The 245,521-nt window shown below is 40.9% G+C and overlaps 3 protein-coding genes across 3 annotated transcripts; 1 reads left to right on the top strand and 2 right to left on the bottom strand.

Annotated features, from left to right (window-relative positions):
* Nucleotides 1-76,942: 76,942 nt before the first annotated feature.
* PRTFDC1 (phosphoribosyl transferase domain containing 1) lies at nt 76,943-167,473 on the bottom strand. The gene is made up of 9 exons (XM_022580529.3): nt 167,321-167,473; nt 160,586-160,692; nt 154,671-154,854; nt 95,938-96,003; nt 86,428-86,445; nt 85,002-85,084; nt 84,471-84,517; nt 80,065-80,141; nt 76,943-79,044 (listed from the first exon to the last, which is right to left on the bottom strand). Exons 1-9 carry the CDS (start codon nt 167,366-167,368, stop codon nt 78,997-78,999), a joined length of 678 nt encoding a protein of 225 aa, XP_022436237.1. The 5' UTR covers nt 167,369-167,473; the 3' UTR covers nt 76,943-78,996.
* Nucleotides 167,474-178,308: 10,835 nt separating this feature from the next.
* Nucleotides 178,309-223,736, bottom strand: ENKUR (enkurin, TRPC channel interacting protein). Its single transcript, XM_022580519.2, has 5 exons — nt 223,035-223,736; nt 215,358-215,503; nt 209,619-209,842; nt 200,684-200,830; nt 178,309-194,940 (listed from the first exon to the last, which is right to left on the bottom strand). Exons 1-5 carry the CDS (start codon nt 223,109-223,111, stop codon nt 194,767-194,769), a joined length of 768 nt encoding a protein of 255 aa, XP_022436227.2. The 5' UTR covers nt 223,112-223,736; the 3' UTR covers nt 178,309-194,766.
* Nucleotides 223,507-235,776, top strand: THNSL1 (threonine synthase like 1). The gene has a single exon (XM_089906399.1). The coding sequence runs from the start codon at nt 230,525-230,527 to the stop codon at nt 232,754-232,756; it is 2,232 nt and encodes a 743-aa protein (XP_089762525.1). The 5' UTR covers nt 223,507-230,524; the 3' UTR covers nt 232,757-235,776.
* Nucleotides 235,777-245,521: the final 9,745 nt, after the last annotated feature.

Genomic DNA, 245,521 nt, shown 5'->3' with positions numbered 1-245,521 from the left:
GCTGCCACCGCCCTCCTAAGGGGAAAAATAAAAGAACAAACCCGAGAAGCTTTGGGGTCTGCGTACCTTTTCCTTCCTTTCTTACCGCATTCTCCCCAGAAGATTTAGAGACACCTCCCCGCTCCACCCACCCCGGCCTCCACACCCAGCTCTCCGTCCGCTGCCTCGGGTCCTGTTTTTCGGTTGTCGGTGAGAAAAAAAACTAAAAACCACTCCCTGGAGCCTGAATACCTGTGCTGTAGTTTTTAGATCTGCCTAAGAGCGGAAGGTGCCGAACATTAGAATATACAACTAAATCCTCCGCCTCGATTAGAGGAACGACTCTGACTAGATCATTTTTATGTGGCCACGAAATTTGCATGTTCTTGACAGCCCCTGACAAAACTAGTCAGCCAATAACAAAGGAAAAAAAAAAAAGAATAAAACAGAAGGAATTCCTGCCAGTCAGTCGGTAATTTACTGAATAGCGCACTGGGCTACCCAGTTCTGGATGCGATAGGGTAAATGAACTAGAAGTGAATAGAAATGCAGGGTTCAAGTAGTGTACCTCTAGTGGGCTTATAGAATATGTCCAGAAAGGAAAAACAATTTTAAGCACAAAACAGCTCCTTACAAATGCAAATGCACGTGCATGGCATAAACTGAGTACCTCACAGCTGAGGACGTCTAGGGTTAAGGTTTTTGTCATGGAAATTTTTATAAATGTTGATTTTGAAAAAGGCTTTCAGTTTGGTAAAGGAGACTAAATGTTGGCCATGGAAGGAGATATGAAAAGGAGGTAAAGCACGTTTTAGGAATTGTGGGAAACTAATGTAACCTAGAAAGACATTTCTGTAAGAGGTAAAAGCTGAAGGACCAGGATTACAGTCTAGCTTCAACATTTACCAGGTGACCTAGGGTAAATTTTTACTTCTGTGTATAAGTACTAGAGCTATCAAGTAATAGTAGTGACTACAGTCTATTATAGCACTGCCTGCCTGCTGAGTATTCCAGAGCTTTACACACAATTTGATGAGACAGGTACACTGCACAGCCAGGATTCAAGCCCAGGGGGTAGGGTCCAGAGTCCATGCTTCTCTCCACAACACTATCCTACCTCTAACACAGTTTTTAATAACAACAACAAAAGCTAACATTTACTTAGCTTTTCCTCTACTGATCATTGTGCTTTGTGGGTAACTGATTTAATCCTACCTCTGGGATCGGTAAGATTACGGTGTTCGAAAACTTAGGATTGTTTTTAAGAACCATTATAACTTGCTACCATATGTATCTTATGTGTATTAGGCTATCTGGATGCAGAAGAGCAAAAGCACATAACTGAGATTTGGGAAACCTGAGCCCTAGTACTCTCCTGGGACCTCCAAGTATGACAGAACCTTCCCTCTCTTGCTGGGATGTTGAGAGCATCAAATAAGACAATAGATGTAAATATTATTCCTATTAAAGTATTATTATGAAGGAGGGGTTTGTCCTGTTTTTCCAACAGGAGCCCTATGCTTTTATAACATTTCATTGGTATTTATTAGGAACATATTAACGCAGTATAAAAAATTAGGTGTATTCCTTTCTAAGGCATGAGCAGTAACAATACTTCAGTAGCTGCTTGAGCTCTCATTTAGATGCATTCTGAGTAGACCCAAGTGGATGCCCTCTAGGCATCTGGGAAGTGGCAGCCATCCGTCCTCATTCTCCGTTCCAAAGGCTGACGGTATAATTGGTGGAGGATGCAAATCAAAGCCTTGGCGTTGTCTTCAGCTGCCCGTCTTGGGTGTTTCACTCATTAACACCTCCACCAGAGGGAGGGCAGGAGAAAGGAAAACCAGCCAAACCTAACTCCTGTGGCTACTTGTTAACCATTCCAGGGAGAGATCTGGTGAAACAGTAGGTTTGGGGATCATTGTAAATGAAGAGATGTGGAATTAACCGTGGGTTTCGCAGTTGATATCTTGGTAGTATTCTTTATACCAAGTATCGTGGATAAGCAAGAGCTCACAGTAATTCTAGCTTTGTTTACTTTGAAAGGCTGATATTTTCCTCTTTTGAGCATAGCTAATAAATGTATGGATTTCTTAGAATCTAACTTCTGAGAGATTTCCTTGAAACAGTCTCAGAAATTACTACAGCTATATTAGTAACAACTATAAGACAACCTTGCACACTATAATTCTTGCAATGTAGGCAAGACGTTCTTAAAGGTGGGAACTATAACCTTAAAATGTTCAGTTTTGACTTTGTTAATGACACAGTAATATTGTTTTGGTGAACCATCATCAAGGAAATATGTCAAAGCCAGAAATAGAACCAAAATGCCCTAGCCCCTGGTCTAATGTCATTCTGTAATAATCTATGGATGATTTCTACTGTCAATATAGAAGTTGGCAATTCTAAGAGGCACAAGTGTTTGCCAGCGAATTCCACAGATGAAATGTGTAATTTGCGATGGAGCGTTTGCCAAACTATATGTCTGAGGCAGTTAAGACCAATGGCCCTCAGAGGAGTAAGGCTTTTCTTGGTTTTAGGACTATACTGTAGATTTCATTTCTTATTCATACAATAGTAAAAAGACACATTATCTACTAATATTTCTTTGAAAAAGACTTTCTTGTTGAACTGAATAACTACAGAAAACTCATCTCTCTGGCAAGGCATTAAACTATTGTAATCAAGGGAAGGGAGTGATTTTCTACAATAAATAATTTCTAGGGAATTCCCTGGTGGTCCAGTGGTTAGGATTTGGCGCTTTCACTGTCAGGGGCCCAGATTCAATCCCTGGTCCAGGAACTAAGATCCTGCAAGATGCGCCATGGCCAATAATAATAATTTCTAAGGTTCTTCTTCCTTCATCACCTCTTTTTTTTTTTTTTGCGGTACGCGGGCCTCTCACTGCTGTGGCCTCTCCCGTTGCGGAGCACGGGCTCCGGACGCGCAGGCTCAGCGGCTATGGCTCACGGGCCCAGCCGCTCCGCGGCATGTGGGATCTTCCCGGACCAGGGCACGAACCCGTGTCCCCTGCATCGGCAGGCGGACTCTCAACCACTGTGCCACCAGGAAAGCCCCATCACCTCTTTTTAATTAATAATGTAAACGATTTACTAATTGAATTCTCTGCATCTGCCAAATATATGATTTAATATTTCTGTCTACATGATTACTATCTATCTTCGATTATTAATTTCTAATCTACAGGGTATTGATGCTGTTTTATTCCAAGTCTATAGTGCCTAGCAAGCACCACACACAATAGATACACTTGAATAATTTCTCTGCCCTCCACTTAACCTGGTCTTTCCTTTCTCTGGACTAGTACTCTGCTTGAATGTTTCTTTTTAGTTTGTTTGTTTGTTGCTATTAATTGGTTACTTGATCAGAAACAATTTTATATTATTATTTACCTGATTATTATCTCCTTTTCTATCTAGATTAGAAACTTCTCTAGGGCAGATTCCCAGGGCATTTAGTTCTTTTTCGGACCTCCATAATACCTACCACAGCTTTTACACATTTCACTGGAAAATTATTCAAGAAAAGAATGATGATTATATCACTATTACTGATAAATATTTATACCTCAAGAAATTCCTGGCTGTCCGACAGCTCTCTGGGTTGCTGGAAGATCTATGTATATGTCTGTGTGCATATGCCTAAAAGGGAAAGTGTAAATTACAAGAGGTGTCCACACAGAGGACACTTGATGTGGGCCTCAATTTCCAGAAATGCCACATTTTATCTCTTTACTTACCTCCACCTCTGGTGACTGAGCTCTTTTCTGGCCACACTACCATGCCAAAAACATAGCACTTGCATTTTGGCAATAATTACAAAGCCCATAGTTCAACCATAATCGTGGAGCAAACATTTTCTTCTGGGTTCAAATTGTTTTTCAGCACCAGCACCTCCATAATTAAAATTGAGTGGTACGGTGTTCATATTCATCAGCATTATTAAGGGTTTATTTTTATATTTTGAGAAAAAGAAAGAATAAAAATGTACACAGTTTTCTTTTATCCTAAGAATCGTGACTTCCGTTTATAAGCATTCCAATTTTCCTTAAAAATATGAGGCCAGTTTTTTAAAGGTTTCCACCCACCCAACTAAATATGGGCTGGAACATCCTGTGAAAATACTGTGCAATCTGGGTAGAAACCCAGATTCAAACTGGAGAACTGAAATGTCCTCATCATCTTGGAATAGAACACTAAATTCCAACCATTCCAACTAGGAAATTGTGCTAGCAATTGATTTTGATATTACAGGCCTAACCCAGAGCAACCAAATCTTTTTCATCAGAATGAAAAAAGTATCTTAGCCTTCCCTTTCATCTTTACAAGGCAGAAGTAGGAGAGACATCAAAAGACCTCTCCGCTCCTTGATTCATTGCCTGCATTCTCTTCTTTATTTATTTATTTATTTATTTTCTTTATTTTTTTGGCTGCGTCAGGTCTTAGTTGCAGCACGCGGGATCTTTCATTGCAGCGCGCGGGCTTCTCTCTAGTTGTGCCCTGAGGGTTTTCTCTCTCTAGTTGTGGCACGTGGGCTCTGTAGTTTGTGGCATGTGGGCTCCCTCGTTGAGGCACACAGGCTTAGTTGCCCTGCAGCATGTGGGATGCGGGATCTTAGTTCCCCGACCAGGGATCGAACCCACGTCCCCTGCATTAGAAGGTGGATTCTTTACCACTGGACCACCAGGAAAATCCCGACTGCATTCTCTTCTAATCCAAAAGTCAACTAACCAAGGGTTCTACCTTCAGATAGGAAAGGTTTGCTGGATAATACGTGGCAGTTCACATCTGGGCTTCAGTAGGATTAGATGCAGGCTTGCATAACTTTTCTCCCAAAAGATTTTTTCAATTACGTTTTAACTTTTAAAAATTGCAACACAGAAAGAAAAAAGTAGATATTGCAACTAGGAGAGAGCCCAATCTTGTGTCACATCCTATGAACCCACCCTCTCGCCCTCTTCCAGCCTCCTACTGTGGCTCTTCATTGGCTGGATCCACTCAAAGATAATTCATTAGCTGTGTCTTTATATACATAGAAAATCTAGATAGCAAATCTGATCACAGATGGATGGAAAGCAAATAAAAGGATTGATGTAAACGTTTTAATTTGGAGAGGAAAAGGGGAAGATGAAATAAAGAAGCATATTATTCTAAAGTGAAAGAAAAGATGTATTATAGAAGACAACTCACCACAGTAAACAGAAGAAAACTAGAGACAAATGTTTTCCACCCAGTAAACAAGAAAAATAGAGATGTTTTCCACCCTGAAGGAAATCAAATATGTCAAAAGTGAAATAACAAGATGGGACGTCCCTGGTGGCGCAGTGATTAAGAACCCGTCTGCCAATGCAGGAGACACAGGTTCGATCCCTGGCCCGGGAAGATCCCACATGCTGCAGAGCAACTAAGCCCATGCACCACAACTACTCAGCCTGCGTGCCACAGCTACTGAAACCCGTGTGCCTAGAGCCCGTGCTCCACAACAAGAGAAGCCGCCGTGATGAGAAGTCCACGCAGCACAAAGAAGAGTAGCCCCCACTCACCACAACTAGAGAAAGGCCATGTGCAGCAACAAAGACCCAATGCAGCCAAAAATAAATAAATAAATACATATATTAAAAAAAGAAGTGAAATGACATGACAATGAATGAGATCTAAAAGGAGACGTTAGAGCTAAGGGAAGATACTGAGAGGGGAAAAAAAATCATACCATTGCAGAAGTAATAACTGAATTGTAAGTAATAAGGAATAAGAAGAAACATCTGGCAGAAAATAGTGGGGTAGATTACAGGCTTTTAAAAAGCATTTCAAATACAAAGGAAAAGGACAAAGAGGTTAAAGTGATTAGACAGGAGATGAAAAATATGGAGGACAAGTAACCAAAATCCAATTTAGAGAAATTGATGCCTCTGACATAGAGTTTAGAACTAATGAAACTAGAAAAAATTATTAAAAGATGTCAAATGTCCTCCTATATCTGTTCTCTCCTTCCATAAAAATAGCGTTTGAGCTGGCCACATGGTGAATAAGCTAGACTTGATTTCACAGCCTTTCTTCTAACTAGGTGTGGCCCTAATACTAAATTTTAGGCAATGAAATGTGAGCAGGAATGGCTGTCTGCCACGCTGGAGGTCTTCCTTAAAAGACTGAACCTGTGCCTTCCTAACCCTTTTCCCCCTTCATGATGGCTGGAAAAAAGGATTCCCAGATTTAGCAAATAAAAATAAAGAATGCCCAGTTCAGTTTGAACGTCAGATAAACAAAGAACACATTTTCAGTATATCTCAATTATTGCGTGAGATATACTTGTCCTAAAAAATTATTCATTGTTTATCTACAATTCAAATTGAACTGGGTGTCCTATATTTTATCTGGGAATTTTCCTTTAGATACTGAGAATGGGAGCATCTCCTTTGACCCAGAGATGGAAGTCACCTGTAGAAGATGCCAGAGACATTGCCACAGGCCTGAATTGCCTACTTCTGGCTTGTTACCAGAAACAGACATAACCTTCCATGTAACCACTTCTATATATAAGAACCACTGTATTTTTAAGATCTTTTTGGTATAGGAGCTTAGCTTTTGTCTAAACTATATGTAAACACTATTTTGCAATGCCAAAGATTAAAAAGACCTACCATGTTTCGGGAATTATTAAAAGAGAATAATTACTTGGGGGAAGTTGTTGAACTTTGATTATTTAAAAAAAAAAAAAAAAAGGAATCCTAAAAGTAAATCAAAGTGAATCACTTAAAGCAGGGGATGACAAACTATGGCCCACAGACCAAATCCAGTCTGCTGCCTGTTTTTGTAAACTAAGTTTTATGGGAATACAACCATGGTTATCTGTTTACTTGTCTACGGCTGCTTCAGCACTGTAATAGCAGAGGCAGGACACTGCAACAGAGACCATACTGCCTGCAAAGCCTAAAATATTTCCTATCGGGCTCTCTCCAGTAAAAGTGTGCTGACCTGTGGCCCAAAGGAAAAACATTATTAACCGCAGAACTCTTCTCAGTATGAATTGATATAAAAGAGTTTTGAAGAAAAAAAGGTGCCTTAAAGATGACACATCCATACTTAAAAGCCGCAGAAAGACACTCTCAACTATGTAGATATTTGGGAAATGTATCACCTTTCCTCAAAACAATTATATGATACGACCGTATAATCCACTAAAACAGGGTTCAGAGTAAATATAAAAGGACTGAAACAACTGATTATGTAGAATGTACACATTATACATCTTGAAAGAAAGTTCCCACAATGAAAAGTAGTAATGCTGTCAGTATAATATATGAGAATCAAAATGAGGGTACAAAAAATTGAGAGGGCTTCCCTGGTGGTGCAGTGGTTGGGAGTCTGCCTGCTGGTGCGGGGGACGCGGGTTCGTGCCCCGGTCCAGGACGATCCCACATGCCACGGAGCGGCTGGGCCCCTGAGCCATGGCCGCTGAGCTTTCGTGTCTGGAGCCTGTGCTCCGCAACGGGAGAGACCACAACAGTGAGAGGCCCGCGTACCACAAAAAAAAACAAAAAAACAAAAATTGAGAGGTGGAAGGACAAAGAAAGGTGAAAAAGTGTTAATTGCAGTAATTTCCTCAGTGGTTATAGGGAGTTAGTATTCCCTAATAGTATTCTTCTGGTATCTAAGGCAGAAGTGTTGAGTGACTAAATAATTAGAAATAATGTGAAGACAAGCCACAGACTAGCAGAAGATATATGTCACTGATATAACCCACCAAGGATTTATATTGACAGTTTATAAAGAGCCCCTATAAACCAATAAATACAATAGAAAAGATAAATACGCAATTCACAAAAGAGGAGACACAGGTGGCCACTGACCATAATAAAAGATGCTCGATATCAATGGAATCAGCATAATGCAAATTAAAATGATGAGGCCATTTCAAACCCATCAGCCTGGCAAAAAATAAGTCTGATAACATCAAGGGCTGAAGTGTTGATGAAAACAGAAGCTCTTACACACTGCAGGTGGGAAATATAAATTCATAAAACCAGTAAATGGCAACTCTACTTGCTCAGTCCCCAACTCCTGGATTGTCTGCAAAAGTTGTAATGACTATTACCTCCACCTTGATACTCAAAAGGGGTCTCAAGTGTAAAATGCCTTAATCTGCTTTTCCCATATTAGCCGGCAGCTCTGTTTATTCTGTTGCTTCAGACCAAAAACCTTGAGGCAGCCTTGACTTTGCTTTCTCTCACATCCCCCATCTCACCACCAGTAAGCTCTGTTAGCTCTAATATTAAATCGCATCCAGAATCTGATCGCCTCCACAGCTATCACTCACGTCTAAGCCAAGTCATCTGTCACCTGGATGGTGATGACAGTCTTTAACCAATCTTGGAGTTTCTGCCCACAACTTTGCTACTGCCTGCTCTCAACACTGGAGCCAGTGTCACCCTTTTAGTATCTAAGTCAGGTCGGGTCACTTCTCTGCTTAGAACCTTCTACTGGCTTCCCATTTCCCCCAGATAAAAATCCCAAATTCTTACAATAGTTTCCCTTGGTTCTATTTTGAGCCACCTCCTGGCTACTGGTTCCAGTGCAGCAACACCTATACCCTTGCTGTTCTTCAAACACACACACACACACACACACACACACACACACTCACCTCCTGCAGCTCACCTTCTGTTTGCACCTGCTGTTTCCCCAGCCTAGACTACACTTTTCCCCAGATATCCACTTGGGTTCCTCTCCCTCATTTTATTCAGTCTTTCACTCAAACATCACTTTACTAGACAGGTCTTCCCTGAGTCCCCAGCCCGACTTAAAACGGTACCATATCTGCCCACCCCACCCCAAGCCAACTGCTCTCTCCCCACCGCTTACACTTTATTTAATTTTTCAAAGCACTAACCCTAACCCTAATTGCCACCTGGTGTTTAATATTGTTATTTATTGCCTCTCTTCCCAGATTAGAATGTAAACCTCAGAAGAACAGGAAATAAGTCTCTTGTTTATTGCTAAATCCCTGTGCCTAGAACAGGCCTGGCATATACTAGACACCCAATAAAATATGTGCTGAAGAGTAAATGAAAACCACTTTTCAAGCACATTTTAAAATATAATAGCGAGGAAAATTGAGGATGTACATACTCTATTCTAGACAAAATATACTTCTGGATATCTACCCAGAGAAACTGTCCCTTTTATATCCAAGCAGAAAGTATAAAGTAACCGTTTCTAGAAAAGCTGAAACAATATGCTCTTCAGTAGGTAAACAATCAGTTTTGTTTAAGTGATCCAAATCTAGTTAGCAGGTAAAATGGAAATATCAACAAATACCAATTTATATCAAAAGAATTACGTTGAGTGAAAAGGCGAATTGTGATAAGATGAGCAGTTTGATGATGTAAATATTATATACATATGTACCCATATATGTAACATATATTGTTCATAATATACACATGTGAATGAAAAGTATAAAAATCATGGAATGATACACATCAACTTCAGGATGGAAGGAGGAAGGAAAGAAAAGAGGGATGGGGAAAGGGTTTAGCTGCAACATTTTGGGTCTTTAAAATAAAAAGCTCTGAAGACATATCATAAATATATTTTATCCCACACACCTATGGTCACCTAATCTATGACAAAGGAGGCAAGAACATACAATGGAGAAAAGGCAGCCTCTTCAATAAGTGGGGCTGGGAAAACTGGACAGGTACATGTAAAAGAATGAAATTAGAACACTCCCTAACACCATACACACAAGTAAACTCAAAATGGATTAGAGACCTAAATGTAAGGCCAGACACTATCAAACTCTTAGAGGAAAACATAGGAAGAACGCTCTTTGACATAAATCACAGCAAGATCTTTTTTGACCCACCTCCTAGAATAATAAAAATAAAAACAAAAATAGACAAATGGGACCTAATGAAACTCAAAAGCTTTTGCACAGCAAAGGAAACCATAAACAAGACGAAAAGACAACCCTCAGAATGGGAGAAAATATTTGCAAATGAAGCAATTGACAAAGGATTAATCTCCAAAATATATAAACGGTTCATGCAGCTCAATATCAAAAAAACAAACAACCCAATCCAAAAATGGGTGGAAGACCTAAATAGACATTTCTCCAAAGAAGACATATAGATGGCCAAGAGGCACATGAAAAGATGATCAACATCACTAATTATTAGAGAAATGCAAATCAAAACTACAATGAGGTAACACCATACACTGGCCATAATCAAAAAATCTGCAAACAATAAATGCTGGAGAGGGTGTGGTGAAAAGGGAACCCTCTTGCACTGTTGGTGGGAATGTAAACTGATACAGCCACTATGGAGAACAGTATGGAGGTTCCTTAAAAAACTAAAAATAGAACTACCATACGACCCAGCAATCCCACTACTGGGAATATACCCAGAGAAAACCATAAGATACATGCACCCCAATGTTTATTTCAGCACTATTTACAATAGCCAGGACATGGAAACAACCTAAATGTCCATCAACAGATGAATGGATAAAGAAGATGTGGCACATATATTCAATGGAATATAACTCAACCATAAAGAGGAACGAAATTGGATCATTTGTAGAGATGTGGATGGACCTGGAGTCTGTGATACAGAGTGATGTAAGTCAGAAAGAGAAAAACAAATATCGTATATTAATGCATATATGTGGAATCTAGAAAAATGGTACAGATGAACCTATTTGCAGGGCAGGAATAGAGAGACATAGAGAACAGACATGTGGATACGGGGAGGGATGGGGAGGGCAGGATGAACTGGGAGATTAGGATTGACAAATATACACTACCATGTGTGAAACAGATAGCTAGTGGGAACCTGCTGTATAGCACAGGGCACTCAGCTTGGTGCTCTGTGATGACCTAGGTGGTTGGGATGGGGGGATGGGAGGGAGGTCCAAGAGGGAGGGGATATATGTATACATATAGATGATTCACTTCTTTGTACAGCACAAACTAACACAACATTGTAAAGCAACTATACTCCAATAAAAAAAAAATAAAGTTAAAAAAATAACATATATATTTAGACATAATATAGTATGTAATACAATCTATCTATTTCCACAACATATATTAAAACCAGAAAATCTGAACAGCATTTGTCTTTGGGGTGAGGAACTGAGAATGGCAAAGGAGAGGAAAAAGCACCTTGATCACCATTTGGAGTTTTTTTCCTAAAATTATTTATGAGAAAGCATTACTTCCATTTTTTAAATGACAAATTTAAAATGCCTTTCTTCAGTCCTTGTTGGGGCAAACAGAAAGGAAAATAAAAACACTGAGGACCTGAATAAAATAATTAACAAGCTTGAAATTATAAGTATCTATCAAACTCTCTCTCTAAAAATAAAAGACTACCTTCTCTCAAGGCTCCCATGAAACCACGATAAGAATTGACCATATGTCAAGCCATAGAAAAGATTTTGGTACATTCTATAAGGCAGAAATAGCATAAAATAGTTTTACCACATACAACTCGAAATTGGGTTTTTTTTAAGTGGAGGCATAGCCTTCAACCCTTGGGAATTATTCATGTGCTCCCCTAGACAACTCTTGTATTAATTACACAGGTGAGCAAAATCCAAATGTCAGAGTACCAACAAAAGAAGGAAAATGAGAACAGTAGTTATCAAAGTCTGAGGAATGTGAGCAAAGGTGTACTTATAAGAACATTCATAACCTCATATATTTCCACTACCAAAAAAGAAACAATGAAAATGATTTTTAGAAATCAAAAGAAAAGTTAAACCTAAGGAAGGCAGAATGAGAGAATTAATAAAAGTAAAACACTGAATCAAATAATTGAAAAGCAAAAAGCAGTGCAAATTACAAATAAAACTTTTGTAATAAAAGCAACAACACAAATAAATCATTTGATTATTTAATAAGAAAAAAAGAGAAGAAAACATGAATACCTGGAAATAAGAATAAGAAAATAACCACAGAAATGGAGGAAATATAAGAGAAGTAAAAGCAAGAGCTTGATAATATATCTGAAAACAGGGAAAATATAAAATTCCAAAAGTTGACTGAAGACAAAGCCTACGTGGACTTCCCTCATGGCTCAGTGGTTAAGAATCCGCCTGCAAATGCAGGGGACACGGGTTCGATCCCTGGTCCTGGAAGATCCCACGTGCCGCGGGGCAACTAAGCCCCTGTGCCACAACTACTGAGCCCGCATGCAACAACTACTGAAGCCCGCGTGCCTAGAGCCTATGCTCCGCAACAAGAGAAGCCACCACAATGAGAAGGCCGTGCACCGCAACAAAGAGTAGCCCCCGCTCACCACAACTAGAGAAAGCCCGTGCACAGCAACAAAGACCCAACGCAGCCAAAAAAAAACCAAAACAAACAAAACAGCAAAAAAGTGCCATAAATAAAATGCTTTCTGGATACAGAAATTTCTTGTACAGCTCTTTAAGGAACAGATAATTCCTATGCAATTTAAATGGCTCTAGGGCATAAATAAAGAAGCAAAAAAATTTAAACAATTTTCTAAAGCCTGAATGATAAATATATGCCGGAAGAAGAAAGCCATGAGCCAATTTCAGATGCGAATAGTGATTTCTAAAATTTTTCTTAAAATACTGGTATTAACTTTAAGCAAAATATTAAATAATATCCCATGATGGGCGGCAGGGGGGAGAGGTTCATTGAAAAAGTGGAAATATTGTTAAAAATTAAGACATCTGGGCTTCCCTGGTGGCGCAGTGGTTGAGAGTCCACCTGCCAATGCAGGGGACGCGGGTTCGTGCCCCGATCTGGGAAGATCCCACATGCCGCGGAGCGGCTGGGCCCGTGAGCCATGGCCGCTGAGCCTGCGCGTCCGGAGCCTGTGCTCCGCAACGGGAGAGGCCACAGCAGTGAGAGGCCCGCGTACAGCAAAAATAATAATAATAATTAGGACATCTCCCCATTTTAATACATCAGGCTAGTTACAGTTGAACCATTCCGTGCTCACTCGATAAAATTCCTTAGACTTCAGTTTCCAGGAAGATGGAGTAGACATACTTTTCCCTATTCCTCTTACTAAGTATAGTTAAAAACCTAGATATCTTATACCTAAAAGGTTTGTTTTCTTTGCTCACTTCACATATCCATTATGAATCAGTTGTACATCACTTTCTCTACATCTTCTTTTTTTTTTTTTTTTTTTTTGCGGTACGCGGGCCTCTCACTGTCGTGGCCTCTCCCGTTGCGGAGCACAGGCTCCAGACACGAAAGCTCAGCGGCCATGGCTCAGGGGCCCAGCCGCTCCGTGGCATGTGGGATCGTCCTGGACCGGGGCACGAACCCGTGTCCCCCGCACCAGCAGGCAGACTCCCAACCACTGCACCACCAGGGAAGCCCTCTCTACATCTTCTTAACTCGAGAACGCAGTTTGATGGAACAGCCTTTACCTAAAATTTTCTGGTCTCATGGAAGAGGATAAAGCAAAATAGAGTGTTGGGAAGAATATTCACTATAAACTTTGATATATTTTCTTTTGGTAGTGTGGGTAGGATTAAAGGACAACATGGCTACTATTTTCTGCTTTTCATATTTTTGTAACATTATAGGATTTTGCAACAAATATGTATTCATTTTAAACTAATAGTTGAGTTAAAAAGTGAAAAAGGAAAAAATCTGATTTCAATCTCTCTGCTTTAATTGAAACACATGCATTTTCCCCCCAGTCACTAGTGGACATGGAAAATAATGTGTGATCATTCATGTAACAATGCTTGAAAACATTTACTAAATAAATTTATAGTTTTTAAAAACTAATCTTGCTTGAATCAAACACACCGTTGAGTGAGACGTTCTGTATATACTGCATCAAGCTATAAGAAAATTCAAAGCCTAGTCAGAAAAAAAAGTACCCATGCATCAAACAACTTCAGAGCATGACCATATATGTGATACACTGCAGAATTTTATTAATCAGAACTGAAAACACAGAGACAGAAAAATGGTATTTCCTAGGGGATTTTATGACTTTTCCTCTGTGTGAAGAAAGGGAAGAGAGCCGGGGTGGTGGTCATAGAGCTTCAGTTCTTCTGGCCATCGTAGAGTGGCTTGGTTCTGCCATAGGCCAAGAGTAAGATCCCAGTGGACCATTTTCAGTTTGGGGGATGTATGCTATGGGGCAATGGAAGAGGGTGAAGTCATAGGAAAAACAGAGCGGTGATGAGGATGTGTATGGCTGAGAACGAAGAGATACTTTTAGCATATTTCCGTAAAAGTGAAGGAGGACTGTCTAAAGAGGACAGCGGTGTTCCTTCTGTGTGGTGTTCTGTGTAAGACCCCACACTGTCCCCGTGAAGAAAGTCTTCTATAAAGAGTTATAGGTACTTGTCCCAGAGATAAGGATCCTCACTACTCCCATGTGATATCAATGCAGCAAGCCCTTGGCATTTTCAAGAGACACCTACTAATAGGTTAGCCAACCCCCAAATTCTCAGGAGTAACTCAAGGAACCACATGCACATACTGCTCTGACCTCTAGGGACTGACCGCAGATGGAGACAAGGGTAGGAGAATATATTTTTCTACAGCTCCTCTTCTCCTGAGACACTTAGAGGGAGCTTGTATGTAGTTTAAAACAAAAACGAAAACAAAAAACGGTAATTTCAAAATCCAGGCAGTTGTCCTTTTAGCCAAGGGATTGAGGACTGTATTGTTTGGAAAGACATCGTGAGGGACCTCATTTCCTACTGGCATGGCTGGGAGGGAGAGAAAGAAAATAAGAGTATTGAACTTGCTCTGCGATATAATGTAGAATGTGCTCCCTACTGTGAACAGGGCAGCTGTGCAGATTTTGTTGCTTCTAGGAAACTCTTTCTTTCCTTTAATGTGGACGTAGACAAGTCTGTCCCTGAGAATTGCTTATTCTCGGGAGAAGAAAGTGTGAATGTGTGTGAGGGGGGCGGAAGTGGGTGTACCTGTGTAGGAGTGTGTTTGAGTCTGTTTCCTCAGAGTTACTCACAAAGACTGGTAGCCTCAGAAGGAATGGGGACTTTCACCTCATTTTGATGCAAAGATCTCAAACACCAGGAGCCCTAGACTGCCACAACCCCAACCTTGGACAGTTCACCTGTCAGAACTCACCTGGATGATTCTGCTGAGGCCTCCAAGTAGCCTCTTATGTGAGGGATTGTCTAAAGCAGGGGTTGGCAAGCTAGGACCCAGGGGCCAGGTCTGGCCCACTGCCTGTTTGTGTAAATAAAGTTTTATTGGAACAGTCCCGCCCATTTGTCTACATATTGTCTACGGCTGCTTTCACATTACAGCAGCAGGGTTGAGGAATAGTGACAGAGACCACACAGCCCACAAAGCCTAACATACTGACTACATAAACTTTTTCAGAAAAAGTTTGCTGACCCCTGGTCAAATGTCAACACTTCCAAAGGGAAAATTCCATATAAACATTATCCTTGAAAATCCTTTAGGAAGTGAAGACAGATACATTGTCACCCAGTAAGTCCCAACCAGTGTTTCCTCCAGCAATAGAGGACGTCATTGTTGCTTCAACTGGATGCCTAATTAAGTGGTTGGCACATGTTTAGGGACTGTGTTGTGTGAAAAATGCATGTACCTAATATCAGAATTGCACTTAGCACAGCAAAATGAGAAGCTCAGAGAAATGCTACCAACAGAGGGCACGCAGACTCATGGCTCTCAACTCATTTTCGCTTTTGGCCAAAAGCTTTTTAAGAAGAAGGTGGGCAGAGTCATCTGCACTCTACAAATTGTCACTGCTCACTTTTTTTAACATATAAATTTATTTATCATATTTATTTATTGTTGGCTGTGTAGTGTCTTTGTTGCTGCGTGCTGGCTTCTCATTGCGGTGGCTTCTCTTGTTGCAGAGCACGGGCTCTAGGCGCGCGGGCTTCAGTAGTTGTGGCTCACGGGCTCTAGAGCACAGGCTCAGTAATTGTGGCGCACGGGCTTAGTTGCTCCGCGGCATGTGAGATCTTCCTGGACCAGGGATTGAACCTGTGTCCCCTGCATTGGCAGGCGGATTCTTAACCACTGCACCACCAGGGAAGTCCCTGATCACTGTTTTTAAGGAGGATTGTGGAGTCGATTTTAAGTAAGTGGATGCATGCTGCAACCCCCTTTTGGGAAATGGACTGAGAGTTGTGGATGCTATGGATTGCCCTGGTTACGGAGACGTTATTTCAGAGGGAGGGAAGGATTTTTCCAGTACCGTAAAGAATTGGAGAAGGGTCTTTCTACAGAGAGGGAGAGGCAGAGAGGGAAGCAGATCTTGAAACAGGGGAGATTGGCTGAGCACTGCAATGTGCCAGGACAGGGCCCTGTAAGGAGTGTTGTTTCTTTTCCTTTTGTCTTAGACTGGGAACAGCTATACTTTGCCTCCTGTTTGAAGTTCCTTTGCCTACATTGTCACCTCTCCAGTGAGTTGCAAACTTTCAGTAAATCTTCTCATGGACTCAGTGTCATGGTATCATGGTACTAGGGGGAAGCAAAGGATGGGGCGGAAGACGGCATCTGCCCTTCCCCACATCACCCCTCTACCTAGCATGGCACGACAGCGTTTTATTAAGGAAGGCTGGGAGTGCCAAGGTTTGGGGCAGCAACCAGCCCCACATTGGACAGAGGCATAACACAAAAGCTGGAAGCCTTGGGAGGGAACAGAGGGGAGCGGAGGTGCAGCTACACGGTTACATGATTGCGGGACAAACAGGAGATAAACGTGCTCCTCCTTTCCCGGCAAATATACGATCGGAACATGAGTGGCCCTTGAAAATGATGGAAAATATGACTGTGTGTGTCGGGGGGTTGGGGGTAGGGGGAGAGGAAGGTAAATACATGAATTACAGAAACATGGGAACGTTTCACAATGGAATGTTTCTGATGGATATCTTCACACCAAAAGTGAACTGCTCTTTTCACTTTCACCAGCATCTTCCTTCTCACCTATAGGCCATTTTTAAAGGTGCACATAAAGATGTTATACAGTGAGCCCAGCCATGACAAGGGGAAAACTGCAAGACTGAATTGACAGGTACCTGCCCTTGCTCTCCAGCCTGCAGCGCATCTCATTCAAATTTGTGCTGCGGCCCAATTACAACCTGCTACATGTCAGAGACCTCCAGTTTGTTCATGAACACTCAAACTGCAAAATCTAACTTACTAGTTTTTTTTTACTAGTAAAATTTAGGAGCATTTAAAAAAATTTTATTGAGGAATAATTGACAAATAGAGCTGTATGTATTTAAAGGGTACAACGTGATGATTTTATACACATAGACATGGAATGATTACCAAGATCAAGATAACTAATTTACTAATTTAAAATTGAGCTAACGGGCTTCCCTGGTGGTGCAGTGGCTAAGAATCCGCCTGCCAATGCAGGGGACACGGGTTCGAGCCCTGGTCCAGGAAGATCCCACATGCCGCGGAGCAACTAAGCCCGTGAGCCACAACTACTGGGCCTGCACTCTAGAGCCCACAAGCCACAACTACTGAGCCTGCGCTCTAGAGCCCATGAGTCACAACTACTGAGCCCGCGCGCCTAGAGCCCGTGCTCCACAACAAAGAGAAGTCACCACAATGAGAAGCCCGCACACCACAACGAAGAGTAGCCCCCTCTCGCTACAACTAGAGAAAGCCCGCACACAGCAACAAAGACCCAACGCAGCCAAAAATAAATAAATAAAACAAATAAATTTATTTAAAAAAAGGAAATAAAAATTTAAAAATAAAATAAAATAAAATTGAGCTAATTACTGAAGAGGGAACTTAAATCCTTGATGTAAAGTCTGATTTAGAATTCCAGTTACATTTTTGAAAAATGCAGCTTCATCAGGCTAGGAACTGAGCTGATAAAAACAGCAAATTAAATGGCACCTGGATTTGATCAAACACATAAAGATTTGATCAACCCGGGCTGTATATTTGAAATTTCTGGGAGCTCTAAAAACTCCTGAGACTCAGGCCACACTGGAAACCTATTAATTCAGCTCTCTGGGGGTGGGGCCCGGGCACCACTGTTTTTGAAAACTCCTCAGGTGATCCCATCCTCCAGTCAAGACAGGACATTGCTCTGAATGCAAGTAGAGGAAAAGGGAATGGTTACATCACAGAAGCCTGCAGAGGCTTGACACTTCAAGAAGTGCATAAAGCTTTGCATCTCTGCTTTCTTTTATTCTAGAGCAGAAGGCGTTTTAGGAGTTCTGATTGAGCCCAGAAATGTGAACTGTTGTATTTAGACTTCATGAAAGCACATGTGGGCGATGTTGCCATGAAATCACTCTAACCATCTGGCAATGCAACAGGAAGTTATTCTGGTATCGAATAAAGTGAAACAAGTAGGGTGAGGCAGCAATTCAAACTTATCAAAATAGCTTTGATTTTCCGAGTGGTAGAGAAGAGTATTCACCCTTTCCAAAGGGATTTTTTTCCTTCTTCCTTATTTCCATAGAAAAGATTTCTTAAGCTAAGATTTAATTTGGGTCTATTATTTTAAGAAATAAAATAAACCCTAATACTTCAAAGGCTTTAATAAAAACATAAAGCTCTACTTCTTAGTCTCATGGAGGAGAATGTATAAATCCAATTAACGGGCATTTGAAGTGAGTATTGGAGCCCTATTAAAACTGAAACAGCTTTAAAATGTATGAAAGATTTGACAGGTACACGACCAAGTTGGGAACAGGAAGCGTTATTGTAGGTAGGGGGGTGAGGGGAAAACGGTCTCTATATTATGCATTTTCCATCACTTAGGGGGTGAGGCATCTCGAGGTAATCACCATAACATCAACTGTTCTGTCTTAACACGGTTTTATTTTATTGGTCACGCTGTGTCTTTTCATAGACTTTTCATGTGCTCTCATGAGTTCTATTTTCTTAACCTCTCCATTTGAAGACTTTCTCTAAGCCCTGCCATCACCCTACCCCGCTCTACCCATGCCACCCCCTCAGCCATAAACGATGTTAGAGTGTGCCTTTTTGTTGCCTTTGAACATAGAAATATGGTTTTCCAGATTTAGGAACATTATCCATTTCTTAATTAAACTTTTTATTTTGGGGAAATTGTGGCTTCACATGCCATTGTGAGAAATGATGCAAAGAGAGACTGTGTTCCCATTACCTCGTTTCTCCCAATGGTAACATCTTGCAGAACTATAGTAGAGGGACTTCTCTGGTGGCACAGTGGTTAAGAATCTGCCTGCCAATTCAGGGAACATGGGTTGGAGCCCTGGTCTGGGAAGATCCCACATGCCGCAGAGCAACTAAGCCCGTGAACCACAACTAATGAGCCTGCGCTCTAGGGCCCGTGAGTCACAACTACTGAGCCCACGTGCCTAGAGTCCATGCTCTGCAACAAGAGAAGCCACCACAATGAGAAGCCCAGGCACCGCAACGAAGAGTAGCCCCCGCTCACCACAACTAGGGAAAGCCTGCAGCGACAAAGACCCAACACAGTCAAAAATAAATAAATTAAATAAATAAATTTAAGAAAACAAAAACTATAGTAGAACTTGGTACATATATACAATGGAATATTACTCAGCCATAAAAAAGAGTGAAATAATGCCATGTGCAGCAACATGGGTGGACCTAGAGATTATCATACTAAATGAAGTAAGTCACACAGAGAAAGATAAATATCATATGAGATCACTTGTATGTGGAATCTAAAAAAACGATACAAATGAATTTATTTACAAAACAGAAACAGACTCACAGGCTTCAAAAACAAACTTATGGTTACCAAAGAGGAAAGGTGCGGGGAGTGATAAATTAGGAGTTTGGGATTAACATATACACAGTACTATATAGAAAGCAGATAATCAACAAGGACCTACTGTATAGCACAGGGAACTCTACTCAATATTCTGTAATAACCTAAATGGGAAACGAATTTGAAAAAGAATAGATACATGTATAGGTATAACTAAATCACTTTGCTGTACATCTGAAACTAACACAACATTGTAAATCAACTATACTTCAATATAAAATAAAAACATTTTTTAAAATGACTTAGGAAAAAAGATTGTGAATCACTATATTGTACACCAGTAACATATAATATTGTACAGCAACTATACTTCAATTAAAATAAATTAATTTAAAAAAACTATAGTAGGGCTTCCCTGGTGGCACAGTGGTTGAGAGTCCGCCTGCCGACGCAGGGGACACGGGTTCGTGCTCCGGTCCGGGAAGATCCCACATGCCGCGGAGCGGCTGGGCCCGTGAGCCATGGCCGCTGAGCCTGCGCGTCTGGAGCCTGTGCTGCGCAACGGGAGAGGCCACAACACTGAGAGGCCCGCGTACCGCAAAAAAAACAACAACAAAACAAACAAAAAACTATAGTAGAACCAGGATATTGACATTGGTACAGCCAAGATCAAGGACACTTCATAGACGCAACCAAGAATCCCTCAGGTTGTCCCTTTCTGTGACCCACATGTCTCTCCCACTCCACACCCCTTCTTAACTCTTGGCAACTATAATGTCCTCCATTTCTATAATGTTATCATTTCAAGAATGTTATATAAATGGAATCATACAGTCTGCCACCTATCGGGATCACCTTTTTTCACTCAACGTAATTCTCTGGTGATTCATCCAGGTTGTCGTGTGTATCGATAGTTTGTTCCTTTTGATTACTAAGTAGTCCTCCACAATGTGGCCATCTCACAGTTTGTTTTACTATGCAGCCGAGGACAGACATCTGGGTTCTTTCCAGTTTGGGGCTGTTACGAATCAAGTGGCAATAAAAATATTTGTGTACAGGCTTTTGCATGAACATAAGTTTTCATTTCTCTGGGATAAATTCCCAGGACTGCAATTGTTGGGTCATATGCTAATTACAGGTTTTTTAAGAAACTGCCGAAGTGTTTTCCAGGGTGACTCTATCTCTTTACATTCCCTCCAGCAATGTGCGAGGGGTCGAGTTTCTCCACATCCTTGCCAGCATTTGGTGTTATTATTTTTTACTGTAGCCATTCTGATAAGTGTGTAGTAATAGCTCATTGTGGTTTTAATTTACATTTCCCTAATGGCTATTGACATAGAACACCTTTTCATGTACTCTTCTTATGTTTGTTTTATATATACTGTCCAGGTTTTCAGTTGTATTTAGCAGCAACGAGAAGGAAAGTACCACATTATCTTCTATGGTCAGTTAAAATAGAATAGCAGTTATAAGGGGGCAGGTTCTGCTCTCACATGGCCAAGGTCAAAATCTTAGCTTAATCAAATCCTGGCTTTGCAAACTTGGTCAACCACTCTTTCCTCGGTTTTCCACTCTGCAAAATTGGAAGAACACCTATCTTGTTTTGAGGATTTAATGAACTACTGCAAAACACTTCAAGTAATATGTTCAATCATTTCTAGTTATTATATAGAATTCATATGCCTTGTATAAAATTGATTATATGATTTGACAAAGTTTTAATATTTGCTTCACACTCATCTAGTTTTTAATATTACAGAAAACTATTTTGATGCCAACCTATTTTTCCTTTTTTAAGTGACCTTTTCTGGGTGTGTCAAGACTGCCTGACATGAAGACCAAGGGATAGTGAAATCTTTGTTGAATCACCTTCATAAATATCTGTTTAATTTATCTCCTCATCTATACTAATGGAATGAAATGGCTGAATGAGGTTTCTTTCTGTTCATTCTGAAAAGTCAAGAAATGAAAAAATAAGAGAGTTAAGGTTGAAAACATAAAGACTGATACTGTATAATAAAAACATTTCTGGAAAACCATACAACGAAGTTCTCTAATCAAATTCTATTTGTAGTTTAAAGTTCTATTTCTAGTCTTTTTTAATGGATAGCTCAGTATATGTCAGTTTCCTCTAACTAAATATTTGTTAAGCTTTCAGTTATTTGGATCAATTGTATGCATGTCTATTAATTAATGAGTTCAACATATAAAATGATCATTTACTCTTTGTCGGGCACCGTGATGGAAGCTATGAACACCCACAGGTGAATAAGCAAAGTCCCGTAGGGAATTTATATTCTGGTAGAATAGACTAAAATTTGTCTAGAAATGATCATTCTTTGAGGTAGAACATGAGGTACCAAAGGACCCACAGAGGAAAACCTCTAGGTATAGGCATCAGTTAGAGGTGAAATGAGGTTAAAAGGTGGGGTAGACTTGGGATATGCAGAATTGGAGGAAAGGGCATTCTAGAGTTAGTAAAGTAAAATCACGTAAGTAGCAAAGTGGGATGCATCCCTAGGGCCCACTGAGCAGCTCAGGTTGACTGGACCATAGTTTGCAGAAAGGAGTTTAATGAGAGAGAAAGCTGAGAAGACAGGTAGGGACTAAAAAGTGCAGGACCTGGGCTTCCCTGGTGGCCCAGTGGTTAAGAATCCACCTGCCAGTGAAGGGGACACGGGATCGATCCCTGGTCTGAGAAGGTCCCACATGCCTCAGAGTAACTAAGCCTGTGCACCACAACTACTGACACTGCGCTCTAGAGCCTGTGCACCACAACTACGGAGCCCGCACGCCACAACTACTGGAGCCCACGCACCTAGAGCCCGTGCTCCTCAACAAGAGAAGCCACTGCAATGAGAAGCCTGTGCGCCGCAATGAAGAGTAGCTCCTGCTCACCATAACTAAAGCCCACGTGCAGCAACAAAGACCCAATGCAGCCAGAAACAAATAAATAAATAAATGTATTTTTTAAAAAAGTGCAGGACCTTTTAACAATATAATCTAACAAGCTTAGAGTCTATTTAGTAGACAATTGGGGGGGGTCACTAAAAGTTTTGAGGCATGTGACTGAGTGACACGACCAGGGTCCTTCACGGTGGTTAGTCAAGTAGTAGCATGGTTGGCAGAGGGACTGCTGGATGGAGCCCACGCATAGAGAAGAGAACACAGTCAGAAATCTGAGCAAGGACCATGCAGTAGCTTAGGGATAGGGAAGTAAGAGCCTGATTAGGAGAGTCGCAATGGGAATAGAAGTACTGGGCAGTTTGAATCCATCTGATGTGTGATTTAATTGATTTTACGAGAGCTATTTTGGGAAGGGGAGCTTTGGGCGTGTTGACTTCAAAGTTCTGGCTGGACTTCATGTCCACCAGCAGGTGGAAAGCTGAGTCTGGATGTCAGAACAAGATCAGAGCTGAAAATACATTTTTTACCTTGTATCCGTCATGAGTGATAATCTGGTAAAGTAAGCCTCCGTCTTTCGTAACATTTTTCTAATTTGTTTCTTGGTTATTCTTGTTCGATGAGTCATCTCAAAAAATCTCATTAAGATTTTAATCAAATAGTATTAAATGGATAAATTAACTTGGAAAGAATTAACTTTCAGTATATGAGAATAGAATATTGTGCTGTCCTATTAATGAACATAGAGTTCTCTCTTCAGTTATTTGTCTTCTTTTATCACCCTTGGTGAAGTTTTATCATTTTTACAATGTCATTCCTACCTATTTCTTTTTTTTTAAAATAAATTTATTTATTTTTGGCTGTATTGGGTCTTTGTTGCTTCGCATGGACTTTCTCTAGTTGCAGCAAACAGGGGCTACTCTTAGTTGCGGTGTGTGGGCTTCTCATTGCGGTGGCTTCTCTTGTTGTGGAGCACAGGCTCTAGGTGTGCAGGCTTCAGTAGTTGTGGCACACAGGCTCAGTAGTTGTGGCTCACAGGCTCTAGAGCACAGGCTCAGTAGTTGTGGCTCACGGGCTTAGTTGCTCCGCAGCACGTGGGATCTTCCCGGACCAGGGCTCAAACCTGTGTCCCCAGCATTGGCAGGCAGATTCTTAACCACTGTGCCACCAGGGAAGTCCCCCTACCTATTTCTTATTGCACTTATTCTTAGGTATTTTATACTTTATAATGATTTGTGATTATATATTTTCAAACCATTTACTGGCATACAGAAAAATAATCAATTTTGCATATTTATTTTATAATCAACCAACTTACTGAACTCTCTCCTCAGTTCTAAGAGCTTCTGTTTCCTCTTCTTTCTGACATTTGTATCTATTTATTTTTCTTATTTTATCAATACTTGGTGACTAGAACAATCAGAGCAATTGTGGAAAATAGCAATTACTAAGTGAAGAACTTCTAGATATTTCCTTAGCCCTTGCATATTCAGAAAAGTCCCTATGTTTTCTTCATAAATGAAAAAATGACTTTATTTTACCTGTGCTATTTGTTTTTCCTTTTTAAAGTTCTCCTCATTTTACTCATTTTGCTTTTTAAATCTTGCTTTGCCTTTTTATCCCATCCTGTCATCTTTTTGGGTTTTTTCTTCCTTCTTTGTCTTTCTGCTTTAATTCATTGAGACAGCATCTTCCTGCACTTTGTGGAGGAAGGCAAAGAGATTCCTGAAATTCTTCAAAACTTTGTGGAGATTATTCTTTTCCTCTAGTCTTATACTACATTTTATAGACCCTTACTTTGCTTCTGTTTCTCATTCTTCAATCAGTTGAGATCTGGTCATACTTTTTTATCAACAGATAGAAGCATGGACTGTCCTGACCCCACTCTGCAGATTTGTGGGAAGATGGAGGTCCTTTCCTGAATCTACTGTTTGAGAGCAGGTTAAAGTGCTACTTGGCCACTTGCTGGTTTTTAGGGTATTTTTTTTTTTTTGCGGTACGTGGGCCTCTCACTGTTGTGGCCTCTCCTGTTACGGAGCACAGGCTCCGGACGTGCAGGCTCAGCAGCCATGGCTCATGGGCCCAGCCGCTCCGCGGCATGCGGGATCCTCCCAGACCGGGGCACGAACCCGTGTCCCCTGCACCTGCAGGTGGACTCTCAACCACTGCGCCGCCAGCGAAGCCCTAGGGTATTTTTAATTGTTGTGATTCTCCTCATGACATCTTATCTCACCCCTTGCACTTTGAAACTATGGAATGGTTGAAAAATTAATATGCTCACTAGGTACCTGTAATGGTTAATTTTTGTGTCAACTTGACTGGGCCATGGGGTGCCCAGATGTTTGATCAAACGTTATTCTGGGTGTGTCTTTGAGGGTGTTTCTGGATGAGATTAATATTCGAATGAGTAGACTGAGTAAAGCAGATTACCTGCCCCAGTGTGGGTGGGCCTCATCCAATCAGTTGAAGGCCTGAATAGAAGAAAAAGGCTGAGGGAGAAGGGACTCCTTTTGCCTGACTGCCTTCCAGCTGGGGCATTGTTGTTTGTTTTTTGTTTTCTGTGCCTCTGAACTCAATCTGAAACACTGGCTCTTGGCGCCTGCCAGCTTTTAGACTTCAACTACATGAGCAGTCCTCCTGAGTCTTCAGCTTGCCAACTGCAGCTCTTGGGACTTCTCAGCCTTCAACATTGGGTGAGTCAACTCCTCATTTAAAAAAATCTCTTTCTATATACATTCCATTGGTTCTGTTTCTCTGGAGAACCCTGACTAATATAGTACTCGTACCAGCATTCTCCGATCTTGGCCCTCTCTGCCTTTGGAGCATGACACGTGGAGTCTACACCGGCCATATACTGATACTGCCACCAGTTTTCCTGAGCCCTACTTTCTGTGCCATCACTCTCTGGAATCAGAATCACCTCTGAATTAGAAAAATAAAAATGATAATGTAAATGTCTAACATTAATGGGAACTTACTGGGACTCAAGGGCTATGCTAAGAACTGTATACCTATTTTCCAGCTAATGCAAAAATACAGCAAGATGTGGGGCAAGGAGGAGTGGAGAGTGAGATGAGCAAGAAGAAAGTATCAGTGCTCTGGCTGCCAGATAAGGGTCTACAGACTAAGTACCACCTGCCCAATATTCCAGCTGGTACACGTACAGGGCCTCTGAGCGCAAGAATCACTGGAATGGTAAAAGTCATAGCCCTGCCTCCTTCCAGGTGGTTTAGGTACACTGTGAAGCAGTGTCTGGGAGATTATAGCAAGCTGAGCTAGACGGTGAACTCTGTGAGGCTGATTACAATTGTATTTATTGACAATATATTCCCAGTACCTTGCACTGTGGCTGGCATCAGATAAGTACTTAGTATTTCCCATTAATGTTTGTCAAATCTACTTCTCCATTGGTCAAGATTCACCCCAAATTCTAATAAGTTGTATAACTGTCTTAATTTTCCTTGGGATAACTTTTCTTCTTTATTCTGTAGTTTCCTAGCTATTTTAATGGGCAGTTGGGAGAAATTTTATATTTTTTTAAACCAGAAGTCACCTTAATGAATTTTAAATGATATTGTATCAAAGCTGAGGAATGGCTTTACTACAGATCAATAAGACTACACAGGTCATAAATGGAACTAGTTGGTTAATGCATACGAGTCAGAAATATGAAGGAGGGGGGGCTCCCCTGGTGGCGCAGTGGTTAAGAATCCACCTGCCAATGCAGGGGACATGGGTCCGAGCCCTGGTCCAGGAAGATCCCACATGCCGCGGAGCAACTAAGCCTGTGCGCCACAACTACTGAGCCTGTGCTCTAGAGCCCAAGAGCCACAACTATTGAGCCTGCGTGCCAAAACTACTGAAGCTGGCGCACCTAGAGCCTGTGCTCCACAACAAGAGAAGCCACCCGCAGTGAGAAACCCATGAACCGTAATGAAGAGCAGCCCCCGCTGGCCGCAGCTAGAGAAAGCCCGCTCACAGCAACAAAGACCCAATGCAGCCAAAAATAAATAAATTTTAAAAAAGAAAAAGAAATATGAAGGAGAAACGTGGTTTTGTGACTGAGTAAATACCTCCGTTGGTCAGAGTCCATTTCTCATCTGTGCAATGAACAAAATTACAGCCACCCCCTTGGTGTGGTGTGTGCGTGTGTGTGTGTGTGTGTGTGTGTGTGTGTTGGGGGAAGAGGGGCTACAATATGTCTATTGCATGGCTACAAAACTGCTTTGCAAACTGCCTATCCTGTATATATGTTAGATGTTTTGCCTGCTATCACTATGATCATTTTCTGTCTCGTGTGCTAATCTATGGACAACATCTTTCTGTGATCAAGATTCCAACCACATATTTTATCCTGTCGTTCCCAGAAGCAACAGTACAGTATTATACTCAATTTCTCTACCAGATTCAAGGGTCATGATCCCTTTGGCAGGGAGAGAGTTACTGTCAGGAATATCCTGTTGGATCCAGGACAAACCATTAAAAAGTTGCGTAAGTCTTTGTCAGCTCTAAGTTGTTATCCTGCAGGTGTTTTGCTATGTTGACACAGCTCATGTTTGCCCTGCTTTATTTATTGCTCTTTCTTTTGGAGGAAATCATAGAGAAAACAGGACCCATCCCACGGATGGAAACAGTTTCTCTATTTAGCTGCTGAACTCCTCGGGAAAGAGGGAAGAAATCAGTAAGAGACGCACGAATGAATAAAAAATATTCACCTTCAAAACACACTAAAAAGAGCAATGAAGGATCCAGATTAGAAGAACCTGTGCCTAGTGGGTTGCAGCCGCATAGCATAGGGAGATCAGCTCAGTGCTTTGTGACCACCTAGAGGGGTGGGATAGGGAGGGTGGGAGGAAGACGCAAGAGGGAGGGGATACGTATACATATAGCTGATTCACTTTGTTGTACAGCAGAAACTAACACAACATTGTAAAGCAATTATACTCCAATAAAGATATTAAAAAAAAAAAAAAAGGAGAAGAACTTGTTCCAGAGGGACTCTTGAGCACCTGGAAATGCAGAGGAAAAAGTAAAAGCCAATTTGATTAATTTTAATTGAGTAAGTAATGCTTAATCACCAGTCATGTTCAAGGCTCTGACAGAGATACATAAAGGAAGTAAGATGCAGTTCCTGCCCTCATGTTGTTTATAGCTGAACAGAGACAATGAAGTGAGCAAACGATTCTAATATAAAGCAAACCACGAGAAAGTGGCTGTTGCCAACGTGACACCCCCATTCTAGTAGGTCTTTATTAATTATATGAACATATTTCTCAAATTATGTATTTTCTTGAAAATCATGTTAAAATCTTGTCCTCAAATACAGCACTTAATGAGTCCAGTGAATAAACTTTCAGAGAATAAGATACGTGTTTGGGAAGAAACAAAGGTTTTAGAAAACCTAAGTAGCTTCTGTCCAGATGTCTGTCCCTGTGCTTGTTCATGGCCACTGGAAAGGCCGAGCATATAGGAAATAGTCTTCTTTCTAATATGAAAGGCATATTTGTGTCCCGTGGAATGAGAGGTATGTGTGGTATGAGAACAGGACCCAAGGTCACGGCAGGGCTCCCAGTTCTAACGCATATTTCCTGACTTAGGTCCCTCTGCATGGATCGTGGCTTGTTGGGTATTCACACTCACAACTTCTATTGCATTCGTCCTAGGATGCTTAATTATTCTTGTAACTTTTAATTGTTCTCCCCTTTCTTCATAGTTCTCTGTCTTTGTTATGGTGGAGTTTCATTTCAGCCTTGAAACCCTTTCCATCTCATCTCCGTTTCAGTAGCGTGTTTTACAACAAAACTTGGTTCAGCAATTTTTTATTTCTTGAAACTTTTAACTCTTTGATGACGTAAAGGCTCAGAATTTTTATACAATTCTTATAAACAGGTGCATTTTAAGTCTGAAGAGATGTCATATATTTAATGACTTAACGAAGTAGAAATTTAAAGCCTACTTAAAAAATTAAATATTCAGAAACACAAGCTTTATAAACTGTCACTCATAATCTGTTACCCGGCAAGATTAATATTTGTCTAATTTTTAAAGCAACGTGTATGTAAGAATAAAATGCAGAAATCTAAAGCATACATCTTGACCAAGTTTGATAAATGTATAATAAACCCATGAAACCACCACCCCAGTCAAGACAACAAACATTTCCATCACTCCAGAAAGTTCTCTCATGTCTCTGCCAGTTAATCCTCAACACCCGGGGCAACCACTGATCTGAATCCTATCACCATGGATCCATTTTGCCTGTTCTTTCACTTCCTGTATGGAAAGAGACAGTTTTTACGCTTTTGTGACTGCCTTCTTTCCACATTCTGTTTTTGAGGTTGGTCAATATGGTTGAGTACGAATATACTGCACTATATGAATATACCACAAACTGTCCATTCAACTGTTGATGGATATTTGGGTTATTTCCAGTTTTCGACTATTACTAATAAACATTTACAACTAACCCAAGTCCACTTTCAAGTAGTTTCCTCACATACATCCACTGATCAATTCTCGGCTGCATACCTGAGGCGGACCTTCTGCAGATATCCGGATTTCTCTATTTGTGCAAAACTCTCCTCCTTATTACTCTGTCCTGAATACTCCAGCTCCCACAGTCTCTCTGGACTCTCAGTGCCACCTCCTCAATTCAAGAAGTCACTGGGTTTTGCCTGGTTTTCTCTCTGTGTGCTGAAACCTAGAAGCTCCCAAACTCTCTCAAGCTCATAAGCTTAGGCAATCATAGCGCTCCCCTTTCTTACCTTGTTTTTCAGGTATCACTGTCCTTCATTGCCTGATACTGTGTCTTCAAAGTCATTGTTTCATATATTCTGTAGGGGTTGATTTACTGATTTATTTATCGATTTTCGGTTGTTGCTTGGTTGTTTCAGGTGGGAGAGTAAAACTGAGCTGGAAGCAGAGGTTCGTATTTCATAATTTTATTTTTTATAAATTTATTTATTTTACTTATTTTTGGCTGTGTTGGGTCTTTGTTGCTGTGCGCGGGTTTTCTCTAGTTGCAGCGAGCTGGGGCTTCTCTTTGTTGCGGTGCGCGGGCTTCTCATTGCGGTGGCTTCTCTTGTTGCAGAGCATGGGCTCTAGGCGCATGGGCTTCAGTAGTTGTGGCACGGGGGCTCAGTAGTTGTGGCTCACAGGCTCTAGAGTGCAGGCTCAGTAGTTGTGGTGCACGGGCTTAGTTGCTCTGTGGCATGTGGGATCTTCCCAGACCAGGGCTCGTACCCGTCTCCCCTGCATTGGCAGGTGGATTCTCAACCACTGCACCACCGGGGAAGCCCTTCATAATTTTTGATGCTATTTCAAATGGATTGTTAAGTATTCTTTTCTTTTTTTTTTTTTGCGGTACGCGGGCCTCTCACTGTTGTGGCCTCTCCCGTTGCGGAGCACAGGCTCCGGACGCACAGGCTCAGCGGCCATGGCTCACGGGCCCAGCCGCTCCGCGGCATGTGGGATCTTCCCAGACCGGGGCACAAACCCGCATCCCCTGCATCGGCAGGCAGACTCTCAACCACTGCACCACCAGTGAAGCCCTGTTAAGTATTCTTTTTCCATTTGCTTGTTTCTAATATTTAGAAATACAACTGATTTTTTTTTCCCATCTTAACCTCCAAACAAGTATGGTTTTAACAAGATCATTGGATCCCTGGACCACTGGATTAGGGAGGAAGAACTCACAGCTGAATGGAGAAATTACTAACAAGGCTACTTGGAGGAGGTGGGACTTGAAAGATATGTAGAATATAGCATAGATAAAAGCTTCAGCATGAACAAAGCACAGAAGAAGGCATACCCAAGGATTCCAAGTTGTTCAATTTGAATGAAAGATCGATTGTGAGTAGAGGATTTGAGAAAAGGGAAGTCTCTACATGCATGATATATAAACATAAAACTTCTGTGGGAAAGCCTTCTCTGAGCCTCCAGATCAGGGGACGTTATTTGAAATAACCTTAATTTCTCATTCATAAAGTGCTGACAATTCGAATTAACTTTTTGTTTGCCCATTCATGCAATGTTTGTCTGCCATACCAGACTGAAAATTCAGTGAGGGCCTGAATCAGGCCTGTTTTTCTCATCACTGTATTTCCAGCACTTAACAATGAATATTCATCGAAGGAATGAATAAATGGAACCAGGATAAGAAGTCTGAATTTGATTTCACATGCAATCAGAGTCTTTAAAAGCACGTGCTGTAGGAGAACGATCTGTCCAGAGTCGTACGTTAGGAAGAGTTTTCTGGCAACATGTAGTGAATGAATTCGAGGGAAGCGAGGATGAAGAGAGGCTACAGGAATGGTTTCGACAGGAGGCAAGGTAAGCCTCAGCCATGGCGGTGTCATAGAAATTGGAAGGAAACAGATAAAAAGGATTCTGTAGAGGGCAAACCCACAAAATATGAAAATTGTGGAGGAGAAGGAACAGAGAAGTCACATATACCTGACATTTTGAGAGTGGGGAATTAGGAGGAAAACAGTGCCATTTATAGAAACAGCAGTCTATTAGGAAGAGCTGGTTTTGGGGAGGGAGCTGTCAATCTTGAGTGTTAATTACCTATGGGCTTTCTAAGTGGCAACTGGAAACAGTGTGGATCTCGAAACAGAGCTGTGGATTAGGAACGTAGACATGAGAATCGTCCAGCTAAAGGGGATACTTAGCCAGGTGAGATTGGTGAGAGACACAGAGAGAGAGAGGGAGAGGGAAAGGAGAAGGAGAAAGCCAAAGACACAATTTCAGGGGTATTAACTTCAGGAGGCAGGAGAAAGTCTACAAAAGATAGGAATGAAGAAACTTTTCTAAAGTAGGGAATAGAACCCATAGAGTGTTACATTATGAAAGGAGAGAGTTTGAGGCTACTTAACTAAATATATAGAAAGCTTGAGTAACACAAAGACAGAAAGGGCCATTGGCTTTGATCATTAGACTATGAACAAACTTCAAGATAATAACACGTGTATTCTAAGAATCACTTGGCTCTTAGAATAATCCATTAAGGCAAAGGGCGGGGGGCATTATTACCCCCACTATGTAGATGAAGCAGCAGAATCTCAGAGAGTTCAAGTGGCTTCCTCAAGGCCACACAGACATGAAGCATCAGAGCTGGATTTTACCCCAGTGCCATCCTTGATATCTTCCTCTAATACCACACTGCATCCGATTCTTTCTAAGATTCTTCAGAAAAATGTGTTTGTTCCCAGATCTATACTCTGTTTTAATTCATCTCATTACTGTCTATTTCCCTAGGAAGCTTACAAAAACACTTGGATCCTGCTAATATAAAGATTGATATCAGTAGCTACTGTCAATAACTTAGAAGGAGTAAAGGCTCAGAATCCTTGTTTGCCATCAGAGGGTGTTGTCTCTTGAAATAACACAGGTAAATAAATATTAGGGGATTTCTTTTTCTGTTACAGCAGCGAGCACCAACTAAGGAGAAGGTCAAGTTTTCCTCATCAATTCTCTACGTTTCCTTAGGTTCAAACTTGATTAAGGACTCAGGTATTCACTTACTTCATCTAATTAGTGACTTACAGTTATTATCCGAAAGTCATATAAGAACATCAGTAGCATTTTAAATATCAGTAACACTTTATTATAGTACTATAAGGTAAGGCCCAGAACAACAGGCTTATTGTCCCAATGTTATCAAATATTCAACCTGAAAGGCACAGGTGTGTGGTGAGGGGTGGAGAAAAGGCTCAGAGGATTCTGGTTTACTAATTTACTATTTTTTTAAATACAGATTTGTTATTTATGTATTTATTATTATTGTTATTTGGCTGCGTCAGGTCTTAGTTGCGGCATGCGGGATCTTTATTGTGGTACGCGGGCTTCTCTCTAGTTGTGGTGTGTGTGTTTTCTCTCTCTAGTTGTGGCGCGCAGGCACCAGGGCACGTGGGCTCTGTAGTTTGCGGCACGCAGTCTCTCTAGCTGAGGCGCGAGGGCTCAGTAGTTGTGGCTCGCGGGCTTAGTCGCCCCGCAGCGTGTGGGATCTTACTTCCCTGACTAGGGATCGAACTCACATCCCCTGCATTAGAAGGCGGATTCTTTACCACTGGACCACCAGGGAAGTCCCCTACTTCTTTTCATTTTTTTTTTTTTTTTATCTTAAGAAAGACATCGGAGAGAGTTAAGCTGATAGGCTTGGTTGCTGTCTTAAATAAGAAGCTAATATGAGATGATAATATGAATATGTGCTGTTGTCATCTTCCAAAACTTCTATAACAAATAAACAAGAAAATAACTGTTCTACCTGTAGAATCTGTTGTTAGAATCTGTGAGTAGAATCTTGGGGCTGCTGATTTCTGTGATGGGCATTTACATGTAGGAAGAATTGACCCCATAGCAATCAGTGGTCATTAAAATGCTTCCTATGAGTCCAAAGAGGCTGGTTCATTTAGTTCAGAGAAGAGTTGCAGTTACTGTCCTGAAAGTCTTAATGTCAAGGCCTCACAGAAGGAGGGCAGCCCCTCTGAGCAAGAGAGAGCTCTTTATCATGAGCAAATAAAGGTGTGAGCATGCTCTGAAAGGTATGCATAGCTGTCTCACTAGTGCCTCAGAACGTAAAGCTCACACCGCAGTTTTGGGTAGTCTGCTCTTTCTTTGAGGGTCTCCATTTGGTGGGTATGCTGACCCCTTTGACTAGGACTACAATTTCTTTATGAATTGGTATGATTTTTCAGAAGAAAATGAGGACAATTTTAAGAGCATCTCCATGGATATTCACTTTCCCCTTTTCCAAAAAGTAATGAGACAAGCCTACAGGCTTGGTTCCATTTTGGTCAAATTGCAAATATGTGACATTTTAGGAATCTTGGGCTGTTTTATTCTTCACACCCATTTAACCACAGTTTGGTGACTGGGGTATGATGGAATAAAGCAGTTCTGTAGAATCAGTGCAGTTCTGTTTCTGGGATTTTGTAGCAACTATGGTTTCAGGAGAGAATGGAAAAAATAAACACACTTAGCAACTCAAAGGCCAGCTGCTTTAAAACTGGCTTGGACATTCTGGACTCATCACCATGACGGTTTCTTTTTTGTTGCTGTTGTTCTAAATTGTAAACAGACTTGTGTGGATTCTTCTTTTGTATATTTATATTTGGGGAAGGAGCAGACGGGGGCATTCCTCTTTTCTACATTTATATAAACTTCAGAAATCTAAAAACGTAAGGCCCAGATTTCATATTTTTTGAAAACTAAGAGAAAAGACTTGAAAGAAATGTAATTGATGACTACTGGTACCATTTCCTTCCACTTTCAGTGAAACTGGATAACAGTGTCCTCTCCCTAAGTAACACTCTCTAGCCTAGAGTGTCAAAGAGCTTTAGAAAACATTAATTTAGACTCAGAGACCTCAACTGTACTGACTTGCATTATAAGGAATGCAAGAGAAATGTGATATAGAAGCTTAGTTAGTAGAGGTTAACTGAATTACCCAAGTTTATACAGTAGCATACCTGGAGGTTACCCATTCACTGAGTATCCCCTCTTTAGGTCTGGGTAAAGCTCTTGAAATTGAATTCCCATTACTATGGTGCATCCAATAATTTTGTACCTTCTATGATACCCAAAGATATATATCTTTTATATATACATCATGATGGGGCACCCTCACAATATGGTAGAAAGTGTGCTGCCTGGGAATACAGAACCTAATCCCAGCTACACCATTGTCTGAGTTCTGTGACCTCCAGTATGGCATTTTAACAGAACCCTAGACATCATTTTGGAGAAACAGTAAAAATAAAGGGTATAGTAGATATTTGGGAGGTAACTCACCAAAATTTATTCTTTTCTTCTGCTTAAAGTACTCTGAGGTTTTTTTGGGTTTTTTTGCGGGGCGGGGGGGGGTGGGGGGATCTCTTTGTGAATCTATTGTATATTAGTCATGAAATTATAGTAATTACAGTGGGGTTGACCCAGGCATGGGACTGATTGGCTTAAACCCAGAACGTTCTATCTCTCTCGCCATAGGATTACTGAGAGATAAACATCATTAAATTTGGGTCAGTGAGACATGTCCACACAGAGGGTAAGACTTCTGAGAAGTTACTTCCCTCACTCTTCTAAGTGCTCCCCCCACCCCACCCACCCAAGTTCTTCTTCCTCTGATGGGAAGGTCTGGAACTACTAGCTATTGTCACCATGAATGGATCTGACCTAAGACAAGCTGAGGCACTGGGGGGAGGGGAGGAAGTGAGGGGAGGGTAGACATGAGAGATGAACAGGAGGAGGAACCCACATGGCTTTAAGAACCCTGAGTAAGTCCTGGATTATCCAACTATGTGAACCAAAAAATTCCCCACTCTTCCATTCTTTGGTTAAGTCATTTGGGGCCAGGTTTTCTTCTACCTGCAACCAAAAGCATCCTTATTGCTACAAAGGAGTTGAATTAGAATGTAGTCACTACAACCACACTGGCCAATAGAAATTTCTGTGATGATGAAAATATTCTGTAAAGGCACTGCCCAATATGGTAGCTACACGTGTCTGTTGAGTTGTAGCTGGTGAATGAGAAAAGCAGTTTTTGATCGAATTAGTTAAAATTTCAATAGTCACATACAGCTAGTGGCTACTATTCTGGACAGCACATCACTGGATAGTCTTTAAGATCTCTGATAGTTCTAACATGGTTTGATTTTATGAGTGTACTCAGTGCCCGTAACACCCACGAACAGATCCAAATGTGACTGAAACTAAAATCTTTTGCCAACACACACAACACATCTGATTTCCAGTAAGAAGGGAGACATGAGATTTATGTTTTCCATTAAAGCTGCTATGGCAGCTAATTTACGAGCAGATGATAAAAAGATCAATATGCACTACTTCTCTCCACATTAGGCATTTTATAGCTGGGAGGACTTGGACAAAATACATGAAATCTCTAATGATATTCTGAGGATTAACTGAGATAATGCATGTAAAGGATTCAGCACAGAATCTTGCCCAGAATAAACTTCAGTGAATGGCAGTTGTGCCTGCTGCCACTACTGTTACTCAAGACAGACATTGATGACCAAATGTCACCACCCCTTAGGATCTAGAAACGCCTCTATCTGAGTAGGCCAGTGATAGATCACTGACATATTGAAGTTGGAAAAGGCTTAGAGAGCAAGTAATCCAATGAGATATAGGTGCAGAGGGTTAAACTAAGTCTCAGTCATCCAAGGGACCAGGAAGTTAGTACAGGAGAGAAATTAAAACCAAGACCTCCTGGTTCAAAATTCAGGGCCCTGTGTATTTTCTTTTACTGTACTTTATTTTGCTTCACATTTCCCCAGATTTTTCAAACTTCCTGGCGTTTTCTATTCAACTTAGCAAACAAGTTAATACTGGTGACTTATAGAAAACTCCATTTGCGTTCTAGGCAGTTTTAAAATAAGATAATCTTTTCGAGATCACTTAACCTCATGGTTAACTCTACCTTCACTCTTCAAGAGGTGACGGGGGGGCTTCCCTGGTGGCGCAGTGGTTGGGAGTCCGCCTGCCGATGCAGGGGACGCGGGTTTGTGCCCCGGTCCGGGAAGATCCCACATCCCACATGCCGCGGAGCGGCTGGGCCCGTGAGCCATGGCCGCTGAGCCTGCGTGTCCGGAGCCTGTGCTCCACAACGGGAGAGGCCACAACAGTGAGAGGCCCACATACCACAAAAGAAAAAAAAAAAAAAGAAGTGATGGGAAGGCTTTGGTTGTCAATGTTATTCAATGTCTGGAGCATAGCTGTTTAAAAGATTTCAAAAATTCAACACTGTTTGGATCTCTTTCTCTATTTCCTTTTTTTTTTTTTTTTCTTAGCAGAGACAAAAATCTTTTTCTTGAGTTTCTAGTATTGTATTATTATGGTCAAAGGTGGAATCGTGGTATAAATTCCTTACCGGATCACAGATTTTCCTCTTTACTTCCTTCTCTTGTTCATGGGCTGCCATTTTGTCGCTTTCAAAATGGAGCAAACAAGGCTTAAAAACAAAATCCCTGCTGATCAACACTGAGTTAGTTCATCTATGGGTCAAGGTGACAGGACATAGCTCACTGACAATTTATCACTAAATAAGCAGATACGGTTTGTTCCACACCTCCAAGTTCAGAAGTTTCAAAGTCATCTCAATTCTGCCCATGGCACTAGAGGGATGAACTGGTTAGAGTGTGAATTTTGCAGCTGCATTACCTCATTAAAAAGTTATTATTAGGGCTTCCCTGGTGGCGCAGTGGTTGGGAGTCCGCCTGCCAATGCAGGGAACACGGGCTCGTGCCCCGGTCCGGGAAGATCCCACTATGCCGCGGAGAGGCTGGGCCCGTGAGCCATGGCCGCTAAGCCTGCGCGTCCGGAGCCTGTGCTCCGCAATGGGAGAGGCCACAGCAGTGAGAGGCCCGCGTACCGCAAAAAAAAAAAAAAAAAGTTATTATTAGATTGATATTCTTATTAGTGATCAACACACTACGGCGGAAAGTCAGAATGAAGAGGTGAGACCCCCATATGAGTTAATTTTGCATTATATTGCTTCTACATGGATCTATACCTTTTAAGCTACTGTATGAAATTAACTACAAGTATTTTGAAGGAAAGATCTGATTTACAGAGACTTTTTTTGTCTTGCCATCCATCTCAGGCCATACCAGATGTTCTAAGAGGATCACCTCAACTACCTGAAAAGGGAGAAAGAGTCCTATTCTTCCGTACTCTTAAAAAAAAAATTATATATATATATATATATATATATAAAATATCAGCAGACCGTTCTTTCCATGGCTGTAAGAAAGAGAAAAAAGGTGTTCCTAGGGCTGCTACATCTTTTTCCTTTCTCATAAGAAAGTTTAGGGGAACAAACATTTTCTCCAAATAAATGTGTGCCTTTTTTGATGCCAAAGAATTGGTTTTCCCAAACATTGTTACATATTAGTCTTCTAAGATGACACACACAGACTATATATATATGTGTGTGTGTGTGTGTATATATATATATATATAGTCTGTGTGTGTCATCTTAGAAGACTATATATATATATATATATATATACATATATTTCAACTACTTTAGGGTTTAAATTGGCTTTGGGTGGCTAGGGTGGAAACTAATCATGGATTTCAAAATTATTTTTAGGAAATATCACCCAAGCTCCAAAAAGGAGACTACAAATTTTCAGAACAAAGTCCACTGGAGAAGCTGGGAACTTGCTATATTTCAATCAGGTTTAAAATCTGAATGATATTAGCGCAAACATTTTTTTAACAATATAATTAAATTTATAAGCAACAGTACAAAATAAAATAACAGATTCTAAAAATATAATAACGAAGGTTATATGAAAAACTTTAAAATGTAAAGCATTAATGCACACAAAAGGCTACCAGGCCTCTTCAGGAAGGCATTTGAACACTGGTAACCAAAAAAATGTCCTATTGGAAAAATAAATGTTATGGTTGATATACACATACAGAAGATGCGATAGGTCAATGTTAATCATATCATCCATTGCAGTTTCTTCACTTTGAAAGCACTGAGAGATCCAGTAGTGAGTCATAACTGTTATTTCCAAACTAGATCAATTCTGAAGGAAACCTATTCCTGAGACTAACTGATAAATGTCATTTGTAATGGGAAACATTTGCTTTCTGGCTAGTTAAGTGCATTTAGGTAGACAGTAATGAGTTGCAGCTGAAGGGTGGAGCTCCTCTAAAAGGAAGTATACTTTTTCTTTGCCAAATATAATGAAAAAAGTATGACTTCCAACTGCCCCACTATTGATATTCATTCAAGAAAGATTCTTGCGATATGACTCTTTCACAGGAAAAAAAAAAAACCACTGGAAAATCAGAAGAGTGGATTATTACAGTTCAATAAACAGTGAGGAGATGTAAGAAGAATAATCCCGATTTATCACTATAGAAACGAAGACACAGATGAAAACAAAAAATAGACACGGCTTAAAGTACAGGAAAATAAGTATGATAAACCACATATTAGAATGGGCTAATTTTTGTTTTAGTTACAAATAAATCCAAAATCTCAGGTGCTCAAGACAATAACGGTTTATTTTTCACTCTGCTTCACGTCTGGCACGGGTTTGCAAGGGGGGTTTGCTCATCCTTAAAAACACTGACTTGAGGGAAGTTTCTAGTTGGTATGCCGCAGGGATCTAGTCTGTTAAACATTTCTCCTGGTGATTTGATTTAGGACACTGACTGAACTCCAATTATGTTTGCAGACAAACGATAGCAGACTGGAAGATGTAGCTAATGTGACCTTAACAGGCTGTAACAATGGGTCCAAGAAAACAAGTTGAGGTTTCAAAGAGTTAAAAGTATAACCCTACACTTGAGTCTAAACGATGTAAACCATATATCCCAAAGAGGGGACGTATTAAAAAATTTTTTTTTTTTTTCTCGTAGAAGGAGGTATGGTTTAAAAATAGAACGTACGGGAAAGATTTCAGGATTTCAATTTACTATAAGCACGATCCGAGTCATCAGGGTTAAGTGATTGTGAAAATAACCAAGTGAAACTGAGTTGAAAAGCAATCACACGAAGAGTCCCTGAAAGTCTTTCTTGAGGCCAGAGTTTACCTGGGGATTTGCATTTACTTCTCAGGACCATATTTTAATCAGGGGGCAATGACAAATGAGAACAGGGTCACTCAGGATGGTGGGGAAGAATCACATCACATGAAGGATAGTTGGAGGATCTAAGGGTGTGGAACCTGAAAATATAAGACTAAAGAAAGGTGGTCTTCAAGTATCAGAAAATCTGGTATGAAATCCCATGAAAGAAAGATGACACTTGCTCCCTCTTCTCCCAGAGGGCAGAATCATTCATTCATTCATTCATCATTCAACAAACATGTATTGAGCACCTATTACTTTTTACTAAGCAAGATTTTAGAGGTACAGGAATAAAAGCAACCCAAAAAACACAGTCTAATGCAGATGAAGGACAAGTTCCAGCTTTCTGAAACTTGCATTTATGTCTCTCATGGCAGCACTGTTCCTTGGGCTGGCATAGCCCCCGGGCAGTGTGCTGTCTTCTGTGTGGGACTGGTTTATTGTTCAGACTCATGGTCTGTATGGTGTACCTGACCATGTCACCATCCAGCAAAAATCTTTCAAAAGCTCCCAGTTACCTTTACAATAAAATCTAAAATCCCAAGGGCACCCAAGGCTTGTTTTCAAAATCTCTGTTTTCATCAATATCTCCTGCCGCCCCTAACTCCAGCTATTTTACTTTTTTTTTTTTTTTTGCGGTACGCGGGCCTCTCACTGTTGTGGCCTCTCCCTTTGTGGAGCACAGGCTCCAGACGCGCAGGCTCAGCGGCCATGGCTCACGGGCCCAGCCGCTCCGTGGCATGTGGGATCTTTCCAGACCGGGGCACGAACCCGTGTCCCCTGCGTCGGCAGATGGACTCTCAGCCACTGTGCTACCAGGAAAGCCCTCCAGCTATTTTAAATTAATTTCAGTTCCCTAAATGTGCCGTGCTTTCTCGCTGCCTTCACAACGCTGTGTGCCCTTCCTCATTGCCAGCCCCCCAGCTGACTTCTGTTTTTCCAACATGACAACTCAGTCACTGCCTACATCGGGAAGCCTCCATGACTCCCACTGGCGGTGTTCCATGACCCTTCCTCTGGGCTCCCTGGCACACAGTGCCCCTTCGTTACTTATCCTATGAACTGTCAGTTACCTAGAAACTCCCTGAAGACAGGAGTGTTTCCTCTTGGTACCTCAGCACCAGCTGCAGTGGGTGGCACAGAGCTGGTCCTCAGAAATGCCTGTGAAACGTATCAACGAATGAAGGGTTCCGGTTGAGGCAACAGGTAAGTATTCCCTGTAACAACTTTCAACGGAGTATAATCTATAAAAACATTGAATCACTATGTTGTACACCTGAATCTAATACTGTAAATCAACTAGACTTCAGTTAAAAATAAACAGATCAGTATTCCCAAAGACTGAGCTGTTCACTGACTTTCAACTTTTGAAAATGAATCTAAATAAAGGAAATGTGAGAGAGCTCTTTAGAAACTCACTTCTAAGGTCAAGACCACCGTTGACTTCTAGGCAACAGGCATCCTAAATCAGCCAGGTAACAGGAAGCACTCCCCGAACTTGCTTCACAGGGACGCAGGGAGGATGAGGATGGATTATTGACAGTCATCACCAAAAGGTGATATCCATTCGCTGCTTTGTAAGTTGTGCTGGCGTCGCAGGGGGCATCCAGCATTTCTCTCCCGTGTGAAGGCTGGCACCAGGCAGTCCATGCGTCGGGGCAGTAAAACAATCTCGCATGAAGGGCAGCACGTTGTCCGTGGGCAGTGCCAGCCCAAGGAAACAGTGCTGCCTTTGAGAGACACAAAGAGCCACTGTCCTTGCCTCTTTTTTTCTTCTTCGAAAACTGTAAGAGTCCAAAACTCGCTGTGGAGATAACAAAGGCTCCTCGCAGGCTGAGCAGAAGGCTGTAGTCATTTCACCTGTAGAGCCCCAGCCAAAACGAGCCCACGGGCCACAGCCCACAAGATTAAGGTAGTCAAGCATCCTTTTCACCTGGACTGTAATCTGAAAGAAAAATAAGCTTTGCAGAAAAAAAAAAAGAATGTCCCTTTTTTTCCTCTGCCTCTATCGGTTCTGGACTGCCCTGTTCTCAACAACAGAGAGAACTGGCTCCCACAAGCCAGGATGTCTTCTTGGTAACGTTTACCGCACACGCTGGTATCTTCCACGATGCTTCCATTATATTCACTTACTATAAAAAGACTTAGGAGCTATTTCAGCAAAGACTGAGGCACCATCCATAGAGCAGGTCCTGCACTAAATGGGAGGTTGGACTGACTGACCACTGAGATCCCTTCCTGGTTCTGTAATTAGAAGGCTGGGAGAGGGAACTTGTAATTCATTCAAACCTGTGGTCACCCGGTAGTCACATTAATAGCCAAATGGCTCAACTGTGGAGAGTGCCGCCAAGGATTCAAGTGCAGAGGGCAAGACAGGTTAGGAGAGAACAGAGGGAAGAGGAAGGCTAAGAGACAGGGCTGAAGCAAAGAAGAAAACTGACTTCAGTCTACACTGGGCACTCGCTATGTTTCACGCAGGAGCTCGCAACACAGAGATGAAATTCACATTGCTTTGAGGCAAGCAGTGAACAGAGACCTGTACCCAGGCCACTCCAACGCAATGGAACGGGTGCCATGGTACTTCTGTGCCGTGCAGGTAGCACAGAGTGTCTGCAGGCAGCATAAAACAAGACTTCTTCAATGAGGTGACGAGTGAGCTTAAGCTTAAGAATGAAAAACAGCTGATTTAACTTGGAAGGAGGGCGTGGGAAGATAGCCTACATAGAAAGGATTGCAAAGGCAAAGCAGTGAAGCATGAGAGAACATGGCAGGCGTGAAGAGCTGCAGGTGGTTCCTCGGCATGGTTGGTGTAGAGGACACCTGTGAAAAGATGGCAGCAGTATTGGGAAATAGGTGGCTACCAGACTGTGAAGCTCTTTCTTGCTATGTGTAGCAGTGGGGAACTCACTGTCAGTGTTGAGAAGATATGGGTCCCAGATCCATGGGGAAGAAGAATTGCTTCCTGGCAGTGACCTGGGGAGCAAGTGGGCAAGACTTCAGACAGGGAAAGAGACTATAGGCACTGGATTCTCAGCCTGAGACAGGAGGGAAGGGGGCAGGGCACAACCTTTAAGAGAATGACAAAGCCGTTAAGGATGCAGCAAAAACTGGTTAAGGGCTTCCCTGGTGGCGCAGTGGCTGAGAGTCCGCCTGCCGATGCAGGGGACACGGGTTCGTGCCCCGGTCTGGGAAGATCCCACATGCCACGGAGCGGCTGGGCCCGTGAGCCATGGCCGCTGAGCCTGCGCATCTGGAGCCTGTGCTCCACAAAGGGAGAGGCCACAACAGTGAGAGGCCCGTGTACTGCAAACAAACAAAAAAAAAACCAAAAAAAAAACTGGTTAGAACTGACGAGGTCTAAGATGGTGGAACATTCAACTTCCAGTGGACCTGGAGCCTCATTATTCGCTCACTGTAACACATTAGCATATGCTAAATGACATACCCACAGGCGCCACTACGGTTCCAAGCCCGACCATAAAAGGCCAAAAAGTGGGCTGTGGCCCAATTCCTAGAAATCCCCATCCCTTCTCCAAAAGAGTTGGAATAATCCTCCCATTCATGAGCCTGTGAAATTACCCAGGGACTTCCCTGGTGGCGCAGTGGTTAAGAATCCACCTGCCAACGCAGGGGACACGGTTCGAGCCCTGGTCCGGGAAGATCCCACATGCTGTGGAGCAACTGGGCCCGTGTGCCACAACTACTGAGCTGGTGCTCTAGAGCCCACGCTCTGCAACAAGAGAAGCCATTGCAGTGAGAAGCCCATGCACCACAACGAAGAGTAGCCCCCGCTCACTGCAACTAGAGAAAGCCTGTGCGCAGCAACAAAGACCCAACGCAGCCAAAAATAAATAAATAAATAAAACTTATAAAAAGGAAAGAAGGAAAGAAAAGAGCAATTACCCAGCCAGTAAAAACTAACCACTCCATATTTCGGGGCCTCTTGCCTTCTGAGATGGCCCACAGTCTGTGGAGTGTGCTTCTCCCAGGGCCGTTCTTGCCTTTTGAGAGGAACCTCTATGGATGTGTATCTCTCTAAATAAATCCACTTCTTACCTATCACTTTGTCTCTCACTGAATTCTCTCTGTGCTGAGACATAAAGAACCTGAGCTTCATTTAAGTCCTGAGACCAGGTGTGTGATTTCAATTAAAAGACAGTGGGTTCAAGTCCCATTCTGGGTTTTGGCTGGGTCCGAGTCCAGGCCCATTGGTTCAGAATAGTCCCAATCTGAGGTGTGCGGCTGCATACTCACAGATGCTCTTATCTCAAATGTGGAGGAAGAATGTCATCTTGCCACATCAGCAAACAAAGGCCACTGCAGCCTCTCCAACTGTGCACCCTGAGGGGATTCAGGATGGAGAAACATAGGTGGCTGGCCCTAGACAGCTAAGGTGCCTATCAAAGGAATGATTTCAATGAGCCCAGATTCTTGCATCTTCCCATAGCGTGAAATTCATTAACTTGAGATGTCAGGGTTTTCTTTAATTAACAGTAATCCTGTGATGTTTCCACTACTGGTTTTTGTTGCAAAAACTCCTATATCTCCTGGCTTCTCCATTTTCTCTTTGGAACAGTCCCTCAGAGTGATCTGAGAGGCTGTCTCCCGGGCTTTCGTCCTTAGTCATTCTGCCAAATAAAACATAATTCTCAACTCTTAAGTTGTGCATTTTTTTTTCAGTCCATAGAAGCATGGCAGGAGAATGACTGAAAGGCCCATGTGGGCAAGGGCAATAGACACCTCAAAGATAGACTAGAATCCCTCACCCACAACTATATCCTGGTGCTGGGTAAGGCCCTGGAGCTCTGTCTGGGGATGTGGGGAGAAAGACCCAAGAAGATCTGAAGTTAAATTTCTAGTAACCCAGAGGCTTAGGGCTCGTAGAGCATGTGATTTTTAGAAAGTTATATATGTAGTTCTTTTACATCAGAATTTGTGGATTGAGATTTACACCTCCTACATGTGTTTTCTCATTTAAGCCCCACAATAACTTATATGTGAGGTATTATTCTCCCAAGTTTACAGTAATTAAACCTGGAGGCTACATAAAGAATGAGAACATAAAAAGAAAATATTCTCATTCAAGCACCTCACTTTACAACTGAGGTTTTGGAAAAGCTAAATGGGTCTTCAAGTTCAATGACCAAACCCGGAGGAAATGCCGGTTATACCAATGTGCATCTTTTAAAACTTGAACACTGCCATTGTTGCTTCTCCGTTTGTAAGGCAGGCATGTTTGAAAGACAAATTTCCTGGAGATTTTCTACTTTTGAAACATTAATTGCAGCCTAGGATAATAGGAGCATGCTGTAAGGTGGTGCTGGGTCACACTGGGTTAACCTCTTCCCAAAATTCCTCCCATCCCAAGTTTCCAAGAGAGAGGCAGCAAGTATAGTGAAGGAGAGAGAGGGAAACTTCTGGAAGGGCTCCTGCTGCTGGAGCAGGTAGGGAGCCCATGGGTGTCCAGCCTATAGAGCAAAACCGGCAAGGCCAGTCGGCCGCCAGGGTCAGTGGAGCTTGCCTAGGGGTCCAGGGCATCCTGCTTGGAGGCAGAAGTTCCCTTTCTGCAGTCAATGTGCTGTTGGCTTAAGGAAGAAAATGCTATTTCTAAGAGTCTACTGTGTGCCAGGAACTCTTCCCTGTGTTACCTGACTTTATAATTGTCGTGAGATTACTGTCAGAAAGGAATTATTTCCATTTAGAAGGAGAGGAAACTGAAGATCAAAGAGTTGAGGGATCTTGCCAAAATCAGAGCGCTAGAAATCAGAATGGTGAGATTCAAAACCAGACCTTTCCCATCCCCCAAACCATTTGCTTCTGTTTTTGTTCCTCTACCCCAACCTCTCATTATTTTCTATATCACCCTCCCTTACTGGTTTTTTTTCCCCATTTATAAGAAGAACCTAGGAAAGGGCTAGTAAAATATCCCTCCCCTTCATTAAAATTGAGAGAACAAATGAGAAAGTATTTGTAATGAATAATATGCAAAATATATTTAAAAGATACTTGCAGTAAAAAGAAACGTGGCTTCCATTACCAGGGAGCCTCAGCTTCAGTCCTGACACTTAGCATCAACATACAAAATCATTTTGAGTCCATTAATGGTACAGGAGGGGCAGGGAGAGGGGGAAACACACTGTATTTCCACGTGACTGTTTTTGGGAAAAAAAAAAAAAAGCTTTGGTGAGCTAATCTTGAACTTGAGGCACTGTTCCTTTGTTGTCCAGCTGCTGCCTTCGAATCCTGTGTTTGTGTTACCGACAATTGCCACGGAAGCATTTCATTTCATTTATTTATTATTCATATCCCTCCAACCTCCAAAGATAAATGCAAAGCAGGGAAGGGAAGCTTTTTCATTTTCGTACACCAGGTTCACATCTCAGCTGCCTTGTTTTGCTGATATGTCAGCGTAAAAATTACGGCGCTCCTACAACCACCAGTCCAGAGGGCTAGGCGACACTGGTTACTCTAAAATTCAAATATTTGGATTCGATGCAGAGGTCCAATGCCAAGGACACGCTGATCTGCGATTGAAGAGCTAAAACATGAAAGTCCCAATCTTACTCTCCCCTGACTGTGTCGGAGGGATGCACTTTGGATTTAATCTCTTTAATCTGCCTTGCTGCTTCCAAAGCCACAATTATTCTGAAATCAGGCAAGGGCCAGCAGTGGTGCCGGCCCGCCCCTGAATGCAGGGCGAGGCTGGGACCACAGATCCCCACGGACTCTTTGTTCCACAGCAGAGGATTCTCTCGGTGACCAGCTGAAGGCCTTTTCTTTGTGTCGTGATTGACAGACATGAATTAAATATCACCCCACTGGGCTTTCTGATTGGTGAATGGCCATGGCTTACAAGAATGTCTTGGGAAAATGGCGTTTCACGATAGGGAGACAAGACCAGAAAGGCAGGGTTTTTCCAGCTAATCCTGAACTTGACAACAGCAGAGACCTTGATTCTGGGCTCCGCTGCTTTTCTTTTTTTTTTTTTTTTTTAGCTTGATTATGTCTTGTTCAGGTCTGGGAATGATGGAGCCTAGAATGGTCAAAGAGAACAGGATGAAGCCAAAGGAAGTAAAAAATTGAGGGAAGAGAAAAAGGACTGTTTTCTTTAAAAGACTGAAGTTTCTGGAGATGTGCTTTAAGGAATCTATCCTTCAATGGGTCTGGCATTGTCCCTGAGGCATTTCTTATTTCTCAGTTTATCAGCATGACAATTAGTGTTCCTTAGGGCAATGCTCCGTGGCTGCAGCATCCACGCTATTCCCAGCATACAGTGCACAGCCTTGGGCATAAACAGATCTGCACACACAAGCCTCTGGTTTTGAATAAGCAGAAATGGTGCAATCAGAAAGCACTAAAGTGCGGGGAAATGGAGAAGCAGAGAAAAGCATCCCAGAATTCTAGGTGGCCCAGTACGTACGTGGCCAACTGGAAGAGGAAGGAGGAAATGGGAACAAAAAGGACAAAATGACAGAAGCAAACCTATCATCTAGTCTAAGAGCTGGTGAGGGGTTTAGACGAGTGTTGATTTCAAAGAAAGGAGGTTACGCTGTTTCGATTGATGACCCTCAGAAACAGAAGGGAGTGATTCCCAACAGAGGTTGGGGGCAGCATTCTTTTTTTTTTTTTTTTTTAATATTACTCAGCCATAAAAAGGAACGAAACTGGGTCAGTTGCAGAGACGTGGATGGACCTAGAGACTGTAAGGCAGAGCGAAGTAAGTCAGATGGAGAAAAACAAATATCATATATTAACGCATGTATGTGGAATCTGAAAAAACTGGTATAGACAATCTTATTTGCAAAGCAGAAATAGAGACACAGAGGTAGAGAACAAACATATGGATACCAAGGAGGAAAAGGGGGAGGGTGGGATGAATTGGGATTGATATATATACACTGCTGATACTATGTGTAAAACAGATAACTAATGAGAACCTACCGTATAGGCCAGGGAACTCTACTCAGTGCTCTGTGGTGACCTAAATGGGAAGGAAATCCAAAAAACAGGGCATATATGTATACGTGTAGCTGATTCACTTTGCTGTGCAGTAGTAGAAACTAACACAACATTGTTAAGCAACTATTCTTCAATACAAATTAAAAAACAGAAGAAGAGGAGTTCTGGACACAGACACACACAGAGGGAAGACCACACAGGACACAGGGAAAAGATGGCCATCCACAAGCCAAGGACAGAGGCCTGCAGATCCTTCCCTCCTGGCCCTCAGAACGGCCCTGCCAACATCCGGATCTCACCCTGATCTAGTCTTCAGAATTGTGAGAAAATAAATTTCGATACTTCTGTCAAAAACAACAAAAAAGGGAGCAGCATTCTTAGTCTTAGTTTATATTTTGTGAATGATGTTTTCTGATGCCTCTAACATACATTCCAATGTGAGAGTACGCTGGATTCTTAGGTCTGCTATCAGTAATACTGTGGGAAGACGGCATTAGGGAAGAATCTTTTGCCCGGCTTTCAATAAATATCAAAGCTGTTTTGCCATTGAGTTGAGCACAAAGATTCCTTCTACAGGGACTTCCCTGGTGGTCCAGTGGTTAAGAATCCGCCTGTCAATGCAGGGGACATGGATTCGAGCCCTGGTCTGGGAAGATCCCACATGCCGCAGAGCAACTAAGCCCATGCGGCACAACTACTGAGCCTGCGCTCTACAGCCCACGAGCCACAACTATTGAAGCCCGCTGCCTAGAGCCTGTGCTGCGCAACAAGAGAAGCCACCAAAATGAGAAGCCCGCACACCACAACAAGGAGTAGCACCCGCTCACCACAACTAGAGGAAGCCCGCACGCAGCAATGAAGATCCAACACAGCCAAAAAACAAAACAAAACAAGAATCCACCTTCCAATGCGGGTTTGATACCTGGTCGGGGAACTAAGATCCCCCATGCCGCAGGGCAGCTAAGCCTGCATGCTGCAACTACTGAGCACACGGGCCACAACTAGAGAGAAGCCCATGCACCGCAATGGGGAGCCCACATGCCGCAGCGGAGGATCCAGCCTGCCGCAACAAAGATTCCACGTGCCGAAACTAAGACCCGACGCAGCCAAAAAAAAAAAAGATTCCTTATACAAGATGAGAAGGGAGAAGTATTTAAATGTTGGCCAGATTTGGGGCAGTTAAATAGCTTTAAAAAAAGGAGGGGGGGCAAAGAGTTTGTTTAGCCTGGCGAGTTCTTACTAGGTCTAGAAAGGTAGTCAGTATTAACCAGGACACCAGTGACAGGCTTGTAATCCTCAAATAGGAAAACTCATGCACACCTTCCAGGTGAGCAGATGAGAATTGGAAGCTAATATCCAAGTGTCAGGAGAGCAGCCATGGGCATACCCGGAGTGGAGGGGCGGTTATAGGTGCACACAGGGCATAGGGCTCAAGAAATTAGGGAAAAGCTGAGAAAACAGTTCCAAATCCTGGCAAATTTGGGCGATAGGTAGAGTCCATAGCACCAGAATCATGCTTGAGCCAGAGAATCATGCTCTAGGCAGCTCAGCCTGGAGGCTGTAACGTTCCCCAAAGAAGCAAAAGTGAATCTTGGCATGGCCAGGCCAAGTGGGCGGTATGGCCATATGGCTCCTCCCATGGGGTGTGTTGGATGTGGTTGTGAACGAGAAGAAATACAAGGCAGACATTTTAGGAGTGCAACACTCAGGAGCTACCCACCTACATTCTCTGGCTGCTGGAAATGGCATCCTTCTTTGGGGATGAAAGTTTAGGCGTTTTCATGTTCATGTAAATCCTAATTAAAGTGAGGTCCTTATTTAGATTGTTCACGGCACAATCTCAGTGAGTTGCTTGCAACAGGGGCAAACAGATGCCTGGCTGTTCAGCTTGTAGTGCAGCAATGCCAGCTCCGGGAAGCCTTCTTAAGCTGGAAGAGTCCTACTCTGGGAGGAAATGTGAGTAATAACAAATATGCTTTTTCAGTAGATCCACAGCTTGCTGAGCTGTAACATGGTACATCCCCACCCCCTTCCACCATGCTTTTTTCTTCCTCAGGCACACTGTGTTGCTAGGAAGATTTAGGAGCTGTGTGTTCCTTCGGCTCCTTCATGAATCCAAGCAGTTCCATCCTAATGTCTTGGATATGATGTCACTGAAGGGAACGGGATTACTAAGGCATCAGAGAAGTGGACTGGGCAATGATGGAGTGTATCACTGCTAGGGCTGCCATAACAACATACACAGACTGGGTGGCTTAAGCAACAGAAATTTAATTCTTCATAATTCTGGAGGCTAGAAGTCTAAGTGAGGGCAGGGTTGGTTTCTCTGGAGGCCTCTCTCCTTGGCTTGTAGACGGCCATCTTCTCTCTGTATCCTTACATGGTCTTTCCTCTGTGTGTCTGCGTCCCAATCTCATAAGGACACTAGCCATATTGGATTAAGCCCATCTTAATGACCACACTTGAAGTTAATTATCTCCTTAAAGACCTTATCTCCAAATATATTCTGAGGTAGTGGGGGTAAGGATTCCAATATATGAATTTGAGGGGAGGGGACACAATGCAGCCCATAAGATGCCACTAATTGCCCCCGGAATACCTTGGAGATACAATTGTTTTGGGGTCTTTAAGACTGTGGTGAAGTAGTCTTCATATAAAAGCAGAATGTTTATGGACCTATAACCAGTGGATTTTCACTTAATCAGACTCATTTATTATCATAACCCTTTTATTACCACACACCATGTAACTATCCTACCAATATCAATAAATATTTATTGAATTAATGAATAATTCTTCTTTCTTGAAAAGACTCACCCTTCCTAGTAAGAAGGATTTGACAGTTGAGAGGTAAGCCAAGGTCTCAGGTTATTCTGCCGATGGCCTCCTATTGCGTGAATCGTGGGCAGTCTCTAGCGAACCGTAAACCATCGTAAATAATTCAAATTAAACAGCCCTTGTCAAAATGCGTTAATAGACTGCTCTTTATGACACCATCACTTCAGTTTCTGCAAGTCTGTTGGCTCGTTTACCGACTTGAAAACTCTGAGGGTGAGGTCCTCTCCTGGGAACGGAGGATGGAATGCTGGGCAAATAGCCTCTTTCAAAATGAGTTTCTCTGAAAAATGTCAGATTGGCAGGAATGGGGACAGGGGCCGTTCACTTCAGGCTCAGTCCAGACTACAGCCAAACATGCTATTGGTTAACTGATGGGCCTGTGCCCTGCAGGTTTATGGGCAGATGAGACTACGAGTGGCATGTGAGTCTCGCCCTAGAAGATTCTAGCATTAGTTAGTTGGCTGTGGTCCCTGAAGACAAGTCTCTGCTCTGGGAACACATTGGTTAACGTTTGTCACTGTCACAGCAGCCCTGAGACAGCCCTGTGTCAGGAGTATCTCTAAGTCAAAACAGGCCTTAAAAGGAAGGGCAAAATTGTAGATCAGAGCCAGGAAAAGGGGTGAAGAATTGAGTGCTGTACTATCTAAGGGCCGAGGATAAGCTAATGCTTTTTTTATTGTAGTACAATACACGTAACATAAAACTTACCATTTTAATCTTTTTTTTTTTTTTTTTGCGGTACACGGACCTCTCACTGCTGTGGCCTCTCCCATTGCAGAGCACAGGCTCCAGACACCCAGGCTCAGCGGCCATGGTTCATGGGCCCAGCCGCTCCGCGGCATGTGGGATCTTCCCGGACCGGGGCACGAACCCATGTCCCCTGCATCGGCAGGCGGACTCTCAACCACTGCGCCACCAGGGAAGCCCAGGGCTGATTCTTAAAGCCAGGCGTCTCAGGCTATTTTCAAGCTCAGGAGGGAATGATAAGGACAAACAGGAACCCATACCGAGCAGTGGAACTGAGTTGGTACCTGGAAGAGACTGCTGGGCAAGTCTGGTCAAGGAACCTGGACAGTAAGAGCTCTGCCCTCAGCCTCTTAAGATAGCGTTTATTGGGAAGGATTTCTGTTTTTAGATTACGCATCTCCTTTGGATCCCCTAGCTCCATATCTGTCCTATTCCATCATCTCTTACACTTTCTACGTTGGAGGTTATTTATACGTGTATCTTAAGTTTCCTACTAAACTGTAAGCTCCTGAGGGCAGCAACTATGCGGCTTTCATTCTCGAAGCCCCAGTAGCATCCGGTATAGTCTCTGGAGCACAACTTGTGGTTATTAAATATTTACTAGAGAGATGAACCTAATAGTAAACATTAGAGAAACAGACCTACTTACTCATTTCCTGGAATTCTTCAAGGAAAGCACCATACTCATGTCAGCTTAGATGTTATTAATAGCAGTTGAGTAACCAGAGGAAGTAATAATATTGCTGTGGGAAAATTAGGCCACATCTGAAATCTCATGTGCAATTTCAGGCTTGATTTAAGTAGCCTCTATCCTAGGTATTAAGAATCATCAAGAAACAGCAGAAGAATAGAGAGTCTGGAAGCTGTCAGATAAAAACAATTGAGTGAATTGACTGTTTAGCTTGGAGACAAGAAGACTAAAGAGAGAGACATCATAAATGCTTGCAAATACTTGAAAGGCTTTCTTGTAGAAGAGGAAGCCAACTTAGTTTTGCTTCAGCGGAAGGCCCAGGACCAATGGGCTTGAGAGCAAAGAGACAAGATTCGATTTAAGAGAGGACTGTTCAACTCTTAAATTCGTGCTCGCCTACAATGGAATAGACTGCTTGACAAGACAGTTCCCTGTCCGTGCAGAGACAGTCAGGAAAGCAGTAGAAAGGGAAATACAGACTCGATCCTGCAGATTCTTGTTTTGACCATCATAGTTTTTATGTCCAAGCTTCTACTAATTTTCTTTAAAAAAAAAAAAAAGGGGGGGCCGTCAGTTTCAGGGATGCTATATCCCCTGTAATCTCTCACAAGGTTACCCTAGGTCCTCAGAAGAAATACTTCCACTTATTGAGTTTGGTACCACTATTCAGGATACTGTTGGTTTTTTTTCCCAAATGACTGACGATTCTTAGATGGGAGCTCATCATTGTAGCTGGAATCTCCTTGGAGCCTGCCTATGAATGCTTTCTCTGCTTCCTAGTATTCTCAAGCAGGAATGGGACTTACTGTCAGGAGAAGTGTGCCAGTAGTTAGTGTTCTGGGTATAGGGATTCCCCATTCTTTCTGGATCTTTCCAAAGCATTCTTCCAAAGCTCTCATTCATTTCTCCTGCCTGAAGGCAGAAAGCTCTCTTTGGCAAGGAGGGGTCAGAGCTTGTCCCATCTGACTGCTCCTACTGTATTTCTGTAACAGTCACGCCTATGTTAGCCTCTGGGCTCCCCTCTTGCTTCTCATAACTGCCATCTCCAAGCTTGGGGTTGGAGGCTTGGAGCATTCCAGAACAACTTGTTCCTTCTATAACAGCCTTTTGCTTTTTGAAAAACATCTTCCTCTATTATCCCAATCCTGCTTTCCTTCTCTCATTCAGGAATTCCTTCTTATTTCTAGTCCACCAAGAATATCTCTTCTAGCTTTTCCAGTTATATTGTGGGTTTGTTATTTTATTTTTTAATTTTTAAAATATTTATTTATTTGGTTGCTCCAGGTCTTAGTTGAGGCAGGTGAGCTCCTTAGTTGCAGCTTGCAGGCTCCTTAGTTGCAGCAGGTGGCCTGCTTTGAGGCAGGTGGGCTCTTTAGTTGTGGCACATGACCTCTTAGTTGTGGCATGCGAACTCTTAGTTGTGGCATGCATGTGGGATCTAGTCCCCTGACCAGGGATTGAACCTGAGCCCCCTGCATTGGGAGTGCGGAGTCTTATCCACTGTGCCACCAGGGAAGTCCCCATGAGTTTTTAATCTTAAACACGTCATCTCTTTCTGTCATTTTTAGGTATCTGTGCTCAGGTCACCATTTTAATTTAATCTCCTGTCCCTCCCAATTCTAAAAATTTATAATTTTATAAAAGCAAAAGGGAGAGTAAACAGAAAACACAGTTTTTATAAAAAGAACTCATTTTAAAACTGTGTTTTTTCTAACTATAACAATAATAGCTCATAGATGAAATTCAAGGTCATTCACAATACCAGTATCGGCTTCCGGGAAGATGGCGGAAGAGTAAGACGCGGAGATCACCTTCCTCCACACAGATACACCAGAAATACATCTACACATGGAACAACTCCTACAGAACACCTACTGAACGCTGGCAGAAGACCTCAGACCTCCCAAAAGGCAAGAAACTCCCCACGTACCTGGAGAGGGGATTAAGAGCGCTGCTTAAAGGAGCTCCAGAGACGGGCGCGAGCCACGGCTAAAAGCGCGGACCCCAGAGACGGGCAGGAGACGCTAAGGCTGCTGCGGCCGCCACCAAGAAGCCTGTGTGCGAGCACAGGTCACTATCCACACCCACCTTCCGGGGAGCCTGTGCAGCCCGCCACTGCCAGGGTCCCGGGATCCAGGGACAATTCCCCCGGGCGAACGCACGGCGCGCCTCAGGCTGCGGCAACGTCACGCCGGCCGCTGCCGCCGCACGCCCGCCCCACATCCGTACCCCTCCCTCCTCCCCCCCCTCCCCGGCCTGAGTGAGCCAGAGCCCCCGAATCAGCGGCTCCTTTAACCCCGTCCTGTCTGAGCGAAGAACAGACGCCCTCCAGCGACCTACACGCAGAGGCGGGGCCCAATCCAAAGCTGAGCCCCGGGAGCTGTGAGAACAAAGAAGAGAAAGGGAAATCTCTCCCAGCAGCCTCAGAAGCAGCGGATTAAAGCTCCACAATCAACTTGATGTACCTGCACCTGTGGAATACATGAATAGACAAACGAATCATCCCAAATTGAGGAGGTGGACTTTGAGAGCAAGATTTATGATTTTTTCCCCTTTCCCTCTTTTTGTGAGTGTGTATGTGTATGCTTCTGTGTGAGACTTTGTCTGTATAGCTTTGCTTCCACCATTTGTCCTAGGGTTCTATCCGTCCATTTTAAAAAAAAATTTTTTTTCTCTTAATAATTTTTTATTTTACTTTATTTTATTTTACTTTATCTTCTTCCTTTCTTTTTTTCCTTCCTTCCTTCCCTCCTTCCTTCCTTCCTTCCTTCCTCCCTTCTTTCTTTCTTTCTACTTCTACTAATTCTTTCTTTCTACTTTTTCTCCCTTTTATTCTGAGCCGTGTGGATGAAAGGCTCTTGGTGCTGCAGCCAGGAGTCAGTGCTGTGCCTCTGAGGTGGGAGAGCCAACTTCAGGACACTGGTCCACAAGAGACCTCCCAGCTCCACATAATACCAAACGGCGAAAATCTCCCAGAGATCTCCATCTCAACACCAGCACCCAGCTTCACTCAACAACCAGCAAGCTACAGTGCTGGACACCCTATGCCAAACAACTAGCAAGACAGGAACACAATCCCACCCATTAGCAGAGAGGCTGCCTAAAATCATACTAAGTCCACAGACACCCCAAAACACACCACCAGACATGGACCTGCCAACCAAAAAGACAAGATCCAGCCTCATCCACCAGAACACAGGCACTAGTCCCCTTCACAAGGAAGCCTACACAACCCACTGAACCAACCTTAGGCACTGGGGACAGACACCAAAAACAACGGGAACTACGAACCTGCAGCCTGCTAAAAGGAGACCCCAAACACAGTAAGATAAACAAAATGAGAAGACAGAAAAACACACAGCAGATGAAGGAGCAAGATAAAAATGCACCAGACCTAACAAATGAAGAGGAAATAGGCAGTCTACCTGAAAAAGAATTCAGAATAATGATAGTAAAGATGATCCAAAATCTTAGAAATAGAATAGACAAAATGCAAGAAACATTTAACAAGGACCTAGAAGAACTAAATATGAACCAAACAACGATGGACAACACAATAAATGAAGTGAAAAATACTCTAGATGGGATCAATAGCAGAATAACTGAGGCAGAAAAATGGATAAGTGACCTGGAAGATAAAATAGTGGAAATAACTACTGCAGAGCAGAATAAAGAAAAAAGAATGAAAAGAACTGAGGACAGTCTCAGAGACCTCTGGGACAACATTAAATGCACCAACATTCGAATTATAGGGGTTCCAGAAGAAGAAGAGAAAAAGAAAGGGACTGAGAAAATATTTGAAGAGATTATAGTTGAAAACTTCCCTAATATGGGAAATGAAATAGTTAATCAAGTCCAGGAAGCACAGAGAGTCCCATAAAGGATAAATCCAAGGAGAAATACGCCAAGACACATATTAATCAAACTGTCAAAAATTAAATACAAAGAAAACATATTAAAAGCAGCAAGGGAAAAACAACAAATAACACACAAGGGAATCCCCATAAGGTTAACAGCTGATCTTTCAGCAGAAACTCTGCAAGCCAGAAGGGACTGGCAGGACATATTTAAAGTGATGAAGGAGAAAAACCTGCAACCAAGATTACTCTACCCAGCAAGGATCTCATTCAGATTTGATGGAGAAATTAAAACCTTTACAGACAACCAAAAGCTGAGAGAGTTCAGCACCACCAAACCAGCTTTACAACAACTGCTAAAGGAACTTCTCTAGACAAGAAACACAACAGAAGGAAAAGACCTACAATAACAAACCCAAAACAATTAAGAAAATGGGAATAGGAACATACATATCGATAATTACCTTAAATGTAAATGGACTAAATGCTCCCACAAAAAGACACAGATTGGCTGAATGGATACAAAAACAAGACCCATATATTTGCTGTCTACAAGAGACCCACTTCAGACCTAGAGACACATACAGACTGAAAGTAAGGGGATGGAAAAAGATATTTCATGCAAATGGAAACCAAAAGAAAGCTGGAGTAGCAATTCTCATATCAGACAAATAGACTTTAAAATAAAGACTATTAGAAGAGACAAAGAAGGACACTACATAATGATCAAGGGATCGATCCAAGAAGAAGATATAACAATTGTAAATATTTATGCACCCAACATAGGAGCACCTCAATACATAAGGCAAATACTAACAGCCATAAAAGGGGAAATCGACAGTAACACATTCATAGTAGGGGACTTTAACACCCCACTTTCACCAATGGACAGATCATCCAAAATGAAAATAAATAAGGAAACACAAGCTATAAATGATACATTAAACAAGATGGACTTAATTGATATTTATAGGACACTCCATCCAAAAACAACAAGATACGCATTTTTCTCAAGTGCTCATGAAATATTCTCCAGGATAGATCATATCTTGGGGCACAAATCAAGCCTTGGTAAATTTAAGAAAATTGAAATTGTATCAAGTATCTTTTCCGACCACAACGCTATGAGACATCAATTACAGGAAAAGATCTGTAAAAAATACAAACACATGGAGGCTAAACAATACACTACTTAATAACGAAGTGATCACTGAAGAAATCAAAGAGGAAATAAAAAAAATACCTAGAAACAAATGACAATGGAGACACAACGGCCCAAAATCTATGGGATGCAGCAAAAGCATTTCTAAGAGGGAAGTTTATAGCAATACAACCCTACCTTAAGAAACAAGAAACATCTCAAATAAACAACCTAACCTTGCACCTAAAGCAATTAGAGAAAGAAGAACAAAAAAACCCCAAAGTTAGCAGAAGGAAAGAAATCATAAAGATCAGATCAGAAATAAATGAAAAAGAAATGAAGGAAACGATAGCAAAGATCAATAAAACTAAAAGCTGGTTCTTTGAGAAGATAAACAAAATTGATAAACCATTAGCCAGACTCATCAAGAAAAAAAGGGAGAAGACTCAAATGAATAGAATTAGAAATGATAAAGGAGAAGTAACAACTGACACTGCAGAAATACAAAAGATCATGAGAGATTACTACAAGCAACTCTATGCCAATAAAATGGACAACCTGGAAGAAATGGACAAATTCTCAGAAATGCACAACCTGCCAAGACTGAATCAGGAAGAAATAGAAAATATGAACAGACCAATCACAAGCACTGAAATTGAAACTGTGATTAAAAATCTTCCAACAAACAAAAGCCCAGGACCAGATGGCTTCACAGGCGAATTCTATCAAACAATTAGAGAAGAGCTAACACCTATCCTTCTCAAACTCTTCCAAAATTTAGTAGAGGGCGGAACACTCCCAAACTCATTCTACGAGGCCGCCATCACCCTGATACCAAAACCAGACAAGGATGTCACAAAGAAAGAAAACTACAGGCCAATATCACTGATGAACATAGATGCAAAAATCCTCAACAAAATACTAGCAAACAGAATCCAACAGCACATTAAAGGGATCATACACCATGCTCAAGTGGCGTTTATTCCAGGAATGCAAGGATTCTTCAATATATGCAAATCAATCAACGTGATACACCATATTAACAAACTGAAGGAGAAAAACCATATGATCATCTCAATAGATGCAGAGAAAGCTTGTTGACAAAATTCAACACCAATTTATTATAAAAACCCTGCAGAAAGTAGGCATAGAGGAAACTTTCCTCAACATAATAAAGGCCATATATGACAAACCCACAGCCAACATCGTCCTCAATGGTGAAAAACTGAAAGCATTTCCACTAAGATCAGAAACAAGACAAGACTGCCCACTCTCACCACTCTTATTCCATATAGTTTTGGAAGTTTTAGCCACAGCAATCAGAGAAGAAAAGGAAATAAAAGGAATCCAAATCGGAAACGAAGAAGTAAAGCTGTCACTGTTTGCAGATGACATGATACTATACATAGAAAATCCTAAAGATGCTACCAGAAGACTACTAGACCTAATCAATGAATTTGGTAAAGTAGCAGGATACAAAATTAATGCACAGAAATCTCTGGCATTCCTATACACTAATGATGAAAAATCTGAAGGTGAAATCAAGAAAACACTCCCATTTACCATTGCAACAAAAAGAATAAAATATCTTGGAATAAACCCACCTAAGGAGACAAAAGACCTGTATGCAGAAAATTATAAGACACTGATGAAAGAAATTAAAGATGATACAAATAGATGGAGAGATATACCATGTTCTTGGATTGGAAGAATCAACATTGTGAAAATGACTCTACTACCCAAAGCAACCTACAGATTCAATGCAATCCCTATCAAACTACCACTGGCATTTTTCACAGAACTAGAACAAAAAATTTCACAATTTGTATGGAAACACAAAAGACCCCGAATAGCCAAAGCAATCTTGAGAACGAAAAAGGAAGCTGGAGGAATCAGGCTCCCTGACTTCAGACTATACTACAAAGCTACAGTAATCAAGACACTATGGTACTGGCACAAAAACAGAAAGATAGATCAATGGAACAGGATAGAAAGCCCAGAGATAAACCCACACACATATCTTCACCTTATCTTTGATAAAGGAGGCAGGAATGTACAGTGGAGAAAGGACAGCCTCTTCAATAAGTGGTGCTGGGAAAACTGGACACGTATATGTAAAAGAATGAGATTAGACCACTCCCTAACACCATATACAAAAATAAGCTCAAAATGGATTAAAGACCTAAATGTAAGGCCAGAAACTATCAAACTCTTAGAGGAAAACATAGGCAGAACACCCTATGACATAAATCACAGCAAGATCCTTTTTGACCCACCTCCTAGAGAAATGGAAATAAAAACAAAAATAAACAAATGGGACCTAATGAAACTTCAAAGCTTTTGCACAGCAAAGGAAACCATAAACAAGACCAAAAGACAACCCTCAGAATGGGAGAAAATATTTGCAAATGAAGCAACTGACAAAGGATTAATCTCCAAAATTTATAAGCAGCTCATGCAGCTCAATAACAAAAAACAAATAACCCAATCCAAAAATGGGCAGAAGACCTAAATAGACATTTCTCCAAAGAAGATATACAGACTGCCAACAAACACATGAAAGAATGCTCAACATCATTAATCATTAGAGAAATGCAAATCAAAACTACAATGAGGTATCACTCACACCGGTCAGAATGGCCATCATCAAAAAATCTAGAAACAATAAATGCTGGAGAGGGTGTGGAGAAAAGGGAACCCTCTTGCACTGTTGGTGGGAATGTAAATTGATACAGCCACTGTGGAGAACAGTATGGAGGTTCCTTAAAAAACTACAAATAGAACTACCATATGACCCAGCAATCCCACTACTGGGCATATACCCTGAGAAAACCATAATTCAAAAAGAGTCATGTACCAAAATGTTCATTTTAGCTCTATTTACAATAGCCCAGAGATGGAAACAACCTAAGTGTCCATCATCGGATGAATGGATAAAGAAGATGTGGCACATATATACAATGGAATATTACTCAGCCATAAAAAGAAACGAAATTGAGCTATTTTTAATGAGGTGGATAGACCTAGTCTGTCATACAGAGTGAAGTAAGTCAGAAAGAGAAAGACAAATACTGTATGCTAACACATATATATGGAATTTAAGAAAAAAAAATGTCATGAAGAACCTAGGGCTAAGACAGGAATAAAGACACAGACCTTCTAGAGAATGGAGTTGAGGATATGGGGAGAGGGAAGGGTAAGCTGTGACAAAGCACGAGAGAGGCATGGACATATGTACACTACCAAACGTAAAGTAGATAGCTAGTGGGAAGCAGCTGCATAGCACAGGGAGATCAGCTCGGTGCTTTGTGACCACCTGGAGGGATGGGATAGGGAGGGTGGGACGGAGGGAGACGCAAGAGGGAAAGAAAAAAAAAACAAAAACAAAAAAACAATACCAGTATCAACACCATAATATCCATCACTGCTAACATTTTGGAATATATGTAGAATATACATATATACACACATATATGTAACTTACTATAAATATATATGCATATATATACATATATAATGTTATTTTTATATACATAGATATATTTATATGGAATGAGAATAAACTCTCCCAGTTACCTTAACTATCTCTTGAAATCCCTCGTAAACTGTTATGTGATTATTTCAGTAATTAAGACAAGTATAAACTGCTGGTTACCTTTTCTCTCTTCCAACTTTTTGTTTTTTCTCATTTTTGCGCATTTTGTCTTATAATTGTTAGTCTTTCACTTTGTTCATTTCACTCAGTGTAGCAAACTCTGCAAGGCTTAACAAACACAAACACAGCCATCTTAGATGCCTGGAATGGCACATTCACAGTGCCTTTTTTTCTTGGCTGTGGTAGGTAATCTGCCTGGCTATACAGAGAAAATGAGAGCAGCCGCACTGTGTACACAGTCTTTCATCCACATTTTCAGTTCCATGCCTCACCAACCTTCCATGTTACTTGATGACTTCAAGACCAGCCTTTCTAGGGCTCCAGGGAGCAAACTGATGCTCTGTTCTTTGTTGTTTACTCTTGCAGGGGTTTAGGTGGCTGAGTCTCCATTCTGCATCATATCTTACCCATTCTTTTTTTTTTTTTTTTTTTTAATCTAAAGAGATGTTATATCGTTCATTTGGTCTTTTGGACTATTGACTTATTTATTCCTGACATTCTAGTACTGACATTTTATTACATGTATTAGGCTTGTGTTAAACCCATCACATCTCGCCAGAAATCTAAAGAGCTTCTGGAGTGAGTCTTTGAAGCAAAAATGGCCATAGTTTGCTGTGAAAGCAGTTATTGGGGAAATGTTTCTGAACAGAACAAAGAATTAGGAATATCCTGTTTCTCCTGCAGCAAGTGATATAAATGACGACAATCAATTCCAGCCTTTCCCTCTTACCTGAAGTCTTATCTATTGTTGTCTTCACCAATCCCTGCTTGGTTGCTGACAATGAAAGGATCTACTGTTTTACACACTTGGACTGAACAAGGGCCAGGAGTCACTCTAAGTGCCAGTCTACAAATCTGACCTAAATACAGAGATTATTAGAGTAGTTAACCTTAGGGACCAGATGTTACTTCATCTTAAGGGCACTAGACTCTGAATTCCTTCCTTCCTTTTTTTTTTTTTTTTTAACAGTTTCAGCAAAGGCAAGAAGAAAGATGCTGACACAATGATGCCACCACAGCTGTGTTGTATTTCTGATGATGCATTTGATATTCTTTCTATAATATCCTTCTAACTCAGAGAACTATTGACCCTCCCAGGTTCTGTATCTGTGGATTCAACCAAACGCAGATCAAAAATATTCGGAAAAGGGCTTCCCTGGTGGCGCAGTGGTTGAGAGTCTGCCTGCTGATGCAGGGGACACGGGGTCATGCCCCGGTCCGGGAAGATCCCACATGCCGTGGAGCAGCTGGGCCCGTGAGCCATGGCAGCTGAGCCTGCGCGTCCGGAGCCTGTTGCTCCACAACGGGAGAGGCCACAGCAGTGAGGGGCCCGCATACCGCCAAAAAAAAAATAATATTCGGAAAAAAAATTCAAAAAAGCAAATGTTTGCCACACTGGCAACTATTTACATAGCATTTGCATTGTATTTACATTGTATTAGGTATTGCGAGTATATGTGAGGATGTGTGTAGGTTATATGCAAATACTAAGCCATTTTATATAAGGGACTTGAGCATCCACAAATTTTGCTATCTGAAGGGGAGGAGGGGAGGGGAGTGGGGGGATGGGTGTGTCCTGGAACCAATCCCTGTGCATACTGAGGGACGACTGTAGTATGTCTCTCCTAGACCTGTTAGGTGCACACACTGGAGTCAAATTGCCTAGGTTTGAATCCTGGCTCTACCACTTATTTGTTCTGTGACTATGGGCAAGATACTCATGCCTCAGTTTCCTCATCTATGAAATGGGGATACAATAGTAGCCAGCTCATAGGGTAACTGTGAGAATAAAATCAAAACAATGCCTCACGCATTATAAGTACTGTATAATTGTCAGCTATGATTATGGCTGTTGTTATTTCAAATGGCAGGATGTCGGGATTGTTACTTTGGTTTTAAAGAAACTCACTGGAGGAAAAACAAAACTGAATGGTCTGGAGTCGCAGCTGTTGATCAAATACAAGATTTGGAGCTGATTCCTTAGCAACCACGCCTCAAATGACATACTCCTTTTTGAAGACCCACCTTGTTCCTTTTCTATATTAATTGTTTTCAATATTCCCAAGGTGAAAGTTCAAGGTTGCCTGATGAAGCCAGTATTGCACATGTGAACAGAGTGAGTCCAGGGGACATCCCTAGATTTCCTTTTTCCTTCTCTTCAGGAAATCCCCTTCCTTATCAGACTCTTTTTCTATGAATAGATGCAATATGTTTGGAAGGCCATGACTAGCTCCAGATTTGGATGCGAAGCTTTTGTGAGAAATGAGAGTCTTTGCCGGGGCTTTTCTGCTGCACTGAACCGTTGCCCAAGGCTGAGGGAAGGCGAGGGGCTGGCAGGTAGGGGGACCTGTATGCAGGACCAGAGGCCAGGGCACGGAGCAGGACTGAAGATGCCCTCCTCTTGACTCCTCTCCCTAAGGAGGATTGTGCTGCGCCGGAGAGAGCCCAGGATCCAGAGTCTGTCAGATCCAAGTTCCAATTTTACTCCGATTCAATTCCTCATGGCTTTATAAACTTTGGTTTCTTCCTCTGTAAAATCAACACTGCTCAGTGTTGTAATGCAGAGCAGATGAGTAAGTGAGCATAAACAAAATTATTTTGCAGATCACAGAACCTCCCGTTCTTCTCTCCTTTTTCTGCTACACACACGATTATCAGTCCAAAAGCACATCTCCCAGATTCCCCATGCAAGGCACGCTCTGTCCAGGCAACACCAGGATGCACGAGGCCCTGGTGATTATCCTGTAGGACGTTCACTTAAAGGATGTGCAGAGGTCAGGTTTTCAGGGCTAACCTAAACGACCGCCAGCAGTGGAATCACGTGTACCTAATCAATTTAACTATTCACTAAGACCTGTCCTGTGCCCTCGGTGCTACAGAGGACATAACGAAGAAAAGAGCTTATAATTTAGCAGAAGAAACCCAACAACTGGATAAGTAATCTAGAACTAACCCAAGAAACGGACTGTGGACAAAAGTCTGCAGGACTTGTTGAAGTTCAAAGTGGGAGAGATTTAGCTTTGATGTATATTTGCTGCTCCCATACCAGAGTCAAGCATCACCTCATCCCGGCTAAGTGGGGTTTAGGGAGTTACATGCCAATGCGGGTCAGGGTCTGGGGCTTCTCGGCACGTGTACACGTGCTGACTTGTCTTCAGGAGCCAGAATGTTTTCCCAGCCCAGAGCTGTTACAGTCCAAGGTTTTCTCAGCTTCTTGGGAAAAAACCAAAGGGAGCCTGCGAGTGGATACAGCAAGTTCTTTTCAGAACATGTTTTGGCCAGGCTCAGCTGCCTACTGATTTTGAATTTTTGGTGATTTGCTAGAAGCAGTGCCTCAGTCTTCGAGCGTGAAGTCTTTCCCAGAGCACAGATCCTCTTCCTGCCCACCTCCCCTCCCTCTATTTTGTGCAGAGAGGATGGAGACTTGTCCTGGGCATCAGTAAAATACTTGGCACACCTATATGACTTCTCATTCAGAGGACATCAGACTCTCTGAAAATACAACCGAACTCAGCTCAGTGTCCTTCAGTTAAGGTCAGGCTATTTTCTAGGCAGGAACTCTCTAGTTCTAGTTGACTAGCAGCAAATGCTCCTTTATTTCTCCTCTTGTGTGAGAACTGGAAGGGAGGCCTTGACAGGCTAACTTCTGCTTTTCTTTACTACTTCGTACTGATCTGACCTACACTAATATCATTTCTCCTTAATTAAGTTGGGTCACCTCCCACATTGGAAAATGCCCAGTTTGTGTCTTACAGAATAAGTAAAGGCAAACAAGCCCTCAGAGCTTGGAGGGCACTTTGGGTTAAACTCAGATGCCATCCTGACACCCTGAGGCTCAGACTCTTCTGTTTCCTGGCTGCGGCTTATCTCACAATGATGGACTGGCCTGTTGGAAGTTTTGGAGAGATGCTGTCAGACCTCAAGCTTGCCCAGGCCACAAACACCAGGGCTGTGTTGAGTGCAAAGCAGTACTTCCTGCTTCTGGCTTCCCTCTGCTATTGCAGTACCTCTGGGACTCTTGAGAAGTTCATACCAATGTTTTTGAGGGGGGCCCAGCTGGTATTTCACATGGGTTTGCAAATAAGTCTTCCCCGTGTTGGCCATTGGGCTCCTTCAGGGGGATGCTGCCCTGGAAGTTGCAGCAAAGCCCCTCAGCCGAGCAGAAGACCTGATACTTGGTTGCTCTCATTAGCTGCCACTGAAGCCACCGCCACCACCCAAGGCACTGCTGCGCTGGGGGCACTGTGCCTGATGGCGGGGTGTGTCTGCCCAGCCGGGGCCATCATCGTGGGCCTGCCCATGGGGCTGCTGCCCACAGCAGCTGTTGCCCTAGTGCTGGTTCGGGGCTGGGTTCTCCCACCCCCCGTGGGGCAACCACCACCAGAATCAGGCTACAAAGGCTGATGTGCACGCTGCTTCCCAGGGCTACAGTCTCACTGTGTCCATGACGTCCAGAAGTGGCCTCACTGAAGTAGGGACAGACCTTTTCTCCCACTTTCAGGCCAAAGTAGTGCTGCTTTATGTTCCCAAAGTCTTACAGAGAGTTTCGCACGATAACGGCACTTTCAGTTCTTACTGACCTCCTCCTCTCACCCCCTGAGACCTCACAGCTTATTCACTGGGGATGAACCAGAGGAAACATCTAGGTCCCGGCACCAACTTATTTGCTCCTCCCTTGAGCATGACCTCGAACCCAGCTGGTGAGCGCTTTCCTAGGGGTGCTTCACTCTCCTGGACCATAAATCTATCTCCAACCCTCCTTCCAAATTCCAGCTAGAAGCACAGTTTGTAAACCTACTTTGTTGCAGAGAAGCCTAACAGCGTGATTAATTATTTTTGTTATAAAAATAAAGGACATAGCATTTCCAGATATTAAATAAGAGTTTTCATGTATTTTTTTTTTTTAGGGTATGAAAATGAGTATCAAATGTCTAGATGTTTAGATTCCAGCAGACACATTTCAAAGTGATGTGTGTACTTTTCTTTTGAAACAACATTTACAATATGCTGGGAGTTATGCCCTTGGCAACCACTGAAACTTACATTGAAAAATTTTGAAAGTTATCTTTAAAACAGGAGAGAAGTGCAGAGTTTTTCAAAATTCTTTCTTTGGAGGGGCAGGTGAGCTGTGAGCAAAACTGTTTGAAGACCTCCACTTTAGAGCGTTTTGCAAAGATGCTGTCGACAAGTGACTGACGCCTATGAATTTTATTTCACAGATTGTTTTTTCATTGAAGTATTTTATGTTGTGTTTGTTTAAATTTGTTTTTCACTGGAAACGCTAAAGAACAGCAATTGTGTTAGAGAATTAACGTTAGTTTGGGGCATTCTCCATCCTAAGGGGCTCTCCATCTACTGCTATGAGGTACTGGCCTTAAGCAAGTAGACCTCAGGTTGCCAATCACTAGATGAAGAAACACACCTTGCAGGGAACCACGATAACACTTCTGTTTTAAAGCCTCATCTGTTTCCATTCTCTGCTGCCTTCTCCTCCTTCCGCTTTTTTTTTTTTTTTGCGGTACGCGGGCCTCTCACTGTCGTGGCCTCTCCCGTTGCGGAGCACAGGCTCCGGAGGCGCAGGCTCAGCGGCCATGGCTCACGGGCCCAGCCGCTCCGCGGCACGTGGGATCTTCCCGGACCGGGGCACGAACCCGTGTCCCCTGCATCGGCAGGCGGACTCTCAACCACTGTGCCACCAGGGAAGCCCCTCCTTCTGCTTTTTAATGTGTAAAAAAAAAAAAAGTTGGCGAAACTCGAGATTGGCAAGAAGGATGAGTGGGAAGGAAACATAATTAGTAAGTAATCCTTAGTCTTCTCTGTGAAGTTATTTTTATTGCTCTTCCAACCTTCAAATAACAGTGGGGAGGGAAGAGTTGAGAAGAAATGGGTAACTTGATTATCAAGAGAACCTTTTCCTGATTGGAAAAATAACTGTCCCAGGAAAAACTGGCTCCCAGGGATGCACTTTCCTTGAACATCTTTACACGCTTTTCTGTTGGTTACAGGAGAGGCAGCATTCAGAGGCTGGAAGTGGGAAAGTTCGTTTCCTCCTTGGTGCTGGGAATGAACAGCAGGGTCACATTGAACAGTGAAAACTGGAAATGTAGCCAGAGAGGAACTGAACTGATATCTATATATTTGTATTTATTTAACTCACGTTCTAAATTACATCCACTCAAATTTGTTGGCAAACATTGAGAAATTGTGTTTGTTAGAGATTTATGCTGATAAGTCTATACACACTGTTTTACGTCCGTATCTATACACTTACATTTTATGGGAATGTTTACCTTTTGGCTCCTTCTGTTAGATGTTCTGATGATCAGCACTGCAGTCCCAAGAACAGCCCAGATGGTTGTTTCACATTATACAACCAAGCCTTCAAGCACCATCGTTTATCAACCAAAATCGTAGGCACTGTGCCTCAGAGGAAATGATCAAGGTCTCCAGGGCTGCCCTTGTTGACCCCAGGCTCAAGGTGAGGGCAAGTGCGCTGTCACTCTAAACACACAGAGGGGGTGCCTGCAATGGCTGAGCCTTGAGTAAAAGTCTGTCTGCGAGCTCACTGCCCCAGTCTTTCCGGACACCCATGTCTAGCCTGGGAGCCAGTATTTCTCGTTCCGATGACCCAAATGTGTGTCCTCTGGTAGGTGGGCCAAAGGAAACCTGAAATAACCACGGAGTTTTCATCGAGTCACACGGCACGCTCATCTCACAGCTATCGTGGTGCAGATGAGCAGGTTGCCACCCCTCCACCGCTGACGCGGAGCTTCGTAGTGATTAGACCGTCGCCTTGGGGGAAAGGAACATCTGGCAACCGGGCATCACTGTTCCTGCCCTGGGTCAGAAAGTTGTGAATGGAGATTCCACATGGAGACTGGAACTTATTACCCAAAAGCCCCACCTCTGAAGAGCCCAGAGGTACGTACATCAAAGCAGGCCTCTATCTGCTTGTTGTTCTTGGCCAAGCGGGAGGAGGAATGTGGGAGAGCCCAGGACGTTCCCATAGAGAAGCAGGGCCCTGACTCGGTGCGTTGTTCGCAATTGCTTTCTGAGCTAATTCCACGGCAGCTCTGCTGGCGTGGGCACAAGCGTTCACAGCTGCACGAAGCGTGTTGCAGGGGACATAATAGCTGCTGTGTGTGCTGCAGTACAAACTGTCCCACACAGGCCTGGGCCGGAGAAACAATGCGGCAACAAACAGCCTTCAAAACAATGCATTCATTTCCTGTCTTAACACTGGGCTGAATGAGGCCCAGTAGGCTGGTTCCACCTCACCAAGAGACCTCCACTGACGCCATCATTTCAGAAGCCCGCTGTTCATCAGGAACGAAAGACACACATGCAGAGAAGAGAGACGGCAAGCATTTGGGTTTTTTTCCCTTCAGAGCAAGATGTAATTAGAACTCTTTTTTTTTTTTTTAATGTCCTTATCTGGGCATAAAAAATACAGTGTGGTAAAAATACTGGAGAGGTGTTAGAAGCTATTTCAGTTTTAAGTCTTTCTGATGTTAAATGCTTGTGATTCACTATCTCCGCTAAAAATACTGGCATGAGGCTCCCTGGGCTTCTCTGCTTCTCAACAAGCCAACTGGCTCTGCCATGAGCTCACCTCTCCACCCTACCTGAGTTTCCATCCTCCTGCAGGGGAAAGTCCTATTGGGAGTTGGTTTCAGATAGCTCCCTACTAATGATAATGGTAATAATAATAACAGCCAACAGCTACTAAGCACCTACTAAGTAGCAGACCCAGTTCTAATTCCCTGAATCCTCACTAGAACCCCATGAGGCAGGTTCCATCATTAGTCCCATTTTATAGATGACGAAACTGAGGCATGGAGAGGTTGAGCAACTTGCCCAAGCTCATAACTTGTAAGTCTTTCCAAATACATACCCAGGGTCTCCCGTGAACCCACCTGTGCAGCTAAGTGCCTCACTCCATGTTTGTGATGGAATGCATCCATAGCTCTTGCATGAGACAGGCACATCTTGAGGGAGCATTGAGAGGGCTTCTAGGATAGGAAGTGTTCTGAGGAGATACAAGAGAGGAATGGGAACAAAGCCTTGTTAGTCTGAGAAGGGAATGCATTTGGAGCGGCAACCCCAACAAGGATGCTTATTTCCACGGCTGCCAATTATTCAAACACGAGGAGACCCTCCATGGACCTGTTCAGAAAGCCATGACCCACACACAGAGCGCTCCTGACTGTTGAGGCTGGCTGGGCTGAACTTGTGCATCAAATATGCCTCAAGACTGTTCATGGTGTTGGGAGGGTCTCAGAGGGGTCAAATAATGGCAGCGGGAAAGGACAGGGCAGGCTGGGGAACATCACTAAGACAGAAATATACACATGGGACTTAGGAACTGAAAAAGCCTTTAGAGATGGTCCAGCCACCTCCTCATTTTATAATCGAGGGGCCAAGGGGCAGGAGGGTGAAGCCCCAGTGGATACCACTCAGGTGGTTCAAGGCAGAGCCAGGAGTAAAACCAAGGTCTGCTCTCTCTACCTGCAGAAAAGAACAAACCTGTTAGGGAAACGTTGACCGAAACCATCTGCCTTGGCCAGATACAATAATAACACCTTGCATGAGTTGTCTCACAACAGGAGGTCCCACTAAGGAACATGGTGCGGCCGCTGAAAACTAACCGGGAGAATTCGGGAGGGGCCACAAGGAGGGAGGAGACACCAGCCTGTAATATCGATGTTATGGAAAAACCCGAACAAACTTTTTGGCCAGCCCAATATAGCCTACCAACCTCCCAGAATCCTTTGTGCTGGAATCTGTCTTGGCTGAGCGATGCGTGTACCATCAGGAAGGGCCCTGAGGCAGACTACGGGTTAAGCAAGATGATTGGCCAGAGACAACTGGCAAACTAACCCCATCACCATAAAACCCGAGACTGCGAGCCACGTGGCAGAGCAGTTCTCCTGGGTTCCCTCACCCTCCTACTCTCCGCTTCGGCGCCCCTTCCCAGCAAGGTCTCTTGCTTTGTCAGCACGTGTGTCTCCTCGGACAATTCATTTCCGAGTGTTAGACAAAAGCCCACTCTCGGGCCCTGGAAGGGGTCCCCCTTCCTGCAACAAATCCAGTTAGAACCATTTGTTACTTACTGAAGACCAAAGGCTGTGCTAGTTAACTTCTTGGCAGAGATGTAATAGGAAAGAGATAGAAGATGAGATTCCTCCTCTCCCGAGGCTTACAATGTCTCTGGGGATACACATGATACATAAAAGCGAGCACTGGTGGGCTGACCTCGCCTCTTCCCTCGTGAATCCAGCCACAGGTAAGAACAGAGAAGACACGAGTTCAAGGGAGAATCAGGTTAGGGCAGTAGAACCCGGGAAGGGGTCCTAGAAGCGCACCCTGTTCCATACTGAGGTAGACAAAAGGGGTGTCAATTGGTAGAGAGAAAGTAAAAAACATGCAACGTGGAAATAAATACCTCTTGTGCCAAAGGACAAAGGAGCAATGAGTGAGAACCATCCACACGGGCTGCAAACAGGCTTGTCTGACGGGCATGGAGAGTGTGTGTCCACAAGTGGTGAGAAATGATGCCATGAAGTGACACGGGCATTAAAAATGTTCCTGTCACACCATGAGCAGCTGGCCGTCTGAGGAATCTGCCCTGGTTTGATGGCTAAGGAACAAACCAGTTGTACGCAACGCCATGAGATGAGTACATGCGATGTTTCCCAGCACATCGTCACCTTGACAACCAGGAAGCTACCTAACGGTGTCATGAATGATGATGGGGTTTCTCACTGTCATCTAGGTGTGACGCTGGGCTCAGATGATAAGTTGAGCAAGAGAGACTCAGCCCTGATTGGGCTTTTCACAGGTGCGTTGGGTCACAAGCGTTCCAGCAGAAAGTTAGCACTTTTTCATCATTCAAAAGTAAGGAGGCCTAGCAATTCTCAGAAGCAGTAAACAATCAATATATTTCGTGGATGTCTAAATGACTGAATAAAATCCTGGGCTTATTCTGCCCTGACACCGACTCAAGTGGAGAAACAGACATCCATGCATCCCTCTTCCTGCTCTGCTGGCTGGGAGCCAGGGCAGCATGTGGCTGCTTTCCTATGCGGTACCCCCCATTTCTAGGTGTGCTGCCTCCCTGTAGAGACTGTGGAAGAAAAATGTCTCCTGCCACATGGCACTGGTATACCGGAGGTGTATTAGTTTCTGGTCGCCGCTGTAACAAATTGTTACACATTCAGTGATGTAAAACAATACAAATGTATTATTTGGAAGTTCTGGAAGCCAGAAGTCCAAAACAACTTTCACCAGAGGCTAAGTCAAGGTGTCCCTTTTAGAAGCTCTGGGAGAGAACCCGTTTCCTTGCCTGTTCGAGTTTCTAGAGACCTCCTGCATACCTTGGCTCATGGCCTCTTCCGCCATCTTCAGAGCCAGCAGTGGAGCGTCTCCAAATTTCTGTCTCCGACCCCTTCTTCTGCCATCACATCCTTCTCTGAGTCTGACTCCCCTGTTCCTCTCTTATGAAGACCCTTATGATTACAATGACCCCACCTGGACAATCCAGGATAAGTTCCCCGTCTTGACATCCTTCATGTGATCAGCTGCAAAGTCCCTTTTGCCATGTATGGCAACGTATTCACACACTGTGGGCATGAAGGCGTGGATATCTTTGGGGAACCATCGTTCAGTTGACTGCGGTAGGAGTGAATGAACAGCACGTCGCATGCACATCAGCTCTACCTTCTAGAGCCTCTGCTCACCATGTGACCTTGCCCAGTTTGTCTCATGCTGAACAACTCTGCCCTGGACCTTCTATACATTCAAGGACATTTGACTTCACAAGGGGACTTTCTAGAAGCAAGCTGTTTAGCAGCCTGGCCTCAGAGAGAAGGGCAGTGTCTGATGGAGGTAAACAGCACAGGGTATCTCTTTTTCCCAAGCTAATTGTAAGCATCTTAACATTTGCTATTGCCAATAGGCTTACTTGTCTTTTATTAACGAACTTTTCCTCATAGCTACACAATGAGGAGGCCTGTCTGTCTCTCCTGGGCTTATAGATGAGGAAAAGCAAGGCCTGGAGAGGACCAGCTGGGGCCTGGAACTAGAGCTCAGTGCTGCAAAGTCACAGTTACTTGGGTTCTGAGTTTTGGCTTCAGCATTTCACGTCTTTGTCTCTAACTGGAAGAGTGGAACCTCTTGGGTCTTACTTGTTTTAGTTACAGCTTAGAGTTATGACGAGGTCAAAATTCTCTTTCTTCCTCTCTCTGTTGGCACACTTTCTTTTTTTCAGTGCCTGACTTGAAGGTTGCTATAAGAGGAACCTTGATGAACTTGTGACACTAAACTAGCAGGGACATAGCACCTCTCGGGTGATTTCTCCCCAGCGTGGAAATGATTTACCAAGTCCTTCTGGCTTCCTGATTCAAAACTGGAACTTATTTTCAAAGTTTTAATGACAGCCAGTTCAAAGTTTGTTGCCAAAATAATTTGTACTTAAAAAACAGAAACAAGCCATCTGTTCAAGTTAGAGCAGCACCCCAATTATTTTAACCATTGTTTTGATTAGGATAAGTTCAAAAACTAAGATTTTGTACCCTTGTAACAAAATCAAGTTTCAGACAACTATTACTTGGCCATAGAAATGTGGAATAATTATTTAAAATATGTTGTGAAGTACAAGGACTGAGATGAAGTGGAAGGGACTGCATGGAGATGAAGGACAAGAAAAATGCCAGCATTAAGTATCTACAGATGATCATATGTTCGTATATTGCATATGATTCTTGATTAATGCTAAGTGCAAAGAACTGTACATATATTATCTTATTTAAGCCTTACAACAATACTAGGAGATAAGCATCATTTCCAGCCAACAGTCATGGAATCTGGAGGATGGGTACAGCCTGGAAGAAACGATCCATTAGAAGATTAACAAAACTAAAGTGGTTTCTTTGGTGGAGAAAAAATAAAAGGTATTAGAAGCAAATAAAATATGGAACAAAAAGAAGAAATGACTACATACACAGTGAAATTTTTTAAAGTAGTACAAATGTCAACATATGGAGAATCCCTATCTTATACAAGTTGTTCCAGAAAACAGAAAAAAAGGAAAGGCTGATGTCTTTTTTTTTTTTTTTTTTTTTGGCCACACTGCGAGGCATGCAGGATCTCAGTTTCCCAACCAGGGGTCGAACCTATGCCCCCTACAGTGGAAGCATGGAGTCCTAACCACTGGACTGTCAGGGAATTCCCTGATGTCATTTTTAAAAAAAAATAAATTTATTTATTTATTTATGGCTGCATTGGGTCTTTGTTGCTGCACCTGGGCTTTCTCTAGTTGTGGAGAGTGGGGTGCCCGCTTCATTGCGGTGCCCGCTCTTTGTTGCGGTGCCCATGCTCTAGGCACACGGGCTTCAGTAGTTGTGGCTCAGGCTCTAGAGCACAGGCTCAGTAGTTGCAGCGCATGGGCTTAGTTGCTCCACCGTATGTGGGATCTTCCTGGACTAGGGATCAAACCCATGTCCCCTGCATTGGTAGGCGGATTCTTTTTTTTTTTAATTAATTAATTAATTAATTAATTTTTGGCTGTGTTGGGTCTTCGTTTCTGTGCGAGGGCTTTCTCTAGTTGTGGCAAGTGGGGGCCACTCTTCATCGTGGTGTGCAGGCCTCTCACTGTCGCGGCCTCTCTTGTTGCGGAGCACAGGCTCCAGACGCACAGGCTCAGTAGTTGTGGCTGACGGGCCCAGTTGCTCCGTGGCATGTGGGATCTTCCCAGACCAGGGCTCGAACCCGTATCCCCTGCATTGGCAGGCAGATTCTCAATCACTGCGCTACCAGGGAAGCCCATAGGCGGATTCTTAACCACTGCACCACCAGGGAAATCCCACCTGATGTCATTTTTGAGGCTAGAATAATCCTGATTCCAAAACCAAATAAGGATAACAGAAGAAAAGAAAATTATAGGACCATTTCTTCTTTGAATGTATTGTAGATGCACAAAAATAGTAGCTAATGAAACGCAGTTGTATGATTACCCAGAGGTCAGTGGGCAGGGCTGAAAATTCCAACCCTCTGATCACTGTTCTTTGAGGCCATCTAGGGTTCCCAATCCAAGTCACCTCATTAACATAAACCCAGGTGTGATCCAGAGGCTTGTTATGGATAACAAAAGACACTCCTATCACTTTGGAAATTCCAAGGGTTTTAGGAGCTCTGAGCCAGGAACCAGTGGGAAAAAACAAATAGATTTCCTATACCACACCATCCTTTCTTATACTCATCTAATTGTAATCCATAAGTCTGCAGGCACACTTTCTAGTGTCCATGAACTTAGTCCTGTATCTTGAGTACTGACTCAAGAGTCCAATAGCACTGCTTCAATTTTTGGCTTTGAACAAAGCTGTGTGACCCTGGGTAAGTGATTTAATCTCTCTGATCCTCACTTCCTTATCTCTAAAATGGAGATGCCAATTCCTACCTCTGAGTTTTGTGCTAAATATTACATTGAGTTATTCTCAAGTTTTGGCATAGTGCATGATCCACAGTAGTTTCAGCCAAATCTTTCATGAAATGTCAACACACCCAATGCCTGGGCTTGAATCTTGCACAAGATGCTTTGTTATGCTCATGACACGTCTCTTTTGAATACAACTATACGGATTTGTGCAATTACCCAGTAGCTGTGTAGTATAAGTCATTTTCTCAGGCTATTGATGAATATTCTTCACATGGCGGAACCAAAATCCTTACTAAAGAGAAGACAAATTACGTTGATTTCTTTTTCCAGTCAACCAATTCTGTCGTTCAATATTAGATTAGATAAATCAGAGCAGTTTTCATTGTAAAATCCTGTAGGTTAGTACTGAGTAATCTGTTGTTTTTAAAATTGACTTGATGAGTATTGTTTCTAGTATAATGTATGTAACATATATATGTAATTGTTCACCTAGTTACATTCATTGTGTTTTAAGGGCCCTTATCCTGAATCACTTTCTTGGCCAAATTATTATGAAACTTTTTTCATATGAAAATGGAACTACCAAAATTTCAGTATGAATTTACATCTATAGGGCGTTTGCCAAGCAAAAACCATTCTACTGTTTTTTATATTTCAAACTTAAGCACCTTAATAGAAATAAAGCTGCTCTTTCAAAGTCTTCTAATTTATTCCAAATACTCTCAGTGGGAAGACGTGTATTTCTATCTTTGTAATCAAGATGTGCTACTGCCTGGTGTTCTTTTCATCATCTCATATTTTCCCACGTGGCTAGGTAGTATTTTGTAATCTTTAAAAATCTGTGCAAGCAGGCTTGTTTTCAATTATGCATTATGACCAGTGGATAATCAACTCCTTCACTAACCTAATTAGTAGGGAAATGTGCAGGGCACATCACTTTTCTGTGGCAGACTTCATCTGCAGGTTTCTGAAGATGGCCACAGCAATATATGCCATTCCACTTGACCATCTTACAATATGATGATTATGCTAATCTACCACTGAGTGGTGGCAGTCTCTGTTCCTTCCCCTTGAACTCAGACAAATCCCTGTATCTGCTTTGACTCACAGAACATGGTGGAAGTGAGTCTGTCAGATAAGAGGCGATGTGGCTTCCACCTGCTTCTCTCTGTCTCTGTCTGCACTTGCCTTGGGAACCCAGCGGCCATGTTGTGAGGAAGCCCAAACCACATGGAGAAACCACACAGAAGAATTTCAGCCTCAGCTAAGGTTCAGGCTAACAGCCAACATCACCCGCTAGACAGGCCTTCAGATCAGAGCTACCCATAGAACGTTCTGCAATTATGGAAATTTTCTGTTTGTGCTAATATGGTAACTTACTACCACATGAGGCTACTGAGCAATTGTAATGTAGCTAGTGTGAATGAAAAAGTGAATTTTAAATTTCATTTAACTTTATTTCATTTAAATTTAAATAACTGCATGTGGCTAATGGCTGCCACACTAGACAGTTTAGCCCTCAGCCTCTGAATCTTCCTGCAGAAGCAACAAACATCACGGAGCTGAAACAAGCCATCCCCACTGTGCTCTCTCCATATTCCTAACTCTTGGAAGCATGCGAGATAATAAAAGAATTATTGTTGGTTTAAGCCACTCAGTATTGGGGTGATTTGTTACACAGCGGTCAACAATGAATACATTCTACTATTCTGTTTGATTTTTTTTGTTCTCTACAGCGAATAAAGATGCACAAGCCTCTTCCATCTTTTACAAGGCCTCTAGCTATGGTTTTGTGTCTCTTCTCTTCACAGCCAGATTTCTTGAACAAATCATCTAAACTTTACCATCCTCACACACAGCTTATTCACTAGTCAACACCCACTAGGATCTGGATACGGATGAGGTCACAGTAACATTAGTTCAGGCTTATTCCTATCACTTGGAAATTGCAGGACTTCAGAACCCACACCCTGTCTCCGTGTTCTCCCCTACCTATTTCTGAGCAAAGCTCACCCTGGCAGAAAAAGCCACCCTTTTGTGGATGAGAAATTGCAAAAACATAACCTTTTCTGGTGGCCTAGAAAAAGAAACCCCTTTAAGAAAAGGACACGCCTACCTGAAGGCTGATGCAGTCCATGGCTTGACAAGTGGCATGTGGGCTGGATTTCAGCTCCTCCTTGCTCCCCTCGGCCAGGCATCCTTGCCTAGGGTACCAGCAGCATGGACGGTACGACCCATGCAGTAGTTGTGTGTCCGGGATGCTCAGAGCTTTCTCACATGTGGCCATCAACATTCCTCCCATGGGCTGCTCTGGTCCCCTGTGGAAGCCTGTGGCCTGTGAAGTCTCTGGAGGGGGCATCCTGTGAAGCGCCCTGAATGTGGACACCCTTCCCAGCCCAAGAACTCCCCTAACTGCAGAATCCTTGGGATCCTCCAACGGAGCTGCTTTCCCAGGACTTCTCCCACTCTAAAGCTGCACCATGATCCCCAGTGAGATGTGGAGACCAGCCTGGCGGCTCCACTGTGTGGCATGATGGCTACTAGGAAAACAGCTCTTTCTGCTGACATCTTTGCCTACTTTTCTCCACAGGGTTCAGAACCACTCATGGGGTACGGCTGGGGCCATGGAGCCTCGCGGCCCTCTCCACATGCATCCACTTTCCTTACTCCGCACACTTCCCAGCACCAAATCCCAGATGTCCCTCCGTGATCCTCTTTTCCCTTCGTGAAACTCGCCGGCCCAGTGGTCCTCAGACGTCATCAGGGCACCCAAAGGAACTTTACGATGGTAAACTAAGTAAAACTCCCAAATGCTATTTTTTGCCCAAATTAACCAGACATCCGGGTCGAGAGTGTGGTTTAGGGTTTCAGTTTCCTAGAACACAGTAACTCTTACAGAAGTGGGGAAATATTTCCACGACAGCGGGTCTTTAGAAGTGGGATGGGTTACCTTCTGTCTCCATTGGGAAAATCCAAGTTCACCGCACAGGAGGCTGAGGAAGTGGCTGCTTGTGCTCTGCAAGGCTGTTTTCAGTCTCCGGAGGCCTGAGACATGGCAAAACAAGTGACATCCAAAGACATCCAAAGGTTAAACAAGGCGCATCAGGATCTGACCTTCACGCAGCTCACCTTGGGGGTAGTACGTGGTTCAATATGGGATATATTCCAGTCCAATAAGAAAGGGCCAGTTTGTACTGAGGGATTCTGATTTGTTTGAAAGATCCCAAAGTATTACTGAGTATGTTGATTATAACTGAATCCAGATTTTTCCAGGGACACATGCCACACTTTTTTTCCCCCCCTATTAATCAGCTTTGGAACACTAAATTAATAAATGCACTGGTTGTTAACCAGATGATAAGCTTTTACATTTTTGGTCTAGGTTGAATAAACTCAGTGATACTAAAAAGATTAGAGTGTTCAAGAGAAAAGGAAATACTATTCTTCCCAAGATGATATTCTTGGATATCACTGTCAAAATATGGTCTGACAGGAAAACATTTCAGGAATGATTAAACTTCTTGTGTGTTTAATGAATTTTTCTTTTTCAGCATTAACTCTCACAAATCCTTCTCAAAATCTTGTGAAGTAGATCAACTTCCTTTCTAATTTGAATAAACCTACAGTCCTCAAAAATGATACTGATGTTTACTAAGATTCAACATTTAAAAGAAAATCTTTCAATAATACATACTTTATCGCTAATTTTATATTTAAAACCAAATGTCCTTGGATTTTTCTAGGTCCTCTGATATAAATGTGGCATAGTGGAAAATTATATTTAGAAGATTAATTTTGATAGTTCAAGAAACTGGCCAGTTAGACCAAATTATCAACCTATAACTTGGATACAGATTTGTCCGTGGAACAAAGCCAGAAGGAATTCCCTTTGCTGGTTTGCCCCTTGGGAGAGCTGGGTGTGGTTTATTTTCTTCTCTGACTGGAACAAAGATATGCAGGAAAATCTTCTTTTACAACTGAAATTCCTTGTTTTTACAAACAAGCTTAAGGAGAAAAAAAAAAAAAAAGCAGCGGATCAAGGCTGGCTTAATCATTTGCTTATACTGGTGCATATACTGGATTTTTTCCAGATTAACAAAACTAAAGCCACAGGGAAGATGTATGCAGTCGTATATTTAAGCTACTGGCTCACACACAGTATAATGGCTGAAAGTATATAAAAAATATGAAGGCGGAAGAAAAACAGTAAGCAGTTATGAGACATAACAAGTTTTCTTATTCTTTATTAGTTTAAAGGAAGCTGGAACCCGATAACAATACACCACATACGGTTCAGAACCAAACAAAGGCTGCTTAGTTATTTATTTTGCATTTGCTCCTTTTAGGAAGTGAGAAAAAACAGCTCTATTGGCACTCAAGTTTATTTTCTATTAAAATCCCCATAAATTAGAAAACCTCTCATAAAACAGTGGAAATGGAAAAAAAATGTTATTCAGAAAAATCTTTCTTAAGTATCCTAGTTTTCTATAGCGCGTTGGGTCGTGTGATCCGTCTCATAAGGCCACTTAAAAACATAATTCAACCTCTGTATTCTTCTTTAGGATAATACATAATAGTGTCTTGCCCTCTGATGGAAATACATGAAAAATTTATACTTGCTCAGTTTTGAGCACTGAAAACACTTCTCCCTCCACCCCCGATTTGCTGTTTCTCATGTCCTGCATGAATAAAAGGATGCCGCTTAGAAACCAGGGCCTTGCTGCCATTGTATTTTTTCTAATTAAAATTCAGAGTATTAAACACAGTTGAGTACATCCAAGCATACATGACATACCGTTATCACATACCGGAAGCTCCAATCAAGAGCCCTGGGCGAAGCCCATTTCATAACATCATTAAGATTCATTGTACGCTGCTGTTCAGAAAGACTTTGTCAAAGCAGATAATAATGGCCTGTCAGAAGTGCGCAAACAGAAATTTATATTAAATTGTCCTTTCCCTCCTTTATTAGGATGGGAATCTACTTGCAGTTCCAGTACATGGGCTCAGAGGTTCAATAAAAAGGCTTCCAGGTTTTAAGATTGCAAAATATTACCAAAGTAAAGTATTTAAAAAAAAAAAAAGTTAAGTGAAAAATATTTGAGTAACTATGTGGCGGTATAGTAATCAAGCATAACGACTTTATCAGAACAAAAGAAGGTGTATCTCAGGGGTGTGAAGGCAGTTTGAGTCGCAAGGCAGAGTGTTTAATTTGGAACAAGTCAAATAAAAGAATTGCTTTCTTTTCCTTGAGAACCTTTGGGACTCTTCATGTTATGTTATAATCTCAGAAAAGAAAGCTTGCTCATTAAAATTTTTTTTTTCCTTTTAAATCCTGCTGAGTGAACATGCCTGGGAGACAAACTTTACATGCTGGCTTCCTGAGTGTAGTCGTAAGTAGGATGTTATCTGTAGATTCGATGGTGAAAATTACTTCTTTAGACTCGATACTTTTCTTTGCCGTGTTCATTGATCACACATATGTGCTGAAACAATAAAGGGTTTAAATGCATCAGCCTCTTAACAAAATATAATAAGTCCCCTACATATGAACGAGTTCCATTCCGAGTGCGTTCGTAAGTCCAATTTGTCCATAAGTCCAACAAAGTTAGCCTAGGTACCCAACTAACACAATCGGCTATATAGTATTGTACTGTGATAGGTTTATAATATGTTTGCATCTTGACTCTCCTTTGACCCTTTTTGGGTAGCAAGTATTGATTCTCCTTTGACCCTTTTTGGGTAGCAAGAAATGTGTCAGAAATATTTTGATGGCAAGCAACAGAAATGGTGTTGGGTGAACATAAGCAAAAGGGGGGGTGTTATCAGTGGGGTACTGGGGTAGCTCGCAAAGGTAGAGGAAAAGCAGAGCAATGAAGCAACTGGAAGGCAGGAACTGGGGTAGCTCCAGACCTCAGCCCACGGCTTAAGTCCAAAATCCCTTGGTCTCTGTGGTGTTTGGTTTAGGTTTCTAAATCCTAGGAGAGAGACACGGACTGGTCCATTTTGGGTAAGATGTTTACCTCCAGATCATTCAGCAACGATAGGGTCATACACTTGGGGGTCCACGTCTACAAGTTAAAATGATTTCTCCCAAAGGGGGAATAGTTATGAGCTACATGCTGCTGTAATTGGAAACTTCTAGATTTCAAGCACTGACACTAAACAGTTTATTGAATACTGCCTGTTAGTATGGTTGAGAGGAGACACAGTCGATGACGATGGAGAAAAATCAGTAACAAGCTATCTTTCTGCTTTTAACTTCCTTCTTTCCTTCATACAAAATAGAGACAATCATAATTGCTTCCAACAACCTAATACCTACCTTGCTGGGCAGTGGTGGAAATTCACTGGGATTACGAATGCCAAGTGCCCAGAATATTCCCGACACAGAAGACACTCATTAAATGGCAGCCATCATTACGGCTATCTCAAAAATTTGTTAAACTGATGTCATTGTTAAGTTCTTGTGAAAAGGGGGCTGGGGATTTGCATGCAAGACTTACATTCAGATCTCTGAAGTATTCATTGTAATCTAGGGCATAACCCACCACAAACAAGTTTGGGATCTCAAATCCAGCATCTGAGCAGAGAGAGGGAGGAAAAAATAAAAGGAACACCATTTAAATAACGTAAATATAAAGCCACCATGTGCCACTGTTGGCACTTAACCTATGACGACCTTCCATTAGGCAGAAGTAAGTGAGAAAAGTGACAGACAATGTACAGCATGAGCCCAGTAGGACCTGGACCAGAGTGACTCTACTCAGGGAGACAGGACGGCCAGCAAACAGACAGTGAAAAATGACTGCACTTCCGGTAGACAGAGCTGAGCAAGGGCTCAGGCAGCCCCGTGGATATCAAGAAGTGTGCATGCGTCAGGCACGCAGCCCTGCTGTTCCAAAGCAAGCAGTGTCCAATGATATCATGCCAAAGGAAACACTGCAAAGCATGAAGTGCAGTTCAAAGGTATTGGAAGGTATTCCAATGCTGTAATACGTGAATAGGGGCACAGGCTGTTGCAATAGGAAGCCATCCTCCCATGGCACTCAGCGGCCTCGGCTGGTTAAAGGGCTGGAAAGCAAAACCCGGGAGACAAGATGAGAGGAAAAGGGACTGTTCAGCCTGAGGAAGACAATGCTAAGGGTTACTCTAATGCTAGTCTTTGAGTCCATAGTGCACATGATAGTAATTAGCCTTCTGTCTCCACTGAGGGCAGGATGGGAGTAAATGGATTGAAATGCAGTAGGGATACTTAGGTTAAGCAAAGGATGAATATATTGAAAGAAAGATCATTTTTATTGAAAAGAATTCTTAAGGAACATACAATAGCTCTTCTGCTTTAGGTCTTGAAACTATAGCCCAATGATTTTTCAAATTCTTTACAGTATTGAGGAATCTTATGTTTATTACGGTATTGCAAACGAGAGATGTACTTGCTTACTTTTATGAAACAGTGCTTTGGCATAGCCAGTGGACTTACAGCCCAGAGAAATGTCTCCATCATTGACCATTCACCATCATTCTGGTCCTTCTGACCAAGGATGCTTCCACATGGAGAAACCAACTGGTTCTTGCTCGCAGAAAGTGCTAGAGGTGAGGGACTTATTTTTCTAAGGATTCCATTATGTGTCACTGTTAGGAAGCCTATTTGATTCCTCCAAACTGTAGGTTTCTTGAGAAAAAATAATCAAAGAGAAGAAGCAGAGCAGAAGAAAAGATGTCAGAGGATATAAAAGGTGTCATTGAGCATAAAGGAAAAAGTCAATTACAAGAAAGGACCAAAAAGTACAAAGCCTCAGAAATCCGGGAAGAAAGAGAGCACAGAGATTCTGAACTAGCTAAAAGCATCCTAGCAAATCCCAGGAACCCCTGGTTGTAAGGATGATGATGACTTTACAGCGTGCAATGCAATCCTTAAAACAGGCGTGGCAACTCAGACTGGGAAAAGTCAATTCAGAAGGCCAAACCTTCTGAGTAAAAGAACGTTGCGGCTTCCCTGGTGGCTCAGTGGTTAAGAATCTGCCTGCCAATGCAGGGGACATGGGTTCAAGCCCTGGTCCAGGAAGATCCCACGTGCCGCGGAGCAACTAAGCCCATGTGCCACAACTACTGAGCCTGCGCTCTAGAGCCCACGAGCCACAACTACTGAGCCCACATGCTGCAACTACTGAAGCCCGCGTGCCTAGAGCCTGTGCTCCACAACAAGAGAAGCCACCGTGATGAGAAGCCTGCACACAGCAATGAAGAGTAGGCCCCGCTCACCGCAACTAGAGAAAGCCGGCACAGCAACGAAGACCCAACACAGCCATAAAGAAAAAAAAAAAGAACTTTGGATCAGGGACTTCCCTGGTGGCGCAGTGGTTAAAAATCTGCCTGCCAATGCAGGGGACACAGGTTTGAGCCCTGGTCTGGGAAGATCCCACATGCCACAGAGCAACTAAGCCTGTGCGCCACAACTACTGAGCCTGTGCTCTAGAGCCCACAAGCCACAACTACTGAAGCCCGTGCCCCTAGAGCCCATGCTCCACAACAAGAGAAGCCACCACAATGAGAAGCCCGCACACTGCAATGAAGACTAGCCCCCGCTCTCTGCGACTAGAGAAACCCCATGTGCAGCAACAAAGACCCAATGCAGCCAAAAATAAATAAATAAAAATTAATTAAAAAAAAAAAAAAAAGAAGAACACTGGATCAGTAGGACAGGAGAACAGCCAGGAATCAGAGTGACCTACCTCTAGCTGGTAAATGGCTGCAGTTCCTACCCTTATATTGCAGGGCAAGAGTAAAAGCCATGATTGCAACCAGACTGCCTGGGTTCAATACTGACTCTACACTTACAGCTTTGTGACCTTGGCAAACTCTTTAACCTGGTTGTGTTCAATTTCCTCATCTGTAAAATGGGCACAGCAATAGCACTTACTTTAGAGGAATGTTGCAAGGATTAAATGTGTTAATCTCTGTGTAGCCCTTAGAACAGAGTCAGGCACATCATAATCTCTTACTATGTCTGTGAGAATCTTTCTGTTTTGTAAATAAATTCATTTGCATCTTTTTTTTTTTTAGATTCCACATATAAGCGATGTCATATGGTATTTGTCTTTGTCTGGCTTACTTCGCTCAGTATGATGATCTCTACGTCCATCATGTTGCTGCAAATGGCGTTATTTCATTCTTTTTTATGGCTGAGTAATATTCCACTGTATGTATGTACCACATCTTCTTTATCCATTCATCTGTCGATGGACATTTAGGTTGCTTCCATGTCTTGGCTATTGTAAATAGTGCTGCATGTATATTTTCAAATTATTGAAATATCTTGAAATTATTTCAAAATATTTTCAAATTATAGTTTTCTCTGGATGTATGCCCAAGAGCGGGATTGCAGGATCATATGGTAAACTCAAACTCACAGACATAGAAAACAAACTTATGGTTACCAAAAGGGAAAGGGGAGGGGAGAGATGAGTTAGGCGGTTGGGATTAACAGATACACACTACTATATATAAAAGAGAGACCCAACAAGGACCTACTGTATAGCACAGGGAACTATACTCAATACTTCATAATAACCCCTATAAGGAAAAAGAATCTAAAAAAGAATATATATATATATATACACACACACACACGTATAACTGAATCACTGTGCTGTACACCTGAAACTAAGATATTGTAAATCAACTAAACTTCAATTTTTAAAAAATTTTAAAAATTAAAAAAATAAATCTCTTACTGCTGTTAGCTGCTGTTATTTTATTAATGCTGTTGCTGTGACTGACACAAGACATTTGTAACTAGTTGGATATGTCTGAAGTGCATGTCTTTCAACTTCAGTTGAAATCTTCTCTATACAGTATCTTACGTTATTTCCTTAGAAGATTTCTGTTTATTAACCTTGTTGGACCTTAACCATATCCAGATTACATTCCCCAAGCCAATATCTGGACAGGGACATGCTATTGGGTCTATCTGGCCAGAACTGACATTGTCTAGATTTAATACACCCCGCCTAGGAATGAAACTTGTTTTTAGAATAAAGAATCGCTGGTTCAGTGTCACTGGCACATCACCCATCCATAGTGTGCTTCTTGTGCTTCTGTTTGTTCAGCTTGCTGATGAGAACTGCAGCCAAATTATCCCAGAGGCTTGAGTGCAAATGTAAGTCATAAAACTCAAGCTGAAGTCTGCCTATGCAAGTGAAAAAAAATATCGCCTCTAGTGTTAGAATAATAAATAATCAAGCAGCTTGTTTATCCTCTCTGGCATTAGAACTATTCGTATCCTGGGGAGGAGGGAGGAAAGTGCCTTAGATGAGCAAAGTCCTTCGGAACATGTGTCTGAACTCGAGTGTGAAGACGGTATCTAGAGATATTTGCTCTGTTAAGTCTCTGTGTTATTATACTTGTGTTTGCAGGTGGTGGAGCGGTGGCTCCTATTTCCCCTTCTGCGCTAAAATTCAGGCTTGCTGAAGGTCAGTGCTGTGCGTTGTCCGCTCACAGCTCCTGGAGACAGTAGAACACCTCTCAGCCTTCCCAGTGCCTCTCTGTGTCCAACTGGTGGGGACAGAGGCCAAGGCAGGAACCCTGTGCATCCAAGTCAGCCCAGGAGGGGGGTCACGTCTCCCTCTACCCCCTGAAACCAATTTAGCTGAGTTCTTAGGAGTGAAGGTACTATGGAAAACCTAAAAATAAAAACTGTGTACACAACACAGTTCCTGGGAAAGATGCAAATTAGAAAATGAAAACCTCCGGTTGTAGAGGGTTCTATTGCTGGGGAGACCACAGACCATTTATGGGACCATCAAATCTTTATAGCTTCCGTTTCACAAGAATGCCAACAACGAGGAAACCAAAGATTCTGAAATACAAAACACCACCACCAGCCAACAAAACCCCAAAAAACACTTACAGTCAGGTCTAAAGCCATCACTTCTAGGTGTTCTCTTCACCAACAAACTACCATTAAAAGAAAAAAAAAAAAGCTTTAGTGATCCAGATGAAATGTTTGTGAATTGCAAATAGAATTGAACATCATTAAAATATATATTTGAAACGTGCATTTTTTTCCCTCGGGCACATGGGGCATTAGCACAGCCCTCAAATTCCCTCCTGCGGCACCTCATCAGTGAGATTCTGGATAAAAGGAAGGGAGAGGGGCGCAGGCACTGGGGCTCTGCCAGCTGCTCCTGGAAACAACTAACAGAGGCATCGGAAAGAGGGGCTCAGACACACAGCAAAGCATGTCCTCTTCCCTTTCCTCTCTCTCAGGCTAGCGGTCAAATGGGCTGTTTGTTCAGTACGGTCAAACCACAACACTCCAGGGCAAAGGGTCAGTGGTTTGGAATTGACTGCACTCATTGGAAACAGCTTCCTGTGTTAGCATCCCTCTCGTGCTGGTCTGGAAAGACAGAAACAGCGATGATGTGAACGTGGCACTCACCTGGCTACCTTAATCCTGTTGGGCTTGTATTTCTCTATGCTACCGAGCAATGCTTTCATGGTCCTCCCGGTTCCGACAACATCCTTTGCAAAGACGACAGACAAATTCAACCAAATGCCTTTGGGCTGCATTAAAAGGCATTTCATCCAGACAGATGATTCTAGTCCTTATTAATAATGCATCATAATTAGAACTGCCATCAAATTAGAGTAAAAGTAGGAGGCAGAGCCGGTTATATTTTTTAGACAGGTGCTTCTTTCTGGAAGCTGGGTTTGGGGGGGGGATATATTGGTGACTATTTCCTCCTAGAATCCTTGAGCTGTGTTGAAAGGCTAAGTTCAGCCTCTGGAAAGCACGTGGGGCTCTTTATTGAGTGCATTTGGATTCGTGCAGGCGCATTCAAGGACTAAATTTGGCCCTGAGGTTATGTCACACAACACAGGACGCATGAATTTTCATGGACTTGGGATGTACATCTGCATACGCCGAATGGATAAACGCCTCCCCCCTTGCTCTCCTCACTTAATAGGAGATTCTATGGCTGGGAAGTGAGATGTGTCTGGACAGCAGCTGGTGACAGCCTGTGAGTTCTGAGGGTGCGAGGCTGCCGTGAGCTGAGGCTCATCCCCGCTGATGAGCCGCTGCATAATTAGGAGTAGAATGGGCAGCCGGAATGGATTGTCCGTGGGGCAGAAATCAGCTGTCAGGAGCTGATTATCAAAACAACGGGTCTGAATTTAGCCAGGGATGGGCAATGCGTTTGGCTAGAGGGTCTACTTCATGGGTTACGTCTGAGGCAGAACTGCAGATATGTGTGGCACACACAGGCAATTGTAACCAAAGCTTGAGAACAGCTTCCCTGAATTTTTGCCAGCTGATAAGACAGGCCTGCTGGGCTCCAGGACCCGTTCTTTCTTTCTTCTTTTTATTTTTTAAACATAAAAACAAATTAAATTAAATTATAGATTTCCCCTGGATAGCACATTTTTAGGTTAATTCTATTTATGATTTGGATGCCAAAGGGAGAATTATTCCCAGTCATTAGAGGACATTAGCAAGAACACTGAATTAAGGGTGAAGAGAATTCTAACCTTGGTTTTACTATTAAAAAATTTTGGTTCTGTGGGCTAGTTTTCTCTTCTGTGAAAATGTCTGATTCACAAATAGGTATAAGAACCAATTTAGACATGGGTGGCATTAGATATAAAACTGGATAAAGTACCATGCAACTATTATTGCAAAGCTTCCATTCTCAGTTATTTCAAGCCAGTGATTCCAGTTGACTCCTATTCTGTAAATCTGAAGAACCCTAAACACAGTGGGAATTCAATAAATCCTTGGCCAGTTTGATAACAGGTTCTATACTTCGAAACTCACCATTGGATTCTTTCAGCTTCCAAGTATGGATAAAGAAAAGTCAGCTTACCTCGACAATGAGGACATTCTGAAATAAAAAAACAAGGCACAACAAAAAACACAACTATTTAGAATATGAGGCAAATCTGGCTCATAAGATAAACACACAGTTTGCTGAGAGTTAGAATTTCACAATCAGCTTAGCTGGTCCTCTGCCGTCCATCTAACCCAAATGTTTGGAGGTAATCTAGGCTTCCAGATTCATTTTAACAGTCCTTCTGGAATTACTGAGTGCTGCAATATTGGTGTCTGTACAGGTACAGTCTTTTTATTCATTAAATCCATTAAATAATCTTAATTTTATCATTAAAATATAAGGTTATTTTGTCGTTTTTAAAATAGGTCATGCCCACGGTATCCCCCGCGGATCACACTGACAGAGAAGTCCCCTTAGTATCCTGAACGCATTTGCTATATTCTTAACCATCAACCCATCACAACTAGTTAGGGTGTGCATTTTTAGTTTGATTGAGGCTTATCAACCATGCCTATCAACCAACCGGAATACTGGGAGAATACTTGGTTAATTTAATGTCCTAGTTCACAATCTCTTTTTGTTTCAATCTTATAATGAAAACGCTGTTTAAACTGTTAGTCTGCATTCTTGCCTAATTAAATAAAGTGCACTGCACGTAATTAAATCTGTTTTTTTGAAAGCTCAGAGCCTTGCAAAACAAGAGTCATCCTTGAAGTGTATAATGGTGGCTGGGAAGTGGGATTTGTATAGGCACAAATCCAGAGATATAGTGTCAAAATTAATTAAATACATTTAAAAAATCAAGGTAATGCATACACATGATGAAAATCAAATAGAAAAGTCTAAAGATTTTCTAGATGTTGATGCGTTTCTAACTGTTAACAGTATTTAAAAATGCTTACGTATTTTATATTAAAGTTATCATGACATTGCACATTACGCATAGCCTAAGTATTAGCACCTCTAACAAAAATGGCAATAATTTATTTCTTTTTTCATTTTTTCCATTTGATCGAGATATAATTGACATACTCCACTATGTTAGTTTAAGGTGTGCAGCACGGCGGTTTGACTTAGATATACTGTGAAATGATTACTGCAATAAATTTAGTCAGCAGCCATCCTCTCACGTAGATACGATACAAACAAGAAGCAAAAGAAGCAAAACCATCTTTTCTTTGTGATGAGGAGTCTTAGGGTTTACTCTTTTAATAACTTTTACATATACCGCTCAGTAGCGTTAACTAGAGTTACCATGCTGTATGCTACATCTCTAGACTTATCTGACTTACAGCTGGAAGTTCGTGCTTTTTGACCGGCTTCCCCGGGCCCACACCCTGCCTCTGGTAACCACAGATCTGACCTTTCTTCCTGTGAGTTTGGCTTTTGTCTTGTTTTATTTTGTTTTAGATTCCACATATAGGTAAGATGACACAGTATTTGTTTTTCTCTGTCCAACCTATTTCACTTAGCGTAACGTCTTCAAGGTCCATCCATGTTGTTGAAAACGGCAGGATTTCCTTCGGTTTTTTTTAATGGCTTAGTAACATTCCACTGTATATGTATACCACACTTCTTTATTCGACAATAATTTCTCTTTTAAAAATCAATTATTTATTATTATTTTAAAATTATTTATTTTTGGCTGCATTGGGTCTTCGTTGCTGTGCGCGGGCTTTCTCTAGTTGTGGCGAGCAGGGGCTACTCTTCACGGCCGTGCGCGGGCCTCTCATTGCGGTGGCTTCTCTTGTTGCGGAGCACGGGCTCTAGGTGCACGGGCTTCAGTAGTTGTGGCACATGGACTCATGTAGTGTGGCTCGTGGGCTCTAGAGCACAGGCTCAGTAGTTGTGGCGCATGGGCTTAGTTGCTCCGCAGCATGGGGGATCTTCCCGGACTAGGGCTCGAACCCGTGTCCCCTGCATTGGCAGGCGGATTCTTAACCGCTGCACCACCAGGGAAACCCCTCGACAATAATTTCTTAATATCATATAAACCTAGTACATATTTAAATTTTCCCAGTTGTCCTTCAGATGGCTTTTGTTGTAGTTGGTTTGTCTAATCTAAGACCATGCACTGGATCTTTAATCTCTTTTCATTTAGAATAGTCTGTAACAATACAAAGGACTTTCTGAGTTCTGCAGAGTACTAAAAAAGTAAAATTATTTAGCAGGCTCCTAAATGATGGGCATGGGAATACAAGTATAGAAAAACCACCTGCTCTTGAAAGGGAACTATGCAGAAAACTGGAGTTCTTTAGTGAGTTCTACAGAGCAGTCATTGCATATATATTTATTTTCCTGTAGAGAACATCAACAGTGTTTTCAAACTCTTTCATTAGTGGTATATGGATTGACTCCTGGATTTTTAGTGGCCTGCCTGTTGTGTGAAAAGCTCACCTCCAAATACAGCAATGCTTTTAGTACCTTTGGAAGATTGGCTCTGCCTTGCAAAACCCTCCTTGAGTAGAGAGACAGTGACTACCCCAACTTTGGAAGCATTTTCAGTATTGTCCAAGAGAACTAATCTCTTTATACTTTAATGGACCAAGATTAGCTCCACAAGCTAAGAGACAACGACTAACTCATCTTTATATGATCAGCACGTAAACATGGAGACTGGTATGTAGTCGGGGCTCAGAAAACTGCCCATGGAACAAATCAACAATTCCGACCTTCTTTCTTTCTCTAGTTCATTATACTTTTGACACATCCCCTCCATTTTTCTCCTTAAAGATGTATAATCCCTCCTTAACTGAGCTATTATTAATGTCTATTGCTTTTAATTTTCCTTTAAGAAATCTTCTAAAATCCCTATTTTCTTGACTGGGCAACCTTGGGAATTTTCCAGAACATACTGTGCCTCCCTTAAACACTTCCAATCTGCTAACTCTAATCACTGAATCTGAGATGTTCACCAGCCCCCATCTTAGTCATCTCATCACACCGAGCTCACTTCCTCCCAGAAAGCCAGTAAAATCTGTAGCTTGGGAACCGCAGGCAAAAATCCTATGGGGACTCTCCAGAGTGTGTCCTTTCTTTGCTATTGCATGATCCTGATCGAAGCTAATCCCATCGGGTTTCCTAAAGAAAAAAAGAAAGGAAGAAAGAGAAGAAGAAAAGAAAGAAGGAAAGAGTTATGCAAATCTAAATGGTTTTCTTAAATAGGTTATTCCTTTCAGTCTTTCAAAATGCAAAATGATCAGCACACCACGGTCTAATCGGCAGCAATGTATTTTTGCGGCTGTGGTCACACCCAGCAGAGGGATGATGGCAGGAATGATGGGGAGCTGAGCGTGGATGCTGAGTGTGCGCACGAGTGTGACTATAAACCCCATGGAGAAAGGCATGCAGTCCAGCGTTTCACTTGATGTGATAATTCACAGAATTGCCAGAATCATCAGTCGGTGGGCATTTCCGTTGCTGTTCTCAGTCTAGTCAGATGCAATTTAAAAGGAATGATTTAAACAGTTAAGGCGGCCAAGGAGGAAACGCTGGCAGGTTCCGATGCTTCACTCTGGCGTTTGGTTAGAAACTTATTCGGGGTGGGGTGGCACGTCTCCTGAAATCTTGCACTTAACCTACACATCTGTGTTTTTCCACTGCTGGATTTGCGCCTGTTTCCATGCGTTTGGTTTTATTCCACCCTTTCAGAGATTTCTCTTGAACATGAATAAAATCGTCTTGCTTTGATGGATACACACATTTTATGAAGTGCCAGGATTAAATCAACTTTGAAAAAAATCAGCCAGAGAGCGCATTGTGCAGACAGCTTAAACACACCAAGTGAAATGCTTTTAATGCTGTGAGCTGAAGGGGCCACTGAACTGAATCATTGAGGGCTCCCTGTATTCAACTGCCGTGACCTACTTAGAACCATGACGCAGCCAGCCTTTCTTGGGAGTTTTCTTCCTTTTGCTTTAAAAAAAAGAAGGGAGGGAGGGAGGGAGGAAGGAAGGAAGGGAGGGAGGGAGGGAGGAGGGAGGGAGGAGGGAGGGAGGGAGGAGGGAGGGAAGGAGGGAGGGAGGGAGGAGGGAAGGAGGGAGGGAGGGAAGGAGGGAGGGAGGAAAGAAGGAAGGAAGGAAGGAAGGAAGGAAGGGAGGGAGGAAGGAAGGAAGGAAGGAAGGAGAGAGAAAGGAAGGAAGGGAGGGAGGGAGGGAGGAAGGGAGGGAGGAAGGAAGGGAGGGAGGGAGGGAGGGAGGAAGGAAGGAAGGAAGGAAGGAAGGAAGGAAGGAAGGAAGGAAGGAAGGAAGGAGAGAGAAAGGAAGGAAGGGAGGGAGGGAGGGAGGAAGGAAGGGAGGAAGGAAGGAAGAAGAGGTAACAGAAAGGAGCACAGGGGCTGTCTAGAATCTCCCTTTCCTAAACATTTTTTTTTTTTTTTTTTTGCGGTACGCGGGCCTCTCACTGTTGTGGCCTCTCCCGTTGCGGAGCACAGGCCCCGGACGCGCAGGCTCAGCAGCCATGGCTCGCGGGCCCAGCTGCTCCGTGGCATGTGGGATCCTCCCGGACCGGGGCACGAACCCGCGTCCCCTGCATCGGCAGGCGGACTCTCAACCACTGCGCCACCAGGGAAGCCCTCCCTTTCCTAAACATTTTAACTTGCACATCTATAGAGGACTTAAGAAGTTACATAGTACAGTTACGGGGTTTACAATGCATGGAAAATTCTACAGGTGATTTTCCCATGTTTTTAAAAGTCCTTCTATAAACAAATTTGATTTTAAAAAATCCTTTCTAACCCTCCCTCTTTCAGGAATCACTGAGCTCCTTCCTGCGCCTTTGGAGAGGGCTGTTCCTTCTGTTTCACCCCCTACTTCGTTCCTGTAGTTCAAGTGCTCCAATCAGTCAATCAATCAAGTGAACAATCAAGTGGTCTCCTAACTGGTTTCTCTACCTGGAGTCTCTCTCTTCTTTCAGTTAATTCCACCTTCCCGTCAGGTGCATTTTCCCCAAAACACAGCTTCATGATGTCACCACGGCTCAGCAACTTTTGCGGCTCTTTGCTTTTCCGAGCAAGTTACACTAGTTATTCAACATATTCTATAAACCAAATTCAGTCGACATTTTCAGTTTTTCAAATTATCGTTTTCCTATTTTTGACTAATTTCCTTCAGTCACACTGGGCCACTCCTGTCCTCTGGCTCCGCTATTCCCTCCCCTTCCTCCCCCTTTCCACATGCTAATCTCTCTCCCTCTTCGGTGCTATTCCCAGGCATTCTGGTCCCAAGTAAAACCTCACCCTCTTCTCTCTAAGACGATTACAGTCCTAAGGAATCATTCCTTCTTTGGATTTCTTTAAGCTCAAGGAAACAGTCTTGTGTGGAAAGAACCCCTAAAGTTCTTCTCTGGGTACCGAGCATTAAAAAAAAGAAGGCCTGAATAAGTTCATGGCAGACTAATAATATAATGATAAGTATAACTTCAGTGTAAATTTGTTGATTGAGAAATTGTGATTACTCTATGAGAAGGGATAAGTTAGCTGACGACTTGTAACAACACTTGCAACACAGATATTCACCCAAAGCATCTTCCATCCCAGGCAGATACTTATTGCAGTTTCAGACTTTCTTCTACCACCATTAATAAAAGGACCCACTCACTGTTGGGTGCCTTTTCCTTTTAAGTTTTTTTCCCAGCTGGTGTACATTCTGCATGATGGAAACACTCTGAAGGGCCTCTGAATTTTTTTTTCTTTTTTTCTTTTTTCAGCCACTCTGCCTGGCCTGCGGGATCTTAGTTCCCCGAACAGGGATCCAACCCGCGCCCCCTGCATGGGAAGCACGGAGTCTTAACCATTGGGCCACCAGGGAAATCCCTGAAATTTATTTTTAAAGTTCTCTCAAACTCTTAATGGATAGCCTTTTCTGAAAGGCTGAAGAAGGGATGAGCAGAGCAGGCCATATGAATGCCTTTATCCTTTTAAGGAAAAGGAAATTCCAAAGGTTAAGTGAAATTTTTTTCATCCTCCACTCTCAGGTGTGTAGCACTCACCAACTCCGTCTAGCCTGGACTCCCGTGGAACACTGAAGCCCTTCTGCTTCTACAGAGAGAATGTCCCCTCACTCGACATCACTCATCCAGTTCCCAACCAACAGCTGGTTCATCGTCCTTCCATGTGACCAGGTGGGCTTCTATTTACCCTTTCCTTCTGCCATGTCCGCCTGTTCCCAAACTTAACTGAAGAGGTCTTTCTGATTTCTATCTAAGAGAAAGAGGAGCCTGCACTCACTCCATCACCAAATACTTATTCTGACCTGTTGCAGACTAGGTACCATGCACAATGCTGGGATAGAATGGTCCCTGCCGCCATCACACTGACATCCTGGTGGGGGAAATAGGCAAATAAAATAAATAAGCCCCAAATAAACACCAGAAATTATGGAAAAGGCTTCAGTGGAAACAGGGTGGGTATAGAGACTTAATGGAGAATGTGGGGCAGGGGGACGGCTAGAGGGGAAGAGCTTGTGCTCATTTCAGACCGAGAGTCAGGGAAGGCCTCCCTTACACGGGAGCCTTTAGGCTGAAATCTGAGGGATAGGAGGAAAGTGGATTCCAGGTGGAGGCCACGGCTTGTCCGAGGTCTTGGCAGGAAGGAGCTTAGCCAGCGTGCTTACTGCACTGCGAGGTGGAGGTGAACGCTGTACCATGATGCTGGGAGGGAGACAGGGCCAGATCACGCGGGTCTTTGAGACTGTGATAAGGAGGTCGGACTGTAATCTCAGAGCACTGGGTTGCCAGGTAAAATACAGAACATCCAGATACATCTGAATTTCAGATAAAGAAAAACTTTTTAGTTTACGTGTGTTCCAAATATTGCATGGGACATACTTATGCTGAAAATTTATTCATTGCTTATTTGAAATTCAAATTTAACTTGGCATCCTGTTTTTGCTTTGTTTTGTTTTTTTTTTTTTTTTTACTAAGTCTGACAACCCTAATTGACAGGCTGGTGAAAGGTTTTCAGTAGGCAAGTGATGTGATCCAATTTGTATTTTAAGAAGATCCCTTTGACTGCTTCTTGGAGAATGGTTTGCAGGGTGGCATAGTTAAGTGAAGGTAAGTTCAGGGAGATTGGTTAGGTTTTCACAGCAGCTCAGAAGAGGGACAGAGCTAGTCTCGCCCTAGAGACTAGTCTTCTCAAACTTTAATGTGGATAGGAATCATGTCTGGTATCTTGTTAAAATGAAGATTTAATTCAGTAGATCTGGGGTGGGATCTGAGATACTACATTTCTAATAAGCCTCCAGGTGGCGCTGACCTTGCTGGTTTCTAGACCAAGGGTCAGCAAACTATGGCCCATTGGCCAAATCTGGCCTGCCGCCTGTTTTTGTAAATAAAGTTTTATTGAAACACAGCCATGTCCATTGGTTTCCATTTCATCTATGGCAGCTTTCTGCTTTCATGCTATGATGGCAGAGTGAAGTCGATGAACAGAAGACTATATGGGCCACAAAACCGAAAAATATTTACTATTTGGCCCTTACCTGGAAAGTTTATCTGATGCCTGCCCTAGACCACACTTTGAGTAGCAAGGTCTACATTTGGATGGTTACCATGGAGATGGAGAGACATAGGCAGATTCAAGATATATTTGAAAGCACAGAGTGTGGTCTACATTGGTTCATTAAACATTCCCTTCTGACATGAGCCTAGGGACCCTGAGCTGCATGTCGAGACAGCTGAGAACCTGGTTATCAGTGGTGATTCATCTTGAAAAACATTTACCCAAGAAGCCCAAGGTGTTCTACCCAGCACACCTCTGAATGTATATAGAGATGCGTCCACGCACACACGGAGAGCGGAAAGACACCACATAACAGCACCTGGTAACCTGGACGAATCAATTGTCATGCTAGCAAAAAACTGAAGCCCACTCCTGTTTGGACTTACTGCTGGCTGGTTTCCATTTTTCCTACCTCAACTTCCATGATCTCTACTTTCTCATGATGGGGGTGGTCTTTGCAGTAATTGTAGGTGAGGAAACTGAGGCACAGCCTTGTTACCTCCTCTGCTCACTCCACCCCCAGTAAGAAACGACCCTTTCCTCAATCTCCTCTCTGTCTCTTTTAAAAAAATTATAACCTTTATCCTATGTCTTAAAGGAAGGGATTATCCAGTGCTCACTTAAGGGGAAAATCACTTTAAAACAAAATAGAAGATGATTTTAGAAGGCAGGAGAGAAAGACTACACTTTTTCTGTGCACAGTTTTTCTTGGCATTCCTTTGGGATTCTTAGAGTTGCCACATTGACATCTTCCATGGTAAATGCACAAGGTACGATAATTCTCTTGTGTAATAAACTTACAAGGCAGTGTCATACAACAAAGTACTAAAATGACTTATCATTTAAAGACCACTCCAGGGTTGTTAGAAGTTATGAATTTCTGGAAATTGCTTTGAGTATTTTATCTTTCTAGGATAAAATACTCAAGTATCAAATAATATTTTATGCACTGATGTAGTAACATTAAATGGTGGCCATGTGATACGTACATTAACACCAACAAGTTAATTCCAATTTCTGCGGGGCACAATTTCGTACTAGATAGCAATTTAACACTCAGATGCTATGCTATCTTCCGAGGAGAGGGAAGTAAGCGGTTCTGTAGTTTGTCCTTGTGGCTCTGCAGTGTTCCTAGTGTCATTATACCTTTTTTTAAAATTAAATGTGGCTGCTCTTTCTTTCCCCATGTGGGCATTGCAAAACAATAACAACCGCAAATATGAGAGATTAAGCTTGTATAATAGACTGATCCGTTTTACTTAGAAAGCTGAAGTTGCTCAGGGATAATGAATACAAGATACGTCAGCAGAGGTGAACAAAAACAAATTCTGTGTCGCTTTCATTCACGGCAAAACTTGCATTTCAGATCACATTTGCACAAAGACCATCTGCTTGATGAAACAACTCTTCCTTCCCAAATGCGTGGATTTATGTCAGAATCCAAACAGTTTTTCACTTTATCATTAAGCACTGGCAGGTTTGGAACTCCAAATTAACATCGGAGGTGTCTGCCTCATAATCTCCTGGGCTACATTCTTTTTAATGGGGGGAAAAAAGGCAAAGTGCTGAAAAATGAAAAAATCTCCAGATATCCTTTTTTTATTCCCTGCCTAAATTTTAAACATTTCAACAAACCTGTTTTAATGTCTTACTGAAGTGCTGAGGCACAGATGAGAGGAGAAAAGCAGACAAATAAAGGAAAAGTCTTCCCTTTCAGAAGGTACCTGAAAGGGTGAGTAGGAAAAGAAAGGGAAAGAGAAGAAGGAATGCTAAGGGGTTTTGTAATGTGAGGTTGTCTGAAACAAAATGCAAGGAAGCTTGGAGACGAAAGATTCGGTTCGCATCAGGTCTTGGAAGCATGATATAAGGAGTGTTTTATAAAAGAAGAAATCATTAAAAGGATTCACACATCCATTTGCATGAATTAGCAAACCTGGGAGAGTGCCTAAAATGGACTACAGTGCTGACCTGAAACGAAGGTCACTGATTTCCCCGCAACCTCAATGCCTCAGTGTACACAGAGCATAGTTACATGAACGAACCTTTCCAGCCAGTGTTGAGAGATCATCACCTCCAATTATCTGCATCTCGCCCATGGACTGGTCATTCTAAAAGAAAAAGGGGAGACAACATTTTACTGTACAAGAAAACCTTTAAAGCACGTTTCCCTGTCTACCCGGCCAGTGGCGAGACTGCGCCTTACAAATATAGCACAAATAGCTGGTACAGATTCATGGTTGCCTATGGTTACCAAGAGCCACTCTCCTGCCACTGTGCTTGAGACAAAGCACTCTAATGGCTGGCGGGCGAGTCTGTGTGGAGAGGGCATGGAAGGAGTAGAGAGAGGACAAGCAAACCTAATTTTGGGACAAAAAGACCATGGAAGGTGCCTGAACCTATTCTGAGACAGATGGAACTGGAGGAGACAGTCATGCTCCTGGACTTCCCTGGGGTGAGGGGGTGGCTACGGGAGCCCCAGGAGGGGCCTAGCATTTGTCAGCTGTGCCAACGGGCCTCAGTTACAGCCCTGCAGTGGGGAACAATTAGACTGGCTCCCAGAGAGGTTAGAGACCCCCTCTACTCCCTACCAGCGCTGGTCCAATCCCTCATCTGGTGTTGAGGGCAGTTCTAACAGGCCAAGGCTCAAGAACTATTACAGTCAGACCTTCAGACGTGGATAATGAAGCCTTAGGAACTTCCTGCAGTTCCAGGAATATGAGACCCAGAACCCCATTCAGAAAACGTTATCACAGTACCTTGTAATAACATATAATGGAAAAGAATCTGAAAAAGAATATATATATCTGAATCACTGCTGTACACCAGAAACTAACACAACATTGTAAATCAACTATACTACAATTTAAAAAAAAAGACTTTTCACTCAAATCCTATTAGGGGTTATGAGCATTCCTTTTCACAATATTTATACACAGGACACTATCCTGTCCCAATTAAACCTCACACACACACACACACACAGACACACACACACACAATGAACAAAATATGGATTGTTCCTTAGTATAAATATCACAATAGAATAACATGGGGGCAGAACGGGAAACAGAGAGCAGGCAGCTTGTTTTCTGGCCTCCTTGCAAAGAGGCATTAAAGGAACCAAAGCAGATATCCTACAGGCAACTGGTTTCATGACCAAGCAAGACTGCTGTGATGTTGCAGTCCCTTCATCCAAACAATAACCTAAGTGAGAAGACACCAATAGAGGGACCAGACGTACACTGTGCTGAACCAGGAAACATCTCCGGTTACTGCTGCGGACAGCTGTTGCTTTGGCTAGTTCACTGCTTTTCTCCTTTATTCTGGCAATAAGGTCCTGCTTCTTTCCCGGGAGAGTTCATTCCATTTGGATCAGGTGGAGCCAGGCCTTACCTGTATAAATCAGCTATGCCTGAAGCTATAACCAACCTTGAACTTTCCAGCTACTTAAGCCAATTCATTCCCTTAAAGAAATTTTCCCTTGGGTTGGTCTGAATTGGATTCTGTCACTTGCAACTGAGAGTCTAGACCTAGAGTTACTTTGTCATAGCACTGGTCATCCGGAAAGGGAAACAAAAAAAGGCCAACCAACCAATATAACAGTTTTACCAATGAAGCAGCCTTTTATTTTTTTACCTTACTGCTCAAGAGAGAAAAAAAAAGACCTTAAAACGTTCTTACTTCCACTTTGAAAGCATTCATTCCTTACTGCAAAGGAGTGGAGACAATGGTTGAAGTGGCCCATAAGTTAGATAAAACCAATAATTTTCTTCTTATGGGAACTGATCTTAAAAGGAGAAAATCAAAGGCTAACCAGAATTCGCTGATCTTTCCTGTTTTTGTCCAGGCTTATGTAATCATATATTCACATGCAGTCATGTCAGCAGGTTGAGAACTTGTCAAAAATGTCAAAGGAGAAAATTTTCTTGTCACTTCTAGAGGTGCTGAGATAAGAGGAGTTAATATAGGGAGAATTTCTGTGTATTAGACTCACACATGGTAATAGCAGCAAGAAAAGTAAAATTTCAGTGTCTCCAGAGGACTAAGGTATGCAGAATTGGATGGAACAACTAAACCACAAAGTTTGATGTAAAAAAATGAGACTTATACTCTGCTAGATCAGAGTAAATTTCACAATAATTCTACTATTATCATCTCTATTCAGAAACAAAAACACAACACATCAGAAAGCTGAATACAATGCTCTAAGTCACACATTTAGTGTGTTTTCAAGCAAGTCTTATTTCAGAAGGCCTCACTTAGTCCAAGCTTATAACATATTTTTAATATTAGATTTGCCCTTAATTCATCTGGAATTTATATCTTCCAAGTGTGTATATGGTCAATTGTCCTAATACCATTTATTGAATTGTTTATTTTTTTCCCTACTGGTTTGAAATGTCATTTTTATCATATCCTTCATTCTAATATGCAAGGATCAATTTCTATATACTTCTGTTTCATTAACCAAAAATGTCTATTTCAGCATCAAAACCATACTGTTAAATTATTATAGCTTTTTAGTATGTTTTAGTGTCTGGCAGAGCAAGTCCCAATTTTTTGTTCTTCTAAAAAATTGTCTTGGCTACTTTTGCACATTTATTCTCCTATCTGGTGGGTTGTTAAGAAGATCAAATGAATTAATACACACAGAACATTTAGAACAGAGCCTGGCATATGGTAAGCACTCAGTAGATGCTAGCTGTGACTGATTTCTTCCCTTTCCTCCCTCCCTCCCTCCCTTTCTTTCTTCCTTCCCTCCCTCCCTGGAAACAATCACCCCTCAATCCTCCCTAGTACACTGGAGTCTGGAGCTCCCTGGTTTAATGACTCTGGAAAATATGTCTGGGATGGAGAAGGGCAATTAGAGGTCTAACTTCTCCATTCATATGCTTCCCATTGCCTTGCTGCATCCAGACCATTCCTCACTCTACCTTCTAAGAACCTGGTGACAAACTAGTAAGCCTTTCAGGAATCCTGTGGCCTGATGACTCCTCTCTACTCTTTGAAATCAGCCTCCATAGACATTTAGATTTTCAGTTTCTCTATTTTGCTGAGTCAATGCCCTTCCTTAATCAGTTTTATCATCTAAAAAACAACACTGACATCTCTTGCCCACTGAGGTCTTCTCCCTTTCCTCTCGTCCTTGTGGGTATATATATATCTTGTTTATTTCTTTACTGCCGTTTCGCTGGGGTTTCAGGAAAAAAAGGAATTAACTGAATGCATTCAATTCACTGTGTTTAACCATAACATTTTTCTAGTGGTTCAAAAACATCCTTATATTCCTAGGATTGATTTTTTTTTTTTTTTTTTTTTTTACACCACTGGTTTTGATTTGAAACTATTTTCTTTGGGATTGTTCATCTGATCTTCATAAGTAAGAATGACCTATAATTTTCCTTTCTTTTGCTACCTTTGTGGATTTTTAAACCCAGTTATACAAGCCTCATATGAGTTGGGTGATTCTTTGTCTTTTTTTCTATATGCTAGAAAGGTCTGTATATGGGTGAATGTATCTATTTTGCTAAGGTTCAGTAGAGCTCAGAATAGGTATTATTTAATCCCCAATTTACAAACAAGGAACTGGACGCAGCAAGAGTCTGAGTAACTTGCCCAAAGAGGTACTACTGGTAAGTGAAGGAATCCAGTTCAATTCTAGAATTGCCTGAATTGACATTATTCTTGTGTTAATCACCGCCCACCCCCCCCCCCCCCCCCCCCGTCCTCCACAATATTCCTAGAAGGTAGAAGTAATAGTACATCTCTGAGAGTAACATGGAGAAGAAATTGGGTCCTGGTTATACTAATGTAGTAAAATATATAAGCTGAAATGGCTAGGAGAAATCTACATCTTGAAAGAAATATTGGTAGCTGTTGTGTGGATTTATTTAAACAGCAAAGGAAGTCTCTGACGTATAGTTCAGGCATCCTCAGAAAGAAATATATTGGAAATTTCTAGTTTAGGTGACCTGATCTCCAGGTGCAAAAAAGAGCTCAGCAGGTATGCTGACTACTCAAACAAGAGAATGTGGACTGTTTAGATAATGTTTAGGAAAAAACATAACCGAGGAAGAATAAATATCCTGAATTCCTTTTGAGGAACCGGAAGGGGAAAAGTAAAGAAAACAAATAAACAAAAGAACCACTCTCTCAGCCATTCATTTTCAAAGTCAGAGCAACTTGCTTCATTCAGAATCTATACACGCAAAGGCTTTTCAACATGCTCCGCCCCCACAGATGCCTTAACTTCGCTTTTTCCCTCTTCTTTTCAGCCTTATCCTCCCTCTCAGCTCTTCTCCTGTGCTCAGTAAGGTCGTCAGTACTATATCAAATGGATAGAGAGGCAAACCCCAAACCATTATAAGAAGCTTTAATGATGAAACCGGAGAGCTTCTAATGAAAATGTTGCAAACTGTTGAAAAATTTTTCAAAAATTCTAACATTGATACCAAGTCAGATAACAAGGACAGGTGAATCAGTTCCAGTGTTTTCTTTTTAACCAGCTGTTGATGTAGGGTGTGGGTCCCCGAGTCCTTTAAGCAGCCTGGGGTCAAAGTAGAGGTCACAGGGCAGTCAGAGCTGGTGGCTTGTGTGCCTGTCCCTTGCTTCACCCAGAGCAGCTCCTCTTATCTCTGTTATATTAACGGGTTCAAGGTAAGATGATGGCAGCCAAAAAGTTTGAAAACCCTCATGTCAATATTTTCTTCCTTTGAAATGGACTTGCCTTCTTTTCAGTTCTTGTTCATTTAAATATCCATTTGTTTCTGGGATCATTTTTGTTTAGAAACTCATTCTTACAACCTATGTGGGTGAATTGTGAGAAAGGAACATGGTGACTGGTGAACAGGCAGCTGGTGTCCCCAAGTCCCCTGGGGACCAGACTTCCTGGGTTCCAGTCCCAGCCCCACCTTCTCCTAGTTGTATGACCTTGAGGAAGCTACTTAACCTCTCAGTGCTCCACTGTCCCTGTCTATAAAAAGAGTATGTCAATAGTTCCCACCTCCTAGGGTTACTGGGAGGAGTAAATGAATTAATACGAATTCAGCACTTAGAAAAGTGCCTGGCATGTAATAAGCAGTTCCTAAAGTAAGCCTTGTCTTCTCATCATCTACTTTTAGTCTAAGAAACTTGCACATCTACCTGAGTTTCCTAACATTGACTTTGTGACGATTCTTCGTTCAGTTCACTGAGCACACGACTGCTATGTGAATGCCTCGTGCTCTGAGGTTAGGGTTTCTGAGGCTGACAGCCACCCATGAGGCATGTGGTTAAGAAGGACTCACGGCCTTCTGTTGCCACTTTGCATCATGGTTACAATCTTGATTAAAAACAAGCTCAGTTGTATGGTCCTCTGGGGTTTCTCAGTGACCTCTCCCCAGTTCCCAAGCTGTGATGTCTGAATCTTTAAAGTAGACCATTTCATGGGTATAATAAGCATCATTCCACTCTGCTGTTTTCATCTTTCTCCTCAACAGACAGAAGCCACCTGGAGATGATGCTCAGATCCACTTTTGTCTTTATCAGCTCTTGTCTGTACTCTGTTGGAGCCGTTTATAGTCAGTAAAGAGTTAACCTTGAAATTGCTTTACAAGATGGCAGCAGCAGATCTGTAGTAGAACATGAGAATGGGGCTTCCCTGGTTGCGCAGTGGTTGAGAGTCCGCCTGCCGATGCAGGGGACGTGGGTTCGTGCCCTGGTCCGGGAAGATCCCACATGCCGCGGAGCGGCTGGGCCCGTGAGCCATGGCTGCTGAGCCTGCGTGTCCGGAGCCTGTGCTCCGCAATGGGAGACGCCACAGCAGTGAGAGGCCCGTGTACCGCAAAAAAAAAAAAAAAAAAAAAAAGAGAGAGAATGGATGGCTGGTTTCCTGAAAATTTTCCCGGGCCTGGCTCCATTTTTGCCTTGGGGATCATGAGATACCCCAATTCTTTCCTTTAATCCACCATCTCAGCTTAAGGTAATTTAAAATAGACTTACACTACTTGTCAATAACAGAACCTTGACTAAGGTTTCACACCAACTTACAGGAGAAGTCAATATTTGCAAATTATGATAAATATTATTAGGGACAACTTAGTGGTGACACATCATCACTCTTCACTGAGGGACACTCATCACTGTGCTGCATGAGACCCTAGACTTCCCGGCACACAACGTACTGCTTCCTCCTCCATGTCTTAGCTCGTGGTTGCTCCTGTCACACCTCCCCATCTTTCTTCACAGGACTAATTCCTACTCTTCCTTCAAGACTCAGTCCAGGCATCATCTCTTCTAGGAAGCTTTCCAGGAGTCCCCTGGACGTGATGTGTCCCCATAACGCTCTATGCATATCTGCATGTCAATAGACCACGTCCAACGGGAACTTTCTGTCAATGCAGCAATTGCCAATGGCATGAGAACTTTAAACAGCTTTATTTGCATCCTAACCGCACCCCCAGTGGCTGGCACACTGTGGCATCCAGTGTTTGCTGAGCTACACTGAAGCATCTGCGTACATGTGCTTGCTATAGTTTTAATGCTTCTTCCTCTACCCATGGGAGACACTAAGTGCTCCCAGGCAGCACCTGGTTTCTCTTGCTTTAAGTTCTTTCTGCAGCTGTCCAGGAGACGGAAGGAGCTTACTGCCCAACAGAGACAGAGAAAAACTAAAAACTATAAACAAACACATATGAGAAAATATCTGTAAAGCTCAACTGAAAGGGGCACAAATGAAACTGACTTGAGTAACTTGCAAGATGGGAAGACGGAAAGAATACAGAACCTCCTCTGTGATGTCTGAATGATTCCCACCCAAACTATGTTTCTTTCTTTTTATTACTAGTGTTTTATTATCTCAGTTATCAAAGAGCCTTCTCAGTACTTTGAAAAATCTAAATGTGAAAATCCATGTGAATTCTGAACATGAAAATTATGAAAATATGAATTAGTAAGGTATGTTAATATCAGTCTTTCATTTCATGATTAGTAAAGGATACATTTTAAAGCCAAACTAGCATTTTAACCCAGAAAAAAAAAATGTATATGTTAGCATGTACAATTTAGGTCATTTGAAAGAACACATACGTTTTGTATTTCCCGAATTTGGTGTGTAACTTCGCAAGCAGGATGAGACTTTATTCAAGGACAAAATGGCCTTCTGTGTAATGACAATGATTTATTGCTCTATTGTGATTGGTATTCCACACCACCCAGTCTCTAAGAGGAGTACTGGTTAGCTCAGAGTAATCCCCACCCAACAGAGAAAAGCTCTTTTCTTTATGAGAACTAAAGCAATCTTGGGTCAGAAGAAGCGACCACAATGATGAGAAGCTATAGGCTGGTAGGAATAATAAAGGGTCACCAAGAAAAAGGAAAAATGGAGTAGAAGGAAGAAAATGGACCTTTACTTCAATTTATTTATAAAAGACCCCAGGAAAGAGGAAACTCAGTTTAAAAACAGATTCGGTGACTTTGCTTTACATGGACTCTGAAAACTTGAAGCAGGATATCCTTCTGTTTTAAACCTCAGTATGGATTTGTTGTTTTGGTTTAAATTATGTTTTTAAATTATGAGTCAGAAAGAAAAACAAGTTGAACCCTTGACACAACTCAATGACCCCAAAGGACTTCAGTAAAATCTATGTTTTCAAATGTGGATGACCATATCCCAGTGGTGACTATTTCTTTTTTTTTTTTTTTGCGGTACGCGGGCCTCTCACTGTTGTGGCCTCTCCCGTTGCGGAGCACAGGCTCCGGACGCGCAGGCTCAGCGGCCATGGCTCACGGGCCCAGCCGCTCCGCGGCATGTGGGATCTTTCCGGACCGGGGCATGAACCCACGTCCCCTGCATCGGCAGGCGGACTCCCAACCACTGCACCACCAGGGAAGCCCGGTGACTATTTCTTGAAAGGTCATTTTCTCCACACAATTTTTTTTTCCCTAGATAACCCAGGGAAGATTCATAATTATAACTTTTAAAAAAAGAACCAAATGGAAATTATTTTTCAACAGTAAAGAAATCTTAAGCCAGCTCTCACAGACCTGTTTTAAGATTGCCAGGGGATGGGACGGTGGACAGGAAGGGCCAAGGGAGAGGACTGGTGGCACATCCTGTGCCAGGGAGACCTCCAAAACACACACTGCTTTCTGGCATTAGACTGGATCTGCCTTTGCTCCCACCCAATTGTACTCTGGGTCCAAAGGGTTCTGCTTCCTCGTGTGACTTCTCAGCTCAAGGTATTTCTGCAGTTGCCCATGCCTGCAGAATGAAGTCTCATTTTGTCATCGCGATGGGCCGGGCCATCCTTAGAGCCAGGCAACAGAGGTCTTGCACATCACAAATACCAAAACACAAAGACATTTGCTTTTTTCTTTTTGGTCTTAAAAGGAAGCTTTGGGGGAGAATTCTGGAATAGTTTGAGCTAATGAGAATTATGCAATAGGGACGTGTGTGCTGAACTGGGCTTTTCCTCCCACCCCTGACCCTCACAGGGCCAAATCTGTGGTGGGGCAGGTGGTGGTGGCCTCCCTTGGGAAGCCGGACAAAGAGGCACTGGTCTATTTTCCAGGTGGCCCTAAATCACCCAAAGCAGGTGCCTCAGAGGCTGGACTCCCCAGATAACTGTGTTCCCTCCCACCTCTCTGCTCAGGAAGTAGGGTCTCAGAGGCATCTGAGTTGGAAAAGAGAGGCATGAAGAATCTCGCTGCCCCAACTCCCTGGAAAGCGTAACCCGGCCAGTCCCATGAGGGGTTCAGGCAGACTCGGTCACCATCCAGGAGCTGGTCCTGGGCCCAGCTGGTGCCCCACCCTGCCTAGCAAGTACACGGCTCTGCTCGGGCTTGTAGGCTGCAGGGGTGAGCGCCGCTCCTGCAGCCTCCAGCTCAGGTGATCTGGCTAGAAACGTGAGCCTGGCCACAGACAAGGCTGTAAAGTTTCAGAACCTTACCTATTTAGGTATATGCTATGGGAATCTCCATTTGTTCGCTTGCCCTGGGCCTCATACACAGTAGGGGCAAGACGAACTTTGAGAACCATTCACCGAGTGCCAGGCGCTACGCTAGGCCCATTGCTTACATGACTCCTAACGAAGTCCTATGAGGTGTGATCCAGCCATTGCGCTACTTGGTACTTACCTGTGGAATTGAACACTTCGGGGCATACAAAAACCTGCACCCTGGCCGCTGTGGAAAACAGTATGGAGGTTCCTCAGAAAACTAAAAACAGAATCACCATATGATCCAGCAATCCCACTCCTGGGCATATATCCAGAGAAAACTATAATTCAAAAAGATACATGCACCCCTATGTTCATAGCAGCACTATTTACCATAGCCAAGACATGGAAACAACCTAAATGTCCATCGACAGAGGAATGGATAAAGAAGATCTACAAACACACACACACACACACACACACACACACACACACACACACACACAGGAATACTACTCAGCCATAAAAAAGAGTGAAATAATGCCACTTGCAGCAACATGGATGCAACTAGAGATTATGATATTAAGTGAAGTAAGTTAGAGAAAGACAAATATTATATGATATCACTTACATGCAGAATCTAAAATACAACACAAATGAACCTATCTATGAAACAGAAACAGAATCAAGGACAGAGAATAGACTGGTGGTTGCCAAGGGGTTGGGGGAGGTATGGAGTGGGAGAATGGGGTTCGCAGATGTAAGCCTTTATATATGGAATGGATAAACAACAAGGACCTACTGTACAGCACAGAGAACTACAGTCAATATCCTATGATAAACCATAATGGAAGAGAATATTTTTAAAAAGAATGTATATATATATATATATATATATATATATATATATATATATAACTGAATCACTTTGCTGTACAGCAGAAATTAATGTGACATGGTAAATCAACTAGACTCCAATAAAAAATATTAAAACTGAAAAAAAAAGAATTAAGGAAAAACTTGCACCTGGATGTTTAGAGCAGTTTTATTCACAACTGCCAAACATGGAAGCAACCGAGATATCCTTCAGTGGGTGAAGAGATAAACAGACTGTGATACATCCAGACAATAGAATATTATTCAGCACTAAAAAGAAATGAGCTATCAAGCCATGAAAAGAAGCTTAAATGCATATTACTAAGTGAAAGAAGCCAATCTGACAAGGGTATATATTGTATGATTCCAACTAAATGACTTTCTGAAAAAGGTGAAACTACAGAGACAGTAAAAAGATTGGTAGTTGCCAGGGATTCAGGAGGAGGAAGAGATGAAAAGGCAGAGCACATTTTTTAGGTGATTTTTAGGGTCGTGAAAATACTCTATGATACCATAGTGATGGATACATATTATTACACATTTATCTAAACCCATTAGAATGTACAACACCAACAGTGAACCCGGTGAGAGCTGCCATTTCTTCTCCTCCGGGTCCGTTTTTGAGTGACATCCTTTCACAAGTGTGGTCCTTGTCATCAAGGTGGTAAAGACCAGTGCCCATCACTGATCTGGTAGTAGTTTTGACAGGTGAAGAAATCAGCCTGGCTGGTGTCATACACGGTCTTCACCATGGTCTTCACCACGTGCCAAGCTTGTGGAATCTTGGTTCCCAGACTGGAGGTTGGGCCCGAGCTCCTGCGGTGGGAGCTCCGAGTCCAAACTGCTGGACTAACAGAGAACGTCAGACCTCAGGGAATATCAATCAGAGTGAGGTCTCCTGGAGGTCCTCATATCAGCACCAGGACCCAGCTCTATTCAACTGCCTGCAAACTCCAGTGCTGCACGTCTCAGGCCAAACAACCAGTAAGACAGGACTATAGCACCACCCATTAAAAAAAAGAAAGAAAGAAACGACAAAAAAATGTGTTACAGATGAAGGAGCAAGGTAAAAACCTACAAGACCAAATAAATGAAGACAAAATAGGTAACCTACCTGAAAAAGAATTCAGAATAGTGATAGTAAAGATGATAAAAAATCTCGGAAACAGAATGAAGAAAATACAAGAAACATTTAACAAGGATCTAGAAGAACTAAAGAGCAAACAAACAGTGATGATCAACACAATTAGTGAAATTAAAACTACTCTAGAAGGAATCAATAACAGAATAACTGAGGCAGAAGAATGCGTAAGTGAGCTGGAAGATAAAATGATGGAAATAACTACCAGGGAGCAGAATAAAGAAAAAAGAATGAAAAGAATTGAGGACAGTCTCGGAGACCTCTGGGGCAACATTAAATGCACCAACACTGGAATTATAGGGGTCCCAGAAGAAGAGAAAAAGAAAGGGTCTCAGAAAATATTTGAAGAGATTATAGTCAAAAACTTCCCTCATATGGGAAAGGAAATAGTCAAACAAGTCTAGGAATCACAGAGAGTACCATACAGGATAAATCCAAAGAGAAACACGCTGAGACACGTATTAATCAAACTATCAAAAATTAAATACAAAGAAAAAATATTAAAAGCAGCAAGGGAAAAGCAACAAATAACATAAAAGGGAATCCCCACAAGGTTAACAGCTGATTTTTCAGCAGAAACTCTGCAAGCCAGAAGGGAGTTATTTAAAATAATGAAAGGGAAAAACCTACAACCAAGATTACTCTACCCAGCAAGGATCTCATTCAGACTCGATGGAGAAATTAAAACCTTTACAGATAAGCAAAAGTTAAGAGAATTCGGCACCACCAAGCCAGCTCTACAACAAATGCTAAAGGAACTTCTCTAGGCAGGATACACAAGAGAGGGAAAAGACCTAAACAACAAACCCAAAACAATTAAGAAAATGGTAATAGGAACATACATAGCGATAATTACCTTAAATGTAAATGGACTAAATGCTCTAACCAAGAGACATAGACTGGCTGAATAAATACAAAAACAAGACCCATACATATGCTGCTTACAAGAGACCCACTTCAGACCTAGGGACACATACAGACTGAAAGTGAGGGGATGGAAAAAGATATTCCATGCAAATGGAAATCAGAAAAAAGCTGGAGTAGCAATTCTCATATCAGACAAAATAGACTTTAAAATAAAGACTATTACAAGAGACAAAGAAGGACACTACATAATGATCAATGGATCAATCGAAGAAGACATAACAATTGTAAATATTTATGCACCCAACATAGGAGCACCTCAATACATAAGGCAAATGCTAACAGCCATAAAAGGGGAAATCGACAGTAACACAGTCATCGTAGGGGACCCCACTTTCACCAATGGACTGATCATCCACAATGAAAATAAATAAGGAAAAACAAGCTTTAAATGACACATTAAGCAAGATGGACTTAATTGATATTTATAGGACATTCCATCCTAAAACAACAGAATACACTTTCTTCTCAAGCGCTCATGGAAATTCGCCAGGACAGACCATACCTTAGGTCACAGATCAAGCCTTGGTAAATTTAAGAAAATTGAAATTGTATCAAGAATCTTTTCCGACCACAACCTTATGAGACTAGATATTAATTACAGGAAACAAAACTGTAAAAAATACAAACACGTGGAGGCTAAACAATATGCAACTAAATAACCAAGAGATCACTGAATAAGTCAAAGAGGAAATGAAAGAATACCTAGAAACAAATGACAATGAAAACATGATGACCCAAAACCTATGGGATGCAGCCAAAGCAGTTCTATGAGGGAAGTTTATAGCAATACAACCCTACCTCAAGAAACAAGAAACATCACAAATAAACAACGTAACCTTACACCTAAAGCAATTAGAGAAAGAAGAACAAAAAAACCCCAAAGTTAGCTGAAGGAAAGAAATCATAAAGATCAGATCAGAAATAAATGAAAAAGAAATGAAGGAAATGATAGCAAAGATCAATAAAATTAAAAGCTGGTTCTTTGAGAAGATAAACGAAATTGATACACCATTAGGCAGACTCATGAAGAAAATAACGGAGAAGACTCAAATCAACAGAATTAGAAATGGAAAAGGAGAAGTAACAACTGACACTGCAGAAATACAAAGGATCATGAGAGATTACTACAAGCAACTATACGCCAATAAAATGGACTACCTGGAAAAAATGGAAAAATTCTTAGAAAAGCACAACCTTCCGAGGCTGAACCAGGAAGAAATAGAAAATATAAACAGACCAATCACAAGCACTGAAATTGAAACTGTGATTAAAAATCTTCCAACAACAAAAGCCCAGGACCAGATGGCTTCACAGGCGAATTCTTTCAAACATTTAGAGAAGAGCTAACACCTATCCTTCTCAAACTCTTTCAAAACAGAGCAGAGGGAGGAACACTCCCAAACTCATTCTACAAGGCCACTATCACCCTGACACCAAAACCAAAGATGTCACAAAGAAAGAAAACTACAGGCCAATATCTCTGATGAACATAGATGCAAAAATCCTCAACAAAATACTAGCAAACAAAATCCAACAGCACATTAAGAGGATCATACACCATGGTCAAGTGGGGTTTATTCCAGGAATGCAAGGATTCTTCAATATACGCAAATCAATCAATGTGATACACCATATTAACAAACTGAAGGATAAAAACCATGTGATAATCTCAATACATATAGAAAAAAGCTTTCAACAAAACTCTACACCCATTTATGATAAAAACTCTCCAGAAAGTAGGCATAGAGGGAACTTACCTCAACATGATAAAGGCCATATATGACAAACCCACAGCCAACATCATTCTCAATGGTGAAAAACTGAAACCATTTCCTCTAAGATCTGGAACAAGACAAAGTTGTCCACTCTTGCCACTAATTGCTCAGCATAGTTTCAGAAGTTTTAGCCACAGCAATCAGAGAAGAAACGGAAATAAAAGGAATCCAAGTCAGAAAAGAAGTAAAACTGTCACTGTTTGCAGTAGACATGATACTATACATAGAGAATCCTAAAAATGTTACCAGAAAACTGCTAGAGCTAATCAATGAATTTGGTAGAGTAGCAGGATACAAAATTAATGCACAGAAATCCCTTGAATTCCTATACACTAAGGATAAAAAATCTGAAAGAGAAATTAAGGAAACACTCCCATATATCATTGCAACAAAAAGAATAAAATACCTAGGAATAAACCTGCCTAAGGAGACAAATGACCTATATGCAGAAAACTATAAGACACTGATGAAAGAAATTAAAAATGATACAAACAGATGGAGAGATATACCATGTTCTTGGATTGGAAGAATCAACATTGTGAAAATGACTGTACTACCCAGAGCAATGTACAGATTCAATGCAATCCCTATCAAACTACTAATGGCATTTTTCACAGAACTAGAACAAAAAATTTCACAATTTTTATGGAAATACAAAAGACTCTGAATAGCCAAAGCAATCTTCAGAAAGAAAAACATAGCTGGAAGAATCAGGCTCCCTGACTTCAGACTATACTACAAAGCTACAGTAATCGACACAGCATGGTACTGGCACAAAGACAGAAATATAGATCAATGGAACAGGATAGAAAGCACAGAGATAAACCCATGCACATATGGTCACCTTATCTTTGATAAAGGAGGCAAGAATATACAATGGAGAAAAGACAGCCTCTTCAATAAGTGGTTCTGGGAAAATTGGACAGCTACATGTAAAAGAATGAAATTAGAACACTCCCTAACACCATACACAAAAATAAACTCAAAATGGATAAAAGACCTAGATGTAAGGCCAGACACTATAAAACTCTACAAGGAAAACATAGGCAGAACACACTATGACATAAATCACAATAAGATACTTTTTGACACACCTCCTAGAGAAATGGAAATAAAAACAAAAATAAACAAATGGGACCTAATGAAACTTAAAAACTTTTGCACAGCAAAGGAAACCGTAAACAAGATGAAAAGACAACCCTCAGAATGGGAGAAAATATTTGCAAATAAAGCAACTGACAAAGGATTAATCTCCAAAATTTACAAGTAGCTCATGCAGCTCAATATCAAAAAAACAAACAACCCAATCCAAAAATGGGCAGAAGACCTAAATAGACATTTCTCCAAAGAAGGTATACAGATTCCTAACAAACACATGAAAGGATGCTCAACATCACTAATCATTAGAGAAATGCAAATCAAAACTACAATGAGCTATCACCTCATATCAGTCAGAATGGCCATCATCAAAAAAATCTACAAACAATAAATGCTGGAGAAGTGTGGAGAAAAGGGAACCCTCTTGCACTGTTGGTGGGAATGTAAACTGATACAACCACTACGCAGAACAGTATGGAGTTTCCTCAAAGACCTAAAAATAGAACTAGCATACGACACAGCAATCCCACTACTGGACATATACCCTGAGAAAACCATAATTCAAAAAGAGTCATGTACAACAATGTTCATTGCAGCACTATTTACAATAGCCAGGACATGGCAGCAACCTAAGTGTCCACCGACAGATGAATGGATAAAGAAGATGTGGTACATATATACAATGGAATATTACTCAACCATAAAAAGAAAGGAAATTGAGTTATTTGTAGTGAGGTGGATGGACCTAGAGTCTGTCATACAGAGTGAAGTTAAGTCAGAAAGAGAAAAACAAATAATGTATGCTAACACATATATATAGAGAGAGAATGTAAAAAAAAAAAGTGGTTCTCATGAACCTAGGGGCAGGACAAGAATAAAGACACAGACTTAGAGAATGGACTTGAGGACATGGGAAGGGGGAAGGGTAAGCTGGGACGAAGTGAGAGAGTGGCATGGACATATATACACTACCAAATGTAAAACAGATAGCTAATGGGAAGCAGCTGCACGACATAGGGAGATCAGTTTGGTGCTTTTTGACCACCTAGGGGGTGGGATAAGGAGGGTTGGAGGGAGATGCAAGAGGGAGGGGATATGGGGATATACGTATGCATATGGCTGATTTACTTTGTTATATAGCAGAAACTAACACAACACTGTAAAGCAATTATACTCCAATAAAGATGTTTAAAAAAAATTGAAAGGCAAATCATTATGATACAGAGTGAAGAAAGCACTTCTTAAATAAAACACCATAAAGAAAAAAAAAAAAGTGAACCCTACTGTGAACTATGGACTTTGGGTGATGATGAATCAATGTGGGTTCATCAGCTGTAACCCAGGTGCCACTCTGGTCAGGGATGTTGAAAACGGGAGAGGTAAGTGTGTGTGGAGGTGGTGGGTACACAGGAACTCTCTGTCCTTTCCCCTGGATTTTGCTGTGAACCTGAAACTGCTCTAAAATATAAAAAAATCTTAAAAATCTTATGAGGCAACAGGTAACTTAAATAAAGTGTAAGTAATTTTGCGAAAGGTCCCACAGCTGGAAAGTGATGGAGCTGAAGACAGAGCAGAGATTGACCCTCTGTCTTGCTCCAAGGCCTCCATCTATCCAAAACGTCCTACAGAAGCGACCTTTCTGTGTGACTTGACCCTCTACTCCTTCTGCACATGAATCACCTGGGCAGGTTGTGATCCTGTCTGGGGTGGGGCCCGACAGCCTGCATTTCTAACGAGCTCCCTGGCAACAGGGATGGGGCAGGTCCAGAGGGGACACTGAGTTGCCGGGGTCTGTGTTCCACCCACACCAACCTGCTGCCTGAGTCCAGTGCACACCCTGCGTTTTATCATCACCGGTGTCTTACTGATGCTCCCTCCACCAAGAGTGTCTTTCTGCCACACCTCTGCTTGTCCAAGATCATAATCTCCCTTAGATATATAAATTAAAGCCTACTCTCATGATCAATCATCACCTGACCATCGCCTACCCCCCCCCCCCCCCCCCCCCGCCAACAGCCAGTCACTTTCTCCCTCTGATGTGCTTCCCTCGTCTTCAGCGCCATTTCACACAGCGCTTGCTTCTTCCTTGTTAACTGGCGTCTCCCTGCTCGTTGACTGTGCATCTGTTCACTTCTGCTGTTTTGAAAGCATCTTGAGGAGAGGGACTCCCTTTCATCTTTATAGGTTCCTTTACACTGAGCAGGGCTTTGTATGCAGAAAGGAACATGACCCTCCCTTGCCCCCTTCCTTATCTTCCTGATATTGGCCCTCTCTTCTATCAAATAGGACAATAACACCCACACATTTGGATTGTTGTGAGGTTTAAATTCAATGTCATACGTAAAATGCCTCACCCACAGTAAGCTCCTGATAAGTATTTATTGAACTGGATTTTCCTCTTTTATTATCTGAATAAGGAAAGGACGTGGGCGTGGAGGTGAGTTAATGACAGAGCCAGGCCTGGTACCAGGTATCTTAACCTTTATTCTAGTCTAGTCATTTTTCCACTGTATCAAGCTCTATTTTGGTTATGTGAGTAACTCCCAGTCATTCGTGTGACTAAAATTTATCGCTAGTTACAGAAGAAACCTAGAATATTGTTTCCTGGTTCACATTTTCTGTACGATTTCACTGGCTAAAGTTCAGAAAGAGCTTACAAATAAAAGACACTGATGTATCCTCACATCTTGGTAAACGATAAAGTAACATAATATATTTAATATCCATCTATAATGTAATGGTATGTCTATGTAACTCAAAACAACCAAATTTAAAAATAGGAAATGGTTCCAGATTAAACATGATCATACAAGAGAAAATGAATGATTATGATCAACCAGAGTGATTACCTTCACCAATTACTCACTGGGACACCTTGGCAAACTCACTTGATTTCTCATTTACTTCATCTGGAAAATGCACACACTACCAACCGCCTTACTCGCTTCTCAGCGTTCATGTGATGAGCCAAAAATTGCCAATTTATGCAAATGCTATGAAAAATATAGCAAACTTTCTATGTGCAAAAAATCATTCACAGTATCTTCGGGCATAATCCTGAGCTGAGGGGAAAGGCAACATATAGAAAGTGGAAGACTTGGGGAGGACCAATTATTAAGTATTTCATCTACTATTAGTACTTTTTAGATTGATGGTCTTTGCTCCACGTATCTAAATGAGACAGACATGAGTCATATGTGAGGAGGCTGGAGAGCAGAATGCTTCTAGGGCCACCTTCCCTTTTTCAGAATAAGAAAAGATGGTTTATTTGATGTAGGCATGTTGATTGGCAGTGCAGGCTTGCAAATTCCTTCGGTATTGAGTCATGTCTTCAAAACTGGGTGGGGCGCTGAGTTTTGAAGTTTTTTTCTTTTCCTCTGGAAGCCAGGGCTTGGAAGTAGCTGAAGAGGTCATGTGAACTAAATTGGGTGGTCTCGGGAAAATTCCGTATAAACAGCACTGCTCATCTAAAAGTAGCCCAAAACGCTGCACATCTGTCTGTCCATATAAAACAAACAGAATCTGGACTCCATTAATGTGCCTGAGGAATAAATTATTCTCTAATAAATGTTCTTATAATCACAGTGGAGAGGAAGGTCGAGGACAGCAAAGGAAATGAGACTCCGCTGCACCGATCTGTTGGGGAAGCCTGGAGGAGGAGTGAGAGGAGGAAGAAGTCCACAGCTGTGTCTGATGCAAGAGAGGCCGTGCCTTCTCTAAAGATGGGGCGTGTAGAGGCTCCGGGAGGGTACCTTATTCTAGACTGCCAAGGAGAATGCCAAATCACCCTGGGAGGGGGCTTTTGCTCTTAGCTTTTGCTGGATGATCCAAGGACAACTCAATGAGACATTCAACTGAGCTCTAGACCCAATGACCTCTGTGCCCTGAAGGTCACAATGTCCCCATGACAAGGGCTACTGAGCTCCAGCAACTATGGAACAGGGCACTTGGGCTGTCGGGTTTTTGCATCCAGATATTGCAAATGCACGAAATACCTACTTTTCTCTACCTTTGCCCTGTCGAATATTTGCTGTCATTGGCTGATGAGCACAAGGGCCCTTGTTTGTTTGGGTTTTTTTTGCGGTACGCGGGCCTCTCACTGTCGTGGCCTCTCCCGTTGCGGAGCACAGGCTCCGGACGCGCAGGCTCAGCGGCCATGGCTCACGGGCCCAGCCGCTCCGCGGCATGTGGGATCCTCCCAGACCGGGGCACGAACCCGTGTCCCCTGCATCGGCAGGCGGACTCTCAGCCACTGCGCCACCAGGGAAGCCCAGGGCCCTTGTTTTGTAAGGGGAGAAAGAGAAGTCTGATTGACTCAGAGGTGGTGGGGAAGAGAGAAGAGGAGGCTGGAGGGTGATGTGGCCTCTGTTCCCTGTCTGGCTCCCTGGACTGCATGTGAGCCCTGCTGCTGAAGGACTGAACTGCTTTCATTATAGACTGTAAGATTCTTGCAGGGGTGAGAGGTCTGAGGCACGGTAGGCTCAGAATTGTCAGGGGCGCCCTGACTCTGTGAGAAACCTGGCCCGGCCCTGGGACCCAGAGGGTTGGCACTCTCACAATAGGGGCCATTAGCGAAGGCTTCACTAACGATGCTAGAAGAGGCTTCTCAGGCACAGACGGAGTAGGGGCTGACCGAGGAGGCGGCAGATGCGTTGTGGTAAGTGCAGCTGACAGACTGATTTGTGTACCCATGTGAGGACCCATTTGGGGACCCTCAGAAATCACTGAAGATTACATTCTTCATTGGGCAGATGGGAAACGTTCAACCCCAATTCAATGTACTTTCGGTGTACTCATATGTGGATCCAGTTTTGTATTTACCGACTGGTAATGCCAAAGGTCAAAGCGACACAGAAAATGACATTTGGGTTTTGGAAATTTCAGGTATTTATTTGGCATTTATATAATCTTCCTCTGGCTATGCCACATTCATTTGCTGTAAAAGTCACGATGTCTTTAACACAATGGAGTTCGTGAAGCTATTTCCTAATACACCTTGCTTTCCTAATTTTAAAAAATGTTAAGGCAATGATTTTTATTACTGTTGTAGCTTCAAAATTTCATTATACTTTGGATAAGGCTCTGCGACTTCTGTTTCTTGTCAAGACAGAATAAAAAAGACAAGATTTACTCTCTTGCAAGTCACACAAAGTTTTTGGTTTCCGAGCGCATATACAAACTATGTTTACACTATATTGTACTCTATTAAGTGTGCTATTTAGCATTATGTCTAAAAAAAGAACTATGCACATACCTTAATTTAAAAATACTTTGCTCCTAAAAAATGTTAACCTTCAGCGAGCTGTAATATTTTTGCTGGTGGAGGGTCTTATTTCAACATTAATGGCGGCTGACCTATCAGGGTGACGGTGGCTGAAGGTTGGAGAGGCTGTGGCAACTTCTTAAAATGAGACCGCAGTGACGTCTGCCGCATCGATTGACTCTTCCTTTCAAGCACAATTTCTCTGGAGCGCGCAATGCTGATTGATAGCATCTTACCCACCGTAGAACTTCTTTCTAAACTGATGACAATCCTCTCAAACCTTGCTGCTGCTTTATCAACTAACTTTATGTAATATTCTAAATCCTGCGCTATCATTTCAACAATTAAGTTTGCCATCTTATATGGGTGCAGTTCACGGTGCTTCAAAATAATTCAATAGTAACATCAAAGATCACTGATCACAGATCACCATAACAAGTATAATGATATGAAAAAGTTTGAAGAATTATGAGACTTAGCAAAATGTGACACAGAGACACAAAGGGAGCAAATGCTGTTGGAAAAACGGTGCCAACAGGCTTACTTGACACAGGGTTGCCACAAACTTCAATTTGTAAAAAGTGTACTATCTGCAAAACTAAATAAAGTGAAACAATAAAACGCGCTTATGCCTGTATGTTGTTTTAAGCTGTTAAATCTGTAGTAATTTGTCATGCAGCAATAGAGAAGCCATACAACTGAATAGGATTAATGGCAGTTGGGACATTGCAGAAGAAATGATTAGTGAACTTGATGACAACAACAGAGTATCCAAAATGGAACAGAGAAAAAAGAATTAAAAAAAAACAAAACAAAAGGATCATCAAAGAGATGTGGAACAATTTTAGGATATGGCTTAATAGACATGTAATTAGAGTCCCTGAAAACGAGGAGTGGGGAAAAAACAATTAGAAGAAATAATGGCTGAATAACTTCCATGTTTGATGAAAACTATAAGTCCACAGATCTAAGAAGCTCAATGAAATCCAAGTACAAGCAACATGAAGAAAACTACACCAAAGCGTAAAAGTAATAATGACAATATATTTCTGATTAGAAACAAATCAAGTGAGGAAATAATGGAAAAACACATTTAAAGTACTGAAAAAGAACTGTCAACCTAGAACTCTATACCCCCCAAAATTATCATTCAAAAACTGAGGGTGGAATAAAGATGGTTTCAGACAAACAAAAGCTGAAATAATTCATCACCAGCAGAGCTGTACTACGAAAACTGTTAAAGGAAGAACTTCGGACAGGAGGAAAATGATTATGAGAAGGGAATGTGGATCTGCACAAAGAAATGAAAAGCACTGGAAATGGTAACTACATGAGTAAATATAAAAGATTTTTTTCTCTTAGTATTTAAGTCTTTTTAAAAACAAAAACTTTTAATTTTGGAATAACTTCAGACTTACAGAAAAGTTGCAAAGTTAGTAGAAGATATTTGGATATATGCTGCCTTCAGAACCAACTTCACATATTAAGAAACAAAGTGGTTAAAAGCAAAAGGAAAGAGAAACATATAACATCAGTATTCATTAAAGAAATACAAACTAAAATACAATGAGATACCTTTATTCCTTTGAATGGCTAAAATGAAAAACCATACCAAATGTTGGTGAGAATGTAGAGCAACTGGAACTCTCGCACACTGCTGAAGGGGACATAAAACGGTGCAGCCGCTTTGAAAAACAGTTGAGCAGTTTTTAAGAAAGTTAAATATGTGTCTGCTATAAAGTCCAGGCATTCACCACTAGGTATTTACCCAGGAGAGAAGAAAGCTCATGTCCACACAAGGGCTGTTACAGACGTTCATAGCAGCTGTATCTGTAACAGCCCCACCCAAGTGAAAACTGCCGCCATGTCCAACAACAGGTGCCAAGGAGGCGGGCTCAAAGGGGGTGCTGTGCACTAGGACACGGAAATGCCTCACACTGTCAAGTATCCTGTGCTAAGTGTGCTGTGCCCATGTGTGCCTGTAACACTGCTTGCTGACTGGCCATTTTCAAAGAGGACTTCACATCTGGTTGAAGTATTAGAAAATGTAAAAAAAACAAAAACAAAACAAAAAACCAAAATGAAAAACTCAGTTTAAAAAAATCAATCAGGGACTTCCCTGGTGGCGCAGTGGTTAAGAATCCGCCTGCCAATGCAGGGGACACGGGTTCGAGCCCTGGGCCGGGAAGATCCCACGTGCCGCGGAGCAACTAAGCCCGTGCGCCACAACTATTGAGCCTGTGCTCTAGAGCCCGCAAGCCACAGCTACTGAGCCTACATGCCACAACTACTGAAGCCCGTGCACCTAAAGCCCGTGCTCCACAACAAGAGAAGCCACTGCAATGAGAAGCCCGTGCACCGCAACAAAGAGTAGCCCCCGCTCGCCGCAACTGGAGAAAGCCTGCACACAGCAATGAAGACCCAACACAGCCAAAAATAAATAAATTTTAAAAAATAAAATTAAAAATCAATCAACAGTTTTGATTAATGTTACATAATTTACACCCTACTGTGGCCAAAAGTTCTAGGAAGCTGCTCCAAGTGCTCTAACTCCGCTTCCACCATACAGGCCAACAAGGCCAACATCTTTCAGATGTGCTTTTAAATCCCATTCAAGTTGCCAGGGTTCTGATTAAGTCACACATTTTATGTAAAACTTCTGGCCTCCTTCTCTTTACTCACCACCATCTGTTTCTTCTGCATGTTCACCCCTGATTCTCATCTGCTCAGATTGGCTGTGCACTATGGTTTTTACCCCTACAGTCAAAATAAATTCTCTTCTCCTCCCATTTATCTAACGATTAATGCCGCCGGGGCCAATTAGGTAGTGTAGCTGTGGTTCTGTGCTCACAGGCCCTTCCAGCACACCTAACTCAACAGCTGAAATTTAATAACAAATTGTGGGTGTTATAAATACACTGGTCCACAGTGGAAAGGGACTGAGGTATTTCAGGAGGCAAGAGGCAATGAAAGCAATATTCTTCTTCACTAGAAAACTAACATTTCAGATTCTATTAAAGCACTAGTTATTTCTGGAGCATTAAAGACCTAAAAGCAGATTTTGCTACCACTGGCAGACATGGCTAGATATTAAGGATGCATTAATGATTCCCAAACCTGCCACATAGGATGTTCAATTTTGATAACTCTGGTTTTTATTTGGCTAAGAAGAACGGGAGGAAGGAGTTTCCAAAGTCTCTTAAAACCCTGGGATTTAGCTTATCAATAGATAATAAAATCCACCCAAACTCTGATCATATAACATCCCTCTTCATAATGGCACTTCTGACTGAAGTGCCACAAAATGGAAGTAGCACATCCTATATTACATAATGAGAGAAAACTCACTTAAAATTCAAATGTAACTTTCAAATATACAATACTATTACTAGTATTATTATTAACTATAGTCAACAGGCTGTACGTTATATCATGCTAAGAGAGTACATCTTAGAAGTTCTCATAAGAAGAAAAAAATTTGTAACTGTGTGGCAATGGATATTAACTGGACTTACTGTGGAGATCATTAAAAAAAAATGCAAATGCAATTCAGAAGGAAAGTATCCAAACTGAAAAAAAGAAAAAAAGTTTTCATGGGTCCATCTCTTAATTAAATAACCATATATATTAATAGAGTTTTTTGGATTCTTCTTATTTTCTTATAAACTAGAAACATGTTTTGTTAACTTATAATATTATTAATAGCTACCCTTTATTGTGATAGATGCTGTGCTGTGTTTTACTTGCTTTATGTCATTTTCTAGATGAGAAAATGGCATCTTAGTTAAATAGCTGGTCCAAGCTCACTTACTTATTGACAGGGCCAGAATGGGAACCCAGGCCTGCCCATGGCAGAGTTCTCACACTTGACCATTATGGTGAACTTCATGAAAATGATACAAATTTGGGAATTCCCTGGTGGTCCAGTGATTAGGCCTCAGCACTTCCACTCTGGGGCCCAGGTTTGATCCCTGGTTGGGGAACTAAGATCCTGCAAGACATGCGGCGTGGCCAAAAGTAAAAATTAAAAAAAGATACAAATTAACACTAATGAAGTTGGCAATGCTACTGGCAGCAGTGCTCCAAAATGAAGGCCTGAGGGCTCCTTCCTTATCATGTGCACTGGAAATGTGAGAGGGTCAAGGCAGAGGAAGCGCAGACGCTGCTTGTCTCCTGATAACATTTCTGCGGCCCTCAAAGGAAGCATCAAAATACGGCAGCTCTGATGGCCCTTTGGCTGTTGGCACTGCTGCTTAAGCTGTGAGTCATGCTCTTGGGCCTCTGCCTCTGTGGACCCCGACTGCTTGTTCTTCACCCAGAATCTCTGGGGAGGAGGGAAGGTGAGTTTTGCTCCATCACGGTCGCGTGTAGTCACGGGAATACAGTGGTTTCTTTTCCCACCTCCTGCAGCTCAGGGTTCTGTGAAAGCACCGTGGTGCCAACCTAGGCTTGGAGATGAGGCAAAGCTGCTGAAACGTGGGTTCCCACTTACCCAGAGCAGCTCCACTGTTGAGGTTCTAGGGAAGATATCACTTAAAAAGTTTCAGTGCTGAAAGAAAAGTTTGAGAACCACCAGGCGGCTGGGAGACAGCACAGTTCAGTGGTTGAGATCATGGCTTGGTAGCTTGATAACATGGGTTCAAGTCCAGGTTCAACCACTCCTGGTCTACGTGCCCCACGGAGCAAGTTAATCCACTCTCTGAACCTCAAACCTGTTCTGGCTCCAGAATAGGAATCAGTGGTTGTTATTAACACTACCGTCTGGCCCTATTAGTAGGTGAAGAACTAGAGGGAACTGGGTTAAAATTCAGGAGAAGGGGAAATAGTTTCTGGTTTGTGAAAGATTTGGGGCCTGGCTACCCAGTCAGGTCTGAAGTTAAAAGTCTACCTGTGTTATGTCTTCTAATGATAAAACTCTCCTGTTATAATTATAAAATCTGAGGTCTAGAGAAGTTGTGACTTATACCAAGATTAAATTAGAAACGTATATTCTATAAACTATTCTGTGTCCATGTACTTTTTTCCTTTCTTCTGGAAATCTCTAAACTTTCTTATTCAAATAGATAAAGTAGTTTTCTACATATGAGGGGACCTGATGTAAGCTTAGGGGAAAGCTGTAGTTCTGGAACACAAGTGAAAGAAGGCCTGAAAGTCTATGAGGGATAGAGTTGAAGCTGGCCAAATATATATATATATACATATATATTTAAATATAGAAATATGTATTTAATACTTAATATATAGATATATATTACTTATAATAGACTGGTTAAAAATGAAAATCAACATGGCTTAATGCAATCTTTTTAACCCACTACATTAATAATAATGATATACTAGTAGACTTTATTAAAAAATTTTTTCATAGAGTAATTCTCAGACCAATGGAAGCTAGGACAACACATACTTAATCTAAAAATAAAATGAAAATAGTGCCTCCCCCTTCTTTCTTATTCTGTGCTGTCATAGTGAAAAATCTCAAGCATCAGCTCTCTTTGGCCACATCACACTCACACTGCAATATGCAGAGAAGGGGCTGGACAAAAAGGCACAGAAGCCAATGGCATGTGCCCTGAAGGATGCTTCCTGAAGCCTTTAATTGTGAGACCTGGCCTTTCTTCACTCGAGCCCCTTCATGAGAATCCCAGAGTTCACTAAGTTCCACTTCTGACAATGTAATGCTAGATTTAGTCTGTTCGTAATGGAAGGGAGGGAAAAACGTGGGAGCAAACACAGCCTATTTGGAACCGCGACAGAGGAAGGACAGAACGTGAGTCATTCCACCTGCAAGGAGGGGCACTGTGCCTCTGTGAAATCCAAGGTCATTCCAACTCCATACCAGGAGAAACTACTGTGAACGCGTTAAAAAATCGAGAGCAATCTGGGTCAAAAGAAAGTCTCTTTAGGGTCGGTTTCCCTGCCAGAGAAAGGGCTTTCCCATCTGCCCTTCAGTCACCACGTCTAAACTTAACAAATCCGGACAAATGAAAGCAGAAATGCTCCTGCTACCTTCTATGTTTGCTTGATGCTTTTTCTCTTCTCCTCCTCTCAGAACGAAGAGGGTTGCTGGCATTTTGGATCAAAATTAGGCAAGTGATGTTCTGACAGAACCCTCTGACAGCAGGAAACTCTGTTAGCATTTTGATAGCGTGAGTCAGTCAGCCACGGAGGCCCAGTGGAGTGATAACAGTGCCACCAGCATGAGGCTCTACAACGTGAGGGAAATTCAGGACTTCTTTGTAAGAATGACCTGTTTTTCCCAAGAAGTACAAACTGAAAAAACAGTGAGTTGGCACTTTTTGCCTATGAAATTGAGAAACATATTAAATAGAATGACAATATCCCGAGGTGGTGACACTGTGAAAACAACAGACACTTTCATGAACCGCCGCTGGGAATACACATTAAATGCAACTGTTTGACAGGGAAATCGGGCGATAAGGTATCAAAAGCTTTCAAAGGGCACACGGTTTCAGTAGCTAGCCGACTGAAAGGATCAGAGATGCGCACAACATTTTGTGAATAAGGATGTGTATCACAGCCTTAGTTACCATACAGGAGCACTTTAAGCCAGGGGTCCCCAACCCCCGGGTCGCGGACCAGTACCGGGCTGCACAGCAGGGGGCGCGCAGCGGGCAGGTGAGCGAAGGTGCCGCTCCGCATTGCTCACGTCACCGCCTGAACCATCCTCCGCCCGCACCACCCTCCGTGGAAACACTGTCTTCCCCAGAACCGGTCCCCGCTGCCAGAAATGTTGGGGACCACTGCTTTAAGGGATCTAAATGTCTAATAATAGTGGGCTACCTGAAAAATCTGTAAATATACACATATGATGGGATGCTTACCGGCCACTGAAAGTGGTATCATAAATTACTCTTCTAAAAAAATATTTTATTATTTTTATTTTTTCTTCCCTTCTCATTAAGATGTAATTGACATACAGCACTGGCGCACCGCATACCACGCGCACCGCGTAATGGTTTGACTCCCACATAACATCATGAAGGGATGATCACAGTAAGTTTAGGGAACATCCAGCATCTCATAGAGACACAACATTAAAGAAATAGGAAAAACATATTTTTCTTGTGACGAGAACTCTTAGGATTTCCCCTCTTGACAGCTTTCCCATATAACAGAAAGCAGTGTCAATTATATTCATCATGTGGTTCATTACTAGTGCTTTTTTTATCTTGTAACTGGAAGTTTGTACCTTTTCACCACCTTCATCCAGTTCCCCCTCCCCCCACCTCCCAACCCCTGCCTCTGGAAACCACAAATCTGACCTCTTTTTCTGTGAGTTTGAAATTATTCTTTTCTTTAATTTTTTTATTTATTTATTTACTTTTGGCTGTGTTGGGTCTTCGTTGCTGCACGTGGGCTTTCTCTAGTTGCAGTGAGCGGGGGCTACTCTTCCTTGCGGTGCGCGGGCCTCTCATTGCGGTGGCTTCTCTTGTTGCGGAGCATGGACTCTAGGCACGTAGGCTTCAGTAGTTGTGGCACACGGGCTCAGTAGTTGTGGCTCGCAGGCTCTACAGCGCAGGCTCAGTAGTTGTGGCACACGGGCTTAGTCGCTCCGCAGCATGTGGGATCTTCCCAGACCAGGGCTCGAACCCGTGTCCCCTGCATTGGCAGGCGGCTTCTTAACCAGTGCGCCACCAGGGAAGTCCGAAATTTTTCTTTTTGATACGTGTGCAACTCAGGCTTTTCTCAAGTGCAGGTGATAGTTACCTCATTTGAATTAATTTAAACAGAAAGGCAATTGATTAAAGGAAGAGTTGAATGACTAAGCTTATAGGAAGGCAGGATGGATACAGGGCATCTTGAACCAGGGACTCAGATAGGCTCAGGACCTCTCTTTCTCATGTGTCTGCTTCCACTCCATCTCTGGGCTCAACCTAACAACCTCATCACCCAAGAGAAAACAACGTCCCCCTGTAATAAATTCCAAGGAAGACTTGATTGGTTTGGATGGATCACATGTTTATTCCAATCATTGTATACGTGACCTGGAAGGATTAGCCTGCCTTGTCTCAGATAACTGCTCTGAAATCGACCACTGTGATTGAGGGGGCGATTTGGAGCCCCCGGGAGAGGCGTGGAGAGGATGGGACAGCGCAGTCAGGGCCGCCTGGCCAGCTGCTAGGACCTGGGGAGCCACTCCATGTGTGTCTCCCACGAGTTCAGTCGGTGATATTATTTGTCAGTGCTTCCTCTCCACAATAGCTGGGCCTAGGCTTTTTACGAGGTTAGAGAGGAAATTTGTCTTCCTTTATTTCATGTAAAGGGATTCCTCTGGTGGTTGGGAAGTGCTCTGGGATAAAGGGCACTGGATAGGGGTCACCCTGTGCATGACTCCCCCGGCCACATTGCTTGAATGGGACCAGACAGATGAACTGATGAAAGGCTTCATATCTTCCACAAAACACAGTGGGTAAGAGCTGGTTATGGGAAACAGAAACTTATCTACTACATTGAAATCTAGCATTTCTAAAACATACTGATTTCTAACTAACCAGCAAGTGGACTCTATCATGCTATCATTAGAGATGCCGTGTTTGAACCACACACTTTAGAGAGAAAAGGAGAGAGAAATCCGACATGAGTCTTTAAAAAACCAAGATTTCAAGACAGTAGAGACAAATCACATGACAAATGATGGTCATTTAAACATGTTACCACAACAGTGAAATGCTCTAATTCCATTAGAGAACAGCCAACGATGTTGCAGGAAGTATTCCAAATTAAACAATATTGCTGCTTTTACCGATTTTCTTTATTGTTCAGACGTGGATATCTGTGGACTCTTACCTACTAAAATTGGGGGATTTAGGAAGTAGGTTGAAGATGAATTGGAAATGAATGCACAGATTTTATTTATGAAGAGAACGGATCTGTAGAGATTGCTAGCTGGTGAAGGTTTGAAAATCAATTAAAAAAAAAACAACTTTAGTCATTGCTTACTGCCCATCAGCAGGCAGAATTCCACAGCTCACCCAATTACCTGATGCAACCTAATTCTCTCTTTTGAAAAACACGCCATTTATTTTATTTATTATGTTGCTAAGTTGAGAAAACTTAAATATTTGCCTCTTCAGAGTTTCTTTCCAAATACGAATTCTTGCGAAAACCTAAACCAATATCAAGGGGGCATGAGAAAAAGACCATGGCAGTAGTGTTGGTCCAAATGGAAACCAAAAAAATCAGAAACTCTGAAATTGCTTCTCTGCAGCTGACTTTTCATATAACCTTGGGTAACAGTATTTTTGCATCTGAATTTTTCCCATTAACTTCTGCAGCTCCTGAGAAGTTGCCCTCTTACTCTGGCTAATTAACAGACAGGCAATACCTCAGACCCTTCTAGAATCTTGAGTGGATGTAAAGAAAGAAGAATGTGCTAATCTGGTGATCAAAAAAAATGGTCTTTGGGATACATAGCTCTTTATTTTAAATTGTCTCCTCAAATTCATTCATTGAATATTTTTTTTTAAATCAGTCATTTCTCCTACAAACCAAATCAACAGATCTATATAACACTGCTTGCAAGCCCAGTGAGTTTGGATTTTAGTTGCTAAATTTTGTACATGCTTATTTTCAGAATTATAAAAAACCAAAATAACTGGGCTGAGTGCTATTTACAAAGACTTGGGATGCACATTTTATATAAATAAAATCTATGCATAAAGGCTGCATTTAAAAAGGAAGAACCTTGCTTCCTGTACATGTCCTTAAGAAAGGAAATTACCTCATGGCCACCTGTCATGAATTGGTGCTTGAAATGAGAATCTGAAATTTCTAGTCTGAAAGTTGAACCTCAAACTATCATAGTACAAAGTAATTAAAACCTGGAAATCATAATTTATCATCAGAAATGTGTCTAGTCTTCTAAAATTCTTCAGAATCATATGCCTCAAACATCATCACACAAGTTAATAGGAAATTGTATCTTGGTTCCTTTACGTATGTGTAGTGGACTGCAAGCCACAGTTAAAATCTCTCAATTGTCAGGCTCCTGTTTCTTGAATGGCCGAGCAGGGTAACATCAAGTCACTAAGAAAAAAGGAACCTGCAACTGTGTGAGAAAGAAACCATCTTTTCTGGCAGAATGTCAGCAATTAGAAGAGGAAGGAAACTGGCAAGGGTGAGAGCGCGTGGACGCTGTCACAGTAAGACAAAAACAGAAGTTACCAATGGAAGAGAGATGACTACCACTGCCTAACCTCACTAATACACACTAAAGTGTGTTTGAAAAAAGGCTGAAACAGAACATTTCTTATCTTCCCCATGTCGTGGTGTCATGGTTCTAATCACACCCAGAATGTCTTACTGTATTAGATCACTGCACTTGCAGTGAATTTCTCTTCCTGAGCATCTATGAATATCCAATTCCCCCAAGTGAGAGGGTCTAAGGGCATGACAACTTGTCACAGGAGGTATCCATCCACAAGGTCCAAAGCCCAAGAGTCCCTACCACGGACATCACTGCATTTCCTGCACCATTAATCTGAGGGGAGCCTACACAGTCGGAGTTGCTTTTGGCAGTGAAAATTCGGCACCAGCAAATCCGGATGGAAGAAGAAGGCTGATGGCTTGGAGCAATCGATGGATTGCTCATCAAAGCTGCCCATTTAGCTGGATGGTAGAGGGATGTGATTGCCCAGGATTTTTTTTTCCCCCTTAATCTTCAAATTGCTCTTTTGCAAAGCGACAACTCACATTCTAGTCAGGCATGAATGTCTGCCTGGTTAGTAGTATTGGCCAACTCACAGAGCCGTGGACCCGTGCCACGGCTTTCTACAGTGGGGCCCAGGTCATTTTTATCTGCTCTATGGCCACAGGCTGCACCCTGAGCTACAGCCAGTCATTGCGAAAGAGTGGGTGTTGGAATCTTAGAGCAGGAGTAACTTCTAGCAATTGACTACTTCTGTCCTTTCACAGATGAGAGACCCAGTCAACTTCTGTCCGAGACCTTGTGATTCACAAGGTCACATCAGAACCAGGGCTAGAATCTAGTCCTCGTAAATCCAATCCAGTGCAAACAGCCTCTCTGGCTCTTTCTAGAAGCCCTAGAAGAAGTTGCCTTTCACATTTTTCTTCATACTTGGAACCAAAGAGAGTGACAATAAAGCTTAGAGAGCTTTCTCCTCTCACCACCCAGTGATATGGTCTTAGGAATAGGAGCTAGGAGAGAAAGTAAGCAAATGTCGTCTAACAAGATTATAGTTAGATTGTTTCCTCCCTCATTTTCTTGGTGCTCCACCATAATTGTTGACTTGGGTAGTCATTCATTTAGTCTTTCAACAAATATCTACTGATTCCCCTAAGACCATAAAAGACTGAGTAGATTATTTGGCACGGGTTTCCCACTATGAATGGAATAACACGGTATAGAGATTTCTGTGAGAAATGACTGGGTCATCTTCACAGACTAGGTAAATTGTTATTTATTGAGCATCTCTTGAAAGTTGAAAACCAAAACTACAAGGACCTACTGTATAGCACAGGGAACTATATTCAGTATCTTGTAATAATCTGTAATGGAAAAGAATCTGAAAAAGAATATCTAGCTGTATCTATCTATCTAGAAATCAACTATACTCTAATAAAAAAGTTGAAAACTAATAAAGAAGCCATTGGTAATGTTCTGTTTGTAGTTAACTGGTAATGATTACACAAGCGTATTTATATTCACTTGGTGAAAACTTCAGTGAGCTGTACACTCACAATTTGAGCACTTTTCTCAATGTAATTACACTTTGATAAAAGATTTTAATTAAATTCAAAATTTTTTTCCATTTTTAAGTTGTGGTATAGTTGATTTATAATATTATATAAATTTCAGATGTACAACATAGTGATGCAAAATTTTTAAAGGTTATACTCCATTTATAGTTATTACAAAATCTTGGCTATATTCCTTGTGTTGTATACTACACCCTTGTAGCTTATGTATTTTATACATAGTAGTCTATATAGTTTGTACCTCTTAATCCCCTACCGTTATCTTGCCCTCTCCCCTCCTCCTTCCCACTGGAACCACTAGTTTGTTCTCTGTATCTATGAGTTTGTTTCTTTTGGTTATATTCACTAGCTTTTGTTTTTTAGACTCCACATATAAGTGATATCACACAGTATTTGTCTTTCTCTGCCCAACTTAGTTCACTACACAGAACACTCATCCTCTAGGCCCAGGGCATCAGGGCTGACTCCTCAGAGGCTGACCAGGCCCATCTTTGCAGACCTGTTTCCCATCACGCCCCATGTGCCCGGTCCTCCATCCATCCCAGATCAGCCTTCCTCCTGTCCCTGTGCAGTGGTAGATGCTACCTTCTCAGCCTAACTGCCGTCTCCTCTTGTCTGCAAAGAGAACCCTACTCTGCCTTCATAACTCAGCTGAGGAAGCCTCCCCCACCTTCTCTCTGCTCCCCATGCTTTGTGTATATGCCTGATGACAGCGTGGCTGCCAGGTCCTCTCCGAAGTCAAGGGAGGCCTGGGTCACCCATCACATGAGGATCCTTATATGTTGGATATGAAGAAATACTAAGAATTACAAAAATGTGGTATAATTTGGATGCCAACAGAACACTAGCATGCGTGCGTGCGCGTGTGTGCGCGCGCGCACACACACACTAGCAAACTCCTAGACGCAGATGGGCCTCGCTGATACCTGGAACTGATGACTCGGATGAGTGAATGAATGAGTTTGTCTTACCATGTGAAACAAACAGAATAATATCTCCCTTGGTAAATGGCCAGAATATAGACCACACAGAAGGAACACAAAAGGCTCTCTTTAATTCTTTGATATCCTTGGCATTTCTGCTAAGAGGCCAGTGAACTGGAACATTTTTATTTATCAAGGAAATAAAAGTGAGATTGCTACAAGACCTCATTTCATGGGAGCCACACATATAAGAGCTTTGCCTCAGCTGCTCCTCAGAGCTGTCCTGAGGGCCCCTGGCTGCATGCTCCCATTTAAGCATCACAGGCCCTGGTTCTGAAAGGCATGGGGTCAGAGGAATAGAGAAATGGACAAGATGCCAGGCGATCTTGGCACTTTTCCTGGTTTTGCTGCTAGCTTATCTTTCCTTAAATGGATTTCTTTGGAATATGGGCATATAGTTATGTCATAGTTATATCCACTCAGCATATAAAGCAGCTTATGTCTTACTTTCTTGAATATAAAAGTCACATGAACACATTACGGAAAAATGGGATAGTGTAGATAAGTATAAAAAAGGAAGATGACCCAAGAAATGGAGACGGAGAGATAGTGAGTTTATGAGTTAGAATTCCCACAGGATAAAAGTATCTGACTTGAATCACTTCAAGGCAAATTCTTCAGAAAAAAAAAACCATTTCTATGAAAATAGCAACATAATCATTTTTAGAGCTATTACACTTTCACTTGAGCTCTGAAAATCCATAAAACCACTGAAGAAGTTATAGTCTTTCAAATGTAATGTCTAACAATAAAAAAAAATATTTGGAATGATTGTTTTCCTTCTTTCTCTTTCTGTCCTTTTTCGTTTTAAAACTGCATCCAAACACATTTCAAAGTGAAGTATTCTAACCCAGTATCAGTAGAGAACACAGAATAAAAGACTATTTCATTCTGAGCCAGGCAACAAAATGTCATGACCTTTGCCCTCAGAGTTTGATTTTCAGTAAAATTTCTTTGCAGAGTTTTCTAGCAACCAAGTGTTTTGAGCATTAAATGTGGGAAAATTTTACTTGAGGGTAACACTGCTTTCTAGGATATGGTCCAAGACATTTAACATGAATGTTGAATAGGGCCTTTTAGAATAAAGTTTCACTGACTGTGGCTCCATCTATAACAAAGTCCCCCAAGGCCCAAGGCTACGTCACATGCTTGTATGCCCATCCCTGTGGTACAGAAGACCCTCAATACATTTTTGATGAACTGCATTTAATTGAACATGCCTTCTATCCTTTATCGAATAAAGGACTGGAAGACTCCATGCTGTATTTCAAGGCAATATTTTTAATGCCTAAACAGTGTTTATTTACATATTTTGATATTTTTCACAGTCTCAGGCAGGAAGAAATATACCAAGTGACAAAGTGTCCAGTTTTTCCCCTAAGGAATGACGGCACAGCCAGGGCTGGAAGAGGCTGGGAAGGGCTGAGTGCTAGAACTTTCCACGTGCAACCGTGCCCTTCACTGGATCTGAGACCTATTTCCACTCGGGAGGCAACAGATGAACGTCAGGAGTTACCCCCTTTCCAAACAGCCCTTCAAATCCAGCTACACCGGAGGAAAACAGACTTCTGGCTGGAGTGAGGATGCAGGAGAGAGGGCATCCGTTTGAAACACCAGCTCCCACCCTGGGGCGATCAACCTTAAACAGGGTGTCTAACCTTCCTGAGCCTCGGTCACCTCGTAAGTTAAGTAGCGATAAGAACATCTACCTCGAAGATTAGAGAGAGATTGCAGGACTTTTAATAAGTAGCTGGGAATCATATATCCATTACCTGTGATCTCACTGTTCAGCATTCATTGTTGGCACGGTCTCCCTTACTAGGCTGTGGGTCCCTTTAAGGACAGGGAGCGTGTAGGGCTTGTGTTTTCGCAGGATCTAGCAGAATCACTGATGCACAGACTTTCAGCAAATGTCAGTCAAATGGATGAATTTTTAAATATTGTGTATATTTCTTCTTAATTTTTACAGCTTTGTGAAGGGGGGGGGGCGGTATGTCCCTTTCTTCCAATAGTGAAAGTCTAGTGTGCTCTTCCTGGCACTAAATTTAGGTTTCAAAGGTTCTTATTCCACATTTACCCTCTATATTGAAAAATGACACTTTGTTTCATCTTGCCTCCTACTGAAAGTCCAGGAAACACACTTCAATGAAATTAGGCAGGGGGCTAATTTAGCTGTGCAAGGACCTTTCTCAATGCTATGGCCAGATTCTATCAACATTGCTGGGTTCCCACGCAGATTCAGTCCAACAAAATGAAAAAAAAAAAATCTGTCTAATGAGCTGAACCATGGCAGGAGATGGGGTCTCAGCAAATTAAGAACCATTATTAGAGTGACAACTTACATATATTTTAAGGACTAGGGGAAGAATACACCTTTGGTTGAGGAAAGGGCATAAAGCCTAAAAAACTAAGAGTTAATTCTGGTTTTAGCAATCACAAGCTGGGTGACCACGAGCAAGTCATCTAACAACTCATATACTTTTATCTCGTTATGTATATGATGGGGACGATGACAGCCGTCTCAAAGGCTGTGGAAGATTAAGATAATGTATGTGAAAATGCAGTGTATGATCACAGTCAATCCTGTAATCTATGTTAGCTCTGTGAGAGTCAACTAAAAACCTAGAATTTCCGGCTGTTTGTATGACAGCAAAAGACTTTTTCTCCCCTCAGGAATATCTGATTATAGATCTATTCAGCCTCAATAAAATAGAGTATTCAAAAATGCAAGTCTACAAAATAATTCAAGCCCACTTACTTCACTGCAAAAGAATAACAACCCTATGAATCACTACTGGATTCCATTAAATAAAAACTGAACTTGAGACAATTAAAATTCAAAACCATTTACAAAAATAGTTATTATACACGACTTTCCAGATTAAAAAAACCCCACTAAATCAGGAACAATGGTCTTCATTTTACAGGTAAGGAGACAGATGGCCAGAGAGTTTAGTAGCTTTTTTTTTTTTTTTTTTGTGGTATGCGGGCCTCTCACTGTTGTGGCCTCTCCCGTTGCGGAGCACAGGCTCCGGACGCACAGGCTCAGCGGCCATGGCTCACGGGCCCAGCCGCTCCGCGGCATGTGGGATCTTCCCAGACCGGGACACGAACCCGTGTCCCCTGCATCGGCAGGCGGACTCTCAACCACTGCGCCACCAGGGAAGCCCTTTAGTAGCTTTTTTCAAGATTGCTTATGCACTATACACCTGTGCATTTATTTACTGAATCTCAAACAACTAAAATATACTAACCTCAAAAATAAAGACAGTGATATTTAAAGCTACTTTTTAAAAAATATGCTCTTTTAAGGTTTCAGTTACATATACCAATTTTGAGCATATAATTCAATGAGTTTTGACAAATGTATGCAGCTATGTCTCCATCATGACAATCATGATATAGGATACTTCTATCACCCTGAAAGCTCCCTGTGCCCCCCTTGTTTCCCCTCCCCTCTACCTGCAGCCTTTGGCAAACCTTGTTCTGCTTGCTGTTATGATAGTTCTGGGTATTTGTAGAACTTCTCTGAAATGGAATCATGCAGTATGTAACTTTTCTAGTCTGGCTCTTTTACTTAGCATAATGCATTTGAGACTCATCCATGTTGCTGTGTGTATTATTCTTTGCACGTAGCTCATTCCTTTTAATTGCTGAGGAGTGTTCTATTCATGGAAGTACCACAGTTTATCCCTTCTCTGGTTCATCGACACTTGGATTATTTCTAGTTTTAGCTATTATAAATAGAGTTGCTATGACTATTTGTATACAAGTCGCTGTGTAAAACATGTTTTTATTTCACTTGGATAAGTGCTTAGGAGCAGAATTGTTGTGTCATATGGCAAGTGTACATAAGAAACTACCAGAGTTTTTAAAAGCGGTTATACCATTTTACATTCCTACCAGCAGTGTATGAGGGTTCCAATTTCTCGACATCATCTTCTGACTCTTTGATTATAGGTATCCTAGTGGGTGTGAAGTGGTATCTCGTGGTTTTGATGTGCATTTCTCTGACGGCTAATGATGCTGGGAATCTTCCTGGGTTCTCATTTGCCACTCGTTTATCTTTTTTGGTGGACGGCCTATTCAGTCCTGTTGCCTATTTTTAAAAATTGGGTTATATGTCCTCTTATTAATGAGTTATAAGAATTCTTCATATGTTTGCATACGAGACCTTTATCAGATATGCTTTGCAAATATTTTCCTCCAACAGGTGCCTAAGTCCCAAACCTTAGAGTCAGCCTTGACACCTGTCATCCTCTTTCCTTTCACAATGCAATCCTCCTGGCTCTATCTTAAAATGTATCTAGGATCTGACACTGCTCACCACCTCCACTGCTCCCGCTCTGCTCCATCTCTCACTGGGATTACTGCAGTAACCTCTTAAGTGGTCTCCCTTGCCCCTTCATTCTATTCTAAGCATAGCATCCTGAGTGATCCTTTTTTTTTAAATTTTATTAATTTTATTTTTGGCTGCGTTGGGTCTTCATTGCTGCACGTGGCTTTTTCTCTAGTTGTGGCGAGCGGGGGCTACTCTTCGTTGCGGTGTGCGGGTTTCTCATCGCGGTGGCTTCTCTTGTTGCGGAGCACGGGCTCTAGGCGTGCGGGCTTCAGTAGTTGTGGCACACAAACTCAGTAGTTGTGGCTCGCAGGCTCTAGAGCGCAGGCTCAGTAGTTGTGGCGCATGGGCTTAGTTACTCCGCGGCACGTGGGATCTTCCCGGACCAGGGCTCGAACCCGTGTCCGCTGCATTGGCAGGCGGATTCTTAAGCACTGCGCCACCAGGGAAGCCCCTGAGTGACCCTTTTAAACCAAAAGTCAGATCCTGTCACTTTCCACTCAAAACCCTCCAAAGTCTTCCCTTTACTAAGTCAAAAACTACAGTTGTAAAAACAGAGAAAATGTTTACATTTTCATTTCAGAAAATATTACCCATTTACTTTTTTAAAAATTAGGCTTGACAATACAGTATAATAAAATCTTTTCACTAAATCAAATAGGGGGCTTCCCTGGTGGCGCAGTGGTTGAGAGTCCGCCTGCCGATGCAGGGGACACGGGTTCGTGCCCCGGTCTGGGACGATCCCACATGCCGCGGAGCGGCTGGGCCCGTGAGCCATGGCCGCTGGGCCTGCGCGTCCGGAGCCTGTGCTCCGCAACGGGAGAGGCCACAACAGTGAGAGGCCAGCGTACCACAAAAAAAAAAAAAAAAAAAAAAAAAAAGGAAGGATTTCAAGTATGGCCTCTTGAATGGTTCTAATACGATTTGCCATTGAAATTTCAGCTACTTTATGGAGAAAACACTATCTTTTCTAGGGCTGCCCAGTTTCCAAGGCAGAGTCACCCAGTAGAGGAACACTATGCTGAAAAAGAGATAACCTTGTAATTGTCTTCCTCTTGTTAGTTCACAGTTAGGTTAGCAAAGAGAGGGGAGTGTATAGCTGTCAGGCAATAACATCAAGCAATCTTAAAGTTCCTTTAAGCCTGACCCATTAAATAACTTCATGTGTATGTTAGGTTTGTGAGATGCTTAATGCAATTTTTAATTATAATAAACTTGTGTCATTTCAGCCAGAAATGACCCTTTCGAGTTAACTTAAATGATTTCCAATGCCCCTTTTAGAATGTATTTTCATTCAGATTATAGTCAGATGTTACTAAGGGTAAAGGTCACTCGGGCAGTGATTTTAAAGAGATTTTTAGAATCTATTTGCCTCTCATATAGGGACTAGAATGCATGTATGTGAAGCTCAGGAAACATACAAAGCAGCTGTGCATTCAAGATGCACAAACAAATCTTTCTTTGAGTCACATGTGAAGAAATAGGATTTCCATGGTTATTATTAAAGAGAGTTAGAAGATTTTAAACTTTAGGAATTAATGGCACTTTATTTTCCCTCTGGGGAAATTACTTGACTTCTGGGAAAATCCGTTTGTTTGAATTTTTTTATGTTGATAAATTAAATGACCATGAACTGTAATACAAAAACAAAATCCAAAACCAACACAGCCCTACGAACCTCTTGGCTCAAGTGTTTCAATGCCATAAAGTTTCAGAGTCAAGTCAGTTAGAAAAAACAAATTGTAGAGCCAGGACTCAAAATTACATATTTAAATAAGAAAATGAAGTCAATAATAGCTACAAGTAAACATTGTTTTAGGACATAGAACCCATCTGCTAAATTTCTAAATATTTTACTCAAGTGTGAGGAATGTGACACTTTCTACTATAAAGATTCCAGTTTGGTCTGAGTTACTGTGAAAATAGAAAGTCATAATGTACTTCCACAGAATTATTTCTTAGGCATTTGCTATCTGCTTTCTATTTTGTGAATCAGTGAGAACAGAACCAACACCCATGTGTACACAGTAGTGCTCTAAAGTAAAAATGCATAAGGATGAGAGGAAAACATAGAATGAAGGTTTACAGCCATCGAGTGCTTCATGAAGATGTACTTCTTGGCCTGGCAACATCCTTAGGCAGCAAGGTGTTCTCTCCTGCTCAGGGTTTCTGCCCTCAGCATCCCAGGGGTGTGGTATTATCTTAACCTCAACACATGCTATGATCTGGTTTAAAGAGGAGAGTTTAAGAGAAGTCAGTGAAATTTGTTTTGGAATATATCGAGAAAATATGGCCTTCAGCCCTGCTCTGCTTCTTACAAGGTCTGGGCCATAAGAAATGCCTTTCAAAGAATTTTATTGAAACTGCAGGCACAGCCAACTCCTTCTCCAACTAGGTTCATGTCAACAAATGCTTCATCTTCTCCACATCAAAGCAAGTGGCCTCTACCTCAGACCCTAACTAGGATATAATAATAATAATAATGATAATAATAAATCATAGTTGTTATTTATTGATCATCAATTTGCATGAATCTGTACTAGGGGTCTTCTACAGGCTATCTAATTTATTGCTCATAAAGTCCTCTCATGAGATAGGCGTGAACAGCCTGAGATGAGAATACTCAGATTCAGAAAGGTTTAGTAACTTGGTACCAAAAATTAGTATGTGATACTGGAATTTGCATCAGATGCATCTTTATTCTAAAGTTTATGCTTATGGTTTCCACATTCTTCTTTATTACGCTTGCCTTTTTCAAAGACCTCTGACATCTGGACAGGGAAATGGGTCTTCTAGCTTCCTAAGCCATGCTTCCAAATAAATAAGAGCTTCGGAGAGAATTACTACTCAACTTAAAGGTAAAACCATTACTATTTACCATTATTTTCCTCTTAACGACCCTGTCCAACATTTGGCTGCTATTTCCCCGAAGGCAACGTTAGAATTGCACACATCTCCTAGGCAAGGAGTCATTTCCAATGTTGTACCCCACTTCTGATGACTGGTTGTCTAGGTTAGCTGCTATTGCTGACAGCATCATTTGCTGAACCTGTCCTTCTCTCTTTGTTCCTTAAGACACTTGGGCTCTTGTCAAGGTCAATAACAAGTTCCATCTTGCTAAATCTGGAGGTGAATTTTCAATCTTTTTACTCATCGATCAGCTGCATTTTTGATCAGCGCCACCTCCACTCGGCTTCCAGGACATGACTCCCTGGCTGCTTCTCCTCCAAATCCTGTGCTAGTTTCTTCTTGCCCTCCTAGTTTCTAAATATTAGGATGTCCCGAGGCTCAGTCCTTGGATCTCTTCTCCACCTACTCCCTGGGTGACCTCATCCTTTATCATGGCTTTAAATTCCTCCTATACATTGACTTCTTCATCCTCAACCTTTTCTCTGAACTCCAGACTGGCATATCCAGCTGCTGTTTGTCTCAAATGAGCAAGAAGAAAAATAGCTTGAAACCAAACTCCTGGTTTCCTTTGCAAACCTCCTCTTTTCATACTCTTCCTCATTTTAGGCAAATGGCAGCTCAGTCCTTACTGTTGCTCAGGCCCAAAACCTGGGAGTCGCTCTTGAAACGCAACATCAAATCCATCACAGCAGCAAATTTGGCTGATGGTTTTGGCTTTACTCTAAGACGTATACAGAATCCAAACACTTCTCCCCACGTTTTCTGAAACCAGCCTGATTCAAGCTATTATTATCTTTCAAATTACTGTAATGGCCTTCCAAATGTCTCCCTGCTTCAACCTTTACCCCATTCTTTCTATTCTCAACACAACAGACAGACTTAACCTTTAAAATATAAGTCAGATCGTGTGATTCTAGTTCTGTTACTTCTTTGACTTCATGTCCTGTCAATCTCCCCTCACTTACACTTCTCTGGCCCCCTTTGCTTTTCTCCAAAGGTGCCAAGCACATTCTCACCTAAGAGTTATTACACCTGCTGTTCCTTTGCTGGGGGCTTACCTCCCTTATCCATATGGTTTGTTCTCTGTTTTTTTCCAGTCTCTGCTTCAAGTGACCCTCAATTAAAGTCCACCTTCCCTGACTACTCCTCCCATGACCCTCTTTAGCTCACCCTATCTCTCTGATTCAGCTTTATTTTCCCCTATTTTTCACTACTCGACACATTTCATATTTTCTTGTTTTTGTCTTATTTTAAATGTCCTGTCTGTTTTACCTAGAATGTTAGCTGCAGAATGGCAAGAAATGTGCTTTGTTCACACCTGTCTCCCTAGTACCTAGAACAGGGCTTGACCCATAGTATAATTATTTGTTGAATGACTAGCCTATGGCAATCTTGTGCTCAAAGAACCCCCAAAAGCATCATCTCCCACTTCCTGACAAGGCTGTCTCCTCCACCTAAACTTTAGACCTTCCCTCTTATGGCCCAATTGCTGTATCGTCCTGTCTTTCCATTGCCCTAGAGATCAGAGTTAGCTCCTTGGCTCAGTGGCGCCATTGAGGACGCAGGCCCTATCCCTCTTTCCTTCCCGCCATCCTCAGTAATTAGATGAGTCCTTACACTTCTTCTTGTGGTCCCGAGAAGACTGCTACAGTTCCATGAGTCACTCGGTGACAAAATCCCACCTTGCTAAAGAGAGAGAGTTTCCTCCCACTGTTTGCCTTTCATTAGGGAAACAAGCTATTGCCTCTGAGAAGACTCACAGTGGGCTTCCTTTTACTGTGTCAAATGCCCACTTCTTAAGTGCTAGGGAGGCTAGGAGAGAGAGATGCCGGCATCAGCAGCCTCTGCAGTGGGAGGTGGAGAAGTTATGGTCGGGGTAGGAATGGTTTCTCGACAGGCCAACAAGAGTATCTGCTACCGTGCAAATAGTTTTGACTTCCAAGAATTTTTCTTCCCCTTTTATTTGTCTTCTCTTTTTCTGTTCCAGAGTCTTGTTCTTGCTTTGGAGATACCATATCTCATTTTTGACCTATGTTCAATATTATTAAACATAATATTTTGAAATTTTCTTCTATTCCCTGATTTACTTCTATTTTCTTGGAGTTCCCTTTATATGTTTTTTGCTTTTATTTTGTTTCGTGTTGTGTAGTCTTCCTCTTTCATGTTAGAGACTGTTTTGCTTGCTTGTTTTTAAAAGTGTATTTAAAAGTGAGACACACGAAAAGTCCTTTGTAAGGAGTTACGCGTCCATTGGGGGCACAGAGTGACGACAGATGGATTTACTAGATGGGGGTGGGAGTAGTAATACGCCTGACTGCCAAGGAAGGGAGTGATGGTCCCAAAATCTTACATAGAAATTTTAGCTGAATTCCCCCAGGCCTCTGCTTTACTTGATGTCCACACTTTTGACACCTTTTGGTTCATTTTTTCTGAAAATTTAATCCTCAATTTTCTGCAACAGTGGAAGAGGCAGATGAGGGTGGGTTGGAAGGGGAAGAGAGCAGTCACATGACTTCAAACTATGGAGTTGGGGTAGTGCAACCAGGAAGTCCAAATGGTCTGTTCAGATATGAGCCCCCTGTCTGCTGCACTGACACCCTTGGAGCCCTAAGTCTCTCTAGGCTCTCCGTGTCATTCCTGCAGGCATTTGGGGCCTGTTCACCCCGTGCCATTAGGTCCATTATCCCTGGCACTATTATCCTGTCTCCTGTTCAGTGTGCCACGTGAGGTTTTATATATAGTGTATATAAAATATATTACTGTCATTTCAGGGGAGAATGTAAATCGAATACGTGTGGACAATCTGTCATTTTAATGCAGACATCCCAGGATTTTAAAGATTCTATAAATTCAAATCTGCCAGGAACCCTACCGATCTCGAAAGCTGACCTTGTCATTTTACAAAAGAAGACAGGAAAGCTCAGAGAAATGAGGTCCTTGCCACATTGATCTGTAGTGACGGGGTCCTTCTGGGAGCAGCGAGAGACATGGTCCAGCCTCCGTGCTGTTGAGCAGGCTGCCTAGTTTTGCATCTCAGCCCCGTTCTCTACCAGCCCCGTGATCTTGGGACAGTTTCTCAAACTCTCTGTGGCACGTGTTCTTCAAATGTAAAATGGGGATAATTATACCTGACTCAGCAGGCTGTGGTTGGCATTAATGCATTAATATTTGTAAAGCACTTAAAATAGTACTTTTACACTGCAGTCAATTATTCAATATTATTATTATTAGTTTGGATAAATCTAACTCAACTTTCAAAAAAACCCAGGCATAGTGCTATTACAGTACTATTATAGTAGAAAGAGATCTTAATTTAAGAATTTGTATAACTAATATTAGGGATAATTCATTCTAGTATATGTGTTCTGTATGGAGAGATTAGCTTAACAATACTGCTGACAGAAAAACCATTATCCCCGAAAAAGTCTGCATTAACCCATCCTTTTGAAATATGTTTAAATTTATCCAATAAAAGAAACAAACTGAATTACATATTGGTTTTCAAATTAAAACATACTCATTAATCATCTAAAATGACTAACAATTCTAATTCTTACAAGAACACTCCCTTTAAAACATCAGAAAAAATTATCCTTTTTTGCTGGTCCAAAGTGATCTGCATTAAAAGTGAGTGGATTTTGCTTCAAATAAAGAAATAAAGCCAGGCTATGTTTCTTCCATAGTTAATTATTTCCCTGCCTACAATTCAACAACAGTTAGAAGTGATTTAAAGAACTGAACAATAGAGGCCTAATTAATATCTTCCTGAGTGACTTGGGCTCAGAAAGCAGTGGAATAAGGGGAAAATCCTATTTTCATCTTTAAGAAATTATCTTCAGGGGGAGGGGCAATATAGGGGTAGGAGATGTAGAGGTACAAACTACTAGGTATAAAATAAGCTACAAGGATAGGACTTCCCTGGTGGCGCAGTGGGTAAGAATCTGCCTGCCAATGCAGGGGACATGGGTTTGAGCTCTGGTCCGGGAAGATCCCACACACCGCGGAGCAACTAAGCCCGTGCGCCACAACTACTGAGCCTGCGCTCTGAAGCCGGTGAGCCACAACTACTAAGCCCGTGTAACACAACTACTGAAGCCCACGCGCCTAGAGCCCGTTCTCTGCAACAAGAGAAGCCACCGCGATGAGAAGCCCGCGCACCGCAACAAAAAGTAGCCCCCGATCTCCGCAACTAGAGAAAAGCCCGTGCGCAGCAAGGAAGACCCAATGCAGCCAAAAATAAATACATTTTTTAAAAAAGCTACAAGGATATATTGTACGATACAGGAAATACAGCTAATATTTTACAGTAACTATAAATGGAGTATAACCTTTAAAAATTGTGAATCACTATGTTGTACACCTGTAACGTATAATATTGCACAGCAACTATACTTCAATTAAGATAATTTTTTTAAATAAATTATCTTCATAGGAAGAGGGCTACCACTGTACATTTTCACTTCTCAGATTTCTTAAACACAGGCCAAGATGAACTTCAGACGTGCGCCCTTACCAGAATTCTAATTGGGGCAGCTTCTGGAAGCCATCTCTTCCAGCTGCCTTTCCTAATTAGAAGAGGCTCTACAACCAAAACAACCCACAGAGGTTAGTAGGGCACTAAGCCCACGCCGGCACTTCTGCAGGGGCTCATGAGAAAGGAAGGAGTAATTCCTGGCTTCCAAGGGTCACATGCCTACCCATACTTCCCACTACTGTATTAGATTAGCATTTGTAGCAAAAGCATTGCTGATTCATCACGACTACTGCTCTAGAGTGACTGCTGAGTCTCTTCCGGAGGCGTTTCTGACCAGTCATTTCTGTCTCTGGCGTGAGTTTCAGGGCCCTTGACGTACTGCTGTGCCCTTTCCCTCCCTGAGAGTCATCCTGTTTTCATGGAAGACTCATTTGTCAATGTCTGTTTGAATTCCATTTCTATTCTCCAGGAGAAAATAATGCTAGGCAAACAAAAAAAGAAGTATTTTCAAAACTATCCTCTAAATGAATGCCAAATTAACAAAAAGAAAGTGAAATCATTCTTGTCCTTGAAAGCTATGAATCTCAAGAATTTTAATATGTGTTGAAACTACCTAAGTCGTTAATCATCTTGTGTTTAATAATGGCAAACTCATTCCATAAAGTAACCCATATTATAACCTAAAATGGAATCAAAACATTAAATTCAAACTATGTTATAGCACAATGACCATCATAAAGAATTTTTTTAAAAATAAATTTATTTATTTTACTTATTTTATTTTTGGTTGCGTTGGGTCTTCGTTGCCGCGCGAGGTCTTTCTTTAGTTGCGGCGAGTGGGGGCTACTCTTCGTTGTGGTGCGCGGGCTTCTCATTGCGGTGGCTTCTCTTGTTGCGGAGCACGGGCTCTAGGCATGCGGGCTTCAGCAGTTGTGGCACATGGGCTCAGCAGTTGTGGCACATGGGCTCAGTGGTTGTGGCGCACAGGCTTAGTTGCTCCGCGGCATGCGGGATCTTCCCGGACCAGGGCTCGAACCCATGTCCCCTGCATTGGCAGGTGGATTCTTAACCACTGCGCCACCAGGGAAGCCTCAAGGCTTTATGGTCTTGATGCTAGGTTTCATATTCTATATCAGTAACAAAATGTTGATTAAGATAACGTAACTTAAAAATAAGGGCAAGGATTTTTGCTGCCAGCAATTATTTTTGTGCCAAAAATTAGACACTGTCTGGACATAATTAATAAAACACCACGTTGTATCTTTTTGGGAAAAGGTCAGGTACAAATGGATTTAAATGATTTTTAGCATTCTTACTGTATACAGGCAGGACACCCGAGTTTCACGGGTCCAGCATGCCTGTGAATGATATATGGGGCAAGGCAGGGACATGAAATATAACTGGAGTCCTGGGGCATGTGATGCCATCAATACTCCTAGTACATACGCCTTCTGGTGGGCCAGGCCCTGCCCCTTTGGCAGGTGCTGCAGCCTTCTCTTCTAATAGCTAAGTCACTTGACTCCCGCCCACACCTCACCTACTGGCTCAACCTCATCAAATCTCTAGGAACAAACCCAACCTCAGACGGGGACTGAAACTCTTTGGAATTGCTGAGCAGGCATCTGGGACCTCATGCCCCATGACTCAGTAGTACGTTTCTCCTGCTGGCTTTGGCATTCTGCCTTGTTCTCAAGATTCAACACCCACTGTACTCTGGATCTGTGGCTTGTCCTGTGTGAAACTTGCCCAGCACTCTTAAGGAATTGGGGGTGCTCCCTTCTCCTACCTGTCTACCTCCTAGGCCCTGGGGTCCTTTGCCTCCTCCACAGCTCCAAAGGCAGCCGTGGTACCCTAGTTCAGGAGTCTGACAGACCTCCACTTCCTGGCCATGTGTCCTTGGGGCTCCAACTAACCTCTCTGGCCTCAGTGTCCCTACTTGTGAAAAAGGGGTATTAGGAGCACCCACTTCATAGGGGTCTTGTGAGGGTTTAAAGAGTTCATACATATAAAGCACTTAGAACAATAGTTTGCCGTAATATATAAGTACTCAGCGAATACCCAGCTTTATTAATAGTAGAACCAATAGTAGGACATGAGATGGCGGATACTACCAGCCTCGGGCTTGGAGCTCTAAAGGCTGTGGTCCTTCAGCCCATCCTTCTACTACCTGTTACACCTGCGGCACTAGACTTCACCTTGCACTGGCAGCAAAGTCCGCTCCCCAGCACGCCCCACTCCAGGCTGGGTCTGATTTCTTGTCCCGGACCTAAGCCCAGCCTGAGGCAGATACAGAGTTAAGCCCAGCTCTGTCCCCAGTGTTCTCTGAAAACTTGGTTGCCTCTACAATTTAATCATTGCTTCTGCATTACTCTCTTATTTGCCCTCTCAGTTTTCACTCTTCCTAAGGAAAGACAAATCCTAATAAGCATCTCTATAGAAAATTAAATTTGAACACAAAGAATGTACACTAAGAAAATGCACAGATATTAAAAAAATAAAAACTAGGAATGATAACTAAAAATGTTGCTATAATCCCTACCATTTTATTACACAGTTTGGTTTCACTTTATATATATATATATATATTTTTTTTTTTTTTTTTTTTTTTTTTGCGGTACACGGGCCTCTCACTGTTGTGGCCTCTCCCGTTGCGGAGCACAGGCTCCAGACGCACAGGCTCAGCAGCCATGGCTCATGGGCCCAGCCGCTCCGCGGCATGTGGGATCTTCCTGGACCGGGGCACGAACCCGCGTCCCCTGCATCGGCAGGCGGACTCTCAACCACTGCGCCACCAGGGAAGCCCTTTTTAAATATATTTTACTTGATAGAATTAGAAATCTCAAAGTAAACTTCCCTAGAGCCACAGCAGATGATCTCTTTTAAGATCAAACTAGATATTTGCTTCATGCCAAGTTTCTTCATCCATGCATCCTGAAAGCCAGCAGTAAATATATCTTAAGAACCAAAGGTCAAAGACAAAACAAGTAATGTCAACGCTCTTTGTTTCAGTAAACATATAAACATGACAGATGTTTCAGCATCTCTATCCCGAGGTCACAGAGAAATTATGTTCTGGTTTTCATACGTGCTTTTGATGACACGTAAGGATCTACGTGGATTGAATCAAACCACCCAGGCCTTCTCCGGTTTATTCTTTACTAAATAACTCTCCCTTTGAAGTCTGCATAAATGTTTTGAGGATATTAAAAATATTTTAGATACTAAGATGGAAAAAATCTGTAGTCCCAAAGAAATATCCTACCATTTGCAAAAGAATATTGGAATAATATTACAGGACCTGAGATTTAAGAATAACTAAAGGGTAAGGACAGTGTTTTCTGCCACATGTCAGCTATTGAAACACTTGGTACTGCCCAAAAGGGGGGAACTACCAATCCATCAATTCCAAGTTGTACATTTTCCTTAAATTTTAATATACCCAAAATCAAGATGCATCTTACAATCATGTCACTTCATGGCTTAATTTATAGCATTTTTTTTCTTTCTTATTAGTACGTAAAGTAATGGTGTTCTTTACCATCAATGATGTCTCAGATTTAACAAAATGTAACTTTTGGAGTTTCTTTTCTCTTAACTTCCCTCTTTCATTCCTTTATTTTCTTCTACTTTTCTATTCCTTTAGTTTTCTTCCCTTTCTAGCTTAAAAAGGCATGTGTACATATATGTACATAATATATACACACATATATGTAAAATTTATATACATATATACAAATTACATATACATACATACTATAGATACACACACACGTACACACACATATAATCCTCTCTGTCTTGGATCCATCTAGCACCCCCAAGAACTGAGGACCTCTTTTCTCCACCTGTCCCTCTCTACAGAATCGAACTGGAGTCCTCTTCTTCACCCCAAGCCCGATATGGGACTCTGCTAAAGGTGGACTGCCTGTCTCCAAAAGAAAAGGGGAATTCACCAGTGAAGCTGTCTAATCTTGGACTTTTGTTTTTTGGGAGGATTTTGATTATTGATTCAATCTTCTTAATAGTAACTGGTCTGTTCATATTTTCTATTTCAAATAACAAGTGTTGGTGAGGGTGTGGAGAAGAGGTAACCCTTGTGCACTGTTGGTGGGAATGTAAATTGATGAAGCCACTATGGAAAACAGTATGGAGGTTCCCCAACAAATTAAAAATAGAACTACCCTATGATTCAGCAATTCTTCTTCTGGGCATTTATCTGAAGAAAATGAAAACACCAATTTGAAAAGATTTCTGCACCCCCATGTTTACTGCAGCATTATTCACAATAGTCAATATGGAAACAACCTAAGTGTGCATTTATAAATAAATGGATAAACAAGATATAGTATACACACACACAGTGGAATATTATTCAGCCATAAAAAAGAATGAAATCTTGCCATTTGTGACAACGTGGATGGACCTTGAGGGCAATATGCTAAGTGAAGTAAGTCAGACAGAGAAAGACAAATATTATATGATCACTTACGTGTGGAATCTAAAAAAAAAACCTCATTGATACAAAGAACAGACTGGTGATTATTAGAGGCAGCAGGGCTAGGGTGGTGAGAGGTAGAAGAAATGGGTGAACAGTTCTTGTTTTTGTTTTTGTTTAAAGAAACTGAAAAAAACAAAACAAAAGAAAGGGGCATTCAACACGAGGCCCCCTTACTATGTGGAAAACTTTCAGTGAAAGGCTGTTGCAGGGTGAAGTGAAAAGTACTCACTAACACTCAGGATGCTGGATCTGGTTTATCTAACGGGTCCCCATTCCTCACTAGCATGGATGATAAAGGACTGACTTAAAGCCTTTGTTCTGAACTCTGGGAATGAGAGAGAAGAAATGTATTTTAGCTTTTTCCCTTCCTTCATGGGAATAGGTCTGTGGCCAACTCTTTGCTCTAATGAGCCTCTTTAATAAAGGTTCCAGCTTCCCCAGGGGCCCACATGCCCTGCATGGCAAATGTTTCAGTCCCACTGCAGCCACACTCTGGATTCCATTTTATCTCCAGAAAGCTTTCCCTTGGCGCTGCCAACACACAGGAATTATTAATGAATACAAGCAGGGCATGTGCGAGCAGCATGGGGGAGGGATCCAGGACAACAACAACTTGCCTAAAATTAAAGTCTCAGTTTGTAAAGACTTGAAGTTTGATGAAGATTTTACTTTGCTCGCAGGTTAGTTAACCAAATTGGTGGAAAACAAAGAAATCAGAGTATAGCTCCCTGAAATACACTTTATCCTCACATGGGCTTGTACACAAATTAACGAAGCTTTAAATCAAGGCAACATTTTCAGAGGGAATAAAGGAAAAACACTTGGCAAACAATACATCCATGTACAAAAAAGCTGGCTGAGAAGTAACTTGCTGGCACCTACTAATACTCCATCCCACTTCTCTCAAATCCTCTCGTTTCTCTATTCCCAAGCCCCTTAGAACAGATATTCCAAAAGTCTTCCCACCCCTACCCTTACAGAGCTTTCTCAGAACACACTAAACTGGGGAGCTCAACTGGTAGCTGAATGATGCCTGTTTCTTTTTGCTTCAAGTCTCTATACCCTCCAGAGTTGGTAGGGAGCTTGGTGCTCAAGATTCCTCTGAAATTCTGCTAGATCTGGCTTCCCAAGAGCAACAGCTCTAAGTGAATCCAGAGAGAAAGCAGGTGTAGGGAATGTTCTTATCTTTTGGAAACTCTCCATAGTGTAGGGGGCAAAGAGGAAAAGAAAATCATAGCTTCCCATCATTCACAAGAAAACCAGTTGTGAATACTTATTATTCATTTTTTTGGAGGGTATGTCTTCATAGTTTATTAATATCAAATATAAGACATTTCAGAAAATAAGCAATTAATTGTCTATTTATGGATACTGTTATTCTTCTAGCAATTACAGGAGCTGGCTTAACATAGTAAGGCAAATATTAACATAAACCTCGGGAAAAAATTATGCTGATATGTTTGGTGAAATTTCCCTCCTTTTAACCTAATACATCTCAACACATCAACACATCTCTAGATTGACGGTATGTTTTAGTGGTCACAATCTTGGGCTCTGGAGTTGAACTTGGGTTTGAATATTAGTCCTCCACTTACAAGCTGTTTGACCTTGGACATATTACTTAACAGCTCAGGTCTCAGTTTCCTCATCTGTAAAATGGGTATAACAATATTACCTAATTGTTTCTCGTTTTCTGTCTACTATTGAATCAATCAAGTTTGGAGTTTTCTTTATTCTTTCTCGTCCTTTCTATTTGCTGGAAAGTTATACATAAAATACATAGTATTCTTATTCTTTCAGTGTTACACTTAAATTTTTAACAGGCATACCTAACTGAAATTTTGTAAATCATCAACCTCTCGATGCTTCTCCTAAACCATACACAACCTTAGGATGCTATTATTCTGGTCTTTTTAAATTCCACTTTGTTTTACCACCAAAATGGGTTATAGTGTTATTGTTTCATCAATTATTTGAACCAATCAAAAGTTTGTTGATTTACCTACATGCTTGTCAATCTCTTTGCATCACATTTATTCATTTGGGTTCAATTTCCTTTTTACTAAAATATACCCTAAATATACTAAAATAAATTAGGAGATGTTTTCAGTCAGCATCTGTTATCAGGAAACTCTTCTAGAACATGACTACTGAAGTCTTTATCTGGCACTCACGCTTGAGTTCAAGATCAGCTGGGAATGAAAATCTAAGTTAACAGTTATTTTCTCTCAAAATGATACTACTACTCCACATCTTCTGATTTCTGCTGTTGCCTTTGAGAAGTCTGTTGACAGGATAGTGGTAATTCCTTTAAAGGCAATTTTCCTTTTCTCCCCAGTTACTTTTACAATCCATTCTTTGACTCTGGGGTTTTGCCTTTCAGTTTCACCAGGATGTGTCTACCTGTGGTGTCACTGTGCTTCCTGAATCTGAATATTCACGTCTCCTATCGGCTCTAGAATGTGATTCGGCATTATCTTATCAAAAATTGCCTCTCCTCAATTCTCTCTAGTCTTTCCATATGGAATTCCTAGGTGACACATTTTTGATCTTCTCACTCAATTTTTCATGTCTCCCATCCTCTCTTTCTTATATTCCATCTCTTTCCATGCTACCTTCTAGATAGTTTTTCAGATCTATCTTCCAGTTCAAAATTCATACCCATAACAACATTCAATCTGTTTATCATTCAAGTTACTTTCTTATCCATTCAATTAGTACCTTTTTCCTTGCTAGACATTCTATAATTTCCCTACCCAAAGGTCTCATTTATTTTTTCTTCTCGTGTTGTCTTATCTTTCCTTTAAATCCTTTAATTTATGTCCTTAGTCATGTTAAGCATAATTATGTTATATTCTCTTTCACATAGCTTGTTTACCTATTTTTGTTATTTACTTTGCCAGCCAATCTGGCCTACGGTAGATTGTTTCTATGCATCTGTTGTGCTTTGGGTGTGTGAGCTCAGGTTAAATGAGGCTTATCCGTGGAATCCTGCCTAGGTTGAGATATTCCCTCCAGAGAGGTTTTCCACTTGCTTCTACCAGGGAATTTGGGAGTAGTGTGGTCTGAGACCAATTTTAATATTAAATTCTCTGGTTGGAATTTCCCAGATGATGCAGGTAAAGTAAACGAAAACCTCAAACTCAGATGAGGTACAGACTCCTGTTTAAAAGTTCCCACAGGATATTTCACTTTCCCACTCCAGGCCAGGCCAAGAAGGACAAGCTAGTTTGTTAGGGTCTTCCATTACTAAAGGATGGATTTTTTTTCAGCAAGGGCATATACCTTTGAAGGCACTGGCTTTGCATGAGGGTCTCATCTAACTTCCCATTTTATATGGGTCCAAGCCTTTACCATCTGCCTCTCCATGGGGGTTAAAGCCAGATTACTGAGACAACAGCTCCCAACCCTGCCTCCTGGGAGCCCCCAGTTCACACTTATGCGCTGATTCTCAGATCTTCGTTCCTGCCCCTTGGATATTCCCTACCTTCTCGTGAGCTCCAATAAGCATTTAAAAGGCTTTTTAAAAGTTATTACATTCACCTAGCATTTTTAGATGTCTGTAGCAAGAGGATTTTCAAGAGGATTTTATGTTTATTCCATAAAACTACCACAGTCAAATTCTTTGTTTGGGTTGTTAACCTACTTGAATGTATTACTTTGAGAAAAAGAAAATATTTTTTAAATGTGTAACATAATGGTGTAACACAAATAGGTGCTCATGTAATGTAGTGTTATCTTTGGATTATTAGATCAGCTGAAAAATTAGGCCCCGGAGACAAAAACATTTTTATGAGAAATAATTGATATTTGATTCTTTGTTAAATAAAATAAACACTGAATACTTTCACTAGTTTTGTTGCTCTTATAAGACAAGCTACAAAGTATAGCCATTTGTGGGCATATGGGGTTTAATACATGTAATAAGTTCTTTCTTCATGCAACTTCCAGATTTTCTCAAGTAAGGCCACCGTTTCTTAAAGGCAAATTATTGCATAATGATGATAATTGTATATATGAACTTTATATTTGTCTTACATATATTTTAGGGAAAAAACCAACTCCTTTATTAGTAACTCGTGAAACAGTAAAATTTTGTGGAAAACCTTAGAAAAAACTGTGGGAAATGTGATATGTTGCAAAGGGCACAGGCTTGAGAGACAGATGGGTCTGGGCTCTGGTGCCATCTCTACTATTTATTGGCTGTGTGACCTTAGGTGAGTTAATTAACCTCTCTAAGCCTCTTTTTCTTCATCAATAAAAGAAGAGATGAGTGATACCTGGCAGAGTTACACTCAGGATTAACTGAGATAATGAATTCATCTGGCAAATGCTAAATGAACACTAGTGAAAAGACAGAAAGAAGGACGGAAAGAAAAAAGAACGGAGGGAAGGAGGAAGGAAAACTTGAAATGTTCAGGAATTCAGGCAGCCAGTGCCTCTCAATTCATTTAAAGAACAGGAGTATGTGAGGCCATGCTCTCCAATGAATTAGCCTAATGCTAATTTCTAAGTAATCTTCGTCTAGATGGTATCACTCATGCAAATTCACTTCATGTCTTACGGGAAGTTTAATACAAAACAAAGACAAGTCAAATTGCCTAGAGCCTTGAGATATCTGGACCATCCATCCCTCAGGAAGGTCCCTTAGTAAACAGTGGAGGGCTCAAACAACTGGGACCCCTCCTGGGAAAAGAGCCCCTAAAGAGAACTATGAATGCTGATGGCTGTGACCAGGAGACACACTGCCTCTCAGTAAACCGAACTTCCAACTTTTTTCCTCCAAAAAAAAAAAAAAAAAAATTAAAAAGAATCACAGAGCAGAAGGATAGGAGGGAGTAAAACTACATGACGCTTCTGACCAGCACTCACAACAGCCCACAGAGTCCTGACTGCCCTCCAGAAATTTCTAAAGGAATGAAGAGAACACCTTGGTGGCCACTGTTTCTGCTAAGATGTTTTCCAGATGTCTGCTCCCGATGAGTCGGTTTGGAGGTATGGGGGAGCACCAGATACCCTCAGAGGAAAATGAGCTATAGCCCTGTTCCCCTTGTTTGGTGGTGTCTTAATAGGTCTCTGTCCTCGGGAATGTTGAAGGAGCTCAAGTGTGTAAAGGGATGGTCAGCTCAAGACTAAACTGAGGGCAATGAATTCACCTCTGGATGAGGACAGCTTACGCTCTATGAGCAGAGAGCTGGGCTGTTCACCTCATAGCCTGGTCTATGAATATGGTTTTCCACCCATTTCTGAGGAATTTAATCAGGGGAAAAGCTGGCTCTGAATGAGCAGATAGGCTTTTACGTGAGGTCACCTCTCAGGAGATGATCTGCGTCACCTTGGTGATGGACAAGAGGAAGGACATTTTGTAAGAAGGGAAGAGAAGAGACACCACAATTATCCTTGGCTCCTACAGGATTTAAGGGTGGGACAAAAACTAAAATGCGCTGTGTGTGAGAATGGACGCTAGTGGTAAAGACTGAAAGTCTAGGGCTTCCCTGGTGGCGCAGTGGTTAAGAATCCGCCTGCCAATGCAGAGGACACGGGTTCGAGCCCTGGTCCGGGAAGAGCCCACATGCCGCGGAGCAACCAAGCCCATGCGCCACAACTACTGAGCCTGCACTCTAGAGCCCGTGAACCACAACTACTGAGCCCATGTGCCACAACTACTGAGCCCGTGAGCCACAACTACTGAGTCTGTGTGCCACAACTACTGAGCCTGTGCTCTAGAGCCCGTGCTCCACAACAAGAGAAGCCACTGCAATGAGAAGCCCGTGCACCGCAACGAAGAGTAGCTCCCGCTCGCCGCAACTAGAGAAAGACCGCGCACAGCAAGGAAGACCCAACGCGGCCAAAAATAAATAATAAATAAAGTCTACTATTGCCTTCCTCCTTCATCAGAACCCTGGGCAGGCGCCCCCATAGCCCTATCCCCAGGGAAAAAAATACGGTGACTTGAAAATATCTGTCGAGATGCAGCAAAAATGATCACAATAGTCTTGGAGCTATACAAATGCAAACGCTTGTTCAGAACTAGTATCACATAAACATGAGATAGTAAGTGTTAGAATGTGTGCGTCTAGGTTAAAACATTGACGAAATAGAGGATGTTTAGAGAAATGGACAGTGAGAGTTAGCAACATTGTTTAACCTCACATGGATCCTAATGCTTTTAGCTTCAGCAAGATTGGCAGTATTCTGGACCATAAAACAAGACTCAAAAACTTTAAAAGAATTGAAATCATACAAAGTATCCTTTCTGCAACAGAATTAAACTAGAAATCATATAGAACTATCTCTGGAAAAGCCCCAACTATTTGGAAATTAAACAACAAAAAATAATCCATGAGTGAAAGAGGAAGTCACAAAGGAAATCTGAAAATAGTCTGAGTTGAATGAAAATGAAAACAATACATCAAAAATTTGAGGATGCAACAGTTAATATCATACTGACTGAGAGCAAGGCAAGAATGCTTTCCTTCACTATTTCTATTCAGAATTGTACAGGAAGTTCAAGCCAGTGCAATAAAGCAATAAAAAGAAATACACAAATTAGAAAGAAAGAAGTAAAACCATCTCTATTCACAGAAGAAATGATTGTGTTCATAGAAAAATCCAAAAGCATCTACAAAAAAGCTATTCAAACTAATAAGAGAGTTTTGAAAAGTCATAGTATTTGATACACAAAATCAGTAGTATTTCTATATACTGGCAATAGGCAACTGGAAATTGAAATTCAAAGAAAAACTTACCGTATATAATAGTGAAACCAAGGGCAGTCATCAGTTAGATCCCTTCAACTATAACGTGCTTAACAAATAACATCCTGTGACTTGCCTTCACTGACAAAGCTTGCTTTGTTTTCAAAAACTGCATACCCTCCAAGCTTCACGTAGCTTAGACAATATATCACAAGACGCCTTTCATCACCCCCTATAGATAACACCTCTGACATATGGACTGCTATAGTACAGTTGTTTTTTCAGGAACACGGAGTTAGTCTTGCCCAGGTCAAATCATTCAAGACCCCCAACCATTAAACTGGTCCTGTGCAAATCTGATGGATGACCATTTGACATCGTAGGACCAAAAATTCCACCCTCAGATCATCCTAACGCCGTCATTTTCTGAACATGCGTCCCAGGAAGAAGCATGTAACTCAGATACACCTGTGCAGAACACAGGTTATGCTGTAGGAATCAACAACATGATTTTTAAACTTATGTGGAAAGACAAACAACTAGAATGGCTAAAACAGTTATGAAGAAGAACAAAGTTGGAGGACACATACTACCTGATTTCCAGACTTCTGTACAGACACAGTAATCAAAACAGTGTGGTATTGACCAAAGAATAAGCACGTAGATGAACAGAACTGAACAGAGTGCTCAGAAATAGACCCATGCACATACAGTCAATTGATTTCCGGTCAAAGATCAAAGGCAATTCAATGGAAAAGAACAGTCTTTTCATCAAATGATCTTGGAACAAGTGGACACTCACTTGCCAAAAAAAAAAACAAACCTTGATCTGTACCATATTAATAAGTTAACACAACACGGATCACACGCCTAGATCTAAATTTAAAACTAGGAAACTTTGTGAAGAAAATAGAGGATAAAATCTTCCTGACCTTGAATTAAGCAAAGATTACTCAATGAAAGGATGCTCAACATCATTATTCACCGGGGAAATGCAAATTAAAACCACAGTGAGATACCATCAGCTAGCTGAATGGGTAAAAAAACAAAGAAAATAAAGAAATCCTGACAATACCTAGTGTTGCCAAAAATGTGAAGCAACTGGAACTCTCATGCACATTGGTGGGGAAGCAAGATTATTCAAGCACTTTGGAAAACAGTTGGGCAATTTCTTATGTCTACTCCCCGTATGACCTAGGAATCTCAAGACAAATTCACTCAAGAGAAACAAAGACATACGTACATACAGAAACATGCAGGGGAGTATTTAGAGCAGCCTTATTCATAATCACCCCAAAAAGGGAACAAACCAAACATCCTTCAGCTGATGAATGATTTTAAAACTGGCGCATCCATATAATGACATCCTACTTGACAATAAGAAATGAACCACTGGGACACATAACAATAGGGATGAATTTCAAATGAATGATGCTAAGCTTTACAGATTTACTAAGGCCACATGATATTGGATTACATTATACGACATTCTGCAAAGAGCAAAACTCCAGGGACAGAAAATAGATCAGTGGTTGCCAGAGCCTGGGGCCTGGGGAAAGGATTAACTACCAAGGGACACAAGGGCATTTTTTGTGGTAAGGGCTCTTCTATGCCTTGATTGTGGCGACTTACATGACCGTATGCATCTGTCAAAACTCATAGAACTGCAAACTAAAAGAGGGAAATTCTATTGCACGTAAATTACGCTTCAATAAACCTCACTTTAACTTTTTTAAGATTTTAAAAGATTTTTTTAAAAAGCTGTCTGCTGGGGAAAAATACAGTAACAATCAGAGTCAAGTAAAAAAGAAAAAAAAGTCTTCTAAGAAGGAAGCACAGCTACTTAAATCAGGATGAAAGACACTTCAAGAGAGAAAAGATTTTTAAGAGAAGATGAAACCAATAAATTAGGTTTAAGATGTCTGCAAAAACAAACAAACAAACAAAAACAAAAAAACCCCAGATTCATCCTGCCCTGAGAGGTCATCAGGAAAATAGAGTATCTTAAGAAATAAGAACTAATTTGCCAGATACCCAAAAGGCAACTGAGTCAAAGAAAGAGAATGGTAGGCAGAATTCTAAGATGCCCTCCCATCCCTATCCCCCGCCCCCCCCCACCATGTACACACCCTTTGTGTATAATCTCCTCCACTTACGTGCGGGTGTGACTTGTAAATATAATAGGAATTCACTCCCATGATTAGGTGATTAGTCAATGGACTCTGAGTTCATCAAAAAGAGCTTATCTGGGTCCCCTGGTTGCGCAGTGGTTAAGAATCCGCCTGCCAACGCAGGGGACACAGGTTCGAGCCCTGGTAGGGAAGATTTCACATGCCGCGGAGCAACTTAGCCCGTGCGCCACAACTACTAAGATGGCATGCCTTAGAGCCTGTGCTCCGCAACGAGAAGCCACTGCAGTGAGAAGCCCGCGCACCGCAACGAAGAGTAGCCGCCACTCGCCACAACTAGAGAAAGCCTGTGCGCAGCAACGAAGAACCAGTGCAGCCATAAATAAATAAATAAAAATTTTTTTAAAAAGCATCACAAAAGGCAACAGCATAGAGAAAAGAGGGGAAGGCTAAGGGCAGACGTCTTTGGAGAATAATCTCTCTCAATTCCATCCAGTGGTGGCCAAGAAAACCCAGCACAGACTGGTGGAGGTTCCCTGGTCTTGTCTCATTGCTCTTGATAACTCATTGTCCCTACAGGTTTTACTTCTCTACCTCCGGACCCTGACTGCAGTCACCCAAGTACTAACACTCCTCTCTGGGGGGCACACCCTCCCACAGGTCTCCAGGGCCAACAGTGACATCCAGAGCAGAAACACGTCTGTATTCACTGGACTTCCTTAACACTCATTCTCAACATGGCCGTTGGTGAGACTAGGCACCAGGAAATAACCACTCAACTTTATAACCATAAAAAAAGCATGAATCATTCCTGAATCATCTTTCCCTATATGGGAAATATAATAGGAGGGTTCCCCCTGCCCAAAGAATATTATCTGAATTACAGGTTGTAGTATCTTGCAAATTAAAATACATGCTTCATCTTCATAATATTATTAGTTCTTTGATTTATAGCACTGTTCATTCTGAACATCATATAATGAAAATGGAGTAAATCATAACTTACCCTGTAACTTTTTAGTCTGATGAAATCAACCTTCATAGAGACAAATCTATCGGAATTTCGACTGATGTTCTTAAGGTGTTCTACCAGATCTGCACAGAACTTGTAGCCTCCTTTAAGTACACAGAGGACCATAATGTCACAGTATCCTATGTCTTTCATAATATCCTTAGCCAGCCGTTCAATTCTGAAAGAAGGGATTAAAAGATATATTAAAGCATGACTACTTCTGAGCATTTTTGTTCCTTTCCCCAAAAATGCATGATGTACTCTACATACTAGATTATGCAGGAGAATGTGGAGAAGGGCTTGGGAGACAGAATGTTACAGATAAAGAAGCTCTGTTAAAGTAGGATAAAGAGAAAGTGTTCAAAACATATTTCTAATAACCACATCATCAATCATACATTTTTGCTCCTCTGCATCACAAAAAATGATTAAGGTGTAAAATATGATGTCAAAGATCACGAAGGCTATTATTTGATCACTACAAAGCCTGGCTGTTCGCTTTAACGAGGCTATGATGGTATGTGGTGATATTACGTTCCCTTTAAAGCAAAGAAGAAGGAAATGGAGGATGACTCACCCACCTGACCACGTTAGACGAGACTGGAGGAAAAGTCAAGACCATAATCACTATCGAAAGAATAATATTTGACTTATATTTGATGAAGATAACACGTTACCTCTATGAGAGGTGCTCCGGACAATCTCAGTGGACACCATCTCCACAGATCACAGTTTGAATGGTGTCTCCTGAAGTTCTACCATGATGCAGCCTTGGGCTGGCATCCAACACCTAATGTGGAACTGTCATTGTATTTTTTCTCATTGTTTCATATGTATAAGTCCATTGCCCATACACCCATACAACACTAAAACCTTGAATGAAGGTAGGATCGAAGGGGCACACTTTTTAAAATATTCCCACTGGCACCTCAAACTGAATTATATTTAAAACAGATGAAGTGAATGATGTGAAAAAATAAAATATTATATCACATATGTTTTAAATATGTAATATATATACTTTATATATTTTTATAGTTTATTTGTGTGTGTATATGTGCATACATATACATATAAAATGACAACCATGGGTTCATGTAATGTGTCTCAAAATATGATCAACGAAATGTACATCAGCATGCCAAATATTCCTTTTATATTATTATTATTTTTTTTTTTTTTGTGGTACGCGGGCCTCTCACTGTTGTGGCCTCTCCCGTTGCGGAGCACAGGACATGCAGGCTCAGCGGCCATGGCTCACGGGCCCAGTCGCTCCGCAGCATGTGGGATCTTCCCGGACCAGGGCACGAACCCGTGTCCCCTGCATCGGCAGGCGGACTCTCAACCACTGTGCCACCAGAGAAGCCCCCAAATATTCCTTTTTTAAAGAATTTTTTTGATGTGGACCATTTTTAAAGCCTTTATTGAATTTGTTACAATACTGCTTCTGTTTTATGTTTTGGTTTTTTTGGCCATGAGGCATGTGGAACCTTAGCTCCCCAACCAGGGATCGAACCTGAACCCCCTGCATTGGAAGGCGAAGTCTTAACCACTGGACCGCCAGGAAAGTCCCCAGCATGCCAGATATTCTATAAAAAGGGACACTTGTTTCCAGCATGATGCAGTGAGGAGGTCAACACATCCTCTTCACAAAGAGAAAGTAGAAAGTCAGACAAAACTGTCAAAAGCAACTATTTCAGTGCTCTGGAAATCAACCAAAGGCATGCACCAAACTGAGAATCATTTATTCATGAAAACACTGAACACTGGGTAGAAACAGCACAGATCTGTGGTATTCTTATCTGAGAATGGTCCCCTCTCCCTGGCCCCCAATCTGCTCTACTGTTCAACCGGGTAGTCAAGCAGGGTGGGGCACTGCTCACCCGATGGGGAACACCGTCAGTTAACACGGCCATCTTGGTAGCATGCGAACAGGGAGGGCCAGGGGTCCCGTTATCCTGAAGTTGCAGTCCTGTTTGAGCAACTACCTAGCAGACTAGTCACAGATTTAACAGAGAGTTCCAGGAGGTTACAGTCATGGGAGAGGGGCACATAATAAACTCTCCACATACCCCAAGTCAACCAGAAGCTGTGCATATGCACTGCAGAGACTAGTGTGGGCCCAGGCCACCACATATCCCTGAAAGGTGGAGCCCGTAAACCCACACGGCAGAGACACCGGAAAGCTCAGTGGAAAGTAAAAGCCAGGGAAGGCTTGAAAAAGGCTGGAAATTTGAATGTGCTTGACAGGCTCCCACACACATTCATCAGCAAAGAGTGGAGGCCTCCCTGGATCAAGGTGTTTGAGTATAATCTCTACCCAATCTCAGGCTGAAGATTAAGCTATTCAGGCACAAGCATGAACTCTGGTGAGCAAAACTTAAAAGGGAAAACAAGAAAAATAAACTGCACATCATCAGAGGCTACACATTGTGGGGGAGACAGTTTTCACAGACTGGCAGACAAAAAAAGAAACAAAGAACAAGGGCAGGGGCTTCCCTGGTGGCGCAGCGATTAAGAATCTGCCTGCCAATGCAGGGTACACGGGTTCGAGCCCTGGTCTGGGAAGATCCCACATGTCGTGGAGCAACTAAGCCCGTGCTCCACAACTACTGAGACTGTGAGCCACAACTATTGAGCCCACGTGCCACAACTACTGAAGCCCACATGCCTAGAGCCCGTGCTCCGCAACAAGAGAAGCCACCGCAATGAGAAGCCCGCGCACCGCAACAAACAGTAGCCCCTGCTCGCCGCAAGGAGAGAAACCCCGTGCACAGCAATGAAGACCCAACGCAGCCAAAAATAAATAAATATATAAATAAATTTATTTTAAAAAAAGAAGGGCAATGAATAGGAAATAGTTACAAATATGGTAGAGATTAAACCAAGTATATCAATCATCATCACTTTAAATGTGAATTGTCAAAATACACCAATTAAAGGCAGAGGCTGTCAGAGTGTATCAAAAAAACACCCTAATATATGTTGTCCACAAGAAATCCATTTTAAATATAAAGACACAGATAGATTAAAGGGGTTGAGAAAGATGTACCATGTTAACATAATCAAAAGAAAGCTGGAGTAGTTGTATCAATTACAGACAAAGCAGACCTCAGAGCAAAGAAACTGTCAGGAATAAAGACTGACATTAGTGTATTAAAAAGAGGTCAATTCTCCAGGAAGACCTAACAGTCCTTCATGCGTCTGCACCCAACAAGAGAGTACCAAAAAACTTATTGAACTGTAATAAGTAGATGAATCCACTGTTGCAGTTAGAGACTTCAACACCCCTCTCTCAGTACTTGACAGATCCAACAAGGCAGAAAACCAGTAAGGATATAGTTGAAAGGAACAGTACCATATACCAACTGGACCTGGCTGACATTTGTAGAATACTTCACCCAACATTCTCCTTAAAAGATATCAATAATAAAATGAAAAGACAAGCCACATACTAGTGGGAAATATTTGCAAATCATATGTCTGATAAAGGACTTGTGTCCAGAATATATAAAGAACTCTTACAACTCAATAAGAAGAGAAACAACCCAACTGCAAAATTAGCAAAAGACTTAAATAGGCATCTGTCCAAAGAAGATGTATGAATAGCTAACAAGCACACTAATCATTAGGAAAATGCAAATTTAAACCACAATGAAATACCTTTATATATCCACTAGCATGGCTATAATTAAAAGGACAAACAATACTAGATGTTGGCAAGTATGTGGAGAAACTGGAACCCTCAAACACTGCTGGTGGGAATGTAAAATGGTGCAGCCACTTTGGAAAATAATTGGCAGTTTCTTAAACTTACCATGAAACTCAGAATTCCTCTCCAAGAGAAATGAAAAGATATGTCTACACAAAGACTTGTACGTGAATGTTCACGGAAGCATTATTCACAATAGCCAAAAACTAGAAATCTAAACGTCCATCAACTGATGAATCAATAATCAGATATTGTATGATTTAATTTATATGAAGCGCTCAGAAAAGACAAATTTATAGAGAAAGAAATCAGATTAGTGATTGCCTGATGGTGGGGGTAGAAGCAGAGACTGACAACAAACTTTTGGTGATGATAGAAATATTGTAAAACGATGGTGGTGATGGTTGCCTAACCATAAAAATGTACCCAAAATCATTGAGTCATTTACCTACAATGGGTGAGTTTTGTAGTATGTAAATTATATCTTAATAAATTCATTTTAAAGGTGGGAAAGGGCATTCTTGGGATGCCACTCCAGACCACTGAATCAGAATTTCTAGACAAAAAGCTTAAGATTATGCATTTTTACAAGTTCACTGGGTAAGTCTCCTGTAGAGGGAACTGGTAACCTTACCAGGATTCAATTGTGTACTAAATCAGGATGCAATTAACTTAAGTCATAAATTGATTTTCAGATGAGAAAAGCAGGAATTTGTTTAAACCAGGGGTTCCCAAACTCGTGTGAAGAGAAAACGCTTCTGAGACTTATTAAGAAGTGAATTGAGTACAAAGACACCCACTACACAGAAAAGGTGCTTTAACTGCTAAAGTCAAGCAGATTTCTTCCCTACCCCTCCCCTTTCTTGCAGAAATCTGTATCTTTAATATGAATTGCCAACATGGAGGTCTAACAAGTTGGGAGATGCCAAATTTCTTACATTTATTTCATCACAGAACCTGTTTTCCCTTCAAGGATCAAAACTTGTATACCATGGAAGGCCACCTGAGGCTGTGAGAAACCACAAACTAGACCTTATTTTAATAATATACTATAGTTTGAGAGAATACACAATGTGCAGATCTTATCCAGTGGAAAATCTTAGAATGTGAGTGAGAGAATGACATTTCCTTTTGCTTACAGACAGGCACTGATGGAAAGATAATATCCTGGGAATAGTGACCATCTAGTGCTTTTCAAACTTTCCTTTGGCTGAGGATCTATTTTACAAGTTAAATTTTAACTCAGAAGAATATAACAGCTTAAAAAAATAGAGGCAGAAATACAACGGCTTAAGGAAAAGGGTAGAGCGGGGAGCCCGAAGTTTCAGTTTCTCCTGCTTCTTAGAGCCTCTCCCGCCCCAATTTCTGAGTCTGAAATCCATGAAGCTTGCTTTTCATATAAATGTGAAGGCTTAAGTACTTGATCTTTGTACAAGAAATTAGAGGTCCATGGAAAGGCAAGAGTTGGGGCATTAAGGAAGCCTTGTTAAAGGGATAGGACCTATCAATCCTGAAGGCTGTGGTGGGCTGAACTGGAGGGGGCTCTCTGAAAACCAAAAAACTAGTGAGGGTGACTTAGGGGCTGAGAAGAGGAGAGAAAATGTTGGCTTTCGAAAAGCCAATCGGCTAGGAAGGAGCCAGAGGATATCTATGTCGACGGGCCCAAAAGAACTAGAAACACTACTTGAGAAGCAGTTCTGTGCTGCTATTTTTAAGTTGCAAATATTCCTATTTCTAAAACATCACCACTGAAAACCTAATTGTGCACAGACTGGCCGACCTGTGAGAAAAGACTTATTTGAGATAAATACAAGTCGCAGGAAAAGCCTTCAGGGGTTTGGCCTGTGAAAGCAAAGGTCACCTCTTAACTGTCCCTGGTTAAGAGTCTGTGAAAAACGTGAGACAAACGCTTTCCCAACCCTCATTTTCATCAGTTTGTACAGGACATTGTTATTTTGAGGCTGTTACTTGTGCTGTAACATCTTCCGTATGTATAGCCTTCTCACCACTTCCCCTGAACAGATATCCCAGGAACTAGTTCATGTAAAGCACAGATTTATTTTACTCCAAATTCTCTGTAGTACAAAATTTCTGTGTACCATTATATAGAAGAGATTCCAGAATAGGGTCCCCAAGTGTACCGTCTGATTCACAAAGGAGAGGGCTAGACAAAACTTACACGGCAAAGAGCACTCACCTGTCCACAACGATGCCATGAGGGATGAGGACATAGTCCAAATCTCCGTAATAGTGCTGTGGGTATGTGAACAAATTCAAGTCGTAGCCTGGCCAGTCGTCCATAATCTGTAAATCAAATTATCTTGGTTACAATATTTTTCATTGGAAATTTATTTTAAGAAACATAAATAAACAAGAGCATCCTTTGAAAAAAAGAATAATATTGAAAACAGACTAGGTCTGATAATCCATATGGCATTAAATTATATTCCATAGGACTTCCCTGGTGGTCCAGCAGTTAAGACTCCGTGCTCCCAACGCAGGGGACCTGGCTTCGATCCCGGGTCAGGGAACTAGTTCCCGCAAGCTGCAACTAAGACCTGGTACAGCCAAATAAATTTTTTAAAAAATTATATTCCATCAACCTATGAGAAGCCAGGTGGGACAAGGTAATTTGTTTCACGTAAACTGACGAAGGACCTACTGAAGTGAACAGGGAACTCCATTCCTGACGTTTGGCATCACAAGATAAAATACCAACTTAATGCCTTACAGCTAACCTGATAGCATTGTTTGTAAGAGTGCACATATGTAAATATACAATTTACTTATACAATTTATAAGTAAAATTATGTTTGTAATTACAGGAACACCTTTTATTGCGCTTTACAGATAGTATGCTTTTTACAAATTGAAGGTTTACGGCAACCTTGTGTTGTCAGATGATGCTCTCAGCATTTTTTAGGAATAAAGTTGTTTTTGTTTTTTTTTTTGCGGTACACGGGCCTCTCACTGCTGTGGCCTCTCCCGTTGCGGAGCACAGGCTCAGGACGCGCAGGCTCAGCGGCCATGGCTCACGGGCCCAGCCGCTCCGCGGCATGTGGGATCTTCCCGGACCGGGGCACGAACCCATGTCCCCTGCGTCGGCAGGCGGACTCTCAACCACTGCACCACCAGGGAAGCCCCCATCTGCGTATTTGAAGAGCAACACATCTGCTCTGCCTTGACCAGCAAATCAGCTGGTGGCAACTGTTGAATCTGCACAGAGTAACTCTGGCTTCTACCCTGAGAACTCCTGGGGTCTGCTGCCACCATCAACACCACAACGGCTGGTCAAAGCCTGAACCCGCCAGCTGAACATGAGGAGATTCCAGAAGATGCACTGGCAGACCACGACAAAGACCAGACGAGAAGCCTGACCAGCACCAGGCCCCAGGGAGATCACCCAAGGGCACAGCACTTTCTGGCTCCCCTGCCAGACCACACACACTACCCACCCTACCTCTTGCAGCCCTCCCAGAGGCAGCAGCATGAACTAGTGGCCACTCTTCCCGCCACGGAAATCCTGTAGTACCCCCTGCCTGGCTGAATCTCAGAGATTCTCTAGCCCATGTTCTAGGGCTCAGCTCTGACACTTAATATGATGTTAGGAAAATTACACCTGAGATTCATTTCCCCCTCCTTTAAATAAGACACAATAAAACCCACGGACAGGGCTGTTTTGAGGATAAAAAGATAGAGCAGATAACGTACTTAGAGTTCCTAGCACATCTCCAGGTATATAATAAATGCTTAATAAATGACGCCCCCAAAAAGAAAAGAATGATAAAATGACAAAACAAACCTAAATATAAAAACTGTACTGGTTATCTGTAGCTCAGAGGCAGCATGGAGTAACGATTAAGAGCATGGATTAGAAGTCTAACACACCCAGGGGTGAATTTACTAGCTGTTGGACCTTGTGCATTTTAACCTCTCTGGGTCACAGTGTTTTCATCTATAAAATGGAGCCGATGCCTACCTCATATGGCTATTTCAAGGATTAAATAAGATAGATAATGGACATAAAACTCTTACATCAGTATCTGGTCTACAGAACGCTGCAGTAAATGTTAACCAGTTAGATGTACTGAAACATCAATAGTTTACTTACAAATTACATGTGTTCATTAACTTAAAGAAGTGCTTTAAACCTACCTGCCAAAGTCTTATTACCCTAGTTAAAGCTGTACATTTCAAAGTAGAAGCAACGTGTTTCTCTAAAACTATCCTATAAGCCAAACCAGCCTATTTCCCAATGAGTCTGAAATAGTGAGTTTTCACTGTAGAGATAAAAGACGATTAGAAATGAGGGAACCACTGGTTTATCCTTAATAGTGCATACAAATTGCATTGTAAATGTGTCCTAGACCTGAAGGAATGGAGGCTGCTAGGAACTGCAGATAACTATGTTATTCAACTGCTTTTTGAAAAATCAAAACAAGAAGTCTTTAAATAGTTTCAGTCTCACAGATAATATGCTCTAAGTTTATTCAGAACAATGCCTTCTCTGTTCAAAGACGCAAAATATGGCCAAGCTGGGGAAGTGACAAACACACTGAGCCATTTTACACCACATCCAAACCCCAGAACTCCTTCGGACTCTCTTTTCCCCATTGGAAGATATATTGAAGACCTTCTTTCTAAGTCATTAAATTTTTTTGCTTAGAATATGTCTTGCCTTATTTTTCAAGTTGTATCCCCTAGGGAGAAAAATAGTTTGGAAACACATACAAAAAGCTAATCTTGGGGGACTTCCCTGGTGGCGCAGCGGTTAAGAATCCGCCTGCCAATGCAGGGAACATGAGTTCGAGCCCTGGTCCGGGGAGATCTCACGTGCCGCGGGGCAACTAACCCCGTGCGCCACAACTACTGAGCCTGCACTCTAGAGCTTGCCAGCCACAACCACTGAGCCCACGCGCCACAACTACTGAAGCTTGCACGCCTAGATCCCGTGCTCCGCAACAAGGGAAGCCACCGCAATGAGAAGCCCGTGCACCCCAACAAAGAGTAGCCCCCGCTTGCCACAACTAGAGAAAGCCCACGTGCAGCAACGAAGACCCAAAGCAACCAAAAAAATTTTTTTAATTTTTGAAAAGGTATTTGCATCAACATCTTTAAAAAAAAAAAAAAAAAAAGCTAACCTTGGCTCCTCTCTGCTGCTAAGCCCCAAAGCCTGGGCCCTACTCTCTCCTTCAGGCAGTGACCACGGCGGCCGCCAATTTCAGGTTCACATCCACCCGTCCACTGTTAGAAAGGAAGGGAGTCTCGTCCCACAGTTCTGCTTCTGGGAATCCCAGACAAGAACGTCAACCGGCCCAGCTGGGGTTACTGGTCCAGCCCCAGAGCCAGGGAAGGGGGTGCACTGTGAGGGATGCCTCAGAGCCACACATTGAGAAACTGAGTAGAAGCTGTGTCCTCAAAGAAGGGTCCCAGGTTCTGCTACCAGGGGAATGAAGGGGGGCTCCACAGACCAAATAACATCCTGTATCCTGCATGCCTTCCTCTTCTGTGGGGGGTTCTGTACCCGGAAGGGGAAACTCATCACATCTAGTAAAGTCGTTTCCATGGGGGGAGGGGGAGGGAGATGCCATAACAGAAGCACAATCATTTCAGATTTTCTCTTCTCCTTACTCCTACCAAACTCACATGCGTAGGGCACTAACTATGCTTCTTTGATAATGGCTCTGTAAAAGTAAACCATATCTAATAACCTGATCCCCAAAGACCAGAGAGGTAGAGAAATCTTTTCTCTCCCTGAGAAGCAACAAAGATATACCAACTGAGGTGTGTGTGTGCGGGTGGTAGGGGGGACACTGGTAGCCAGTCTATCCTGAGCAAAGTTTCCGAACTCAGGGTCTACATCTCCGATTTGGTAATTAGCACTTGCTCCCATTTACTGTTAATAATCTACTAATGTCCTACCTCCCCGAGTAAACTGAAAGCCATCTGTAGGCAAGAGCCATCTTCAGTCTCTTCATTTTCCCTTCTCTTACATGAACTGTATTTCTCGTTTTAGGCTCAAGTCATCTGGCTCTATGTCCCTTGCCATCTTTATCACCAAGTTTCTACCAACTCAGACTTCTCTTCTCCACCTCATTTCTGGACACTCCAATACACACCTTGATGATCCTTCTAGCTACTCCATCTTGTAGTAACTTCACCTACCTTAGCTCAAACGACTTCGCCTCTAGTCCACCTTAGCCACATCCTGTCCGTCCCAGCAGCCTCCCCTTTGACATTCTTCTCCAGAAACACAGCTTCCCATGTAGCACAGTGCTGGAAAGCTGGCTTCAACTCCTGCTTCTGCCATTTGCTAATCATGTGACCTTGGTGATTGCTTATCATTGCCTCAGTTTCCTCCTCTATAAAATGGGGATTATAATATCCCTACCTCAAAGATTTGTGAGGATTAAATGAATCATACAGGAAAACCACATAGTAAGTGCTCAATAAACACTTGCCATTACTACCTGCCCCCTTACCCACTGGTACTAAAATTTCCCTTTGATTTTTTCCAACCCATCCTTGAGCGCTCTCTGCTTTCCCAGTATACCTACCCTCCTAAGCTTTCCTTTTCCTCTCGACCCTTCCATCAGCACCTTGAATTCATTCTGAATTTGCCTTGCCTGCCCATATCCAACTTGATATTAATGTAATTATCCCAAGTTCCACTGGAGAGAATGACATAAATGCAGGGATGATCTCCATTATACCTTGATTATTTCCAACCTTGGTGGACCCTCTCACTACCTTCCTGCATCTTTCACCAAATTACCTTGCTTTTGAGAAAGCTTCTTTTAGCAGTGATAGATCGGGCTACTTACTGTTCCATCATTTGCTTTTTAGACTTTAACAATCTACCGTTCCTATTAGTCATATCGACTGACCTCATTCATTTTTAAGACTATCTATTATTAGATACTAGTACTATATTTTAACCATTCTACTGATGGAATAGTTGTTTAAAAGATTCTCACCTCTGATGGCTTCGTCTTTTCCATCTTGATGCCACTTGCTCTTCCTGAGGCATCTGTCCCTCCTGCTGACCTCTTATCCTCACCTCCACAAAACTCTGTTCCCTAGGCACCTACCACCCCGTCTGCTCTCTCCTACTTTGCTACTCCTTCTTGGTCTCCTTACCTGGCTTCTCCCAGACACTCGGCCTGTTACATTTGGGGCTTTCTACCCTTAACAATAGTTTCACATTTCTTCTCCATGTTCACTGGGCATCCCTATCCACTGCCAAGCATCAGATATTTTTCTATTTGCTGACAATTTCCAAATCTAACCAATCACCCTCCTGAATTCCAAACAGGAGTTTCAAATTGCCTCCTGTGCATCCTGACCCATAGGCTTTACAGGCACTAGAGACTCAACTTGTCCTGAATTTTCATCCCCCTCCAACTCGCCTGAAATCTAGGCCTGACCATCCTCTCCATGGCAACTGGAATGACCTTTTTTTTTTTTTTTTTTTTAAAGCATAAACTGGATGTCACGATTCCTTCTCAGAATGTAATGATTTCTTTGCCCTTGGCAGGAGCTGTCTTGAAGACCCTTCTTCAGAGTCTTCACGTGGCTACCTCCTGCTTAGCCTTCAGGTCTTGGCTCAGATGTCACGGAGGGGCTGCTCTGCCTGAGCTAAAGCAGCATCCCCAGGCCTCCGCCAACCACTCTCTATCTCATTGCTCTTGTCTTTTCACTGCACATATCACTCTTTGAAAGTATCTTCTTTGTGTGTTTGCTCTCTTACTGCCTGCCTGTGTTCCCCTCTAGAATGTAAGCTCCACCAACACAGGGCTTTTTGTTTCCCCAGAGCCTAGAACACGGTCTGGAACACAACAGGACAGTCAACATGAGTGGAATGAATAAATAAATGAACTCCTCCTTTAAGAAGGAAAGACCCGGCTTTGAAATTAATACTGGGCAACACGGTTCAACCTGAACAGATCGGTTAGGCTGTGAGATGTTTCCTAGCAGAACGTTACTACTCCTGTAGTCCCTTCCCGGACACACACACATTATCTGTGCATTACAGGCTGATCCCTGAACAAAGACTCTTAATGTAGCAAGTTAGCCCACACCGCACCTGCAGATCACTTTAAACCTGACACGTTAAAACTACCACCTTTCATAGAGACCATTCTAAACCAAGCTGAAGCCAGCGGCCATAGGCCAAGACCAGATTTGATTCCAGGACACCGAGCGATGGGTACCCACAAGGCGCTGGCTGACTTCGAGGGATCCCCAGGGATAAAGAGGCTCTGGCCTGGGACCCCATCCTCCCCCACCTTCTCATTCGGACGCACTACTAGCTACTCTGTACACACCCTCTCTAGTTGGCTCAGCGGGCCCAGCGTGCTGTTTCCCTTCTGACGAACCAGAGGCTCGCTCGACGGCGCTAGGGTGTCCCAAGCTCGCGCAGAGGCCCCACAGAAAGAGCCCTCGCCCGGGTTTCCAAGCTCAAGCTCCGTCCACTAGAGCTCCTTTACTTCCTGGCTGCCCCGGAGCGCCCTCAGTACCCTTTCTGAAAACAGCACGTGAAGCCCGCGCTGAAGGAGTCAGGAGGGAGCGCTAGAGGAAGGAAGCCCACAGGAGCGGCCCGCGGGGGTCCTCGCAGGCCCGCCCGGCGCGCGGGGGTGACTCCCGGTGGCCAGTGAGAGTGGGGAGCCGGCGCCACCCGGCCTTAACGCGGGAGTAGAGGATTCCTGGGGGGGGGCGGGGGGGACACTGAGGACACGGGGTGAAGGGATGTTAAGCGCGGGGTCAGACTGGGGGAGGGGGAGGATGGAAGCGATCCCGTCGGGAGGGAAGAACAAAGCCGTGGCCCGCTCTCTCCCGAATGCATTTCGGGCGTTTAATCTAAAAGGGGGGGTGCCAACAAGGGAGGGGCGGGGAGCGCGCGACTCGGCCCCGAAACCGGAGTTGCATTTACCACGACGCCTCGCCCGTAGTCTGGCGCCTCCTCACGGCTCCCGGCCATGTTTCTCCGGGGAAAGCGGGAAGGAAAGAAGCGCGCGGGAAGAAGCCGGGATGGTGACGGGCCGGGAGGGGGTGGGGGGAGGGGGGAGGGCGTGGGAGGGGGCCCGCCCCGCCCCGGGCCGCCGGGCGACCAAGCCGCAGCGCGACGACGACCCCACGCCTGGCGCGGCTCCAGCGCCTCGGCCCGCGCCCCCAACCCGGGCGGCTGCTCGGGCGCGGGGCGGGGAGGCGGGGCCCGGGGCGGGGGCGCGGGGCGCAGCTGCGGAGCGGCGTCCTCTCCACCTGAGCGCCGTCCCCCGGGCGCCCGCGCGTGTTCCCCTGCGGCCACCGCCCGTCTACGAGACCCCAGCCCGAGCCCCGCGGGGACCCGCGAGACCCAGGCTGCCCGCGGCTCGGGTTTTACAGGAACAGAAAGCGTGCCCAGGTCCCCCGCCTCCCTGGGTCTGTCGTCCCAGCTTTCGGGCTGACAAGGTCCTTGAATCCTTCCTGCTGACTTTTAGGCGCTGTTTATCCCAAGTAAATCCGCGAAAGAGCCTGCAGTAGAGGATGTTCTCGAAGTACGGCTGTGGGCGAAGCTATGATGTGTTTTTAAAATCCTCGAACTGCCCAGCCAGGAGGAGCTTGAAAGAGCCGTGCGGTGGCTTATCCCTGAACCATGCCCGCGGTTACAGGATGTAGACTGGGAAATAGGGCCTTTCCTTTACCCCTTTCAGGGCGAAAAAAAGAAGTTTTGACACATCATCTACTTTACCACTTTTGTAAGAACGTATGGTCAGATTTTAACTGTTTCAGGTTGCAGCTTAATGCCATCGCTCTTCCCAGATTCAGAAGCCTTCTTTCATGAATCTTTTGTTAATTCAACCCCTGATCCCAGCCTTCCCCGGAATGAGGGTCCCGGTTCTTTGTCTGTTCCTCAAGGGCCCTGCCCTCCCTTTATATGCATTCATTGCCCTGGTCTTTTCCCTCCCGCCTCATTCTTTGCAGCCCCACTCAGGTTTGAAGCCCCGAGCTGAACTCGGGCCCCTCCGAAAGACTATCTTGTTCATCTTCGGGTCCGGCACAAGGGAGGGAGAGGAATGCTGATTTCGCTTGGTTTGAGGGGAAAATAGTTCTCAATCAGTAATGTCACTCTGGGTTGGAAAAATGTTAGTCATTCCGACATGGCCGCGCGCAGCCCTGTTTGTCCTCTCCTATGTGCCAGCACGTGGAAGGAAGGCAGCCTCGTGGATTGCTGAAATTAGGTGCTGTGCTTGTGGACTGGCTCTCATAAACTGGGTGACAGTGTTTCCTGCACAGGTAAACATTTTCTCTCAGTAAGTGTCAGACGTCCTTGTTTCGGGCCATTTTTATAGTCTGGCCTCTTTTCTCAAAGGTGAGGGACCATCTTCTATTTTCATTGTCAAAGACCAGGCCCAGGAAGCACCTTCACAACCAAAGTCATTAAAACTTCCAGAAACTGAAAAGTGGTGATCCAACTTCAGAGTTCAGAAGACTCTTTTGGGGACGCAGCCACCCGCCTACTCGGTAGGTTATGGTGGAGAAGCTCTGTGTTCAGACTCAGACATCTGCACCAAGACACTCAGGTGAATGTGATGCAATGGTTCACCAACTATGCCTTAAGGAATCCCACTGTCTTACTGCTGCAAAATCAAATTTACCCATAGGATGCTCAGTGTTGGTACATGGGCCTTAGGGACAAGAAACTTTTAAAATAGGTTACAGACGTAACTGCTCTACTGAAATCAAAAAGCTACTACTGGGCTTCCCTGGTGTTGCAGTGGTTGAGAGTCCGCCTGCCGATGCAGGGGACACGGATTCGTGCCCCGGTCCGAAAGGATGCCACATGCCGCGGAGCGGCTGGGCCGTGAGCCGTGGCCGCTGAGCCTGCGCGTCCGGAGCCTGTGCTCCGCAACGGGAGAGGTCACAACAGTGAGAGGCCCGCGTACCACACACACACACAAAAAAGCTACTACTGTGTGCCCAGCCCAGGCACTGTGGAAGATGTAAAGGATATGGTAGATAAAGCTTTCCTTAGAAAGGCCATTAATTAAATGTAAAATCCAATAGGCTCACAAGAAAAAAAAAAAGTCACTTACTTGAATGACAACAGGAATCTTAAGAATGCACACTCAAGAACATCCCGTAGAGACCCATAGGACATCCTATGAAGGATACAGAATGATGCACAAATCATTTTTTAAAATTCATTTTATTTATTATCTTTTTATATTTTGATAATATTTTGTGTGATCTAGTTATACTTCTATACTTTGGACAGCATTAATGTAATACAATATACATTTGATATCACAAATAGCATTTGCAAGAACCAATGATACCCAAGAATAACAAATCATTTGTCCAGACTTTACTCTTAATCTTGCATATGAGGACTCAGAGGCAAAAATTCTTTTTAAATCTCAAATTTCTGTTATGTGTCTAGTGCAATGGCTTCAGACCAGGATTCTGATTTTTCTAGCAATAATCCATATGACGTGAGCCACTGAGGCTAAGCCAATTACATCCATCAATATGCCTCAATTTTCTCATCGGTGAGAGGGGCAATACATTTCTGCTCTACTGCATATGAAGATGAGATTAACATGAGCTAACATGCAAGAGAATCCTTTGAAGAGTGCTATAAAACTGTTATTAATTAATTAATAACTGTGTTATTAATTGGAGATGCTGTGACAATGTGTGACCAAATGTTTATAAAGTTATTTGATGGGAAAATGACAGGGTAATTGCATTTTTAAGATGGGTGTAGGGTGACCAACCACGGACAGTTATAATCTAGGGACAAGATGGGACTGGTATGAGAATGGATACAATAGAAAGAGAAAATTATTAAAATAATGGAATTTTCCATAAAAAAGGATATTTTAGCTCAGATTGTCCATTTTCTGATACTCCCTTGAAGAAGCTGTAAGGATAAAGACGTAGATCTTTACAAAGTTAATAACCAGTAAATATACTTGCATTTTTTTGTCCTTCTCTTAATCCCCTTTTAGTTGGAGGTTCCTGCATTTTCAATTCTGAAACTGTCTAGTACCATTACCATGGTGTAAACACAAATATTTATGTTTACCTGAATTCTCCACCAGGCTAAAGACTTTGTCCTAAAAGTATATACTAACCTTTTGCCAGTTTGGTTAGTTCTTGACCTTTTGCCAATGTTAATCTGTTGTTGAAGGAGTGATTCAGTCTATGTGCTGAGTTGTTCAGAGCCAGTCACTCAGTGACACCAGATTCGAAATCCGGAAGGGCATTTAGTTTTTTGAGTCCTGAAACATGAAAATAAACAAAACAACGCTCAGCCTGGGAATTGTGTTGAAATCCATAAACATGTGAAACTTAGTGACTCAGATTGTTAGTCACAGAGTAACTGATTAGAGTCTGGATGAAATCCATTGTGAACAAAGGCCAGTAATAATGATGATGATATTTTGCTTTTTCTTAGTGCAGAACAAAACCCTTTACAAATGTTACAAGTACCAAAAAAAAAAAAAAAAAAGTGGAAAGATACTTTCTTCCAGATATTCAGGCTAAGTAAGAATCTTGCTACCTTTCAGGTATTTTTTTCCCCCTCAACATAAATACAGAAAAAAATATAGTTGCAAATAATTGTAACACACAACAATTTAAGCAAAAGCCTAATTAGTATTCAATTAGCATAGCAAGCCCTCTTTCCTGGCTTCTTGTTTGAAGCAGACTGGATCCAATGCGTAGTCTTAGAGTAAAAAAAAAAAAAGGCTCCATAACTGTTCTTACAAAGAAACCCAGGAGCTACATTCAGAATTATGTTTTGCATTATTACACTTTCACTGGTAATTAACCTTCCACTGAAGAACACGGAGGATAAATTTGCCTGTTCTTTTGCAGTAATATCAGGCATGAGTAGTATCATCAACAGTAAGTGCTGGGCTGCTTCAGAGATACCCTCCCACTATCTCCCCATCTGACCGGAACAGGAATTGGATAGCTTCAGAGTAGAGGAATAATGTGTCCATGTGTTCCTCCAGATCTCAGAGTCCTGGCAGGCGACCTCAACTCTCTTGGCCACCATAAAGCAGTCATTGAAAGGACACAGCTGCAGGAACTAGAGGCTAAGGACTAAATAAATCCATAGTGCTGGAGGCACAAGTCATGTACATGACCCTAACACAATACCTTGTGGTTATGAATGAACGGATTAGCCTCTAATGGTGCAGTGGCAGCTTATGCAAAATTAATTGGTGCCTCAGCCAGTGCCAAGTTTCTAATGGAAAGATGTCCACTTCACACACACACACACACACATGCACACGCACATACACACACAAAACAAGGAGACCTTAGTTGATGAAAACTTTTGCTGGTGTGGGGAGACTAAGGACCAAGTGGAATGGGAACTGAATGTTCTCTTGGCTGAACATGGATTCTCTTCAGATCAGAGTTGATATACGAAACCCACCAGCAATATCCCAGGAACTGATCCAGTTCTTGCCAGGTTCTGGGTGGTAGTTTAGGGTCGAGGTGGGGGGAGCTTTAGAAAGAGGCTGGGGAGAAGTAGTTTGAGGTCTGATGTTGTCTCACATGGGAAAAAAGACTGAGAAAGAAAAAGAGATTTGGACACGGACATACCACCTAGAGAAACACTTCCCAAAGTGTGTTTCGATTCACTTTTCTTTTTTTTAAATAAATTTATTTATTTATTTTTGGCTGGCCTTTCAGAGGTTGAGAAAGGCTTTAGCCATGTCCATTTAAGTTCTTTTTGCATATATATATATATTTTTTTTTGCGGTACGCGGGCCTCTCACCGTCGTGGCCTCTCCCGTCGCGGAGCACAGGCTCCGGACGCGCAGGCCCAGCGGCCATGGCTCACGGGCCCAGCCGCTCCGCGGCACGTGGGATCCTCCCTGACTGGGGCACGAACCCGCGTCCCCTGCATCGGCAGGCGGACTCCCAACCACTGCGCCACCAGGGAAGCCCCAAGATAGTATTAACTGTAGTCACTGTGCTGTATATTAGATGGCCAGAACTTATTTGTCTTATAACTGAAAGTTGGTACATTCTGATCATTTCCTAATTTCCACCCCCACACCTTCAGTCCTTAGAAACTACTACTCTATTCTCTGCTTCTGTGAGTTTACTTTTTTAGATTTTATATGTAAGTGAGAGTATACAGTATTTGTCTTGTCTGTCATTTCATTTAGCATACTGTCCTCCGGATGCATCCATGTTGTCTGAAAAAGGAGGATTTCCTTCTCTTTTATGGCTGAATAATATTCTACTATATGTATATAGTGGAATATTATACATATATATGAAATGATATAATTTATATATAAAACAGGATACATTGTATATTATAATGGAATACATAACATAAATATAATCGATAACATATAATATTACATTATATTCCGTTAGATATATGGAAAGGTATTTCACATTTTGATGAAGATTGCATTGAGTCTATAGATTGCCTTGGGTAGAATGGACATTTTAACAATATTAATTCTTCCAATCCATGAACAAGGGATATCTTTCCATTTATTTGTGTCTTCTTCAATTTCTTTCATCAATGTCTTATAGTTTTCAGTGTACATATTTCTTTCGCCTCTTTGATTAAATTTATTCCTAAGTATTTTATTCTTTTTGATGTTATTGTAAATGGGATTGCTTTCTTCATTTCTTTTTCACATAGTCCATTGCTGGTGCAGAGAAACACAACCGATTTTTGTATGTTGATTTTGTATCCTGCAATTTTACTGAATCTGTTTATTAGCTCTTAACAGTTTCTTGGTGGAATCTTTAGGGTTTCCTATATTTAAGATCATGTCATCTGCAAAGAGAGACAGTTTTACTTCTTTCTTTCTGAGTTAGGTGCCTGCTATTTCTTTTTCTTGCCTACTCTGGTTAAGATGTCCGGTACTATCTTGAATAGAAGTGGTGAGAGTGGGAACGTTTTTCTTGTTCTTGATCTTGGAGGAAAAGCTTTCCGTTTTTCACCACTGAGTATGATGTTAGCTGTTGGCTTATCATATATGGTCTTTATTATGTTGAAGTACATTCGTTCTATACTTAATTTGTTGAGAGTTTTTATCAGGAAAGGATGTTGAATTTTGTTGAACGCTTTTTCTCCAACTATTGAGATGATCATATTATTTTTATCCTTTACCTTGCTAATGTGGTATATCATATTTATTGATTTGTGTATGTTGAACCATCCTTGCAACTCAGGCATAGAATTCACTTGATCACGGTGTATGATACTTTTCGTGTGCTGTTGAATTTTATTTGCTAGTATTTTGTTGAAGATTTTTGCATCTATGTTCATCAGGGATATTGGTTTGTAATTTTCTTTTCTTGTACTGTCCTCATCTAGCTTTGGTGTGAGAGTAACGCTAGTCTCATAACCAGAGTTTGGAAGTGTTTCCATCTCTTTAATTTTTTAGAAGAGTCTGAAAAGGATTAGCATTGATTCTTCAGTAAAAGTTTGGTAGAATTCACTAGTGAAACCATCTGGTCGTGGGCTTTTCTTTGTTCGGAGATTTTTGATTACTGCTTCAATCTCTTTACTCGTTACTGGACTCTTCAGATTTTCTATTTCTTTATGATCCAGTCTTGAGAGGTGTATGTTTCTAGGGACTTATCCATTTCTTCTATGTTATCTAATTTGTTGGCATATAATTATTCATAGTAGTCTCCTATGATCCTTTATATTTCTGTGGTATCAGTTACGTTTCCTCTTCCATTTATAATTTTATTTATAATTTTGTTAAATTATTTTATTATAAAATTATTATTTTATTTATATTATGTATTTATTCTTTTTTCTTGGTTAGTCTCACCAAAGGTTTGCCAATTTTGTTCACCTTTTCAAAAAGCCAACTCTTAGTTTTATAGATCTGCTCTAAAGTTTTTCTGGTCTCTGTTTTATTTATTTATGCTCTTCCTTGCTATTTCCTTTCTTGTGCTAACTGACGGCTTAGTTTGTTCTTCTTTTTCTAGCTCCTATAGGTGTAAATTTGAGATCTTTCTTTTTTCTTAATGTAGGTATTTATCACCGAAAAATTCCCTCTTAGAACTGCTTTTGCTGCATCTCATAAGCTTTGGTATGTGTTTCCATTTTCATTTCCATTTCATTTGTCTCAAGATCTGTTTGATTTCTTCTTTGATCCATTGGTTGTTCAGGGGTGTGGGTCCACAGTGGTGTTTCATGATGTTGGTGGGCCTATTACCAGGGGCTCAGGTGGGCATGGATCCTGTTTGGTCTCTGGGTGGATGGCTCCAGGACCTTGGTCAATAGGGCTGGTGCTGGGACAAGTGTCCACTTCAGGGTCTGCAATTGGGTCTACAGATATCTGGCCTGTTGTCACATACACAGACAGGTGTGTCTCCCACCAGGTTCCTGGGAGAGATCCTGCTGGGTCACTGGTCAGATCCCTGCACATGCAGGACTGCCCTAGACCATGGCTGAGAGGGACTGAGCTGAGATGAGAGGCTGCTTTATGATCCACAGCTGGAATTGAGGTCTGCAGGACTACTTCCAGGGGCATGGGGAGGCATGTCTCCTGCTGGGTTCTTGGGTGAGCTGAACTGCCTCTGGACCATGGCTAAGTAGGGCTGGAGTGAGGTCACAGGGCTGCTTCAGGATATGTAAACAAAGCAAGGTCAGCAGGCCCACCATCAGGAATGTGAAGGACCACGTCTCCCATCATGTCCCTGGGTTGTCAAGACTACTCTCAGACCACGGTTGAGAAGGGCTAGAGCCAAGCTGTAGGGCCACTTCAGGCTCCACCATCAGACCAAGGTTGGTGGGCCTTCCTCCAGGGTCACTGACGGGCATGGGTCCCTGGGTAAGCAGGACTACTTCTGGATTGTGGCCCAGAGGGACTGGAGCTGGGTCACAGGCCACTTCAGGGTGCACAACTGGGACTGAGGTTGGCAGGCCAGTTATCCTCCTGAGTCCCTTGGGGAATGGTGCTGTTGGCAGGCCCAAGGCCAAATGGCGCTGTAGCAAGTCCACAGGGAGAACAGGCTGTTTCTGGGCCTGTCATTGGGACCTCGGTCAGTGGGCCTGCCGCCTGGGTGTGGGCGTGCCTTCTAAAAACGGCCCTCGACGATCTTGGGCTCCATCAGGCTTTCACAACCTCTTACCTGGATCCAAAGCTCCCACAAAGGCACTTTTGTCTGAGGATGACCAAAGTACTGTTGCTGTGGGGGACACAAGCAGGGGAGCTCTCATTCTGCCATCTTACTGGCCTATAACTTTTTTAAAAGAAAATTAAAATGTGTTTTTTCATTTGAAAATTAGTATGTGCAAATTATTTTAAACTGGAAAATACAGAAAAATAAGAGTACAATATAAAGGCATTTTAAACATGTTTGGTATCTTCTAATTTTGCGATTCTGGGAAGTTTATCTTACATGGTTGTGACTAATTGCTTACTCTATAATGCCCTGCTTCTCTGCTTCACACACTAACTAAAATAAACATATAACTCAAGTGTTTTTCCATGGTATAGTAAGCTCTTTATAAATATCACTTGAAATGGCAATGCCATCATTTATTTAACCATTCCTCAATATATTTTTATTACCTCCAAATTTTGATTTTATAAAAGCATATAAATAACTATGTTTGTAATAAAATATTTATATGTATTTTAACTATTTCTGGAGGATAAGTTCTCTAGAAATTGAATTCCTAAGTTATAGGATGTAAATATTTTAAGGCTCTTGATATATGGTTCTAAATTTAGCTTGCAATATTAGTGTCTTTCTTCAATGGAAAATTATAGTAAATCTCATGGGATTTTTAACTGAACATGAATAAAATTTTATTGCAAAAACACTTTGAGGTTTGAGGGAAGAGTATTAGCTAACATATGGTAAAAGCTTAGTAATTGGAACTAATAAGAAAAGTCTGTTTGAATTTGTGATTAATTCTTAACTATAGACTACTATAAAAACAATGTGCTTTTATTGTTGTCATCCATAAAGTAATACCGAGACTAATGAAAAGTTTATGGTACTCTGTTTTAGGCTTTTGGCTCCAAGTCAGGCAGACTCAGCTTTAAGATCAGACTCCACCACCTACCACCTGACCTTGGGCAAGTTTCTTAACTTCTTTGCCTGATTTTCTGCACCTGTTCAATGAAGATAATGTTACTTCCTGCTTCTTAGGGTTATTGTGAGTCTTAAATAAAATAATGTATTCAGAGTACCAAATACTTAAGGAGTGCACAATACATCTTATCTATTATTAAAAAAGAATCCTTTTAAATGGAATTCCTAATCAGTTAGAATTTCTGCATTAATAAACAGATCAGTTGAACAGTTTTAAATAAAAAAACCTATACTCTGTATTATTTACAGTTTCTTTATGTAAATGAACTAATATTTTCCATGAAATTATAATTCTTGTGTTGTCAACTTTATACATATATATATATATAATCTCTATATATATATGTCATCTATGTAAAACAAAAGTAAGCTACAAGAAAAGCCTCTGTATAATTAGCACAAATAGTAATGGAATCTGAATTAAGAGGTCTATTTTTTAATTTATTGCTTTATTATTTTTTATTTTATATTAGAAAGAAAAAAATTAGCTTGACTTAATGCTCTTCATGTTTGGAATATGAAGGACAACAATAAAAGTTAACTTCAAAATTAGTGAATATACGACAGATAAGTTTCCATCAAACATAAATACATTGATAATCTCAATATTTATAACTTACACCTAAGGAACAAATATAAATGGATCAAATTTTAAAATCACTTAACATTTTTCTAATTTTCTCTGTAAGGAGCAATTGGGGTAAGTCTTTTCGTGGAAAGTCGTCCCTCAATGCAGGACTGGGCATTGCATTAGTATTTGGGTAAAGCCATGCTCTGTTTCTACAGGCCATTTTTAGATGCTATTCAGTTGCTGTGGTCAGTGGTTTTCTTGCTTTAGCACTCACTTTACCTCAAATTCTCCACTATTTCTGAGCTCAGCAAAACTATCATGATCCTTTTGAACTCAAAGCTCAGGCCAACTTTGTCATTATCTGAGTTTGTCTCTTGGCTTGAGAAATAACTTTCAGATTCTTGTTGGTTCATACCAAACCCACACATAGCAACAACCCTAAAAGTCGCACAGGTGAGATATTTTCAACACATCTTTAAGATCATTTAAAGAAACAGGCAGCCAGAAAAATCTAGTTTGTATGATAAGGCCAAATGCGTAACCAGGAAATAATTTCTTTCTCACTTTACAACTGATGTCAATGGCTTTTTATTCTCAGATTTTCAGCGTGTTCAGCACAGTCAGTCACAGAATATACACCCAGGTCACCTTTTCAACAGAGAATAAAGGAATGAGGGATGACTCAGTCTTCTCTATGAGCCTGGGGATATTGCCAAAGCTTAAGTGATATAGACAGACTGTCTCAAAAATCATAAATGTCATACCTGGACTTTGTACTCATTACCCTTTTCACCTTGATAGTCAAGTTCTATCACCTTTTGTATTAGGTTTTCTTTTTTTCTTACCTGTGAACTTTCTGCATTCTTTATAAACATTTCTTTTTTAAGTTTTAAAACTAGTTTGTGTTTCTGAGTTCTTGCTTTCAGCATACTTCTTGGATTCAGGCCAGTTGTCTAATCAGATTGAATTTTTTAAAATAGCAGACTTTTAAAAATTATAAATACTGAAAATGGTTACTGAAATTGTCATCTGAGTAGCTGTTCAGAAACCATTTTGTGTTAATTCAGAAAACTTGGAACATAAATTTCCAATGATTGTTCTTATTCTTAGATCAGACATTAAAAATTTTTTTTTCCAAATCTTCTTCCACATTTTCTTCCCTTTGTAAAAATAATAAAATTAACACAAAGGAAAAATCTGGCCTAAAAATCAAACCATGAAAAATGATGTAAAATAATAGACAAGCAAAAATTCTCAAAATCCGGTTTGCCTTTGCATAATGAGAAAAAATAGAGAAAGAAGACAGTGGAAATAATTATCTAAGCCCAGTTTATGAACTTGTGAAAATTAATGGAGAATACAGGGAAAATGTTCTCTTCCCACAAAGCTCTAGGCAATTCCACTGTGCTGAGATTCCCTAGGTTTGGAGGCCTAGAAGATTTTGCCAGGGGCGTGCCCAGGTACGTAAACTCCCAAGCATTTTACCAGGTCTTAGACCAGGGTTTCTCAACCTTAGCAATATTGACATTTGGGGCCAAATAAGTCTCTGTTGGTGGGCTGTTCAGTGCATTGTAGGATGTTTAGCAGCACCCTTGACTTTTACCTACTAGAAGCCAGTACCACTCCCAGTTGTGGTAATAAAAATATCTCTAGAAAGTGTCAAATGTCCTCCTGGAGGGGAGGAAAGGACAAAATCATTTCTAGTTAGGAATCACTGTCCTAGAGTAACAGATCTTATGCTGGTCTCAACTGTTTCTACTCTATTTTAAAGAGATAAAGGAAAAGGTTTGTCTGATAGCCAGTAGACCCATAGCTAATTAGTCTGTAGCCCTCTCTCAATGGAATAATGTGAGAAAAGTTTGTGGGAGGGTTTTCTTTCTTTCATGCCTTCTGGAGTAGAGAAACACAACCAAACACAAAGAAAACATTGATTATGTTTCAGACATAGAGAAATATAAATCAAAGCTTGGGTCAAAAAGCAAAATCAAAACTTGGTTTCTACACTTTCTCTGTGTTATTGACTCAATCATTTTCCGTTTTCTCTTAGTCCTTCAAAATGGAAATTTGAGTTTATAATATTAATAGACTTAGGGAATTCCCTGGCAGTCCAGTGGTTAGGACTTGGCACTTTCACTGCCATGGCCCGGGTTCAATCCCTGGTCAGGGAACTAAGATCCCACAAGGCACATGGCATGGCAAAAAAAATTAATAGACTTATAGGGTTCATTAATATTATTTCTGTCTCATATAAAGAAAGGTGAGTTTCAGGTAAGGCTGAGCAACATAAAGTCTTCCCTAAGTACTGATATTTTAAATTCATGAGGCTTGTGGCAGGATTCGGAAATAAGCTTCTCTTCTTAGACCTGTCTTTTTTTAAAAAAAAAAAAAAATTTATTTATTTATTTATTTATCTGGCTGCCCTGGGTCTTAGTTGTAGCACACGTGATCTTCGTTGCCATGTAGTTGTAGCACATGGGATCTTCGTTGCCATGTGTGGGATCTTTAGTTGTGGCATGCGGGATCTAGTTCCCTGACCAGGGATCAAACCCAGCCCCCCTGCACTGAGAGTGCAGAGTCTTAACCACTTGACCACCAGGGAAGTCCCAGGCCTGTGTTTAATACAGAGCCACCCATGCTAGGCTGAGCAAAGCTACTGCACAGGTGAGTCACAGCACTGCAGTGTGTGCCCTGCCTCTGCCACATACCACATGGCCTTGGGACTCACGACCTTGAGATTCAGTTCCTCCATGTGAAAAGTGAGAACAGCCATGATTCTCTGATGTGACTGCTGTAATGATTACGTTCGTATTAGGATCACTATCACTTGTATTATTCCTCTTTTCCTCCATCCCCTTCCTTCCTCTCCGCTGTATCTATTCCTTGCACTCAGGCCCTCAGGGACCACAGCCCTCACATACTTGCTCAGCCCCGATTCTGAGCCCCAGCATTGCAGAGGGCTTGCTAACTTATCCAGGGTATTTAGAAAACTAAGACTGCATGCTTCATAAAATTAACTGAGAGCTCTGTCTTTCAATTTCTTACTACTTAAAATGGTTTCATTACATTTCCAAATGTTTAGATGTCTAAGAACATAAAAAATCAAGCTCTCTGTGAAAATAATCACCAAAGTCTTAGCACTGGGGCAGGAGGAATATTAGAAGTCATCTGGTACAGCGGGGATTCCTGGCCTATGGTCAGGATGCTTTTACTGATGGCTACTCAGCCCTTTGCAGGCACCCCATCTCATTTCTGAGAAGTTTGAATTACTGGAAAGTTCTGATCTTGCCTGAACCTGTCTCTTTTGGGTTTTCTTCTGGAAAAACACTGAATGCATCTCCTTCTTTATCCACTAATGAGCTACACAGCCCTCAGCAAGTCATACGTTTGCTACATTTAAAGACTTGATATGCGAATTTATCAAATACAAAGCAATGAAACTAATTCTATAGGTGCACAACCACCTTTGTAATTAGAGAAGAAAAATGAAACATGCAAAATCCTTAATACTTAACTGGCTAATAAAGGAGAGACCCCGTTGCGTGTGGTATATGCAACTTTCTCATTAATTTTGAAAGCAGTGCCGACTTCCTCGTAGGCAGTAATGCCCTCCAGTTTCCTTCCTTTTTTCTCCCAGTGCCTTGGGGCTTTTTCTGGACAATTTTTTCTGAGACACTTTCCAGCATCCACTGAGCAGCCTATGCTACCAGCCCGGTTCCTGGGTGCCTTCTCCATATGGTGCAATCTCGCTGTGCTAGAATGTGCCACTTCACTTACATAGGCATTCAAGTGGATGGACTATGGTTCAAGAAAGATGCTGGAGTTGAAGTGAAATCTTGGCGAGGTGCACGTCATTTACCCTTCAGGTGCCTGAGGGTATGCCTCTATTAATGGGCATCCACACTCTCCCCTATCAACACTTCCACTGCCAATCAGTAATGGTGCATTCTTGGACAATTACCTAACCTCTCTGTGCCTCAGTTTTCCAATTACTAGAAGAGGAGGAAAATCATACTTAACCATAATCATAAGGTTATTATGAGCATTAAGTGAATTTATTTAAGCACTTAAAACAATACAGACCCTAGTAACTGCTATGCTATCATTATTTTAGAGAAGCAATATCTGTTTCTCATTTTACTGGCTATTCATGGCTTTGAAAAGTCATGTAATAATTTAGCTTTTTGGGGGGTTAATTTAATAAACAAATTTACTCTTTACTGTGAGCAAGACCCGCTGCTTTGCCCACCATAACAGACCCAGAAGGTTTAAGATTCCTTGGGTACTGGGTTCAATTCCTGCCTCCACAAACTCATTCAGAGTCTTCTTTTTCTGCTCTGTGTGTGTGTGCACGTGTGCACGCTTGAAAAAGTGGCAGAAATGGGTCCAGTTGGTCTGAACTGCCCATTCCTGTCATTACTCTACACACTGAAATCGTGTGATTTCTTTCATCATGTGCAGCTGGTGCCACCTTGTCTGCCTCTGAGGTATGCCATGGCCAGAAATGATGAAAGGCTTTGGCTCCTACAAAGGAGAATAAACCTCCATATGAACTGAATACTTATCATGGAGGTAGGGCATGAAAGATCATGAATTCTGTCTTTTCTTTCAGTTAAGGCCTAGGATTTCTCATTGCATTACTCTTTGCTTAATTCTACATTTAGATCCTTGAACAAAAATTTTACAAGAGACTTTTCAGCAGTCTATGATCCTGACCCTCCTTTATGCCCTATAGTAATGACATCTGTATACCTTTGTGTAAATATCTATATATGTATATATGTGTGTGTTATATATCTCAGCTGACCGAATAATTACGGCTTCACACACCCAAGACTGAAAGAAATCAACTGCAGCCTAAAAACATATGAAAATGTAGTAAAGTAATATATAGTCTTCTAAAAAAGACTTTATCCAGAGATCAGGCTTCTGGTATTTCTGGCCATCAGCTACATCATCACTGGGACACTGAAAGAGTGGAAAATATTGGTGAGAAATGTTGTTACCTGGTAGATTTTTAAACCCATATGCTGTTAAGATCCTGGGCTCCCATTCCTTCTTCCTTCTTATCCGGATATAGGGAGCAGGGTGTTCCCAGGCCCAAGAGGAAGAAGAACTCCGTTTTCTTTCTCTCTGACAACAATCCTTTTCCGGGGCTGATGAACAAGGAAAGCAAAGCATAAGTTGAGCCGTTCTGAGGTGATCCTGCCCGTGAGGTCTGAGACCGCACGAAACTGAGGTCTTGCAGAGCCAACGCGGCAAACTTAGAAAGCAGGAAATGCCTTCTATGTCTTCCGCCAACCTCTTTACACAGATGCTGACACGCTGTCACTCATCAAGCAGCTAATATCCTTCATAGTACCCTCTGCCGTCCGAGCTTCCCCTGGACCTGCCCTACGTGGTATAACTGCGCACCCGCGCTGTTTTTCAGTCCCCTATGCTGCCCTACTCTCTTACGTGCCTCTGACTCCTTCTATTGGGGCCCTTCTCCCTGTTTGGATAATCCGATTCAGAAGTACCCGGTAAAACACGATGGTGGAATTTCAGACACTGTCACATGTTGGTGAGAGGGCAGGATGTCTGGAAACCCATAATATCACCGAGGAATCCTGTACCTTCCGCAGGGTTGACCTGTACTCAGGGACTGCTACCGTCATCATTACTGTCTGTAAGTCATGTTTGCTGAGGATGGGGTTATGTGCTTAAGATATTATGAACATTTTTCCTAATTCCTCTTCTATCACAGAACTATAGAATCCACAGATCTCTAAGTAAGCTCTGGAGAAAAATTCACACACACAAAAAGAAAGATAAAACAAGAAGGAGACCATAATGCAAACTTTTCTAGCGAATACTAAAAATTGTAGTTCTGATGTATTTGTTTCTTTGCTTTAATAAGATTGTAGCATATAATTTTTTAAATAATTTATTTTTGGCTGCGTTGGGTCTTCGTTGCTGTATGTGGGCTTTCTCTAGTTGCGGTGAGCGGGAGCTACTCCTCATTGCAGTGGCTTCTCTTGTTGTGGAGCACGGGCTCTAGGTGTGCGGGCTTCAGTAGTTGTGGAGTTGTGGCTCGTGGGCTCTAGAGCACAGCCTCAGTAGTTCTGGTGCACGGGCTTAGTTGCTCTGTGGCATGTGGGATCTTCCCAGACCAGGGCTCGAACCCGTGTCCCTTGCACTGGCAGGCCGATTCCTAACCACTGCACCATCAGGGAAGTCCCTGTAGTATATAATTTTTAAAGGGAAAAAACTCATAGAGGGTAATTAATTTGAAGAAAAAAGATGGAGAAAGTCTCGTTTGCAAAAATACAAATAAGAACTGTGGTTTAAGTGATATCAATACTTACAAAAACCCTGTAACTGATTAATTTTCTCATGTGGAATGACATTTTAGGCCATTATTGACATTTATCCTTTCTTATCATGAGCATTCTTAAATCATTCCCCAAGGAATGCTAAAATTTTCCTGAGAAACTTTTGCATCATCCTAAACTTGCATTTGCTAAGCTTGATTGCCTTAGGAAAAAACCCCACTCTTTTATATCATTTTTGCATAGCAACATCCCAAACACAGCAAACATTATGAGACATGGAAAACAGAAAGAGTCTGGGAGGAATACAACCATAGAGGGATTGGACATGTATTCCCAGAAATCACTTGAGGACTGTGTTGCTCTCCCATGACAGCTGCAGGGGTGAGACCCATCCATGGTTCTCATTTCCTCAAGCTCTTCCTTAGCAATTCTTACAAAGTTTTATTTTATTCTGAAATCAGGTGAAAATGGGGGAAAATATCAATCTTTATTGAAGGGAGAAAATTCTTTCAAGATGATGTGTATTCCCACAAGGTTGGGCTGCATATTTTAGAAGTATAGTAAGTATGCACTGTTCTACAACAGTTACCATAGGAACAAAACTTTTCCCCCCACTAGATTGGTAGAGTAATCATGGTAGTAAATTTTCACAGAGATATCTAAGCTACACAAATTAAGCATCGGTTAGGAGTCAAATCCGACAGATTGTGGATTTAATAGGCAGGTGTTACAGAGGGAGGATAAGAGCTCTAAATATAAGGGGAAATGTTTGCACATCGAATGATCAAACTATAAGTTTGCTAAACTAACCATCAAAGTGGGCACTTTGATGCCCACTGCTTTTTATTCTGCTCTAATTTCCCAGGAGGGCATCACCCCAGCTCTCAGCTGAAAGCCATGCTAAGCAATATCAAAGAGGATTCTTACAGCCTGGTTCCTAAGAATTATTCGGAAAAAGAGAGCAAATGTGACACACCACTGCGTAAGTGGATACTCGGGGTTCTGTGAGCAACGTGATGTGTTGAGTGGTGTCATAATCGTGGATGCTTCCACAAACAGCTGGATTTGAGCCGGGTTTTAAAAGGAAGGTAACACCTAGGAGGTGGTGTGATGTTTTAGTAGAAGGGCTACTACTATATTACATCTACTTTAAGATGCATATTTTTCACATCAGAACATCTCTGAAATGAGGCTGCCCTAGAATTCATGGTGTCTCATAGTCACTATCGACTAGGTGCAGTTGTGATGTTTCATTATACACACATGAGCAAACTGAGTCATTGTCACTTCAGCTGAGTTTTGTCCATTGTTGGCTCTCTATATATGTTGAGTTTAACTGACATTTGTAAACGATTATACTACTATTTGTCCTGGAAATGAAAAGTTTTTGTGTCTACAGAAAAGCATGGAAACAAAGCAGAGATATGGGCATGAGAAGGATGAATAAGCAAGATATGACCTTAATTATGCAATAGAAAAGTTCAATGTGTAAGGCAGAAGAGGGGCTAAAAAAAATCACACTACATAAGACCCGCATAAGAATACTGGATAGCAAGTATAATAATTTTAGAATTAGTTTTCTCTTAAACATTTGAATAAAATATCTTGAACACATGAATTCTGATGTCATTTTTAAAAGAATCTAACCATTTAAAATAGTTTTTTAAAAATCTAATTATTTTAAGATAATTAGCCTCAATGTGTGTATTAAAGGGATTGTAATAATAAAATATCAATCTGAATACTCACTATAATTAAGTTCCATTTACATGAAAAATACCTGAGTCCTGAAACAATACCCAAAGTGCCATATGATGAATCAATGTCAGGTAACTGCCTAAAATATACTTACACTTATGAGATATTACTGGAAACACAAGACTAAATGATGCTAGAATAATGCGTTTTTTACAAAGAGGATTATTCTCTTTAAGGCCTATGGCTTACATTTTTACTTTATGAAAAGTTTCCATTTTATTTAATTTTCAAAAAGTGTATGGGTCAAAAAAAAAAGTGTATGGGTCAATTGTCATTAACTTGTTTGGCTAATTCTGAAATAACTAGAAATTTTGAAAACTTGGAACCTGGCACATTATTTTTTAAGCTATAAAATACACTTAGAAGAAATAGAGTCTTTTAAGCTTTACTACTGTATTTTAAATCCCCAAAGGGTGTGTCACAGTGATTTTTGGAAAAGCTATGGGTGCACTGAAAAAGAATTACAGCAGTTTAATGATATAGCAAGATGGTGTTCCAAATTCTAAGATAATTTTATAATTTGAAGCGTAACTCACCAGTCTCACTGTCTACCACCCCCACCCACATACCATAAGGCCTTCATGTTAGTGCTGGACACCATCTTACCACGTGGGTGGCAGCTGCCTGTCATCTCAATAATTCTGAAGAAAAGCCAGGGAATTTGTTTTAAAGTGTTTGTCCAGATGGAACCACATGTGACCTCCAGGGTGCTGGGCCTGAATCCTAGCCTGCTGGCTGTGTACAGCCATAGAGCTTACCCAGGAGAAAATTTCACTGTCTCCTCAAAGCCAATGAAGATAAAAGAAACCTGTATTAGTCCAAAAAGCGCAGCTCATACATGTGGGAATTGCACAAGATTAAGGTTTGTCCTTTGTGTTGTGCTCAAAAAGGCCAGGAGATAGAAAGGAAAGCAGACAGCTGCTGGGTCCCTCTGTTTTGTTGCTTTCCTTGCTTAAAAGAAACTTTGAATCCTATTGGTAACGGTGTCCTTGAGCGTGTAATAGCAAACTCTGGTTATTATGTCCACTTAGGTGATACAAGAACCACATCATTGGAACAGGATCCTATGAAAGGTAAGACTTAACAGACTTCTGAGCCATGAAGGGTCCAATTCCTTTTAATAGTCATGAACAGGGTGGCACAGGCATGATAGGAAAGATTCTTGGGCAGGCTGGGAAGCTGCTGACCCTTGTTATTCCACAGCAAAATATTTGGTAATATTGTCTCTTGTACTGTCGGAAGAGAAACCACATGACTTAGCTACACTCTCAAGGGGGACTGTTTGTAAAAACTTAGGATATTGTGGTGGGTCGACTGCTCCTTGTTTTTAACAAGATACTAAGGAAGAGAAGAACTCAGGCCAGTTTGCACAGGAAGATGGGAGTGAAGAGTTAAGGGAGGTTCTCTGAATGTGGCCTGCAATCTAAAGTTAATAAATGTGTAGGCTTCCAGTGTTTCTAAGAAAGAGAAGAACACCAAACACAGGAATCGGTAGACTCAATGCACACCCCACCACTAGGAGGATGAAAGCAGATCTCAGATGGTTGCAATGAACCCAGATTGGAAATTCAACATGGTGTGGCCAAGGACAGGGCAAGGTCCCATATCCATGGCCTCTCTTCCATCCAGAATGAACACACAGGCATAGTGAAAGTCAATAAAACCTCTGCTTTCTTGATGGAATCTACAGATAATGGCTGACAATGAATGGTGGGACGATAAAAAAGCTATTCCTTGCCTGAGTGCTTACACTGACTATATGATACCTCTCTTGGCAAGAGTCTTCTGATCTCCACCGACACAACAGAAGAAAACCACATATCTGTTGAATTGGAGTAATTCTCCTATAGACACATATATCATTACTTTTATCTTACACACATATGCCTAGAGTATTATTTGGAAAGTACACAGAGGCTGGTCACAGTGGCTGCTTCTGGGCAGGGGGATTCAGTGGCTACAGGAAAGAAGCATGAGGGAGAGTTACTTCTCCTTACTCACCTTTGGGTAGTTATGAATTTTGAATTTTTGACCATGTATATACATCACCTATTCACTCTCTCTCTCTCACACACACACACACACACTCACAGCAAAATTTAAAAGAGTTTCTAATAAAATTACAAATGTACATACATTTTGACCTAGTTATTTTACTCCTGGGAATGATTTTCTACAAATATAGCCAAATGTGTAAAATGAGGTAGGTTCAAGGTCAGTTACTTCAGCATTGCTTTTAATAGGAAATACTGAAAAAACTTAAATGAAATAACTTAAATGTCCATCAATAGGGTGCTGGTAAAATATATTATATACACCCATACAACTTAATACCATACATCTACAAAAAGGAATGAAGAACATTATGTATTGATAAAAAACGATTTTACTAACTGAAAAGGCAAGTGTTATTGTGTGCTCTTAGTTGAGTTTTTAAAAAGTGAGAGATGTATGTATATATAATATAATTAGGTGTATTTCATGATATATATGTATATATCCATCCATGTATATATGTACATATACATATACACACACATATAGGTATATATACATTTATATATCCATATATAAATATACATACATATATTCATTTGCTTTTATTTTTTAATTTGATTTTCTTTTTGACCATGCTGCGAGGCTTGCAGGATCTATATCTATATCTATATAATATAAATTTATTTACTTATTTTATTTTTGACTGTGTTGGGTCTTGTTGCTGCACGCAGGCATTCTCTGGTTGCAGCGAGCGGGGGCTACTCTTCGTTGTGGTGCGCGGGCTTCTCACTGCAGTGGCTTCTCTTGTTGTGGAGCATGGGCTCTAGGCTCGTGGGCTTCGGTAGTTGCAGCACGTGGGCTCAGTAGTTGTGGCTCGCAGGCTCTAGAGCGCAGGCTCAGTAGTCGTGGTGCACAGGCTTAGTTGCTCTGTGGCATGTGGGATCTTCCCGGACCAGGACTCGAACCCATGTCCCCTGCATTGGCAGGCAGATTCTTAACCACTGTGCCACCAGGGAAGTCCATTCATTTGCTTTTATATTTCTGATAAGGTACATAAAAAACTGAAGCATTGGCTGTCTCAGGAAAGGAGAACTTGGTGGTAGAGGTTCAGGGGTGGGAGGAATGCTTTTTATTCCAAAAGAATTTCACAGATTTTTTCCACATCAGTAGCATCATTTAGGTAAGTGTATACAGTAACTTCATAGACAACACTCATCTGAGTGCCTAAGAGAAGGCAGGTAAACAAACACCCATCCAGTCTCATTTCCTATAGAGGCAGCATCTTTTAGAATAAAAAGTCTGTATCTATAGCCATATCTGCATGTGCAGTTTAAACAAATTATTATGTGCATGGTGTTTTTATACCAATCCTGTGAAACATTAGTTTTCAGGGATAATTAGCATTAACTTAGTCTGTTGCTAATTTCAGTTCTTTCTCATCAAGCACATTATGTGTGAAGAAAAAAATGACCTCATTCAGTATTTTTTTATTATGAAGACAAGTTTTTTGTTTTGTTTTGTTTTGTCACAGATACCGTCTAAAAGTATAGAGGCTCTGGCACGGTCAGAGAGAATGTTCTTCTGTAACTGGAACCACTCTTTCTAGCTAAAGGGATATTATCCCATTCTTTTTAAACTCTTCTCCTCCCCTCCCTCTCCCTGCCCCTTTCCCTCTCTCCTATTCTCCCTTCCTTTTTCCTTTCAGCACTAGTTTTCTAGAGAGACCATCTACTTAAGATCCTTAGAGTGAAGGACACCCTGTGATTGAAAACCTCAAATGACTATTATTAAGAAAATTTTCATCTAAAAAGGTCGGAAAACAAGTGACGGTTTTCACTTTACTTAACATTTTTTCCAGTTTGTCAAATGGTGGGTTGAGCTGATGAGGGCTGGTGAAAGTCATTGGCTCTGGATCCTCTAACGATTTTCTGCATTCTTATCAGTCTAAAGACCAAACTTCTGCTTAAGCAAGGTTGAAAATAGTCATATAGTTTTATCGTGATAGACCATTAGAACTAGAAGGAGGGTGAGACAGAATCTAGTTCAGTCTGCTTTACAGATGGAACTAAGGTTGAGGAACACTAAGTGATTGCCCAAAAGGTCACATAACTTACTGTCAGAGTCAGACCTGCTGATTTTTTTCACCATAGCACATCAGAGCAGGAAGAAAGAAATGCTCCAAAAAAACTACCTTGCTCTTTCTGTCCCTTATAAATGTTTGTCTCCAACTTGGAGTAATCAGTATTTATGAATAGACCACCTTCTGTGAAATTAGATTCCCCTCTTAAGAGTTAATTATGATAGTAAGCAGCATTGGCTTCCTTAGCTGCTGAAAAATGTCCCTTGAGCTGCTGAAAAGTTTCCTTCACTTTGGTAGTCAAATTGTGTTCACATGGGCTGTGTTAATGGGCACCTTAAGTCACATGCTAATTTGGGGACATCGATCAATGAGATTAACATACCTAGAGAGATAAAAGGATTTCAACATAAGAGTTTGGATTGCAAATATAAAACAGGAGCAGAGGACCCCCTATAGAAGGTGACCTGTATCCTGCTCAGAGCAGGGAAGAGGAAGGCGTGGCCAGGTGTTAAGAATTTCATTCCCATTGTCGAAGTTCTACCTTAGGAAAAGAGTACTCCTTTCTTGAATTTTCTTGGCTTCCTGGTTTTCTTCTGACCTCTTGGGTCACTCAATCTTTCATCTCCTTGCTCCTTCCTGCTCTCCCATATGACTTCTAAACACAAGAGTTGATGGGAACTCATTCACTGTCTCCTCACTCAATTCTTTGTCTCAAGGTGATCTCATTCATGCTGCTGAATTTCAAAATGTATCACTCTACCCCATATCTCTTTTCTGACTCAAATATCTACCTACCTATCTAAATTTCCAACTAGATGTCACAAGATTATCATAAATACAACATGTCAAAAATCGTATTCTTGGGACTTCCCAAGTGGTTAAGACTCCATGCTTCCAATACAGGGGACACGGGTTCGATCCCTGGTTGGGGAACTAAGATCCTGCATGCCGCACGATGTGGCCAAAAAAGAAAGAAAGAAAGAAAGAACACTAGCTTTAAAAAAAATTGTATTTTTCATTCTTCACCATAACCTCCTCCAATCTGCTCCTCCTTTAGATTGCTCCACCTCAGAAAATGGTGCCCTCACTGCCCAGTTGCTCAAATCAGAAATGTAGCTGTCATCCTTGAAACCACTCTCTTCTTCTCCTTTCAATCCATCACCAAGTTACATTTTTATTTCTTAAATATTTCTGGAAGCCAACAGCTACTCTTTGCCTTCACTACCACAGCCTTGGTCTATGCCACTATCTTCTTTACCTGGAGGTCTATGATGGTCTCCTAATTAGTCTCCCCATATTCATTCATTCTTCCATTTTAATCCATATAGCAAGTGATCATTTAAAAATACTCTTCGGGACTTCCCTGGTGGTCCAGCAGTTAAGACTCCGCGGTCCCAACGCAGGGGGCCTGGGTTCGATCCCTGGTCAGGGACTTAGATCCTGCATGCTGCAACTAAAGATCCCCCATATGGCAACGAAGATCCCGCGTGCTGCAACTAAGACCTGGTGCAGCCAAATAAATATTTAAAAAATTAAAAAATAAAAATATTTTTCGCATCGTGCCACCTCGCTGCTTAAAACACACCAATGGCCCCTACTTCCCTCTTCATCTTCACCTTGCACCCTTCTCCCTTCTCTAAGGACCATCCAGCCCTAATGGCTGCCTTCCTCCTATGGGTTCAGGGTTTCCTACCCCAGATCCTTTACACATTTTATTCTCTCTGCTTGGATTCTTTTTCCCTCCACAATATTTCTCTTCCCCATCTCTCCTAACTTTTACTCATTCTTTAGTCTATTTTTAAATGTCAGATCCTCAGAAATACATCCCCTTAACTATAAAATCTGATTTAGGACTCACTTTATATTCCCTTGCAAAATAGCCTCCTATTTTTTTTTCCCTTACCAATCACTACTTTCACTTTCTAATTATAGGTGCATTTGTCTGATTACTTCTGTCTTCCAACACAGTTATTTTGTTCACTTTTCTACCCAGCAATCAGAACAGTTCCTGGCGCATTACAGACAGTTAGTATTTGTTGAATGACAATGAATGAGCTTTGTTAGCTGAAGAGATTTTTATAATCTAAACTACTTTTTTTTACTCTGTTCTAGGCAAGATACCCTTTTGATTATGATTTTTCTTCCCATATAGCTTGATAACTATAGGAGAAAACGCACTGATCATTTAAGAGATAGCTCTTAGTTTAAAAAGTGACGTTCGTAACACCCTTTCATGATAAAAACACGAAAAAACAACAACAACTAGGAATAAAAGGAACTTATCTCAACATAATAAAAGCTATATACTAAAAACCTACAGTGAACATCACGGTGAAAGACTGAAAGCTTTTCCTTTAAGATCAGCAACAAGGCAGGGATGCTTGCTTTCACCACTTCTATTCAACGTAGTACTGGAAGTTCTAGTCAGAGCAAGTGTTAACAGAAAGACATAAAGGCATCCAAGTTGGAAAGGAAAAAGTAAAATTATCTGTAGACTATTTGATATTCCATGTAGAAATCTCTAAAGATTTCATACACAAAAAAAACCTGTTAGAATTAATGACTGAGCTCAGCAAAGTAGCAAGATATAAGGTCAACACACAAAAGTCAGTTGTATTTCTATAAACAATGAATGATCTAAAAAGGAAATTACAAAAACAATTCCATTCACAATACAAATATACGTAAGAATGAACTTAACCAAGGAGGTGAAAGACTTGTATAATGAAAATTGTAATACGTTGCTGAAAGAAATTAAAGAAGACAAAAATAGATGGAAACACATCCCATGTTCATGGATTGGAAGACTTAATATAGTTAAAATGTCAGTACTACTCAAACTAATCTACAGATTCAATGCAATCACTAGCAAAATCCCAATGATCTTTTTTTGCAGAAATAGAAGAACCTATCCTAAATTCATGTGGAATCTCAAGGGACTCCAAATAGCCAAAACGATCTTGAAAAAGAAGAACAAGACTGGAGGATTCAACACTTTCTGATTTTAAAACTTACTAAGATCATGTATAAACATTAGCTCAAAATGGATCAAAGACCTAAATTTAAGACCTAAAACAATAAAACTCTTGCAAGAAAAAACAGGATAAAACCTTTACAACATTGGATTTGGCAGTGATTTCTTGGATATGACACCAAAGGCACAGGTAACAAAAGAAAAAATAGACACACTGGATACTTCATGAAAATTGAAAAATTTTGTATATCGAAAGGCACTATCGGGCTTCCCTGGTGGTGCAGTGGTTGAGAGTCTGCCTGCCGATGCAGGGGACACAGGTTCGTGCCCCGGTCGGGGAGGATCCCACATGCCACGGAGCGGCTGGGCCCGTGAGCCATGGCCGCTGAGCCTGCGCGTCCTTGCCTGTGCTCCGCAACGGGAGAGGCCACAACAGTGAGAGGCCCGCGTACCGCAAAAACAAAAACAAAAACAAAAGGCACTATTAATAAAGTAAAAAGGCAACCCATAGAAGAAAATATTTGTGAATCCTATATCTGATATGGGATTAATATCCAGAATATATAGGAAATTCCTAAAACTCAACAACAAAATCAAACAATCCAATTAAAAAAATGGGCAAAGGGCATTTCTCCACAGAAGATATACAAATGGCTAATAAGCACAAGAAAAGATACTTAACATCACTAATCAGTAGGGAAATGCAAACCAAACTAAAATGAGGTGCCACTTCACACCTATTAGTATGACTACTACCAAAAAACAGAAAACAACAAGTGTTGGCAAGGATGCAGAGAAATTGGGACACTTGTACAGCATTGGTGGGAATGTAAAATAGTATAGCTGCTGTGGAAAAGAGTATGACATTTCCTCAAAAACTTAAAAACAGAATTACCATATGATTCAGCAAATCTACTTTTGGATATATACCCAAAAGAATTGAAAGCAGGGTCTCGAAGAGATGTTTGTATACCTATGTTCACAGCAGCCTTATTCACAACAGCTAAAATGCGGAAGCAAACCAAGTGTCCCATCAACAGAAGAAAGGATAAGCAAAATGTGGTATATACAGACAGTGGAGTATTATTCAGCCTTAAAAAGGAAGGAAATTCTGCATAAATGAGAATTTATCATAATACAGTTGACCCTTGAACAACATGGGTTTGAACTGTGTGGGTGTACTTACACGTGGATTCTTTTCAATAATAAACACTGTGGTACTACACGATCTGTGGTTGGTTGACTCTGAGGATATGGAACCATGGATATGGAGGAACCAAACAGACAGAGGACTAACGATAAGGTATATGCAGATTTTCAACTGTGTGGAGAATCAGCGCCCCTAGCCCCTTCATGGTTCAAGGGTCAACTGTACTATTCTTTATTTTATATCTGTCCTAAGGTAATAAGGAATAAAGAAATGACGCCTATACAGATATGTGAAAAAAAGTTTAAAGTGAGTTTTCAAAAATATCTGTATATAAAATTCAAAAATTTTTCTTAATGAAAGTTAGCTTTTCTACAATGCTCCCAAATTCCGTGTTTGTGAAAAAGCTTGAAAAAATTATCATTTTTTTCTGTGTTGCCAACAGGATAAAAATCAGTGTAAGCAGTAAAGTTGATATTGCTCTGATATTTTATAGTTTCATATATTTTACCAAATTTCTCTAATTTAAAATTTCATAAAAGAATCTTCTTCTTCTTGGACATTTATAGGCTCATTTATTTTGAGTTGAAGACAGCTCTACTTACATAAACTTATTGCTTAATAAATTATGTAACCTTACAAATAGAAACATTAGAATTCACAAAATAGAGAAAGCCAAAAAGAAAAAGTAATATCCATTTTAGTGAAATACACATAGTAAATTATGGAATAAAGCACATAGAACAGCAGTTTTTAAAAGTTGGATGTCAGGAAGAAGGCTATTCTCTTCAACAATCCTTAGTGACACAATTTATAAGTTGTCTCCTTGATTTTATGTTATCTTCTTAATTTTTCTTCCTCCAAATGTAAACCTCTCAGCCTATATATAACATTATGGATATTGAAAATATTTATAGCTGTGAATAGCTGCATATGACATAGGCTATCAGAAAATATATGTAATTTTTGGATCTCTGGAATAATATGTAGAAAATACTTCAGAGTACTAAAAAGGCTTACACCACTATTTCCAATTCAAAATACTTTACAGTTTTTAACCTTGTATTCCTTGTATTACGCAGTGTAGAAAAAAATGTGAAGTTCTGAGTGTTGACTTTATTTTTCAGGGCCCAGAAATGAATGTTTATCTGAAACTAGTACATAATAATAATGAATTATGCTATCAAACTGGAAAACCTAACATCAAATTTTAATCAGGTTATACATGGAAACCCTGACGCTGGTGAAAAAAAAATTTTTTTTTCTCTATGTAAGTAAATAATACAATTATTCTTTAAACATTGCCTAAGAGTTTTGGTAAAGACTATTTTTATACTCTTCATAGTACTTTACTCTTTGAAAAAAACTTATGATTTAATTTCTATGTTTTCCGTGTTTTTTTTTCTATGTTAAAATGACTATATTTTTAAAAATCCACCATTACTTATTAGCAATATAAATAATTTTGTGCTTTTCAAGGGCACCAATGTCGTGTTCCAGCTGCTTCATCTCTTCTTCCAGCTTCTGCTTGCGAATCTTCTTTGGTATGGAGTCGATGAAGACCGAGAGGGACTGAAACTTCTTATGTACTTCTTCCCAGTTCTTTTTCAGCCCCTGCAAATGGTAAAGAAAACTGTACATAGCAAAGTAAACTGCAGAAGCAGAGTAAATTGCAAAGAAAATTGCACTGGGAAGGAAAAATGTAAACAGGTAAAGAAAGCCGACAAAAATAACTAAAAAATGATATGTGTTTATCAAGTTCTTGGCCACAGTAACAAAAAATACTGTACAGAAGCCAAACCCTGTCCTTGATTGTGTGCTCAATTCCCACTGGGAGTATTTATTTTCTTTGTTTTTAATGTTACTGTACTTGTTTTTACCATCAAATACGTGTATGCAGAGTTATGAGTAGTATGAAACTAAGCTCATAGCAAATGCTTTGGTAAAAACAACTTAGAGTTGATGTCCCAAGCAAAAAAACAATTTTGAACAGGAAATTATTTCTTATAAAAATTTTCATTTTTTTTCTTTAGAAAAAAAGTATCCTCATTCTTCAACAGAGAAATCACATCAAAACACTTGATTCTGACTTACATGGCCATGTTTTCTTATATCTGACTAAATGGAATTGTATAAAATGCCAAAATTCAATTTTTTATTTTATTTTTTTTGCGTTACGCGGGCCTCTCACTGTTGTGCCCTCTCCCATTGTGGCGCACAGGCTCCAGACGCGCAGGCTCAGCGGCCATGGCTCACGGGCCCAGGTGCTCCGCGGCATGTGGGATCCTCCCGGACCAGGACACGAACCCGCGTCCACTGCATCGGCAGGTGGACTCTCAACCACTGCGCCACCAGGGAAGCCCCAAAATTCAATTTAACAAGAGATGATCTTTTATGTGTTTTCAGTATTAGAAAGAATTCTTCCTCCATATAGTTAATGGATCTATACTTCCCATTAATTTATTCTAGAAATGACTGAAATATCATTACATGTAACACATATGCTAATTCAATAATGTAAGTTAACGTTTTATGTTCTCAGAAACCAACAAATTCAAAATTAGGAATCTCTTAGGAGCAATAAAGGTTATTTCCATCTCTGCACAGTTATCATTTCTTATCACAATGCACTAGTGGCTCCATTGACAAAATGGTCTTAAACTAATTGAACTCATGCAATGAAATTTTATAAATTGACACTTTCTGTTATTCACTATGGGTGCACAAATCATTTTATTTACACAAAAATGAAAAGTAAAACTGAAAGTAACATTTAAAATATTGCCTGGAAATTATGATCCCTGACACACAGATGGGAAAACATATCCCATGCAAATGAAGACCAAAAGAAAGCTGGGGTAGCTATACTTATGACAGAAAAACTGACTTTGAAACAAAGACTGTAATAAGGGACAAAGGGCATGACATAATGATAAAGTGGTTGATACAACAAGAGGATATAACATTTATAAATATTTATGTACCCAACATAGGAGCATCAAAATATGAATGCAAATATTAACAAATTGAAAGAAAAAACCAGATAGCAATACTATAATAGTAGGGGACTTTAATATTCCACTTACATCAATGGATAGATCATCCAGACAGAAAATCAGTAAGGAAACATCAACTTTAAATGACAGGTTAGATCAGATGGACTTCACAGATATGTATAAAACTTTCCATCCAAAAGCAACAAATACACATTCTTCTCAAGTGTACACAGAACATTCTCCAGCACAGATCATATGTTAGGCTACAAATCAAGTCTTAATACATTTAAGAGGACTGAAATCATATCAAACATATTTTCTGACCACAATGGTATGAAACTAGAAATAGACCATAGTCTATTAAGTATGCAATAGCATTATGTTTAAAAAAACAAATACCTTAATAATAAAGATACTTTACTGCTAAAAAATGCTAACCATCATCTGGCAGTGCAGGGTTTCCACAAATCTTCAATTTGTAAAAATCTCAGTATCTGTGAAGCACAGTAAAATGAAGTGCAATAAAACAAGGTATGCCTGTACCCTAATCAAGTGGGATTTATTCCAGGGAGGCAAGACTGGTTCAATATTCGCAAATCAGTCAATGTGATACACTACATTAATAAAATAAAGGATAAAAATCATATGATCACCTCAATTGATGCAAAAAAGCATGATAAAATTCAACCTCCATTTATGATAAAAAAAAAAAAACTTTCAACCAAGTGCATACAGAGGGAACATACCTCAACATAATAAAGGCCAAATACGACAAGCCCACAGCTAACATCATACTCAATGGTGAAAAGCTAAAAGCTTTTCCTCTAAGATCAGGAACAAGACAAAGATGCCCACTCTTGCCACTATTATTCAACATAGTATTGGAAGTCCTAGCCAGAGCTCAGGAGTAGCATAATTTAAAATTATTGATTAAAAAAAAAAGAAAGAAAATATGGTCCTTGAAAATCATGGCCATACATTTAGATTTATGAGAGAATTAGAAGTGTCTTATATAACAATACCTTCATAATAAGCCCTCATAGTACAAATTTAATCTTGTAAACTTTTTGGGGAGAAAACGGTTTATTTCCATGCTCAGGTAAAAATGACTACAAGTTTGGACACACTTTATAGAAAAGATTTGTTGAGAAAAAAAGGCCACAAATGTTGAGCGTTTCTTGAGTGAGATTATATCAAGGATTTGGGACAGGGAAAAGGTAGAAGCGTCTTCTACATTTTAAAAAGAGAGGGATGGGTTAACACAGTTCTTAATAGTGTATGAGAAGTATTCCAATAAAAAGTCCTCAAAAGAATTCTGTTTTTCTATAGGCTTTCATTATGAAATGGGAAATATGTTTCCACAGTGCTCCACAGGGTTGCCTATTGCAGAGAAGAAATCTATGTATTTATACGCTTTGAAATATCAAAGGTTTTTCATAGCTCCCTGGGTGATCTTTCCCTGTTCCCTGTGGTCACAGCAGCTACACGTTTTGCAGTATTTCTTTTTAAAGGATAGTTTTCCTTATCTTCCAGTGTGTACGATCCCTCTAGGGATGCGAACTAAATGCGATTGATATTTCATATTATACCAAAATAGCCTCTTAGCGGTTTTGTGGTTATTTCATCTAAAAATAATCTTTTATCCACTGCAGCGATACTGATTTTCCCTTATCTTTATTTCTTCATTTTTTCTCTCTTCTAGTTTAATACTGAAATAATATTGTTAATTTTGGAAAAATTTTCACATAGGGAGAAGCAATCATAAAATAATAGGAAGTGTGTTCAGGTCCATGCTCCTCTGCTGCCACCCCCATCCATTCTCCACCTCTGGCTCTGCGCTGTGACTAGGGGCTGGGCGGTGGTGGGGCTGAGGTATTTATTCCTATGGGCTGCTCCTCCCCCAGCGCTGTTCCCTCCAGCCTCTGCCTGAATTCAGCTAAGGAAGACACCGGTGGGAGGAGAGCAAGCTTGGGGCATTTCTTCCCCCACCCTGGACATCACCTGGACACGACTGGCCCTTGCATCTGTGACTACAGTGCCTGTCGGAGCCCCTCTTCCAGGCTCCAGCTCCCACCCGGCTCTGGTAATGCTGTTTCCTGCCCCTGCCCTTCCAGCCCAGGGTGGTGGTGATTCCTGCTGTCCCTAGTCCTGGGTGCCTCAGTGCTCCTTGTTGGTTCCCTTACCCCTGCTTCACCTCTGTAAATAGTTCCTTTGTAGATTCTCTTCAGAATCCCAGCCTAGTATGCCTTCTATCCCCTGCTGGATCCTGGGCGGGAAGAGACTCCCTCTGTTACCTCTTATGCACGTGCTTATCACGTGGTAGGAAAACACAGGCCTGGGAACTGGTCAATGTGAGTTTTAGTCCCTCTTCAGCTACTTGATAATGTTGTGACCAGGGGCAAATGTAAACCAACCTCCAAGTTCACTGACAGTAAGAACCACGTTTGTTTTGCTCACAACAGTATATCCCCCAGGCTGGATACAGTGAGTGGAACATGGTAGATTAGATGTTCAGTAGATGAACGGAGGGATGAATGAACAAATGTGCCCACTTAATACTGATATATTTGCATTTTATATCCTCATCTTTGAAATGAGAAGTTTGGAATAATTAGACCAGATGATCCCTTCCTGGATAATGAGACTGTTATTTTATGAAGAATGAGCAGAATGTGCCCTACTCAGGGACATATGACCATACTGTCATAGTACTACATGCAACTCTTAACCAGGGAAGGGAGCAGGGTTCAGGGCTTGTCAGGAACAGAGCTCGTGGCTTTGTTACCATGGCAGCTACACTACCCAGCTAATAAGGCATCCAAGGGAGGGTCAGCTATTGTCTATCAAAGTGTCTACAAAGAAACTCTGTAGTGACCACATCAGGAAGCTGAGGGCTGCTGACCCACTAAGGAGGTGCCGAGGGAAGAGCCTTTTCCTTCCCAGGGAAGTTCTTCCTTTTTTTCCTATTTTTCTTAGATGTAAAAACCTGGCTTTCACAAAAACATGTATATTTTAAGAATGGCAGAATCTGATGGAGGGAGGGAAGGAGGGAGGGAGAGAGGGAGGGAGGGAACCAAAGAACAGTGCTCTTCCTGAAAATGATGGGCCGAGTCCCACTTCCACGTGTGCCAGCCTTCTTGCCTGCCTGTCTCCCTTCCTTCTCTCCAGCGCACCATTATTAATCACCTGTGTTTACACTGGGCACTAGGTTAGGCATTGCAGAGATTGCTGGCAACAAAGAGACAGGGTCCCTGCCCTCGGGCCACTCCTGCTGTCTGGGATATCCTCTTACTCTGCAGTTTAAGGCTCAGCTAAAGACCTACCTACGTCCTGAACTGGATGTTCATGCCTGCGAACCTCATGAAAAACATATGATCTGTACACACACACATCTTTCTATATGTACATAGATACACAGCACCTCTTATCAATTAAATTACAACATTATCCAGAGCAGAAATTTTATTTTATGCCCCTTGGGGCTTAGCATGATACTCTATGCAGAACAGACATTTAATAAATGTTTATTGATGATTGGGATGACACTGATAAAATGCTAAGATTTTATAACAGCATATGAATCCATTTTTCAATAGAAATTAATGTTGTAAAAATAGGGGTTTTTTTTTTCTGTTTTGAAAAGGTCACTAGAAATGACTTTGTAGAAAGCTTTCAAAGTAACAAAAAGAATAAAGTAGTATTTTTACCTCTATAAGAGAGCACAACTATAGAACAGTGTCTGTAGGTGCTTAACAAATACTCTCTAAAGATGATGGAGCAACGGTGCTCACACCCCCCAATATTTTAAATGCTTCAGATAGAAGTCTTGCATTAAAAACTCCAGTGTAAGTGTCTTTAAGTCTGTTTTATTCCAAATAAAGAAAACATATGTAAAGCCTAACACCTGGTTATTTTAAAATCTGGACACTTGCTTATAAGAAAGAAAAAAAAAGTTGGTCTAGGGACAGTTTCAATTATTCTAGAGCTCCACCTAGTGAAAAGTATCTACCTTATGGATATTATTTTTGAAAAATTCAGGGGCATGGGAATGAAAATCAAAATGCTTTTTTACTTTATTTATGCACATTCGTTGAAGGAGAAGCTTAGCTTGCTTATGACACTACTTCAGGAAGAAACAGAAGCTCACCTAGTTGGAAACAAATTATTATTCAACAGTCCCTATATCACAACTTTTTGCTCTCCCCAAGAGCCAGCTTTGTTGCATGCAGTTGTCACTATAATCAAAAGAGAGTGTTCTGATTTCAAAATCAAAGTGCGGGCCTTAATAATCACTGATGGTGGACCTTTCTTTCAGAGATGTTTTAAAGAGTTACACATGAACGTAAACTTCAGATGCTTACCTGCAGAACTGCCTCCCTTTCTTCATCAGATAGCCTTTTCATAGCTGCTTCCCTGAGGTTTTCCTGGATATAGTTATCATATTCTTCCTGGGCTTTCTTCACTTCTTCATTTCGCTTACGTATGTAATCAGGCGTGACACCATAACCCTTGTAAGGATTTTTCAGGAAAAAAAAAAAAAATCAACATCCTGAAAGTAATCTTACATATGTGTACATACCAACCAATGATTAGGAGCAAAAGAAATGTTACAGACTTGAAGCCTTTGCTCAAAACACTGCAAGTTAACAAAAGTCAGTGAATTTTTTCTTTTTCCTATTTGGAACTAGTTGATTCTGGTCATTTAAAACCATCTGTGCTGTTATCATGGCTGTTTGTTTTCCCTCTTTTGAATGTTCCCAGTGCCTGTTCTTGGCTGATGGCTTGGCCCTTACTTTACCCCAAAGAACTGGATTTTCTTTGTTTCTTTCAGGTGCTTCAGATTTTACTTTGAAATATCTCAAATATCTTAAGGTCTCTTGTGCATTATCTCATAAAAAGAAAAAAAAAAAAGGAAGATAAATGCTTCCAATGCATTGTAAGAACAAACTCTTAAAGATGCTAGGCACATCTGCTTTAAGAAAAAATTGACGTGGGCCCCTTAGGTTGTTTTTGGAACAACAAAATACAATTTTAGGCTCCTGGGCTGCTTACAAGGACTGACAGTGAAGCAATCAGCTATGATTCTTTCAAGTTAGTGAATGTGTCGATACCACTGTGTAGAGAAACAGAACTACTCCCTGCTCATTCTTCAAAGCATTATTTGAGGATGTACTTGGTGCTAGCTACACTAGTGAATAAGAAAGGAAAAGTTTCTGTCCTCATGGAATGTGCATTCTGTAGTGAGAGAAACTCACCAAAAATAAGGTATGAAATAATATATATAAGTGCTCCACAGTAAAATACAGTAAGAAAAAAGAAAGTCATGAGAGCTATTTGAGATAAATAAAGATGTCAGAGAAGACCAGAGGGCAGACAGCAGAAGCAAGAAGAACTACAATCCTGCAGTCTGTAGAACAAAAACCACATTCACAGAAAGAGAGACAAGATGAAAAGGCAGAGAGCTATGTACCAGATGAAGGAACAAGATAAAACCCCAGAAAAACAACTAAATGAAGTGGAGATAAGCAACCTTCCAGAAAAAGAATTCAGAATAATGAGAGTGAAGATGATCCAGGACCTCGGACAAAGAATGGAGGCAAAGATCGAGAAGATGCAATAAATGTTTAACAAAGACCTAGAAGAATTAAAGAACAAACACCCAGAAGAATTAAAGAAGAAACAAACAGAGATGAACAATACAATAACTGAAATGAAAAATACACTAGAAGGAATCAATAGCAGAATAACTAAGGCAGAAGAATGGATAAGTGACATGGAAGACAGAATGGTGTAATTCACTGCCATTGAACAGAATAAAGAAAAAAGAATGAAAATAAATGAAGACAGCATAAGAGACCTCTGGGACAACATTAAATGCAACAACATTTGCATTATAGGGGTCCCAAAAGGAGAAGAGATAGAGAAAGGATCCGAGAAAATATTGGAAGAGATTATAGTCGAAAACTTCCCTAACATGGGAAAGGAAATAGCCACCCAAGTCTAGGAAGTGCAGAGAGTCCCAGGCAGGATAAACCCAAGGAGAAACACACTGAGACACACAGTAATCAAATTGACAAAAATTAAAGACAAAGAAAAATTATTGAAAGCAGCAAGGGAAAAATGACAAATAATATACAAAGGAACTCCCATCAGGTTAACAGCTGATTTCTCAGCAGAAACTCTATAAGCCAGAAGGGAGTGACATGATATATTTAAAGTGATGAAAGGGAAGAACCTACAACCAAGATTAGTCTACCCGGCAAGTATCTCATTCAGATTTGATGGAGAAATCAAAAGCTTTACAGACAAGCAAAAGCTAAGAGAATTCAGCACCACCAAACCAGTCCTAAAACAAATGCTAAAGGAACTTCTCTAAGTGGGAAACACAAGAAAAGAAAACGACCTACAAAAACAAATGCATCACAGTTAAGAAAATGGTAATAGGAACATACATATGGATAATTACCTTAAACATGAATGGATTAAATCCTCCAACCAAAAGACACAGGCTTGCTGAATGGATACAAACACAAGACCCATATATATGCTGTCTACAAGAGACCCACATCAGACCTAGGGACACATAAAGACTGAAAATGAGGGGATGGAAAAAGATATTCCATGCAAATGTAAATCAAAAGAAGGCTGGAGTAACAATACTCATATCAGATAAAAGAGACTTTAAAATAAAGAATGTTACAAGAAACAAGGAAGCTAAATAATGCTAAATAATGATCAGGCTAAATAATGATCAAGCTAAATAATGATCAAGGGATCATTCCAAGAAAAAGATATAACAAATATAAATATATATGCACCCAACATAGGAGCACCTCAATATATAAGGCAACCGCTAACAGCTATAAAAGAGGAAATCGACAGTAACACAGTAATAGTGGGAGACTTTAACACCTCACTTACACCAATGGACAGATCATCCAATGAGAAAATTAATAAGGAAACACAAGCTTTAAATGACACAATAAACCAGATAGAATTAATTGATATTTATAGGACATTCCATCCAAAAATAGAAGATTACACTTTCTTCTCAAGTGCACATGGAACATTCTCCAGGATAGATCACATCTTGGGTCACAAATCAAGCCTCAGTAAAGTTAAGAAAATTGAAATCATATCAAGCATGTTTTCTGACCACAACGCTATGAGATTAGAAATCAATTACAGGGAATAAAACCACAAAAAACACAAACACATGGAGGCTAAACAATACATTACTAAATAAACAAGAAATCAAAGAGGAAATCAAAAAATACGTAGAAACAAATGACAATGAAAACACGACGATACAAAACCTATGGGAGGCAGCAAAAGCAGTTCTAAGAGGGAAGTTTACAGCAATACAAGCCTCCCTCAAGAAACAAGAAAAATCTCAAATAAACAATCTAACCTTACACCTAAAGGAAATAGAGAAAGAAGAACAAACAAAACTCAAAGTTAGTAGAAGGAAAGAAATCATAAAGAGCAGAAATAAATGAAATAGAAACAAAGAAAACAATAGCAAAGATCAATAAAAATAAAAGCTGGTTCTTTGAGAAGATAAACAAAATTGATAAACCATTGGGCAGACTCATCAAGAAAAAGAGGGAGAGGACTCAAATCAATAAAATTAGAAATGAAAAAGGAGAATTTACAACAGACACTGCAGAAATACAAAGCATCCTAAGAGACTACTACAAGCAACTCTATGCCAATAAAATGGACAACCTGGAAGAAACGGACAAAGTCTTAGAAAGGTATAACCTTCCAAGACTGAACCAGGAAGAAATAGAAAATATGAGCAGACCAATCACAAGTAATGAAATTGAAACTGTGATTAAAAATCTTCCAACAAACAAAAGTCCAGGACCAGATGGCTTCACAGGTGAATTCTATCAAATATTTAGAGAAGAGCTAACACCCATGCTTCTCAAACTCTTCCAAAAAATTGAAGAGGAAGGAACACCCTCAAACTCATTCTATGAGGCCACCATCACCCTGATACCAAAACCAGACAAAGATACTACAAAAAAAGAAAACTACAGACCAATATCACTGATGAATATAGTCAACAAAATACTAGCAAACAAAATCCAACAATACATTAAAAGGATCATACACCATGATCAAATAGGGTTTATCCAGGGATGCAAGGATTCTTCAATATATGCAAATCAATCGATGTGATACACCATATTAACAAATTGAAGAATAAAAACCATATGATCTTCTCAATAGATGCAGAAAAAGCTTTTGACAAATTCAACACCCATTTATGACAAAAACTCTCCAGAAAGTGGGCATAGAAGGAACCTACCTCAACATAATAAAGGCCATATAAGACAAACCCACAGCAAATATCAGTCTCAATGGTAAAAAACTGAAAGCATTTCCTCTAAGATCATGAACAAGACAAGGATGTCCACTCTCGCCACTATTATTCAACACAGTTTTGGAATTCCTAGCCACAGCAATCAGAGATGAAAAATAAAAGGAATACAAATTGGAAAAGAAGAAGTAAAACTGTCACTGTTTGCAGATGTCATGACACTATACATAGAGAATCCTAAAGATGCCACCAGAAAACTACTAGAGCTAATCAATGAATTTGGTAAAGTTGTAAATAATTACATAATTAATGCACAGAAATCTCTTGCATTCTTATACACTAATGATGAAAAATCTGAAAGAGAAATTAAGGAAACACTCCCATTTACCACTGCAACAAAAAGAATAAAATACCTAGGAATAAACCTACCAAGGGAGACAAAAGACCTGTATGCAGAAAACTATAAGACACTGATGAAAGAAATTAAAGATGATACAAACAGATGGAGAGATATACCATGTTCTTGGATTGGAAGAATCACTATTGTGAAAATGACTATACTACCCAAAGCAATCTACAGATTCAATGCAATCTCTATCAAATTACCAATGGCATTTTTTACAGAACTAGAACAAAAAATCTTAAAATTTGTATGGAGACACAAAAGACCCCGAATAGCCAAAGCAGTCTTGAGGGAAAAAAACGGAGCTGGAGGAATCAGACTCCTTGACTTCAGACTATACTACAGAGCTACAGTAATCAAGACAATATGGTACTGGCACAAAAACAGAAATATAGATCAATGCAACAGGATAGAAAGCCCAGAGATAAACCCACGCACATATGGTCACCTTATCTTTGATAAAGGAGGCAAGAATATACAGTGGAGATAAGACAGCCTCTTCAATAAGTGGTGCTGGGAAAACTGGACAGCTACATGTAAAAGAATGAAATTAGAACACTCCCTAACACCATACACAAAAATAAACTCAAAATGGATTAGAGACCTAAATGTAAGACTGGACACTATAAAACTCTTAGAGGAAAACATAGGAAGAACACTCTTTGAATAAATCACAGCAAGATCTTTTTTGATCCACCTCCTAGAGTAATGGAAATAAAAACAAAAATAAACCAATAGGACCTAATGAAACTGAAAAGCTTTTGCACAGCAAAGGAAACCATAAACAAGATGAAAAGACAACCCTCAGAATGGGAGAAAATATTTGCAAACGAATCAATGGACAAAGGATTAATCTCCAAAATATATAAACAGCTCGTGCAGCTCAATATTAATGAAACAAACAACCCAATCAAAAATGGGTAGAAGACTTAAATAGACATTTCTCCAAAGAAGACATACAGATGGCCAAGAAGCACATTAAAAAACTGCTCAACATCACTAATTATTAGAAAAATGCAAATCAAAATTACAATGAGGTATCACCTCACACCAGTTAGAATGGGCATCATCAGAAAATCTGCAAACAACAAGTGCTGGAGAGGGTGTGGAGAAAAGGGAACCCTCTTGCACTGTTGGTGGGAATGTAAATTGATACAGCCACTATGGAGAACAGTATGGAGGTTCCTTAAAAATCTAAAAATAGAATTACCATATGACCCAGCAATCCAACTACTGGCATATACCCAGAGAAAACCATAATTCAAAAGGACCAATGCACCCCAATGTTCATTGCAGCACTATCTACAATAGCCAGGACATGGAAGCAACCTAAATGCCCATCGACAGACGAATGGATAAAGAAGATGTGGTACATATATGCAATGGAATATTATTCAGCCATAAAAAGGAACAATATTAGGTCATTTGTAGAGACGTGGATGGATCTAGAGACTGTCACACAGAGTGAAGTAAGTCAGAAAGAGAAAAACAAATATCTTATATTAACGCATATAGGTGGAACCTAGAAAAATGGTACAGATGAACCAGTTTGCAGGGCAGAAACAGAGACAGAGATGTAGAGAGCAAACATATGGACACCAAGGGGGGAAAGTGGGGGGGGGTGGTGGTGGTGGTATGAATTGGGAGATTGAGATTGACATGTATACACTAATATGTATAAAATGGATAACTAATAAAAACCTGATGTATAAAAAAATAAGTTTAAGTTAAAAAAAAAAGATGTCAGGGAAGACCTCTCTGAGGAAGTAGCTGTTGTGAGATATGAGTCATTAAAACTATTCACAAATATTCTGGTTCTTCTCCTTCTAGGCACTTGGTATGACAATATTTTCCTGCTCCCCTTCAAGTAAGATGCAGCCTGTGACCTGAATTTCCCCGTGTGAGTGGAAGTAATGCCCTTTTTGGGTAGAAGCCTCATGAATTAATGGTTGACTTGTCATGTTCTTTTTCTCTCTGGTATGGTGATAGGTGATGTTTTGGTTTGCCTGGGTCCTGGAGTCAGGACAAGAAGCAGAGCTCCCAACAATCCTCAATGCACAGGTAGCACAAGCAACCAATAAAACCTAGTTGCTTTTAGTTACTGCAACTTGGGGGTTGTTAACCACAGCACAACCTAACCTAATCCTGACAATAAGGGATAGAAATCCTAGCTACAAATGTGTTCTGGAAAGTTGCAAAGCACTATACAAATAGACTCTAAGAGCTCAGTATTCTGGTAAGTTAGTTTCATGGTAACCAGTCCAATCCATTTCAGGAAACACTGAGGGCAACACCTCATTTCAGCTTAGTACAATCACTGAGGTTCCCAATGATGATTGTGTCATCACAAGTGGTTAAATTATATTTGGCACACTCTGTGTAGGAAAAGGAACTACGTCACAAATGGGTAAAAGCTGCAGTGATCTGAAATATTCCTATGTGCTGGATCATTGAGGGTAACGCATAGTATTAATATTAATAATTGCATATATTATAATATCCACTCTTTACTGAACTTCCGTTAGGTACCAGGTATTGTGTCAAGTGCTGAATATATTTTATATCATTCAATCCTCACCATGCTGTGATAAATCTAATAACTTGTTAAAAATCACAGAGTTAAGTAAGTGGCAGAGTTAGAATTTGAAACGCTTGTCTTCCTATTATTGCTGTGTAACTCAGGCAAACATCCATGCTTCAGTTTGCTTACACAAAATATTCTTATGGCACAAATGGGCATGTAATACTTTATTTGGAACTAAAACATGAGGTTCATTCACTTTTAAAAAATGGCCTTGCCTTTAAAAGGACTCACTATCTCACTTACCAATAACAGATTTTTTTAGCTTAACTCAGATAAGTAGAAAGTAAGTTGAGTTAGTCCTTCGTAAGCCCTGACTGGTTAGCCATCGAGAGAGTATACTAGGCGCAGAGAATTTGCGTGGCTTCGTAGACAAGCACAGGTAGACTAACCTCGTATTTTTCTGTCTCTGTGATGGAGACTCTCAGTTTCCTGTTCAAGGCAGAAAATGTATTGAAGTGGACAGCTTAGGCAGAAGGCAGCCAGTGTGGCGGTTTGTGGCATGACCATCAAAGGAGAAGGGTTTTTACGTGATGGTGGAGAAAGGATGGATTGGAAATGGCTTTAAAGAGCCAGGAGAATGAAGTTTCTGCTTTTCCACACCCTGTGGGACAAGGACCCCGAAGAGCCTCCAGGGGCCATAGAAGGAGGACGTATCCAGAGAAACTTGAAATCTTTGTAAGCATGAGCTGCCAACTCCCAGATCCCTACTAAGGTCTTCCAAAGGTGTCTCAGCCAGCTGAGCGACAATGGTTTCTCAGGGAATAAGTAGTGTTCTCGGACAACAGCCTTGAGGTTCCTGTTTTGATGGTGAACAGTCACTGGATTCACCATGGTGGATCACTGGATGACCTCAGTACAAGCCCCTCTTACATGTTACAAATTCCTCTTTTTCTCTTCTTTTCTTCCTCATTTCCTTCCTTTCTTTTTTGCCCAAGTTATTATTATGCATTATTACTCTTTAGGATTTTGTACTCATATACTATGTGTGTTTCCAGCACTTTTGTGCTCTATAAGTATGCAAAGTAAAATAGGTTTTATAGAAGGTATTTTTCATAAGCTTTTTAAATTTTAAAGTTCTATATTTAAACTGCTAAACCCAAGCTTCTATAATTTTCAACAATGAAATTATATGCCTACCTGATAAGCACCTTTTCAGATAGAAATGAAGGTCCTGAAAAGACTAACTATTGTACAGTACTTTCAAGGTCTGCTTTACTCTAAACCAAACACAAATGAGTATATTCAAACTGAAATAGTACTGTGAATTATTTACAGTACACTGATAGGATGGATGGTTCTAAAGTTGTTTTCCTCTTCATTTCTCTCATTCTGTTAACAAGATAATGTAAACTAATGACTGAATCTTAGGATCTTCTGAAAGGTTATTCCTTCTAGATTTGTAGTAACAACGTGCTTCTAGTGACAATTCCACCTCACCAAAAACGAGTACCTTTCAGAGAATGTTTGCTATAAATGTTAAATACATTAATAATTGAAATTACGAAAAACAATTATAGTTTCCCTCTACTGAACTATATGTTGTTGTTCATTCCAAATTCTCTGTAATTTCATCACACTAGATTTGGACCAAACACGGACTTCAGAGGAACGAGAACTGGCAATCTAGATAATCTGTCCAGTGAGAGCACTATTTTTTTTAATTGAAGTACAGTTGATTTACAATATTATATTAGTTTTAGGTGTACAACGTAGTGGTTCAAAATTTTTATAGATATAAACTCTATTTAAAGTTATTATAAAATGTTAGCTATATTTCCCTTGTATCTTATTTATGTTATCCATAGTAATCTGTACCTCTTAATCCCCTACCCCTTTCCAACCCCGTCCCCTCTCCCTCTCCCCACTGGTAACCATTAGTTTGTCAGTGAGGGCACTATTAGTGATAATACAGACAATCATTATGAATACCATATTTAAATTATCTGACTATCAGGTCTTATTAATATATCACAAGGCTACCTTTTTATTGATGTACTTTGGAACTAGTCCTGAAGTTTCAAGGTCATGCTTGTCTCCAGTTCTTTTGTCAACATAAATTGGTTTAGGCTTTTTAGGCACTCCCATAATGACATCGGCTGCATTTGTATTTAAAAAATTTTTTTCACTCTGTATTCCCGTGACTGGATGGTCCGTCCTCAATGGTACAGGAGGCTTTCTGGGCTCATTCCGTTCAAACTTTTTTTCTGTTAAACATAACATTTCCTTGTTAATATTAAACTATAAATGTGGCTACTCAGTACTATTTATAGCATCCAGATATTTTACCACTAGTATATTAGAGTTTTATTAATAATATATTCAAATATTTAAGGTAAAAATCAGTAATCATAAATGCAAAAGATTAAATGTGACATAATCAATTAATATGTTGGAGAACAATATAAAAATCTAAGGGAAGAAAATAAACACCCTAAATCATATGCTAGCTAAAACATTTTTATTAGCTATTATAAAAAGATTTTCTGGGCTTCCCTGGTGGCGCAGTGGTTGAGAGTCCGCCTGCCGATGCAGGGGACATGGGTTCATGCCCCGGTTCGGGAAGATCCCACATGCCGTGGAGTGGTTGGGCCCGTGAGCCATGGCCACTGAGCCTGCACGTCCGGAGCCTGTGCTCCGCAACGGGAGAGGCCACAACAGTGAGAGGCCCACGTGCCGCAAAAAAAAAAAAAAAATTTTCTTATAAAGATTTCAATAACAAATGTTCAGTATGCCCATTGAAAAAAGTCCAAAGAAACATTAAAACTTTTTTCTGAGTACCTTCAATATTATGAATAATTGCCTCTTCAGAGGAAAGTTACTGTAAAATCACCAAGTAAATAAATCAAACTTGATGTATCTGATGTATCCAAGAATCTGTGGATGTTTTTCACTAAAACTATTATTATTATAAGGTATAAAAATCATGTAATAGCTATGCACCTAACATGCAGCTTAAGAAATGATAAATGACCAATACTGCTGCGGTTTCCTATTCACTCCTCCCTAATTACAGCTCACCACCTAAAATAACTGCTATCCAAAGTTACTTATCTCTCTCTACCACATTCTCTTTATTAGCAGCAGATGAAACTGGCCATTTTTACACAATCTCTTTGACTTGACCATTCCAACTTATCTATTTTGATACAGCCACATCAAAGTGGTTTGTCAAAATGCTAAAATGTAAAATAATTACACTTTATTTCCAAGAACCGAAGGCAACAACTATCTTGACAAAACCTTACTCAAAGGCTTCCCTGGTGGTGCAGTGGTTAAGAATCTGCCTACCAATGCAGGGGACAAGGGTTCCAGCCCTGGTCCTGGAAGATCCCACATGCTGTGGAGCAACTAAGCCCGTGAGCCACAACTACTGAGCCCGCGCACCACAAGGACTAAAGCCCGCCTGCCTACAGCCCGTGCTCCGCAACAAGAGAAGCCACCGCAATGAGAAGCCCACGCACCAAAACAAAGAGTAGCCCCCGCTTGCCGCAACTAGAGAAAGCCTGTGCGCAGCAACGAAGACCCAATGCAGCCAAAAACAAGTAAATTAAATAAATTTAAAAAAACAACAAAAAAACCCACCTTACTCAAATCTTAACCCCATCACAACTACTACGGACTTTGACTTTATTCATTTCTGTACTGTTTGAACTTTTAAATCATTTTATATAACTTTTATTATCAGAAAAAAACAATACTTATTATTAAAAGTTTATGAACTGAATTAATCTCTTGTTATAGGCTGAATTGTGTCCCCCTCCCATATTCATACGTTGAAGCCCTAAATGCCAGTACCTCAGAATGGGACTGTAGTTGGACATGCTTTCAAAGAGGGACTTAAGTTAAAATGAGGTCATTAGGGTGAACCCTAATCCAATATGACTGATGTCCTTGTAAAAGGAGGAAATGTGGACACAAACACACACAGAAGGAAGCCATGTGAAGACACAGGGAGAAGACAGCGATCTATAAGTCAAGGAGAGAGGTCTCAGAAGAAATGAACCCTGGAAACATCCTGACCTTGTTTTTTTGTTTGTTTGTTTTGCTTTGTTATCGGTTTTGTTTTGGGGTTTTTTTGGCCATTCCGTGTGGCATGTGGGATCTTAGTTCCCAACCAGGGATCGAACCCACAACCCCGGAAGTGGAAGCTCAGGGACCACCAGGGAATTCCCAGTAACACCCTGATTTTGGACTCTAGCTCTCAGAATTGTCACAAAATAAATTTCTGTTTAAGCTACCCCATACTTATTATGGTAGCAGCCCCAGAAAACCAATATACCCCTGATAACTCTACACTCCCCCAGGAAACATTATAAAGGAGGTTTTGAATGTTCACTTATTCATTAATTCATGCAATATACTTTTGTTGAGCAATTACTATGTCCCCAGGTAATGCTCTAGGAACTGCGGTTACAGGAGTGAACAGAAGAGACAAAGTCCCTTTTCTCATGGAGTTTACATTATAGTGGGGGATGAAAAAATAAAAGATAATATGTAGACTATAATGTATATATTAGCTTGAACTATATGTAAAATTGTTTACTGTTTTTGACCTACAAAAATGGTTATCTTCTTCCTATTTAACATACTACTGAGATGTTGTGAGCATCGTCAGAAATTGAATTAGGGAGTTCTTCTAAAGCCCGGAGCAGAGAATAAGCCTGTTACAACCCAAATAGCTCCCTTCTACCAGATACACCCAAGTCAGGTTGGGTATGTCAAGTAAAGTTGGCATAATCAGTTTGCCTAAAAAACAAGAGGCATACATCTTATAGATGATCACATGGGAAACATTTAGAAGCCAGATTTAATTATGAGTTGAAAGCGCATGCAAAGGGCTCCCATAACGACAGCTTTAGAAATGCAATTAAGAGGCAAAACTGAATTCTCAGAAAATGAGGAAACAGTTTAGAAAGACTGATAATTCATTCTTAGTCGAGTAAGTATATTATAAATCTTGGTTGTTTGTGGTTATGTACTGGATGGAGCCTAAAGCCCACCCCCATCTCACCCTTATATTATATCTATCAATATCTAAACATCATATTTTTTTCATCTGAGGAGTAGGGGTTGGCAATGTTGGGTGGCTCGGAAAATGGGGCGAGGATGTCTCTTTACAAATTATTCAGTGGTAATGTTAATAAGTCTGAAGACCAAATGACTGGGTTTCTTTTTAGGCTATAATAAAATGGCAACATCAACACGGTCTCGTAGTCATGCAGATGTTCTACTACTTAAATTTAGAGAAATCTTCTTGTACCTGTTAGGTATTTTTCAGTGTGTCTAGCAAATTATTGTGTTCAGAATGGCAGAATATTCACCAAGAGACTGGCAGTAGCCTTGGCCTATATTACCTTTAACTTTGTCTCACTGGACGGGGCTTTTAAAGCTCTTGCAATGCCCTGAATTTCTTAATTATTCCTAAGGCCAATGAAATTTTGTGTTTGTTTTGCCTTATAATGTTTAGAAGAGAAAAGACAGACTTCTTCCCTTTTTCCTTATTTGAAACTTAGGATTTATACAGTTAGGTTATGTACTATGTTTAACCTTGGAGAGGATTCATGAGGACCCAAGTAATATCATTGGTTCTAAGGCACTTAAAGTATTAAATTCCATTTTAAGACTTCCCAGTGTTCTCAAGTGCTTGTGGGTCACAAAATAACAAGACTCCACTTAAGCGAGCTACAAGAGAGGCTTCTGAAGACATGAATTTCAGCATGAATGTTGTATTTTCAGACTTGCTTCTTCCACCTTTCCCAATAATGCCCTCATCCTCTGTCACGGCATGAGAGTTATGAGAGAGGATTGTGGGACACATAATATTGCCATAGGGAGAAGTAGTTTCATTTTTGTCAAAAGGCACACCCTAGTTGGGCTTGAGATATTATTGCATTATTTCCTTGATGCCAGAAGATGGGAAGAGGCTTTTTTTGGGCTGTGTTGGGTCTTCATTGCCACGCATGCGCTTTCTCTAGGTGCGGCGAGTCGGGGCTACTCTTTGTTGCAGTGTGCGGGGTTCTCATTGCGGTGGCTTCTCTCGTTGCGGAGCTCGGGCTCTAGGCATGTGGGTTTCAGTAGTTGTGGCATGTGGGCTCAGTAGTTGTGGCTCACGGGCTCTAGACCGTAGGCTCAGTAGTTGTGGCTCACGGGCTTAGTTGCTCTGCGGCATGTGGGATCTTCCCCAACCAGGGCTCAAACCCGTGTCCCTGCATTGGCAGGCGGATTCGCAACCACTGCGCCACCAGGGAAGTCACTGAGGCTAACTTTTTAAAATAGATAGACTCATTGCCCTCTTCTCTTTATTATCTGAAAACATCAGGGAAGACATACCCAAGATGGGAAGAAGTTGCCTCCATGAATACCAATAACAATTCTTTTTTCATCCACTGTCCACTATCCTGATGGCCTTTTCCCCTGATATCCATATTCTCTATGACCACAATTGACTACATAATTTGAGAGGCCCAGTACAAAATGAAAATGTGGGGCTCCTTGGTAAAAAATTATTAGGCATTTCAAGATGGCAGAAGCAGAGCATTAAACCAAGTGTGGGATCCTCTGAAGCACGGGGCCCTTTGTGACTGTACAGGTAGCACGCCCAAGAAACTGGCTCTCATTCATGAAGGCTCCTCCATTACATCTAACGCCTTCAGTGTCCTAATGGTCTTAGAGATCGGAGAGAGTTAAAGCCCATACTCAAGGCTAAAATGAGCCTGATAGTTGCTTCGACAACTGGTAGTAATGGTTGTAGTTTTCATCTCTTGCAGAAAAGACCAGACAGGGTTTAGATGCTGAGCTATCTTGCCCACTGAGGTTTAGAACTCTTCTTATGATCACTGTTATTGAATTCATGGAGCTAGTTACGAAGATGGTGGGGAGTGTGGTGCTGGAGGTGGGGTTTATCAGATAGTCCAAGATGTAGTTCGAGATGCTTGCACCATCACAGGAGAGTCTAATTGGGGGCAACGTGGCATTCTCCACTCTCTTTTTCTACTACATTGTGGGTTTTTTTGAGAACTTTTATTTAAAATATTTTTTCACTGAAGTATAGCTGATGTATAATACTGATATTATATAAGTTACAGGTGTACAATATAGTGATTTTTAAAGGTTATACTCCATTTATAGTTATTATAAAATATTGGCTATATCCCGTGTTGTACGATATATCCTTGTATCTTATTTTATACATAATATTGTACCTCTTAACCCCCTGCTTCTGTTTTGCTCCCTCCCTCTTCCTTCTCATCACTGATAACCACGGGTTTGTTCTGTGAGTCTGCTTCTTTTCTGTTATATTCACAAGTTTGTTGTATTTTTTAGATTCCACACATACGTGATGTCATACATTTCCCTGTCTGACTTATTTCACTTAGCATAATACCCTCCAAGTTCACCCACATTGCTGCAAATGGCAATATTTCATTCTTCATTATGGTTGAGTAGTATTCCATTGTATACATATACCACATCTTCTTTATCTATTAATCTGCTGATGGGCACTTAGGTTGCCTCCATGTCTTGGCAACTGTAAATAATGCTGCTATGAACACTAGGGTGCATCTACTATGTTCTTGACTTCTGCTTTCTCCTAGCCTCTCAAATTCTGTTTAATATGAGGGAAAGTTGCTATCACTATAAACATTTAATATTCACAGACAAAATAATTTTAAATTATCTGCTAACACTTTTAATATTAAAAAGAGTGATAAAACCTACTGGGTGGTAGAGTTTTTTCCTTTGAATGTTTCTTCAGGAAATCCTTTGGAGAAGGTACTTCAAGTTTTGCTGGTCCCATAGTTTTCATTGCAGTTTTAAATTTTTGCTTCTCATCTTTTACAGCTGCCTTAAAAACTGATACATACCTAAAATTATAAGAAAAAGTTGTAGCATTTACATTTCTAGTAAAAATTATTTAAAGTTTATATAAAGGATATACATTTCTAATTTATATATATCTATATTCATTTGGAGATAGCTGTAAAGCAGAATTATCTGAATTATCTGAGTCCATCAGGCTTAGGCAAGCTAGATGGAACCTGTGCCCTAAGAAAAACGTGCCAGGATAAAGATAGTCATAGTATTTCCTTATTATCCTTTGAATATCTGTAGCATCTATAGTGATGTCACCTCTCCCATTCCTGATATTGGTAATTTATGTCTTCTCTCTCTCTTTTTTTTTTTTTTTTTTTTTTTGCTGATAAGTCTAGCTAAGGGCTTATTTTTATTGATTTCTTAAAAAACCAGCTTTTCATTGATTTTCTTTAATGTTCACGTTTTCCATTTCAATGATTTCTGCACTGATCTTTACTATTTCTTATTTGGAGTTGAATTTGCTTTTCTTTTTCAAATTTTTTTTTTTTTTTTTTAGTTTCTTAAGGTACAAGTTTAGATATTTGACTTTAAACCTTTATACTTATCTAATAGAAGCTATAAAATTAAAAAAATACCTTTTTAATTCCCTTCTGATATCTTCTTTGGCTTAGGAGTTTGTTTAGATGTGTTTTGCTTAATCTCCAAATATTTGGGGATTTTCCAGATACCTCTTTGATTTCTAATTAATTTTTACTGTGGTTAAAGAATATAATTGTAAAATTTCAATCCTTTAAGATTTTCTGACACTTGTTTTATGGCACAAAGCATAGTCTATCTTGGTAAATGTTCTACATACACTGGAAAAGAAAGTGCACGCTGCTGCTGTTGGCTGGAGTGTTCTATAAATGACAATTAGGTCAAACTGGTTGGAAGTATTTTCAAGTGTTCTAATAATCATTGAAAGAGAGATGCGGAAATCTCTGACTATAACTGTGGATTTGTCTATTTCTTCTTTTAGTTCTATCGGGTTTTGCTTCATGTATTTTGAAGCTCTATTAGTAGGTGCATAGCATTTAGAATATCTTCTTGAAATACTAATCACTTCAATATTATGAAATAATATTCTATATCCCTTTTAAAATTCTGTGCTCTAAAAATCTACTCTGTCTGATATTAATATAACCAGTCCACATTCCTCTGATTTATGGTAACAGCATTTTTCCATTCTTTGACTTTTTACTTACTTGTGTTTGTATTTTTAAGGGGATTTTCTTAGGGAAAGCACAGAAGTTTTATCCTTTCAAAGGGTTTCATTTCTTTGGTGTATTTAGACCATTCACATTTAATGTGATTTTTAAAATATGTTTGTGTTTAAATTTTCCATCTTGCTATTTGTTTTCTACATACCCCATTGCTGGTTCTTCCTTATTTTATTCTGCCTTATTTTTTGTTTTTGTTTTATTTTGTGGAAGTTCTAAGGTTTACAATATACATGTTTAACTGATCACAGCCTACCTTCAAGTATTATTATGTCACTTCACATAGGACATAAGAACCTTACAAAAGAATACTTGCATTTACCCCTCCCCCACCTTTATCCTAATGTTATATGTGTGTTATGAAACCCGTAATTCATTGTGATTACTTTCCCTTTAAAAAGCCAAATAAATTAAAAAGAAATTCAGAAATAAATTTAAAAAGAAGAAACTTTAATATTTACCCATATATTTACCATTTTATGTGTTCTTTATTTCATTGTGTAAATCCAAATTTCCAACTCATACCCTTTTCTTATGCATTATGGACTTTTAAACTTCTGGCTTCCACTGTTTCTGATATTTGCTGACCTACTTTCTTCCTCTGTATGTAATGTTTCTTTTTTCCTTGGCTGTTTTTAGGATTTTTCTCTTTATTACTGGTTTTAAGAAATTTTATGTTAATGGCCCTTGGTATGGTTTCCTCTCCCTCCTCCTTCTCCTTTCCCTGCTTGGGGCTCATTATGATTCTTGGATTTGTGGATTTAGAGATTTCATTAATTTTGTCAAAATTTTGACCATTATTCAAATCTTTGTTCTGTATCTCTACTCTCCTTCTGGGACTCTAATTACACTTGTATTAGGTTGCTTGACGTTGTCCATAGCTCACTGATTGTTTTCCTTTTCAGTTTTTTCTTCTCTCATTTTCATTTTGTATTGTTCTAGTATTACTATGTCTTCAAATTCAACAATATTTTCTTATTCAGTGTCTCAGCTGCTGTTATTCCCATTAAGTGTACTATTTTCATTTTAGACATGGTATTACTTATGTCTTCAAGTTAGATTTGGGGTTTTATTTACCCTTCTATTTCTCTCCATACCTTGCTCATGTTTTCCTCTGCCTTTTTGAACACATGGAGAATATTTAAAATAGTGGTTTTAATCTCCTTGTCTACTAATTCTCTCACTGATGTCATTTCTTTGTCTGTTTGTATTGACTGATTTTTCTCTTGGTTATACATTGTATTTCTGGGTCCAGGAGCTTTCAGTCTATTTCTGATTTGGCCCTACCACTGAGGCAATATATTTCTGAGGGCACTACTCAATCCCTTGCATCTTAGGAGGAGTTTCCACTCTGGTTGGTGGGAATATAAACTTTATCTGGCTCTGCTGCCTTCTGTTGGCTATTTCCCTGGCCTTGGTAGTTTCAACATACAAAAGTACTGTCAACCAAAGACTTCAGGGAAATTCTCCTGCATACTTCTATCTTTCTCTATATATGTAGTTCTTTCCTCTCTGGTACTCTTGTGCTGTGAACTCTACATGCCTTGACTACCTCAAACTCTGAACTCTGTTTCTTTAACTCACAGAAACTGCTGGATTTTGTTTTAATTTCTCTTTCCTGGACTTTTGTCTGGAGATTCTCTCCAGAGACTATGTTGGGACAATTGTAGGGCTTGTTTCCCTTCTCTTAGGGATGACTGCTCTGTGTTGCTTGTCCAGTGCCTGAAAAACCATTGTTTTACATATATTTTTCTGGTGTTTTAGTTGTTTAAGGTGAGAGGGTAAATTCCACTCTTGATTGGAAGAAGTTCAGCTGTACCACTTTTAATACTTTGTATTCTCATCTTACTATGTAGGTAAGTTTGTGTGGAGAAACATTCAATTGTTTTTTGCTTTTAGAAGACTTTCCTTAATCATGAACTAAATGTCTGGGAATTAACTATGGTCCAAACTGAATGAGCTCACTAGATACCATCAGGAAATAATGTTCAATCCAAATCTGTGCCTTGAAATTCCCATGGAAGTTGGAATTGGCAGATATGATCCCTTAATAAAATAACTTCCTCTGCAGTAAAAAGGAGTGCGTATACTCTCACCTTTTAAAAATCTGCAATCTTGTGATTCATTACACTATTCTTTGTGAGTTGAAAGCTTACCATCTGTTATAGAAAACAAGATATTCTATTCTATATGAATAATAATTTTTTAATTTTTCCAAATTACAAAAATTTTTTTAAATGATGAAACTAATGTAATGGTATATGTCCATTATATCTCAACAACAGCAAAAAGGAATAAAGATCTAGGTTCCCTCCATCTCCTCAATTCATTTTCCAGAAAAAATTATGTTTTCTATATCTCTATTTATGTATGAATTGTAACTTGATTTTTAAAACTTAATATAGGGGCTTCCCTGGTGGCGCAGTGGTTAAAATCCGCCTGCCAATGCAGGGGACACGGGTTCAAGCCCTGGTCTGGGAAGATCCCACATGCCACGGAGCAACTAAGCCGTGTGCCACAACTACAGAGCCTGTGCTCTAGAGCCCACGAGCCACAACTACTGAGCCCATGTGCCACAACTACTGAAGCCCGCGCACCACAATGAAGAGTAGTCCCTGCCCACTACAACTAGAGAAAGCCTGCACACAGCAACGAAGACCCAACACAGCCAAAAATAAATAAATAAATTTATTTTTTTAAAAACTTAATATAATGTGATACCCTTCCATGTTAGTACACATAAAGCTTACTTTTTCTTTTTTTAATTGCATCTTTAAATTCTATAGCACTTTACAATTTTCAAAAGTTTCACCCACATTGTTTCATATAATCCCATAATAATCCTTTTTTTCCCCACCCCCTATATTACCCTTCCCCCCTTCCCTCTCCCCATTGGTAACCACTAGTTTGTTCTATCTGTGAGTCTGCTTCTTTTTTGTTTTATCCACTAATTTGTTGTATTTCTTAGACTCCACATATAAGTGATATCATACAGTATTTGTCCTTCTCTGTCAGACTTATTACACTTAGTATAATGCCCTCCAAGTCCATGCATGTTGCTGCAAATGGAAAAATTTCATTCTTTTTTTTATGGTGGAGTAGTATTCCATTGTATATATATACCACATCTTCTTTATCCATCCATTTATTGATGGACACTTAGCTTGCTTCCATTATCCTTTCTTTTCAATAGCTGCATTTTATTCCATTTTCTGGATAGTGTGGTTTTATTATAAAGATCCAGAGGGTGACTTTATTAGACAACTGGCCTTACTTTCTACTTTTTATTAGATGTGGGCTATAGATTAATTATTCTAAAACTAAAGTTATCTTCAATAGACGTATCATACTTGCACTTATTTTCTTGCCAATAGTCACCACATAGTCATATTAAATCTGTAGATACACAGTTCTAAAGCAGTTTATCTTAAAGAGCACACAGAGAACTACAGACCAAGAGTTGGTACAGTTTGATAATGCTTGTTTGAGATTTTTTTTATCCTAATGGGTTAGATGAACATCTGGTTAACTACTGTTCTTTGTTTGCTTTGTTTTAAATGTCAGGCCAATATTATTGCAGCACTGGTCAATTGTGTAGAATTTTGGGACCTAGACTGCTCATAGCTCACTGTTCAACTGGAAGAGGGTGCCCTTCATCCCACTTTGATTACATATATCCATTTTCTAAATTATCATTTAGCATCTGCATCTCTCATTAGGGTTTTCAATAATACATGGTTTTACTGTTAACCAACATTTTAATGTTTATCTTCCAGTTCCGCAAGGAGCCTGTAACCTCTGAGGTAAGGGAGATCACAGTGCTGTCAACTGTTGGTTCCCCCAAGGAATCCACCTCTTTGTGAAAGCTGGACGATCATTTTGCCAGTCTTGCAAAGAGCTGCAGTGAGCTTTACTGAAGCTGGGTTTATAACTCAGTGATGCAAACAAGGCTCGCAGCTTAATATATTTCTTTCTTAGCATGAATTTGTACTGCAGTAAGGGGATTGGGTAAAGGCAAGTTTGTGTTACTGTGGTGAGAAAGAATTGGTTAAATGTTTTATTATGCTCTGTTTTTTATAAATTAGTGTTTTGCATGCATGACATCTTGTCAAATTAAAAACTCATGGCTGTGCTGACAGTGTAGCCTAACTTCACCCTAATGCAATGAGTTCTTTGCCATCACATTTGGATGCCTTCTATTCCTTTCACCGTAGGTTAGTTTTTTCTCCTTACTCCTTCAGAGTAAACCAAGTTTGTGCTGTCACTCCAACATTGCCCAAGGGCAATGTTATACACTAATAGGGGTTCAGTAAGTGCCTGCCAAATGAATAAAGATTTTTCCTATAAAATTTCTTGAAAAAGTCACCTAGATGCAGTAAAGCTTTTAAATTTACCAAAAAACAAAACGCCTATTTAATAAACTATCTTAACATTCAAATACAGTATTCTATGGAAAATATAATCAGCCAGTGAGTTATACAGAGAAACTTTATCTTGTACAATGTACAGGAATTTTCGACCAAAAGTCCATTCAGCAATAGTTAATTTGAACACTTCTCATAAACTCTGCAACTGTACCATATCTTACTTTGAATTCCTATTTCTAACTTCTACTAGATTTTGAGAAGCTAATGAAAAACAAAATAGGTATTGGTTTGGTTAAAAACAGATACTCAAGCTTAAAAGTGGAAGGATCTGCCCTCTTGTTGGAAGATGTTATGCACCCCAAGCAATTACTAGTATTAGATGTGAAAGACCTTAAGGATTATCTAGTTCATTTAGTTTGTTTTACAGATCAGAAAACAAATGAAAATGTATTCATGATCACAAAACCAATTAGTTGCAGAGCCTGTTTTTTTGTTTTTTGTTTTTAGCCCACTGCTCTTATAATGCGGTTTTGCCTTGGATCAGGAAAAAGAGAAAGGTAAAAGCTGCAAAAATCCTAGGAGGAATGAGATTTTCTCTATCAGTTACCTTCTTTTCTCCCTATAGAATTAAGTAAGTGCTAAGTCCCAGGAGACTAACTGGGATGTTTACTGTGTGGTTTCCTTTTCGAAATTTGGGGGATTAAAGGGGGTCCTAACACCTACATGAAAATCTTAATGACATATTTTTGGGTCTCTATCAATCCACTCTTCCTTCATCAGATCAAGAAAAGACCTTAGAGGGACTTCCCTGGTGGCACAGTGGTTAAGAATCCACCTGCCAATGCAGGGGACACAGGTTCGAGCCCTGGTCCAGGAAGATTCCACACGCTGTGGAGCAACTAAGCCCGTGTGCCACAACTACTGAGTCTGCGCTCTAGAGCCTGTGAGCCACAACTACTGAAGCCCGTCTGCTACAACTGCTGAAGCCCACGCGCCTAGAGCCTGTGCTCCGCAACAAGAGAAGCCACCTCAGTGAGAAGCCCACGCACAGCAACAAAGAGTGGCCCCCGCTCGCCGCAACTAGAGAAACCCTGCATGCAGTAATGAAGACCCAATGCAGCCAAAAATAATAAATAAATTTAGTTTTTAAAAAAGAAAGAGGGCTTCCCCGGTGGCGCAGTGCTTGAGAGTCCGCCTGCCGATGCAGGGGACGCGGGTTCGTGACCCGGTCCGGGAGGATCCCACGTGCCGCGGAGCCAGCGGCTGGGCCGTGAGCCATGGCCGCTGGGCCTGCGTATCCGGAGCCTGTGCTCCGCAACGGGAGAGGCCACGGCAGTGAGAGGCCCTTGTACCGCAAAAAAAAAAAAAAAAAGAAAAGAAAATGACAACTTGGTTTAAAAAAAAAAAAAAAGACCTTAGAAACTACCTCATCCACTTATTTTGTTTCACCAATCAAAAAACTGAGGCTCAGAAACAAATAGGAATTTATACTTGACAATACTCTAGGGGAAAAAAAATAAGTATTATCCCTTTATACAGGGAGCAGTAGTGTAGTCAGAAACAAAACAATTAACTCCTGAAACCAAGTTTCAAGTATCCTAACACAGGATAATAAAATTGTGATTTTCTCTTTTCAACAATAAGAAATTTCAGGCTATGTTGTATGCCACATCATACATGCACAATTAAATTACAAACAATCACACACGTATTAAAAGGAGGCTAACATAAGAAAACGGCCCTCTCACAGCACCAGGCTGCCCTCTCTGTGAATTGTGAGATGCTAAATACTTATATTTTGCAAACTCTTATTTAATAAGTTGTCATCCAAGGCTACTTCATTGAGACAAAAATACACGTTCTCTCGTTTTGAAAGTGATATGATGCTTATTTAATCCTGAAATGGAACAGTAATTCCCCATTTTTGTTTCAAGTGGTAATCTTTGCTTACGTACCTAGGAGGCGGGGGAGGTTCCTTCCAGTCACTGGATATGAGGTTATAAATGCTCTCAGAAGAGCACGTTGGATCCATGGCCACCAAATGAGTCCTTAAAACTACTCAGCTTTTTTCCTCATTATACCAATATCTCCATCCCTTTCTTCATCGCTTCCCCTTTCCTCTCCTACTCTCTTGCCTTCTCAAGGAACTAAGGCTTCTCTCTTTCACACAATTCCCCTTTGACGTCTTCTTAGCTACCCCCTCTTGGGAAGAAAATAAAATCTCTCTTCTATTACTCTTGGGATCACTTAGCGTTGTTGACGGCGCGACTGCCCTGGAAACAGTTACTAGGCAACGGGGAAGTGGAAGGTGGCCCTGCAAACTACCTTTCCTCTCTTCCCTCTCTCCGCAGCTCCTTTTCTCTCAGAGAACTTCAACCTGAAAACCACTGTTTATATGTACCTTTGGGAGTAAAGGGGTGAAGACTGGCGTCCCCTTAAAAATGTTGCTCTTTCCTGTTTCTGTGTATTTGGAGAAAAAGATAAACTCTAGCAGAGATACGCGCGGCATCGAACCTGGCGTGCTGGCGTCGCACACTAACATTCTTGTGCGCAGGTGCCTACCCGGTGGGGGCGGGGCGAGCGGCTGAGGCCACGCTGTCGCACGTCCGACGTCGGCAGCGGGACGAGAGAGGGAGGAGCCCGAGGAGAGGAGCAGGCTCGGGTGGGTGGAGCGCGGGACGAGTCACTTACCCGGTGCTGGGCTGCTCCGGCCATGGGCGTGGCACGAGGACGTGGAAGCCGACCTCGGCGCAAGCGCAAAGGCCGCTGTGCGGGATCCGGGTGGGCCTAGCGAGGCCTGGGCTCAAGGCTGTGGGCCTTCCTGGGCGGGCGCCCGAGGTGTCGGGTTGCAGCCCGAGGTGGCACTGGCGGCTCCCGGACGCTCCTTCCCATTTCCTTTCCTTTCCCCCGTCTTCTCAGTGTGATTTTCTTGGTGAGTTATTTGAGGAGAAAGGGAAACTGTAGAAACCAGTCCGTTCCCATCGCATGCCTTTCCAGCTCCGTGCCTTCCCCTTTGCACTGCTCGGCGGTGATCCCAGCGCTCTGTCCGCGCCCGCCTTCCAGGCTGCTTATGTCCAGGGCTCTTGCCGCCACCTGTGCGGGCGCGCCCGCGCCCCGCCGTCCTCCCGGTTCACCTGTCGCGGCCCGTCCTCCCCTGGGCCACCTGCCTCGCTTTCTCCTGCACCTCGCCCCTTCTCCGCCAGTTTACCTCTTGATCGGGCCTCTCCTCTTAGGTCTTTGTTTTTTAAACGAGAAGCCTAAACCTGAAGGAGAAGCCTTTTGAACGGGCCCTTGAGTTGTTGCCTTTTTTTTTTTTTTTTTGGTGTCCCTTTTTGAAAACGATCTTAGAAGAGGTTTTATTCCGTTTGAACCATTTGGTCTTCCGTGAACCTACTTATTCGCATATGACTGCTGAAGGAAGCTCACCATCCCGAGGCTTTGAAAGACATTTTGGCAATATGGTTCTGAACCAACCTTATAGAGGCCACTCTGCCCGAAAGGGGACTAAGGATGCTCCAAGATAAGAGAAGGCCAGTTTTGGTCATCTCACTGCCAGGGTGCTCGGTGGAGGGATTAAAACAGCCTGGTGGCTTGGTTAATTTAAAAGGGTTTGCTGAATGTGTGAGTCCTTATCATCTTGGGCTCTTAGTGAATTTCATTAGACAAGAATAAATTTAGTTTTTTCTTATCCAGTTGGTCAGGTTTATATTTTTTATTCCAGGCGTTTAACAAACATTTTATTTCAGATGATTGGCACCTTGTGGGTGATGCTCCTGTTCTTCACATCGGATTTTCTGTTTTGAAACAAAACAGTTTATATGTATATGCCACTTTGCCCTTTTCCTTTCCACTTTGAGTATTTTACGTTTTTGGGTTTTTTGCTTAGCATGTATAGAGAAGAATAATGTTCTCTATATATGCTAAGATTTGAACTAAGGACTCAGAATGATAATACCGTTAAGCCAAGTGGACAGTCATTGGCCAAAGTTTATAAACTTTCTAATTAGAAGGAACGCTTTAGGACTGTTTATGTGAATCAGTTCCTAAAAGAGCCAATAAAGGCAAAGCATGATTTCTGCAGTTAGTAAGCACCCACTGGCTTTAGCTAGTCTTGACTTTCTGCTGTTACTGAATACAGTAATTTCACTGATGTCAGTATGTTTATTATGGTTTTAAAAACACTAAACAGAATTTAAGGTCTCAATGTAGTGTATTCAGTGCACCGTCTTAATGAAGTTGTTAAATCATTTGGAAAGGAACTTTTTTTCCTTTAGATACTTGGTCTGTAATTCTTCTTGCCTTTTGAAAGTATGTTTACAAAGAATGCATTTCTAATTTTTATAATTCCCTCAAAATGGCAGTCCTATTCAAGGAAATGCCTATGTTCAGTATGTCCACAGAGAATTAGTATTGGTGTACCATCAGAGGGGGTGAACTTTTTCTGTAAAGGGCTAGATAATAAATATTTTAGGCCTTTGCAGCCCAGATGGATCCTTTCGAAACTACTCAGCTCTACCATTATAGCTCAAAAGCAGCCAAAGACAATATTTAACAAATGAAAAAAATGAATGAGCAAAGTTTTGTTCCCATGAAACTTAATTTACAAAAATAGGGGTGGGCCAGATTTGGCCTGTGGGTTGTAGTTTGCACAGACCCCTTATATGAATGAATGGTTGTACATACAAATTAGGTTTTTTTGCTAAGTATTATTTTAATCTACTTAAATGAATAAAATGGGCAGAGGTGGGAATATAAATAGGACAATTGGGAGGAAAATAAACCCTTTCTAAAGACATATTCTTTACAATATTTTTCTAAGTTACAGAATTGCAAAGGGTACTTAAAGAGGCTTTTGAATTAGATACGCAAGACCTTAAAGCTATCTAACAGCGTAAGACTACCAACAGGAAAGGCTTAGGCAGCTTGATTCTAAGATAAAGGCAAAGATGAGTGGTGAACTTGGAAAGTGCTTTGATTGTAAGACCCCTGTGATTACCACATGGCACTGAAGTGTGGTCCTTCCTCCTCGCTGTTTCAGTCAGCTGACTGACTGAAGGCTTGTTAAGAGGATTTTTACTTAGTAGTCAGAAGCAGCAAAGCTTCTAACCTTCTGCGGGTTAGTTTATATCCTAATATATTTGCATTTTTTTCGTATTACTTATGGGAAAACAATTTATTGTAAAAATGCAGTAATTTTTTAAGAATTTTAAAAAAACCTTAGAATGTCTTTCTTCATAAAATAGTGGACTAGATTTAGTCATCCTTAGAAATTATTAATAGAGATTGTATTAAAACAGGATGACAAGTATAATCATGGCATAAATATTTTCAAAAGTTCATTAAACTGTAGCCAGTTCTCATCATGAAATAATTTTTGAACTGCTACGCCTTATTTTGGGAAGGCGTATAAAATAACAAATATTTTAAATGGGTAACAAATGCTAAATCATTTTCACTAAATAGATTTTGACAATTTCCCAGAAGTATTCTAGGTAATTTTATAATGGAATTGAAAATTTCTGGACTATTTTGGAAGTAAAAATAATGGGTTTAATATGATTTTGGCTGATTATCAATCATCTAGTGGTAAATGTAGGAAAATATCACTGTAAATAGTTTCCTGAAAATTAATATGTATTTCTGTTTTCAAAGTGTATAACTTTGTTATCATTCTTAGGAAATAATTTAAAAACCTTTTAAAAAGTGGTTTCTGTACTTTTTTTCCTTGAATTCTTCAGTTTTGATCAGCTTGCCACAGGAAAATTGTTAAATTTCATACTTCGAGGTCACACAGTACTTAATAGGTACATGTGGACATTCTGTTTTTTAAAGTTCTTGCTATGATACTGACACATCACTGCCTTTCCATTTATCTGTTTGAATGGCAAGTGTCTTTCATGTCAAAAAAGTGTCCATTGGAACTAGTGGGTCAAAAAACTCCACTGTAAGTGATAAGAAAACCTATTTAAAAATTATTAATGTATAATGGAGTGGTATATATCTTCTATCCCCTGAGAAATTAGAGAGTTTACAAAAATATTTTTTGTGTAGAACTTGGCTCTACAAAAATATTTCAGAACATCAATGATTCAGTAAAACCTGAGTACTTAATGATCAAGAGATTTAGTCTTTAAGTACTGTTTTTGTTTCTTGACTCTTATGTGATTGACTTGCATTTAATTTGAAATAGTTTTGTTCTTTGGCTGAAGAAAAATTGCCTATTCATAACCCCTTTACTGAAAAACGTATTAAAATATAAGTAAATGGGGCTTCCCTGGTGGCGCAGTGGTTGAGAGTCCGCCTGCCGATGCAGGGCACGTGGGTTCGTGCCCCGGTCCGGGAAGATCCCACATGCCACGGAGCGGCTGGGCCCGTGAGCCATGGCCGCTGAGCCTGCACGTCCGGAGCCTGTGCTCCGCAACGGGAGAGGCCACAACAGTGAGAGGCCCGTGTACCGCAAAAAAAAAAAAAAAAAAAATAAGTAAATGAAAAAGTCTAATAGCATGGTTTTGAATCATAAAGGAAAATGATATGCAGTTGGTCCTCACTTTTCACAAGTTCTATATTTGTGAATTCTACTCGCTAAAATTTATTTATAACCCAAAATTAATACTTGTAGCACTTTTGCAGTCATTCATGGTCATGTGCACAGTGGTGAAAAATTCGAGTCACGAGATATGCATTCCAAGCTGGAGTTAAACAAGGTGATGCTCTGCCTTCTTGTTTCAGCTCCTACTATAAACAAGTGTCTTTTGAATTCTATTTAAGTGCCACATCTTTTGCATTTTTGTGCTTCTAGCTGGTGATTTTGCTGGTTAAAATGGCCCCCAAGCAGAGCGCTGAAGTGCTACTCGTGTTCCTAAGGCACTAAGGCCACGATGTCCCTTACAGAGAAAATGTGTGTGTTAGATAAGTTTCCTTCAGGTGTGTGTTAAAGGCTGAGTTCAATGGTAATGAATCACTATATGTATATATTAAATAAGATGTCTTTAAGCAGAAACACACATAAAACATTTCGTATTGATTGGTTGGCAAAAATGTTGTGACCAGAGGCTCACAGGAACCTAACCCTGTATTTCCCCAAGGAGCAATGGTTCAATATTCACTAATTCATATTCATGGTGACATGAGAGAATATAACCACCATGAATAATGAAAATTGACTATATTACCTCTTAAGTAAAAAGGCAGTTTCCAGATAAAAGTTACATGCTGTGGGCATTATTCCATCTTCTCTTGTCTTTTGATTGGCTTACAGTGAATGTTGAAACCCTAAAATGAGTTTGTGGCTAAATGTTACAAAATTTAGTATGTAGCTTCTTTAATTTTCTTTAAAAATGCTAATGTTAGAGCAATTAATACCTGCCTTCTGCTAGTTTCAGGAAGATTTTTATGGTGAAGTAATACTGATACAGAATTAATAAGTTGAACTGTCACAATTTTCTACTTTGAATTCATATAAAACAAAGGAAGAATAAGGTTACAAAAGATAAGGTGAAGTTAACATGCATAATGTTTGTGTTACAGTCTTCTGCTTTTAATGGAGTTGATGTTAAGCATTGTAGCAACCAACATAAAGTGGAAAAGATCAGATAAAAGATTTAATGCCCATAAAAACAAACCAGCTACTCAGGTAATACACAATTATTACCAATATAGACCTCAGAAAGTTATGCATTGGGAACTAACAAAGAAGACACTCTGTGATGTTATAAGCAAAAGCCACCTGAATAGGAAGTTAATCAGGCTGTTTTATACAGTGTCCTCAAAATAATGTGGTAACAAAGAGTTCCAGAATAAAAGTAGTTTAATAAAAGAAATTGCTGATAGGGTTCAAGTGTACAGTTCTCTGATCCTTGGTTTGTTTCAGGGAAAGGATTAGACTGTGCTTGACAAAACAGTTCTTGATTCACGGATGAGTACCCCTGTTTTCTCTGAAGGTTTATAAACAAACCAAACCATAAAAAAATATGCCTAGCTTTGTGCCTAGATATTCTGATTCAATTTATATGTTTTTAGTCTATTGTCATTGAGTGACAGTGGTTAATATTACTATATAAATGGTCTTATGTGCCAACCACCATGCTATATGCTTTGAATTTATTATAAAATCATTTAAATAGCCAAGAGGTACCCATGTGTGGCAGACACTGTGCTTTTTACAGGAGATATTATTGCACCTAAATCATGTAGTGATTCAGATGGATAAAACAACCTGAAAGAGTAATTCAGATACTCATTTCAAAGCCTCAGTCCACTGATCACTAAACATACGGTTAAATCATTGAAAGTTTTAGGTGTCGTGTGAAAGATTTATATTTATCATTTGGTTATGTTGTCTTGTATATTGCTTTGTGGCAGAAATTCGGTACTGTCTAGTAAAACTTTTTTTTTTTTTTTTAAGTAAAATTTGACCTGTCTTGCATACATTTGTGTTTTAATGGTGAGTATATTTCCAAAGACAGGGATTTGACCAGTATGGGGAATTACAGAGCTTCTCCGGATGCCAGAATAAGTTTGTCCTCTTATCATTGGAAACATTCCTGAGTTTTTTTGCTATCACTCTGGAGTCTGAAATTTGAGTTAAGTCTCTCCAATGATGATGTTTATAGGACAGAAATTAAAGTGATGGTCCCATGCAGAGAAGGTTATAGATATGTAGCCTTTGACTTTGCTGCTGATTATCAATTTTTCTTAAGTATTTGCATAATGTTATATCTTTCACTAGCTTTTTTTAAGGCCTTCAACATGAAAAAGATGTAAGAATGATTCTTAACAGTGTGCGTGTAAAAGGCATGTAAGAAAGAAAATGTCATACCTTTGCCCTATAGTTTGGAAAATTATTTAAGCATCTTATTTATTTATTTTTATAAGCAAATATTTTATTCTGGTTTCTTGTGAATTCTTTGACTAAGAAATTTATGAGTAACATGATAATCTATCAACATTTTCATATAACTAAAGAGAAATTAAATATAAAGAGTATTGTTCAGCATTTTGTTCATCAAGTAAATAGCATTCCAACTCCAAATAATCCTTATTTACATGGGTTATAAACCATGAGACAATTTTCATTATAGGAAAATAAATACTAATTTGATTTAGTATCCTTTTGAAAAAGCATCTATGATACGGCATTTTCTGAATAAAGTGTTGCTCATAGTTACAAATTGTTAAAGTTTGGATTACTCAATGTCTTGAGACTTGAAAAGATTGTTAAAAGGATCATATGAAATAAATGAGAATTTGGGTTCAAATACTTTTTTAAATATCCCATAAATTTGGAAGAATGTTAAACAGTGTATGTACTGGGGGCGTGGTTATACTTAATCCTATTGGGATAGTCTTTTGAAATTAGTAACCAAATGTCTTTTTTGTTTGTTTTTATGTTTGAAAGGGCCAAAGCCAGTTTTTAGGTTGGCTTGCGCAGAAAAGTGAAAAGAGAATGCTCCACTTTAACCGATGTCAGCATCTGAAACAAATAGCTCAGAAATGCTTTTCTAGTACACATGTGAAAACGGATAAACATGCACAGCTATTTCTTTCAAGAACCTTTGCACTTGCAGAATTAAGGAAGTCATGGCACTCAATCTACTCTCTTGTTGGAGACAAAAATATTATCCTGATGGGACCACCCGGTGCTGGGAAAACAACAGTAGGCAGAATAATAGGTCAGAAACTAGGTTGTTGTGTCATAGATGTGGATGATGATATCCTTGAAAAAACCTGGAATATGAGTGTGTCTGAAAAATTGCAGGATGTTGGTAATGAGCAATTTTTAGAAGAGGAAGGAAAAGCTGTGTTAAACTTCTCTGCATCTGGAAGTGTGATTTCCCTTACTGGGTCCAATCCACTGCATGATGCTAGCATGCGGCATCTGAAGAAAAATGGAATAATTGTTTATCTGGATGTACCTCCAACAGATATAGTTAGTCGTCTAAAATTAATGAAAATAGATAGGATTATAGGTCAGAATTCTGGAACATCTATGAAAGACTTACTTAAGTTTAGAAGACAGTATTATAAGAAGTGGTACGATACTCGTGTTTTATGTGAAAATGGGGCTTCCCCGGAGGAGGTAGCTGACAAAGTGCTGAATGCAGTTAAAAGATACCAAGATGTGGACTCAGAAACATTCATTTCCACAAGACACATTTGGCCTAAAGACTGTGAACAGAAGGTCCCGACGAAATTCTTCAGTGAAGCTGTGACTGAGGGGTTAGCTCCTGATGGTGGACTTTTTGTTCCTGAGAAGGAGTTTCCAAAATTAAACTTTGGGGAGTGGAAAAGCCTCGTAGGAGCAACGTACATAGAAAGAGCACAAATACTCTTGGAAAAATGTATACATCCTGCTGACATACCTGCTTCCAGGTTGGGAGAAATGATTGAAACTGCTTATGGGGAAAACTTTGCCTGCTCAAAAATTGCCCCTGTCAGGCACCTGTCAGGCAACCAGTTCATCCTGGAGTTGTTCCATGGACCAACGGGATCATTTAAAGATTTGTCTTTACAGCTCATGCCCCATCTTTTTGCACACTGTATTCCACCAAGTTGTAATTACATGATACTTGTAGCCACCTCAGGAGACACCGGGAGTGCAGTCTTAAATGGCTTTAGTCGTCTTAGTAAGAATGACAAGCAAAGAATAGCTGTGGCCACATTTTTTCCTGAGGATGGAGTAAGTGATTTTCAAAAAGCACAAATAATTGGCAGTCAGAACGAAAATGGATGGGCAGTAGGTGTCAAGTCAGATTTTGATTTTTGCCAGACATCTATAAAAAGGATTTTTCAAGATTCTGATTTTACTGGCTTTCTTACTGTGGAATATGGAACAGTGTTAAGTTCAGCTAATTCCATAAACTGGGGCCGACTGCTTCCCCAAGTAGTTTATCATGCTTCTGCATACCTTGATCTCGTTAGCCAAGGGTTTATTTCTTTTGGAAGCCCAGTCGATGTGTGTATTCCCACAGGAAACTTTGGTAACATTTTAGCAGCAGTGTATGCCAAAACCATGGGAATCCCTATTCGAAAATTTATTTGTGCTTCTAATCAGAACCATGTTTTGACTGATTTTATAAAAACAGGACATTATGATCTAAGGGAAAGAAAATTAGCACAAACCTTTTCACCAGCAATTGATATTCTCAAATCTTCAAACCTGGAGCGACATTTACACTTGATGGCTAATAAAGATGGACAATTAATGACAAGATTATTTAATCAATTAGAAGAGCAGCATCACTTCCAGATAGAAAAGATTCTAGTTGAGAAAATTCAGCAGGATTTTGTAGCTGACTGGTGCTCCGAGGGAGAGTGCCTAGCAGCTATTCACTCTACCTACAATACTTCCGGGTATATTTTGGATCCACACACTGCTGTTGCAAAAGTAGTTGCAGACAGAATGCAAGATAAAACCTGCCCAGTGATCGTCTCATCTACAGCTCATTACTCAAAGTTTGCACCTGCTATCATGCAGGCTTTAAAGATCAAAGAAATCAGTCAGACTTCATCAAGTCAGGTTTATTTACTGAGTTCATACAATGCATTACCTCCACCTCATGAGGCTTTATTGGAGAGAACAAAACAGCAAAGGAACATGGAGTGCCAGGTCTGTGCAGCTGACGTGAATGTCCTGAAGAGTCACGTGGAAAAACTAGCACAAAATCACTTCATATAGAAGTTTTCTGAGTTAAAAAAAATGTTCTGGTGATAAGCATGCAATAATTGATCACAAAAGTAGATTTGGAATACAAATGACATTTTGTTTTTTATGTAAATATGTATGTCTATATGTAGATCTGTTATCTTTCGGAATTTCAATAGCCTAATCTCTAGATCTGAACATTATACCTACACGTGCTCCTTGGATCCTTAATCTGGAAGTGACAGAAAGGTGACATAGTACACAGACCTTGTGTGGTGCTTTGCACTCATGAGGGGTCTATCAGTTTCTACTCCCTCTCCCCCGCTTTTAAGCAGACCAAAATGTCTGGCATTCAATCTGGCAATTAAAATATTTAAGCATAGTTGTTCCGTGGTACATCTGTAACCATTGCCAGTTCTCTATTGAATAGAAAGATAATTTACCACTCTAATGGTTAACTTCTGTGGAGGAAGTAGTAAGCTCATCTATTAAGAAAGGGCTAGTAGTGTTTTTGACTCTCCATTTCGGACTCGTAATTAATTATGTGTATTCTACGCCACCCAGATTAGATAAGTGCTCTGGCCTTCACTCCCCTTAAGATATGTAGAGTTAAGGTGATGTAGTTTGAAAACCAAGACACAAGATTTAAATCCACAATGTAATAATCCACAGAACTACTTAATAGTGGATACGGAAATAAAATTGTGTATCTATTTCAAGAGAAAAGCTTTCCAAAATTCAGAGTATTTGAATAGTCTTCATGGAAGTATGTTTCTAGTTCTACCAGTTTTCCTGTATTATTTGGACTCCGTTCCTATATAATTTGTCTATGGTCTCTCTTTTCAATGAACATTGTCTTTTTTGGTAACTAAAATCACATACAGTTGATGCACATATTTAGTTTTTCCTTCTTTGTAGTAACAATACATTATAAACGTGATTTACATTTGTGAATTTCCTGGATGTTTTATTTCTGAATTAAAGATTATCAGTGAAAGGACCTATTAGTGTAATGGACTACTCTCAACCACAAGATGGCATTCCTAACATAATTTGTCTTTGCTGATAACATTCTGCTTCATTTTCTGGGAAAACTACCTCCATAAACATATTATAAGTTGTCAAGAAAAAATTGTAATCGTTCAATGAGCCGAAGCAATCTGTTTAAAAATTTTAAAAATTAAACTAATTATGTTAACTTTGGATCTATGGCTTCTAAAATGTACATTTTAAAACCAAAACTTGAAAACTAAGAGCCGTTACAAGAAAATAATGGAAGATTCAAAGTTTACTTATTCACGTAGGTCTTAGTTATTTTATCATTTGCTTATAAGGATATTTGTTTCAGTAAATTATATGTTTAGAAAACGCATGTAAATTTTCCTGTGTGTATGAGAATGCACATTTTTCTGAAAGTGGGAGGGACAGTGTTTAAAAAAAAATGACATGGGGCTTCCCTGGTGGCACAGTGGTTAAGAATCCACCTGCCAATGCAGGGGACATGGGTTCGAGCCCTGTTCCGGGAAGATCCCACATGCTGCGGAGCAACTAAGCCCGTACGCCACAACTACTGAGCCTGCGTTCTAGAGCCCGCGAGCCAAAACTACTGAGCCCGCGAGCCACAACTGCTGAAGCCCGTGCGCCTAGAACCCGTGCTCCACAAGAGAAGCCACTGCAATGAAAAGCCTGTGCACCGCAACGAAGAGTAGCCTCCACTCGCCGCAACTAGAGAAAGCCCGCGCAACAAAGACCTAACACAGCCAAAAATGAATAAATAAAATAAATCTATTAAAAAAAAAAGACATGATTTTTGTCCACAAGAACTGTAATTAAGGAGACAACATGTAAAATTAAATCATGTATTGATACAACACAGAAGAGTTACTGCAAGTTAGGTCATGAGTAAGTGAAAAATGATACAGTCAAGAGCTGTAGGATTACCGCGGACCAGTCAGAAAAGGCTTCACAGAGGACATAGAAACAGAGGTAAGTCCTGAAGGATGGCAAGATTTTCTAGGTGAAAAGGAAGGGGAAATACATTTTAGGCAGACAAAGGAAATAGGTATGGTGAGTTGTTCAAGAGGGTACTTGCCTTTATCTGTGGTTGGTTTGTTCTCTGTCCAAAACTTACTTCATGCCTTCACTTTTTCTTAAAACCAACTCTAGCCCTTCCCTCTCAGCTAAAAACCTTGCCTCAGTCAAGAGGAACAAGCCAGCAGTGAAGACATGGTTTCCCACCACCAAATGTCTGAATCTGCTGTACCTGTTTCTCTCCGCGCCTGCCTCCTGCTGGGTTGAATTGGGTGGTATTCCTTCAGGTGTGTCTTGGCTTCTGTTCCCGTCAGGGCGCTCACATCACTTGCTTCATCAGTTCTCTCCTCTGCTGTTTCTTCAACCTCCCCCCTCTGATGGAACCTTTCTTTCTATGCCATTCAGATGCTCTGTTTTCATATCTTATAAAGCATAAGAGCAAAACAAAACTCTAAACATCCACATTTCCCCCCATCTACTCTTTTATTTCTTTACGTTCCATTCAAGACCAAGCCTTCAAAAAGAGTTGTCTGCATATATGGTCTCCACTTTCTTACCTCTCATTTTCTCCAGAGTATGTAAAGTACACTTACAGTTTAAGGAGGAATAATAAACAACCATGTGCCCCACACCTTGCTTTATGAATAGACCATTCCTCATCTGTGACGCCCACTGTGGCTCCTCTTTGATTACATTTACTTCTCTCCCTCAGAGGTAACCACTATCCTAAATTTTCTCTTCATCATTCCCTTGTTTGTATTACAATTTTGCACTGTTTAGTTTTGCCTCTTTTTAAATTTATGTAAATGGAATCATACTATATATATTCTTCCATGACGTTTTATTTAAAAACTTTAAAATTCATCCATGCAGATAAGTGAAACCATAGTTCATTAATTTTTATTACTGTATAATATCCTATAGTATGAATACCATAATCTATCCATTTACCAGTTAGTGGACATTTAGATTGTCTAATATTTATATGTTCTTGTGTCCAATAGGTATACTGTTTTGTAAAGTTGTGTTGAAGGCTAGTGAAAATGGACTTCCAAACATTTGTGATTCTTTCTAATGTTGTAAAAATAGATTTCATATCTTGGCTGTATTAAAATAAAAATGTATGGTCTGTTTATGATATGAAAAATTATTATCAGTTCTTAGGCTATGGTTATAATTTCTACCTTATCTTTGAAATTATTTTACCACGTCAAAAAATATAGTGAACTTGTAAGATTTTTGAGAAAAAAGAAAGGAGATTTTTAAATTACATGTTAATGAAAATTGTAAAATATTTTTTCATCAAAATCGAGTTTAGAAGGTAAAAAATTGTTCTCTTTGAAGTTTTTGTTAGATTTTAATAGCAACTCACTTTCAAAAACAATCACGGCAAATACTGTTTCTCTCAATCCATTAAAAATTGCCATTTTTAAAAATGGAAACTTTAAAATAGATATTCCAGCGCTCAAAAGAAATGCTAAAATAAGAAAAAAATGCTAGGAATCATTTTGAACAGAAGTTAAAAACATTTTTAAACAACAACAAAAACTCTTTTTGGCACTCTTTAAGGCACAAATATCAATGCACGTTGATGTTTAAATCACTCAACTTTATTTCAGACTAAACTAGGCTTGCTTGTATTCATGGCAACATTAAACTTTAATTTATAACTATATGCCCAGCAATAGGTTTTCTTTTGAAGCCACGTAAAAAAATACTGTTTGGGGTATACTTGACAGCACACACCCCAGATTTGCAATCCATGTTGTAGTATATCATTTTCTTTAAAATTAGAGAACTTCTAGGTTTTCAATATTTTTTTTAAATATTTATTTAGGCTGTGCCAGCTCTTAGTTGCGGCACGTGGGACCTAGTTCCCCGACCAGGTGTCCAACCCAGCCCCCTGCACTGGGAGCGCAAAGTCTCACCCATTGGCGTGCCAGGGAAGCCCCTCAGTATGTTTTGTTTGCAGCACTTACTATCTCATGTTCTCATTGAGTCATTCACTTGCTTTCTGTGCTGCTGCTGGTCTTTTCATCTGACATTTTTGTCCATTTATGACTTACTTTTTTAATGACTTTACTGCCACTTTAGTGGTCCCCAAAAGCAATTCAATGATGTGACCTGGGTATTGTTTCTGGTGCCAACCTCTAAAGTTGATTCTCTGGTTTTCTGGAGATTCTTGGTCCATTTATTATCTTTTAATAAATTTATTTTAATTTAAGCTTAAACTTGTTCGGAGTAACTTCTGTTATTTGCAATTAACAACCCTGCTTAATACAGTTCTAAGTGATGATTACAAGTAAAATTAGTGAGATTGGCACCAAGTGATATAGAGTAAACATTTTGAGCTGGGCAAAAATAAGTTAAAGCATTCGGTGGAAATTGACTGGTTATATACGGTTACAGGAAAGAGTATTGTATATTTTATTATTATTTGTAATTCTGTGTTCTACATTGTTTAATCAGTAAAAGTCCTAGTAAACTTATGTATACACACACACATTTTTCAGAGAGCCAATTATTACTACCACACTGAATATATGGCAAACACATGACTTCACCTTTCTAAAATCTTAAAATTTTGGAATTGCAAAACATTTAACCCATGGGTTTTGCATAATGGATAGTTAACTTGTTCATTTTAGCACAACACAGTTTCCTAATCTAACAGAAAAGATATGCAAGAAAATAGCATTTCTACTGGATCAAGTGGCCTGGTTAAAATGATTTGACATCCTGGTTTGACAAGATTGGAGATTATTCATATTTGTCTTGAATTTTACAAGGTTCAAATCAAATAGCAGAAGTTTTCAGAAAATAATTTTACTTGCCCTCAATATTACCTTTTTTTCTGGGACTATCTCTCCAATCTGTTTGAGATTTTAAATATAATTGGCTGACATAATATTTAAACAACTGCCAAATCAACATGGGTCATTACCAGAAAAAACATCATTTCTTGTAAATTCCACATCTGTTTAGGGTTCTTCTCTATTAAAGTAATGTAACTTAATCCTAAAAGATCTGAAAAGCTTATTTATTCACAGCATTCTGTATACTTTCCAGAAAAAGAGTCAAGTCAAAAGGTACCCCCTTTTCCCTTCAGTGTTGTAGCCTACTATGAAGAAACAGAACGTCTTTCTCTTGAGAAAAGTTGAGTATAATAATATTTTACTGGCAAAAGAAAGAAGGAAAATATTAGTTGAAATTGGGTCAAGAGCATAAAATTTCTACTGGCCGAAAGTCATACCAAAATGAAATGAAATTTTAAGGAGAAAACAATCAAAGCTAAAATATCCTTTGAAATATGCAGGTCATTCTTATCAAAGAGGAAAAAATTACATGTAGGAGCTTTATAACTTTGAAAATGATTACACATAAATTATTTGATTTTCCCAAGACCTCAGAAAGGGACATAATGCCTTGATGCAGTCACCACAGTGAGAAGTCCAGAAATTAAATTTTGTTCAGGTACACAAAGTTGATCAGATTTAGAGATTTTTATCTTCCACTAGTCACACTTATAGAAGAATAAACATAAACTAAAATGTACATTTATTGATTTATAATGGTTGATATATCTTTCCAGTGACAACATATTTGGTCTTCTCCACCGAAGACTCCCCATCCCTTTTAAGAAGATACTGTGGAAATAGTAGTTTATTTGGTAAATATGAAGTCAAACCGAAGAGAGAAGGATAGTTTTCAGGGATGTTTCACTCACAATTAACTGTAGTTATCCCACAGTATAGAATACCTCTTGAGTGAACAGAATATTCTTACCTGTTTGACTCAAGGTCATTCTTCTCTGGACGGTGTTAAATATACACTGCTAACTCTTGATCTTTGTATCATCATCCTTCCAGATCACACACTTTGAGTCAACATGTTCCTTTTTCAGATTTGTAACAAAACAAAAAATCATAGTTTCAGTCCTTGGGAAGCTTATGGAGAACTTAGGCAAGTAATTCAACTTATTACAAGATCATATGATATATATTATGATCAGAACCAGCCAGAAACATGGTGGACCCTGAGAAAGCTAGTTAGATATTTGGTTCCCCTTCAAACTGATGTTCTTTAAGCATCTGTTCCACTTTCCTTTTGGGGAGAGACCACAGTTTTTGCACAGACCCCCCACCACAAGCACAATGCAGGGAAGGACAGAGAAGGACACCTATTGGCAGAGGTTCCCTCTCCTGTGCTGTCCTAAGCAGCTCAGCTTGGACTCCTAACTTGCATACCTTACTAGCAACACAGAAACATGGAAACTAACCAAACCCACCCTCTGTGAAAGGCAGTTTAGAAATCCTTTATTGTTATTCAAGCATGTTCTTGGGTCTTCTCACCTCTGATTCCTAGAACCTTGTTGAAGTAGTCCTTCTGAGCACCAATGGTATTGATAAACACTATATTCTCTCTGCAATGTTCCTAACGACGTGTAAATCTTTTTGAACACTGGTGCCCTGGACAACTGCCTGGCTGGCTCTTGCCTAGTCTGCTTCAGGCCATGATCATGTTTTAGACCTGGGGCTATGGATGGGAGAGAGTCATAGATATCAGACTGAGGGATTAAAGAAGGCATTCTAGAAGAGCTGATCACGTGGGAGTCAAAGTTTAAAAGTCAAGTGACAGTCATGTAGGTGAATTGGTGAGCAGAGGAAACAACATGGCGGCAAGTAGGGACATATCACTCAGCTTGCCTGGAACAAAACATGTATGTATGGGGTTGTGAAGATGAAGCTAGAAAATCAGGCAGGATCCATGAGTTTACATGTTTCTGAAAGCTATGAGATATCACTGAGGAATTTTAAGTAGAATACCATAATTAACTCTTTATTTTAGAAGGATCATGCTAGCAACTGGGTGGGGTGGGGGGATTAGACTCACAGACCTGAGACCCATTAAGAGGCCAGAGTATAAGCTGCAGTAGTGGAACCAGAAGAAGTATTTTCAAGAAATACTTAGGACGTAGCTTTATAGGATTTGATGACAGATTAAATGAGAAGGGCATGGAGAAAGATTCAAGTTTGTAAACTAGATGGATGGTTTTACCATTCACAGAGATCAAGAATATAGTAGGATGAGCAGACTTGGTGATGAATAGAATGGAGAGGAAATGGTGATGGTTTTGCGTGCCTAACTCACTAGACACTTAATTTTCACTCTAATTTTCCATCACATCTTGAAATAAATAGTCTCCAAACCCTCTTCAAAGAAGAGAAAGTAAAGTGACTCACTTACTCATGAAAGCATGTGGGGATTTGGAGAACTTTCACCTCCAAACAAATGCATCTCTGTTTCTCCCCTAACACACATCCAAACCTGTCTTGCACTTCTTTCCTCCTGTCTTTCCTTATCATGTTCTACTAAAAATGCTTCCTAAATCCTGCCCATCTATTTGTCAACATTTTCAAATTTCAAATCAGAATTCACTTCATTTAAATTATTCCCTGAGCAACCACCATTCCTGTTCATTTTAGCTTTAGCATTTATATGCTCTTCTGTAGTTAACTTGCTAATATCCTGGCTTTCTTTCTAATAAATATCATTTAAAAAATTTATTATAAAATTCGTTACAAGTTCAAATTCTTTGATATCAGCCAAAGTACCAGTGTATTATTGTCTAAAGGATAAAGTCTTAGTTAATTGACTTCTTGGTATACTTCATTCTGATAACTGACAATAAAACAGATAACACAATAAATTATTGAATTTTAAGCTTGTTGGGCAGCCTTCTTTATGTAATGGAACATTTTGACATGCAGTCACTTTCTAAGGTACAGAGTATTATAGGATATTTCAGATTATTTGTGGGTATCTTTTTTTGTTTTTTAATCTCTAATTTTTTTTTTTGGCTGTACCTCTCAGCATGTGGGATCTTAGTTCCCCAACCAGGGATCAACCTGTGCCCCCTGCAGTGGAAATGCGGAGTCTTAACCATTGCACCGCCAGGGAAGTCCCTGTGGGTACCATTGTTGTTCAATATCTACTCACAATTTTTTGGTTTGTTTTCTAGGATAAGGTGTCACAGGAAATGGTTTCCCTTTAAAAGGAGTTGTTTTACTTTTTTGGTTATCAGGAAAGATGATAGAAGTCTGATAGTTGTCTGAAGGATTCCCATGAAATTTACACTTTAAACAGACATGGAACGGTGCTGTGTCCCCACTTCCCCATGTTATAGTGCTGCCTAGCACATGCTGTGGTCTCCACTTTTAATAGTAAGTGAATTAGGCATTAGACATTTGTTTAACTCTTAAGGAACTTAGGTTTACATTTAAAAGATACTCTTATTACAGTATCAGTGAGTACCTTTCTCATCTGTACAGGCCTCTATTTTTTAATCTGTTTCTTAATCTTAATCTCTTAATCTTAAAATTGGTATATACTTGTTATGGGGATCTGGTAAATTGATGTATGTGAGAAGATTTTTAAGGAATACATCATATTATTCTTAGGGTGCCGTAAAAAAAAAAAAAGACATCGAAAAACAGGGACTTCCCTGATGGTCCAGTGATTAGGGCTCCGCACTTTCACTGCCATGGGCCTGGGTTCAACCCCTTGTCGGGGAATGAAGATTCCACAAGCCACCACGTGGTGTGGCAAAAAAAAAAAAAAAAAAGATATTCTTAGGGTGCCATCATGAATGCTCTTAAATTTTGTTTGTTCGTTTGTTTTTGCAGTACGCGGGCCTCTAACTGTTGTGGCCTCTCCCGTTGCGCAGCACAGGCTCCAGACGCGCAGGCTCAGCGGCCATGGCTCACGGGCCCAGCCGCTCCGCGGCATGTGGGATCTTCCCGGACCGGGGCACGAACCCGTGTCCCCTGCATCGGCAGGCGGACTCTCAACCACTGCGCCACCAGGGAAGCCCCTGCCTTAAATTTTGGGAGAACTGAGAAGCACGTTGATTTTTTTTTTTTTTTAGTAGTAGTTTTCTTTTCTGAGAATGATTTAATGTATTCAAGAAAAATCCCTGCAATCCTATTAGGTTGATTTCTGAAATGAATGCCAGTTTCTGACACTGGAATAGAATGGGACAATATGATCTTAAATGCACACTTTTGTTTCAAACTATGTTTTTTTTTTTCGTTCAGTAGTTCATGAATGCTATCTGTTTCTCATAATGTCAATGATGTGGAATGACCTGGACATTATTTCCAGAAACTGTTTAAATCAGTCTTTGGTTTGATTTAGCAATGATTAAAGCCTTGCTCATCTTCTCAGCATCCTTTTTTGTCAAGAGTAAAAGGATTAAAAAAAAACAAACTGCAAGAGGATGTGGAGCAGTGCTTAACCAATGCTGTGGAGGGGGGTTTATTAATTATTATGATTCAATCTGGCTGTTTCCTTTTCTTCACAGGGGAAATGAGAAATCTCCTGGTGGTACAATCAGAATGATACTAGAAGCCATATCTTTGCAAAGCCAAAATGATCTATTTAAAACTTAGGTACATTGTATCAAGTACAGAATTAATCTCACTGACACAAAAGAGGAATTCACGATCAATAGTATCATGGGCTTTTTATATATATATATATATCTTCATTGGAGTATAATTGCTTCACAATACTGTGTTAGTTCCTGTTGCATAACAAAGCGAATCAGCCATATGCATACACATGTCCCCATATCCCCTCCCTCTTGAGCCTCCCTCCCACCCTCCCTATCCCACCCTTGTAGGTCATCGCAAAGCACCGAGCTGATCTCCCTGTGCTATGCAGCTGCTTCCCACCAGCCAACTAGTTTACATTTGGTAGTGTATGTATGTATCATGGACTTTTGATGAGAGCGTTATTTCAATCATTAGAACTATCACCTCCATTTTCTTGTGTGGGTGGTAAGCTCTAATTCCATAATTTAAAGGTTTTCTTGCATTTTACCATCTTTATAATACCCCAGAGGTGAAAAACTTTTCCCGTATGCTTTATAGAGGCAGTTCTGAAGCTGGATCACCTGTATCCAGGCCCTGGTTCCAAAACCAGCTTTCAGACCCTGGGAAAGTTACGAAATCTTCCTGTGCCTCGGCTGCTCATCTAGAACATATGGATAAAAATACCTGCCTGCTTGGGTTGTGAGAACAACAGGAGATAGTACATATGAAGCACCACAATCCTTTGCCTTCTCCAAAAAATGACCCTTCCAAAGGCTGAGCCTAAAATAATTTTGTTCTGTAAAACACTGAAATCTCACTATACCTTTCCTTAAACAGGTTGACTTTTTTTCTACCAAACTGCTGTGTTGTATTCCAGCCAAAACATTTATTTACTGAAGTGCCCAAAGGTCTTTAAATTAAGTCATATATGTTAGTTTCAATATCCTAGAAATTCACAATGTTTCAGTAGAAGCTATTTTATTTAGGTGGAGAAAAAATGACATTTTGTCATTTTCAAGTTGCGGCCAAATCAGTAGACTCTCACTTTGCTTTCCACCAACTAAAATTAGTTTTTGGCAACAAGATTCAGGGTTATTAACTCTGAAGCTGCTGGCAGTTTTTTATCTATCCAAATTCTTATAGCTCAGGGAACAGAAAAACCCAATTTTTCCTCTTATAAATTTAATCCAATGTGAACACAAATTTTCAAGTTTCACTCAGGGATGCCAATTCTTTTCGTGTTCAGTTTTTCCACGATGAAGCCCTTCTTGGACGCTAGTGAGCAGGATTAAACCTCAGGAGCATGTGAGGCCACCTGAAAGTGCCTCATTGTCTTGTAGTCTTTCTGGGTCACTCAGTATTTGATTATCCAGACTAATTGTGGGCAAGGAAAGCATGAATAATCAAATTGTACAGACAAGCTCTTGTATCTTATTTTGGCTGACGGCTTCATCCTTCTTCTCAAACCTTTTTTCCAGAAGAGCTAACAAGGAAAGTAGAAGCTTTGTTTCCTGTCTTTGCTTGACTTCCTCTGTCCTTTCAAAGAAGTATTTACAAATGGCATGATGTCTTCCTTCCAAGTGTCCCCTTCCCAGCCATAAAGAAGTGGCATCAACAATATGCCTAGGTAGTAATTCCCTGAAAAGGTGGACTTGCATGTTCTAGAACTTTCTGGTATAAAAAGGAAGACAGAACTTAAGCCTGAACTTGGCTTCTGGCTTTTTCTTTTCTTGATCATTTTCCAACAGTGTTAAAGGCTATTTTCTTCTTTCTTCCCATTACAGGATTTTTGGCACCTCAGAAGTAATAATGGAAATAAACATTTAACAGATGGTCCCAGCAGTTTCCCTGACATACACACATAGTACAAAAGGAAAGCATGTATAATGGAGTTGATTAGATCTTATTTTATTTCTCACAGAATATTTTCCTGGTCACATTTTTCATTTTTTTGTTTATGCTTTTTATTTCCGTGGTCCCTTACACACAGTTTCTGAATCATTTCTCAAGGTCAAGACCCTGTTCCTCCCTTTGCCCCCTCTCTGCACCACACAGAAAGTGTATCATAGTAACAGCACAAATGGCTTCACCACAGCAGCTCTGCAGAGGTTCTGCGGGGAAACTTAGGGAGTGTTCCCACATCTGCATCTGGTTCTCTCGTGAAACCAGAGGTCATAGGGTGGAAGTAAGCCAAGGAAACATTAGCAACAGGGGGAAGAAAGGAAAGAATTGAAAGAATATACTAAGGGGTTTTCACTGATTGGCGGGGAAAAAAGATCCTAGTGTAAAAATGTCAGCCTCAGGTAAGAGGGACAACAAATACTCCTGGGTGAAGCAGTCTGTGTGTTCATATTCCCACAGAACTCTGTTGGGTCCCTTCCTGAAAGTTTGAGAGAGATCACTAAGCTGCTGAAGCGAACAGGGCAGAAGCAGGGGTCTTGAGGGGCTGAGGACAAATCCAGCTCACCTTTCTGCATTAAGACCTATCCCGGTGATCTCTGAAATGAGACTGTAATGCGCCATTGTGACACCTAGTGGCTGGCAGCTGTATCTGCATCAGCAAGGTACACATTTATAAAATAATGTTATTTTTGATTTATAAAAATGGAAAAAACTTACCTTAAGCTGCAAGATCACAGTGTAATCACCCGAGAACAGAGCAGAAAGCCAGTTGTCTTTAGTCACTGATTTGAAAGCTACATTTCTTAGAATTCTTAGATAGAATGTGCAGAAGCAGGTGGACGGAAATGTCAAATCCTTGGCAAGGTCCATTACTATTTAATATCTGTCGTAGAGGCTAATGAAATAAGTGAGAAAATGTTCCCTTAGTTTAACAACTTGATAAGAGGTAGAAGACAAAAAGTCAACCTCAATCAAGCCTTCTCACCTGGAAAGTAAAGAGGCAAGTGTGTTAATAAAGGCTAACTGTTGTAGGTCCTGATAGTAGGTGGCCTCGCTTGGGCCTTTCAGATTTTTCCTTCTTCATGTCTCCTTGTTTAAGTATTTAATATTCTTATATGTGTGGGATGATGCACAGTACTGACTGAACATTTCTAAATCCTTAGGAATACTCACCTAAGTGGATACATTTAGGCCGATAATGGGCTTAATAAAGTACTGGAGAAAATGAAGTCGGAGGAATCAAATTTTCAATTAGGTGCCAATTTTCTGTCATCCTCCACTCTCAATGGTAGAGGCAGTGGCTAGCTCAGTGAAACGAGGTGACTTAAGGTTCATAGGACAATCATAATAATATTAACAATATTATCTTCCTTTTTTTTTTTACTGTGCCAAAATTTATTTAACCAATTTTCTATTGTTAGACAGTTTAAAATATTTTGATTGTTGCAAATTAATAAGCATCCTTGCACATAATGCTTTGTACCCAGCA

Source organism: Delphinapterus leucas, chromosome 2, assembly GCF_059928025.1.
Source record: "Delphinapterus leucas isolate spDelLeu-1000000601 "Yukka" chromosome 2, BTC_Dleu_Yukka2, whole genome shotgun sequence".
NCBI lineage: Eukaryota > Metazoa > Chordata > Mammalia > Artiodactyla > Monodontidae > Delphinapterus > Delphinapterus leucas.
This window is presented reverse-complemented; position numbering and strand designations above follow the sequence as displayed.

Coding starts and splice junctions, on each gene's coding strand:
- PRTFDC1 (XM_022580529.3), bottom strand. CDS start 167,368: ATGGCCGGGAGCCGTGAGGAGGCGCCAGACTACGGGCGAGGCGTCGTG. Junction 154,855..160,585: donor CATGGCATCGTTGTGGACAG/GTGAGTGCTCTT, acceptor CCCTTCTTTCAG/AATTGAACGGCTGGCTAAGG. Junction 96,004..154,670: donor TCAGACTAAAAAGTTACAGG/GTAAGTTATGAT, acceptor TTTTTCTTTTAG/AATGACCAGTCCATGGGCGA.
- ENKUR (XM_022580519.2), bottom strand. CDS start 223,111: ATGGATCCAACGTGCTCTTCTGAGAGCATTTATAACCTCATATCCAGT. Junction 209,843..215,357: donor GGAAAAAACTCTACCACCCA/GTAGGTTTTATC, acceptor TATGTTTAACAG/AAAAAAAGTTTGAACGGAAT. Junction 194,941..200,683: donor AAAGGGAGGCAGTTCTGCAG/GTAAGCATCTGA, acceptor TACCATTTGCAG/GGGCTGAAAAAGAACTGGGA.
- THNSL1 (XM_089906399.1), top strand. CDS start 230,525: ATGCTCCACTTTAACCGATGTCAGCATCTGAAACAAATAGCTCAGAAA.